Source organism: Myodes glareolus, chromosome 7, assembly GCF_982192425.1.
Source record: "Myodes glareolus chromosome 7, mMyoGla1.1, whole genome shotgun sequence".
NCBI lineage: Eukaryota > Metazoa > Chordata > Mammalia > Rodentia > Cricetidae > Myodes > Myodes glareolus.
Window position 1 is genome coordinate 16,400,820 of NC_142032.1, and position 288,358 is coordinate 16,689,177.

Here is a 288,358-nt window from a genome sequence, read left to right on the forward strand (position 1 = left end):
AGAAAAGCTGGTCTCTGGAATCTCAGCCTTGCTCCCTGTGGAAGAGATAGCTGCCTCCTTGGGAGAGCTTCCCTGGAGAAGGCCTTGGGCCCCAAGACAAGAGGCCACAGGGGATGATGGACTGCTGGGGGGACTCTGAGAAAACCTCCAGAAGAAGAGCTGAATCAAGGCTAGAACAATCACTATTGCCATTTGAGTGGCTTGTGGAGCCTGTGAAGAACCTGCTAGACGCCGGCTTGGCCCTCACTGAACAAGCCTGTAGCCTCAGACAGTGCCTGTACTTGCCTGTGCCGGGTGCCTCAACTTAGTTCTGTGGATGTGTGCTGGTGTTTGACCGACCGTGTGGTCGCTTGCTTGTGTGTGTGACTGCCACACATTTTTGGGCCCTTGGGTCTGTAGGCTGCGTGTTTACACTTTGTGTCTGAGTACCAATGTCTCTAGCTAGCCTCTGGGTACAGGCCCCATATCACCAAGGGCTCAGGTAGATGCGCGGGATGGAAGGGGTCCCCGCTGGTGCTGGTCAGGGACTAGGAAGGTAGCAGAGTCCTGGCTGGAGTCGGAGCTCTGGGTCCTTGTGTCCATGGAGGAGGCCGCAGGGCGGACCGCTTGCGTCAGCCTTGAGCGGCCATCAATAGCGCGCGGTTAATTAATTTGATGGGAACAGCAGGGACCGCCGTTTGCATTTAGTGAAGTTCCAGGAACTTCCAACCCCATCTTCATAATTGGCCTCATAAATTGTAAGAAAGAGAGAGATCAGCAAAGCGGGAGGAAGGAGGGGCCGCCCGTCCGTCCTTATTTAATTTTATTGCTGAAATTCATCTTTTTAGCCTCCTCCGCCTGAATCGGCTCTCCCTGCCGGATTTGCCTAATCATGATAAATTAATATTCATTTCCCACCTCTTACCCAGCTCCCGCGCTTGGATAGAGTTGGGAGGGTCTCCTTCCAGCCCCTCTGCCTTGGTGGGAGATGACCCCCAAAGTGGAGCTTGTGCGCTGAACTGACATTGGCCCTTGGGGAGGACAGGAGGGAGCCCGGGGTAAAGATGGGGTTGTCTCTTCTTGAGAGGGGGACTCCCAAGATTGGTAGGAACTCAGAGGGCTCAGAAAGCTGACATTAACTACCAGTGCCTAGCCAGGGCTGGATTAAAAGGACAAGGAGAATCCTAGAAGTCTCCTCGAGACCTCAAGGCTGAGATGGACAGGGAAGGCTGTGATGGGGTCGGGAACTGGATGGCCGGAAGCTGAATAGAATCGAGGCCTGAAGCCAAAACAAAGGTTGGTCCTGCACTGATCATTGCCACACTCCATGCCCTCAGCGGAATATGAGCCACCTTGTGAGGATGGCACCATGGTGGTCTGAGGGTTCCTGTGGGCACCGTTGGTTTCTAAGCACTCTTTCTCAGTACATCTAACAGGGTGGCAAGACCCAATGGGTGGCACCTGTGCTGTTCTGTCTGCCTGGCACAGCTCCTGCTTCAGTTAGGGCTGCTGGCAGCACACACAGCCCGGCACCTCCCTCCGTGGTGGGGCTCTAGGCTGAGGGGGTCACAATACCCTCAGCAGCTTGCACTTGGTTCTGTGACACATGCCGTCTTTCATGTCATCCAGCCTTTGGCCTCACTTACGATGGAGGAACCTGAAGATCACACAGGAACAGTGATTGATCCAGTGCCCCAGGACGAAGTTCAGGAGGGCTGAAACTAGGAGTGAGGGAGCCTGGGAGGCTGAGCCTGTGTGGAACATTCAGTTCCAGGGTGTGAGCTTCTGCCGGTATGTTTTACTAGGTGACAAAGGGTACATTATCTAACCACACAATCCCCTTACAAGAAGAGCTGTCTCTGAGCGGAGCAGGACAGTGGAAGAGTCCTGAAGCATGAGCAGGGCCTCTGAGGGGCTGAGGAGCAGTGCCCACTGCTGATGCTCGGCAGGAGGCAGACTGCAGCCCTGCCACCGCCAGGAAGCAGGAAGCTAATCCTGCCAGCCACAAGCATGAGCATGCAAGGACTTTTTCTATAGAGCCCTACAGGGATCCCAGGCTATCCAGGGCCTTCATTCAGCCTGTGGCTCGCTAGGCAGCAAGCTCAGCTGACCATGCCCTGCACCATGGTTGCTCTTTGAAGGAGCTAAGGGGGAAAAAGTGTACTGCGCCAGTAGGGAGAAGATGAATAAAGTCTGGGCAGGGGTCTTAGGATGCTCCTGCTGTGGGTGGAGTTGAAGCTGAGGCGGGGGTCTGGGGACTCTCTTAATACCGCTCCTCTCTCCCCAGGTTTCCCAAGGCAATAACTGCACCCAGTTTCCAGACTCCTGACTCTCCTCTGCTGCTTTGCTTTGCTTTTTCTTTCTTTCTTTCTTTTTTCTTTTCTTTCTTTCTTTTTTTATTTTTTTTGGACTTTTCAAGATAGGGATTTTCTGTAGCTTTCGAGCCTGTCTTGGAACTAGTTCTTGTAGACCAGCCTGGCCTTGAACTCACAGAGATCTGCCTGCCTCTGCCTCCGGAGTGCTGGGATTAAAGGCGTGCGCTGCCACCACCTGGCTTCTCTGCTGCCTTTCATGGGAACAAATCCTTGCAAATGGTTCAGTTTGTGAACTGTGCGTGGGTGAACCTGGAACCCGGGCTGTGACTCCATGTAGCCAAGAGATACAACTGCGCCGTGAGTTCCTGCAGAAACTTCCAGCACGTGGGCACCTGCAGCACAGCAGCCTGGGTGGTGCCTTCCTTTCCAAGATGGTGTTTCAGACATTTATTCATGGGACCTGGATGGATCCTGGGAAAAGAGACTTTTGAGACCCACACCACATGTCAGAAGGCTGGAAAGACCAGTGATACTGTGCAAGTTATGGAAAGAGACTTGGGGAAGGGCCCTGAGTTACCTATGCCACATAATGTCTGGTTTATTAGAGCGGTTTTGCCAAGACCTACATGTGAATATGTAGTCTCCAGGTAGATTCGTGTCTCCGTGTTAGAGATGAAACCTGAGTCCCAGACAGAAAGATGGTTCAAGGGTCAAGATCATGTACTGATCTTTCAGGTCCCTGGGCCTGAGTTCAATTCCCAGCACCCACACTGGGCAGCTCACAACCACCTGGATCTCTCTCTCTCTCTCTCTCTCTCTCTCTCTCTCACACACACACACACACACACACACACACACACGGGGGTGGGGGGGAGAGAGAGAGAGAGAGAGAGAGAGAGAGAGAATTTAAAAAATAAATCTTTTAAGGAAAAAAAGAACCCTAGTCTTAGAGAGGATCCTTTTTTCTTGTCCTAAGGCACGCTACATGTGAGGGTCAAACAGCTCAGGTCTCCCTGTCTCTGCTCTTGGTCCCACTCAGCACAGATCTAACTGGGCCCTCTGTCCCAGCCCCTTTCCGATTTTCCTCGGAGTCTGAAGAGAGAATTGCTGATGCTGACAGCCCTGAGTCCAGGATTCAGTTTGGTTTTGAGACAGTGCTTCACTGCGGTAGCCCCAGCTGTGTGTGAACTCAGAATTCTCCAGACTTGGCCTCCTGAGGGTGGATACAGGATACCCACAAGCCTAGCTCAAACCTGGGCTTTGAATCATTCGTTTCCTCCTGAGCAGGGACGCGCAGTGGTCTACACCATCATCAAGGCATTGCGGTGAAGGCAGCTCCTGAGCCGCCAGAATAGAGCACATGTCTGGCCCACACCAGTGCCTCCGTCAGTTCCAGACATGCCTGCTCTGCCGGGCCTGGACTCCAAGACGGGGCCCACGGAGTTTTGGCCTGAGACACTCCATCAGCCAGCTCCTTGTGGTCCCTGCGGGTTCTGTCTCATCCCTTGGCTTGATTGGCACTGTGGGGAGAACTTTTCCTTCGGTTTGATCAGGAAACCTGAATATGCTCAGCTCACCCTCCCTGACAGTCAAACACCAAACTGGGAAGGAAATGGCCCTGGCCTGTTTCCCCTTCTCAAGCTGACAGATGGGGACTCCCAGGGATTGGCCCCAGAAAGAAAACCAAGGTTCTTGGCCTCGGGAGCCCTCTGGACCTCCCCATCCAAAGACCTACTGCCTGGTAAGATCTCCAAGGAGGTTCCAGGAGACCCAAGTTCAACTTTTTTGTCCTCAATCCCTCCATGCTTGAACAAACAAACGAGTTTTCTCGTTTAGTGTGATATTAGTGTGAGGAGTGTTCCCAAAGCAGGGCCATTCAGAGCTCCACGCCTAGGTTGTCCTAGGTGTATCTAGGGCGGAGACGACGAGCGCGCTTCCCAAGAGGCGCCGGCAGAGGGCGCGCGAGGACCAGCGAAGAGGTCTGCGGCGAGCTCGGGAGAGGCGGGACGGCCCGGCTCCTCTAGGACCTGGGCACTGGGGAAAGGGTCTCCGCTTCTCGGGAGGAAGCACCCGACGAGGACGCGGACCCACGCCCTTCAGGGCGGCGAGACCCTTGCAGCACCCGCCCGGAGTAGAGAGGGACTGAAGATCTGATGCTGACGGTGACTTGGGTGAGAATCTAGTGAGATTCCTTTCTTTCCAGACTCATCTCTGGCCAGGACTCGGTGCCTCAGTTTCCCCTTTAGGAATTCTGTTCCTGTTGATGGGAGTTATAACCTGGAAGAGCTGTGAGTGAGATGACCGAGGACTATCACCTGCCATGGTCATCCTTTTCTTGGCCCAGTCTGTCTAGACGCAGCTCGGTGGTAAAGAGAGGATGGAGACTGGAGAGAGTGGCCAAGGGACTGGCACGCGGAGAAGCCAGGGGAAGAGCCGAAAAATACGGTCGCGAGGACTGCTAGGGCTGTGGCGGGTGTCCATGAACCTGGCGGATCTCTGCTGCGATCCTTCGGGCCGCGCTCTGCACTGGCTCCTTCACTCTGCTGCTGCTCCCCACCAGCGGCGGTGATTTATGGTTGGGCCAGGCCTGCCGACCTTGGACGATAACTAATGACGGGTCAATAACGCTACAGACAAAGTGAAGTGAGAGAGGGCTGAGACCCATCCCTTTCGGTCCATCCCTCCTTTCGCCCCCCACTTCCCGCCAATCCCCGGCTTTGTGCACATTACTGAAGTCTCCTTGCAGGGGTGGGAGGCTGCCCAAGACCCCTTGGCAGTCTGGTGGTTAAGCCAGCTGAAACGGGGCGGGGTGGGGGGCGGGCGTCGGGCCTGAATACACTGCAGAGACCCCAGGTGGGTCATCAGAAGGCGTGGACCATCTTTGAGAGTCCCAAACTACAGGCAAAAGGAAGTCACTTTCTTGGAAAGTAAAGTTGGCATTTGGAATTGCTACCGGACAAAGGGAGGAAGCCTTGGAGAGTAATAATAGAGAGGAAGGCTAACGCAGTAATCCTTTCCGTCCTGGCTTTTCTGTATCCCTTTTCTTTGACTTCCCTCTCGTCTTATCACTAGCTACCAGGAGGACAGTTGTTTGCTTCCGTTTTCCAGACACTTCATTTGCCCAAGTGTTCCGCTTCTACGCAAATCGGGGTGGGAGGCAAGCCCACTCCTGCCTGTGTTATCTAGGACTTCTGAGAATGGACCAGGGTCTGCCAACTTCCTGGTCCCTGTTTGAGGTGCCCTGATTTCCGGTCTATTTTAGAGCCCTGTGGAGAGCTAAGCAGCCTAGGACGCCTGGTTCCTGCCTAGTTCCTGCCTCTGGCCCAGCAGTCCAGGTTAGCGCCTGGGAACCAGTGTGGACTTTCCCACTTTCTGACCCATTCTGTGTGCAGGCAAGCTGACACTCAGCTCCTTGCTGAACAGTCTGCAGAGGGAGGCACTGAGACCTGCAGCCTGATCTAATGCTTTATCCGATTCTCTCACCAATCCTCCACCCCAGGCTCCTGGTTCTTCCTCTGTTGGCTCCTCAACTATAGTCAGCTCTGATTCCAAAGAAGACACCCAGAAGGCCACAGAGGCAAGAGCACTCTGCTTCTAGATTAAACCCAAGTGGCAGAACTGCCTTGGAAGTATAGGGCCCATGGGAGTGGCCTCGTGCCCGAGGGTACCGAATACTCTCTCTGACATGCCACTCCCGCGAGAGCATCTATCTGTGTATTCACAGACTCATTCAGGGGACCAGGACCATGTGGACGCCATGTGTGGGGGTGTAGGAGCCACACTAAGGAGCATGTAAGACAGACGTGTAAGGGAGCAGAGTAGAAATGACAGGGACACCCAGGCAGCAGTTTGACGTAGAGACCTTAAATCTCCCCCATCCCTTATTCCACCTCTAGCTTTTTGCATACCCTGTTCTGAGCCTGTTCTGAGCCACAGGCACCACATTCTCCTCCAAACCTCCCTGCCACCTCCACCTGAAAACCCAAGGGGTTCCAGCTCTGGGTCTGGCTGCATACTTCTTAGTGTCCATAGAAACACGGAATTCCCTGTGTGAAAGTTGAGGAGTTTCGAAATGGAGAGAGTAGAACTCACTGAGCAAGCACGGGGGTCATGGGGCTGCAAAGCCCTGTGGGACTGCACAGGCCACACATCAATAAAGTCAGCCTTGCCCTGCCACCACCAGCAAGCTCACTTCCCCAGCCAGTGACTTGCCCGTGTGCTCTCTGTCCTCCTGGGTCTGTCACCTGACACCCCCTACCTCCCCACCCCCCAGCTGCCTGCCTCTTGCTGCGGAGACCTGTAAAGCCCTTCCCACTCACCCGACTCAGGACTCCGAGCTCCTGCTGCTCCCTCCGTTTTCCCTCTATATATTTTGCTCAGAATTCCGTTCCTCTGGAAAATCCACTCTTCCTTTGGCCGTCTCCTCCAGGAAGGCCCCGGATTTTCCAGATAATAAACGATGCGCTGGGTCAAAGCACAAATCCCTTCCACCTTCACTCACAGCCGCTTGTCTGGCCCCTCCAGCAAACCGAGCATTTTAGACGGCAGGGAAGGTGTCCTATTTATCATCAGCACCCCCCCTCCAGTGCCAGCTGACACCTGCGTGGCAGGGGCTCAGTTAATATTTGTTGACGCAGCTGTGGACATCTTCTGCCCGTGTGTTCAGGGCTGGCCATTATGACTCCTGTCTGGTGAGTCTGTGTACAAGCTCACACATTCAGATTCCCATACCGTGCATGTCATGTGTAGTCGCACTAGAAGCACACATGCACAACAATGTAAGTGTTTTATTCTTTCTTCCCTTCTATCCACCCCCCCCCCAATTTTTAAGATAGCGTCTCTTATGTATTTCCAGCTGGCCTTGAGCTTGGTATTTAACTGAGAGTGACCTTGAACTTCTGACATCCCTTCTTTACTTCCCAAATGCCAGCATCCTTGGTTGCTGCAGCTCTGGAGCTCAAACCCAGAGCTTTATAGATGCTGGACACTCACTGGACCAACGGAATTACATTCCCCACACCTTTTCCTGTTTTGTTTGTTTGTTTAGACCGGGTCTGGTTACAGCCCAGGCTGCCTGGAACTCTCCATTCTCCTGCCTCAGCTTCTCCAGTGCTGGTAAGACAGGTGTGTACCAGCTCTGCCAGTTTGTAGACGGTCTTTGCAGGAATGTGCATGAATCCTAGGTGGTACACGTGGCTCTATAAGTGAAATTATGCTGGTAACTGTATACCCAGATTCATGTGGCAGACATAAGCCTGCGCAAGGCAGTAAAGGACGCCTGTGTGCCTGGCCCGGCGAGGTTGGGGTTGTGCCTGGACAAGAGTCGCAGGTGCACCGTGCAAGGACACAGGCGGCTGGCGCGTGTGCCGGCCATGTGTGTGCACAGCTGCGTGTCCTGGCAGGCGGGACGCCCCACGCGCCCCCTGCGCCCGCTGAGCGCGCTGCTTTGTTCCTCCGCCGCGGGCGGCCGCGTGGTCTCCCGGCTCCGGGCTCGGGCGTCTCCGCCGGCCGGCCGGGATTGGCAGCGGGCGGCCGTAGCGCGACTCCCTCCCCGGCGGGCGGAGCAGGATCGGCTCCCGTTACCGGCGCGGGTGGGTGGGGGTGGGGTGGGGGCGCCAGGCCATCCATCTTCTGTTATTACAGCGTAATGGGGCTGCTCGGGCGCCCGCCCATTTGTCATCGGCCTCGTTCGCTGATAACCGGCATTTGTCATCACTTTCCTCTGCCAATGTCATCAGCGCCGCTGACAGCGGGAGGGGGGCACACGCGCATGGGCCTGCTGGACACGCGTTCCTGCATATACACACTAGCACATGAAACCTGCGGAGGGCACATGGACCCTGGGGGGAGCACATGTATCTGTCTGTATGTGGATCAGAACTCCTTAGAGATGGACGCGTAACAGCCTGCGCAGAAGGGCCTTGTCAGGCAGATGTTCCCAGCTGCAGATCTTCTTATGCAGCCTTGGTGTGTGTGTGTGGGGGGGGGGGGGGGGTGCTGAGTGCAGGTGGCCTTCTGCCAGCTCCCTTTGTGCACTTGTGTGACAGCCACACGGGCTTTACAGACCTGCATGTGGCTGTGTCCCACTGGCAGCCCAGCAATGACCAAAAGGTCACATTCAGTCCTCCTGGGATTCTCAGACCCACGGACTTCGGGAACGGTCACAGGACAGGACAATGGGTTCCTTCCTCTAAGCCCAACAGAAACAGTATATGTGGCTGAGAGTCACTTCCCCTCCTGGCTCCACTCAAGCTTTGAGCCTAGACTGCTCTGTAGCAGGAGAGACTCAGTAAAGACTGCCAAAAGAACTTCCCATTTGGAAAGGGTACCAGGCTGACTGGTGAAGGATGCTACTGGCAGCCAGGAGAGGAGCTTGGAGGAAAGGAAAAACTGTTGTGTTCTGTGCCCTCTGGGTGGGCTAGGTGCCAGTCCACTCCCTGCAGGACTATGTCTGTCATCCTGATGCTGCCTCAGGGTGGCAGAGGGGACCCCATTAGTCCTTATTAGGCAGATGCCTCCCCCACTTCACTGGTCTCTGGTTGCCTGGCACATATTAGGTGCTCAATACGTAGCTATTGAATGGATAAATGATTGAACACAGGGCATATGGGAGGTGGGGTCCCCCCAAGTCCCTCCCAGCAAGGTCACCAGGCATCAATGGCCCAGATCTCCGCTCATATCCTCCCTTTGACTCCCCTCCTGATTTCATATGCAGCCCCCCAAATTCCCTTTCTCCCTAGGCCTCTCCCTCCTGGGCAGAGGGGGAGGGGGAAGGTCCCTTGGCAGAGCAGGGCTGGCTTGTTCCTTGTAAATGAAGACCATAATTAACATTAAATTAAGGTAATACAAATGAAGGCAACAGAGAGGCTGACAAGATGAGCGTTTGGGGAGGCAGTGGGGAGAAGTGATTCATATTTTTAATTTACTGTACGGATGGGCCGTGTGGCTGGGGAGCGGGCGGCTTGCGTGGAGGGGGTGTTGCCCCGCCATGTTTGCTGGGCTTGGAGCGATCACACAATGACTATTAAACCCAACTGTCCATATAATGGGACAGATTCGACAAGACGCCCACCAGAGCACCAGAAGCCTGGCCAGCCGGGTTGTAAATCCTGCCACACGGCACCCGCCTGCCCACCTCTGGCCCACCTTGGCCTTGCTGGCCTGCTCTGGGATAATAGGATAAAAGAGACACAGCCCTCAGGGCCTCAGGAATAGGGTGATCCAGTGGGCCTAGGTCCTGGTGCTTACTGCTCGAGCTGGGTGCTAGAAGCATGGGTGAATGGTGGGCTGGTGTCACTCAGTGGCCAGAAGGGGCTGGAGCTCTGAGGACTGAATGGGCAGAAGATAAGGTGTCATGTCTATTGAACAGTGGGTCTCAACCTTCCTAACGCTGTGACCCTTTAAAACAGTTCCTCATGCTGTGGCGATTCCAACCATATAATTATTTTCATTGCTACTTCATAACATAGTTTTGCTACTGTTATGAATCATAATGTAAACACCTGACATACAGAATATCTGATATTTCACCCCCGTGAAAGGGCCGTCTGTGCCCCAAGGGGGTCATGACCCACAGGTTGAGAGCCACTGCCATAGAGGAATTAGCTGTCATTGTCATCAACAGGGTCATTCTCAACAACTTTACCTGCATCCTTGTGCTAATCCCTTGCACCTTGCCTCTGATCCACGAACGCCTTGCTGGCCGGGACAGGGAAGGGTGGCAGTATGGTTTATTCCTATGAAAAGCCCAATCTGAGAGGTGGGAAGTGATGTGGTCCCAGGGCTTGTATCTTGTATCTCCAGCCCAATCCTGTCCCTCAAGCCCCTGAACCCGGGAATGACCTACAAAGTCCAAATCAGGCACAAGGGCCAGGGGAACCACACATTCCTCTATCCTGAGGCCGGAGGGTGGAGTTCTCTGGACTGGGGTGTGTGCGCATGCACGCGCACATGTACTCCTGTCCTCTCTCCAGCCAGAAGGTACCACGCAGTCCCCGGAGAAGGGCGGGATTCCTGCTTACTCACTCTGCAAGCAGAGCCCAGCGGCCACAGCTCTGCTCATCCCGTCCCTGGGATGAGAGACGCAAGTGTAATTTAGGTTTTGATATTATGAAAGTCTCGCTGCTCTAAAACAGCGGGGCACTCGGTGCCTCATTAATAAAGGATAAACTCGGAGTCTATTTACAGGGCGCTTTTTGGGGTTATTTACTCTCCAATATACATACGTAATGTTGCGCATACTTAACGCTAGGTAGTTCTTCCCTGCAGCTTGGGCCTCCTAGTCAACCTGAGAGGGTCTCTGGGGAAGAGGGACTCTGGTGGCCCCACCCCTGGCAAGAGAGAGGCTCTGTGGGGAAAGACAGAACGATCTGGAACTTAAACTGGAAGTGGGAGGCAGAGGCGCACCCAGCTCCGTGCCCCACCCTCCTCAACAGTCCTATCTCAGAGCCCAGCTCCCTTGCTCTTCTGCCAAGGCCCCACCCTCTGTATCAGGCCAGAGCAGTGCTGCTTTCTCCCCATGGCCTGTCCTAGCTCCACACACACAGGGCAGAGCTGTGGCCAGGCCTCTGGAGCAGTGCCTCGACAGTCGGTATGGTATTCCATCCTGTTCCAGGCTTCCGCATTACCCACAGTTCCTGGAGTTGAGGGGAGTCCACTCCTGGTTCCCATCAGCCTGGCTGTGTTTGGGATGGTTCCCCACAAAGTTATAACCCTTATCTTGCCCTGCCACAGGTACCACAAGCCTGGGTACATTATATTACTATCATATTTTTGTTTTTGAGACAGGTCTTACTATGTAGCCCAGGCTGGCTCAAACTTTCAGAGATCCACCTGCCTCTGTCTCCCAAGTGCTGGGATTAAAGGTGTGCTACACCATTTCCAGCCTCTGGGTGATTTTTTTTTTCATGGTTGGATCTGGACAGCTACTGTATGTGGTAGCGCGCTTTTCTCAGCCCCACTTTGTAAGTGGGAAACTGAGGTCAGGGAACTCAGCCAGTAACTGCCAAAGTATGGGTATATAGCTTCCTGGGGGTTTGGGGACCTTATGTTTGTCCCAGAACCTTCAGCCCCTGGCCAGTAGGCCACCCCCTCCCCGTGGCCTCCAGTGAGGAGTATAACACATCTACCACTCGCAGTCTCAGGGCCAGGGAACCAGACTGAGTGGCATTAAGTGTATGTCTAAGGGCAGTGGAGGGCCCCACCTTAGGCAGAGGCCAGGAATCACATGGGATATCTGAGTTCCAGCCACCGAGTTGGGAATCTTGAGGCTAATGTGCTGAGTCTGGGGACCATGGTGAGGCTCTTGGGTTGGGATGTGGGTGGTCACTCTGGAGGCAATGCCTGGTCAGTTTGGACCAAGGAGACATCTGGTGGCCAGTGGGAGACCTGCAGCCTCTTTATGGGTGCCCTGGGTGAAGAAGGTACAGGGTCTCTCAAGTACTTTGGGAACTCTTAGGGATTCAAGAGGGCATCAGACCTTGAGCCTACTCCGGGCCTGGGACTCAGAGGACAGAGAATCGGTTGTCTGGTCCTCTTCTTATCCTCAAAACAAGAGGAGAGCTGACCTGGGGATCTGGACAGGGGTGATAGTAAACAGGAGGCCCTGCTTCACACTGTTGGTGGACAATGAGCCATCACCACCCTAATTAAAGATGTAATTACAGCAATAGAATCCTAGGCTGAGAATGAAGAGCGGCAGGAACGTACCTTGTGGCCAGCAGCCAACAGCTGCTCCCATAAGCTCCTCTTAGAGCCAAGGAGCCAGGCTGACTACAGGCCTCCTGGGACATCCAGATAGGAACTGAGGCTGCAGCTGGGAGTACAGGCAAGGATCAAGGTTGGGATTGGAGTATCAAGGTTGGTCAGTAGATCTTGAGGCCAGGGCCCCAGCGAAAAGGGCCCTTGTAGTTAGAAGATGGGGAGTATGATCATTATAAGCCCAACTGAGAGCCCCCAGGTATACCTGGGGCTACAGGATACCCCAACGGCTGTTTGGAATTTCCAGTAACACATGCTGGGGGTATCTAGACCCTTGCCAAGGCTCAATGGGGTGTATGCAGAGACCAGGCTAGGGGCTAAGCCTGCTTGTGAGAAAGCACAGCAAGGCTCTACTGGGCCATGTTGGCCTTTGGTCTGGCCCAGACTTCTGAGACCATGGCAAGGTGTGGTAGGGGTTCCCTAGTTCTCTGATAACTAGGCAGGTGACTGGCCACCTGAATTGAGGAAAGCTGGACTCCACTGACCAGGCTGGCTACTGTTGCTTCTTCCTTCGATACAGCAGGCCCTTGCTACCCATCACTCCTCCCTTTTGCCCAGGACACCGGTTGTCCCACGAGGTGTTCCGAGACCATTTGTTCTCTTGAGGGTTCTAAGCCTTTTTGTCTGTGGCCCCACCTGCACTCAGAGACTAGGAAACCTGGGCACAGGATGAGGTCATCTGAGACCAGTCAGAGCTGTGATCGTCCTGATGGAGAGTTGGTGCTGTGGTGGCCCCTGGCCAGTTCTTCAGGGTGTTGGGACTGGCCCCAGGGGAGAGAGGATGGGTGGGGAGGCAGGAACTGGCAGGCAGGCAGACGGGAGGGAGGAGAGCCACTGACAGCTGAACAAATGCTTGTAATTTTATAACCAATCTCAGCGTGTCCATGGGGGGCCGTTTGTGCCTCCACTCAGGACCAATCAGCCTGACAGAGCTATGAGTCTGCCTGAGTGAGTGTGAGCAGCTCCCCCCAGCGCCACTTACTGCAATCTCATTACCACCCAGCTTAAGGCTGGCCAGAGTGGAGGGCCCAGCAGGAAGGAGGGCCCAGCCCAAGGTCCCCAGGGTGAGGTCATGGGAGTCATGGAGATCCAGGGGCTCACGAGGAGGGAGGAAAAGGACATGAGAGCCTGGGTAATACTTAGCCAGCACTGTGGGGGTGCTAAACTAAATTTAGGACCAAGACAGGGTGCAAGTCCTGCCCTCAAGGGGCTTGCAGTCTGTCCTTGGTGGTGGCACAGACTGCAGATGGATGGGCTTGGGAAAGGGGGGGGGATGGAGGGAGGCAACCTGAAGGCAATGAGAAGACTGAAGGACAAGGAGGACAGCAAATGACCAGAGTCAACCAGCATGGGGCCAGGGGCTAAGAGAGGGGAGTAGGTGACCCACCAGAGTGCAGAGCTTGGAGGGGGAGATGCCACCCATGGGAGACCAGAGGTATGGTGGGGGAGGTGGACTAGCCGGTGGTGGATATTACACGAAGGCCGTGCTAGATATCTGGCTCTGGGGATGGCTCTGTGCCCATTAGTCTCTAATTGTCAAAAATCTAATTTAGTGTCTGGAGCCTGGGCCAGCCTCGGGTTAAATGGAGGGAGGTGGGCCCAGCCATAAATCTGCCCTTCCAGCCTGGGCTGGTGCTAATTCTGCAACTAAGTGAAGAGGTGAGGGGAGTTCTGAAGAGGGGGTGTCCTTGATGACCCAGTGTGCTAGCCCCCATGTGCCAGGTCACAGCCAAGTCCTCCTCTCTGGCAGGAAGAAAAGGCTTGCCTGAGTGAGGCCTCGCTGGGACAGCCAAGGGGTGAACCTGAAAGGTGAAATAAGCTCAGGGCTATCTGAGCAAGAAGCAGGGTTATGCCCGTGGCTCAGCGCCACAGCGCTGGCCTGCTCTGTGCAAGGCCCCAGGTTCTAGTTCCAGCTCTAAATAGAGCCCTACAGAATTCCCACAGCCACCAGTCCCCAACCTGGACCCAGTCAGGGCCTAAGGGGGCTCTACTCTTAGAAAGTGAGTGGGGGACAGTCTCCTCCTGTCAGAAGTCATGCCATACACATGCCTTTTGGTGAGGAGATTGATGTGACCGATTGTCATCTTGTTGCCTTCACTTGGGCTTGGCCTCTCCTTTCCTGCAGGTGCTGCTTGGGGACCTGGACAGCTCCTAGGGCCTCCTGTGGCCTGAGGTGGTGGTGGGGGATCTGGACCTGGGCTCAGTAATGACCTCACTCCCCTCAGAGTCACTAATTGAAAGCAAGGGGCGTGGTAGGCTCAGCAGGAAAGGTTCGGGACTGAGAGAATCTGCTTCCATGGGGGAAGAAAACAATTTCTCCTGGCTTCAGCTCCATCTCACCAGGCACCCACCCGGCCTCTCCTGCTGCTAACCAAGTGCCTTTAATTAGCAGCCTAATAAAATGCTCTTAATTGGCAAGAGCCAATCAGGAAGAAGCAAAATCTCTTTTTAGTCATTGCTGGCTACCCAGCCCTAAGGTTTAAAGGGAAGAGGGACCCTAGCCTAGCCTTAGGAAGGGCAGCCAAAGGGCTGTCCCTGGAACAGGCCCTGGACCTTCACATGGGGACAGGGCCTGACACTAGACTTGAAGCCTAGGCCCATGGCCTCAGGCTGGTCAAGACATTATCTAGTAGCTGATGGCAGCTGCAGAGAGATCTTTGCTGACACCCCCTCCTTGCAACTCTCTGGGGTGCTGCCTATTAAGTGAACAGACGTGGTTGTGGGCATTTAAAACTTGCATAAGATCAGGTGACTTTACACTACCCATTCTGTAAGCTCTTAGTGGAGGCCAGTGACACTGACCACAGCCCAAGTCTACCTTAGAGAGCACAGCGACTACCCAGGTAAGACAACGAGCCCACAGTTGAAGGAAGTTTACACTATAAGCTATGGGTTTATAGGTCTTTGAACCCAAAGATGAATTGGTTCTGATTAGAGCCCTACTGGGGTCACCACAAAGAAGGGCGGGAGGAAGCAGTCCTTTCCTGTCAGGGCCTTCGTCTTGTGCTTATTTCTGTATACTGGTCCTGGGGGAGAAGAGAGGCTCACTTGGGAGCAGCACCGTCATTCCCAAGTGGCTTGTGAGTCTCTCTGGCAATGCTCCCAAGGCCGGGGAACCTGTGACTGAGCAAGAGGTGGAGTGGAGCCTCCACCCAAGAGCAGAGGAGAGCTCAGATCAAGGGCCAGCTGTCACCACAGCGATGAGCAACTGACAAGTCAGCCCTCGCTGTGGCTCAACATGACCCCGCAGGAACGACTTGAATGCCAAACTCTGTTTCTTTACAACATTCAGTCCCGTTTTTTTTCTTCCCCTACTTTTGAGGTAGAAGATCTTGCCATGTAGCCTTGAACTCAAGAACCTCCTGTCTCGGTCTCCCAAGTACAGCACACACAACTGGCTGGACCTTGGTTTTATTTTTGATACAGAGTCTTATTACATAGGCCAGGTTGGCCTGAATTACGTAAACCAGGCTGGCCTTGAACTCTAGAGATCCACTTGCCTTTGTGTCCCCAGTGCTGGAATTAATGGCGTGTGCTCCCAAAACTGGCTCCTGATCTGGTTTTCTCATAAAAGAAATAATCTACTGTACAGTTCTTTGACTGTATTCTGAAAACTCAACCATCCTTATGATGCTGGGTCAAAGAGAAAAGACACTTAGAAAATTCACTTTAATCTTGTACTTGTAATTTACTTCCCCCCCCCAAACAGTTAAAAAAACCAAACACACTCTATTACCATGGTCCTAGCTTGTGAACATATTGGTACATTGACTACACATCACCATAACATAATCACAAAAATGAAAGAGTCAGCACTGGAGAACCTAGGAAACGAAGAGCGGGCAACCAAAAGCACCCTGGCTCACACTTGCTGCCAGGCTGTTCCCCGCCAGTGTCCACAGAGAACCTCAGTGAGTCTGCCAGGGCTCAAGGGGCGCTGCTTTGGGAAAGGATCAGCTTCCTTGGTCCCCAGAGGTCTAACCTGTTGGGCTTTTCCTTTAGCATCCAAGGGCAAGGTTTAGAGGTTTGGGAGGGGAGATAACACACAGTCTGTGTCCCTACACACACTCAGAAGCTAAGTCAGATAACTGAGTTTGTTGGGAAGTACATATTTGGGAAGTCAACTGCCTCCAGGAAATGTCAGACACAGGCACTGGGCTGTTTTGTTAAAACAGGGCTGCCAGCATTAGGGGTTTCTGGACAGCAATGCAATAGATTCCACCTGCAAGTGGGCAGCCACCTGCTGCTTTGGTTTCTCTTCTTAACTTTAAGGATACTGACATCATATGTAAATTATAACTTCAAGATAGCCAGGAGCAAAGCTCAGCTTTATTCCCGAGATGGCTGCCTCACTGGTACCAACTGTGCTCACCATGGTGAAAAGGGTTCTGCGCTGCCAGAGGTCATCTGTGTGAGTCCTAGGACTGGCACCATTGGGAGTCTCTGAGTGCACTTCAAACTGCTGAGTTTAACCAAATGGGGATGGAGATTCGTGTGGACCAAAGTTACACTGTAAACCGATCACCACCGCACAGGCTGGAGTCACAGGAACTGGGTGCCAACATGACTCATTCTACCCAGTACTGCACTAATCTAGGTGGACCTGCCTCAGATTCAGGACCAGAAGGTATCACCATCTACCTCAAAAGGGAGATGCTAAGAATGAACATCACCATGGGCCCAATCATTTTCAGCTTTCTCTGTCTAGTCAAATGCTAACCATGTAGGTCAAGTTCAGCCTCTCAGATAGAGGTCAGCAAGAGAAGGGGAGCGAATGAGGGAAGACAGCCTTCTCCCCGGCTTTGCAGTGCTAAAAATAATTTTTTTTCTTACAGAATGATTTAGGAGTCTCAGTGTCATTTCCAGTTCCAAAACAAGCTACGGGGGCCAGACTTTATTACGCGTCAACTGCGTTCCAAACAGTTTCTGTCTCTAAAGTTAGGACAAATCTGAAAGAATTTAGCCAAGGGACAAGTGTAAAAGGCTCCCCATCTATAATTCACATCCACTTTCTGACTGCACTTCAAGGGAAGGGATGTGTGCAGCGCACGTGCACACACACACACACACACACACACACACGCACACGCACACGCACACATGCACGAGGATCAAGGCATCTTGCCTTGTCCAGACATCACCAGTGACACAAGTGGTCCAGCCTCCAGCAGGGTACCCTATGCACATGCTCATCCGCCTAAGAAGGCTTTCAGCTGTCTGTAGGAGAGGTCTTTCAAGCCGTACACTGGAAGGTAGATTTTAGTAAAAAGAGAGACTGACCATGGGGACAGTCATCTCAGAGCCACAGGACACTTGCAGCTTCTTGTCTACTATTCCTTTAAATGTGTTGAGATGTTCTTTGTTTCTCTTTTCTCTTAAAAAGGTCAAACTTTACATTTATTCTCGCCCAGTTGGGGATTGGGGATAATCAATTCCCACTGAAATCATGCAGAGATGGTAAGTGAGGTTTACCTTCTCTGGAAATGAACTTCTACTTACCTGATTGTTTCTTCTACAATGAACTGGTAAATGACCCCAGAGCTGAGAATGTGAGTGATTCAAGTTTCTCAGACCACTTAACTTCATTCCCATTTCCATCAGCAGCAGAAAGGACAACCTGGAGAAAGAGCTTAACCGAACTAACAGCTTCACCGCGCAGGTCCACCTGGGTCTAAGTACAGTGGGTGGCCATACTTCTCAAGGGTGTCAGAGCAGCACGCCTTCAGCTAGACCTCGGAAGGAGAGCGCAGTGCTGGCCTGATGAGTGTGCAGGAGTACCCACATCTCCCTCAAAGCCTGGCATCCAGCCCAGGGCCTCCAGATGCTGGGCAGATGTTTTCCTACTTCTACCTTTCAAAGCAGCATATATCTGAAGGGCTAGTCAAGTTATGGTCACTAGGCCATTTCTTGAAGCAGCTTAGGTCTCTTAATGTCTGACCTGTTTTTCAGCAAAGTCCTTCACTATTAGTCAGTGGACAAGTAGCTCAGAGCAGCTATCAGACGACTCTCTGCAGCATGCGAGTGGTTGGGAAAAGAGAAACAAATACGGAGAGATATTTCTTAGATGTAACTTGAGATTACAGTTACACAAGAAAAGGCAAATGGCACGCGTGACCTGACTCAGCATGTAAAGGCATTCACTCGGGGGCACTTTGGGTTAAGGGACGAGTTGCAAACCAGAGAATGAAGATGCTCTCGTCTCTCTCTCTCTTGCTGAAGTGAAGGTGGCCTGACCCCCATTTCTATTTTTCTAGCAGCTGGTTCAGCTGGCTTTCTTAAACTCAGATGCATGGTTAGGGACAGTGATGAGAGCCTGACTGCTTGGTTTCCAAGGGAAAAGCCTTAACCATCCCTTAGTAGGCAATACATGCTGGGGGAAAGTGAGTTGGCTCTCAGTTCAAGTTCTCCCAGGCTTACCCATGAGCCTCTGTGTCTGGAGTCTGCTGGCAGAGGCCCAGTGCTGCCTTCCATGTGGTCAGGTTAGCCCTCGAGGAAGTTCAGTCACTTATGCTTTTACTGGCTGGGGAAAGTGGACAGCAAAATAAGGCAGGAAGAGGGAAAGGTAGAGAAGGCTCCCGCTTACTAGTAACCCTGTGTGCCAAGCTTCACCCTGATCCCCTCTGGCAGCCTTGCCTTTCTGCAAATACTGGGTTTGGGAGAAGCAGAAGGAAGGATCTGCCATGCAAGGTTGAGACAGTTAGACTGACTGATATTTACTGGCCTAAATGGAGAACCAGCTTTCTCCTGACCACCTCTTAAGCTGCTGTGCTCACAGTCTGGGCAGTTACGGGTGCCTGGGTGCTTTCCGGCTCGGTCAAGGAAACAGATGTGAGCCACAGTACAGAATGCAGTGGTGCCTGGCGCTGGCCATTCCAAGCCTTTCTGCAGGCCAAGCCTTGCCAGTGATTTAAGATGAAGCACAATGCTTTTTATTACACATCTAATTGTTAATGAGAGGAAATGCAATCAGCAGCTCCTTTCCACTCTACATGGAACCGAGGAGACTGCTGAGTCCAGAGCAGACACAACCACTGATGGCGCCCAGGACATTCCTGTCCCTCCCCCTGGGCACAGGGAAGGAGAGAGAAAGCCGCAAATATGACAAGTGTCATGTTCATGAATCCACCGCTGCCCTGGGGTCACTTGCAGCAAAAGCCTGGAAATTAGGATACTCAAACTCTTCCAAGTGTCCCATTTTCTGGGTGATCCGCCTCATGCTAGATGAGGACACAGCACATGCCTTCTCGTTGAAGATGGAGAGAAGGAAGGGGGACAGAACCCAGGCTGGGGAGGAGGCAGCAGGTGCAGATCTTCCAGTGTGTGTGTCCCTCTCTCTCCTTTAAGGACGTGCAGGCAGCTGTCTCCTCCCACGCAGTGGCTTGGACTACTCTGGCCAGGTGCTGAACACTCCTGCATTAACAGGAAGAGGCCAGGCATTCTTTGCCTGGAAGCTGCAGCCCCTGTCCCCTAGAAGTGGGCCATATGGGGAAACTAGTTCTTCTGCTTAATGGCAAAGGAAGAGAGATTCTGGCAAAACACTAAATATATTTATAAGTCATCTTTGTCTGGAACCCAATGGGAGAGAAACAGGTGCAGAGGGGAAGGGGAGGGAACAGGAAGGGAGACTTAAAAGTTCCAATCATTCACACAAGATAAAGACATCTTCTGATAGCAGCACTGAAGCAGCCGGGTGTGCCGAGCAGACCATCCTGGTCAGCTGCTGACCGACTGTGTCCCAACAGGAGTCTCAAAGCCCTGCTCCTCGCTGATCCATCCGGGGAATCCGGGTAGGAGTGTGATTGTTGTTGTTCACCCTGGTCTTGGCAGATATGTTAAATACTGCGACATTAACGAGTCCTGTGTGGAAACACAGCCAACAGTCATTAGCCCCTTTCCTTCTACTTTCCCCTTGCTCTAAGACAAAAAGAATGTTCATGTGGCTGACAATAAGAAAGGCTTGGGGATCCATCCCAAGGGCTGCTCCCTGCCCACAAAATGCTTCTGTCACAGTCTCCTTGGGGACTTACACAAAGGAGCTGTGTGCTCAGGAGACAGCGGCTCTGTGCAGAGGCACTCTGATATCCTAAGATTAAGAGTGAACAATGGTGGGACGGAGCATGCTTTCCCCTGCTCCCTGCAACAACAGCAGGCAGGGACGGCTCTGTGGGCTCTGCCTGTGTAGGTGGAGGCTGGAAATGTGGCCTGGAGATTAAGGCAGGGGTGACACTGGAGATAGAAATTTGCTAGTCATCTATGCTGAAGTGAGAGCTGAAGTCATGGGAAAAGGTAAGACAATCCAAGAAGAGACCTTAGATGAGTCACAAAAGACAGCCAGATTCTCAGGGGACGTCTGCTTCATCAGGGTGAGGAGAGAGATGTAAGCAAAGTGAGGGAGAATAGGAACAGCGAGGGTTAGGTGCACATTTCCACGAGGCAGGCCAGGCACTCAATACCCAGTAGCCCCCACCCAATAACAAAATACTATTACATTGGAAAAAAACAAACATTGGCGAAAGGGCAGACAAGGTACACAGTAATCATGGTTATCTCCATGCAGACCTGTGGTGCAGATTCTGTACTCATTTCACTCATCAGGATATGACAGTCTGTGAATTTACACGCCCACAAGCACACAGCCAGTGTGACTTAGCTGAAGAATGATGAACCAACTATGCTCTCTCCAACAGCAGAGACACTGAGGGGAGCCCCCAGAGACACACTCACTCCCTCAGGAAGACTGACAGAGGTGCAGGAGTGCAGTGAGAGGCATGTCTGCCATAACAACCAAGGCGAGTGTGACAAACAGAAAGGCACAGAGGCAACGCTCCCAAAGCAGGTGCTCTTCCTAGGACCCAAAAACCCAACACATCTGACCCAGTGATGGCACCGGAAGCCAACTGCAGACGCGCTCATCAATAATACCCAAGTATTTTAGGTTTTGCCCTGCCTTAGAGAGCTGCTAGAGATTTGGGAAGGATACCAACTTCATGTGACTGCTGGAGAAGAACAAACTAACCAACCATGGGGTAATCTCCTGTGGATGGAGTAGAGACTGCAGACAAAAAAGCTACCTTCTGTTCCCAGGGAAACCAGGCGGAAATGTGCAATGTCAGACATTTCCGGTCACGTGTGGGATGAGCTGCTAGACTGGAAGGCCTCCCTGATCTAAGACCTATACAATGACAGGCTTTTGGGTCATTGATTTTCCAACTGGTTCAAATGTCACTGTACTTTCATAAAAACTGTGAAGGAACTACCAGTACTCCTACACAAGAACTCTACAGTCCTCTAGAACTAGAACTGGCTAGCTTCTACCATGGAAATCCCTGCTTCATTCAGTCCATGCCTCCTGCTGTCTAGGGCTTGGTGAGACAAGGGAATGAGAGGGAGAAACTCCCAGGAGCTAGCAGCACCTCACAGCCAACCCTCCACCTCCTACCACAGGGCCACATATACAAGTTCTTTTCATACCCGGGCAAGTATGAGGTCAGTGTTGGGTTATTTATCTGGAGATGTAGGTGTATGTCCGAGAAGGGGAGCGGGGTGGTTCAGCATGAGCAGCTGGATCATTTAGGAAGTCCCAGATGAGGATTGTGTCATCATGCGAACTACTGACAATCTGGAATTCATCAAACTGGAGTCGGAAAACTCTTCCAGAATGCTCCTAAGGAATCAGAAACAAAAGTATGATTTTGACTCAAAATCAAAAGCATCATGTCTAAAGGAGCCGATAAAGAATACGGTGTGCTCAGTCATTGTTTCAAACACAGACAGGAAGCAATTTCACTAACGTTAGGATGGAATACTCAAATACCTGGCAATAACTGGTCTCAGGAACACAGTAAACAAGCAGTATTACGTAGGCAAAATTGCAAAGAAGATGCTGGCTTGTCACTATCAACTGGGGTTAGGCAAGAGGAAAGGAGAATACTCTTGGTACCTCCCTGGCCTTATCATCTCCTGCAAGCTCCTCTGACCATCAGATATCACAGGTGGACAGCAGGTGCTGGTAAATGTGTGCCAACTAAACTTCTTGAGGCTGGAGACATGGCTCAACAGTTAAGAATGCTGGTTGATCTTCCAAAGGACTCAGGTTCAATTCCCAACACCCACATGGAGCTAACAATCATCTATAACTACAATTCTAGAGGATTTGACACACTCTGGTCTCTGAGGGCATTGCACTGTACAGATACACATGCAGGCAAAGCATCTGTGGACATAAAATAAAAACATAAACCATTTAGAGATTTTCATGATGCATCAAGTCCTGCCATGACCAATTTGAAGCTATCCACATTCGGTCAACAACTTGTAAAATTCTAATGGCTGGCTTTCTTGAGGTCAGGAGCCTAGTCTAGCACATCAGGGTAGTAAGCACTGCCTAGATCAGGCGGCTACTCTTCCTGGAAAGTGCTTTTGACACTGTTACTAGTCAGTCTCACCTGCACTCTAGTGCTTTTTCACTTATTCTTAAATTTCATATTAAACACATACACACATTTATTTATTTATGCCCAGCTTATTTTACTCAACATTCTTTGTTGGTTTGACTCTCAAGACAGGTTTTCTCTGTGTAACTGACCTGGCTACCTTGAACTCACAGAGATTTGCTTGCCTCCGCTTCCCAGTGTTGGATTTAAAGGTATGTATCATCACCGCCCGGTTATGTTCTTCTTCTTTTTTTTTTAATACCTATTTTTCTTCCCTTTTTTAAAATAATGATTCATTTATTTTTATTTTACATGTATTGGTGTTTTGCTTGCATATGTCTGTGTGAGGGTGTCAGCTCTCCCGGAACTGGAGCTATAGATAGTTGTGAGTTGGGAATTGAACCTAGGTCCTTTGGAAGAGCAGTCAGCGCTCTTAGTCGCTGAGCCATCTCTCCAGCCCACAAGCTGAATACTCTTTTGTTGTTGCTGTTATTTGTTTTGTTTTGGGGAACAAGTCTTGCTATACAGTCTTAGCCTGTCTTGAATTCAAGATCCTTCTTCCTTAGGCCTGAGTTCTGGTTATAAGCACCCACCACCATTCCCTATTTGTAAAGTTCGATTTTTCTTTTTAAAGATAGGGTCTTTATATATAGTCAGGTGGTCAGAAACTCATAATCTTCTTGCCTCATCTATCTATCTATCTATCTATCTATCTATCTATCTATCTATCTATCTATCTATCTATTTTTCCATTTAATTTTTGAGACAGGGTTTCTCTATGTAGCCCTGGATGTCCTGGAACTCACTATGTAGACCAGACTGGCCTCAAACTCACAGAGATCGGCCTGCCTCTGCCTCCTGAGTGCTGGGATTAAAGGTGTATGCACCACTCCTCTTGTCTCATTTTTAAGGTCTGTGATGACAGACACATGCCAAAATGATCCATGCATAGAATACCCACTTGAAGACATGTTTGAAGAGAGCAGGCCAAGCTCATGTGATATTAAAAGAATGTATCCAATCTTAGGTTTTTGGGTCCAAGGGACAGGGTCTCAATCTGTAGTCCAGGCCTTTCATGAACACATGGCAATTCTCCTGTCTCAGTCTCTAAATGCTGAGCTACCTGTGTATGCCACCATATACAATTTAAGAAAGTGCTTTAAATTTGAGAAAGACAAAGTTTTCCTTCTCTCCAGAACTGAGACTTCCTGAATGTTAAACCAGAACTCAGAACACTGGGCTTTTAATATTTCATCTCTTCCCTGAGTTGTCCAAAAGATTCTTTTACTCTGGATCCACACACATCTAACTAAAGCAACATTTGTCAGTCTGAGCCTGTGGTCCCAGCACTAGGGAGATGGGAGCAGAAGGAGCACAATTCAATCCAGCCAGGGCCACATGAGGCCCCGCTACAAAGCATTTGAAGAGGTCACTTCTCCTCCTGACTCACTTCTCTCGCCAAGTGTCAAGATGCTCAAGCATAGGGTAAACGGGGATAACGATGACTGGGCTTGAGGTGCTGGAGGCACTGCCTAGTGAATGGGATGCAGAACTAAGGAGCTGACCGGGGCCCCAGTGAGTCCCAGAATACTTTTTTTCTTTTTTTCAAGTACAGGTGTTCAGGTCCTTAGATTCTGGACAGGTTCCAATTTGAGTAATTATATTCTCTCTCCCTCAGTACCGCCTGCTGCTTCTGGTGGATACAGAATCCTTACTCACTTCCTGCACTACATGTGGGAGAGGTGCCATGCAGCTGTTAAGCAGCTGCCACAGTCCTCTCCATACACAGTCTCTAAAGCACTTTTGGATGAAAGGCACTATATAAACGTATTTTATTGTCATGTATTGGTTGCTTTTCCACTTTGTAGGTTTTGTGAGAATCTAACTATAAAATCCAGATCTATATTCTACAGCACATTAACATTTAATTTCTTCCCCTACCTGCTCTTCAGTCCCCTTTAACAATAAGGCTCTTACCACAAGCGTCCGTAGACAAAGAGTCCCTGCAGGAGCACGGGGGTCCAAAGCAGCCATAAGATCCCACACTTTAATTTTTCTGAAGATCAAAAAGGGGACAAAAGTCTTAGTTAAAAGCAAACGTAAGGAAACACAAGGAAGAACAGCACAAAACCAGGGCAATAAGAGTGGGTAGCGAGTGTAGCTCCCAGGAATCGGAGGACGTCGAGATCTGGGGCTGTGCTCTCACATCCTCTCTTAGAATAGACACTCTACATGCCTAGCCTGCGATGCTGGATTTGTCTGGTTCTTTGCTTTATAGGGCAAACCAGACAAATATAGAATCTAATAGCCAAAATAATGATCAATACAAATACAATTAATGACTAGAAAGAATGTTTTAGGAAGCAGTAAGCAAGAGAGAGAGAGAGAAAGAGAGAGAGAGAGAGAGAGAGAGAGAGAGAGAGAGAGAGAGAGAGAGGTGAATACCAATTAAGCAATGGTGTATTTTAACTTTAGAGTTAGAGTCAAGGAAGGTTACTTCTAATACCATAAACTGGGAAGGACGAAGACACAGACTTTGGGGAAGAAAGGTGTTAGGGACTGAGCCCAGCCCTGCACATGCTAAGCACATGCTCTGCTACTGAGCTACAGCCTGAGCTCTTACATTTACTTGTCTTGTCATATTGTTAGTGAACTCACCCATCATAGGCCCCACTCACTATCCTTTTGTTATCAAATCGAATGCAGCGCACCAGCTCCTCATGGCCTTCTAACACACGCAGGCACGCACCGCACTCTATGTCCCACAATCTGGAAGGAAAACCGAGTCAAGTAGCTACATGGATTCATTTCTAAGTCTTGAATATTACAATATATTTCACACATCCGCTGAGCATTCACAGAGGGGGCTGGAAGAACACTGAGCAGTTAGGAGTTCTGGTTCCCAGCACCTACATGAGGTTCATCACTTTCCACAGTTCTAGTCCCAGAGGACCCAGCACTCTTCTGACCAACTTGGGTGTGAGTCACACATGGGTGTGAATACTATTCATAGGCAACACAGTCAGACACATAAAATAAAAATATATTTGAAAATTTCACAAATATCAGTCACTCATATAAAAGTATATTACTTTCAATATAATATTTGCTATCTGTCATATAATTTGGGCAGAAAAAGTGTGATTTAAGTCCAAATGCTGTAAATGTTTTCAAAACGCAATGCTTTATACAACTCTGAAACCAGGTACTTCCAGCGGGAATTTAACGTGCAGTCCCTAGGAAGAGAGAGTAATTCTTTCTGAAGTCACCCCTAAGAGTGAGAAACACCGTGTCACTGAGCCCCCACTCGCACCAGTCGCTCCACCTCTGCTGGAGGACACTGCCCTCAGCACTGTGTAGGGCAGTCACAGCGACAGAGCAAAGCCAGGCCGGCAATAGTTTTAATGCTTTCAGCCCAATTCCATTGACTTCCAAGAGTGGCAGGTTTGATATGCATCAGGCCTAGCTCTTTCTTCCCTCAGGCACTGAAGGAAAGGAGATGACAGATAAAATTTCCAAATTATTACCACCTCTCTGTCATTCATCTTTGTAAGGACAAAAATACAAAAAGTACAGATTTGTGCAACCTTCAAATTTAAAGACAATCAGCTCTCTGGCCAACTATTGTATTGAAGTGAAAAGTCATAATTTCTAGCAGAGAAACAATCTTTCTTCCACCCTTTCTCTTTATGCTGTGAACAACAGTGACGTAGGGAAACGGCCTTTATTCATTAGCATTTTTAAACCACAGGAAAGAATTTTGTTTGTTTGTTTGTTTCTTTTTCGAGACAGGATTTCTCTGTAGTTTTGGAGCCTGGCCTAGAACTAGCTCTGTAGACCAGACTGGCCTCGAACTCAAAGAGTTCCGCCTGCCTCTGCCCGGCCCTACAGGAAAGAATTTTAAAAGAAGGGCCTTTAACCTTCATTAGCTGTCTTAAGTTTCTTATTTAAGCACTTCCCCTGAAATAGGTCTATTTGGTAAGAAAAGATCACGGGAAGGAAACACACCAACAAAAAGCTTTTCTGTGCTGCCTCTCAGGGAGGGCAGCTTTAGACCTGTAAGAAGCTGCACAAATGAAGCATATTTGATTGGAGGAGAGATGTGTTCCCAGGGGGGGACTGGGAGGAGTGAAGGGATATATGAAAATAGAATAAAAAAAAACCAAAATCAAAATCAAAACCAAACCAAAGTTAGGTGGTGGTGTTCCACACCTATAATCCCTGCACTCAGGAAGCAGGACCTCTGTGAACTAGAGGCCAGTTCCAGGACAGCCAGACTACACAGAGAAACTGTCTTGAAACCCAGACAACAACAACAAACCACAACATACAGACAGTTAAAGATCATGAGATCTGTGCACAAATGGTGACTGGAAGGGTGACGGGGTCCATTCTGGGAAAGGGCACCTGCTGCTCACCTGATGGTGTTGTCAGATGAGCCACTCACCACCAGCCTGTCTCTGTACTGCAAACAGGCGATTCCTCGTTTGTGTCCATTTAGGGTCCTTACAAATTCACAAGTACTTGTGTTCCACACCTGAGAGAGAAAAATGACAACTGAGCAGTTGATCGGTACACTTTCTGCCAGTACTGGGTAAGCAGAAAACAGAAGTGAGTCATCAGAGAATGCCAATGTCTCAAAGAACAGAGATGTAAATCAGAGTTGAGCTTAGTTCTTGGTAACACGGGACTATTGTGAAGCTGGCTGCTCCTTCATCCTCTTACAGAACCGGCCTCCTCTTCATGCTGCGTGTGCATACTCAATGCCCTCCTTAGTTCCTTTCCACCCGATTTTTTAGAGATATATTTACTATTTTTATGTGTAGGTGTGCCTACTTGGATTTGTGTTTACCACGTGTGTGCAGGAGCCCACAGACGCCTGAAGAGGGTGTCAGGGCCCCGGGAACTGCGGTTCCAGGTGGTTTTAAACCACTGTCTGCAAGCTGATAACTAGACCTGAGTCCTTTGTGAAAGCAGGCGGTCCTCTGTCTTAACACACCGAGTCACCTCTTCAGCTCCTCCAACCCACTTTCTGAGAGAGGTCTTTAAACACGAAGTTTCCTGCTTTGGAGAACGGCTGGCCAGCAAACACCAGGGATCTACCCTCTTTGCCCTCGTGCCCATCACTGAGATCGCAAACTTAGGATGCAAAACACATGACTGCTACGAATCTTAACTCAGCCCTTAATGCTTGTGCGACAAGGACTTCATCAGCCTGGCCATTTTCTCAGCTCCAGTATGTTTATTTTCTTGGACTTAAACTTACACCTGCTCTTCTCACACTTGTAATAACTGTTATTATCTTTCTAAGCTGGGTCTTGGGCACACCAGTCAAGCTACCACTAAGTTACATCTCCAGCCCATTATTGTTATTTATAGAAATAAAAATTGAATTAAATATGACATTATTCTACCACAATGCTTATGTATACAGTTGTCCTCGATCACACTTTTACATCAACTCCTTATTACACCTTGTGAATACATGGAAAAGTGGCCCATTACCTTTATGGTTCTATCCCCAGATGCAGAAACGATGTACTTGTCATCAAAGTCCACAACATTGACCGCAGCTCGGTGTCCCACCAGCACCCTCCTTAGGGTGATGTCAGTTGGGGAGGCCATATCCCATACAGCAATGGAACGATCTTTGGAGCATGTTACCATCATGCCATTATTGAAGCGCAAGTGCAGAACTGCCTCACAATGGTGAATCAATGTGTTTAGCATCTCACCTGCATTTACGTCCCACACTCTGAAAAGGATAACGGAGAATTAGACGGTACTTAGGCTTTAGTGCAGTGCCTTTTCTTGACTATGGAGCTTACCATCAATGCCTGCTCCCCTCAACACCCACTTTCTTTTTGAAATAGGGTTTCTCTGTAGTTCTGGCTGTCCTGAAACTTATTCTGTAGACCAGGCTGGCCTTGAATTCAAAGATCCACCTCCCTCCTAAGAAGAAACTAAGAGACCATAATGCTTGGCTCATCCCCACTTTTTTAAAAATTTATTTATTATGTATAGTGTTCTGCCAGAAGGAGGCACCACATCTCATTATAGATGGTTGTGAGCCCCATGTGGTTTCTGAGAATTGAAATCAGGACCTCTGGAAGAGCAGCTAGTGCTTTAACCTCTGAGTCATCTCTCCAGCTCCTCACCCCCCCCCCCACTTTTATGGCAACTGTTGTGCTCTTCCTTTGTAGCCCCAAGGCAGAGTATGAATGAACCATAAGGAAGCAGTGTAGACAAAGAGAAAAGGCAGGAAGTAGGTGTTTCCTGGGTAAAACCTTAAGATGGGAAATCTGGCCAAGCTACAGTGCTCAAGGATGAGAAAGTAGTCATTATCACCTGATAATTTGTCACAGATTTTTGGATTAATATTCTAATATTATTCTATTAAGAACACACATGTAAACCAGGACAAAGAATAGCAATAGGGAGAACCAAGAGTGGGTCTGTGCCTGTGTTACCACCCAAGCCTGTGGTTGGGGCTGCTGCCTGAAGCCATGTTAATGTCTATGGGCATGGGAAAGCTGGCTCTGCCCCTTGCTGCTGTGCCAAGTTGGCATCATGGAAGAGCTAGCTCCGCCCCGCTCTGGCCACTGCATGCTCTCTTCAGCTGATGGCTTCTGGCAGATGCAGGTGGAGAAAGACCCATTCTTCCTGGACGGTTGTATTTGACTATGCTCCACTAAATATGTGGACAACACAAAATGGAATTTTTTTTTGGGGGGGGGGTCATGGGGAGGCATGGGAAGACAGGGATGTTGTAGGAAGCTGCTTGTTCGTTTCCCGGCTGCCCAGACTCCCAAAATAACCACACAGAAACTGTATCAATTAAATCATTGCTTGGCCCATTAGCTCTACCTTCTTAGTGGCTAACTCTTACATATTAATTTAACCCATTTCTATTAATCTGTGTATTGCCACGTGGCTGTAGCTTACTGGGTAAAGTTTTGGCATCTGTCTCTGGCAGGGCTACATGGCTTCTACTCATTTTGCAGCCTTCTTCCTCCCAGCATTCAGTCTAGTTTTTCCCGCCTACTTCTGTTCTGCCCTGCTCTGCTCTAGGCTCAAAGCAGTTTCTCTATTCACCAATTGTATTCACAGTATACAGAGGGGAATTCCACATCACAGGGAGGTAAGCATGATTGGGGCATATTATGTGAGATTCCTAAATAATCAATAAAAATGATTTAAAAAAATAGCAGTAAGACCTGTGCCAGTGACTGCCCACAGAAATGATGGCCACGATGTTTTGCCACAGACTTAGTAATGTAGACTTGAGTTTGATTTCCCGGAATGTTAAGCTTTCCACCTGGGTCAAGGGTCAGAATTATGTAGATTCTAAGTTCAAGGTTCCATCTCTGTGCTTTTCAGGGCAAGAGGTCAACAAGAGTCCTCCCTCCCACTCCAAGTACTTTCTTCATAGCAGTGTCATGATAGAAATGACCTTGACTACTCTATTTTTGCACACTGATTTTGGTTTTTAAAACATTTTATTGCCCTTTTCAGCTGAGCCCTCCTTCTGGAAAGCCATGTTGTTCTGCAGTGTTGCTAAGAGGGAGACTGCTGCTTAGCACGCTAAGCCCTGGGTTCAGTCCCAACATCGCCCAAACAAGCAAACAAAACATCATCTCTCCCCTATGCTCCAGCTCCTGTAAGGCATTCCACAGCATGGATAAAGTTAATTGCCAACAACTGCAAGGACCGGCCTGCTATGCCTAGCAGTCAAAGGAGCAGCCTTTCCTACTTACAGGGTATAACTTTAGGGAATTTAACAATGTAGTTAACTGCCTTTTATTCTAGCTTTTTAAAAGTTACTTTTGATGTATCATGTTTGCTAAATTCTTTAGCTTCAGGTGAAATACCTAGTAGGTTTTCAGCAGTGAGGCTGGTACCCTGAACTCAAGTTACACTGACTCCAGCAGCATAATGGCTGTGTCATCAAATCACCAGTGCCTCTGGAAATTGAGAACCCCTCCCCGAGTGAAACTTGCAATTAAACACTGTGGGGACGGCAGGGGAGGGGCTGGCAAGGAACAAGCCCTGCTTACCGGTATACACTTGAAGGGCTCATACACGCCTGCACTGTTACAATCACCCAAAAGGAGGCTTCGTTTCCTTCCTGCGCTCCCGTGAGGTGCTTTCCCATAAAGAGAGGGAAAGTTCCTATGCCAGGTGCTTCTCTAAATTAAAACCTGTGTGTAGCTTCTTAAACATGCCAAAGTAGAAATCTACCCAAAGGTTCTAAAATCAAGCATCTAGCTCTAGAGTGATAAGTGACCGACCATAAGCTAACTCTAAGACCTGACACCTTTACACAGACATACATATTTATTCACATTAAATAAAAACTTTTAAAGAAAAGGGAATTACTGCGACAGAAAGTGGAGTGTTTTAGAGCCTGAAATTTCCTACCTGACAGTGGAATCCGATGATCCAGTTATGATCACTCTCTCATCATACTGGAGACACAGGACGGAGCCTGTGTGGCCTGTGAGAATTCGCTTGCATTCCAATGTGCTTTTATCCCAGATCTAGGAGGGCAAAGGATCACTGTCACAATGGGGTGCTGTGGAGACTTGTTGCTCTGTACATGTATGACCCCCAGACGGCAAGGCAGAGCCGACACCTGCATGTGCTGACTTCAGTCTAATGCTAACGTTATCCCTTCATCAAGGCGGAAGAGTAGCCTATAATTAGGAAGGCCAGAATAACAACAGCTTCCGTCAGCGCACTTCTAGAAGGGAGTTCAACCCTGGAACTATCCATTTGTATGATTCTCTGGGGAGAAGCAGACACTTGCCCTTTAAGGAAATTGGTTTTGGTACTAGAACCAATCTAAAATTCTCACTTCCTAGAAATAACACCTAAGACTCATGCTTTAGATTGCTTTATGAACACAGTCACCCTTACTCCCACAGCTATGCTCCTCAGCTGAAGAGACCTCACCTTGATCGTGTTGTCTCGAAGGCCGCTTACTATTTTCTGGTCATCATATTGTAAACAGTAAACTCCTTTGCTTGTTTCACTGCGGCAGTGGATTCTCTGTAAACTATGGCGTCCACATCTCCAGTTTGATTCTATTGTCTGAAAAGGAGAATTTGAAGAAGCAGCTAATTAGGAAAGAACTCAAACCAATGGCTCTATGGCAGTTGGTGTCAACATGTGGGGTGTGACTCACACTACCATTTCACAGGGGGTGCCTAAGACCACTGGAAAACACGAGTATTTACACTACAATTCATAACAATAGTAAAATTACAGTTGTGAAATAACAATGAGAATAATTTTGTGTCTGGGGGTCACACAGCATAAGAAACTGCTGTAAAGGGCCGCAGCACGAGGAAGGGGCGAGCCACAGCTCTGGGGTACAAACGTAGAGAAGCTGTGTAACGCGCATGCGCACTGCTCCTCTTAGATATGAGCATCCACGCCTACTGATAACTTTTCAAGGAGGTTCGTCAGCTTGAGTTCTAGGTCTCCCTGGTGTTTAGGAAGGTGGTAATCCCCTTTTGCACTCTATCTGTCGGTAAACAAAGGTTTTAAAGCTACGCCAAAATCGACTGGGAGTCTTCTGTACTTTACCAACCTTATTCATTGGGAAAAGACACTGATTTTTAACCCACACCGAATACCTTAATGGGTTTTCTGTAACAATGCTTGTAAGCTAAGCATACTAGTGATCCCCAGCACTCAGCATATATCCAGAAATACATCAATTCTTACCTCAATATCTTGTATAATTTTAGGATAAAGTGCTCTATAAAAGGAGTTGGGAGGAGCATTCTCATCAGGAGGTTTGTTTTTGAATAGGTACTGTCCCCTAAAAAAACAAATATTTACCAATGAAGATCTTAAATCAATTTAGAAGAAGCTTTGTAGTTCTTCAAAGTGTTTCAGTTACTATTCCACATAATAGCAATTAACTAGCCGGCAAGGCACGATGGTAAGGCGATTTTAGGAGTCCCATGTCCAAAGTGTTAATCTCCTGGTATCTAAGGAGCCTGATCAACATTAATTCCAGTACAGAACATCAGAGCACCAACCCCTTTGGGATGCTGATAAACGTATACTTGGATAAACGTATACTCATCTACTGGTTGATTAGGCTTCTGTACATTTACTGATTTTATCATTTGATAACAATGGTAATTCTTCTAGTTAATAATCATCACTATTACTTTTTTTCCCTTGGCTCTGGGGCTGGAGTCCTAAGCTGTGTGCACATTGCTAGGTAAGTCGTTTGCCACTCTACCTCAGGCCCCTGAGCCAAGCTGTGCCAGTGTCAGAGGAAGCCTAGCATGCTGGGTAACAGCCATGTTTCTGCTATGGAGCCCAAGCCTTTAGTTATTTATTACACAGGGTGGGTATGCTAGCTCAGTCACTGGGGCTATTCCTGACCATGTGGCAGTCCTCACTTCATAGAACAAACAAAGGGACTGCACGAGTGCCCAGAAGCAGGCAGGAAAGAGGTGAGGAGACATGCTCAGCACGCCACGCTATCATGTGTGAGGTAGGAGGCTAGCTTTCACAGATGTGTTTCTGTGCACACGCAGACGTAGTTCCTGATTTCCTCGACTCCAGCAAGCAGCATTTGCTAGCATCTCTTTCCTTTTAACAGCGTATCTCCAAACACTCACATCGCAAGTTAGAGTGCTCCCCATCCCCTCACCCCCCAAAAAAGGTAAACAGCAATCACTTCCTGCTGAGCAAAAAAATTTAATTCCTCATCCTGAAGTTAAGAACCCACCAAACACGGTGTGGAAGCTAGTAAAGCCCACTATGGGTGTGCTAACTGCTGTTCTCACTGGCACCGTGCCTTGCAAAGTGGAGATAGGCAGAAATGCCTCTGAGTGTAATCCTGGCACCAGAGAAATCATGTTTTTTCTCTGGGCCAGTCATCCACTTGTGCCTCTATAGCACCATTACAATATAATTAATTGTTTCATGTCTTCAGGAGAGCTTCTCCCCTGCCCTTTCCCTATTAGACACCTTGAAAATTAGTTGAGAAAATCTCCTATCAGGAAGGCAGCTGGGTCTGCTGTCTATCTTAATACAGAAAAGAAAATCTGTAATGGAGAAGTGAAAAGAACAGTGGAATCTGATACACCAATATAAAGGGTGAGTAAGCTACTTTGAGAAATAATTCTGGATTAGTGGCACCCTTCTCTGAACAGTTTGATTATGTAAACACTTGGATGCAGATGAGATTTTTAATTGTTGTTTTTTCAGTGCCCACCATTCCTAAGATTCTTGTCTTCCTTTGAGTCTTTGTCGTTCCTATGAGGTAATCCAGGATTTTCTTCACATTCAATGTATTTGAATACATTATATATCCTCAGGAAACTGGATTCAAATGAACCTCTAATCTCGTTTTCTATCCCACTGTCTTTACCATGTCTTTACAAACGTATATTAATTTCTCCAATCAAAGATGCTACAAAGAAGTGGCTAGATATTGAGAACTGGCTTCTCAGTCTGTATCTATTTTAAGTTAAAATCTTTAAAGGTGTATGTTCTTTGACAACAGGGACCACTTCTATGCAAATTGTCTGGTACCTGTGAGAATGTGAAAGCATGATAAATGTGAAATATTAAATTTAGAATGTTATCATAAAATGTGATCTTCTGATTAAGAAAATGGACTTTTCCCCAGTGGTCCTTTATCATACTTTTAAGAGTTACCATTACTGAGCAGAGAGCATTACTTAGTGTTATTTAAGAGAGAAAACTGCAAAGTTCATGTCCTAGGGGCAAACTGTCAAATCTATCTAGGCATGAAATATAACAGCAAAGTGGAAGTTAAATCTTGGTGATTCAATCATTCTAGGAAGACCATATTTATTTGTGTACTTTTGAAAAGAAATTGGAGGCACTTTCAAAGATACTTGTAGGGGAAAGGAACAACATGAAAAGGCTTTAACACAGAGGGCTTGGTAACAATAACTTCAAAAACAGATAATGAGCTGGGCTTTAATCCTAGCACTCAGGTGTCTTTGTGAGTTTGAGGTCAGCCTGGTCTACAGAGTGAGTTCCAGGACAGCCAGGGCTATAAAGAAGTATCTTAAAAAAAGGAAAGAACGGAAGGAAGGGAATGAGAAATTGTTCATAAATTATTTCTTCTGAAGAAGGGAGAATTTGGCATATTCTTGTAATCCCGGAACTCAGAAGGCTGAGGCCTCAACACCACGACCACCAAACACAAACACAATAAATAAAAAGGGAGATATCATAACTGTCACCCAAAGACACTAAACAGGCATTCACAGGTCACACAAGTATTTGTGTTTGCCACGTCATGGGACTATAACAAGTTATATCAAATTCTATCAATGTGATCAAAGACAAGGGGATCTGTGTGTGAGGGAGGCTCTGAGGCTAAGAGGGAAACAGCGGCACTAACTGCATGGAGACACTGCTCTTCAAGGGCTCCTTTACAAGGCTAAAATGTGGACTGGGATTTAACTTAGGGGTAGAATACTTGCCTAACATGTATAAAACCCTCAGTTTGTTTCCAGGTACCACAAAAACTATTTAATTAAAAAAAAAAGGCTAAAATTCTATCTTTTCAATGATGTTTTTTGTCTTTATAAGCAACATAAAAGACCTCACTTTTAGGACTAACTGCTTTTGCGTTTGCATTTATACACCTCAGAAGCCCCACTCCTTGTTCTCCCTGCCTTCAGAACACGCTACTGTTTATGAAGAAGGCTACTGTCATTTACAGTACAGATGGAAACAAGTGTATTTTAATGGTGCATGAAATCTTTTTAGCTAAGAAGTGAGTTTTAAAAACTGTTATTTAAGGCCTGAATCAGGAGGAGAGTTTTTTTTTGCTTTCCTGAGGGATACAGAAATCTTCTCAGACACCCTAAAATTTCCACAAGTAAGCAACTGTGTGCTCCATTTCTAAAGCTGATGGACTCTGAACACCATGCATGCTAACTATCAGAGTATAAAGTCAGTAAGTAAAGGCAATCTCTACTTTTTTACATTGTAAGGAAGGATAGGAAAAACACCTGAGAGGAAAACAAGAGGAAAAAACCCCAATAAGTTCTGGCTTATAGTCATATAGCAAGAAGATTGATAGCATTTGGATCCCTGACCTGAGATTTAAGAGTAAAGGTTTTTAAGTTTTCCTAATTAGCTCAAATGACAGAAACCTCTGAAACACTTGCCGTACCACTCAGAGGTCAACATATTCATGAACCCATGGATCTCAAGGATACAAAAGCAAGAGAATCAGCGTAATTTTATGAAAATTCTAAGGAAAGTTGATCTGTGATTATTTTTCTGTCTCTTTCCTGCCTCAACTTCCTTCCTTGCTGGGATTATAGGTATGGACCACCAGGCCCACCCAGCTACATGAAGATTTGTTTTTTCTTTGTAGTGCTGAGAACTGAACCCAAAGCCTTGTATATACAATGTGGGAACCTGCGGCCCTTGACCAGTTTTAAACTTGTTTGACACAGGGTAGTGCTACAGAGTTAGGGGTTCCACACTTGCCAGCCTCCTTCCTTCTACTACCACACCCGTCTTTCCTTTAGCAATCCTATTGGAGGTTGTACATGACTATAAGCAAAAAAGACCTCCCCAGCTAATTTCAAAGACAATCATGGGACACACATGTCGATTATCATTTTTAAACCAAACATACTTAATAACTTACTTAATGACTTATTCATACCTGACAGTCTTATAGTGACATTCTAGGGACACATTCTGAGGCAAAACTCTAAAAAGGAAAATATCTTCAAGAAGTTTTAATGAAATAGTGCCACAGAGAACACCACCACTGATGAAGTCATTCAGGCTGCTGACTACGTAAGGCCAGTCATAATTAAACACACAAATCTAAAGAAATATACAAGTTTTAAGAAGAAACAATGATTTATACTAAATTTTATTTTTTTCTTTCTGGTAGCTATAGTTTTATTTAACTTGGGCATAAAAATTAATTTTTGATTATAAGGTAATGAGACACTGGAAGTGGGAACTAAATAGAGGAAGTCTACTATGGAAGAATAATTCTGTTTTCCCCGGAAGAGGAAGAAGCAGGAGTGGATACTTTCTACCTGATTCAAAGCTATCCTATCTGCCTTAACAATTGCCCTTTGGCCTTTCCACAGAGTCCCAATTTCTGTCTAGAGAACAGAATGCTTTATTTAATCAGGAGGTGATCAGTTTTCTTTTGCAAAGCAGCATTAACAAAATATGTCATTTAATGATGGTCAGAAAAAAACTGTTGAGTACACGAACAACAATTCTCTCATATTTTTAGCTATAAATCAGCATAATAAGTATCAATGACGTGAAGTGGCCTCACTGACTTCCAACACTCCGAGTGGGAACGCTGCAGTAGGAGGAAGGGAAAGGCTCACCACCCTCTGCGCTCTGCCAGGCCTCTCCACAGAGAGTCTGTCCTGACCATTCTCTCGATGAGCTTCTTCCACAGCATGCCGTCTGATGTCACGCGGTACCACTCCTTGCACACAAGCTCAGCAGCACACAGTGATTTGGCGTCCAAGTATGACAGAATGTTCTCAGCAATATGGTCCAGACCCCGCGCTTTGGAGGGGGGAAGGAAGCACAGAAAAAGAACAGAGGGGGTGCTGAGCAATTTTTCACAGAAAGCCCTTTAAAAGAACAGCACATGCTGTGTGAGGAAGGCATGCCACTGTTCCTAGTGTGGGCCAGTTTCTTTCTCAAGTAGAGACTTGGGTAAAATGAGTGTCAATAATTTTTCCATAAGGTTACAGAAAAGAACAGTATTTTCCATTTTCTGTTAGATAAGGAAGTTAAAGCTAACAACCAGCAAAACCCAAGACATTAAAAATAAAAAGGAGTCCAGAAAACTGTTCACATCTATCTATATGGATTTCAACACTAGGGGATGTTCTACAGATGGCATCTCAAACTCTGGGATTCAGACCCTCCGAAATCTTGATATTAGGTCCATTCCTCATTCTGCTTCTATTGCTGCTGCAGTTCCAAAGCTATCCAATGAAAGAAATGCCCTCATATGTACTGGGGAGAGGCAGCACACCGGACTGCTGGGGTAGGGAATGAGGGAAGTAGACACGGCCACAGGAACATCCTGAGAGGACACATAAGGATATTAAAGTTCAAAGATGAGCTACACTGCATATGCAAAAAAAACCCCACCCAACTATTTTATTGCTATAAAACCCAAGTGACAGCTGACCAAAAATGAAAAAAAAAATCTTACCAATAGATAACTTGGGAAGCATTAGGAAGAAATCATGGCAAACTGATTGATGGAAATTAGTGTGCTCCCCAATTAAAGCTTTCTTACCACCCACATATGTATCAAAGTCTCAGCGGAAAAGAGCCTGTCAAGCAGGATGACCACCCTATAACATTTCCTGCCATAGCTGTTCTAAGCTCACAGGTCAGACAAAAACATTCAAAAGTATTAATCTTTGAGGTTTTCTGAAGGCTCAAAAGGTGGGAAGGAGTCAGTCTGTCTTCTGCAGGCATGAACTGAGGACTGACAGCACGCACGCGTGTTTCCCCTGAATCATATGGAGACACACTTGGATGCCATTAGCAACAATCCAAATATGCTTATTAAACATTATTCTAATTATAAAAGCTGTATGGATATCCGTCACATTTCCAGCAGACTTGGGGAGAAAGCTTTAGATGGATCTTGTTTGCTGGCATCACATGCTCATATTTAAGCATAAGCAGATGGAGGCATCCATCACCTAATTCTTATTAAAGGAATATGACTATAAGCCAATTAAAGATATAATAAATAGTTTTTCATACAAAATACAATGATGATACGTTTGCTGAATCTTTATATTCAAAGTTTCTACAACATCACAAGTTTCCAAAAGGCATTCTTACATTTTTAATGGCTGCCATCAAATTGCTCCTGATCTTTTACAATGTACCAGAGTAATAAGTCGTTGAAAGTAATTTCACCTAACACTCCAAACAAAACCATTACATTAATGGATTATAGGCAATTTTTGAAGTAGTTTGGTTTACTAAATGCAGCCAGATGGCGTAGGTTTAGAAATTTAAATGGCTGTTAAGCACTGGACATGATTTAATATTGGACAGCCTGGTCAGCAGATACACACTAGGGATCAGTATTAGGCATAATGCACTAGTCCAATCGACTCCAGTTCAATTCTTAGTGTCTAAGCTTAAGACAGTAGCATGTCTCAACGATTGGGAAGAACACGGCAGTAAGTACACTCAGATTGTTTTTACAAAGAAAACTGTTTGCCTATGGCTAGAAAAAAAGTCCAGATGTTATAAGGGGCAAACATCTATTTTATTTAGCAAAGGATAGATATACAATTTGTTTTAAAGTGGCTACATGTAATATACAAATAAGCATTTCTTTAATTTTAAAAGGTAATTTAGGTTCAGAAAAACAAAATTTTAACAACAGCTGGCAAGGATTAAGCAAGGTAATAGTACGTAGTCCTGAAAAGGCTACTAAATAGTACATTATTCTTGGAGGAGGACTTGCCAACATGTACCAAAAGCCTTTTAAAAACTCCTAGGAGAGTGAAGCAGGAGGAATAGTGAAAGTTCAAGGCCAGTCTGAGTTACACAGTAAGGCTTGCCTCAAAGGAGGAGGAGGAGAAAGCCTTCAAAAAGTTCATGCTTTAAGGCAGCAGGTAAAGGTTAGTGGTCGAGAGTTTGCTGGCATGTGTGAGGCACTGGATTCAATTTCCAAGACAACCATAAAACAAACAGCAACAACAAAAACCCCCAAACAACCAAGCCAAAACAAATAAACAAAAAAATCAAACCACACCAAACACCTCATATTCTTTAACACAGCAGTTCTACTTTGAGGGCATAAGAATGTCCACCATGGTACAATTTATGGGAAAAAATGACTAATGAAGGGATTAAATAATGTCAGACCACTGCAAAAAGTACTATAGAGCCGGGTGGTGGTAGTGTCCATCTTTAATTTCAGCACTCAGGAGGCAGAGGCAGGTGGATCTCGGTGAGTTTGAGGCCAGACTGGTCTACAGAACGAGTTCCAGGACAGGCTCCAAAACTACTCAGAGAAACCCTGCTTCGGGTGCGGGGGGGGGGGGGGGGGGGAGAAAAGAAAAAACACCTTAACTTATTTAATAAAAGTATACTAGGAGAATATATTAAGCTTTAAAAGATAGACCCCTCCCCCAGTTCTATTGGGAAATAAACACATGATCAGAATTTTATAATATGTATGTAATTTACAAACAAACAAAGGGCTCTCTGTGTGGTAGAGTTCTGGGCAATTATATTTTTGGCTTTGCATGTATATCTGTTCACATATGTGTGCATGGAGGCCAGTGAGCCTCAGGGATCTCTCTACATCTGCCAACCCAGAGCTGGGAATACAAATGCACTCCCTTCTTCCAGCTGAGGATTGAAATCATGTCCTCACGCCTGCACATACTTTACTGGTTGAGCTATCTTTCCAGTCTTTTTTCTTTGTATTTTCTCTATTTCATAACCATCAAATGCAGTCAAAATAAAAAAGCACCCCCAAACAAGACCTGACAGTTTAGTTAACACCAAGTGTGTAACTACTTCCCTAATAAATTTGTAGCCCATATAAGAACTTCATATTCCTATGCTTTGTAGTGTTCTAGATCACCATTCAAGATGGGGTTGGGACACTCTGGAGATGTTACTTAGTGATAGAGTACTTATCTAGTATGCACAAGATTCAGTGTTCATTTCCCACCAACACCCCCTCCCCGCCCCACTGGGGGTGCAAGTCAGTAGCAATGTGTTTGCCCTCTATGAACAAGATCCTGGTTTGATCTGCAGAAAAATTATGGCATCCTCTCAAGTATCTCTCTCTTATGTGTGACACACATCAAATAATTGATTTATCATTCTTTCAAAAATACTAAAAAAAAAATAAAAAAATTCCTATAACTTCAGTATTCTGTCATGGGCTGTAGTAGAAGCTGATGCAGGAGGATTGCAGGTTTTTAGCCAGCCTGAACTAGGCAGAGATACTCTGTTCTCAAGTAAACAAGCAAACTAGCAAACATACATTTTTGTTGCTAAAATTCCCATAAATTAAAATCTAAGAATGTGAAAGAAATTGAAAATGAAACACATTATAAAAGTCATACCTCAGGTAACACTTAAGGGGAAAAAAACCAGATTTGGAACTGCATATAGATTAAACCAACAATTAAAAACGGCTGAACAGAAGGACACAAAACAAAGTAAAATGGAATTTAGTTTTTGTACTTTGGTTTTTCTTTTTTATTTTTCTTTCTTTCTTTTTTTTTTTTTTTTGAGACAGGATTTCTCTGTATAGTTCTGGCTGTCCTGGAATTCACTCTGTAGACCAGGCTGGCTTCAAACTCACAGAGCTCCACCTGCCTCTGCCTCCCAAGTGCTGGGATTAAAGGTGAGTGCTACCATGCCCAGTGTTTTTTCTTGTATTAGATTAAGAAGGTGTATTTAGTGACTTGGCATGTAACTATAAAACCAAATAAAATTTTAAAAAGAGAAATGTAGCCAAGAGTGTTAAAAGACTTGAAATCCCAGAACGTTCAATGCTGAGGCAGAAGAACTGCAGTGAGTTTGAATAGAGTTTGAAGTCTATTTTGGCTATACAGTGAACCTGAGGCTAGCTTGGGATTATGGAGTGAAACCCTTTCTCTCTCCCTCTCTCTCTAAGAGGGAGGTGGGGTAAGGCTGAAGATTCAGTTCCATTACTACTGTAGCAAATTAACTAAGACTTTACAAGGAAACACACACATACCTGGCAGAGCAGTTATGAAATCCCTCTGCAGCATAGGTTTTAGATAGGAGTTGATGTGCCCATGCTGGTAATGACACATTTGGGATATAAGGTGCTCTACAAATTCCACTTGATCAGACTCTGACCACTGCTCAAAATACTTGACACACAGTTCCTTTTCCTTCTCATAGCTTGCTGAGAGCTTCCGCTGCTTGGGCACAATCATACTGGAAGTGCCATTGGCAAGTTTTGTCTATAGAAAGGAAGGGTGTAAAAGAAACATGTAACAGTAAGCATTGAAAATGAAGGCAACAGTCTAATTTTCTAGTCTGGTATGCTAACTTGTATCTTTACAAGTGACTTATTCTTGTTGGATTTACAGTAATTGATATTTGTGAACAATAATTATGTGGAAAGCCTTATAAATACCAGAGTAAGGTGGAATATCAGGCATACTGCAGGAAGGCCAAGTATTCATTTCTAAAAGTTCACAGACATCTAAAAGTTCTTAATCTATGGCAATTCACAGATGGAACTGAAAGTCAGAAGTGCATAATTATTACTAGCAAGCAAGAAAGTTAATCTGCTCTTTCTTGTATGCAAACGGTACCGGACATTTAGATAATTACTTTTTCACACTTACTTTTTAATAGTCAAATAAGAAATCTTCCATGCAAAGAAAGACCAATGAATACTTACAGTTCTCATAGTATCTTTGCAGATAAAGTCTAATAATTCATATGCTAAAGTTAACCTTTTCTTTCCAAAAATCCCACCTTCATGGTTATCAAAAATAAACGGTATAGTTTTTTTTTTTCTTTTTTGAGACAGGGTTTCTCTGTAGCTTTGGGAACTGTCCTGAAACTAGCTCTTGTAGACCAGGCTGGCCTCGAACTCACAGAGATCAGCCTGCCTCTGCCTCCCGAGTGCTGGGATTGAAGGCGTGGGCCAACATCGCCTGGCGTTAAATGCTATTGTTTTAATAACTAAGTCATTTATTAAGTATGTACTGAGTATCTACAATAAATCTAATACTATTCTAGATGCTAGGAATACAATAATGCACAAAACCAGCAGAGAATCATCAGGAACATATACTCTAGTGTAAGAGGCACATTATCACTTATGATGTAAGTAATGCTGCCAAGAAAAGCAGAATAAAATAATTTCTGGATTAATGGAGAAATGGCTTAGTAGTTAAAAGGTACTTGCCATCATGGCTGATGACCTGGAACCCACATGGTGAAGGGAGTGAACCAACTACTACAAGCTGTCTTGACTTCCACACATACTCTGTGGAATGTCTGTGCATGTGCACACATATCAATAAATAAATGCAAAAATAAAATTGTAAAAAAGAGCAGGAAGGGGAAGTATGTTATCATGCAGTCAAATTTCTCTGACTGCTCCATGAAGAGCCCCATCACAGGGAATGCATATGCTGCAGATCTCTATGTTTGAGACCATACTGTCTACATAGTGATGAGTTCTAGGCCAGTCAGGTCCACATCAGGTCCACATTTTCAAGACAGGGTTTCTCTGTAGCTTTGGAGCCTATCCTGGAACTCACTCTGTAGACCAGGCTGGCCTCGAACTCACAGAGATCTGCCTGTCTCTGCCTCCTGAGTGCTGGGATTAAAGGCGTGTGCCACCATTGCTCGGTTCAGACCTGGTCTTAAAAAAGAATTATACACATACCTTCCCTTAGATCAAACACTATTATAGGTGCCGTTATGCCTAAAATAAGAACACAATCACTGAACTTAAAAGAGATTACTAAATGGAAAACACTCAGGAATCTCAGGCAGGATTGCAAGTTCAAGGTCAGCTTGTGTTACTTAACAAGCCTCAAGTTGGCCACATAAAAATTATACATTTTTTCCCCAATAAATACTACCTAATTACATGAGGTCTTTAGAGAATTTTAACTTTCTGACCCAGAAGGTGGAGCGGTATGGAGAATATGCTCAGACACAAAGTGCTAAGAACAGCCTCCACTGACAAGCAGTGAAGAAATCATGACTCCAGCTTTACTGTGACAGCAAGGACTGGTCTGTCACTGGGAATAAGGTGTGAGGATTTCCCCAGGAGCTTCTAGGTAGGAACTTGGTCAACACACTGATTTCAGCCTTGAACAGAGAATACAATCATGCTGAATCAGACTTCCTAGCTCTAGAACTAGGAGCTAACAGAGAGGTGCATCGGAACTTGCCAAGTCCATGATGTTATGCAGCAACTTAAAAAAAATGTAATTACTTAACTCTACCTGGTCACAGACAGCTTTCCTAATGGGGTGAGAGTTGAACTTAACATCCTGTTACATGGGGAAAGAGTAACCTAGGTGGTGAAAATTTTGAGAGCACAGGGTCTGGGATCGTTGGGGAAGCAGTCTGATCACTGACCTCCACATGTATTCTTACCAACTCCACCTTCTCTTACAGGAAGGTGACTCTTCCCACCAACTTAGTCTCTGATAACAGGGTGTGGAGCCACTATCCAAGGTGCTAGCCCAGGGAACTTTCACTCACTCCTTAGAGTCTGAGCCACCATGCTTAGACAGAAATGGAGGATGAAAGACCACAGGGACAAGCACTCAGAGGTATGAGGGTGACACACACGTACAAGGATCCTGACTGGGTGAAGCATGCCCTAGGAGGCTGATGTGGAAGTCTCCTCTGTGTGCTGTGATTACCATTAATGAATAAAGAAACTGCATTGGCCTGTTGATAGGGCAGAACTTAGGTAGGCGGGGAAGATGAAACTGAATGTTGGGAGAAAGAAGGGCGAAGTCAGAGACGCCATGGACTCGCTGCTGGAGATAGACATGCTGAAACTTTGCTGGTAGGCCATGACCTTGTAGTGATATGCAGATTAATGGAGATAGGTTAAATTAATATGTAAGAGTTAGCCAATAAGAAGCTAGAGCTAATGAGCCAAGCAGTGATTTAATTAATACAGTTTCTACGTGATTATTTTGGGTGTAAGCTAGCCGGGCGGCTGGGAAGTACAAGTGGCCTCCTTCCTCCAACAGGAGGTCAAAAATGGACAACAGTAGGCCACCTTAGAAGCTACTTTAATGATTCACGGAAGAGAAGGCATCTTTAGACTACAGTGTTGGCTGTAGAAGTGGAGAGAAATAATTAGTTTTCATTGTATTTTGAGGGCAGAGCACTAACCCTGGATGTGGACAGGAGAAAACAAGATGAGGTTCACACCCAAGTCTGAAGCTGCAGAACAGTGGGGAAAGATTCAGAAATCAACAGAAACAGTTGCTCTCAAAAAAAGTAGCTTTTATATAGGATGATACAAATGAGTACAACTGAATACCTTTCAAAGTAATTCGATGGACAATAGACGTATTTGCCTGAGGCCATCCTAATGAGGCACGGAGACCCATGTTGCTATAGAATTTATCATGCTTATAGATGCTGAATGTGGCATAACACTGCTCCATCCTTGGATACTCTACTTCTGCCGTTAAGGCAGGGGCCTGTCTTATCTTCTCAAACATTTCACAGATGGAACCTGGTCAGCTACTATTAGTGGATTTTCAGGAATGGCATGAGAGCACCTGCCCACAATGAAAGAGCTGGCAGCTATGAGCAGCAAGCCTGGTGTGCAGAGCTGGAGTTTTCTAGCATAGATGCCATTGTTCCCACACAGAGTAGAAACAATGAAGAAGAACCTGCTGGGCATTGACCATGGGGAGTTCAGGCTACTTTCCATGTAGGCTGTTCGCAACTCAGCAAAGGGAAACTCACCAAAAGAAGGGTAAGATTTAGAGTGCTAGCAAACAGGTGGGCTTACAAGTTTAACCAAAAAGTCACTTCTCATTCTCTATAACCAAACCCCACCATATCATTAACTTTGTCATAAAAGGTAGAAATGGCATGGGGAGGTAGCCCAGAGCACTTGGGGCACAGTGCTTTCTTAGTATGGACAAGGTCCTGTGGCCCAAGAGAACAGAAGTTTATGGTCATGTCATTTGCATAGCAATTTTGAGGCCAACCTGGACTACATGGGATTGTATCTCAAAAAACAAACAAACCAACAAACTAAACAAAGTTACTCTTCCTCCATCTCCCCATACCCCAACAAAAGAACTGAGTTGGGGGTTAGAGCTGTCTTCTGGCTAAAGCTCAAAAGTTCAAGTAACATAGAGACATCAAGCTGATGAAACGGCTGTTTCTGCTCTGCACAGACCAGGCATATTCAGAACCACAGGGAGTCATGCATGTTGCAGCATCCATCAGGACCGAGGGAACTTGGTAACTTTCCTGTTGGAGTCAAGGCTTTCTTATGCTTTCAGTGATCAGATCCTAAGTGGGTCTTAAAACATTTGGTTACTAGAAATGCGGAGTGAGGCAAACACTCACATACTGACCGCCTGCTCTGGGAGACGTGGGCAGTTCTTACTTTGTAGTCGTCACCCTTCACGAGAAGGTTTCCTTAAGAAGACATGTACCTCAGATCCACTGGCACTTCAAATGGTACCATTCTAACCATAACCACACGCTATACTGTTTTAGAACTGTGATCCTGGAATTGTAAGACCTGCTACTTTCCTCTTCTGTGCCTGTTCCCCTCACTTGTAAAACGGGAGTAAAAGAAACAAATTCATTGGAATTCTGTGAAGGGAAAAAGCTGTAACAAGCTTGTTATGAATCACACTTAGGGAGATATTTAATAGCCCTCCCTGTACCCTTGCTGAGGATCAAATCAAGTGCCTCCACACAGGCTTGGGTGAGCACTCTACTACTGAGGCTACATGCTCAGCCCCAAATCAAATCTTGTAACAAAACACAGCTAGAGCTCCCCCCCCCCCCGCCGCCACACTTTTGAAAATACATCTTTCTTTCTTAGTTTAGTTTTAGCAAGGTTAATATACACAAGGGGGTAAAATGTAACATGAAGTGCACAGAACAGTGACTGTCCCAGATGCCAGCAGACAGACCAGGAGGAGATGAGCACAGCATCACCAGCTCCATGTGTCCCATCTTAGCCGCTTCCATCCTAAGAGGAACCACTGCTTTCATTTCACTGTTGGGACAGGGTCTTATGAAGCCCAGGCTAGTTTCAAATCTGTGGCACTCCTTCTGCTTCAGCCTCCAGACTGTTAGGATTATAATTATGCCACTATACCCAGCTAAAATAGGTTTTTGGAAATAATCTACTTATGTAACTTATCACAACATAAAAAGAAATTTTAAAAAATGAGAAAGTCCCACACATTTAGGAAAAAAAACTGATTTAATAAAAAATATTTAATACCCGTAAACTAAAAACCTCGCTGAGGGAATATTAATTTACTTATTTGTTTGCTTGTTTATAAACAGGGTTTTACTATGCAGCACTGGCTATCTTGAAATTCACTATGAAGACGAGGCTGTCCTCTAACTTACAGAGATAAGCCTGCTCCTGCCTCCTGAAAGCTGGCATTAAAGGTAGTGCACCAGTATGCCCAGTGGGAACATTTTTAATATAAATAGAGAGATATATTACACTCATAAACTGGACTCAATATTGTTTATTCTTTTTAGATTGATCTATAGGGTGAATATATATCAATCAAAACCTCAGCAGGCAAATTATAAAGACTCTACTAATTTGTATAGAGATGCAAAGGGACCTAAATTAAAAGACGGAGGGCTCAAGACTGCAGAATTTTATTCTACTTCTTATTACCCACAACCCGTGTGTGTGTGTGTGTGTGTGTGTGTGTGCGTGCATGCATGCATGCATGCACAGGTGTGAGTGTGGAGGACATTTTCAAGAGTTGGTTCTCTCCTTCCACTGTAGGTTCTGATGAGCAAACTCAGGTTTGTAAAGCAAGTGATTTTACCAAGTGAATCATCTTTCTGGTTCAAGACTACTGAATTTTAAAACATATGCGACAGTAACCAAAATAGTGTGGCTTTGACATGAGGGGAAAATGTGCACCAATCAACCAAAAGAAATTCATATGCAGATGATTCGTCTCCCCTTCTTCCTTCACCTGATCTCACTGTGTAGCTCACATTGGTCTTGTACTCACGATGCTCCCGTCTTAGCCTTTCCAATGCTAGGATTATAAGGGTGTACCATTATACCCAATACTAGCCAGTGAATGGTGCTACGATAATCCCGTGGTGGGGGAAAGGATAACTTAAAAAAAAAAGTTTCCCCACTCCTCTATGCAGGTGGGGGAAGAGAGTATGAGAAGAGATGGTTGGAATTTGGAGGACATTTGGGGGCGCAATGTGGAAACCTAGCACAGTGGAAACTCCCTGGAATCTATGAGGGTGACCCTAGTGAGGACTCCTAATAGAGGATATGGAGCCTGAACTGGCCACTTTCTGTAACCAGGCAAGGCTTCCAGTGGTGGGGCTGGGACACCAACCCAGCCACAAAACTTTCCACCTACAGTCCATCTGTCCTGCTTGTAAGATGTGCTGGGGCAATGCTGGAGCAGAACTTGTGGGAATGGCCAACCAATGACTGGTGTAATTTGAGACCCACACCACAAGAAGAAACCCATGCACAACACTGCTTGGATGACCAGGACCCAGGGGCTGGACAGCCCAAAGACCTGGGGTAGAAACAAAACTGGCAAATTAAAAAAAAAAAATCAATGAAATGATGATTCCTGGATATTCTGTTACACTCACAGTTGTCATCAGAGAGGCTGCAGATGGGTGGATGCAGAGACCTACAGACAAACATTAGGTGGAGAGAGAGAGAGAGCTCAGGGAACCCCATGGGAGAGGGGAAAAACTGTGGAAGCCAGAGGGGTTGAGGATACCCTTTGTCTCTCCCTCCCCACCTGAATTAACTAAGTAGGGCTCATGGGGGCTCCCACACTGAAGCAGCAATCTTGGAACCTGCACAGGTCAGTGCTAGGTCCTTTAAATATGTTATGATTGTTGGCTTGGTGTTTTTGAGGAACTCCTGACAATGGGAGTGGGGATGTCTTTGACTCTTTTGCCTGCTTTTGGGACCCTTCTTTTCCTAGTGGGTTGCCTCACCTAGCCTTGATGGGAAGGTGTGGCCTGGTTTTATTATACCTTGTTGTACCATATTCTGTTGGTATCCCTGGGAGGCCTGCTTTTTTTCTGGGGAGAGATGGGAGGAGGGTGTATCTGAAAGGAAGGTGTCTTAGTTAGGGTTTGCTGTGATGAAACACCATGACCACAAGGCAAGCTGAGGAGGAAAGGGCTTATTTGGCTTACACTTCAGCATTGCTGTTCATCACCGAAGGAAGTCAAGGACAGGATCTCAAACAGGGCAGGATCCAGGAGGCAGGAGCTGATGTAGAGGCCATGAAGGGGTGTTGTTTACTGACTTGTGTAGTAGCATTTCAATTGTATTTTAACAAATAACACCTGCCTAAAGAACTGAGAGTAAAACAGTCCCACTGGTCAGCCTTATAGACCAGGTAATGATAACACGCACCTTTAATCCCAGTATCCACAATGACTCAGACCTTTAATCCCAGTAGCCACATTAGTTGCCATAGAAACTAGGCATGCACCACCCAGTTTCTAGGTTTGCTTCTCATGGATTAGTCAGTCCACTTTCTTAAGGAATTCAGGACCAGGAGCCGAAGGATAGCACCATCTACCATGGGCTGGGCCCTCCCTCTTTGATCACTAATTGAGAAAATGCCTTACAGCTGGGTCTTGTGGAGGTATTTCCTCAACTGAGGCTCCTTTCTCTCTGATGACTGTTTTACTCTCAGACACACAAAACCAGCCAGAACATAAGGGAAGTTGCAGTTGGGTGTACTGTATGAGAGAATAATAAATAAAAATGAGGGAAAAAAGATTTACATATTTTATGCATGTGTATTCTAGATTGCATGCATGTGCACCTAGTGCTTGCAGGTATCTACAGAGATCAGAAGATGGGAGTAGACCCCTGGAACTAGTGTTATAGATGGTTTTAAGACTCCTGATGTGGGTGCTGGAAAGCAAACCCAGATCCTCTGTAAGAGCAGCATGTGCTCTTAACTGGAAGTCATCTCTCCAGCCCCAAGGATAGCTTTTTAAAATAATGATGTTAAGCAACTGCACAGGCATACCTGGTAAACTAACAAACCTTGTTCCTTACACATACCACATGCAAGATCAACTCGTATATGTTCACGTTAAAATTATAACTATAAAACTTCTAGAAGAAAATGTAGAAGTTTTTTTTTTTTGGTACCCTTGGGCTAGGCAAACATTTTTGAGAGGTTGCAAAAACAATAAATTTAACAAAAGGAATTTAATAAATCTCTGTGTGTGTGTGTGTGTGTACACATATGCACTTGGCGTGGTTATTTATGGAGGTCAGAAGACAATTTTTGGGAGTTGGTTATTTTCTTTACTGCATGAGTCCTGGGGATGAAATATCTTGGCAGCAAGTGCCTCTGTGTTGAGCCATCTCACCAGCTCAGTTAGAAGCTGGAAGAAAGATCTGCAATGAGTATATTTAACCAAGAACTTTAGAATATATGAATAACTCTTAGGACTCAATAGTGAGGAAATGAATAATGCTAGTTGTTTCTTAAGAAAATACCTGCTTTGTTTTTATAATTGGCAAAAGATGAGATTATCCACCCCCACACAAACAAACCTCCGGAAGGCCAGTAAGCATACAAAAAGATGTTCAACATTTCAAGTCATTACGGAAATGTAAATTATAGCCATGAGACACTACTACACATGGACTAAACACTACCCGGAACAACTGGCCTCTCATACATCACAGCTGTAATGCTGAATGATACAATTACTTTGGAAAACAAGTTGACAGTGTTTTATGGAGATAAACACAGATTTTGCCATGATGTAGATATATACCTCCCAAACACAATTCTACACATTAATGTTCACGGTTTCTGTTTTCACAATAAGCCCTCAACATAATAAGACACAAGTCCATCAAGAGAAGAATGGTAAACAATAAATTGTAACGTAAGCACACAGTGGAGCACTTAGCAACAATGGGAGGGAAACACATAAAATGGCAAAGATGGATTCCAGAACACACGGATTAAAGAAGTCAGGCATAAGAGCACACAGTTCATGAGTCACTTATGTGCCACTCTAGGAACAACAAATCTAAATTTTATTTATTAAACCAGATCAGAGGTTTGAGTAGGGTATGGGAGTGAAATTAGCTGGGGAAAGGCGCAGGGGACTCACTTGGACCATGGAAATCTTCATCTTGTTACACAGCATACGACTGACAAAATTTATTGAACCATAATACTTAATGCCACCACGATATTAATTTTATTTGCAACTAACACATTGCATTTACAAAGAACTCTGAAGGTCTTTGCTGTTGAGTCTCTTCCCTGACCATTCTCCCATAAAGACTGTTCCTCAAACATCTAAAGTAAATGAAGTAAAATTTCAAGTTGAGAAACTCTGAAAAATCCACAAGGGTACAGTGAAAAAGTTCAATTATTAAAACAACCAGAAGGTTGTATATTGGAGTGTATGGGAAAGAGAGAGATGATAATGGTTACTGGTGGCGGAGAATTGATTCGGCTTTCCCAACAGAAGCCTGATGACTCAACCATCCTGTTCAAATGTCTAGGACACCTGACAAACAGCCTCAGTTTAATGACAACACTAACTTCCTGCCGCCCTGCACATCTCTTCTGCCTTTCTGTTTGCAATGAACAATTGTCTCCAAACAAAGTACAAATGATGCTGTCAGGTGACAAGCACACAAAATGAAAGGAGTTAAGTGTTTGTGGCACTGTCTTCCAGTTTAGGCTTAAAAGGCTAAGGGCCTCACCCCTGAAAACATAGTATATGTACCATTTTCAAAATGACCATGAATTTCTCTGCAGCTGCTGCCTAGGCCAGGAGGAAAAATATATTCTTACAGACATCAACTAGCCTAGCCAATAACATGACATGTGCTGGCTTTACTAACTGTATCATGTATGAGTTTAAAAACAACATGGACTAGCTGAACAGGACTGTGGAAGGACACCTATTTCCAGTTTCCACACAAACCCTGCTGTAACCAGCCAGCAGAGAAAGTAGGGTAAGTAGAGAACGATATTTCAAACAAAGGACACCATTAAGAAGTGTTGCAAGGACAAGGACAAAATGAAGAGACTGTTGGTGAGTAGAGAAGCAAATGCTAAAAGACATCAAAGGATTCTGTCTGGCTTTGAGAGAGGGACTACGGGATGTGGAGGAAATGATTCCGACAGGGTACTGAGTTAAGATAAAGAAAGCAACGACTGTGGTGGGGATTAGAATGCACCTGAGAGAGACACAACACAAATTCTCATTAAGGCTGGAATCTGAGTGTTGTCCAGTACCAGACTGGCTACTCTGCACAGGGCAGTTTAGCAGAGACTAGGTAAACAGTGAACAGGCAGTTTCTTGCCTTTTTGGAAAAGAGTGAGAAGAACACAAAAGAAATATACTAACTTCAGAAACTGATACAGACTGTAAAGAAAGATAAGAACAAGGTAAAGCAGTGAGTGAGGAGTAAAGCTTCCTTTACTGGCGAGGTAAAGAAGTCACTGCAGGAAGTGGCATAAAGCTGAGATTGGCATAAAACTAAGTCTTACCAGGAACTGAAGGAAGAATCTTAAAGCAAAAGGAGGGAGGAATGGGTGCAAAGGTAGATGTGGAAAGAATGAAAGGCCCATGTGGGCAGGAGCAGAGTTACCAATAAAGGGGCAAGTAGCCATCAATGATGTGGCCTGCTACAAGGCTTCCTGGGCCATGGGAAGCAGTCTGGATTTCCATTAAAGTAGAAAGGAGAACTTGTGGAAGTTCTGAAGTAGTCAGACATGAATGGTGCCTTCTGATGTGCCTTGGAAATGTACTAGCTCCATTACAGAGCACAGATCAGGAGCTGTGATGTGACGCGGAAGACCAATAATCCAAGCAAGAGGTGATTATGGTTAGGGTTAGAAGAGCCTCTTGAGGAAGTGTTAGAAAAGACAAAGAACAAATAGAGATTTACAGACTGAAGGTTGGGTGTGGTGGCCAATGACTGTAATCCCAGTACTAGGAAGTGGACCTAGAAGGACCAAGAATTTCAAGGTTGTTAAGTCTTGTCGAGAGGTAGGAGGTGAGGTGAAGAACAGGAGGAAGAATAGAAGGAGAAAAACAAAAGGTAAGGAGAGAGAAGGAAATGGGAGAGGGGAAAGGAAGTCTCGGTTGGAACTTAATTCATTCACTCATTCATTCCTTCACTCGAAACAAGGTCTCAGTATGTAGTCCTGGCTTGCCTGGAAATCACTATGTAGACCAGGCTGGCCTCAAACTCACAGAAATTCACCTCTCTGCTCTGCCTCCCAAATGTTTGAACTAAAGGCATGTGCCACCATTCCAGGCCATAAGACATTTCTTTGAAAATAATCATTTACTTCTTCCCTGAAAGGAGAACTGAATACATTTGCCTGGAGAGGGGCAGAACCAGAGTTACAAGTGTTTTGTTCCATGGCCAGGAGAAACAAGTCAAAAATTTGTGAGAACTCTTTTTTGTTTTTGTGCTTTTGTTATACAGCCCAACCTAGACTTAAACTTGTGATCCTCCTGCCTCAGGCACCATAGTACTGGGAATACAGGATGCACCATCATGTATGGCTTGCCACAGTTTTAGGGAGAAAGTCAAGCTTTGTAGAGGCCCACACTTTAGTCTCTATAGACTACTGCCAGGTTTTTGTTAAACACGAATCTAAAAACAATGATTCTCTCCACTCCCAAAGTCTCTCCCTTGCTTTCTAAGGCACCTTCTAGAAAAGAGTCAATGCTGTCTTGGTTGAATTGAGAGGAAATGGAGTTGTCTGCGTCTTGATTAGGCTGGAGAAATGGGGACAAGTGAGCACTCCTAGGGAAGGAGACAGTGAAACAGAGGCCCAAAGCAGCTCTGGAGCCCCAGAAGGATGGGGAACAAGGGAAAGAAGCCCATAGCATCTGGCCAAGTTTCTAGAAAAATATCCATGAGAAGCTGGATGTGGCTGGACACAAACTGAACAAGTAGAGAAAAGGTAAAATATTCAAAAGTAGGGCCACAACTTTCAGCAATCTGATTTTTAGTTCTTAAAAAGACTTTACAATTTTCAGTGGCCAAATTATAAACCTTTATCTTTTACTGGGGTTGGGAATGGGAAAGCAAAGAGAGCTGAATGTACAGGATGGGGGTATACATTCCAACAGAAGTAAACATCACATTTCTCAGTGGGGTTATTGTATTAATATTTTAACAGCTCCTACTAAATATGATTACATATTAGGTGAACTCATAAATATGTCAGATCTGATTAGTGAATGTGGAAGACAGGAAGGGGCAGATTTGTCAGCAGAGAGAAGTCCACATTATGAATCTGACTGATTTCTAATAACCAGCAAGACAAAGCTTGCGATCATTCCAGCGCTTTAAGTACAATTTACTAGGAGATGAACTCAAAGCACCTCAGTACATATGATTATATATGATTATTTAAAGACTAGACAGTTGCCAATCTTCTATTTACTGATGATAGAAAAAGCCACACATGACATCCAACCAAGTCAAAACAAGGCAATTTTGATGGTTTCTTGATCTTTACTGTAGTTAAAGGGACCAGATAGCCACATAACATTTTTAGATTTCAAAACCGACTCTTGTTTCTTTGGTGGGCTCTGGCATGCGACTTTATAGCTTGCAGGGTGATGGGGTTCTTTTGTTCTAAACCAAGGACTCACTGCAGCTTAATTTACTGCTGCATTATTATTACAGCTACTAACGACATACACCTCCAAGGCTGGTAAACCCACTGATGTAGACAGTGCCACCTTAAAGGGGTTTTTGGATGGGTCCTAGTGAGGAGGAAAAAAAAAAAGGACATAATGTTTAATTATAAGAAATGATTGAAATAGGCACAGACATACCCCGGGTGCCTCTGCACTGCAGCAAGCTCTAAACTTGTTATCGTTAATGGTTTAAATTTCACTGTGCTAATCATTTCAGGACACAAGCCTTTCTTGATAATCTAATGAATTATTCCAACATCCTTCAGCAAAAAAAAAATTCTCCATGACAGCACTAATTACAAGGCGTTTTCCCAGTGCTTATGTAAAATATGACAGAGCAGCAGCCTAGGGAATTGCAGAAAACTGCTTCTAATTTCCACTGAGAAACTGACAAACACCTCTCTTTCATCTCTCCCAGCTCTCAAGTAAGATTTAACTTTCTCATTTAGTTAATTACCGAGTGAGGATCATCATTTCCCCGGATCGGAGCGGCACAGAGCCTTTATCGTGTTAACTTGTGAACTTGATCGATGGCTGCTGCTAAAACTTAATAACTTCACCCCCTGGCAAATTGTAAGATAAATATAATAGGAGAAACTCTGACAGTAAAAACCTGCCAGAAATGAGCGCTGTGTTTATGTTTCTTTGCAGGCAGCAAAAAAACCACCGACAGCTTATTACTGGTTGCGTGTTACTTATATTTAAAAGACTCCAGGCAGTTAACTTTCTGCGTATTGTTAAAACTTTGCTCATGAGAGGGGAAAACAGCACAAGAGTTGCAGACTTGGGGAAGTGAAAGAAGAAAAATCAGGGAGAAGGGCAACATGAGGGACCAAATACATTGTGTAAATGTCATGTTTATCATATAAAATGTTCAAGTGGCAGAAACAGAGAGAGTAACCCTCTTAAAAAGAATCCTGGCCTTCTGAAAGACCATAGGAACTATAGGAGCAAAGTATGGGAATTTTTACTCGCTCAGATTTTTTCTGATGACCATGGGTCCATGCCTGAAGAATTCAATTAACCACAGAATTCCTCCATACTTCAAAAAGCCCTGCAGCTAGAAAAGCACTTACTAACGACACCAGTTAACCTTGTGACCTCTGAGGGAGATACAGCTAGGGAAAAACACACTCTGAGTCCTTCATCTAGTCTTATATTCACCATCCACACCAAAGCTAAACCAATCCAGTTAGACATTTTCCGGTGAGCATTATACTTTAGCTTGAATCTGAATTTTACCTTTTGGTTGTGGCAGACTAAGGACAACAGACAAGGAGTAACAATGGGGTCTGGTAAAGGAATATGGTAACTGGGTGTGGTGGATCAGGCCTATTATCAATTCCAGCACTGCAGAGGCTAAGGCAAAGACTGGAGAATCACGGCAAGATTGAGATCAGCTTGTGCTAAGAATGAGACCCTACCTCAAGAAAACAAAAACCAAAAAAAAACAACAAAAATCAATCAATCAAATAACAGAATCACTACTCATTAATGTCTGTTCCTGCCACCTAATAACAGGAATGAAAATACATCTGTATATAAAATGTCAAGACCACTCATAACACAGAGCTGATAGAGAAAACACTATGAACTAAATTTGGGGAGGAGATAATCAGGAATGGTCTCCAAGGACTTACAGGCTTAACCTCATGTTTGCAATTGTACTTCGCTCCCAATTATGTGCCACCACAGATCAGCACTCTGGAGGCTTAATGTTGCAATCCAAAAGCCTACCATTTTGAAAGTTGACAGGCTCTGGAAAAACAAACATTAAAATAGCGAGCAAACTTCCTTGCTGCTATAGGATCAAATCTGAATCATCTAGTCATTAAATAATCTATCTGGAGAGAAAGGGCTAGGAAGAAGGCTCGATGAGTAAAGTACCTTGCTGTGCAAACAGAAGGACCTGGATTCAAACTCACTCTCTCTCTCTCTCTCTCTCTCTCTCTCTCTCTCTCTCTCTCTCACACACACACACACACACACACACACACACAAAATTAAAAAGTCACTTTTATTTGCTTATTATCTCAACCAGTAGGGGTGGGGAAAATGTATAGAAAAAAAGCAAAATTCCTAGGGCTCCTTAGCCAGACAGTCTGGCCTAGTTTGTTAAATTGAAACCAACGAGGGTTGTCAACCAATGAGGTTGTCAACCAATGAGGATGTCATTCTTGAGGCTTACATTTAAAGACCTCCAGAGGATGCGCATACAGAGTTTTTAAAAAGCCCAGAATTTTCACTATCAGTAGACATTGTTTCTATTTCAATGTCTAGATTATTTTTCTATTCTTTTAAAAGAGTTATTAGGGGCTAGAGCAATGGCTCAGCACTAAATAGCACTTGGGGCTCTTGCAGAGGACCTCGATTCACTTCCCATCACCCACACGGAAGCTTGCAACCATCGTAACTTCAGTTCCAGGGGATGCCCTCTTCTGACTTCTGCAGGCACCAGGCTTCATACACACACGTGATGCACAGGCAGACATGTAGGCAAAGCACTCAAATGTAAAAGAAAAATAAACCTTTAAAAAATAAGTAAAAGAACTATTAGTAAATTATTTGATATACATGGGGAAGGGGAATATTTTTATGATATCCAGGATAAGAAAAGCTTTCTTTTTTTTTAAAGATTTATTTATTTATTATGTACACAACATTCTGCCTCTATGTATGCCCGCATGCCAGAAGAGGGCGCCAGATCTCATTACAGATGGCTGTGAGCCACCATGTGGTTGCTGGGAATCAAACACAGGACCTCTGGAAGAGCAGCCAGTGCTCTCAATCTCCAACCCCCAAGAAAAGCTTTCTTTGATGAACACCTTAGAACTCAAGATCTGATTCTGGAATATACAGAATGATGATTGTGGAAAGGCAGAGAGGAAGGGGAAGCAGGTGACAGAGAAGAAGAAGGAAAACAGCAAGAAGGGAGAGAGCTAAGAAAGGAGTGTAGAACTGGGAGTGTGTCAAGGAAACAAGAGACTGGGAGAAAAGAGCTTAACAGCATTGGTGGGGGTGCATGTGGGAGAGGCCAGAGAATAGTGAAGAGGAGTCATCAGGGCTAGGGGAGAGACTGGGAAGGGGAGAGAAATGACAAGCAGGGGACAGGACAAACAGCTTGGGAAAGATGGAATGGGGAGAGGAGAGGTAGAAGCAGATGAGGAGGAAAAAAATGGGTTTAATGAAACGCACAAGGATGGAGCATGACCAACTCCTGCTCCAAGAGGCTTGAGGACGGCGTCCTCTCCGCATCAGGGGCGAGAGAAGATGAAAAACGACTTCGTCTGAAAACCAGTATCTAATGTCTCAAGAAGAGTAATAAAGTTTAATTATCTGGAATCTGGTTGATTCTTCTTTGAAACTTCCTGAAGTGCAGGTTGCTCCTCTGGATGTAAAACAATGTTAACAACATCAAATATAATTTTGGTGACACTGTAAGTTTAAACTAAAAGCCTTCTCTCCAACTGCCCCCTCTTATCCTTGCCTTATTTAGCATCAGAAAGTTAAGTTCTGCTATCAAAAAGGGGGAATGAAGGAGGCAAGTCTGTCATGAGAATCAGAGACTAAAACAAACTAAAAAGTACATGGCTGAAGCACGGTGAGTTTAGATAAAGCAGAAAAGATGTCCTCCTTGTTGTGTTGTGATACCTGGGGCTTTTGCCTATGAAAGTCAGTGACTCGGTATAACCTGCTCTTAAAAAAAGTGTAATCCTAAAACCTGGTTCTGGGGGTGTGGATGGGGGACAGACTCTCAAGGAGCCAACTCAGCTTTCTAGAAGAAATTCAACTCTTTCCAAATGCTTGTTAATGCATGTTAAATGCAGCAAGAAATAATCCTATGAGGCAGGGTGCAGGCCTCTCTCAGCTGCAGTGAGTGAAGTAAATGACTTGTAACTTCTGAAGTCTTGGTTATCTGCAGGTAAAACTTTAATAACCCTTGGAGAATCAAGGGACTAAAGACATTTCTCTCTGGAATACTTCAGTAATTGTTTTCTTAATTTATCCAGGAGAGGCTTAGTTTGGATGCAGCATCTGTTTTTTTTAAGCAGAGGTGATCAGAATAACTTGCTCAGACTCACATAAATTAGCAAAGTTCAGACTAAATTTCAAAATGCAGTTGTTATATAAGCTGTATGGTCTTTCTAGATCACAATTCAGGTTCTTCTTCTTTGGTTTTGCCATGGGTGTTGGGTCTCTTGACACTGGAGTTACAGGCAGGTGTGAGCTGCCATGTGGGTGCTAGGAATTGAACCCAGATCCTCTGAAAGAGCAGTCAGTGCTCTTAACCTCTGAGCTATCTCTCCAGCACCTTCTTCCAATAATCAAGTCATTCCCAAGTAAATGGCAGGATAGGGGCTGGAGACCACACTGCTCTGAAGATGTCTTTTGGACAGCCAAGAGGTTTACATGCACACCAAGACCATGGGCATCAACTGAAGCCAGCCCCAGTGGCCCCCTGTATAAGTTATATTAATGTATCAGAATGTTGTAAATATAACCAAACAACCATTATCTGATGCCACTACTGCTTATACACTTATTTGGTAAATTAATTATTTGGTAAATTAGTTAACCTTTCTGGGTCTCAAATTCCTCATCTATAAATGGCAACACTGTACTCTGTTGGACGTATTAACGTTAGGATGAAATGAGGTAACATACACAAAATCACTTAAAGAGAGAACTTAGGAAAGACCAAAGGCAATCATGGTTTTAACTCAGTAACAGTCTACTTATGCACTGCTGGTTATAATTAGCCTACCACTTTAAAATGGAATCTCTTGGTTTTTCGACTATATCCAGAAACTTTTACTTTCAAAATAGACGTTTAAGCCTTAGAGGGCAGTGATAAATCGTTTGAATTTACATAGTAGTAGCATCACAAAAAGAAGTTGTAAACTCAATTTTTAATTCAAACTAATGCAAAGAGTAGTTATTTCAACTACACAGAGATAGTTGAAACCCCCTTCTCTGGCTACCAATGTTACCACTCTCAGTGTATTGATGCTTTGCCCATAGGAAAACCTGGAAATCTTTTTTTCCCCCCTTGGTTTTTCGAGACAGGGTTTCTCTGTAGTTTTTGGAGCCTGCCCTGGAACTAGCTCTTGTAGACCATGTTAGCCTTGAACTCAGAGATCCGCCGGCCTCTGCCTCCCAAGTGCTGGGAATAAAGATGTGTGCAAGCACCACCCGGCTAAAACTGGCAATCTTAACTCATGTTCTAAGTCTGGCTTCAACATTTGCATGTAACATATTTAAAACATTACTAGCAGCTGGGCACAATGGCTCAAGGCCTTTAATTCCAACAATTGGGAAGTGAATACAGGAAGATTTGAGTTCAAGACCAGCCTAGGCTACATAATTGGTTTGAGATCCACTTGGGCTGCATAGTAAAACTCACCTCAAAAAAGACACAATTAATTTAAGCTTAAAAAATTATGCCTGAAGTCAAGAATTAAAACTAAACTTCCAAAAAGAATGATGACCGATGCTAGCTTAACATTTCCATCAAACTCAGAGCTATGGGAAATGAGCTCTGCTTTATGACACCGTCTTGAAATCTGCCTTCTCAGTAAGACCCATTTCTTCTACATTTACATTCTTGACATTTTTGTACTACCCTCCCTCTGGTTGCCAATATTTAAGAAAAGTTTTCTAGAAAACTATCAGTAAATGAATGTTTTTATCTACTAAAGTTTCCCTTATCTCACACAAAGAGGCAAAAGAAATGCTATATACCATTTCTTATTTAGGGCCATATGCTATATACCATATTATTTAGGGCCAAATCCAAGCAGTAGGATGACTCAGCCTACAAACAGATTATGAGATTAGACTGGAGTCCCCTAATGCTTTATTGTCAAGCGTGCAGTACACAGCGACTGTTCTCTGTCCATTCAAGAGCTTGCTGTACTAGATATTTTTTTTTCTCTCAGATTTCAAATGCTGACAATGTTCCCACAGTTGAAATGGCATACTGGCACACTAAACAAACAAGGACAAGCCCTGGCATGAGTTTCCACTTGAAAGAACTAAGTTTCACTGGATATCAGAAGCAGAATGTGTGGCACCTGCTTCTATGATAATAGTGTTTAAAAACTTTATTATTATTATTATTATTATTATTACTATTAATATTATTTTGAGACAGGGTCTCTGTATGTAGTCCTGGCTGTCCTGGGACTCACTTTGTAGAAAAGGCTATCCTGGAACTCACAGAGATCCACCTGCCTCTGCCTCCTGAATGCTGGGATTAAAGGTGTGCATTACCACCTCTACCCAGTTTGACAGAGCATTTTTGACAGTGAATAATCTAGGGGGCCTAAAGTTTAAGTAAGAAAGACTGAAGAGTGAGCTTATTAGGACGGCAGCAGTGAGAACAGGGGTTAGGGAAGAACAGAGGATTTAGACATTCATGGTGGCTCGTGCCTGTAATCTCAGCACTTGGAAGACTGAGGCAGGAGGATTGCTGTAAATTCCAGGCCAGCCTGGGCTATGCAGTAAGGTACTGGCTCAAACAAACAATCCAAGAAAATTAAAATGACCAAGACATTTTGGAGAGAACCTTAAGAAAAACATCATGGAACCATGGCACACTATGGAGGAAGCAAAAGACTGAACCGTTTTAAAGACAGAAACAAAGGGCAAAAGAGCCAGCTCAGGATCAGGTCTTGTGCCATCTATAAACTGGGTGGCATCAGCAAGCTCATCACTCTCCTTAGGCATTCCCCCCTTCATTTTTTTTAAAAAATAACTTAACTTTATTTTATGTACTTTGGTGTGAGGGTGTCAGATCTGCTGGAACTGGAGCTACAGATAGTTGTGAGCTGCTGTGTGGGTGCTGGGAAATGAATCCAGGACCTTTGGCAGAACAGTCAGTGCTCTTAACTGCTGAGTCATCTTTCCAACCCCCTCCTCATTTTTAACCTCAAAGACTTAACACTGCTTGTTCCCAAGGGTTGTTATAACAACAGATGATGTACACACATTACTTAGAACAGGGTACAACAAGTATGTTTTCAACAAAGTTAGCTGCTGACAGAAATAAAGAAACAGTACAAAATATAATAACAACATTAATGTCCTTACTGCTACTGAACTGCACACTTAGAAATGGTTGTATAGTCTGTGGGTTTCCTTTCGGGGGGGAATGTTGGGGAGACACGATACAAAGACAAAACTAGACTAGTGACACATAGCTCAGTGGTAGGTGCTTACCTAATGTTCTTAATGTCGTGATTCAATCTCAAGCACTAGGTTAGGGTGTAGGGGTGTGTATGAGATGGAGGAACCACCATAAACACACCCAGCTCTCTCACCCACACTATTGGTAACGCGACACTGCTATAGTCTACCAGAAAGCTACAGTAAAAAAGCCAGGTAACACCAAGCACTGATTGGCAAGGTAAAGAACAAAGGAGTCTCTAATTCTCTGAGGCCAAGAGGGTCTAGTTTTTTTTTCCCAGTTTCATATACATTTGAATTCATTTAATCTACATATTCATGAAAATGTATATGTGAGAATTTTTTTATCAAAAAACTCAGTGGTTAATTATTAAAAACTGAAAAAAGTCCAAATGTTTGCCTACAGTGAAATGTGTAAATTTAAACATGTATTATTCTGAAATATTACCTACCAATGAGGATATACGGATTGTAACTATGTGCAACAATGTGACTGGTTCTTAAATACACTCTGACCAAATGACATATACAGTAAAAGGATGCATGCTGTATGGTTCTATATACATGTGTTCAAAACCAGGCAGAACTAACACAGAGAGCTGGAAGAGAAGATATGTGTTACCCTGGGAGGGCATTGGCTTACTGGGGGCGGGGGTGGGTTCTGTTATGTTCCTTTTCTCTCTTCTAAATGGTTAGACTGCTGTTAGTCAGGTCTGTTCACTTTGAGAAAATTTATCAAATCTAGAAACTCTTAAAATTGTTAGATTATATTCACACTAGGGAGAATGGGAGAAAAATCTGTCTGTTTGCTGACAGACTGTCCTAACCTTTGTTTTCTGATAAAAAGGAAACAGGCATTAAATTAAAAAAAATTAAATTTTGCTACAAAAGAGTCTGAGATTCTATCTCTGTTGTGACCCCATGGTCACATACGAGACAGCTGCTCACATGATACTGCTCTGAGCAAGGTTAGAGCTCCCTCTAGCACTTCCAACTAAGGAAACACCACAGGCCCTGACAGCTGACACAATTCAGTGCTGCCCATGGTTAAATGCAACACGGTGATTTTTATTTTTAATTTGCTTTAATTGTTGCTATGATATGAATAATTAATAGGCTGCTTATGCCAGTTTTGTAAAGTTCACAGTACAGAAAGCCAGGAGAGAAATATCTACTTACAAAGGAGGCTTAAAAATGGTTATAACTGCTATAATATTAGAGAATTTGGAATATTTATTCCTGATTTGTGGCAACATTATGTTCTAACAACAAAGAAACATGCTACTAAAAGCATTTCCTACTGAAAACATCTCCTGTCTCTGTTGGCTGCATACCCACCACACCCACAGTGCTGCAGGAGCAAAGTAGGGCAGTGCTGGGAACCTTGTTCTTTGGTGAAGGACAATCAGAAGGCTTGACTGCAAACATTTAACCCAGTTCCATCCATTCTAAGACAAGTATTTACTAGCACTTAGTGATACCCTGAACAACAGAGGTTACTGAACTTGAAGTCAAGATTCTTTCCCGTGTCTTTGTAAAGTTCTTTCCTCACTGATATCTCAGCCACTGAAAATGACGACTCTGCCCAACAATATCTACTTCACATTTGGGTGTCAGCACAAAGTATAATTCAGATACAATATTGCAATCCTACACACAGAAATTGAGCAGGTTATGAGAGTTCAACAATTGTAACACATATATAACCATTTTGGGAAAGAGGCCAGAAGAAAAAGGTTTTCCTTTTTTCATTGTTGGATTTCAACTCCCCCACACACATTCTGAATGAAAAACTGCTTACCAAAGTTCTTGTTAAAAATCAACACACATATGAAATCAAATAATTAATATGTTTCTTGAGAGTCGCATTCCTCAGGAGGCAGAGACAGGCAGATCTCTGTGAGTTCGAGGCCAGCCTGGTCTACAGAGCAAGTTCCAGGACAGGTTCCAAAGCTACAGTGAGACCCTGTCTCGAAACCCCTACCATTTCTTGAATCATGAAGAATGAAAGAAAAAGAAAAACACGTTTTCTTAAAAGTAAATTCATTTTAAGAAAGACTAATGGGGATTATCCAATAATCTGCATTCTGAAATCCCCCCCCCCCCACACACACACACAAGAAAGGGTTTCTCTGTAGCTTTGAAGCCTGTCCTGGAACTAGTTCCTAGACCAGTCTGGCCTCAAACTCACAGAGATCCACCTGCCTCTGCCTCCCAAGTGTTGGGATTAAAGGCATGTGCTACCACTGCCCAGTAAGAAAGTATTTTTTTGAATTACAATGTGAAGAAAGCGTTAAGCCATTTTAAAAATAAACTCTATCTATCTATCTATCTATCTATCTATCTATCTATCTATCTATCTATCTATCTATCGTCAGGGGCCATATTTGGAGGTCAGAAAATCACCTGTGGAAGCCAGTTCTCTCTTGCAATGCGGGAACTGGGGACCTGACTTAGGTCATTAGATGTTGTATTAATATCTCCACCTGCTGCACCATCTCACCAGCCTCCCTGCACGTGTATGCGTGTGAGGACTTGAGTACACAGAACTGGAGACCAGAACAGTGATGGGTGTCTTTCTCTATCACTTTACAGGGTCTCTCACTTGAACCCAGAGCTTACCCATTTGGCTAGTAAAGCTAGCTAGCTCCAACATTCCATCTGTTTCCTAGCACACTACAGGTGGCCCTCACACTTACCTGGACTTTATGTGGGTTTTGAGGATCTTAATTCCAGTCACTGTGCTTGAGTGGCAAGTTCTTTACCCAATGAGTCACCTTAGCCCTTTAACTTTTTTTTTTTTTTTTTTTAGAGCATATGAATCCCTTTTAAAAGTAAACAACTAAAGCTAATGTGGTGGTACAAGCCTGTATATAATCCCAGCACTTAGGAGGCTGAGGCAGGAAACTGGCCAATTTACAGACTGGTCAGAGCTATTCAGTGTGAGTATCTGGTCAAGGCTGGGGAGGAAGGGAGGAAATTAAAGGGAAGAAGAGGTGTGTGTGTGTGTGTGTGTGTGTGTGTGTGTGTGTGTGTGTAAGGGAATAGCATTATTTGTAATTAACAGAAGTTTAGCTATTTGCAAACACATCTTCACCATTTTATTTTTATTATTTGAAAAGATGAATAACAGTCTATGACTTCTCACTCATGTTCTGGTTATGGACCAGCATACCCCATCAAGACACTATAAAGACACTATATGGTAGACACCAGTCTTTCTTGCACATTCCATAAGGCCAAGATGTCAATTTGACACTTTAGTTTGGTCATATTAACACAGCCACACTCATTCCAAGGGCAGCTCAAACTAGGAGTGAAATGTCAACTGAAAACAGTTCTTCATTAACCTACTGAGAGCCCCAGTCATGCACTGCCTCTTCCTCAGACAGGGTTCACTCACGACAGCTTTGCTTCCAGTTTACCTGCTATCTGTTGGGAGCTGTAGATCATGAACTAGAACAAGAATGACAGATCTAAATTAACATGACAGAAAAGCTATTGGATGCTGCTTCTTGGTTTAGCCATTTCACTCTCTTTTGTGACAACCAAAGGATTCAGAACCCTGGCATTAATTAAGCAACAGTTTTATTACACACAATCAAAGCCTGAAAGAAAATCCTAACCGACAACAAGAGGAGATTACAAGGTTCAATAAACACTTGTGGTTTTTCGTGGTTGCTAATTGAGGGATTTAAAATTTTTATCATCTGATACAGAATGCTGGAAAGGAAAACACTGAGTGAGTGTAAGAGAAGAAACCTAAGCTGTATTTCTGTACTGTGATTTTATAAGACCAGTTCACATACTGCTGTGGTTTTCAAAGCCTAGTTTTTGTTTTACTAGTTACTGAGCATTTAACCGGTACCACAGGCAACTGTTTTGATAATCTTCTTATTTGCAGCATCTACTCTAATTTTCTATGCATTAAAATGTATAAACAGTGGTTGAAAGCACAGGGCCATGTAGTTAGATTGTCTGAATTCAAATCCAAGTTTTGTGGTACTTTATGTGCCTGATTAGAGTTAAAGTTAACCCAAGATATGCAATGGGGACAAAGGAGGTTTATAAAAGTCTTAGCTAAGAGTGTGATCCATTATTTGTTCAATAAAGAGTGCAAAAGGGTTATCCAATTTAGTTCTTTAAACATGTATTTCAGAAAAAAATGTATTTCAGGATGGCGTGCTGGCTCAGCGGGAGAAGGCACTTGCTGCTAAGCATCATGAACCAAGTGTGGTTCCAGGGCCCATTGAGTGGAAGGAGAACACCCACTTTCTAAGTTGTTCTTTGACCTCTACACACAGGAATGCACATGAATGCTTGAACATACACTTCTGTGCAAACACACAGAGTAAATAAATACAAAAAATTTCATGACATTTTATTTCAAGTCAATCAAACAAAAAATAATGCAAGTCTCTACTTTGCACAATTGAAAAATAATCCTATAAATGTTACATGGTTTGTCTTACATAGAATCAGTCTTCTTAAAGTAACATATGTGAAGCCAGGCATAGTGGCTCACGTTTGGAAACCCAGCATTCAGGATGCTGAGAGAGGTGCATTGCTTGAGTCCAGCCTGAACTTCAAGACAATTCCAAGCCAGCCTGGGCTACAGAGTGAGACTTTGTTTAAAAAACAAAACAGAACTAAACTAATAAATGATAGGCTACTTACATAAATGAAATAACTCATACATTTTTAAATGAGGCAAAGCAGGGAGAAGCTAACGGTCTGAGTCTCAAACATTTGCAGTTCCAAAGCACCTAATATTGGCATTAAATTTGCAGTCAACAATCACCTAAATGGTCAGCTAAAAAGGTGGTAATAAAAAGACTCACTTACTATAGAAAACTATGTCACTGCAAGTGGAACCTATTGTAATCTGATACATATCATTCTAATAATTTACTTATCAGAACAAAATGTGAAATATAAAAGCTGTATTTCATGGAATTAATATAGTTCAAAATAATTTCTTTGCCCTAAGATATTATCCAGAGAAGTTAGAGAAAATTTCATCTATCAGTTTTAAAGTATAAAATGACACTATATTAATCTTTAAAAACAAGATAACACAAAATTAAAGAAAACATTTTTTTTTCTACCAAGAATTTCTTCCTTTCTTTTCCTTTTATCTCCCCCCCCCCCCAAGACAGAGTTTCTCTGTGTAGTCCTGGCTGTCCTGGAACTAGTTTTTGTAGACCAGGCTGGCCTTGAATTTACAGAGATCCGCCTACCTCTGTCTCCTGAGTGCTGGGATTAAAGGCGTGCACCACCACCAAACGGCAAGAATTTTATTTTATTATCAACCTGCCATTCATAAAACTCAAACAGGTCACTGAGAAACAACTGGGAAAGCACTAATAGAAAAGAAAAAGCTATCACCTGGTGGAGATGGGTCACAAAACCCAGCCCCCCCACCAAAAAAAAATCACCAGAAACAAAACAAAAGCCCAGTCCAACTCAACCCAATGACAACACCCCCCCAACCCAAAAAAAGAACAATCCAGTGTCACAGGATGAATGGTAAAGCAATCTTGCAACCTAGAGGTGGAGTCAGGCACTTTAAGATCTAGGCTAGCCCGGGTTACAGAGTGAGACCTTGCATAGAAAAAAAACAAAACAAAAAGGTGGTGGAGGAAGGGGCATGATGGATAATGTCAGTAAGAGCAAGGAAACTGACATTTTTTTTGAAGTTCTATAATTAAACTATCAGGTTTATAATAAGTATAAACACAAGAGTAAGAAAAAAATACAAAATGAAATGACCTCACACAGATGTAAATACAGCTACTCCTTAGGTTGCCCGTTAATCCACAAGTGGCACATCCATCTTATTTACAGTGTTATACCCCCTGCCATGATACTCCATTACAGAGTCACGCTACAGACTCCATAGTTAACACTGTAGGAACCGTCACTTTTAAACATGGCTTTCTCTCTATATTCCCCTTCTGGCTCCCTTGCATGTCTAAGAGAAAAAAGTATAATTAAATTTTTTACAGTCATAGATATTTCTAAAAAATGTGGCTTAAATCTGAATTGATATTTGAAGGGCAGAACATGGTTAAATTTATGTTCTATCTTCAAGAAATACTTCAGCATCCCTGTGCTCATCATCTTAGTTCTCTGTGAGCAAGAACTTCTTACATGCTTTTTAAATCTGTGCAGGAAATCCGTGTCGCAATTACCCATTGAAAATGTCTATTCTGTCCCAGAGAATGGATGCTCAGTCATACCCACAGACTGACATTTTGGTTTTCATGGCCTCTTTAACCATTTATGTTTACTCCACCCTCCTCTTTGAGATAGAGGATTTCAAAGTCCAATTGAATTCTGACACCCTGACCACACGTAAATACTCAGCAACCTTCACAATCCAGAACATGAATAGAAACAAAAGTATTTACTAAAATGATGAGAGAAAAACCAGGGCTTTGAAGCCTTAAAGGGCAATGTTCTTTGGTCTTTTTAAAAATGAAACTATTTAGTGTACACAAGAATGTACATACACATCCATGTGAGAATATGCCATAGCCTGCATGTAAAGTCAGAAGACAACTTACAAGACTCAGTACTCCCTTTCCCATGTGAGTCATGGATACCTGGCTCAAGTTGTCAGGTTTGGCAGCAAGCACCTTTACTTGGTGAGCCATCTTGCCAGCCCAGGAGGCAATGCTTTTAACTGTCAAAATTAATAACTAAGTTTAAGTGGGGAAATAGTTTTTGGTTTAAAAAGACTGACAATGGATGCTTATACTTTAAAGAGTTGCATTCTAGGACAACTTAAGACAGATTTTATGTTACTGTACTGTGATGCTTTCAAGTATGTCTGCATGGTGTGGGAGAATTGTCTGTATTCTGTCAATCATATTTTAATAAAATGCTGATTGGCCAGGCAGGCAGTATAGACAGGAAAGCCAGACAGGAAGTAGGGGTGGAGCAATGAGAACAGGAGAATTCTGGGAAGCAGGGAAGTTCCTCTGCCACTCCTGGGCAGACCACCGAAGAGGCAACATGTAAGCTGTCACATTGAGAAAGGTACTGAGCCCGTGTGGCTAACATAGATAAGAATAATGGGTTAAGATAAGTCATAAGAATTAATAAGTAGCCTGACCTAATGGGCCAATCAGTTTATAACCTGATGTAGACTCTGTGTTATTTTCTTTGTTGCTTGCTGGCTGTTGGGGTACTGGGAGGGACAGTAACCCCAACAAGCCTGCCCCCTCATACTACATCTGCACCAAGTGCAATGTCTGACGCCATCGGAGGTCAGAAGAGAGCATCAGATCCCTTGGAACTGTAGTGTGATTCATCATGAGGATGCTGGGAATTCAACCTGTGTCCTCTGCAAGAACAAGTGCTTCTAACCACTATGCCATCTCTCTAGCCCCCAGAACAACGTTTAAAACAATTACTAAAATATGAGCCATCAACTTGAACCATTTGTTTATAATATCCCACCTCATTTTCTATGTAGAAAAGCATGATATGAAGTCACCTGAGACCCTTTAAACTTTAAAGTCCCACGTCCAACGTTTGTCAGGAAAATGATTATTATTACTGAATAAGCAGCTAATACTACAGAGAATTACTGAATGGGCAACCTGGAAGTGTTCAATTTTCTAAATACAGATATACAGTAAGCAATAATCGGTTGGGGTGGCAGGAAGGCTGGATGTCACTTTTGCACTACACCGAAGTCAAAAGGACAAAAACTCTAAGAAGGGGAAGCAGAGTGGTTGGAGAGCACATGGGGCCTCAAAATATTACTGAAAGGCATTCTGGTGAGCAAGGATTTTGAGGTCAGAGAGCTCTCAATTCAAACTTTGATTCCATAACTTAAAGATGGGGGTGGGTTTTCAATTCCTCTGAGCTTCAAGGTTTAAAAAGGGGTAACAATTCATCTCAACATTGCATTTAAAACTGGCAACACACAGCTAGTGCTACAGTTCCCGGAGCAGAGGCCAGACACAGATTAACAGAGTATTTGCTCTTCCTCCAACTTTTGAGTAGAAAACTTGAATTAAAAAAAAAGAAGCATGTTTGGACTGCACATTTGCCTAGCATATACTAAGTTCTGTGTTGGATCTCTAGTGCCGGGGGTGGGTGATGGGGTTCTTCCATCTGAAAGCACATAAGAAACAAATTGGACATTTAACATCTTTACCTGGTGCTGGGTGTGTGATGCACATGTGGTATCTGTACTCAGGAAGTGAAGGAAGGATTTTGAGTTCCAGGTTAGGCTGGACCATACAGATACTGTATCAAAACAAAATCCCAATTTAATATAGGAATGAAGGGATCTGCTTTGTGTGTGTGAATTTAGGATTATGATTGCCTCACAGGTTCAAACATTTCACAAGTAAGAACTTGAAACAAGCATGTACTGGCTGAGTTCCAAAGGCCTAATGACAGCTTCTCAAAGCTAAGCCCCATGACCTATGCTGAAGTGAGCAGAGTTTAAGGTAATGTGGTACTTTGCTGTTCTAGAAGGCAAAGGGAATTACTTAGAGCTGCGCATTTGTGAAATTACTAGCATTAAACAATAAAACCCTGCATGACAGAACCCTAGCACTGATCCTAAGACATTCTCTGTGTAAAGGAACCTCCACAACAGGAGTATTGGCAGTCACAGGGCAGATGAACTGCAGACTCTTGGGAATGAAGGACATCACCATTAAATTCTTAATGAAACCTGTCATACACTGGGAAACATTTGCAAGCTGAGGTCACAACACAAGAATAAAATTTTACATGTATGGATCCTGAGCTCATGGGTACCAAAAGGTTCAAAAGAAGGGTTCAGGTTTCACAATCTTTGTAAGTGATCATTTTACACCATGTGACTAAGAACATATTTATTCATGGAGAGCTTATGAGCCCAGGCTTCTGAAACTGTCAGACACACAGAAAAGAGAATGTTTACACCTGCCAACATCCACCAGGACCCATAATAGCTTTAAGAATAAAAATATCTTTTCCATATTCAGGAATAGAGTGGGCTTTAATATGAATTAGTATATTGTTCAAAATATACTAATATGAACAATTGCATCAATATGTTGAAGTATATATCAGGGCACTGCTGGACACTATCTAGTATCATGTCATTGACCCTAAAACTGATTTATACAAATTTCAGGCAAGACTCACTGGTAATTAAAGTTTTGCTCTGACAGTATCAAGGCTTTCTGAAGAGAGCAGGGAAATCAGACAAAAATCACTTTTGTGTTTTGCAAGACAGCATAATACTAGGGACTTAAGTGTATAAAGTTTACCTTACAGCAACAGGCCGAGAGAGTTATACAAATAAATTATGTTAAGTATAATCAATATTAGTTATAAATGATTAAATAAGTACTATTAACTATGATGAAAAAGATTGTTTTCTACATCATATAAACATTTCATAATATAGTTTGGACATTTTCCCACAAATTCTAACCTCAGATAGGTACATGCTAACCAAATTGTATTAATTCATTTAATAATGTCTAAGCCAATGAACTGTTCATAACAAGAAATAAAGCTTATTTTCTACTATTTGAATCCAGCAAATAGCATGTACTAAATTACTTCCTTTTACAGTAAGTCACTATGTTTAAAGGATGGAGACAAAGACTAGAATGTTGTGAAATGTGATGTTATCATATACTTTTCCAAAGTTAAAGCTTTCTAGAAAGACATAAAAAGGACATGCTTAGGCTGGAGAAACAGCTTAGTGGTCTAAGAACACTGCTGCTCTCTCAGAGGACTTGGGTTTGGTTCCTAGCACTCACATGGTGGCTCACAACCATCCGTAACTCTAGTTCCAGGGGATTCATCACCCCTTCTAACCTCCAAGGGTACTAAGCACGCACACATATACATGCAGGAAAACACAAATAAGTAAAATAAAATAAATATAAATAAAAAAATAAAATAAATTCATTTGCTAAAACTTTCTCTCATTAATGCCTTCTATTGTACCACACAACTTTTCTATTATAAGGATGATTAGCAAGATTGTAACATTAGTATAACTGAGCTTTAAATAAATAAATCAGGCTTTAAGTTCATGATTTTTATATCCCCTTCCTCCTTTCCATAAACATAGATTGATATTCAATTCTCAATTACATAAATTGAAATAATACAGTGCCAACACCGAGAAGCCAATGGCACAAGAAATATATAAACAAAACAGCAAATTCCCTAATAAACAGAACCTGGAAAGGAATACAATTTCAATATGCCACGGCTTGCTGCCTGGAGTTTGCTCCTCTTTTAAATAACTCAAAGTGACAGAACACTCCAAACCAAAAAACCCTGTGTTACTTGAAGGAAAAACTCCACAATGAAGGAATAAGGTAGGGGTGACAGAACTGTGCAGAATTTAATTCCTATGGTAATTAATTTTGTTTGTTTGGTTTTGTTTTAATCAAAATGTAAAAGCTAGAGTACAACACCAAAGAAAGTACTGGCACTCAAAATCCTAAATGATTCCTAATAGAATTACAGTTCATAGATTATTAATACATTGACTGTATTTGTGGCGTGACTTTGGAAAGGAGGGGTTATTTCTTACAGTCTGTAAATGAGCTCTGGAGCAGAATCAATGCCTACACACAGCAGGGGAAGGGCAACAACCACAGGTTTCTTCCTCCCCCCTTCAGAACTGTGCCTGGCACTGTGCGGCTGAGGTACTGCTTTCTCATGCCCTCTGTTTCTGGTCTTGCTAATTAAAAGGTTGATCACAGAGCAATGTTCTTCTCATTAATTTTGGTGTTCCGATCGGGCAGGATCCCTGCTTACCCCACCTGATCTTTTCACACTGCTGAAGTTAATGTGACAGGAGCCCGAAGATGGATTACATGCTGCCATATTGCCCATCGCCTCCAATCAGGAGCTATCTGTGTAAACTGATTGTTCTAATTTGCTCTCATTATTTTTACAATATCAGGAGAAAATAACGCACACAGCTCACTGTCAAAGTCATGAAAATCAGCCATTAGTTAAACCCAGACACTGAGTGGCTTTATTAGAGGCACTGCAGTTTATTGATGTAGCTCCAGTCAAACAAGGCAGCATTTGCTTCAATAGAAGGAAATGTTTCTACAGAAAGTAAATATTTATTGTGATAATACCCACAGCAACAGGGTATTCTGGAGAATCCTGGGCCTATTTTGAAAGTGTGGTTTTGACACAAATCATGTAGCAATGAAGGGCTGGGTTGGCATAAGAAAGTAGGGAATGTTTAATATATTCAGAAGCATGAAAATGCATCTATTAACTGACATCTGTAACACATTCTTCATCTCCCTTACCTTGATAAATAAAAACCTCAGTCTGTGACTACATACACCACTCAATAAGTAAGAGTAGCCCACATATGCCCTATAACATTTTTATAAAACAGAAATATTATTAACTAGGAACCACAGCTATTTATAAAAGAATCATACAGGTATATTTTAAATAACATACTTTTATTCAATGCAAGTTTTCAACAAACTTAATCGGCAACCCTAGTATTACATATATTCGTAATGTATTTTAGAATTAAGATACTATGCAAGCAGTCTAGTACAGTAAGCCAAACATCCTGGCTGGGTTTAAACCCTTTTAGTAAACAATGGTTCTTTAAAGTAGAAGGCAGGAGTCTACAGAAAGGTTTGATATTCAGAGATAACATTGAAGGGATTTGTCCTGGTTGTATGAACGAGCACACACATACACAGACACATGGACACACACACACACACACACACACACACACACACACACATAAAGAAAATGTTAAACTTCTAAAGAAAATAGGTAAACTTGGCATTTCAAGGCTTACCTAGCTAAGACCATTTGTTAAAAGGTTATCTAGATGCTACCCAAATAGCATTCTTAGGGAGTTGGAAATTGAGGGTATAAATAATAGAAACTGATGCCTTTTAAATAAAGGATCTAACTAATCCATACTTTCTCCTCATCTCTCTTTAGATCTAGATAGAAGGAAACATGGCTTCCTCTTGTTTTCTTTCTACACTGAGACTCCTAGGTAATGTGAAGGCAAGAGGGTGCCCTTCTTGCTGCTCCCCTTTTAATGGCCACTTTTCTTTTTCTAAGAAACATGTGCCATGCCTTTCTCCTTAAAATTCCTGCACTAAAAGACTGCACCATACTGCACTCCGCAAAACGTGCTGATGGCGCCAATTACAAGCCCCCAGCCGAACGCTCCAGCCCCCACCATTCGGGCAGATTTATGCGGACTCTTGCCGACGTTATTACAAGTCAGAGTTTATTGGGAAATTGTTACATTATGCGGAGTGTCTAACAAATTGCTTATGCTGCTATAATTGGATTACAACAGCCGCTTGCTCCCACCGGTAAGATTAGGCAAGTAGGACTCCTGCCGATCTCTGAGCGTTAGCAGTAATTTTATTTGCCTTGCCTCTCTCTTTCCTAACAACATGCCTCTCTCCCTGCCAGCTGTCTGCTGAAAAGGCACAGGCTTGTTCCTTGGCCCTAACAATGCAATTACAGCCCTGCAGATCGCACTGTTTGTGCATTAAGTACAGAGCCAAAACGAGGCGAATTGATCGTTTGACTTTTGGAGAAGCCATGTGATCTCTCTGTGCGGGTGATCCGACATGCATCAGTAGGCAATACTGCAGTCAATTCTTGATGAAGAACTTTCTTCTTTCATCCCTCTCCCTCATAACCTTTCCTTTCTCACTGAGGAAGACAATGACTGGGTGTATCTCATGCTGATGTAGAACAAGTCACAAAGACAAACTTGATCTTATTGGCCCCCTGGCTAGATAGAAATGTGAACAGGGTCTTCTGGCATTTGAAGAGCCTCAGCCAGATACATCAGTGGCTCCCAACAGCCGAATCATGCTGTCTTAAAAACAAAACAAAAAACCAAAAACACAAACCTTCACAGAGAGTTCACTGAGAAAGTTCACACAATCACTGGAGTTGGAAAAAAAAAAAACTGCAGAAAGTTTTTGGGTTCTGATCACACTGCCTTGGAATGGTTGTGTTAGAAACCACCTCTACTCAAGGGCCATCAAGAAGCAGCAATGAAACCTGCGCCTGCCTTTCTGCACAGATCTACTCTGCTGGAAGATGCTGGGGGCCAGTATGCACAATCAATGCAGTTGGAGTCTAGGCTCAAGAACAACCAGGGTGAGATCCACCCAGGGCAGAGTTTTAAACACATTTTGTTGACAGCTTTCAGTTTCTTGTTTCTTCTTGTATGTTTGACAATGAGTGCCTGTGGCAATAAGACTGCATAATAACTCTGTTTATGACATCATTTGTAGAGATTCCTGGAGGAGTCTGGACTTCTTACGATCAATTCTGTTTTGGATTTAAAACTCTTTGAATTTGACCAATTTTAATAGAGGCTAAGCTCTCTGCTGACACTTTCCTGATACACAGCATGTGCACATTCAGGTTTCTGTTAAACAACAAGTGTGTTATCAATCTGCTAACCCATTCTGTCCAAGTCTTTTGAGACAAAAAGTCATGCACAACTAGACGGAATATACTTTCACATTCTTAATTTGACAAATATTATGAATTCTAGCCAGAAGTCACTTTATTCTATATTTCTTAAAACCCTGGTAACCATTAACATTAAATTCATGGACTATTTAAAGATGAAAAAAAAGATGTTAATTCTGAATTTCATCCTTGCCCTCTTTAAAACAGTGTTAAACTTCCACGTTTTCCGAATCACATTGGCCTTGATGATACAATTACATCCTGCTGTGTTCACCACGAAGCTAACTGCAGATCTGTCAGAAGGGCCTGTGTGAACAACAGACATCTGACTTCCTACTTGTGGAACAGTATATTAAAGGAGCCTGTTAACATGTAGTTTAAAACTCAGAAGAAACTCTGAACAGCTGAAACGCCTTATAAATAGCGCAGACCCAGAGGAAGTGCAAACGTCTGCATTGTGAATTGTAGATCTTAATTACCGACAATGGCTGGTACAGCAAGGAGCACGGAAAGAAAGTGAAACAGTTGTACTGTTCATGGTTGGCAATAATTCTTCAGGAAAATATTTACTATCAATCAGTTATGAGAAAAGGGACTCTGTGCTCGTAAAACAGCACGTTGCTTCTCATACCAGGACCATTTTGCTTCAGCATAATCTGAATTTAAACAGCTTGTTTCCTGCGGATATAATTTTGGAAATAAATAAAACAAGTCTTCTATCAAAATCCGGAGTGAGTGGGAAGGAACATCACATCTTTCTGTCTCAGTCAGATTCAAACAGATTATTAGTCTCAAGTAAAAAAACAGTAATAACAAACAACAGAAATACAGAATGAACACAAGACCACTGAATGGACTTGATTCTGAACAAAGACAGAACTTTCCCAATGTAGGTCAGGAATCAAGGAAGAGGAATCCTAACAACTCAATTTTAACTGTACATGTTTATGGAAGGGGTGTGAGGTATAAACGTAAGTTATGGAAAAGCCTCAAACTAAAATTTTCTGTAGTATTTCAATAAAGTCAATAATAAGATAACATAAAAATTAATGTTCTCAGTTTTCTTTCATAATTAAAAAACATGAAGGTTGACAATTAGGTACAATGTGATTATAGATTTTAAAGACTGAGCTGACAGTCAATAATGACTGTCCATTTAAAACTATAATAAATATAGAGCTCATCATGGCTCCCACACAAATCTCATAAATGTTAGGGCTATAAGCAGATAAGATGTTTGAAAAAGCAAACTAGCCAGGAGTGGTGGCACACACCTTTTGATCTCTTGGGAGGTAGAGGCAGGTGGGTTTCTGTGAGTTCAAGGACAGTCTGGTCTACAGAGCCAGAGTTACATCAGACAGACAGACAGACGAACTGACAGACAGACAAAAAGGGCAAACTATATGCAAGACACTTCATGGCTTCAAATACTACCTGGACCCCTCTCCACTTTCATCTGTGTTTCTTTCAAGCTGAAGATTCAGGAGACTGCTGTCCACCTAGGGCGACTTAAGAAGCAGCTGTGCTTTCTTACACTATCGAGAACTAAAGGGAGTCCTTTTCATGGAGGGTAACTGGCAGAGGAAAGCTACACAGAAAATGCTACAGGGTTCATTCCTGCTTTTGGGAAGGACCAATGTCTTCTGTAAAATGTAATAAGTAATATTTAATAAAAGGTCTAAGACTACAATTAGTATTTATACCCAACCCATAATTACTCTGACCGAAATTCAGTTGCTTTGAACTGTAAAAGGAAAAAAAAAAAAGGCTAGCTTCACTGTATTACAGTGGCTCTCACATGGAGACAGCGGGACATGCAGGTGACACTGGGGCAAGGTTTGAATCAGTATCAGACACTTGTACCAGTATCTGAAGGCAAGCCTCACAGTCACGTCACTGGCAGACAAAACTACTGTAAGAACTAAAGATGAAGAACAAGAAATAGAGAAATGGTCACAGACCAACAAAAATAACTTTGAGTCATTTTTCCAAAGGTCAAGCAGTAAATGAGGTCAGGAGAGGCAGCATGAAATCATGAGACAGATAGAACACGTTTAGCAGTAAGAAAGGAAAACTCACTGTTGCCATGCTAGTGGAGGCTGCTATTGCAATAAACATTTTTGCAGTTACGTATTTTTATTTGATGACTTGGCTCAAATTTGAAGCAATGAACTAGAAGACAGGATGTGGGCCAATAAAAGGAACCAGGAATTTGGTTGTGTTCCAACTGGAAATTATAGAAATCATTATTCAATTAGAGTGGTTAAGGGACAATGAAAGAAAATAGGTGTCAGAATAATGTTAAAACAAGCAAGAATGGGATGAGAAGGTCACCATCTGGGAGCAAAAGAAAGAGACTGATGAGCAGCAACGAGCAAACTTATTTCCTCACCCAAGAGCATGGAAGAAATCACACCACCATGCTGGATGCCAGAAGATCTCTAACTGTGCCACTGAAGGGGAAGGTGGGAAAAGACACACAACAACAGAGAGCAAACCCACCACACTGCACAGACACACAACAACAGAGAGCAAACCCACACCACACTGCACAGACACACAACAACAACAGAGAGCAAACCACACCACACTGCACAGACACAACAACAACAACAGAGAGCAAACCACAGCACACTGCACAGACACACAACAACAACAGAGAGCAGACCACACCACACTGCACAGACACAACAACAACAACAGAGAGCAAACAACACCACACTGCACAGACACAACAACATGGTAAGGAGTGTGGGAACACTGGCTTACCAAGTACATGAAGACAAAAGGAACAGATGCTCAGTTGGCCAGCTCTCAATGAAACGCATTAAAACTGTCACCCTGTCCTTGGATTGGTGCTCAGGCTAACTTTTTGCCTTGTTTAGCCAGAAGTAACTCACTTGTGATGAAGTGAGAGCAGCATGTCTGAAAAAAGGATTAAAAGAATATTTTTTTGGATCCCTGTCTCCAGACACCAATGCTAAATATAAAACAGGGCTAAGTAGCACTTAGAAATTATTACTAAGTAACTGAAGATTAAGTGTAATTTATGTTACTCCTTATTTTTTTTTGTAGAAAATTAAGATGTGGCCTTAAGACACAATTTGATGAACCTACCTTTTGTAGCTATAATTTAAAATAAATTCTGACATTTCTCATATGGCTAATTTCAATGGCTATAAGATGTATGTTTTCAGCAAATAAAGCAAGGCCAGAGATATCCATGTGTTTTAGGAAATATAATAAAAATTATTGTTGCTCCTATATCCTGAACTACCTAATTGTGAACAGAGTCTTCATGAACAGAGTTAGAGCCCTAAGTAAATTTATGAATGGATTAATGAGAGATCCCAGAGGGCTTGGTCATTCCTTCCATCCTGAGATTATAGAAAGGCTCTATCTATGAAGAAGAGTGAATTTTTTTTTTTTTTTTTTGGGTTTTCAAGACAGGGTTTCTCTGTAGCTTTGGAGCCTGTCCTGGAACTAGCTCTTGCAGACCAGGCTGGCCTGCGGCCAGAAGAGGGCACTAGATCACATTATAGATGGTTGTGAGCCTTCATGAGGTTGCTGGGAATTGAATTCTTGACCTCTGGAAGAACAGTCAGTGTTCTTAACCTCTGAGCCATCTCTCCAGTCTACCTTGTTTATTTTTTGTTATATTAACACAAAAGAAATAAGACAGCTCTTCATGAATTTTATAACAAAGATGAAGTCCACATGACAAAGTCCTATCTCTAATAATGATAGCAAAATGATAATATCTAAAAATGATAGCCTGTACATGACACAAGAGATTAAGCTGAAAGTTGAGAAAGTTGTAAAACAAAACAAAACAAAACCCTAAATGGTAATAAAGATTATTTTTGCATAAACATGAAGACAAACTCTAGAAATACAACTCATATTGAACATTATCCTTCAGACGGCAAAGCTAACAAACTCCTTCCAATCACTCTAGAAACTGAAAGAAGAATTTTTAAGATTTCTAATTTAAAAAAAAATTATTTTCTATGTATGGGTGCTTTGCCTGTCTGTATTTCTGTGTACCATGTACATGCAATGGTCACAGAGGCCAGAAAAAGACATTGGGTCCCCAGAACTGGAGCTACAGATGGTGTGAGCCATCATGTGGTGCTGACAAGGAACCTGGGCCCCATACAAGAGCAGTCCTTAACCACTGAGCCATCTCTCTAGCCCTGAAGATTTCTAATTTTTAATATTATCCTTGTAACTAGAGATATAACACACATTTATACATGAAAGACTTGGCTCCTATGTCAGTTAAACACACTTTTCCACTCAAAATCACCAAACACAACATTTCTTACGTAGCAGTGGCACAACACACCTGGGATCTCTGCAGCCATCTCACGCTGCACACATTGCCACACCAGTGTATTTCTGGTATGCTACACCTACACTTGAAGGAGGTTAGGCATGGCAGTGCTCACCTTTAATCCCAGCACTCGGAAGGCAGAAGCAGGCAGATCTTGAGGCTAGCCTGGTCTACCTCGTGAGTTTCAGGATAGCCAAGGCTACACAGAGAAACCCTGTCTTGCAAAAAACCAAAAACTAAAACAAAGAACAACAACAAAAATAAGCCACAAAGAAAGTTACAAAACAAACTGTTATACAAATTTTACTGATCAGTATGACTGGATAATCAAAAGATTCTGTAGCAGCTGAAGATCTAGAAAACCCAACTTTCAGTTTACTCTGTATAAAGTAATGCCTGCCTGCAGTCTTTTCATAAATACATGATCATACGATAGTCTGTAGTAACAACACTGAATAAAGAACTACAGGCGCAGCGCTGTGGCAATGCGGTATGATGCTAAGGGTGAACACTGTTACTCACTTTGGCTACACAGTTTTCAGTCTTCATAGCAGTGCTCGTCAGACATACTGTCTCTTGGTTTATGCAGAGCCTGGCACAGCTGTTGTAAGTCTGTAGAGAAAAAAAAATCACTTTTTTTTCTTGCCCTCATGTCCTCATTTTTTTTAAATTTTTTTCTTTTTTTTAAATTAATTTATAAAAGTCTCCACTCAGGATCAGAGGGAACCTTCATCCGGCGATGGAGGGAGATAGAGACAGAGACCCACAATGGAGCACTGGACTGAGCCCCCAAGGTCCAAAGGAGGAGCAGAAGGAGGGAGAACATGAACAAGGAATGCAGGACCGTGAGGAGTGCTTTAACCCACTGATACAAGGGGACTGATCTAATGAGAACTCACCAAGACCAGCTGGACTGGGACTGAACGAGCACTTTTTTTTTGTTTTAATTTGTTTTAGATACTGTCAGATTCTATTTCTCTAAACCAACATACAATTCTATTTATAAATGTGTGGTTGCTGAAGGAACAGTAGAGAAGAGGTAAGGAGAGAGCCCACAGAAGCCACATGAACAAATGAGTAGGGATTCATGGTATGAATGGGAGATAGAGGATTGGATACACAACATTTTTTAAAATGTAAACTTCAGCCAGATATGGTATAATCCCAGCACTATAGAGGCCAATGTGGGAAGACTGTAAGTCTGAGACTAGCCTGGGCGACACAGTGATACTATGTCTGAAAATAAAAGAAATAAAATAAGTGTTAAATTTAAGAACCCATGGTCTGTTTAAAATAGCAATTAATTATAAGTCAGACATGATGGCACACAGTGTAAACTATCACTGAGGAGGACTGTGAACTTGAAGCCAGACTAGGCTATATGACCAGTTCCAGACCAGCCTGGAATCCATAGCTGAACCTTGTTTCAACCACAACAGCAAAAGAAAAAAGAATGACAGAAAGAGTAGGTCTGAATTACACTTGGGAGTCTGACCAGAAGATTAAAGTCACAACTCTAGGAAATGGACACAAATATTGACTACAGTACAGTTTTCCTTCATGGCAAAAAATGCCTTAACCTCCCTGCCCCCCTGACAGGGTTTCTGTGTGTACCCCTGACTGTCCTGGAACTCAAGAGATCTACCTGCCTCTCCCTCTTAAGAGCTGGGATTAAAGGTGTACACACATGGCCAAAACACATTATTTTATTAATTAGTTAATTAATTAATTAATTAATTTGGTTTTTCGAGACAGGGTTTCCCTGTGCTGCCCTGGCTGTCCAAGAACTTTCTAGACCAGGCTGGCCTCAAACTCACAGATGTCCACCTGCCTCTGCCTCCTGAGTGCTGAGATAAAAGGTGTGTGCCAACACTATACAACCGCAGTAAGTGCCCTTAACCTCTGAGCCCTCTCCAGACCCCAGCTATCCCTTTTTGGGAAAGAATCTCACAATATAGTCCTGTTTGTGATTAAACTTGTGGCAATCCCTCCTACCTCAGGCTCCTGAGTGTGCTTTCAATTTAAAGTTGTTGTGAATAGTACAGAATCTACAGCACAGACCATTGTTCTCCACTGTGTGTGCCTTCAGAATCACCTGGGGGGTTGATGAAGCACAATTTCCAGCAGATGCTGACACTGTTGGCCTGGGAATGGTCTTTGAGAACCAAGGTGATGACATTTAAGCCACAATCACTTAACACTGATTAAAAAACCTGTTTTATGAATAAAGAGAAATTTCATATTTACCGAAGTTACAAAGATGTTTTTGTACTTCCTTAACTCAGCTTCCCCCTAATATGATATCTCTGAGAACATTTATCAAAACAAAGAAACCGGGCTGTAGATGTAACTCAGTGGCAGACTACACACTTGCCTAGCATGCATTAAACTCTAGGTTCAATCCCCAGCAGCACACAATACTCAGGGAAGATAACTTGGAGTCAAGCATGGTGGCACACACCTACAGAACCAGCACTTCAGTGCTGATGTAAGAGGATGACTAGTTGAGGCCAACCTGGGCTACATAGAAAGACTCTTTTTGGGAGGGTTTTTTTTTAAAGATTTTGTGTGCGTGCGTGTGTGTGTGTGTGTGTGTGTGTGTGTGTAGGTATGCCTCTGTCTCAGAAGTTGGAAGGGTATGCATGACTCCTCTGGAACATTGGTTCTCAAGCTGTGGGCTGGGATGGCCCTTTCACAAGGGCTGCCTAAGACCATAGGAAAACACAGATATTTATGTTACTATTCATAAAGGTAGCGAAGTTACAGTTAGAAAGTAGCAACAAAAATAAATTTATGGTTGGAGGTCACCACAACATGAGGAACTGTACTAAAAGGTGGCAGTATTAGGAAGTTGAGAACCACTGCCTTGGAACTACAAGCATTTGTGAGCCACTTAATGTGGGAGCTGGGATCCGAACTTGGATCCTCTGCTAGAGTAGTTAAGTGCTGGGTAAAGCCTTCAATCACAAAGGTGTGTGTGTGACTTGACAGTCCATGAAGTGTAGGTCCCCGTCTCCTCCTGTCAGGGACTGGGTCTGCATTTCTTTGTCATACCTCCGCAGTCTTCTAGAACCTGGCGCTAGTTCTCAGTTTTCCTTGTCTTTCGTGACTGACACTTCTAAGTCAGTTAATCAATAGGATCTCCCTCAACTCACGATCAGAACGAGGCCATTATTTGAGGATACAAGTGAGATGACAGGCCCTCCCTTCCGTCTCAGGGCATCACATCAAAAGATGCTAACAGTTCTGCTGCTCTTTGCCTTCACCACTCGGCCGTGCCGGGAGTGTGGAATTCCCCTTTGGGAATTATTAAATATATCACAGAAAATATTTTGAGGGTATGCAAATAGTTTCTACTTTAAATTTCTGCCACTAATTCTAGTAACCTTTGAAGGATCTTGCCTATAGTAACTCTGTAATGGTGAATCTTAAATTTCTTCTTCCTTCTACATTTTTATAAATTGGAATCCTTCTGTAGGGAAGAGTTGTGTCTTCTCACATTTATTTATTAATTCACTTGTCAGTTTATAAAAGCATAAACAGAATTCTAAAATTTGCTTTTGGCCAATTATTATTTTTCAAAAAATTGGTAGAAAAAAAAAACCCTTTCCATCTGTAGCCCTAGCTCTCACTGACAGTGTTCTGAAGTAAGTCTTCTTTTAAACGTTTCCTTGTTTCATTTACCATTTAAATTGAAATTATTTCAAAGCATATTAAAAGTATTTTTAAACATTTTTCTTATTTTATGTGTATAAGTGTTTTGCCTGCATGTACACATGTACAATGCATGAGTATGTGTGCCTGTTACCTGAATAAGCCAGAATACACTTATGGAACTAGAGCTATGAACAGCTGTAAATTTCCACATGGATGCTGGGAACTGAACGTAGGTCTTCTCTAAAAGTATCAGGTGATCTTAACCCCTAAGCTATCTCTCTGGTCCCATTAAAATTATTCTTATAAGGAAAATGTGGTACATTTACACAATGGAGTACTACACAGCAGAAAAAAATGACATCTTGAAATTTACAGGCAAATGGGTGGAGCTAGAAAACATCATATTGAGTGAGGTAACCCAGACAGAAGGACAATTATCACATGTACTCACTCATAAATGGTTTTTAAACATAAAGCAAAGAAAGCCAGCTACAAATCACAATCCCAGAGAACCTAGAAAACATTGAGAATCCCAAGAGATATATATACATATATATAGATCTAATCTACATGGGAAGTAGAAAAAGACAAGATCTCCTGAGTAAATTGGGAGCATGGGGACCATGGGAGAGGGCTGAAGGGGAGGGGAACAGAGAAAAAGGTAGAGCTCATTAGATCAATTAAAAAATATTCTTATACAGTGTTTAAAAAAAATACACATGAACTGATAATTATTGAATAAACTAATAAAACTTACGACAAAGAATTCTGTTTTTTTTTTCTTTCAGTTTTCAGGATGGTTAGTGGTCTACGCTTATAATCCCAGGATTTTGGAATTAGCATGGGCTACATAAACCATGTCAAAAAGTGGGGGAGGGGTTGGGGATAAAGGAACACAACAAAAGAATTCTGATTCCAACAATGGCAGAAATGTTACAATGAGTTAACCTTGCTCTGGATAACAGCTTAACTTAGGCAAAATATATTTCAAACTATGTGAGGCACTGAAAATGGGTGGGAAAGGGAGGGGAGCGCTGAAAAAGAACTACATTGGGTAAGATGTGAGTCTGTTTCTCCTGGAAGCACTGAACAGTCCAGTCAGCAAGGTGATGGTAAATACAACAGTCGGGCAAGCCACAGCCTACTGGGTTGAGCTAACAAAGCATGGAGTTCAGAACTGCCACAGTGGTTGGCAATTGAGAACAGAAATTCCACAGAGGAGAGAACCACAGGGAAAGGAAGAGGTATTAGAAAATACATTTAAATTCTCCTCAAATCCATGTTTAACACCCAAACGACATACATTAAGGGAAACTGAGAATTTCAATGGGAAGAGCAGCTGGAAGACTGAAGGAACTGAGCCAAGACTCCAGCTCGTGCCCATGAGATCAGGTAAGAATTTAGATTTGATTCCTACCCTCCTTAGCAGAAAGGATCTCAGGCTTCCCCGTGACACTGAAAAAGAGCAGGAGTTGAGATGACAAAATGTTCTAAGGGATCTGCTTTAGGCATATGGATAAAACAAACACACTCGTCATTTTCAGATGTAAGGCCAAGGCCACATTGAACTGTTAGTATTTTAAGAAGAGACAGATTCAGAGTTTCTATAATGAATAGAATATATATATATGTAACACGAGGGCCGGCTTGTTGGGGTTTCTGTCCCGCCCGGTACCCCAACAAGCCAGCAAGTCCCAAGGAAAATCACACGGAGTCTACATTAGGTTATAAACTGATTGGCCCATTTGGTCAGGCTACTTATTAGCTCTTATAACATATATTACCCCATTATCCTTATCTATTTTAGCCACATGGGCTCAGTACCTTTCTCAGTGTGACAGCTTACATGTTGCCTCTTCGGTGGTCTGTGCAGGAGTGGCAGAGGAACCTCTCTGCTTCCCAGAATTCTCCCAGTCTCTTTGCTCCACCCCTACTTCCTGTCTGGCTTTCCCGCCTATACTGCCTGCCTGGCCAATCAGCGTTTTATTAAAATATGATTGACAGAATACAGATAATTCTCCCGCACCATATATATAATGAATATAATATATAAGAATATTGTATATAGAATGATTCATTCTATAATGAACCATCCACACTTGTAGAGCAGTCAAGAAGAAGAATATACAAAATGACCTACCTGAACAGCACTAAAGAGGTCTTTAATCTGTTCAATGAAATAATTAAATGAAAGATAATGATCATAATGAGCAAACAGATGGAGAAACTTTCACCAGAGAAAGGAAAACCTAGAGAGAGACAGTATGGTGGGATATACCTGTAATTCAAGCCTGTAACTTCAGTTCCAAGAGATCTGACATCCTCTTTACCTACACATTAAATCCACAGGCATGCATACCTGTGGAGACAGACACAGACAGACATCACACACACACACACACACACACACACACACACACACACACACACACAAACACACTTTATTTTTTTAAGGGAAATATAAGACAAATCTGGAAAAAACTGCTTATTAAAATAAGAAGATATGTGAAGAGGCTGAGGCAAGAGGATTGCTGAGAGTTGGAGGCCACCACCGACTGACTATACAATGTGTTCTATGTAGCATAGTGTACAGAGGGAGACGTCTTCTAAAGGAAGGAATAAAGAAGGGAAGGGGCAGAGAGCCAGGAGAGCTGTACTGAAGCCAGTCTGGGATCTATGGTGAGATGCTGGTTTAAAACAAATGTGGTAAGCATGAGCCTGTGATTCCAGGCAGAGGCTGAAGGATCCAGGGCTCAGTGTCTGAGAGTCTGTCTTGAAAAGCCGACACCAGGTGGATGGAGAAATGGTTCAGTGGTTAAGAGCACATTCTATTTGTGCAGGGCCCAAGATAGGTTCCCAGCACCACATCGTGTAAATCACATTCTCTGTAACCCCAGTTCATGGAATCCAGTGCTCTCTTCTGGCCTCTGAAGGCACCTTGTATGCACATGTACAAAACTCAGACACAGTCACATAATTAAAAATATAAACAAAATAAATATAAGAAACTAACCAAAACCAAAGCAAACAAAAGCCAACACAACCCATTGAAAAAATAGGGCACAAAAGATATAAACTGTCCAAAATCACATAATCCGAGCTAAAAATGCAAATAGCTAGCTCTACTTAGTAGAGAGTGAAACTACTATTAAAAAAATTTCTAAGAGAAGATGGGCGGTGGTGGTACATGCCTTTAATCCTTGCATTCAGGAGGCAGAGGAAGGCGGATCTCTGTGAGTTCCAGGCCAGCCTGGTATACAGAGCAAGTTCCAGGACGGGATCCAAAACTTCAGTAAAACCCTGTCTCAAAAAAAAAAAAAAATTCAGAAAGAAAATCTGAGACCCAAATGGTTTCCATGGGTACAGAAGTTTCTGTTTCCCAAACCAGAACAAAGGAAAGATATTCTTGTCACATCAGTTCAACTTAATTTGGAAGTCAAAGTCATTAAAATAAAGCAAGGAAAAGAGACAAAAAGCAATTAAGTTACAAAAGAATTCATAAAAATAAAACTATGATTGGGCAGTTGTAGTACACGCCTTTAATCCCAGCACTCAGGAGGCAGAGACTGGTGGATTTCTTTGAGTTTGAGGCCAGCCTGGTCTACAGAATGATTTCCAGAACAGCCAGAGTTACACAGAGAATCCTGTCTCAGTAAAATCAAATAAACAAATAAGAATAAAGTAAAATAAAACAAAATTATGAGGGCTGGTATGTAGCTTAGTGGCTGAACACATGCTAAAAAAAAGGGTAAAAGCTTAAAAAAATTGAAGGGGACCTGCAAGATGGCTTGGTGGGTAAAGGTGCTTGCCACCAAGCCTAATAACCTGAGTTCTAGCTCAAACAGTAGAAGGAGAGAACCGATTTCAGGCAGTCCTATGACCTTCACATGTGTGCTGTATGGAGCAGGTGCACACACATGTATGCACACACAAAATAAAAAAAAAAAAGCAGATCTTTTTTTCTAGACAGGGTTTCTCTGTAGCTTTGGAGCCTATCCTGGAACTAGCTCTTGTATACCAGGCTGGTCTTGAATTCACAGAGATCCGCCTGCCTCTGCCTCCCAAGTGCTGGGATTAAACGCGTGCACCACCATCGCCTGGTAGAAATGTAGAATTTTTAAAAAATTTATGGAGGAGAGCTGGGCATGGTGGCTTATAGCTGTAATACTCTGAATTAAGTAGCTAAGGAAGGATTGTTTCAAGTTCAAGGCCAGGCTGAGCTTCAAGGTAAATGCCAGGCTAGCCAGGACCCTGTCTCAAAGAACAAAACAAATTTCTGAATGCTGGGGGGCTGGAGATATGGCTCAGTGGTTCAGAGCACTGACTGCTCTTCCAGAGGTCCTGAGTTCAATTCCCAGCAACCACATGGTGGCTCACAGCCATCTATAATGAGATCTGGTGTCCTCTTCCGGTGTGCGGTCATACATGGAAGGAATGCTGTCTACATAATAAATAAATAAATAAATCTTTTTAAAAAATTTCTGAATGCTAGAATAATTCATTTCATTCAAACTTTCCTCTCCTTCATGAATGACTTTTAATATGCTCAGGGGAACATTAGGTAGAGTCAGGAAGCTTACTCCAGCACTAAGTGTCCTGAGTAGAGACTTGCTAGGATATAGACTTTACTTTTTGGCAATTCATCTGTAAAAAGGGTACATAACCATTTTATGGTTATGTTCCAAAAAAACAATGTAGACAAGTGACTAAAATTTGCCAGTCTTTGACCACTCCATAGTAAAAGTCTCAAATGTTATTTACTGTTATAAGATTCCTTCCAGTTTGAAATCAAACTAGTGAATATAATAGCTGCAGGCAAGCTAGGCTTTGTCCCCATGCAACATTTGAAAAGGTAGCTTCATTGTTGAACCAGAGGCAGAGAGTTTTGCGTTGGAGTACTTTAATACGTTTTTATATTGCATATAAAGCACATAAGCATAAAGCAGTAAGATGCCTGGCTGAAAACTACCTTCTTTGTGAAAGCAGGCTGTAATTCTGAACAAGTTTTCAATTTTCACACTGCTGCCAGGGTAAAACATTTTAAAGAGTTTAATTTTTTACAATGGATTCAATGACATAGGATTATCTAACAAAGTAATGGCTAATCAATAGAAGGTTTAGTTGTCAGGTGAAACATATAACACACTAAAAGGGATTGATTGCTAGGCTTCTCCTTATTTACTAGAAGGTATATATTTAAAATGACACAAACTTGTTACCAGGCTGCATTCTTTTAACCTTGCAAAGGGCTGCTTAAGAAATCTGTTCAACAGCCCTATAGCAAAACAAGATAAAGTATAATGAAAATGCTTAGAGACTGGGGGTGCGGTGGGGAAACAGGGACCTTTAGATATATAGTAACATCAAATAATGTCCCAGGCCAGGCAAGAATATGGGCTAGAAAAATCAAATTACAAAACAACTCCAGGGAAGCTGGGACTGGGCCTTTCAAACGCCACCCAGACTCTGTCGAATCCCAACCGAAGACACAAAGCTCTAACTCAGTGCTTCTCACCCTTCTAACTGTGGCCGCCCTTTAATACAGTTCCTCGTGTTGTGGGAACCCCCAACCATAACATTATATTTGTTGCTACTTCATAACTGTAATTTTGATACTGTTATGAATTATAATGCAAATATCTGACACGTGACCCCTGTGAAAGTGTCACCTGATTCCCCAAAGGGGTCACGAGCCACAGGTTGAGAACCACTGCTCTGCTTTCCTTCCATGTTGACCTAAGAACAGTCTTAGAATGTGTGCAGCTGGGCACAATAGGCTTTCTATCCCCCCCCTTTCCCTTTTTATTCCTTCTTAAAAATGATGCATTCAGATTAAGCACTGAAAACAAAATGAATTGGGCCCATATGGACTTTGACCAGCATATAAGCTATTTCCTTTATAATTTATTCACAGTATCTCAACTCTCTATATGAAAATACACTTTTTATGGTCATTACAACCCAGGAGTTCAATAATATGTTTTCTACTAAGTCAGTGATTACACAATTTATCAAAGAATGATTACACTGAAATAAAAGAAAACAAAGCACTAACCCTATACGGTCTTCTTTTCTCAAAATAATTTTAAGAAAGCTGGTTATTAAATTGCTTTTTTTTTTGAAGAAGGATTTTTGTAGCTAGGCACAAATTGCCAAACCATGCTGGGGTGTTTTTGTTGTCGCCCCCCCAATGTTATTAGACTCTGAAGAATTCAGCAAAAGTGGGAAGTTATAGAAACAAATCACTTCATCAGATTCAGAAAGATCACTTTTGTCTTACTTAAGAGACCTACATTAATTACCTTTAAGATCTTTTACATAGGCTATTTAAAATACGTACAATTTATTTATTTATTTCAAATGAGGTGCTTCTTCCAAAGTATTAAATAATGTCTACAAATGCAAAACCATTTTTATAAATAGGTAATTAAAATAGATGACTAAAATTAAGTCAAGCTGCAAAACATTACCCAGAATGCATTGTTTTTTATTTTTAATAAACATCTCAGGCAATTTTTTTCCCCCACTCAAAGCCCAAAGCACTTCAGGAAGAAGAAAGAGGAGGTAGGAAGTTTCAAAGGGTAAAACACACATATATAATAAAATAATGCTGAACCCTAAACTATTTACAAGAAAGTCCCTTAAGCACAGTTTGTCATGTTGCAATTACACCTTGCCTACTGCCAAGCCAAAGTGCTAACTATTGCCACTAGAGGGAGAAGTGCCTTAACACAAAGCAACAGCAGATAGGAATGGGCTTTCTTGAGCAATTATCAGAACAAAGCTCCCTTGGCTGTGTGTACCTTCTAATTACTCAATACAATTAAAATGACTAACCTAAAACAAATAGAAGAAAAAACTGCCTGCCTGATAGCAGGGACTTCATTAAACCTTTCCCCTCATTAATCAAATCAGAAAGAAGAGAATGCCATCATACTCAAACACTGGCTCTGGTAAAGGCAGTAAATTCTGTGAGGCTTCACTCCTTTTTTTTAGGGAGAAGTGATTCTTTAAACAGCAATGCTGTGGTATTTCCCCATCTGGATGCTGCCTGAAAACAAATTGTCCTCCAAAGAACAGAACACCGTATGTCTTCTCTCAGCTTATTGGTTTATGAATGATTTTTTTGTTGCTGTTTTGCTAATACACACTCTGATGTCATTTTCTATGTCTGTGAGGTGTATCTTCTTCCTACTTGCCCAACTGTAGAAAGGAGCCAAGCCCATCCATGTTTCCATTGGCTCTTTTAACTTTACGTTCCTCCATGGTGACGTTTATAACAATGTAGGGAGAAGAAAAATCTCAGGCAAGGGAAACAGTTACTTATCCTTCCAAAAGATCCACGTAGTTCCTTTTGTACGGCCCAGTCATTAACAGAAGATGATAACAGATTCATTTTTCTTTTGGCTGACATTTTTTTTTTTTCCCCAGCAGTCTGCAAGGTGTTGAAAACCTGGCAGCTGTTACCTCCCGGGATGAAGATACTTTTTTATCGTCCCTTGACAGTTTAACTCAGTGGGTCAGCACCTTTACAGACTGCAAAGTATCCTTGAAGAAGATGGAAGCTTGAATTACTGCTCCCTCCCTAATCAATGTAAACCCTCACTGCAGGTGAAGCTGCCATCTATAGAGGTGCACAGGGGAGGAAAATGGAATGCCCTGAGCCAGATGGTTTTTATCTTGTTTTTAAAGAATAAAGGAACAAGCTAACAAGGGAGACAGCTACTTTGTTAGCTTCTTGGCCTCTCTCATGGCTTTGCATCCCCAGGGTTCCAGCTACACAAGAGAAAGAATACAGGAAAATGTAAACACTTAAAGAAATATAACTAGAGGGCTGGCATCATGCTGCTTTCAAAGAGACGAGAGAGCTCCACTCAATGCTTTATTTATCACTGCCCACGTTCTCAGGATGGTAAGTGGACACACACACAAAAGGGGTGGAGGACGGGAGAAGAATTAGGCAGCAGCCAATTTACTCAATTACTGAGAAAAGGAGAAGTGACAGATCCTATTAGCCCCAGTGTGAACAAACAAGAGACGCATGTGGTAATGCTACGTTTTCAAAAAGTAAAGAACACTTTCACTATCTTCTCTGGCCACCCCCATCACACACGGAATATAAAACAGTGGTTATGGTTTCTATAGCTTCACAGTTTAGGAGTAAAAGCAGAAAGAAAATTGTATCTATGTTGCACTTTTTAAAAGTTCATACTTAATGCCAAATGATGACAAAAGGAGTTGTCTCACAACTTTCTCCTTCACTATTTCTGGTAATTTCTCTGTCAAGTTTTCAAAGTGTTATTATGGTAGTCTTAAAACACAGGCCAAAAGGAGTCTTTCCTTTTGTGTTTTAGAGAGGGTTTGTAGTACAAGATTGCTATTATTTCTGTTTTAAATAGTTTTTAATTCACCAGTGAAACCACATGAACATTTTGATAACGAAGATATTATATTTAATAGACATAACTTTCTTTTACCTTGTGCTAACTTTGTAAGCTGTATTTTCAAAGAATCTGCCCATTTTATCTAGTCAATTTTTGACGTTAGGTTATTTATAATATTCCAATATTCTTTTAATGTCTCCAAGAATTATAGTGATAACCCTTCTTTCAGCCCTCCAATATTAAAACAGCTTTCCAAATTAACATTAGTGGCTGTGTCCCATCAGCACTGGCAAACCTCTGTCTGAGAATAAATGATACAAATTATAAGGTTTGTTATCACAATGTTAGGCTGTTAGAGTACAGATGAATTTTTTATATTTAAGGGTAAGAGATTTCTTAAATCTTATTGATTTCAACTGAAGAGACTGGCCCCCATGAAGCAAACACTCACTTTAGATTGACTGGCCTTAACATCTTTTTATCTATAGATCACGACAATAGGCAAACAAAATAGCAAATGGCATTTCCTTATTGTCAAATGCAACAGAGAAAAAGAGGAGTTTAAACAGCTTGTGTATTATGCACTAGATTAAAAAAAAACAGCAGTGGGGTAATCAAGTTCAGGGCAGTCCTGGACAGCTGCCCTGTGACCCGCTTCTATTGACCCCTGCTATTCATCACTCTTTCCCAAGACTGAGAGGGCAAGCTCCTAGGGAGTGACCACCACAATAGACAGAAACAAGCCAACAGTAATCTGGTTCAAGCAAAAAACCAGATGGCACTGCAATAAATTTACAAATCTGCATTCATGGGGCTGTTTTTACACCCAGAAGCTAAAAGTCCCCGAGGCCCCAGGAGGATCTTCTACTTCCCTAATTCTAAAGGCCATTTCTCTTTCCAAGAACACTGAGTTCATGCTCTTCACAAAGAGAATGGAGATAAAACCCTTTACAAAGAAGGGAGGGGGGAAAGCCTCATGACCTAATTAATCTCCAGAGCTTGGATCTCAACCCTGAATGGCAGATATTAGAAAAATCATTCTGAAGAAATGGAGGGGGGTTTAAATTAAAGTGGAGGGGGTGAAGAGAACCTGCTAAAATAGCAACAGGGAAAAAACATTAAATCTCTTTCAAATACTGCACACAACAGATCTTGCAAGAAGAAAATGATTCAATAATGTATTCATTTATTTTTAAAATGAATCAGATTAGTCCCATGTGTGACCTGCTGGTCCATCTGTATGTGCTGGACTTAATAGGCACGATTCTCTCTCTTGCTTCAGTTTGAAGTATGAGAGAGATAAATTTAGTTTAATTTTCAACAGATCAGCCTATCCATTTTCCAAATGGACCATCTGGATCAGCCTATTAAAATTAATTTATAACTTTGCAGAGTGAAAATTCGTTTGTTAGCTTAAATAAAGTTGCCAAAACTTTTTGTCGCATCACTGTTTTCTGACAGTTGCTTCTGTATAGTGGGCAGAGAGTCTCCATCTCCAAGTCTACCTTACTCAACAGTGCTCTGATCATTCAGCACACAGGTCTGGTATCTATCTCCAAATAATTAAACTGATCCATTTCAACATCAATTTGTTTGTTTGTTTTGAAAGCTTTCTATATTGACTTAATTCTATTTAAAACAATTATTTTTATAAAAAATGGGAAAGTGCCTATCCAAAAAAGAGTGAACATACACTAAATGAAAAATGATTGTGGCATGCTTTCAAGTGCCTTCCTTTTAGGTGAAAGCTGTAAAAACTGGACTCTGGAGGCAGAAGTAAAAATTTTTTTGGAAATAGTAAGGTCCAAGTTCCAAATCAATGAGCAGTTCTGATCAAGCCTAAGCTCTTCAAGCTTCCATTAGTTTCATCAGTAAATTGGAAATCATATATCTACCAACTCAGCAGGGTTATCACAGGATTAAATGAAATAAATATGTTCATTGTGGGTATCCATCAAAAACTACATCACTGCTCTCCTGTGTCCTAAAACAAGGCCATAAACACAACAAATTAAAATTATTTGTATTACTTCTGGTACTCATTTTATACAATTTGATACTAAAAATGAGCGTGACACTTATTTTCTAGCTATAATAATTTAATAAATAATTTAATGACTTATTCTATTTCTAATAAAGAACAAAATATTAACAGGTTACAGTAGTGAGGACTTTTTTTCAGTCACTATTTTGGATATTTTAATTAAAAAAACAATCATGGGCTGGAGAGATGGCTCAGCAGTTAAGAGCACTGGCTGCTCTTCCAAAGGTCCTGAGTTTAATTCTCAGCAACCACATGGTGGCTTGTAATCATCTGTAACAAGATCTTGTGCCCTCTTCTGGCCTGCAGGCATAAGTTCAGGTGGGACACTATAATAAATAAGTAAATACATCTTTAAAAAAAATTGTTAAGACTGAACTTTCACAAGTAAAATACATTACCATTAGGAAGCAGGGCACAGAAGCCTGAGGAAAAGGGGTTTAAAGTTTTCTCTTTTTTTCCCCCTATGTGTGTGTATTATGCAAGCATGTGTGCATATATGCAGAGGTCCTCAATCACTCTGCACCTTACTGATTGAGAATCCCTTCTGGGATTCTCTGATTCTCTGCCTTCACAGTGCTGGATTACAGGCGCCTGTTATGCTCATGGGTTATGGGGATCTGAACTCTGGTCCTCATGTTTTCATAGCAAGTACTTTAAACACGGAGCCATAGCTCTAGCCCCACAAAAAAGGTTTTAAAGTAACCATCTATAGTGGACTCCACTTCTAGAAACAAAACAAAACAATACAAATTCAAACGAAAAGAAACTACCTTTGTTACAGAACTGTATTATTATTATTGTTACTACTACTACTACTACTACTACTACTACTACTACTACTACTACTACTACTATTTAAATGTATGATGAATGTTGGCCAGGCATGAGGTACAGGCTTTTAATCCCAGGACTCAGGATGCTGAGGTGGGAGGCCTATAACATCAAGCCTTCTAGCCTGGGTTATTTAATGAGCTATTTAATTTAAAACTAAAATGTATAAATAATCTTTACTGAGAAATATTAGTGTTAACTATTCCATGACCATTCTATAAGGTACTTAAGGTCATCTTGCCTAAACAAGACCTCTTTACTTCAATTTAAATATTTACTACATATACAGACTGCCTTGTACTTTTGCATCCAGAGTATCATTTTGTTGTTGTTGTTTTGTTTTGTTTTCTTTTGTTTTTGGAGACAGGGATCTCTGTGTAGTTCTGGCTGTCCTGGAACTCACTCTGCAGATCAGATTGGCCACAAACTCAAAAAGATCCTCCTGCCTTGGCCTCCCGAGTGCTGGGACTAAAGGCGTGCGCCACTACAGCCCGGCTACATCCAGGATATTTTTAAATGACTGAGAAGTGTGTTACCTGATCGAAACTGATGGCATTGGCCAGACCAACTTCAGAATACAGGGCTCTTGATTTAAATTCCAGTGTTTAAAAAATGATAGTCAAGGGTTTCCTGTCTTTTGCTTTGTTGTTGGAAGCTTTTTATTTTAAGTAAGACTGAATTTCATACCTGTCTAAGTGAATTCTTCTCTGGTATTATCTTCCTAGGGGGTTCGCCATTATTACAGTCTTCTCTCTCTGAGGAATTCTGTGAAAGAAAGTAAGCTTTAATTCAGTTCTCATTATCTTCAGTCTTATTCTGTGGGAGTAAACTGAATTACATTTCTAATTCTGTAAGCGAGAACACCATGTATATTTATGCATTTGAAGATTTATATACATACAGACATACACACATGTAAAGGAAACCATATGCCCATGTATATAAATAAATTCACATTGGGATCTGGGTGGAGGTATTCTGTCTGTTTAAGCACTACCCAGAAGAATCACAATGACTAGAAGTCTAGTTTATCAGACTTTGACACTGGGCTGATAAGGAAGTCCTAGGTCACATTTAGCTGATGACAATTTAAGCCATGATTATTACTTTCTCTTTTATGTAATCAGTCTTCAACTATTATGACTGTCTGTTTGATACTTAGTCTGAACTCTTAGAAGGATCAATCTCTTGTTCTCACCTCACATTTGATTTTCTGTTTTACACAAAAGCAGTGTAGTTCTTATTAACACAAGTAATATTTACTCTAGGATTTAAGATTAGGGTCAATTTCTTTGTCATTACCACTTCAAATAGTAGCTACAAGATCCTAAAACGTCAATGGGATTTTTATATACCAAGGAGAAACAATTAAATTAAAAACAAATTCAAAAATGTTTAAAATCAGTTGAATATGGTAGTTTATGCCTTTAATCACAGCACTTGGGAGACAGGCAGGAGATTCTCTGGAGTTTCAAGTTTGAGGCCAGCCTCATCTGTCTAATGAGACCCTCTCTAACAAACAAAACAAGGACAACAAATGTTAACCATTTACAAAACAAACACAGAAAATCCCAATTACATTTATTTGAATTCTCAATTAACAGTAATAGATTAGAGTTCACAGCTGACAAATTTATTACATTATATAAAATTATCACATTCTAACGAGTTACTTTATTTTTACATTTAGGACATATTTCTTGAATCTAAATATGAATTTATCTGGAAAATTTCATACATGTATAAAATTACTATTTAATCACCACTGTGCTGTAAATCAACATAAAATATATTCTGTTTTGGGAGAAAAGAAAGGAATGAAAACTGCCCAAGGAGTAGGGAGAAATAGTTGAGTTAATGACTATAGAGTACTACAAATGAGGAAACCAGGTACTGTTGTTTTTGAGACAGGGTCTCACTCTGCAGCACTGGCTAGCCTAGAACTCACTATGTAGAAGATTCGTGGAGATCTGTCTGTCTCTGCCAAGAGTGTTGTGATTAAAGGCTAGGTGTTATTGTTAAGAAGAATTTTTTTGTTTGTTTTTGTTTTTCAAGATGGTTTCTCTGTGGTTTTGGAGCCTGTCCTGGAACTAGTTCTTGTAGACCAGGCTGGCCTCAAACTCACAGAGATCCACCTGCCTCTGCCTCCTGGGTACTGGGATTAAAGCCATGCATATGTCACTGCCATCCAGCAGTTAAGAAGAGAAAAAGGAAGAAAAACCTGTAAACATTGTTCAAAGTTAGTTCTTTTTTTGATAGATTAACCAAACACTTATTTTGGCCAACCCATTAAAAGAAAGCCAACCAGAATGAAAAACCCAGCACAACGGTTACATAAAACAGAGGTAGCAATGCTAAGTAATCAGGCTGTAAGGGGCAAGGAACTGGTTGTTGCCTAATATTGAAGGAGAAATGTGGAGTGTCAGTAAATTAGAGATGAATAATCGCTCCAACATGAGAGTAACAACGAAAGAAGAAATTGTCACATGAGCCTAATAGGTAGCCTTGGTGGTCCTCAGGAATCTCACCACTAACACCCAAAAGAGTTGAATTACTTATTGTTTGCACCCTATGAGAAGGAATCCCAACAAGAAAAGTACCCAACTGTTCCAGTAAGTTAAGTTACAGGCAATAAACTCAAGAGTAACTAGTTGACACAGGGAAGAATCACCTAGGGGCTACTAAAGTAGCAGGTGAACCTTTTATAAGTAGTAGGGCTGTTACATTAATTTCAAATGTATACCCCTAAGATACTTAAGAAAAAAAAAGTAACTCTACAATAGAGAAATCTGGCAAATAACCATCTCCTCACCGGTGGTCCAGTTTTCCTTTTGGTCCCATACTTAAGCTCCCATTACTCATTATTTTACCCATTACTTTTTTGTTTTCAGCACATCTGAGTTTCCAGTAGAGTTTTTCCCCTTTGATTCAATTTTAATATACTCAAGACTATTTCTGCATTCCAACTGCCTCTCCTCTAGTCCAGACCAACAATATTTACTTTTGACAAGCTCTGATAGCCTTGCTTTAGTCTGTACCTGACACAGCATACACACTACTGTCAGAGCTGCCATGCTAAAAAGGTTATTTTGCTACTCAGAAACCCTTTAAGTCAGGCGTGGTGGCACATACCTTTGGTCTCAGCACTTGGGTGGCAGAGGCAGGTGGATATCTATACATCTCAGGCCAGTTTATCTACACAGCAAGTTCCAGCACAGCCAGAGCTATATAGTAGAGATTCTGCTTCAAGAAATAAAAAGAAACCTCTTATAGCTCCCTGGTACTTATATAATTGACCCAAACTTAAATCATTACAACACTAGTAATTCGGCAAGTTTAACTTGACAAAGCACTGCATCATTTGCATAGCATTATTTATTATTCATCAAAATAAGAATGCACTTGTTCATCCCTGTGTTTTTGCTAATGCAAATTCCTTTTCTTTTCCCCACCCGCATCTTTCTTGTTTCTTTTCTCTCCCTACCTTCTCTTTCTCTTTGTTCCCCCTTTCACTCTCCCTCCTCCTCTATGCCCCTACCTCCTCTCAGACAGGGCCTCATTATTTAACAGCCTCTATCATGTGACAATACTCCTGCCTCAACCTGAATTGCCAGGGTTATAGGTATATATCACTATACCTAGCTCTTTTTCTCTCTGAGACAGCTTTGTTCTATAGTCCAGGCTGACCCTATACTCAGTATGTAGTCAATGATGACCCTGAAATCTCATTCCTCTCATCTCCCAAGTGCTTGAGTTACAAATGTGTAACATCACACCTGGTTCACTTTCGCTAATTGTATTTGCTCAATATAATAGTAGCCTTTCCCCCTAATCTTTTGATCTATTAAAATCTCAATTCAAAGTTTGGGGAGAGGACCCATTGATAGATGTTTGTCACCAAGACTGATGACCTGAGTTCAATTCCTGGAACCTATGTGGTGTAGGATGATAATCAATTCTTGCAAGCTATCCTATGACCTCAATATATGCCTATCCTGGTATAAAAGACTTTAAACACCACACACCCCCCTGCCTCTACACACAGAGAATAAAATGAAATAAATGCAATTAAAAAAAACCTGATTCAAGTAACAACTAAAATACCATTTCAAAAAAGTTGGTGATTATCACTTCCTGGGGGAATTAATGTCTCTGAATACTGATTTCCAATTTGGCACTTTTCAATATTATATATCTTGATATCATATTTGATCTCTTACACTCATGAGTTGAAGCTCTCTACCCTCTATTAGTGTTGGAGGTTGCTAGGTAAGTGCTCTACCACTGACTACATTCCAGTTCTCCATGTCATATCTGTGTATGAACATGCCTTCAACCTATGCTGTGAAGTTCCTCCAAGACTGGCCAATTTTTCCAATTCCACATTCTAATGGTTCAACACAATGAGTCTATTCTATGTTTGTTGGATTGAGTACTGCTGCCTGATTGATCTGCCTCAGATACCGCTAGTATCATGATGATCTTTATCTCAAAACTTTTAGTGGGAACTGGGGAGAGTGTTTGGGGGTAAAAGTGCTTCCTACCAAGCTGGACTACTGGAGCTCAATGCCTGGGTCCACATGGTGAAAGAAGAGAACTGACCTCTTCAAGCTGTCCACTGACCTACACACACACACACACACACACACACACACACACACACCCCTTTCCTGGAACCAAACACCCTTCAGTTTGACTTTCGAGTCCTTCTAAAACATATTATACCCAGTTACTTCCCTCAACTGTATTATACTCTGCCTTTGTCAAACAAATCTCTTCATATGCCACACAAACTTGTTTTATGACATTGAATCCGAGTGAAAGATTCCTTAACTCTACTCTAATTCGACTGACAATTATGAACACAAGAAAATTATTCAAGCTCCAATATCCTTAAGATGAGGTTAAACTGTCATCTTCACTAAGAAACAACATAACCATTCCATCTTATTCTACTGAAAACTCCTTAACATTTTTATCTTGATTCATATAATCTGGTGTTCAGATACACTGTTACTCTCAACTAATCAGTAAGGAAGGATGCTTGGTAAAGTCTTGTACTTCCCTCCACAGCTCAACATATTTCATAAAACAGGGATGCTAGATGCTCAATAAATAAATAAGATCCAATTGACATATGGTGATGCACAACTTTAATTCCAGCATTCCAGAGGCAGAGGGAGACAGATCTATGTAAGTTCAAGGCCAGCCTGGTTTACAAGTGAGTTCCAGGCCAACACAGAGAAACTGTCTCAAAAAACAAACAAACAACAACAACAAAAACCAAGCAAAACCAGTATCTTTTTCAAGATTGAATGGTGAGACATAGCCTGAACTAGTTTGAATAGATATCACTTAGAAGTAAAACAAGTTTAAGAACTAGATACAATGTTTTTCCACTTTTTAAATTTTTTTATAATTATTTTCTATTTTTTATAATTATTTATTTAACATGTATGGGTATTTTCTCTGCAATGTTTATGCCTGGTACCCATGGAGGACAGAAGAGGATGTTGGATCTCATGGGACTGGAGTTACAGAAGGCTGCAAGCCACAGTGTGGGTGCTGGGAATCAAAATCAGGTCCTCTGAAAGAACAGCCAGAATGCTCTTAACCACTGTCATAGATCTAGTCCCAATGTTAAAGTTTTCACTGGGATAATTAAAATGATTTTACAATTCAGATAGTTATTATCTTGAGTTTGAACCCTTTAAAAGTGGGAATCTAGGCCAAAGATATAGCTGATAAGGTAGGACACTCAAACATGGATGATCTGAATTCAATCCCCAGACACCACAAGACGGCAGGGAAGAACCAACCAAAAGTTGTCCTCTGACCTCCATATATTTATTCATCATGGCATGCACAAGTTTGCACATATGCACAAACACTAAAAGAAATAATTAAAAAAAATAAAGTCAGAGCCAGGTGGTGTTTTTGCACGCCTTTAATCCCAGCACTAAGGAGGCAGAGGCAGGCAGATCTCTGTGAGTTTGAGGCCAGCCTGGTCTACAAGAGCTAGTTCCAGGACAAGTAGGGCTGTTATACAGAGAAACCCTAAAGTCAGAACCCAACTGTTCACTATCATGTAGAATGGCAAATATACATGAAAAAAAAAAAAAGAACCTAAGACTATTTTCTAATAACCAGCTGCAAAATTATGTAATGAGCTTTGCAAGCAACTGGAGTAATACTTTTTCCCATTAACTTGTTCTGTGACTTGGCAGTAACTTTAATCTCCAAATGCACATGATTTCCAATTTATAAAAACAAAGTTATTCTTTTACAAGGTTAAAAGGTAATTTAACTACATAAAGAATAAAAACTCTTTAGTGAAAAGTGACATCACACACACACACACACACACACACACACACACACACAGAGCGAGCGAGAGAGCGAGAGAGCGAGAGAGAGAAAGAGAGAGAGCGCCTGATAATGCCTATAATCCTTATACTTGGGAGGCAAACACAGGAAGATCAATGAAAGTTCAAGGCCAGCCTAATCTACATAGTGAGTTCCAGGCCAGCCAGTGCTACAGAGTAAGACCCTATCTCCAAAGACAAAACAAAACAAACAAAAAACAAGCAAACAAACAAAAACCCACAAAACCTTACCAGCACTCTGTGTGTGTATTTGAGCAAATTTAATTAATCTTAAACTTCCTGGAATAAATGAAAGAAGTATAGAAGACTTACTGGAAATTCCTATTAAAGGATCTGATTTTAGGGAAGACCTGAAGTGTCCTCATAAAATAATCCTCTCTGGCATGGTTCCACAGACAATGCTTCTCTGGCAACTTTACCATTTGGCATACTCTATTAAACGACAGCCACATCAAACAAAGTCTGCACACAGCGCTAAACTTCTATAGCGCCCCAGTCCAAGTTTTCAAGGAGTGTTATTTTTCAGCAGCGTACAGATCCAAAACAGTGGTAGGAACCAGATAAAATGGGAAGCACTCACTGGGAGAGAATGGTCATCAGTACTGCCTTACTCCCTATGACAGAAGTCAAAAAACCTGCCAAGTAGGTTTTTCCCCCTGCTACATTGCCTGACACTAATTATAAAAATACTACAGATGCAGCCTTTCTCAAAATGCAAAGGGACTGTATGTATTTGCAAAGAACAACTATTTTTTATGCTTCCAAATTCTTAATCCTGTTTGGAGCTGTCAGTGGGGGTTAATGGAAGCCCTGGATAGGAGAATTCCAATCTGGTTGGCAGATGGATAGGTTGGTTATAGCTGCATAACTATGTCTTGCCTGCAGGCACAATTCAGAACACTGTTAAAGCAATATAAAGTCTCTGTCAAGCTGAACCATTTGGATCAGTAGCAAGGAGAAATAATAATAAAAAAGAAGTTCATTTCTGGGCCTTGTGCATTTATGCTAGTATGCAGAAACTGATTAATTGTCATAGTGTGCTGGTCTTCTATACCTCAGATTTCTACTTCTGGAGGAGATTTTGCATGCTAATATAATCATTCTCCCTCTTGAGACATTAGCAAATAATCAAATGAAAAACAGGATCATAATTTACTGAGATTCAAGCAATTCTCTATGCAAATTTGACTTGTTATTGCTGCTGCCTCGTTAATCTGAATGCCTTTGACAAACTCCTTTGATTTATGAACTCATGACAACTCCAATGTGTATATATTTTGCTAGATTGACATTATCATTAAGAGTGGGTGGACTGAGCTCACATGAATGGCTGATTTTATTCGCTGGTGTCTGCTGCTCAACAGCTGAGCATCTCCTCCTCACAAAGCCCCTGAGCGGCAGGCTCTTCCCATCTTCCCATCCATTCATCATCTCGATGTTAATTGGCCCAGGCTTTAAGCAAATTTTCAACACGATTTAAAGGCACGATGACACTGATTACTGACCCTCTGCCATACGGTGCCTATTGATTAACCTGACAGAGATGATGAGCTTGAGGGAAACTAGGTGTGTGGGGACCTCAGGGGGAAAAATGTATTGTCTATGCAGGCACACACTTGTCGTTACCGCACAAGCCAGAATCTGCACAGCACAAAGTCTTCAAAGACACGGCTTTGATACCTACAGCTAACACAGAAAGTGCTTTCTGTATTCAGAAATATTACAAATATGTCACGTCAAAACACACGGACACATTTAGTATTTAGAACAATTCCCTAGATAGATGGTTGCCTTTCAACCAATTACACTTATGCTAGGGTGTGTGTGTGTGTGTGTGTGTGTGTGTGTGTGTGTGTGTTTGTATGTTAAATTAAAAGTACTGGTGTGGCCTGGTAGTATTTCATTATATAATAAAAATAAAATGAGGAAACAAACTTTAGGAAATAGAGGAAAAAAAGAAGGAAGGGATTAAATAATATGGGCAAGTCCCACCATGATTAAAATAGGCTGCATTCTATCATTAAAAGAGACTTTTCTCAAAGAAAAGGAAACCAACCTGATTTCACAAATCGTTTTTTTCTTTGAATACTACAACCTAATTCTAACTGCCAAACTATTTAACACAGAAATTATGAGCAGAACATTTCCAAATAAAGCAAAATAGTACTAGACTCTAACAAACCTACAGTCCTTAAAGTCTTGCTTCCCTGTGTTCAACAACTATTGTCCGAACTGTACTTGGAGAAACAAAACAATCTTTGAGGTTAAGTGCCAGAGAACCTAAACTTCTTATTATTAAGAGAAGAAAATAAAAAGGTTCAAATTAATAGCCAATGAGTACATATATTATTAGCAACAAACAAAAATCTGCTTAAGATATTGCTGAATCTGCTAATGTACACAAGTTATACAACACACTACTGGGGTCAGAAGGAACATCTTTAGATAGGGACAGTTATTATTTAAAACAAAGCCAACAAAATATCCTCCCTCTGACCACACACATCACCGTGCTTACTTACGAGTCCTGGGGGGGGGGGTCAGCCAATGTACAATTTTACACACAGGTATTTTTGGAGCAGCAGTAACGGTTATTTCAAAGCTAAATAACCGAAAACTGAACAGTTTGACTGTAGTCGCTGTTACAGTGACATGGGTGTTAATGTAAGAGATCAAATGTTCTTCAAGTCAAACAGCATTGGTGTCTGTTATTCTGGAACATGTAGCTCACTCCCTAAAAGCCTGACTTCTGCTCTTCTAAGATAAACAAGCTCAACTATGTACTGAGATGCTCAGATAAAGACACAGATGAACTGCACCAGGGAATTACAAGGGAAGGGCACCAATGTTGCTTTTGCTAACTTTCAAGTCAGGAAACATCCCAATCAAGACAATATTTTAACAGTATCATTAAAAGTCTAAATATGAGAGAAAAATAAATTTGCAGTAATCAATATGGGGACCTCTGCCCAAAATAACTAAAACAGTTATCTCTATTTTCTGAAGAGGAAAGATGACAGCTGTCTGAACATATTTAGCTTTGTGACTTCTTAATCAAAGATTTGAACATCAACTTAGTAATGACTCTGAGTACACATAAGAATTTGTAATTAGGTTAACATGTTCCACATCAGAATAATAGTCCATTTAAACACTAAACTAAGTTTCAGGGCTCTAAAGACTAACTGAAAAGTCAACCATACTTTATTTGGTTTACATACAAATTTGTATGTATGGTCTACATACAAATTTGTAGGCTGTGAAATTTTTATAATATTTTATTTCTGTTGAACACGACAGTGCAGTCACCAAACTATAACAATATGGCTTAATATTTTCAAATTGAAAATAGAACAGCAAAGTAGGCCTGTGTATGTTCCCATAGGTTGGTGGTTTTCTTGTCGGATTAGGGCCACTATTCCTTTTGAAATTTTTTTCATACATATATTTCATGATTTAAAAAACAAAAACAGCCTGGTGTGGTGGCTAGCACCTTTAATCCCAGTATTCAGGAAGCAGAGTCAGGAAGATCTTTGTGAGTTCAAGGCCAACCTGGTCTACAGAGCAAGTTTTAGGACAGCCAGGGTTACACAAAAAATCTTATCTCAAAAACCAAAAGCCAAAACCAAAACAAACAAAAAACAAAAAAGAAAAAGAAACCAAAAACAATTCATAAGGTTAAATAAGCACAGTAAAATAAACATAAGCTTGCTAGAATTTGAAATTGAAAGACTGAAATAAAAAGCCAAGCACACCTAACATATGACCCAAACACAAAATTTTTAAGTTTAAATGCACCTCAAAGAATATTTTGCCCTCTTCAAAATATTACTTTTCCTGAATATGTGTTTGGGACAATGTCTTTTAAAGCACAAATTTCCTTGCTGTCTTTTTTATACACTATCTTATTCATACAGTTGTATACAAGTTAAGAGGCAAACATTTGCTTCTCCTAAGAATGTCCGGTTAGTTTTGTAACTTCAAAGGCATCTGCATTCTATAGAGCTTTAGGGATGTGAATCCATACCCCAATGAACTGTGACTTCTGGCATTCCTGTTCCTCACATGGTCTTTGGTTTCTTTTTATTTTCCTCACCTTGGGTATCTTCCTGAATTGAGTATTACCAGTTTATTACAATGCAACACTATCTTCAAAGAAATTTAAGATTTAACATGATAAACTGTAATATCCTCCAAATGATCACCATTTTGGAACAAAAATAAAAAGCACCCCAACTAAATAAGTAGTTGCAAAAAGAAAACAAAAACAAAGATTGTTTTGTGTTCTGGTTTTGGTATTTATTTTTTATTATAAACTTGTCTGTATATGACTTCCTTTATTATTTCCCTTATTATTATGAAATATTTGCAAATTTTTACTTTTTAATAAATTAGAATGCTTAAAAAAGAAATCATTCTAATCTTATTACCCTGTGACCGTTCCAACTTAAAAAATATTTCTTAAATTTATAAACTCTGCTCTTTCCACTGATTTTTGTAAATATTTGGTTTCCAAGTCTGAAAAATTCAGTCCTGCATAGCTCTTAAATGTGTTTTAAAGAACAGAGGCGCATTTAAGAAAAACAGATCATGTACTATGCTTTATACTCCTTGCTTTTCTCTTAAAATGCTAAGAATGCTAACTATATTCTAATATTTGATCTTTTAATCCTTGCTTTTACTTTAAGTCTTGCCATCTCATTTCCTGATAACATCTTTTATAGAAAGAAGAGGGAGAGGGCTATGGTTTTTTTTTTTTTTTTTTTTTTTTTTAAAGAAAGCAGCTAACAGAACTTATATCAACTGGATTGTCGGGTCTCTAAGTAGGTTTACAGGGGGCTAGAATTGGACTAAGAATTTAAATGAAAGAGAAGCATGCCTCTTTTCTGGAAGGGCCAAAGTCACACACCGATAGTTCATTTCCTCTAATATTCATGCTAACATTATCAAACAGCAAAATGAAAATAAAACCAAAACAGATTAACTTGGAGTTCTATCAGGAGTGGTTTAATAATTTATTTGGGATGATGAAGTAATTTTATTTCCCTAGCAATAAATAATGTTGTTTGAGTTCTTTGTTTAATACAATGCTTTTTGACAAATACCAGATTTTAAAAAGTATTTTTCTCCAACAAAATAATAATAGAAATTCTTTCTATTTAAAAATGACAATTTAAAAGGATACGTTTGTGTGTTCTAACAAAATTTATCCCCGAGGCTATGGTTTGAAGTTGCTGTAATACTGGAGAATATTCCACACACCTCTAGTCATCCATTCTGCTAACGATACACCATTTTGCTTACATTTCTGACATTCTACAACTTGGTTGCACTATTACTACTTTCCATAGTCTCTGTCTTCTAAATGGAGACTCACACGAAACCTGCATTGTTTATTTTTACAAAATTATTCCCTGTCATTAATCAAAATGAAGAATTTTCTTTGGTAATATTAACAATCCATTGTTGGTTAAAAAACAAGTGAGAAACATTAATTCAGACATTCCTGGATTATTATAGTTTTGATCCTCACCATTTTGGAATAAAATTAAAAACCATGCCAACTAAATAAGTAGTTGCCAAAAAACCAGACAGAGGTAGATAATTCTGATAATTTTATTATGAACTTACCCATATTTGATCAGTCTCTTACTTCCTATATTATTGAGAAATTATTGTATTCTTGTTATCCAGTGGACTTTCCCATCAATCACATATCCTTACAATCTCTTCTCTGTTCTTTTTTTTTTTTTTTAAATAAATGTTTGGTTTCTAAGGCTGAAAAACTTGGCCCAGTATAGTTCTTTAGAGTGGCCCTTCAACTTAATGGCATTTTTGGCATTAATAAATGATCTTTCAGTAAAATCTGGTATTAGTTATCAAATCTGGTATTTGTGGCAAAATAGTATTTTGTCATTTTATGGAATTAAAATTGCCTTGCCTACTTCAGAGTATGACAAATATCAAACACTGATTTTAATACTACAGGAGGAACCTCTGAAATCTGTAATATTCACGTTTCAGTATATCCTGCCAAAAATCCCTCTGTGAGAAACCACCCTTTTGAACATCCTTTTCTTCCGCAGACAAGGCTCCAGAATCAGCTGCCTCTCACTGACTGCTGTACAAAGGGCATTCTGGGTAGTGGTCAGTAAAGAAAGCAGTCGTTTCTAAATGCCAGTGCTTCCCAACATCTCCTTTCCTTCTGAGTGGAATGAAGCCTGAGAGCACTGACTGCTGGGTCATTCGGCCCACGAGGGCCTGGAAAGGTTTCAAGAATAACAGAGGTCATGTAATTGCCAAAAGAGCATTAGCCACTCAATCATAATGGATAATTAAATGACCTACATGATTCCTGAAATAGCTGCTCTATATTTGGTCTATTACTTGCGTCCCTCAAGATAAGCTACTTGTCTGGTCTGCCTTGACCCGCAGAAGTCCAACCTGCGCCTGGAAACTAGCTGCATGCTTCTATTGCTTTAAAACCCCACCAGACTATGCTTTCAGGAGGACACACATAAAGAATCAATCTTGTATCCTTCTCCCTATTGTGCTCTCTGGAATACAAATGACTAAAGCAAAGGAAAAAATTAGTAAATCCTTGGCTTAGATCTTTGAGGGAATAGAAAGAAAAAAACCAACCAAAAAACATAAGAACCATACAAAAAGAATGTTACAATGATTCTTTTCTTTAAAAAAAAGTTTTACTCATATACCTGAGAATTATTTTACATTTGATTCAAAGTTTGAGATACTTATTTTGTAGGTAGCAAGTCATTAAAATGCCAATTGCCTAGATTGCATTTTTTTTAAATAGTGCAGGCTATTGGACTCTTTACTGGCCTAGTTTCATGGTTCATACAGAAAGTAAACTGCCTCTCAAAAAATCAAATATATATGGCACCAATTGTTCACATAATAAAAGTAGCAAAAATATTACTCATATCTCTCAATAGTTTAACTCACTACAATGCCTAATAAGAAAATATAAGCAAATAGAAGGCAGCTGTGTGGAATGCCAAAACTATCCTTGAGAATTGTGGAGGAGAAAAGGTATCTGCCTGTGGCCCTGGAGGTAACTGCACTAGCAAACACCACAAAAGAGGCAAGAGACAAGGAATCAAAGACAATCCTACAATAACAGCAAGGGATAGAGATGTGAGGACAGACAAAAGAGCTAACAGTTAGAATACCCTAGAGGCTAGTAGGGTTTCTTCGTTTCCACAGGAAATTATGTAGCTTGAGGCTACCAGCTACCCTGATCTCTTACTAGTACATGGATGGCTTATTAAACCTAGAACATATCTGTTTTAGTTAACTTCAGGGTAGGGAGGGGGCAAAGGGGAGGAGAGAACAAAATGTACTTAAATGCTGAATTTTTTCTCCAGGCTGAATGCCTTTCATCCAATAAGACATTCAAAGCAGTGACCCAGCAAATGGATTGCAAAAGCAATCTTCCGTCCCGGTGCCACATTATCATTCCTATTCAGTATTCTCCATGAGATATCTCAATCAGCTGTGTGTAAGTGACAACGCAGCCCATTGCTGGGTTAATTAAACATTTGACTTTAACACCCTCCCCGTCATTAAGCAAATAAAAACAGATAATTCAAACTGCACTTCATCCTCAGGGTACACAACACACATGTCAAAATTAAGAGAGTCCAAGGCCTCCAGGGAATTCTGTTGAAGCTATAATCAGTTTAAATCTTATCTGGTTTATCAATTATTCTATTGATTAAACCAAAGCGATTATACACAACTCCTCTGCCACATGGGATTGATGTCAGCAGAGCAAGAAAATAACTCCAGGAGGTTCCAAACTGATTTAAAAAGCGACCAACAGACAGACCAATAATAGTCGATTATTACATACCAGTGATCCATACACTGAAGAGTTGATTCTTAGTTTCAGGCAGTGAAGTGAAGTGTTTCCAATCACTACGTCCCACTAACATCCCTTACAGTTGGCTCCAGCAGATTTATGTTGTGAAGATCAACATATATTCTACTGATTTAAGCAGAAGCTAGCACTCTCTGCAGCTGAGATATATTTATAGATACTGGACCCTAACTCTAAAAGAAAAACGCTCAAGCAGAGAAAACTAAAAAACTTTTAATTTCTTTTCCTATGTATACATGGCCAGTAACATGCAGGGCTAAAAGGGACATACTGGAGACCCAATTCTTCTAAAATTCTCCTGAGAAAACCCAGCCATTCCAGTCTGAAAACTCCGTATTTCTGAAAAAACAAAACAAAACAAAACAACAAAAACCCTAGATTCTAAGACATCACAAAGCCCTTACCACAAAGAGTCATGACTTCTTTTATTAATTCCAAGGGCAAACATCTTCAATACTATTAATAGTGCTGAAAACATTGAGCTGTGTCTTCAAATAAAATGTTGATAACTAAACCCTAACACTGAATGTCTACCAGAAAAATTTAATCACAATTTAGATGTCCTCTTGTCCAATTCATTGTGTATTATCCTTCAAATGTTCAGAACCTTTAGCAACTCAAGGCCATGCCCTTCTGTATATGAGAAAAGCACTAATAAAACCTAGTAACAAAAAAAGGGAGCAGGGTGGGGGTGGGGCTTGGACTACCCCACACCTGAAATCTGTGTACTAGCCATGCTCTTCAGAAGGGAAATATGTGCACTGCTATGTTGGTGCCACTTGTGTATTCAACCAGAAATGAACTTATCTCCTTCAGATTGTTTTGTTTTCAGGCAGACTAAGTAAGAAAACTGCATTAGCATGCTGTATTCTACACTCACCACTAGAAACACGGAGGGTGCTATTTGTAAGTGTATTCTTTTTAAGAGGTTTGTTCTCTGCAGCTGTTTTCTGCTTGCAGTGTATTTTGTGTAATCAGCACATCATCATAAATACATTGGCTGTTCCCCTGAGGGTAGCTGTCAGTGTTTAATTTACAGAACAACCTGGCCAATGTGAATTTTAACATTCTAGCACTATGGCAAGGAGTTACCACTCTCTGTGAAAAACAGGTTTCTATGAATTTTTATATCAAGAGCTGGTCCCAGGACAATTTAAGCTTTAGAAATACTGTTTAAAAAAATACTTTCTACCTTAAATGGAATAAACTCATTGATAGCAGAAGACTTGAAGTAACGACCAAACCCCAAGTGTGCACTATCAAAGGTAGAGAAGGATGGAGAATCGTCTACCACCAGCAGGAGGCACTGTGGCAAATATCATCTCGCTTTAAACTACCTGTAGAGCTGCCCAGGTCACCAGTGATCCCTGAAAGGGTGTGTAAAGTAAAAAGGCAAACCTTTCAAGAGGCATATTAAGTGTGACGTGTATCGCTCTTTCTTGCTGAAATGAGTTATACTAGATATGACAATAAAGAAATGACTTTCCTTGGACTGCTATTAAACCAAATATTTAATTCAATGAATGGGGAAAAGGAATGTAAGTTAACAGTAATACCCTCCTACATATGCACAGGAGCTTGTACACAGGTTCTCAATAAATGTCTAGTGAATAACTAAAAGCTCCTTGAGGTCCAGGTCTGAATCTTAATTTATGCTCAATACTTTCTAGAACACCTGGCACATTCCGATGAGTAGAATAGAGCTACGATCCTGTTATTTGTAGGATTTAGATGTCTATGATGTCAACAGTATTTTATAATTCAGTAAAATTTCCTTAAAATCACTATAAAAAGTATGTGTCAATGTCAAGCACGGTTTTTCAAGCCTATAATCCTAGCACTATGGAGGCAAAGACAGAAGGATCACGGAAGATTTGAGGCCAGCCTAGTCTATATAGCAAGTTCCAGACCAGCTAGGGCTACAGGATACTGTGTCTCAAGTAAGCAAGCAAGCAAGTAAACTGCATATCTTATTTCTGTCATTTTAATGAAAGTAATTAGTACATTAAACCCAAGTAACCCAGCTTCACAAGTAAAAACATGGGCATAAAATACTGACATGTACATGGAACTAAGGAGATGGCACCGGCATAATGGACAACCAATCCCAGCAGAAGGTGAAGACAGGAAATCCCAGGGCAAATTGGCTAGCTAGATTTGCAGGACTCATGAGATTCAATCTAAGTAAAGAGTGGAAAATAAAGGGCTGGAGAGATGGTTCACTGGTTAATAGCATTGGTTGCTTATCCAGAGAACCTGGGTTCAAGTACCAGCACCCACATGGCAGCTCACAACTGTCTATAAGTCCAGTTCCAGGGATCTGGTACCCTCACATAGCTATACATGCAGGCAAAACACAAATACAAATAAAAATTTAAAAAATTAAAAAAAGCAGGGAGCAATAGAGAAAGATATCTGTCAATCTCTTCATGTACATGCACACAAAAAGGCACCTGCTTATACTGATTAATGAAGTGCCAGTACATACATATTCCATGAATCCAGTGAGAAATATATATGAATACATCTACATATTAATATATGCATGCTTCTGTTAAGGGCTGTTATAAAAGGTAGAATACACAGAGTTAAAAGAAACCAAAATATGGTTCATAATAATTTGTTGTTTTATGAGGCAGAATCTTCCTATGTGGCCTGGCTGACCTAGAACTTGCTGTGTACATCAGGCTGGCCTTGAACTCACAGAGACTTATCTGGTTCTTCCTCTTCTGCAGGCATCACCACTCCACACTTGATTGGTCTTCTACTGTTTTTAGTGCTGTATAGAATTACATTGCATGATGTCTTTAGGAATTATTAAATTGTGCTAGATGTGGTGGTAAATGCCTACAACCTTAGCATTTATGAGGTGGAAGCAAAGAAAAAAATCCAAAAAAATCAGACATTTAAGGACAGCCTCATCCACAATAGTAAGTTCAAATCAGTCTAGACTGATGATGAGATCCTGTCTCAAACAAACAAACACCCAAATACACAAATAAAAAGCACTAAGTTGTAACTAACACATTCTTTAAAAAAGAAAAAGAAAAAGTTATCTACTTCACTATGGAGGGTTTCAGACACACCCAAATTTATGTTAAAACTATATTTAAGCCATCTAGTAGACCAATGCATTACTTACAGCTTGCTCTAATTAATTTTCCTATAGCATATTTTCATTTTATATAAGAAGAATCATATACCTATAAGATTGATAACCTCTTTTGTGTTTTGCTCTTATCTTGAGACAAGGCCTCATAGCCCAGGCTAGTCTCAAATACTCCCATCTCAGCTTCCCAAGTACTGGAATTACAGGTATGTGCTATGCCTAGCTCACAGCACCTTTAAATCTACTAACTGCCAGAAAGTATTCCTGACCACCAGAAAGAAGTCCTATTTAGGAATACAATCTGTTATTACTCATTCTGCCTATTCCTCTATGACAATTTACGCATGCAATTCCTTTTAAATGTTTGGTACATGCAAGGCAAAAAGAGAAAAAAACATATCATAATCAGTTTTACTGATTAAAGGTTAGAAAATTTTAATTCAGTTGAATAACTACTTTTCTTCATAAAAATCTTTTGTCTAAAAAAAGATATCTTAATTCTAAGAAATTAATCAGATTCTTTCTTCCTCAATTCATAATTATAAAATACATGCTAGGACCTTTTGAACTAACCAGGATGGGGTTAGACTGAGGTCACAGTGGATCAGATGATTACCTTCTCTTCTCTTGAGACCATGGAGTAGTTCCAGAGGCTGCCATTAGATAGCAGCACAGTACACACCATCAGTCATATCTCTTAAAACCTCTCCCACAAAGGCTGGAATTATTTCAGTTACACACACACACACACACACACACACACACACACACACACACACTCTAATTCAATTAGTGCAGTCGGCAACTCCAGAAAAGAGTAATTCAATTAGTGCATTGTGGAGCTCTACAATACCTCTCAGCAGATGTTCACCATCTTCCGGAACTGGAGCTAGGATTCAAATACCTGTATGACTTCGATATGCCACTATGCTATGTCATTTGTCAAAGTGCTTACATATGCTTTTCTGACTTCAAACAAAAGGTGAGGAAACAACCTAGGCTAACCTCCTAGAAAGGTTTCTAATTTTAGGCTGCCATAATTAAGTTACATTTTCTAAATTATATTAAAAAACAATGCACCCTAGCCCTCAAAAGACAAGATCTCAAGTATGAGGGCAGGACGGACTACGGCGTCAGCAGATCCTGTCTCAAACAAACAAACAAACAAACAAACAAAAAAGGAAACCCCTCTCCCCAAAGCCCAACTCTACCCACATGTATTCTACATACTATAACTGCAGAGGACTTCCGGGGTGTTTTGCAGGGCTAGGGCTACAAGCTGAGGCTTTTATACATGCCCGACATGTGTACTGTCACTAAGTCACACTCCCAAGCCTATTATGGTCTACTGGTTTGCAGCAGTGTGCCTAGTTATGGACTCTGAATTGCAATGAAGACAATGTCAAGATGGGAGTGTATTCACAAGGAAGGACAATCAGAAATGGTAACCCCCAAATAAGGGTACAAAAAGGACAGAAATGATGGTTGTATCTTCCAAAGAAACTGCAGAATCACAAACATTCAACATGGGAAACAGAAGATAAAGCAAAATGACAGGTCTCCTCAACAAATAAAGTTGTTATTCCGAATCCAAAAGGATCAGTTTCAGCCCTCCCCCAAACCCCACGCATCCCTAGTAGTTCAAGAACAATATATAAAAATATAGGGCACAGGATTGCATGTGGCATGGACATACCTGCCCAAATGTTTCTCACTAGACTTCTTTAAATCTAGTAAAATGTAACTGTTACTCATGCAATTGTCATTCAATACTATTTAAGAAATAAATGCAAGAAAAAAGTCTGTTCAGTATACATCACAGGCCTAACTACATTTTCTGATCCAGACTGGCTGACTCTGCAAATGTAAAACCAAGGATGTAGGGGTGAGAACAACTGGATATTAAAAAAAAACACAACATAAACAAACAAACACTCCAATTACCCTGTATTACTAAAAAACACAGAGTCAGGAACAATAAGCGAACAAAAATTTGACTCCTTGCAGGAAATCTTCCTCATAACACCAAACAAAGAGAAAAAAACAAGAAACCTTGCTGAGTTCACTTCTCCCATACAGGTAGAGATCAAACACAGATTAGATGACTCCCTCCCAAACACATATCATAAAGGACACCTGTATTATGAAACAGGTGACATATTGTCCTCTGGTGTCCTTTCCAATACTGAAACCCCATAGTTTTGTGGATACACTGATTTTTTTTTCTCACAAGCTAAGCCTAGAATAAAAGTAACAAAGCTAATTCTCACACAGGTGCGATGGTGTAAAAGTCCACAGCATGCGAGCAGTTTTTAACTAAAGCATTAATAATATACCATGGGAAGAAATTTTGTAACTTCCTTGTATTAAATTCAGGAGACTGTAAATGCACACATTCCTGGTCTCATTTCCTAAATTCCAGTTTTTGTTTTGGTTTTTTAGAGGCTTGGGCCTTACTTTCTGAGCACTCTACTTCTAAAAATAAGGAGTATATCTCTGGATACAATGGAGCAGTGCTTTATTTTACAAAGTCTACTACCTGTGTCCTATCATGACCTCAGAACAGGAGTTAAGAGCTATTGGAAGAATATAGGTAGCTCTCTGGTGGAGCACACAAGCATGCATGTGCCCTGGGTTCCAGTCCTAGAACCTCACTTCAGTTCTGGAGCAGGAGAAATGGATGACTCAATGGTCCGGTGCACTGGCTGCTCTTGCCAGATTCAGTACCCAGCACCTACATGGTGGCTCAGAACTATCTGTAACTTCAGTTCTAGAGGACCTAACACTATTTCCTGGCCTCCATGGGTGTTGCACACACATACATGCAGACAAAACACTGGGGGGATGGATAAGCAAAGTGGTTCTTCTTTTGTTTTCTCTCTCCTCTCTCTCTCTCTCTCCTCTCTCTCTCTCTCTCTCTCTCTCTCTCTCTCTCTCTCTCTTTTGTGACAGGGTTTCTCTGAATAGCCCTGACTGTCTTGGAACCCAACTCTGTAGACCAGGGTGGCCTCAAACTCACAGAAATCCACCTGCCTCTGTCTCATGAGTCCTGGAATTAAAGGCATGTGCCAACACCATCTGGCTTACATGGTTCTTCTTAAATATTACTATAAAATATAAATTTTGCACATTAAAACTTTATTTTTCTTACTACAATTTCAATCTTTGATAAATTCATTGTTTAATATTAAAATAGTGGGAATAGGGCTGGTGAGATGGCTCAGCAGGGAAAGGTGCTTCCCATGAAGCCTGACTTCGATCCAGAGGGGAAGGCGAGGACTGACTCTGGCAAGCTGTTCTCTGACCTCTACATACACGCCCTACACACAAGTAAATGCAATTCAAAAGTTTTAAAGATCTAAACAATAAATAAATAAATAAATAAATAAATAAATAAATAATAGCGGGTGAATTTCTATTTGACCAGCAGCATTGTGATATAGTTGGCACACTGTTTGCTCCTGTCTACCAGAGCTTTCTCAACTTCAACCTCAGACACAGAGGTGAGACCTAATGTGATTCTTCCTTATGATGGGGCTCTTCATAAACCCTGATATCTATGTACTAACTCAACTTTAACCTCATAGCTTGCATTTTTGTTCAAGTGTTAGGTTCATTTGGCTCTACTAGTGCCACATCTCTTTAACATTGTCCCTTTTTATGTGGTTAAGGCAACTACTTCCAACCCTATGAATGAAAGCGGACAAACAGGGGAGAAAGGAATGAACTGTGAACACCTCAAACAAGAAAGGTTGCTTAAAAACTAAGTGTCACATTCTGACAGTTCAATATTTCATGACCAATACAAGGAACGCGCAACAACACTGCAACTTTAAATCTTTCCCTCTACGCCAGTCTCTTTCTCTCATTGTAATGCCAAAGGGAACAGCAATCAGAGTGGAGATGTTCAACGTGATAGAGGTCAGGACACCATCGGATCAACGTATCAGAAACACGACCTTGTTTATTTTTTTTCCACCGTATTATTGTTTACAGGGTGCTTTGCTCGTGTACCTTGTGGTTCTTAGCTAAAAGATGAAATTACTGCCCAGGATGAAGCGCTCAGGCACACATCCAATTTGTGTTTCCATCTCAGAAAACAAAAAGCTTCTAAGGCCCTCAGGCTGCCATTCAAACTTGGAGGCTGACATTTCTAACAGCATGAACCAGAGAATGGCAGAGAGAATGATCTAATGCATTTCTGACTTGTCAATCAAAGATCTCACCTCCGCTGTCTTGTAAACAGTTGGGGGCCATCTAACTACATTCATAAACCTAGGGAGAGCTTACTGCCAGCTGGGGTGCTGGAACCACCCGCTCTGGCTTCCACCACCAAAACCATGCTTCAGTTTTATAACCTCACTGCAAACAGTGCACAGGCACAGTTCCAGGACTACTGAAACAGAACCAGAGAAGGGAGTACAAAAGAGATTTTGGTCAAATACTCTTATTTTCAAGCTGTTAGAATCCTGTATCCATCTTATCCTCATTTTACTAATTTCTCTCAAAGGACTACACTATGCTACAGTTGATATGCTTAAAAAATTAACAACCTGTCACTTAAAAAAATCTAGGGAAAATACATTAATATTAAAGCAGAAATGTCCCTTATGTTTTACTATCAGTAAATAAACTGATACAAAATAGTGCCTAATACAATAGGTAGAAACTACATTAAAGAGCTGCAGCTTCGTTTTAATGAAGCTAATGAAGAATGTTCATTCAAATATAAAGCTTTTGATTCTTATTAATAGCTTTATATTTACTAGCTAGTAATGGTGAGTAGGTTTACGTAGAACATGAAAATAAAAGGAAACTACTAACTCCTCATGGTTTCTCTTATTTATGACTATATGGCCCAACACATGCAAAGAAGTTAGACCCAATCAGGCTAAGACTTTAACTTGCTACTTAAGGTTGATGTATGAAAAAGAGCACTTGCTTTCTTCATGCAAATTTTACAGGGCACAGAACTATAACTTAACTCATACCAAGAAAGAGACACCAGCTTTTCGCTGTATATCTAAGAACATAAAGGAAGGTGACAGATAACCCAGCATGAAAAGATACACTGCAAAATCCTGCTGCCACATACCAGTTCCAAACAACTATTTCAAAATATAACAAATTTGGTCTCCAGGGGACTGCATGTGAGAATGTAGAAAAGCTCAAATCTATTTAATACCATATTCACAGAAAAACAAAGCCCATGTATGCCAGCTCCTAATAGTAAAGAAGTACAGTTCTTAGGATTCTTTGAAGCTACAGTCAAGGTGTGTATGCTTTTGGTTTGCTCATATGCTTCCTGTTAGTTTTTTAAAAAGCATTCTTAAAACACCCTGGCTTAAACTGGGCGGTGGTGGCGCACACCTTTAATCCCAGAATTCAGAAGGCAGAGGCAGGCAGATCTGTTTGAGTTCAAGGCCAGTATGGTCTACAGAGTGAATTCCAGGACAGCCAAGGCTACACAGAGGAACCCTGCCTTGAAAAACCAAACCAAACCAGCCAACCAACCAAACAAACCTGGCTTAAATATATGACAAAAAAGAAGTCTCCTGAATACTGCCTATCTACTGAGATTCTTTCTCTTGACAGTCCACATATCAAGTCTAGAAGCTAACACAAGAAAGGAAAGCAAAACAATAAAACCCCACCACATAAACAGAACACCAGTGAAGGGAGGTGTAAATGGCCATGGCTATCACAGAAGGACCCTGAATGAACACATATGAAACTATGGCCTCTACCCAGCACAAACAAACATGGAAATAACAGGAAATCTTAGAATACAAAGAAGTAACATGTATCTCTCTTCAGAGAATATAGAAGATTTAAGTGCCCACAGCAAGAATCATCTCTTAGGCAGAGTGCCTCCAAAAGCTACCATCGCCCTCCTCCCTTCAGTTTGGGTCCATTCCTGTGGTTTTCTTTCATTGCTGGCAGTACTTGACTTTACTATCTATCCCTTCTGCTATTATATGTTCTAATGGATTTAAAGCAGTTGAAGGAAAATTCACTCTGATTCAATATATCTAAATTAAGAAATAAATACTTTGTGATGATTTTTATTTTTTATACACATTATGAAGAATAAAAATGTCTCAAGAAAATCTGATTTGTCTCACAAGATGATGATTTTGGCATATTCTAAACATTAGATAAAGTCATGCATTACCCCATAAAAGAACATTAGCTATACCTGGACATGTTAAAACACTCAGCAACACAGGAATGTGTTATTAACAAACTTGAAACAAAATAATTCAACAACCATGCAAGCAGCTGGAAAGATAACCAGTCCAAGAAGTCACTTCTTTAATATAGATTTTTTCCAAGATAACTGTAGCCAACTCGGGTCATTTCAACTTCTTACACTTGACAGTATACAAAGAAGACAAAAAGACCTACGCTGAACACTAGATTTCAAAGTTACAGATAATATTTTAAACATAATTTCACCATATTTTGTAATAATTTTGTGTTTCACACACACAAAAGCACACCCACACCCACGTGAACACACGCAGATCCATACACACACACAGTTAGGGGGTTGTCTGGTGTGTCAGTCTTTCTTCTTACCTCTCACAGAATCTGGAACCACATTGGTGACCAGGAAGCTTCAGCCATCCCCCTGCCTCCACCCTCTCCACACTGCTTGGGTTACAAAAGGCTACACACAGGTACACTTGGCTATTTTGTGGATGCTGTGATTTGAACCCAAGTCCCCATGCTTGCACACCAAGCACTCTTGCCCTCTAAGCCATCTCCCCAACCCCTCTTTAAAGACATGATATTCAGAAAAAATATATTTCCAACATTTCCCATATGCTTCAAAACTGAACTTAAGACTAAGGATCATGTCTATCACTATGATGATCTCAACCTTTCTCTAGCCCAGTGCTCAGTATATTCAGCATTTTGATTTTACTCCTTTCTTTTACAAAGGGGTAAACAGCAATGAAATAGTCAAATAACTGCCCAAATATACACTGCTCTGAATATAAAGATGTTGACATCATTGAAACTGAACTATCAGTTGGCTGGCAGTGCCAATCTTTAATAGCTTGAAATGTGCATTTGTTCATGAGCAAGAGTCCAAATTCAGAATACAGAATCCAACTCAGAGGGGATCATCACAGTGAGTTGTAAGAAAGCCAAATATATAAAATTTGAGGACCTCCCATAAATCAGATCCGGCATGTTTTTCCTTTCTGTGCAAATGTGTGATGATTGGAATGACTGTTTAATTATCATGATTTCTTTCTGAATACAGAACATCTGTATATATGTATGTTAAGGGACTACCAGCAATATAATGCTTCTTCTTTTCTTACCCTGTATTTGTTAATGGATAGCTTTCTTCAAATTATCTAAGTCTGTTTGTTCATTCATTAATTCAGCAAAAGTATGAAATATTACTTTCGACAATGGAAAAATAAATGAACAAAATGTAGTCCAACCATTAAAGAATATAGTCTAACATATGACACAGACAATCAGAGCAGAGCAGTCATCCTGTGGCAGCACAGCACTGCTGCTGCAGAGTATGGGCACAATGTGTGACTAGCCGGAGTGGGAAAAGAGTAAAGATCACAAAGGGTTTTATCCCATCTCAACTTAAGCTCAGTCTCTTAAAGACCAAGAGTTATCTCGATAGGTAAACAAACACAGGCAGAAGAGCAGGGTCCTCAGGTGGAGTGATTAGATGACACAAAACAGAGATGCAGCAGAGTTTGGTCAAATGCTGCTATTTTCAAACAGTTGGAATCCTGTACTCATTGTGCATGGCAGGGAACTGAAAATTTTGCAACAGCTGAGAATTATATGAAAGGAAAACATTGTGGGGTAGAAGCCAGGCTCAAACTTCATTCAACCTATAAACATGTAAGGAACTGTCCACAAAATAAAGAGTGGTCAATATCATCAAGTATACCAGCTGGTAAATGTAGTAGGAGCAAGCACATTAATTTATGTGAAATACTGAAGTATTAACTAACATTAATAAAATGATAATATCTGAGAGAACATCACTATTGGCGTCTTTCTGCTTCTTTGTATTTTCAACAGATAATAATAAATGTTTGATTTATAATTAATACAAACAACAAGAACATTCAAAAACAAAACTATTATTTGTCTATACATGCCTATGCATACATGGATGCATAGTTAAGCCATCCCAGACTGATGAAAACAGGCATGCTAATTAGTGATGATAAATTAAAATTTATATATTTACTATATTTTTATAATTCTATCATATAATATTGTATTATATAAAACATGATGTTATAGATTATTATTATTAAAAACTATTATTGGAAACAGGGTCTCATGCATCCTATGTAGCTAAGGATGACTTTAAAATTCTAGTCCTTCTGGAATTACAGACATGTGCCATGGTATCTGGTTTATGAAATGCTGGGGATCAAAAACAAAACCTCATGCATAATAGGAAAGCATTATACAAATTGAGCTACATCTCCAGCCCAATAATGATCACGTTCAAAGAGAAAGACTGGGGCTGGAGAGATTGCTCAGTGGTTAAGAACAGAACCAGGCTCAGACTGCAGGTAATCCTGTACTAGAGCCCTAGTCCCTTTCCCACATGCCAAGCTCTGGCCTTGTTTTCCTTCTGGTCTTATAAGCAACTCTCTTTCTGCTTATATTAAAATTTTTGTCTCCCGTGATGTAATCAATCAACAGCTAACCTGCTTCAATATACTCTTTGGTTTTCCAATAAAATTTCTACAGCGGACTGGAGAGATGGCTTAGAAATTAGAAGTACTTAGCACTTACTGTTCTTGAAGAGGGTTTGGTTTCCAGCACCCACATGGTGGCAGATCCAATACCCTTTTCTGACCTCCATGGGACCAGGCACATGCGTATATGCAGGCAACACTCATACACATTTTAAAAAATTCTAAATAAGCGGTCTCCTAATAAATTCCAAATGTATTTACAAATAGAGAACGTGTTAAGCTTTTAAAAATAACTGCTGACTTTTAATTAAAACTAGAAAAAGCTCTGGTAGTGAACTGGTTCAGAATTATTTTCTACTTTAATATGAAACTGCTTTAGGATAAATGAAAATTTGAATTTTTCTTGGTTCTTTGATACCCAAGTTAGAAGGTTTAAACACACACACACACACACACATTTTAGAGACAGGATCTCATGAATTCCAGACTGGCCTCAAACTTGCTATATAGCCTTACACTAGCCCCAATTCACAATACTGCTGATTCTTGAGTCTGGGATTACAGACATGTATCATCAAGCCTGGCACTTCTCTCTCTCTCCCTATCCTTCTTCCTTTCACCCCCCCCCACCTCCGTTTTTTTTGAGACAACTAGTTCTGTAGGCCAGGTTAACCTGAAACTCACAGAGATCAGCCTGCCTCTGCCTCCTGAGTGCTGGGATTAAAGGCGTATGTCACTACCAGCAGGCATATATAGACCAGACCGTCTTCCCATGATTTAAACAAAGCATAACAATGAATGCAGAAGCGTATATGAAAATTCATCCGCCTTTAATTACTCCAGAAACTAGATATATCAAAATGAAACAATGCCAGTATTAATATTTTGAATATAGTTCATTTAAATGTCCTTTCTAGCTGGGCAGTAGTGGCACACACGCCTTTAAAATCAGCACTCAAGTAAAAGAGGTAAGTAGATCTCTGTTGAGTTTCAGGCCAACCTGTTCTACAGGGTAAGTTCTAGGACAGCCAGGCTATACAGAGAAACCTTGTCTTGAAAAAGAAAATAAAAGTCCTATCCATTATTTTGTTGTTGTTGTTATTGTTGTTATGGGGGTATCTATGTAGGCCAGGCTGGCTTCAAACTTGCTATAGCCAGATTGACCTTGAATTTATGATCCTTTGGCCTCCACCTCCAGACTGTTGAAATTACAGTTGTGTACTTCCACATCCTGGAGGTTTATTATAGTTAGTCAAATAAATTAAAAGTATTTTTCTACTCTCATTTTGAAAAATAAATATCATAGAAATAGTAAAATTAATTTTCAGTCTCTCAAAAATTCTTTTGCCTTTTTTCTTTTTATTTATTCTTTTCTCATATATTACAGCCTAACTATCTCCCAGTTCCTCTCCTACCTCCCCTCTCCCCCAGATCCACTCCTTCTCCTTCCCCTCAGTAAAACTGTGTGTATGGTGGCACAGCCTATAATCTCAGCACTTTGGAGGAAGAGGTATGAGGTTTGGTACAGGTCAAGGACAGCATGGGCTACATAAGACCTTACCTCAAAACAAACAAAAAACCAAGCAACAAAAATGATAAGACACTGAAACAATCTTTCTATAGCCACAGCATCACACATCCAGCCAGGTCAAATTTGTGCTCAAATCCTTCCAGCACCTTTGTCCATGATGCCGAGTCCTAAGGGATTAGGTGATCAGCAGTTTCCTTAGGCCTTTCTCAGTTAAGTTTCTCCTGTTTCCTCTGTAGTCTCTGAAATAGTTGTGTCTTGTGTGTGTGTGTGTGTGTGTGTGTGTGTGTGTGTGTGTGGTAGGGGGTGTTAATGCACTGAGCCATACCTGTCCTCAGTCTAACTCTCTGTTTAAATGATTTCCACTTGTTTTAGATCCTCAACACAAGTTACCTGATACTTCTTATCCCAGCTCTGAAGTTAGACCATGATTATCTTGTTTTATTTACGGTGCTACAGATAGAATGTAGGGCCCTATGCACACCAAGCAGATGTCCTTACCACTTAGCTCTAACTCTAGACAGGTCCCTCTTATAAACAATCTACAATTTCTCTACACATTCTTTATAGAATCAATCAGTTTGGGGAGATTATGCCTTTGAGATGATGTGGCTTCATAGCTCTCTTGCTTATTTCACAATGGAATATAAATATAAAAATAATATATAAAATGACTTATATACGTAAACATAAATACATATAAAACTATTAATGGAATTCGGGCTTCTATATATACACAAAGATAAATAGGTCTCATCACATTCACAGAACAGGTTATGACACCTATGTAGTGAAGAGTTAACCTTATTCAAAAAGAAATTTGGCCTTTGCCCTTGGTTACCAAGAGATGGTCTCTAGGCTTCTAGACCTCTTGCTGACAGAAGGGTCTCTGTTTGCCTGGGAACTTTAGATACCAGAAATACAATCTACATTGAGTGCTTGAAATCACACTGTATCAGTTTCAACGCCAAGAGGAGATAGGCATAGTGTGGCCCACAGGGATGGGCTGGAGACTAAAAGCCAGCCATGCAGGTAGTAAGTGAATAAGTCACAAGAAATATGACTTTGAAGATTGGTTTATATCACCATACACTGTGGCTGGGAGACTATAATGCCATCCATGGTTACACAAATAAAGAGTGATTAAAAATTCTACATTGCAATTCCTCCTAGATCCTTTCCTATATGTCTCTTCTGGGTTTTTGTTTGTTTGTTTGTTTTTTTTAATTAAGTATTACTTAAAAATTATTTATTTAGGGCTGGAAAGATGGTTCAGTGGTTAAGAGCACTGGGTTTCATTCCCAGCACCCACATGATGACCCACAACTATCTGTAACTCCTGTCCAAGGGGAACAAACAATTTCTTCTGGCCTCTGCAAGCACTGTGTGCATGTGGTACACAGACATACAACCATACACATAAAATAAAATAAATTATCTGTGAGTCTGTATTTGTGCATGTGCATATACATGTGTGTGTATGTACACATCCGAGGACTGGGGGAAGTAAGTTCTCTTCTGCTACCTTGAGAGATCCAAGAATTGAATTCAAGTTACTAATCCTTACCCACTGAGCAATCTCTCTGGGCCTTGGATGCCTCCTTTGGATAAGCTTAACCTGTATCCTTTTCCTGTTAATAAATTGTATCACTGTTTTCAGAAAACTCTTTGAATACTTTCAAACAAATTATCAAACCCAAGAGTGACTGTGGAGCCCCTAAATGCATCTAAAGCGAGGCCAATCTTGAAGAGCCTATTCCCTGAGACTTTGCAGGCTAGTTAAACTCATTGAAACCATCTAAAAACCAATAGGATCAAGCAGGACTTGGTGATATACACCTATAACTCCAGGGTTCAGAAGGCTGAGGCAGGATGAATTAGAGTTCCACGTCAACCTGGGTTATAAAATGATATTCTGTCTCTAACAAAACAAAACTAGAAAACTCAAAATCAGCAATAGGTTGGACTCAGTTCTTAGGTCAGTACTTTCCTCAGCGGACACATCGTTAAGAAAAAAATGAACAAAAAACAAACTTAATAAGACAATTCATTCTGAGATGAACTAACACTCTCAGATTATTATATATATTCTCTAACAAAGCAACAATGCATATGATGATGATGATGAAAAAAGCAACAACTATTACCATGTGTTCACTCATGTCCACAGTCACCACTTAACAGATTTTTAAAAAGAGCATCAGAGTAAAACAATTTATTCAAGATCATACTACTAGTGAGTGACTCTGGTTTGATTGAAAATGATCTCCAAAATATACAAAGAACTCAAGAAACTAGACACTAAAACTCTAATTAACCCAATTAAAAAATGGGGTACTGAACTGAACAGAGAATTCACAACAGATGAACTTCGAATGGCCAGAAGACACTTAAGGACATGCTCAACCTCCTTAGCGATCAGGGAAATGCAAATCAAAACCACTTTGAGATACCATCTTACATCTGTCAGAATAGCTAAACTCAAAAACACCAACGATAGCCTATGCTGGAGAGGATGTGGAGTGAGGGGAACACTCATCCATTGTTGGTGAGAATGCAAACTTGTACAGCCACTGTGGAAATCAGTGTGGCGGTTTCTCAGGAAACTGGGAGTCAACCTCCCTCAGGACCCAGCAATTCCACTCTTGGGAATATACCCAAGAGATGCCCTATCATACTACAAAAGTATCTGTTCAACTATGTTCATAGCTGCATTATTTGTAATAGCCAGAACCTGGAAACAACCTAGGTGCCCCTCAATAGAAGAATGGTTAAAAAAGGTGAGGAACATATACACATTGGAGTTTTACTCAGCGGTAAAAAACAATGACATCTTGAATTTTGCATGTAAATGGATGGAAATAGAAAACGCTTTACTGAGTGAGGTAACCCAGACCCAAAAAGAGGAATATGGTATGTACTCACTCATAAGTGGTTTCTAGCCATAGTTAAAGGTCTTTGAGTCTATAATTTGTGATCCTAGAGAAGCTGAATAAGAAGGTGAACCTGAAGAAAATCATATAGTTATCCTCCTGGATATTAGAAGTAGGCAAAATTGCCAGGCAAACTTGGGTGCACAGGGGGTGGGGGTGGGTGGAAGTACGGGGAGATGGTTAGGGAGAGGGGAGGGGGGAGGATCAGGGATGGATTGGGGGAATGGGAGGGGGGAGGGAGGAGGATGGTTATGGGAGCAGGGAAGTTTATATCTCAACTAAGGGAGCCATTTTAGGGTATGCAAGAGACTTGATTCTGGAGGGGTTCCCAGGCCCAAGGAGAGGTCCCCAGATTGTACTCTGGGCAGCAGAGGAGAGGGTGCCTGATCTGGCCTTGGCCCATAACCATACTGATGAATATTTTGCATATCACCACAGAACCTTCATCTGGCAATGGATGAAGATAGAGACAGAGACCCACGTTGGAACACTGGACTTAACTCCCTAGTTAAGTCACTGGACTTAACTCCAAATGAGAAGCAGAGGGAGGGAGATCGTGAGCAAGGAAAGCAAAATCAGAGGGGGCCTTCATCTGACGATGGATGGAGATAGAGACGGAGGCCCACATTGGAGCACTGGAAGTCAGGACCGCGAAGGGTGCGTTCACCCACTGATACAAGGGGACTGATCGAATGAGAGCTCACCAAGGCCAGCTGGACTGGGATTGAACGAGCATGAGATCAAACCGGACTCTCTGAATGTGGTTGACATGGGGGCTGACTGAGCCCCCAAGGTCCAAATGAAGACTGAGAAGCCATTGACAATGGCACTGGGTCTTGTTTCGTCTGCATGGACTGGCTTTTTGGGATCCTGGCCTGTTTGGATGCTCACCTTCCTGGACCTGGAGGGAGGGGGAAGGAACTTGGATTTCCCACAGGGCAGGAAACCCTGACTGCTCTGGGGAATGGTGAGGGAGGAGGAGAGGGAGTGTTTTCGGATACTTGAATAAACAAGTCTAACGGGGGGGGGGGGGGGGAGAAAATGACCTCCACAGGCCCATAGGGAGTGTGGCACTATTAGGAGGTGTGGCTTTGTTAGAGGAAGTGTGCCACTGGGGGTGGGCTTTGAGGTTCCAAATATTCAAGCCAGGCTCAGTGTCACTGTCGCCCTGTAATCTGCTGATCCAGATGTAGAACTCTCAGGTAACTCTCCAGTATCACATCTGCCTGTGTGCTTCCATTCTTCCTGCCATGACAATAATAGACTAAGCAACCGTAAGCCAGCCTCAATTAAATATTTTTCTTATAAGAATTGTTGTGGTCAGAGCTGGAGAGATAGATCAGAGGTTAAGAGCATTGACTGCTCTTCCAAAGGTTCTGAGTTCAATTCCCAGCAACTACATGGTGGCTCACAACCATCTACAATGAGATCTGATACCTTCTTTTGATGTGCAGGCAAACATATAGACAGAATATTATTCATAATAAATAAATAAACCTTAAAAATTACTGTGATGATATATCTCTTTACAGTAATAGAAATCCTAACTAAAACAGCGACAATGTATTTAAAAAGATTTACCTATATTTAGAGTCAACATGCTTTACAGTTTTAGAGTATAAGTAAAAGAAGATTAACATTAAACTGTACAAAGGAAAATTAAAGTCTCCAGCAGGATCATTGTCAAAATAGTATCACTGAAGACTGGTAACTGTCAGCACTTACTTCCTTTCCTTAAGACGTAACCATGGGTACTTTCATATTTAGTTACAGCTTGTCTATGAATTTCCTTTGAACAGATAATCAATTGCATAGGTTAAAAACAACTAGGTAAGGACTGGAGATGGCTCAGAGGTTAAGAGGACTGTCTGCTTATTCAGAATTCAGTTCTGAGTTCAATTCCAGTGCTCACAACCAACTATCATGAGATCTGGTGCCCTCTTCTGCTGTGCAGGCAGAACACTGTGTACATATTAAACAAATCTTAGAAAAAAAAAACAAAACAAAAAACTGGGTGGTCTGTGAGAGTAGCAAGTGCTTTTAATCTAAGTCATCTCTCCCGTCCCTAAAACCTTATTTAAAGCAGGTTTTGTGGTGGTATCCAATTATAATCCCAGCACTTGGGAGGTGGGGGCAAAGTCAGAAATTCAAAGTCATCCCTTGGCTACTAGTAAGTTTGTGGCTAGCCCAGTCTACATGAGACCCTGTATCAAACAAAAACAAAAACAACTAGGTAAATAGCTGGGCACGTGGCCCACTCCTATAATTTCAGCTTTGAGGTAAGCCTGTTCTACAGAGCTTAGTCCTGTCACACACTCACACACACAACACACACAACACACACACACACATTAAAAAAACAACAACAACAACAATTTAGGGAGCTGGGTAGCTTAATGCTCTTTCCAGATGACTTGAGTTCGGGTTTACAATTGCCTGTCAAACACAACAGCTTCAGGAAATCTGACCCTACCTTCTGGCCTCCTTAGGCACATGCATACACATAAATAAAACTAAAATATACCTAAAAGGAAAAAAGGACTATTTTTAATATTATTATGAAATTTTAAACACAAATTCCAAATACCTGAAGTGAACAGACAACACTTCTACTAAGAAAACAATCGTGCATGATACCCTAATCCATTAGCTCTGAGCACCAAGTTCTTTCATTTTCCTCTCTAACATTCCATTCTCTTTTTTCTATAGCTTCTCTTACATCATGGAACTGACCTCCTGGCCTCTAAGAAAGACTGAGAGGAGCTAGAGCCCATCAATCATGTAAGACAACTGGACTGTCTCAAAATGAACAAAGTATCTACAGCTTTCCCACTCTGAAACTAGAAACCATCTTTAAGATACAAGTAACAAATAGTTCTGATAAATTATACACGCATGGATAGTAACATAGTAACTCAAGCATTCTCAACATAGCAGTTATCATATGAAAAACATAAAATGTCTGTGCATCTAATTTCAATCACCTAATCACACGATTTGACCTGATGAAGGTCCATAGTAAACAGTACAATATGAATTGCTATTTAGATTATTTTAAAAATTAGTATCATACTTCTTTAAGATCTGAAACCCACCATCAAGCTGTGCTATGTCTGTTTTGACAAGCCAATTATGACAAAGATGTTTTAAAAATAGATTAAGTTTGGGTCTACATTAAAAGTAAGTCATTACAGAAACACTGAGTGATGTGAAATACAGGCTACATAATGGAGAAGAGGAGGATGCAAGTAAAGCACTGGAAAGAAAGAAAGACATACTAATGAATTAGACACACATACCCCACCAACAACCCACAGAGACAGAGAAAGTACCTGGAAAGCTGTGAGTGCGCCAGTCCCTGGGTTATACAGGCATCGCAGCGAAGGCATGCTGTCCGCCAGGCTGGAGCAGCCCAGCCACAGAGACCTGGGCATAGAGCACTGCAGAGAGAGGACAACTATGAGATGGGACAGTATGAGACAGGATGGCAGATTACAGGAAATTTCAAGGGTTGGCTGAATGCAGTATTCAAGTTTTAGCTGGCTTTTATGATAGAAACACTGGGAGAGGGTAAGGTGCAGTCTCTCTATGTAGCTGGCCTAGAGCTCGCTGTGTAGACCAGGCTGCACTCTGCCTGCCTCTGCCTCCCAAGTGTCGCTACGCCCAGCTATGAAAGAAACATGTTCAAGAAACATAATATATAGTGGTTCTAACCCCAGAGAAACTCAAAAGGAGCATTAGTAGCCAAAAGGCAAGAAAGAGAAAATAAGTTAGAGTTCCAAAAACCAAGTATGCCATAAGAGCTGTTTCTATTTTCTACGATTACACCCAAACTAGGAAACTTACTTCTTAAACAGAATTGACTGATCCATTTCCTTTGTGGACCTTACCCAACTTCTATAAATTCATCATAAATCATACAGACTAAGCAGAAAAAGAGAACTTTGTGGTAGCATTAAAATATTAAGAATGGTAAAATAAAAAACAAAATAGCACATGAAAAACATGAAAACTTTTTTTTTCTTTTTTTTTTTTTTTTTGGTTTTTCAAGACCGGGGAGAACTCTTTTTTAAAAAGAAAAGAAAAAGCATTGTATCCCTAGGGCCCCAACAGCAGCTAACTCTGCATAGTTTGCATATGTTTTATGTAGCTGGTTAAATCTGTTATTCAATAACCAAAATGCACAGTTAACCATAGCTGCTGCCTCTTCATCTTTCCAGATGGATTAAAGGGGTCAGGGCAAGAAGCAGTTCAAACAGAAACAAAATAACGGGAAGAAGAGAAGGGACTCTGAAAGCTGAGGTACTAAAACCTTCAGCAAAGAAATTATGGGAGAGAATAGTGTATTCAGTAGGCAAAAAACTACCAGTTCTAATGACACTAAACATTGTTAGTATTATTGGGCTTTGAGGCTAGGAGAGGGTAGTTTGCAGGTACATGTGCGTGCCTGCGTGCGTGCATGCGTGCGTGCATGCGTGTAGCAATCAGGGGTCAACTTCAGGTTGTTCCTCAGGAATCATCCACCTTTTTCTCTGAGATGAAGTCTCTCACTAGAACCTGGGTCTTGCTGATTAGACTAGGCTGGCTGACCAGCAACAGCAAGGGATTCTCCTGTCTCTGCCTTACAAGAGCACATGCTCAGGTTGTTTGTTTGTTTAAACATGGATGGGAGAGCTGGAACATCCCAGTAAAGTGGTGAGCACTTTACTGACTGAACCATCTCCCTGAGCTCTGCTTAGTTTCATAAGATACTACGTATGACAGAATGGAGCCTACATCCTTCATGTTTCTCTAAAACTACCCTGGGGTGAAGTTTTGCCCATTAGCTTGAGCACTATGATAGTTTAATAATAGTTAAAATACTAAATACCCAACCACACTCAATGAAGACATATTTTAGAATAGAGAAGTCATTTATTCACAGCATGTGAGACAATGTTTTGGTTCTTTCACTTCTTTTTATTCGGGGGTGGAGGGAGGTGTTTCGAGACAGGGTTTCTCTGTAGCTTTGGGGCCTGTCCTGGAGCAAGCACTTGTAGACCAAGCTGGCCTTGAACTCACAGAGATCTGCCTGCCTCTGCCTTCCGAGTGGTACCACAGCCTGGCTGGTTCTTTTATTTCTTTAAATAATTAGCAGAAATTAGCAACGGGATGCAAGATACAGTATTCCCTACTCAAACTGTCTATATAATTCAAACAAGGATAACAATTGCTAAGCTCCAAAAATGATTCAATCTAGACTCCTGCTTACAGGTCATTTTCCTCATTTTACAGTTCAGTATTTGTCTATTCATGCTCATGAATTTAGAAAATAGCACAGAAAGTAGAGACTAGAATCCATACCTACTGCTTCCTAGAACTCTCCTCCTGCCTTCATCATTCCTACTTCATAGAGTGGGGATGGAGAACTTCAAAGATCTGCTAAAGGCATCACCAGAAAACACAACAGGTCAAACAGTGACATCACCCTGAACTGCTACAGCAGCGAATTCTATTTACTCCAGAATCTTTACCTCAAGCTACAACTTACTTTACAAACAGCAGCTAAATGAATAGTTGTCTTCAGTGGTATATTATCCAATTCACAATGGCTCCCTAGATTGGCTATATGAAACCAAGCACATTATCAATCGGATCTGCTCTCACTGCCTTTATCTACTCACCTTCTCTATCCTTTAGCTGGCTCTGCCACTTCAGCTAGCTAACTACTTTGATATTCTACTCAAATGCTTATCTGAGCCCTAACATATTTAAATTTGTAATTTCCGTGCTCTTGACTTCTGCCATCTACAGCTATTATTTAAGTCTGTATCTCCCTGGCACTATATTTACAAATGTCAATCCTGTCCAGATGATCCCAGCACTTGAAATACTCATTGGGAAAAGAGAACAAAGGGAACAGTTGGGAGGATTTAAAGATTCTATCTCTTGAGAATCCCTGCCCTGTACTGAGGAACCAAGAATGCTTTACTGGGGCAGGAAAGATGGCTCAGCTGTTAAGAGTGCTGGCTGCTCTTCCAGAAGACTGGGAGTACAATCCCCAGAACCCACATGACTGTAACTCCAGTCCCACAGAATCTGATGCCTTCTTCTGGCCTCTACAAGCACTGAAAGCACAGGGTGCACAGACATTCATGCAGGCAAAACATCCATATGCACAAAATAAAAATGAAATTTCAAAGAAAATTTTAATTGAAAAAAAAAAGTATGTGTCATTGCCTTTCCTCCCAGTCAGCTTGTCTCATATACTGAGTTCCAAGCCAGCCAAGACTACACAGTGAGACCCTGTCTCAAAAAACAAAACAAAACAAAACCCAAAAAATGCTTCAATGAAATAATTTTCATAAGTTAGTTACATTAAATTTTTCTTAAGGCAAATGTTCTTACAATTTATTTGGTAAGTATTTATTGAATGTTTTTCTTATTCTGAACACCACATACAACAATGGACAAAAGGAAATACACTGCTTTTTGGTGCCACTTGCAATGGAGCCAGAACTTCATGCATAATAAACAAGCAATCGACCAGTGAGTTGTATTCCTAGTCTTTAGCTGGGTATGGTGGCTCACAACAATAATCCCAGGCCTTGAGAGACCGAGGCAGGATGATTGCCTATAGTTCATGATCAGTTTAAGTTTACACAGTGAATAGCATGATAACCAAAGCTATTAGCAAACTGGCATCAAAAAACAAAAAAAACAAAAAACCCTTTCCTTCATGGAACTTATAGTCTAACAACATTCCATCAGCATTAAATCCCTATACATTAAAATTTTCTAATATAAGATTGGCAGTGGTGGCGCACGCCTTTAATCCCAGCACTCAGGAGGCAGAGGCAGGCGGATCTGTGTGAGTTCAAGGCAGGCCTGGTTTATAGAGCGAGTTCTAGGACTAGCTCCATAGATACTGAGAACCTGTCTCGAATAACCAAAAAACAAAACAAAAAGATTCCTAATATAAAGTAACTTGCTGTTAAGACTTACTAACTATTGTGTTTTTCTTTAGAGCTATGGTGCATTTATTAAGTGTTTGGTTAAAGCTGATGAGTAAAAAAGGAGTGTCATTCTGAAGGAGGATTTCAATTTGAGATAAATGAGACATATGAGAGGCAGAAAAGGTCAAAGTCCATAAAAAAGAATGTGATGGAGGAAAACCGAGTAAGCCTGGAAGACAGCTATCAGAGGAGACAGAACCCACACATGCTAAGCTTACTGAAGCCCTCTGCACAATGCACAGTAGGCACCACTGGGTCTAGAACTCAACCAAAACCCCCTTCATCCACAGACCTGGGACTCTTCCTTCTCATTACAATGCACGTATTTATTTGTATTTGTGAGAGTTTCATGGTTAAGTTTTGAAAGCATTTCTCCCAGGAATTATTTGTCTCCTGTTCTCCATGTGAATCAGTGCTAGTTTTTATTACCACCTGATGAACTGTTATCTGAGCTTCTTTCAATGTTGTTCATTCTAACAGTCCTCCTCATTCATATATCCCAATCCTCCATCAAAACTCCTCTAACCACTAAAAATCTGAATGGGGCTTACCCTATCTGCTTAAACTAAAATTTCAAAAATAAAATTATGATCAATAATGAGCCACATACACCCAGGGAAGCCACTATATATATACCAGTGTGATTTCTAAAATAGTATTAACTTCCAAATTCCACACAGAGGATGCATTCTTGATTATTACAAGACAATTGGTATGGGTATGAAAACTGCACTTGAATATAGTCAGATTTGCACATTACCATAAGATTTTACATATTATGGCTCAATTTAAAAACTAATTTTCAAATTGGTTTGTATTGTAATAATTAATCTTATTCATACTGGTAAATGCTTCTTAAATCTTTGAGAAAAACAGATCATTACAAAATAAATGGAATAGGCTCTAGCTTTGCCAGTTTCCCTTCTTTCTTCAGATTTAAGAACATTTTTTAAATGAGGGAGAGAAAAGGCAAAGGAAACTTAGGCAATGAAAGTAGAAAACACTGTCATTTTGGCTGCTATGATATGCATTCTGTGCCTTCCAGGCCAATTTTATGGATCAATTTTAAACAAAATATACATATTCTGTCCATCATTTAATAAATATTGCCTTTGATGGACTAGTCAGACTTGTGATCCCAACTACTGGAGACTAATGCCGGAAGATCACACATTCAAGACCTGCCTGATCTATGGAGTGAGTTTAAGGCCAGTCTGGGCAACCTGGCAATACCGTATTTAAAAGAAAAAAGGTTAAAAGGGACTGGAGATACAGCTCAGTGGTAGACTGCTTCCCTGGTGGGTGTAGGTTCTATCCCTAGGACTGAAAAAATGTTTCAAAATTCAGGTATAATGACACATGCCAGTAATCCCAATTCATGGAAAGCTAAAGCAAGAATATTGAGGTTGAAACCATATTGGGCTCTATAGCAAGGTCATGTTAGGCTAATAAATACTTAAGAAGCACATAGCTTTCTAACTAAGGTTTGGTCTGGCTTTGATTTTTCTCTTTGCAAATTATATTTAAATTTCTAAATCCCAATCCTCTCAACTCCTTTGCAGGGGGAGCAAACCCAGAGCCATCCTAAGATAACACTTCGCCACTGAGTCAGACACCAAACCTTTAATTTTTTAAATAAACCAAAAAGAAGTGGGGGGTGTCAATTCAGCAACTACAGCTATATTCCCATATTTAAATATTTAACTTTTACTAACCATTCATCTCAAGAACTAGAAAGTCAGGTAACAGATGACATCTTATCCTGTGTAAACACAGTTCTGCACAGCACACACTCCTTTCTTCAGCTCATTTTCTCTCTAATTTCACCCTAGATGACTCTCCTTGGCAAAACTGCAGAAAGCCAGACTGAGGATATGGCTCAGCAAGTAAAAGTGCTTGATGAGCACGCCTTAAAAGTCTTAAGATCTGAGTTCCATCCCCAGAGACCATGGCACATGCACACATGCACACATGCACACAAGCACAAAACACAGTAAGTAAAAATAAAATTCAAAGTAAAAACATTCTTAAAAACTGTAGAAAGTTAAAGATTACGATACTTTGTTTAAACTGCTTAATTTCTCCAACTATGTAAGTTCATCAGCTTTTAAAACACATATATGGAGGTTGGAGAGATGCTTTAGTGGTTAAAATCACTTACTACTCTTGCAGAGGACCAAGGCAGGGTTCCCAGCACCATGGATAGTGGCTCTAACTTGCCCTTAACTCTAGGTCCAGGGAACTCAATACCCTCTTCTGGCCTCTGTTGACACTAGGCACACAAATAGGCAAAATACCCATACACATAAAAATATATCATAACTTTTAAAAATATTATGTATATATATGCACATACATACACACACACACGAGCTAGAGATGTGGCTCAGCATTTAGGAGTACTTGCTGCTCTTGCAGGAGGCTGGAGTTTATTTCCCAGCACCCACATTAGGCAGCTCACAACCATTAGCTCCAGAAGATCCAACTACCTCTTTTGACCTTCACCCTAGTCATGTACCTCCACCCACACTCAAATGCACATATCCACATCTCTCCCACATACACATAATTTAAAATCTCTTTAAAAATAAAAATAAAAAAGCCTATGCAAAATAGAAGGGGTGCTAAATGAGTTTCTAATAAATCCAAGAGTAAGAGGGAAGACTGAAATATTGCAACAAAAGGTGTATGGTGCTTCAAGAGCACAGTATCACATGCCCGTCATGTTCAAAGGTTCAAATCCTCCCTGAGAATCCTGAGAGCCTGCACCCCTGCCCCACAGATACTCTTCACTGATGGAGGCCCTCCAGGCAACCGGCTGGCCTCAGCATTTACTATATGAAAGCTGAATGAGAAAATCTCCTAAACTCAGGTCCCTGTTGGTCAACTTCTAGGAGTAATAGAAGCTATAATAATCAACAACAAAAGATTGCTGCACTGAGAGTCTATGTATCCTTAAGCCATGGCAAAGAATTCCCTTTCCACTACTATATCAACTAAAAAAATTCAGGCCAAGAGAAATGTAGTTTTCCATCTGCCTTACAAGGCATTCAGACTCTTAACTTACCAAGTCAATGATCACCTTTTAAAAATTACATGTTTATTTATTTACTTATTTATTATGAGAGAGAAAGAGGAGGTGTACATGCCAAGGTGCACATGTGGAGGGAACAGGACAACTTAGGTAGAAGCAAATCTTTCCTTCTACTAGGTGGTCCTGGATCAGGTTGTCAGGCTTCATAGAAGGGGCCTTTGCCTGCTGAACCATCTTGCTGGCCAACCCATCAATTATCACCTTTTAAGGAGTCCTATTTATTAATTCATTCCAAAAATGAAACTATCTCCCTGTACAATGAAAGATGATCAAATCAGTCGTAGAAAAACTAAATAAGGGTTATAAAATTTGCAAAATGTGCCAGTCGGTGGTGGTGCACGCCTTTAATCCCAGCACTTGGGAGGCAGAGGCAGGCGGATCTCAATGAGTTCAAGACCAGCCTGGTCTATAAGAGCTAGTTCAAGAGCAGGCTCTAAAACTACAGAGAGACCCTGTCTTGAAAAAAAAGAAAAACAAACAAACAAACAAAATTTATTTGCAAAATCCACTATTATTAATAATAGGCTCCCAAAAATGCCAATTCAATTTTGAAATGTTCTGGAAAGACAGAATGAATTAAAGTCCATAACAACGGTAAATTCATCCACCAATCAAATATTTATTCCTCATGACCAGAGTGGACATAGCTGTATATAAAGAGAGATCTAAAGTTTATCAGATGGAAATTGTTTACTAAAAAATTTTGCTTCCCTTAATTACTTCATTTAAAGAGTTGTAAGTACTATTATTTCTACAGAAAAATAAAGGAGCTCAGAGACATTACAGTGACTAAATGGCAATAGCAGAAATAAGGTCGAGGTTCATCAAACACCTACTCTTATGTAATTTATACTCCTCTGTGTTCATACATATGCACGTACACACACATGCACACATCTGCACTGTGAGCACAGTGCTGGGAACTGAAACCAGAGCCTTGAGTATGATAAGCAAACATTCTAAGCTACACCCTAATATATACTCTATTTTAGGAGATAAATTAACGAACAGTCACTACAAGAAAGCATAAAAATAACACTGTTAGGCAATAGGTGTTATTAATGTTTTGCTTTTCTCAATATTTAGAAAAGTTCAGACATATGGGCTGAACAGATAGATCAGCAGTAAAGAGCACTGACTGCTCTTCCTGAGGACCCGGGATCAATGCTCAGCATCCACGTGGCAGATCACAACTGTCTGTAACTCCAGTTTTAGATATGCCATCTTCACACAGACATACATGCGGGCAAAATATGAATGCACAAGAAATAAAAAAATCATTAAATTATTTTTAAAAAGTTCAAACACAGGCCGTAGTTCTATTGCAGCAATATCACTGTAAGTTAATCACGTAAAGAACCTCCTCTTCTTGATTGCTTAGATTGTTCCTCGGTGATAGGATTCACATCTTTAAAATTCCCAATATGCTCTCTGCCTCTTACTTGCAGGTCAAGATGTAAGCTTTCAGTTCTGCCCTAGTTGCCTGACCCTGCTGCCTATGCGTCATCATCATGGATCTAAATAAAATCTTTGTCTTATCATTTTTTTTACTCTTGCAATGGTAAATGTTCAAAAAAATGTGTCCTTAATCATTAGATAACAGTGTAAAGCACACACCAGAGAGAAGAAACCACTTGCTAGAGCAGTGGTTAAGAGGTTCTAAACTACAATATTCTATTTAGTAAACTGTACATAAAAATAGCCTTTTAATGCTGTGATTCTGAGGTAAGTTAGTCTGGGATAAGGACTTGTTTCAAAAAGAAAGCAGGGGAGGCATTCTGAAAGTCACACATAGAATTGCATAATTTATTAAGACATAGGGAGTCAAAGATAGTTTAGGGGTCTAGTACTTACAGACCCTAGAGAAGTAAGGCCCACGCATAAGACTGTTGTAACCACCAAACTAATGGCCATGAAAAGGTGGGGAAGAGAAGACTCAATGGCAAATTATAAAAAAAGGAAGGGGGACAAATCAGAAATAACTCCAATATTTAAAACCTGAATGACAGGCTAGAGAGATGGCTCAGAGATTAAGAACCATGGTGGTTATTCTTGGCTGTCAACTTGACTAGACCTGGAATTAACTAAAAACCAGCTGGCTAGGCACACCTGTGAGGGACTTTTTTTCCTAATTAAATCATTTGAAGTGAGAAGACCCATTTCTAACCTGGATCTTTGAGGTGGGAATCTGGACCACACCTTCTGCTGGCAGCCTATATAGAGGCCATGGAAGGAAGAAGATTGCTATTGCTCTCTGTCTGCTTGCTCTGGCTCTCGATTTCCCTAGCAAATTCATTCACTTACTGGCATTAAAGGCTACTTCTTTAGGATTCCATTACACACTGAAGACCAGCTGAGTCATTCAATCCCATGGACTTAACAACTACTGGATTCTTGGACCTTCTGTTGGTAGACAGCCATTGTTGGACTAGCTGGACCACAACTTGTAAGTCATTCTAGTAAGTCCCATATATATATATATATATATATATATATATATATATATATATATACACACACACACACACACACACACACACACATACATATATATTCATACATACACACACACACACACACACACACATATATATTCATTCTATAAGTTCTGCTCTTCTAGAGAACCCTGACTAATACAAGAACATTTGCTGTTCTTCCTGAGGACCTGGGTTCAGTCTCCAGCACCCACAAGGGGGCCCATAAACCACCTATATCTCCAGTTCCAAGTGATCTTCTGGTGTCCATGGGCACATACATGCACAGAAACATACTGACAAACATACATAAATAATACAAATAAGATTATTTTTAAAAAAAACCCTAAGTGACTAGAATGGCAGAGGTGGACCCTGATTCTAGGTGGGAGAGCAGTCTGGAACCATGAGAAGGATGTGAAAGTAGATCTCTAGTATGTGAGTAGAAAGATACTGCATAAAGGCTTGAGTGAAAACCTTTAACAGGAGCCAGGAAAAGAGCGAGGAGCTAAGCATTTGCTGTGCAAATTTCAAGACCTGAGTTCGCACAACTCACAAAATGATAGAAATGATAGCACATGGTCTGCAATTCCAGTGGTCTATATAGCAAGACAGAGGGCTGAAACAGGAGAATCCCCAAAGGTCATTGGTCAACTGGCCTGGCATACCCAACTGCAAATTAAGTGAAAGTCTGTCTAGAATAGGTGGACAATAATGTTCAACACCTGAGGCTGTCCTCTGACTTCCAAACATCTGCCTGGCATGAGCCTATCTTGACTCATAAAAACCCAACAAGCACACACATGCACAACAACGTATACACACACACACACCCCTCTGTAATGACTACATACATTCATATAGACATGTGTATTATGAGTGTGTGTGTATGTATGTATGTATATGTGTGTGTGTGTGATTTACCTCTATAGAAGTGCAGACACATTTGGTTAAAAGTGCTTTTAAAAATAATATATACTGCTGAGCTGTGGTGGCAAATGCCTTTAATCCCAGCACTCAGAAGGTAGAGGTAGGAGGATCTCTGAGTTCAAGGCTAGCCTGGTCTACAGACTTGAATTCCAGGACAGTCAGGATTACACAATGAAATCCTGTCTCAAAAAAAAAACAAAAACAAAAACAAAAAAAACCCAAAAAACAAAAACAAAAAACAAAAAAAAACCAACCCCAATAGTAGTAATAACAATATACTAATTCATTTTCATTCTTACTTCCCCCAGGTTAATGTCAGTGATTTTAAACATAAGCTCTTTCAATAAAGTTTTAGACACACACACACACCCCAATCACACTAAAGGCATGGTGGTGGAACATACCTTTAATCTCAGCACTCAGAAGCAAAGGGAGAGGCAGCAGGCAGATCTCTTGAGTTTGAGGTCAGCCTGTTCTACAGAGTGAGTTCCAGCACAGCCAGGGCTACATAGAAACACCCAGTCTCAAACAAACAAACAAACAGACTGAAGCTTTTTAAAAAATATAAGTGCTAACTCTCCATTGTCTCCTCCCTATGTAAACAGTTCCATTAAACAGCGAGGTAAGCATGGGCTAAGCAAGCATTATGCTGAGTGACTGAAGTGGCCCAAGACAGGTTTTTGGAGTCCAAATAGCATGAGAATGATATCTCTGAGAGGGGATGGACCTGACTAGAAAGCAGTGAACAGGATGACCTGTTAGGCTTCTCAGAGGGGAAAAGCAGAATGAATGCTACATTGCTGAGTTATAACTGAAGATACTACTGTGGCACAAATATATCTTGAGAAAGAAAGTGTGTGTCTAAAACTTTATTGAAAGAGCTTATGTTTAAAATCACACACACACACACACACACACCATCTAAGAATGCCTAGGCTTACTAAAGCCCTAGTAGCAATAAACACAGTTGATTGTCTTATATACAATTATTCAGTAAATCAGAGTCTTAGAATATTGCAGAAAAAATCAGGGTAAATGCATAACAATCTAAAAAAAAGTTAAATAGTGTTAACAGATTATAATTGTGGCAAGCAAATTGTAACATGCTCTCCTAATGGCTTCTACCTCCTGGAATCCATGTCCCTTTTTAACCCCATTCCCTTGTGAGGGTAGGTCCTAGAACCTCGCTTCTAAGGGAGTATGCCAAAGATAATCAGATGCCATTATCCATGATTAGGTTACATAAAGTTAACTGCCATCTTGCTAAAGACTGAAGTGTCTGCTTGGCTTGCATGATTTAATGAAGCAAGCAGTCAGACTGAAGAGGACCACATGGCAAAGAATGAAGGATAGCCTTCACACAACAATCACATAAGAATTGAGACTCTCAGTCCGATAGCTCTTGAGGAATTCTGCCAGGTACACCTTGAAAGCTTGGAAATCAGCCTTCCTCATCGAGACTTCAAATAAGACAACAACCAAACCAACACTTTTGTCCCTGTGAGAGCTTTAGAAGCAGAGAACCCAGGTCATCTGTGCTCAGAACTGTTACTCCAAAAATCAGGGATACTAAATGTATCCTATTAATGCTATAGGTAAGTTAGTAAGCTTGACTGTGGCAAACATTTCACAAAGACTATGTATATAAAAACACATTGTATATGTGAAATATATATCATTTTAATTGACCAACTCTAACAGAATGAAAAAAAAACAGAATGGAGAAAAACTATATATATTTGAAAAGAGACGGATGTGAGAAAATTTTAGGAAGATGCCTGAATATAAGTCAAGGCATAGCACAATCTCAATGAAAGGGTCAGCACTTTTGAAATTTAGGAGCTAATGAAGACTTAAAAATAACTAAGGCCCAGTGAGATTGCTCAACAAGTAAAGGTACCTGCCATTAAGCCTGATAACCTGAGTACATATATATGTATACATACATACATACACATACATGCACACACATATATATTCAAACAAACAGCTAGGCAGTGGAGGCACACACCTTTAATCCCAGCACTTGGGAGACAGAGGCATGTGGATCTCTGTGAGTTCAAGACCAGCTTGGTCTACGCAGTTAGTTCCAGGACAACCAGGGCTACACAGAGAAAATTCTGTCTTGAAAAACAAAAAGGCAAAATAAAATAAGAATAAAAAGAATTTCATACACAGCAATCACTTTTCTATGCCTTCACAAACTGCTGTTCTAAGTTCAATTCAGTTCCTACTATTTATACTGTGTTGTGAAATATCTAAATAAGAACTATTTATTTGTAGATTTGTTTGTTTTGAAGCTCTAGTTGCCCTAAGCACACTATGTAGACCAGACTGGCCTCCAACCTACAAAGACCTGCCTTTCAAGTGCTGGAATTAAAGGCATGCACTACCCTGTCCAACTTAGAATATGAAAACTTTCCCTTTAATGTGAAAATGTTTTCTCAGGAACATCTTCATCTTTTCAAGTGTCATGATAATTTTCTTCATTTGTGTTAACAAAATTCACCTTCTCTAACTTCCTGTGGCTACACATCTAGACACTTTAATATCATCATATCATACAAACCGTGATATCATTATTGCCTGCTATTTCTTCTTTACCATCTTTACCTTTCACTCAAACTTCAGTTACTATTTTTGTTACTCTGTTTTACCTTTGTTCCCCGATTTTCAACTCTAATTATCACTATTTACAAAATATCACAGTGGGAAGAGAACAACACAACTAAATACTTTGTACGTAAACTCAGTAACAAGGGAGCAGCCACTAGGCACTAGCAGATTTTGAAGACATGATTGACCATAACACATGTTTTTTTTGAGTTATCATGGACTGAAGAATTGGTAAAAGACATGTAATTATAGTTAATATACCAAGCTAACTGAAATTCAAACCATGCTATTGAGAGGACTGGTATTACTTAACTAAATTGTAAATGAAATTTCTGTATATTGGAACTGTGCAAAATGAGAACTTACAAAACATTTAAAGTTACTTTTTACTCTGGGATTTTTCCGTTTTGTTGAGACAGTGTCCCATTATGTAACCCAGGCTGGCCTGGACCTTCCTAAGACAGGAGATTGTCCCACTTCAAATGTTGGAATTACAGCTAAGAGCCATCTCACATGGCTATGATGTGTAAAAGACAGGCAAAAGGACTTCAGGTTTTACCATGGTATCAATACCATGGTTTTACCACCACAGCCACAAAAACTGGGTGCAATATGTGAGGAAAATATTTGAAGATAATGCATAATGACAGATGAATGAGGTGGCCCACAAAACTGTACTAATTCTCTACAGAGGGAGGGGGCTGCTTCCATCAGTGACATCAAAAGGGGGAACCCAGAGCATAATGAGACTATATACTTGCAACCCAGAGTAGAATTTATAGAAGATAAAGAGATTAGATTAGAATTAAGCAAAGTGTGCCTTAAAGGAAAAGCCTTCATATAACTCAACCTGGAACTCACCTCCTCTTTACGTCTGTTCTTAAGCTCTTTCTGTACGTGGTGAAAGTCTGCAAGACTAGGCAAATGACCACGACAGAGCTATAAGCACCACAATTAGAAATCACAAAAACCCAGGGGAGTGTGTATTCTGTTCTGACCAGTCAGATTGCAGAAACCTAAATGAGACACTCAAAAAACCTAAGACACTAAAATGTGACAGCCCCAGAAACCTAAGTCATTTATACTGATAAACTCTACCAGAATAAAGGCCACTTGAAATCTATCCTAAAACAACAACAACAAAAATAAACAAAAAACAAAAACAAAAAAAACCTTAAGAATCCATGAAAACAGCATACAGCTGATCTACAAAACCAACCAAAATGAGCTCAATAGTTTCTCCCTCTCCTCTCTCCTACCCTCCTCTAAGATAGGATTACTCTGTGTAGCCCTAGCTATCCTGAAACTCACACTGGAGATCAGGCTGTCTGTCCTCCAATTCAGAGATCTGCCTGCCTCTGCCTCGCCAGTGAGGAAATTAAAGACATGTGCCACCACTGCTCAGCTGAGCTCAACAATTTCTAAAAAGAAAAAATATATATGTTCAATAATATAACATTCAGTATCTAAAAGTCAATTTAAGATGGACACAGTAGCACAAAGCTGCAAGCCCAGCATCCAGAGACTAAGAAGAGTTTGGAATACAACAAGACCAAGACCCATTCTGTCTCAAAACAAAATGAGATTTTCTAAAAAGAAAAAAATACAATATCTGAAATGGTAATTTCACAGGTAAGATTTTTTTTTCCTACAGATTAAACCTTGTAGAAAAAAGTAAAAATACAAAAATATGAAAAAAGTAATACATACTATGATGTACCAAGAGAAAAAGACTAAGAAAACAAAAACAAAATAAAAACAGGTTGGAGAGTTGGCTCCAGGGTCAATAACACTGGCTGCTCATCCAGAGGATCCAGATTCAATTCCCAGAACCACATGGCAGCTCACAACTGTCTATAACTCCAGTAGTTCCAAATATACATGAATGTAAAACACCAATGCACCTAAAACAAAAATCAATAAATCATTTAAAAAGAAAAATAAAAAAAGGCAACAAAACCTCGCTGACCTGTGAAAACTATCAACTGGTGTAACATATGTGCATAACTGGTCTTCCTCAAAGAAAACCTGCGTGGAAGAGGGAAGAAAAAAACAAACAGAAAATACTTTTGAAAAGAATAGTATTCCCAAATATATTTCAAAGACAATAAAATATATGAAAAGTGCCAGAAATATAAATATACCACTCCATGTTTTAAAACGTCTTCATTCAAAAACTTCTTTGAAAAAAAAATAAGCAGGTTGGAGAGATGACTCAGTGGGTAAAGGGTTTGCCAAGTGTGGGGGAACTCACTTGTAACCCAGCACTGGGGAAATGGGGATGGTGAGTAGAGATATATGATGCCAGGGGCTTGCAGCCTAGCCAAAATGGTGTGCTCCAGAGTCACTGAGAGGTCCTGTCAAAACAACAAACACAAGTGGAGGCTGGAAAGGTGACATCCCAAATAAGAGCTCTTCCAGAGGACCTGGGTTCAATTCCCAACACCCACATGGTGGCTTCCAATCATCTGTAATTCCAGTTCCAGAGGATAAAACACTCGCTTATGGTATCTTATGCGAATGAATGAATGAATGATTAAAAAATGAGGTGCATACTCACACACACAACTTAAAATAATACAAACAGCCTGGGGGTGATAGTACACATTTTAATCCCATCACTTGGGAGGCAGATCTCTGTGAGTTTGAGGACAGCCTGGTCTACATAGAGTTGTAGGACAGCCAGAGCTACAGAGAAAGACCCTGTGTTGAAAGAAAGGAAAAAGGTGGGGGGAGAAGGAGGAAGGAAGGCAATAATAGTATTACAAAAGTAAATAATTAAGATACAGAACAAAAAAGGAAGGACCTGACACTGACATCTACACATTGACATGCATGCATGCTCAAGCACATGCACGAGCATGCATGTTTACACAAACATATGTGTATGCATCCATGTACAAAACAGACATTTGTATAAAATAAGCAATGTAAGCAAAAATAATGAACTGTAGTGTTCACAACACACACAGAAGTAAAACATGACAAAAAAAATACAGAGTAGAAAATAGAAAGACCAAGTGTGAAAAGAAGTTATTTAAGAGAGACTATGGTAAATCCAGGCACATATTGTTTTACAAAGCAAACATTTTAAAAGTATGTATTTAATAAGGGTCTGTTACCCAAAATTTATAAAGAACTTTTCAGGAGACGGATAACTCAGTCAATAAAGTGCTTGTGCAAACATGAGGGTCTGAACTTGATCCTCAACATCCATGTAAAAAGCAAAACATGGTGGTGTGTGCTTACAATACCAGGGCTAAAGACAGGCAGAGCCCTGGGGCTCACTGGCCAGTCAGTCTATGGTGTGCTCCTGGCTGACCAACCAAAGGTTTTGTCTCAAAGAATAAGGTGAATGGCTCTTGAGAAACGAAACCTGAGGTTGACCTCTAGAATCTACACATATGTACGCACATTTGCATGTGACAAGTACACAAATAAGTTTTGTGCTGGAGATGTAGCAAAATAAAAAGCTTGTCTTGTATGTATAAAGCTCTGAGTAGAAAAATGAAAAGAAGAATAGGAGAAGGAAGAAAAACAACAGAGTACTTAGGACATGCATTCTGGAGGCTGAGATAGGAGGACTGTCTGAGTCCAAAAACTTGATAGCTTATATAACAACAATAACAACAAAAGCCAAGTAACGCAATTTTAAAATAGGCAAAAATGTTCAAAAAATCCCTAAAAAACAACAACAAAAAATAAAAATAAAAAAGCCAAAAAACAAATGGCCAAAACTCAAAAAGCCCTGTGCAATTTCTATATAGCAATTCTCAACCTGTGCGTCATGACCCCATTGGGGGTCAAACGACTCCTTCCTGCTTCTCAGATATTTACATTATGATTCAAAACAGTAGCAAAATTACAGTTATGAAGTAGCAACAAAAATAATGTTATGGCTGGGGGTCAGCACAGCATGAGGAACTGCATTAAAGGGTCACAGCATTAGGAAGGGTGAGAACCACTGCTCTAGAAGAATATGCAAATGATAACAAGTAGGAGAAGATTGTTCAACATTAAGGAAATAGAAATCAGAACATACACTTCACATCCAAGTAGGATGGCAATTCAAAACATACGGGAGTCAACCAGATACTACACGACAGGGCGTGCCAAGACACCCAGCTGTGTTGGAGCCTTGATGTCAAAGTACAAAACAATCCCGGGAGAGGAACTAATGCTAGAAAGGATGGAGAATAAAACAGGAACCTATAACATGCTGCTGGTGGAGACAGAAAATAGTTCGGAAGTTGTGGGAAAAGTTTGACAAACCTCAAAAAGGTAAACAGATGACCATCCTAGCAACTCTGCTTACCCATATATATAAAAGAATTGAAAATAAGTATCCATCAAATACATGTACACATATGTTCATAGCAGTATAACTCAAAATAGTCAAAAATGTGCAAATGGCCTAAATATTTACCAATGAAAAAATTGTACTATATGTTAAACAGGACATTATTTAGTCACAAAAACAAACTGAAACATTTTGTAACATGGATGAAACAAAAAAATATTGTGCTAAGCAAAAAAAAAAAAAGCCAGAAACAAATTATGAAATATCCAGAACAGGAAACACATATAGACAGAATACAGATTGGCAATTGCTGGAGGAGAAAATAGAACCTGTATAAGAGATATAAGTTTTATATGGCACTGATGTGGGATTCCCCTCTGTATGCTGTGAATATCATTGGTTAATAAAAAAAAACTGTTTTGAGCCTATAGCGGAGCAGGGCAGAACAGAGGTAGGCAGGGAAAACTGAATGCTGGGAGAAAGAAGTTGGAGTCAGGGAGAAACCATGTAGCCCTGCTGGAGACAGACACCAGAACTTTACCTGGTAAGCCACAGCCTTGTGGTGATACACAGATTAATGGAGATGGGTTAATTTAAGATATGAGTTAGCCAGAAATATACTTAAGATATTGGCCAAACAATATTGCAAATAATATGGTTTCTGTGTGATTATTTTGGGGCTCAGCAGCCAGGAACTAACTAATTGCCTCCAACAACATAGCATAATGGAAATATTCTGGAATTAAAGATTGTGGATGTGTAATTTTCACTGCATAATTAACATTTTATGAATTTTAAATGCGTATTACACAACATGAAAGTAGACACTTATGGCTCACACATTCAGGAAGCTGAGGCAGAAGGATAGAAAGCTAGCCTGGGCTATATAGCAAAAGCTTGTCTAAAAGAAGTATATTTTAATCTCTAAAGGAAGCATTAAAAAAATTCCTGCTATGCCAACAGAAGAAATAGAATAACAAAAATTAATTAATCCAAGGCAAGTTTAAAAACAGATGAGACAAATAGCAAAATGGATTGTTTAAACTTAATCATATAAATATCTATATGTGTACGTGCATACATACTATACAATACACTAGTCACCTGTGGCTACTGTGCACATAAATGGTGGTATATTCTGAACAAAGCTGTTGAAATACCCACTGAATTTTTTAAAAATGTAAAACAAACCATCAATAACTTTACACTGAATGCATGCTGAAATGATAAAGAATACTGGGTCAAAATATATTATAAAAACGTGAAATGCTTTTTTCACATCTTTGAAACTGCTTCAAAATTTAAAGTATTTCGATCTCCCTAATAATAGAACTTCCAACTGATAAGCAAAATAGGGGCTATAGCTCAGTGCTTTATCTTATCTATCATGTGTGAGGCCCAGAAATCAGTATCATGCACAAAAGAAAGGGAGGGAGAACATACAGTTCTGTAACTACAGTTTGAGACTTTAATACATATCCTCCAGGAACTTGAGAAAAATCAGCACAAGGAAATGGAGAATGCAGTAAATGAACCTGGCCTGATGACTTAACCTTAGGCACCATACCCATCAAGTACAGTGCACATACTCTTTTTAAGTACTCTTAAAAAGTACTGTTATCAGGACAGACTGTATGGTGGAGCATGATTGTCGTTTAGAGACTGAAGCTGCAGAATGTACTGCTGATCAGCATAACTATCATGAGAAGGTGACTAAAGAGGGTCCTAGTTCCATGCATGACACAGTAAGCACACGCCTCCTGTATCTACCACTGAATTCAGCTAACAAAAATGACCAGAACACATGGAGCACTATTAGAGGCCTCTGAAAAGTAAATAGTAGCAAGTGGGTGAGGAAGAGGACCTTAACATAGTACTGAACCAACAATGAATTTACCTTTTTATTATTCCTCCAATATCCACCAGCCGGAACTGCAGCCTGAAACCCAAAAGTGAGCATCAGTGTAGGTACAGGGCTCCAGAAAAAGCCTAATTCTAGTTCAAGTTCTGTAGTGTATCCTGAGAGAATGAAAATTCTCACATTCCTCTTTAAATTCTCTGCATATCTCTAAACAATCCCATGATAAAAGTCACCAAAGAAACAGTGACCCACAGGAACCCAGAACTGTGAAATAAGGAGCCCACTCCTTTGACCAGAAGGGAGAGGCAAAGCTTCACTGCTTTCCATCGCCCCAACCCTGCCCGTTATCCCTTTCATCATTTACTCCCACATGAATTATTAACATTTTTCAGACTTAAATAAAGCCCTGCCTTTCTAGATATAAGACTGAAATAAGTAAACCTAAGAAACTAGACAGTACCGATACTTAGACTGAGGGGAAGACTCCAGGAAAGCAATCCTGTAAAGGGTTACTGAACTTCAGTGTATGGGTGGATATAACAAACAAGCAATCTAGACTCTCAGAACTGAATTATAACACAGTCCACCAACCAGATCCCAGGGCAGCCATGAGTATTAGCAACAGACACAGACCTCAATGCTGACTGCAGAGGCTTGCTTAAAGCTGGGATAAGATGGTGGACCCACAAACTCACAGCCTTCTTCTCATAGCCTCCCCTAAGCACTGAGATTACACCTGTAGGTAATACACTACAGGCATCAGAAAATAGAACCATTTTTATGAAATTAGAATACAATGCAGATCCTTGTAAGAGATGGTAGCAGTGCACACCTTTAACCCCAGCACTTGGGGCAGAGGCAGGTAAATCTCGAGTTCAAGCCCTACAAATCAAATTCCAGGACAGCCAGGGCGATACAGAGTAAACCTGTCTCAAAAAAACAAAAACTATATATATAAAAAGAAGCCAATGACAAACCAAATATGCATACCAAAAAGGCAAAAATTTCAACTCTGTCAGCCAAAACTGAAATCACAGAGATGCTGGAACTGTGAGAACTTTAATAAAGCTGGAATGAAAATGCTCCAATAACTAAGGGTAAACACTCTTGAAATAAAAAGTACTAGCAAAGAAGCAAATGGAAGTGTTAGAATTGAAAATAAGTAAAACTTTAAATCTCGCTGAATGAACTCAATAGAAGCAGAATAAAGATTACAAACCAGTATCTCATATGAACATACAAGCAACATTCTCAACAACAAAATACTGACAAAATCTAGCAACATACAGGCAGGACTATAAACCATGCCCAAGTGAGATCTATCCTAAATATGAAAATAATTGTTGTCTTGGGATCTAAAGATAACTGATACCTGGCTCTACTTCTCATGGGGTCTAACTGTATATCTTCCTTTAGTTCCATGAACAATCCCTGTATCTTTTAAGAGTTGCCCATCCTTAAAGGGGAAATTAGGCAACTTGACATTTGAAATCAGAAGCAATTGATAATGACACACAATTCCAAAGAGTTTATAATCTAGTAAAAAACATGAAATTTAAAAGCTTAATTTAACATTTTAAAAGTATTCTTTTTATAAGTGTTTTTTAATGATTTATTTATTCTTCTGAGTATGGGTATTTTGCCTGCATGTATGTCTGCACACCAGATGAGTGCTTGGTGTGCAAGTAGGGCAGGAGAGGGCACTGGATCTCTTGGAACTAGAGTTGCAGATGGTTGCGAGCAGCAGTGTAGGTGCTGGGAACTAAGCCAAGGTCCTCTGCAAGAGCAGTCAGGGAGTGCTCTTAACCTCTGAGCTATCTCTCCAGCCTCCACATCACTTTGTTTGTTTGTTCTTTGAAACAGTTTCTCTATGATGCTGTTCTGGCTATCCTGTAACTTGCTATCTCAACCAAGATGGCCTTGAACTCTAAGAGACCACCTGCACCTGCTTCCAGAATGCTCGTATTTAGGGTGTGTGCCCCCACACCTGGCCAGCCCCATCTTAACATTTAAAAACACTTACAAATCACTGGACAACACCATGTGGGTGGCTCACACCTGACTACAGTACTCTGGGAAGGGAAAGAATTACAGCAGATTCAAGGCCGATTATAGGCCACAGAAGAAAAGATAAGAAGAAAGACAGTGATGCACAAATTAAGATTAAAATATTGGCGGGCAGTGGTGGCACACGTCTTTAATCCCAGCACTTAGGTGGCAGAGGCAGGCGGATCTCTGTGAGTTCGAGGTCAGCCTGGTCTACAAGAGCTAGTTCCAGGACAGGCTCCAAAGCTACAGAGAAACCCTGTCTCAAAAAAATAAAAAAAATATAAAATATTGCTAGCTTGATATGACCATAAAATTCACCTGCTCTTATTATAACCTTGGGAAGCCTTACTCACTACTCTAGTACACATGGATTATTGTACAACTGACAGGAAACTTTTTTTTTTTTTTGGACAGGTTCTCGTTGGCCTGGAACTCACTATATAGCCAATGAAGACCTTGAACTTCTATCCTGCTCACACCTCCCCAGTTTAGGAAAATTTTACAGCAAACTTAGCCAAGTGCCAGATCTAACTTATGTTAATACAAATGAAAACTAAAACACAAGTATTTGGCAATTAGGAAAATTAGAATGTTGATAACAGAAAATTGTTTTCTTATTTCATTCTTATGTCTTGCCAGTGGCTTTTAAGATCTTTTGTTTTCTGTACTAAAGCAGAACAGTGAAAATGTTTTTATAGAAAGCTGAAAAAAAAGCTATGTATTAATTTGCTTTGGGTCGTTCTAGTCTCTCTGGTAAAGTCATAATTAGGAAGGCCTTTTTAGGGTTGATTCTAGTCTCACAGGTACAAAGCTCCTCCATATCTGGAAAATCTAAATTCCTATGTGAAGAGGCTGTGTTTTTAAAACATATTATTTACACAATTCATTGGAATGGCTCTTCTGGAAGCTGGGTGGCTCTCTTATGCAATTATGTACTTAGGAACCCTCCCCTACACAGCCATGGAAATTCAAGTAAGAATAATTTACTGGGTATGCACAGTTATTAGAATTTTAAAGCATTTTTTTGTTCAAAATTCTAGTTTATCAGACAGTTATATTTGACTAAATGTGTCCTTAATCAATAATAATGAGCAATGTTTTAGGAGGTAGCCAGGCTTGAACTGTGATGTTAAAGGAATCTTGGGGGCTGCTGCCCTCCCTCCTGTTAAAGGCTCTCCCTCCCTGTCTACCCGCCAAGCTTTGTGGTGAAATTAACAACTAGGATTCTAAACATCTGTATTAGAATACTGACTTCAATTACAGATGCAGAACTTTATCTGTAAGGAACTGTTAGGAACATTTTAACAGTGAAGAAGCTGGGAGCACACAAACTAAGACTGTTGAATTTGAAAGAATAAAATAACTTTAAAAATTAGATAAAGTAGTAAACATCGGCAGGCAACAGGGCATCACAGCACTATCTAGAACTGAACGTTTCTGATACCAAAAAAAAAAAAGTCATTTTGGGGCTGGGAATGTAGGTCAGTTGAAAGAGTGTTGCCTAGCACGTCTAAAGCCTAAGTTCCATTCCCAGCACCACATAAACTGCAGTGGCCCACACCTGTAATCCAAAAGAACAGGAAAGGCGGAAGAAGGATTAAAAGTTCAAGGTCCTCTTCTGTTACATGACAAGTTTCAGGACAGCCTAGGACACATGAGACTTTTTTTTTTTAATCATTCTGCTGGGTATGTTGGCTGGCCCTTTAGTCCCAGCACTCAGGAGGCAGAGACAGATGGGCATATTTCTGTGGATTTGAGGCTAGCATAGACTACATAGAGTTCCAGGTCAAAGCTACATAGTGAAATCCACCCCCAGTGCACTTGCACATGCATGCATGTGTGTACACACACACACTTTTTAATAAACATGTACAGAGTTGCAAGCATACATTACATTACATGTAATGTAATGATGAACATTACAGACAGAGGCAGGCAGTGTCTTACTTCCCTTAAGAGAACAAAAAGTCTTTACTCTCTTTGTTATGCCTGCTTTGAATTCCTGTTTTGTTTTGTTTTTTTAAGTGATCATTTTCTTGTTCATAGGAAACCTGCAATTACCTCAGATTAGGTTTTAAAAACTCAATTACCTATACCTGTACTAAGTTTTTGCTTACCACAAAAGATCATTTGCCCACATTGGAATTACACTATATTAAATTAAAGTTTAAAAAGTCAAGTAGCCGGATAGTGGTGGCACATGTCTTTAATCCCAGCACTCGTGAGGCAGAGGCAGGCAGATCTCAGAGAGTTTGAGGCCAGCCTGGTCTACAGAGTGAGTTCCAGGACAGGCTTCAAAGCTACAGAGAAACCCTGCCTTGAAAAAACCAATATATATCTAGTGTCAAGTAAAGGGCAAGGAAGGTACTTTTGTAATGGTACCTATAACTGCAGACTCAGAGTTGAGAAAGACGGTCATAGAAGGCTTCTATGACAACCCCAACCCAAAAAAGTACCAGCCTAGACAGAAAGTCATTGAAGACAACTCTTATAAATCGCCATAATAATGCTGACATGCAGCTCTCCACAGCGAGGGCTTCTGGCGGAGGTGTGGGTGGGGAAAGACTCAGTTTTCTTTAGTGGGCTGGCTACTGGGAGTTTGACCATGCTCCAGTATTTGGGCAACACAAATTGGACTCCCTCCCTCCCCGCTTCGTTTCCTCTTTTTCTCCTCCTCTTCTCCTCCTCTTTCTTTTGATGGGAGTAGTTCACAAGGGTGTGGGGCAGACCTGGAAGGACTGAGAAGTCAGTGTGATTTGGGTACAATCCTATTACAATAAGCTTCAAAGAACTGTCCAGATTCCTTTATTACCTTAGAATTTACTGCATTAAATACTATTTTAAATAACTGGGCCACCAGCTGAAGCTTTTAGTAATGTAGAATTGGCCTATCTGCATGCTTCCAATGGCCAGTGCTCACTGGGAAGATTAGGCTATATGTATTTCTGAGAGATGGAAGGACTGAAAACAGAAGAGAGCAGCATTCTTCCACTGTGCTGAACATCTTTGCCACTTTCCCATGATGGGCTTATATATTGATGCAGAGTTGTTGCCGTGACCCCACAAAGGGGCACCATTTTAATAAAGCACATACTGAGGCCTGGCTATCTACCATATCAGACTCTTTATCTCCCCCCACCAGGGAAAGGCAGCAAAAAAAACCACAGTAAGATCCCTTTTGGAGAAAAGTTTAAACCCTTGAGTGATACTTAGGAGCGACTCCTTCACAGATGAGCCGGGGAAGCTCAAACAGCACGGTCTGTGAGTTTCCTCTAAGGAGGACGGCTGCTCATGAAAGGATCACCTGGTACCAAACAGGATTTCAATGACTGCAAACTAAGTCTCCCACCTCTCTCGGGTACTCCTTAACTTTTGTGGAAGAGATAAAAGAAAATTACCTCCTCATTAGAAAGAAAATAAATGGCTACATAAATAAAGACAACCATACTGCATCTGATTTCCTGGGTACCATTGAGAAAAGTAACTCATTCTCAGCAGTGTTTATTTTACTATTTGCAAATAGCTGACTGACTGGCAGCTACAATATATGAAATAAATAAGCACTTCAAAGACCAAGTGTCATGTTCCCTGGTAAGTAACAAATATGAGCATTACCTACCCTCCCCACCCAGGGTGTGGAATTTAGCAGGAGAATAGATTTATTGGCTATCTGATTGCTTGACGTGTTGTGAGAACGTTTTCTGTGATGCTGAGGTTATTACTGAGGTTAGATAAGAAAATCTCCCCTCCCTCAGGACGCTAGTATTCAAAGTTACATATTCACAATAAGGAGACAAAAATGAGTATTTCTGAAGCAAGTGAGATGTGACAACAAAGAGAACTGGGGAATGACGAGTACACCTATAATCTTCCTTCAAGGAAAACAAAGAACATGATCTTCCAACTCAGCTTATCATAAGCCAACATGCAAACCAGTACATCCCAAATGCACACCCTGGTATCACCCATTTTCAGAAAACCAACTTAACCTGCATCTGATACTAATATGAAATCTTTTTTACACCCTCCCCCTGCCCCCGAGACAGGGTTTCTCTGTGTAACAATCCTGGCTGTCCTGAAACCTGCTTTGTAGACCAGGCTAGTCTCGAACTCACTGAGATCTGCCTGCCTCTGCCTCCCAAGGGCTGGGATTGAAGGTGTGCGTCACCACTGCCCGGTAATATGAAATCTTTTTACAGGTTTATAAACTAGCTTTAAAAGCTTAGACTTGCCCAAAAGAGAGAAATCATACCTCAGTTGTAGAAACCTAGCCAATTCCCCAACACGAGTGAAGCCTTGGATCTTGGAGGAGTATCAACAACTGCCACTTTACTAAACCAGTGCAATCCCTAACTACATGCTAAATATTTGTCTTTATACCCATGGAAGTCTAGTCCTCACCCCTCACCAAGGAAACTTCTCTATGCAACAGATGGAAACCATTAACAGAAAACTACAACCCATGAAATGCAGAGTTGTAGAGTCCAATCTCAACTGAAACACCTACAATGGAGCTCCTGCACCTTAGGCTCAGGCATCACTAAGAGCTGGCAAAAAGACTAAAGAGCCAAGGAAGAGGAGTTTGCTGAAAGGTTGTGAATCCTAGTCATTTCTGAAGCTATACCCATGAAGTCTCGCCAAAATGGCTGTGCATATATAACCTAAACAAGGAACACACCAATAGACATGTTAACATAGATGGGGAAAGCTCAAAAGGCCTCAACCCTTCACAAAGAACTTACAGGAAAAAAAGGAGTGTTGAGATTAGGACAGACAGTCTTTCCCAGGCAAGAGAACAACAATTGGTTATCCAATACCAAACGGTCAGCCTTGAAAACATACATGAACAGGACTAGGCTCCTGGGCAGAGATCAGTCAAGTGACATGACCTCTGAGTTAATCGGAATCCCTGAGCCACTGCATCTGGTTCGCTGTCAGTGAGAAGAGAAATGTGAGGAAGATCACCTGGAGACAAGAGTCACAGGGGAACTCCATGAGCAGAAGCAGGTAAGAGGGAACAACTGCCAAAGGAACAGGCCTGAGCCAGAGACCTATGCAGGAGCAGACGAAAGCCAGGGACATCCACAGGAACAGGTCCGAGCTACCTACCTCCACCAGAGAAGGCCTGAGCCAGTGACCTCTGCCAGAGCAGGCTGGAGGCAATGACCTCCACAGGAGCAAGTACAAGGGAAGAGACCACTGAGGGAGCAGGCCCAAGCCAGAGACCTCTGCAGGACAAGGCCAGAGTCAGGGTCCTCTGAGGGAGCAGGCCGGAGCCAATGGCCTCTGCCAGAGCAGGCCCTTGCAAGCAACCTCCGCAGGAACAGGTATGAGGGAGTGACCACCAAGAGAGCAGGCCTGAACCAGAGACCTCTGCAGGACCAGGTCCAAGGCAGGGACATCCGTGGGAACAGGCCCAAGCCAGCCACCTCTGACAGAGAAGGCCTGAGCCAGCAACCTCTGCTGGAGCATGCTTGAGGTAGTGACCTCCACAGGAGCAGGTACAAGGGAGTGACCATCGAGGGAGCAGGCCTGAACGACCTCCAGGAGTGCACAGCAATCTCTGGGAGTGCCAAGCAATGAGCAACCTCCAGGAACACCTAGTGACCAACAGAGTGACTGGAATTGTGGCCCTGACTGCACCACAAGGAACAACCATCTGCGCCCACTGGCACCTGGAAGACTGATCACCAGAGAGAGCCCCAACTACACCAATCGAAGAAAAAGATGGGTAAACAGCATAAGAACACACCCAACACCATAAAGAACACACAACACCAACAAAAACTAGTGGCTCTAAAACAGCAAAACCTGAACACTCCAATATAGATGAAGTAGAAGAAAATGACCTAAAAAATAACTTTAGGAGAATGTTTGAAGCCCTTAAAAAAGAAATGAAAAACTCCCTCAAAGAAATGGAGGAAAATACAAACAAAAAATTGAAAGAAATCCCTTAAAGAAAAAGCAATCAAACAGATGAAGGAAACAATTCGAGATTTGAAAACAGAGGCAATTAAGAAAACACAAACTGAGGGAATTCTGGAAATGGTAATTATGAGAAAATGATCAGGAACCACAAATGCAAGCATAAACAGCAGAATACAAGAGATGGAGGAGAGAATCTCAAGCGCTAACGATACAATAGAGGAAACAGACTCATTGGTCAAAGAAAATATTAAATCTAACAAAAACTTAACACAAAATAGGCAGGAAATATGGGACACAACGAAAAGACCAAACCTAAGAATAATAGGGATAGAAGAAGAAGTCCAACTCAAAAGCACAGAAAATATATTCGATAAAATCACAGAAGAAAACTTTCCCAACCTAAAGAAAGGCATGCATATGAAGATACAAGAAGTTTACAGAACACCAAATAGATTTGATCAAAAAAAAAAAAAAGTCTCTTCACCACAGAATAAAGAAAGATATTAAGAGCTGCAAAGGAAAAAGGCCAAGTAACATATAAGGGCAGACTTATTAGAATTACACCCGAATTCTCAATGGAAACAATGAAAGCCAGAAGGTCCTGGTCAAGCGTTATGCAGACATTAAGAGACCACGGATGACAGCCCAGACTACTATTCCCAGCAAAACTTTTAATCACCAGAGACAGAAAAAACAAGATATTCCAAGACAGAATCAGACAACCAATACCTAGCCACGAACCCAGCCCTACACAAAGTACTAGAAGGAAAACTCCAACCCAAGGACGTTAGCTACATCCACAAAAACACAGACAATAGAAGATTACACAGCAGCAAATCCCAAAGGCAGCAAAAACACATACAACAACATCACCAACAACAAAAACAAAAATGACAGAAACTAGCAATCACTGGTCATTAATATCCCTTAATATAAATGGACTCAAGTCACCTATAAAAAGGCATAGGCTAACAGACTGGATATGATAACAGAATCCATTCTTCTGCTGCATACAAGAAACAAACCTCAACCTCAAAGACAGACATCGCCTCTGAGTAAAGGGTTGAGAAAAATTTTTTTCCAATCAAATGGACCTAAGAAACAAGTTGGGATTGCTATCCTAACATCTAAAAAAAAAAAAAAAAATAGTCTTCAAGCTAAAATTAATCAAAAGAAACAAAGAAGGACATTTTAAACTAGGGAAATTCATCAAGGAAAAATTCACCAAGAGGAAATCCCAATACTGAAAGTCTAGGCCCCAAATACAGGAGCACCCTCAAATGTAAAAGAAACATTTCTAAAGCTTAAATCATACATTAAATCCCACACACTAATAGTGGAGGACTTCAACACCCTTCAACTGGACAGGTCTGCCAGACAGAAAATTAACAGAGAAATAAGGGAACTAACACGTTATGACGCAAATGGACTTAACAGACATCTATAGAACATTCCATCCAAACAGAAAAGCACCTCAGCACCTCATGGAACCTTCCTGAAAACCAACTACATACTGGGTAACAAAGCAAACCTCTAAACACGCACAAAAGAAATTTAGAATAACCCCATGTATTTTATAAGATCTCCGTGGCTTAAAATTAGAATTCAACAGCAACACTAATTTCAGAAAGCCCACAAACACATAGAAATTAAACTATAGTCACCTGAATCATCAATGGGTCAAGGAAGGAAAAAAATGGAAGGACTTAAAGACTTCCTAAAATTCAATGAAAATGACCACATAACATACCCAAATTTATGGGACACAATAAAAGCAATGTTAAGAGGAAAGTTCATAGCACTAAATGCCTACATAAAGAAGCTGGAAAAATTCCACACTAGTGAGTTATTAACAGAACACCTGAAAACTCTAGAACAAAAAGAAGCAGATTCACCCAGGAGGACTAGATGGCAGGAAATAATCAAATTGACAGCTGAAATCAACAAAATAGAAACAAAAAAAATAATACAAAGAATCAATGAGACAAAGAGTTGGTTCTTTGAGAAAATCAACAAAACAGACAAACCTTTATCCAAACTAGCCATAAGGCAGAGAGAATATCCAAATTAACAAAATCAGAAATGAAAAGAGACTTAACAACAGACACAGGAAATCCAGAGGAATCATCAGGTCATATTTCAGAAACCTGTACTCCACAAAAATTGGAAAACTTAATGGAAATGGACAATTTTCTGGATAAATATCACTTACCAAAATTAAATCAAGATCAGATAAGCAAATTAAATAGACCTATAACTGCTGAAGAAATAGAAACAGTCATCAAAAGTCTCTCAAAAAAAAAGAAAAAAAAACAGAACCAGATGGTTTCAATACAGAATTCTACAAGATTTTCAAATGAGAACTAATACCAATACTCCTCAAATTGTTTCACACAATAGAAACAGAAGGAACACTGTCAAACTTTTTATGAAGCTACAATTACGCTGATACCCAAACCACACAAAGACATTACTAAGAAAGAGAATTACAAACCAATATCACTCATAAACATTGATGCAAAAATACTCAATAAAATACTGTCAAACTGAATCCAAGAAAAATCATCCACCATGATCAAGTCAGCTTCATCCCAGATATGAATTTTCAACATATGAAAATTTGTCAATGTAACCCACCATATAAACAAACTGAATGAAAAAAAAAACACATGAGATATTAGATGTTGAAAAAGACTTCAACAAAATACAATGTTCCTTCATGAGAAAGGTCTTGGAGAGAGCAGGGATACAATAAACACAATAAAGCAATATACAGCAAGCCAACAGCCAACATCAAACTAAATGGAGAGAAACCTCAAAGTGATCCCACTGAAATCCAGAACAAGACAAGGTTATTCTAGCTAGAACAATAAGACAACCAAAGGAGATCGAAGGGGTACAAATCAAAAAGAAGTCAAGCTCTCACTATTTGTTGATGATATGATAGTTTATATAAGTGACCCCAAAAATTCTACCAAGGAACTTCTACAACTTATACACACCTTTGGTAATGTAGCAGAATATAAGATTAACTCAAAAAAAAAATCAGTAGCCCTCCTTTACACAGATGATAAATGGGCTGAGAAAGAAATCTGAGAAACATCACCCTTTACAATAGTCACAAATAACAAAGTATCTTGAAGTAATTCTAACCAAAAAAGTGGTAGACCTGTATGACAAGAACTTTAAATCTTTGAAGAAAGAAGTTGAAGATACCAGAAAATGGAAAGATATCCCATGCTTTTGGATAGGTAGAATTAACATAGTAAAACATGGCAATCTTACCAAAAGCAATCTACAGATTCAATGCAATACCTATCAAAATCCCAGCAAAATTCTTCACAGACCTGGAAAGAACAATACTCAACTTCACACGGAAAAGCAAAAAACCCAGGATAGCCAAAACAATTCTGTAAAATAAAGGAACTTCTGGAGGCATCACAATCCCTGACTTCAAACTCTACTACAGAGCTACAGTACTGAAAACAGCCTGGTATTGGCATAACAGACAGGAGGGCCAATGGAACCAAATTGAAGACCCGGTATCAGTCCACACATCTACAAACACCTGATTTTTGACAAAGACACAAAAAAATATGAAGTGGAAAAAAGAAAGCATATTCAACAAATGATGCTGGCATAACTGGGCATCAATATGTAGAAGAATGAAAATAGACCCATATCTATCACCATGCACAAAACTCAAGTCCAAATGGATCAATGACCTCAATAAAAAACCAACCACACTGAACCTCATAGAAAGTGGGAAGTACATTGAATACATTAGCACAGGAGACCACTTCCTAAATATAACCCAAGTAGCACAGACACTGAAACAATAAGCGGGACCTCCTGAAACTGAGAAGCTTCTGGAAAGCAAAGGACACAGTCAACAAGACAAAACGACAGCCTACAGAATGGAAAAAGATCTTCAACCCATCAGACAGAGAGCTAATCTCCAAAATATACAAAGAACTCAAGAAATTGGCCATCAAATAATCCAATTTAAAAAATGGGTACAAGGAGCTGGAGAGATGGCTCAGAGGTTAAGAGCATTGACAGCTCTTCCAGAGGTCCTGAGTTCAATTCCTAGCAACTACATGGTGGCTCACAGCCATCTGTAATGAGATCTGGTGCCCTCTTCTGGCATGCAAGCATGCATGGAAGGAATGTTGTATACATAATAAATAAATCTTAAAAAATAAATAAATAAATAAATAAATGGGTATAAAACTAAACAGAGAACTCTCAACAGAGGAATCTCAAATGGCTGAAAGACACTTAAGGAAATGCTCAACATCATTAGTCATCAGAGAAATGCAAATCAAAACATCACTGAGATTCCATCTTACAACTTTAAGAATGGCCAAGATCAAAAACACTGATGACAGCTTATGTTGGAGAGAATGTGGGATAAAGAAAATACTCCTCCATTGTCGGTGGGAGTGCAAACTGGTACAGCCCCTTTTGGATACCATTCAAGTGATTTCTCAGAAAATTAGGAAACAGTCTACCCCAAGACCCAGCAATACCACTTTTGGGTATATACTCAAAGGATGCTCAATCATACCATACGGACATGTGCTCAACTGTGTTCATAGTAGCATTGTTTGTCATAGCCAGAACTTGGAAACAACCTAAATGTCCCTCTACTGAAGAATGGATAAGGAAAATGTGGTACATTTACACAATGGAGTATTACACAGCAGAAAAAATGAAGTCATACTGAAATTTGCAGGCAAATAAATGGATCTAGAAAACATCACATCGAGTGAGGTAACCCAGACCCAGAAAGACAATCATGTGTACTCACTCATAAGTGGCTTTTAGACATAAAGCAAAGAAAAACCAGCCCACAATTTACAATCCCAGAGAACCTAGACAACAAAGAGGACCCTAAGAGAGACATACATGTATCTAATCTACATGAGAAGTAGAAAAAGACAAGATCTCCTGAGTAAATTGGGAGCATGGGGACCATGGGAGAGGCTAGAAGGGAAGGGGAGATGAAGGGAGCAGAGAAAAATATATAGCTCAATAAAAACAATGTAAAAGAAAACATACATGAATAAGATATATTTATGTATTTAGGAATATACACACACACAAACCCAGTCATACACACATGTAACAACTTTTTTAAAAAGGTCATGGACTTCAAGGTTGTCAGGTTCAAGCATTTATTAACAGCACAGCAATCAGAAGGCAAAAACAGGCAGATCTGTGAGTGAGAGTCATACTAAGTCAGGACTGGGAGAGAGAAGGGGGAAGGAGGACAGAGAGAGGAGAGAGAAAAGGTCAGACTCATTTAATAACAGTGGATTCAAGAAGAACCTAGGCTTTGTGAGACTGTCTAAATAAGTAAGTAAATAATTCAAAGTTCAGTGTGTTGGTGTACTTACAGGACACAAGCAGAAGGATAAGTGCAAGCCCTTATCCTAGTTTGGGCTACACAGAAAGTTCCAGGTGAGCCAGAGCTATATAGTCTTTCTTGATTGATTAATTAGTTAAAAAAAAAACCAACAACATCAAAAACACCACACGCACACATGATATAAATATTTCTCTCTCTTGGGAAGCCTGTACCCATGTTTTGTGAATGTATTATCCTTTTTCAGAAAGGCAGGGAGGAGAGGGAGAGAGGGAGGAGAGAGAAAGAGAGAGAAGAGAGAGCATGCACACAGCACCTGCTCTTAAATATGAAGCATGCACGAACCTTTATCTCTATTTAAAAACTCACTATCTTTGCTTCAACAACCACAAAGAGTATTAACGTAACCCTGTACTCAGGGTAAAAGGAACAATAATAGTAGAGTATGCAGCTCCAGCTCAGGTAATATCCAGTTATTTGCAATGAAATGTGGATGAAAATATGAGCATTTAGATGTGAATTTTTAGAAAAATAATCTGCAGTTTTATGGATATTTACAGTATGTGTCCGTATCTACACTTGCAGAACTCCATTTTCCTCCATCTCATTTATATTATAAACTGCTACTAAAGCACTTTAATACACTGTAACGGGGAGACTTTGTACACAGTACCTTTGAAGCAGCAATCAATACTCTAATACAGAGATGCCAATTCCATTACCACAGAAACCTGTGCAAGCAATCAGCTGCCGAACAAAGAACCCAGCTTTTCATCAGGTTTATTCCTAACACGTCTCCACTCTGGTGGATGAATATTTTGCTTTGATGCATAAACAGAAGTTGTGAAAGAAATAATGACATTTAAAATAACACTTAAACTTTGGTTACACTGAAAGACACAGCTAAAACTAATTTTTTACACTCATAAGATGCTTATCCTTTACCATCAAATCCACCTGTTCATATACAATCAAAATGCTGTACCTAATGTTTTATAAACCGCCATGGCCTTAGATGTTCGTATTACAGTTCACCATTTATGACTAAAATGTTACAGCAAGAGAGTATGGAAAAGAAAGAAAATTAAGTACTAGCTGAGAAATGAAGAAAATGGGAAAGAACTGGAGAAAAATATTTTAAAATCATTTTAGGAACAAAAATTTCTAACTTTGATTTCCTTCTAAATTTTCCAACAAGAAAAAACAATGACTTATTCACAGTCTTTTCACATCGTTTATTACATGCAGCTTTCCCTCGTGCCATTTTTATGATCTGAGACAACACCGTTGAAATATAATCAAAAGGAATCAAGAGAAGTCTGTATACAATGGTACTAGCAACTTGGGGCACCTGATTTAACTTGTGTCTAAAACAATTTCCCCATCTTTTTTTTCACAACTTATTTTTAACAGACTAAAGCTGTGATATATCCTTTCTCAACCAGCCTTAATCATTTTCACAACTACAGTTACTATGACAACAAGATGCAACTTATCTGTGCTGTTTTCATTTTCCCTATTTGAGTTGTCTTAACACAATCATTCTGCTTTTCTCCAATATGTAACAACTTTGTTTTAGGATTGAAGTCTTAAGGACATTGAATTTCCCTATAAAGAAAGCAAATAATGGAATTTATATAAAAATTTTAATTAAATAATAGCACTAAATTTTAAAATCTTGGTGGATGAGTTACTTTCATAAGTACTTTCATTATATCAAAATAAAAAACACCAAGCTAGGTGGTGGTGGTGTATAACTTTAAACTCAGCACTTGGGAAGCAGAGGCGGAAAGGTCTCTAAGTTCGAGGCCAGCCTGGTCCACAGAGAGAGTTCCAGGACAGCTAGGGCTACACAGAGAAACCCTGCCTCAAGAAACAAACAAATCATCTCGAGGCTGGAGAGACAGCTCAGTAGTTAAGAACACTGGCTGCTCTTCCAACACACACATGGAAGTTAACTTTCTGTAACTAGTTCTATAGGATCCAACCCTCTTCTGGCCTCTATGGACACTGTATGCATATGGTACAATGACATAAACACCCACACACATAAAATAAATCTAATTTTTAAAAACAAAGTTTAAATAAAATATTTTTAAGTTAAAACTAAATAAGCAGCATTAACAACTGTCTTATTAAACCTGGCTACAGTTGTTAACAGTCACTAATTTTGGTACAGAGTTCTCCAACCAAAATGAAGAAAAAAAAAATGAAGGAAGTATGATGTAGGTGGGCTTTCTGTCTATATGTTATTTTCATTGGTTAATAAAGAGACTGCCTTGGCCCTTTGATAGGACAGAAAATTAGGTAGGCGGAGTAAACAAAACAAAATGCTGGAAAGAGGGCAATGAGGCAGACGCCATGGAGCCAGCCACCAGGTCAGACATGCTAAATCTTTTCTGGTAAGCCACCACCTCGTGGTACTACACAGATTATCAAAAATGGGTTAATCAAGATGTGAGAGTTAGCCAATATGAGGCTACAGATAATGGGCCAGACAATGTTTAAAAGAATACAGTTTCCATGTAGTTATTTCGGATAAAGCTAGCCGGGAGCCAAGTGGCGGGACACAGCCCGCTGCTCCTTTTACAGAAGGAGGAAGATGAGAGAGAAGAAAGGAATAAGAGAGCAAAGGAAATCTTTTTAAAAGGTTTATCATGAGTGTCTTCAATCACTAAATTCAGATCCCTTATCAACTTACAGAGATGAAGCCCCTCATCAGTCCTGTAAAAAGCCATGAATATACAGTTACTGTTTACAGATAAAACAGAAATAGTACTCCTACTTAAGGAAAAAATATTCAAATGCTACTAAATTTCCCATTAGTTCCCTGCAGGCATTGAGAAGATTATTTATAATACTGTACTATTTTGCTGAAGACAATTTTCACATATTAACAAGACACATTTTAATTTTAATCACAGCTTATATAATTTAATAAAGTTTGTAGAATGCAATGAACTGAAAGTCATAATTTACTTAACCAAACCTGAAAATGAAAAACAAATTTAAGGCTTTTCATAGCAATCATTTCATCAAGTTCATTTGTTATTGTTTATTTGCTTGGTTGGGTTATATTTTTTTTAAGACTGTGTGTGTTTGTGTGTGTGTGTGTCTGCACATGCATGCAGGTACCCTCGGTGGTCAAAAGAGGGTACTAGAGGTGGTTTTGAGTCCACTTCATAAATGCTGGAAATCCACTGTAAGAACAGCAAATACTTGAGTGGTGGTGGCTTACACCTTTAATCCCAGCACTTGGGAGACAAAAGGGGATCTCTATGAGTTCAAGGCCAGCCTGGTCTACAAGTCTACAAGTCTACAAGACCTAGTTCCAGGACAGCCAGGACTGTTACACAAAGAAACCCTGTCTCAAAAAAACAAAAAAAGGAACAGCAAGTACTCTTAAAGGCGGAGCCATCTCTCCAGCCTGGTTTGACTTTGAGACAAGGTGTCATTACTTATACCAAACTAACCTGAAACCCACTATGTGGCACAAGCGCACAAGGGGTGATAGTGATAATCCTTTCTAACTTTTATGCTATAGATTGACAATGGTTCCCTTGACTAGACTTTAGATGGTCAAGTATCACTTATCAATAAAAGGCATATAGATAGAATACACAGAGTTCCACAACACAAATGGGTGACAAATAGATCCTTCTGTTATCCATTCTCTTTTAGTATGTTAAAAACAAACAAACCGCCTCTATTGTGGGTTGGGGAGACAGCTTAGTGGGTACAACCTTTCCCTGTAAACATGATAACCTGGATTTGAATACCCAGCCCTCACATAAAAGCTGGGCACAGCTGTTGGGAGGGGTATTCACAGGAATCAGTGTTCACTGATCTGTTAGATTAGGCAAGGCAGCAAGATTCAAGTCTAGTGAGAGATGCTGTCTCAAGACAAGTAAGGCGGGGTGGGCTAGGTGTTGTGGACACTATTAATCCCAGTACTTGGGAGTCAGAGGCAGAGAGATCTGAGTTCTAAGCCAGTCTTGTGCATAGCAAATTTCAGATCATGTGTCTACACAGTGAGACCCTGTCTTAACAACCAAATGAAGCAAAGTATCTATGAAATTATTTGGCACAATTGAGAGATATAGTGTTTATTCTTGCCCTCAAATTGTACACACTCAATAACATTGCATATACCATGCCTCTTTTATATGATGTCTTCATATATTAGCTGAGCTACAGCATAAATGCAATTATAATTTGTTAAATTAACAAAAATACAGGGAAGAATAATGGCTCATATGAAAACACCACAAGGGGTAAGAAATGGGCAGGTAGATCCTTGGGACCCAATGACCAATCAGTCTAACTTCAGGTTCACTGAAGACCATGTCTCGAAAAAAAATAAATAAAGTGGCAGACCAGGAATGGGAGAGCATGTCTTTAATCCCAGTACTCAGGAGATCTGAGTTTGGGGCCAGCCTGATCTACAAAGTAAGGCTACATAGTGAGACTGCCAAATAAATTAGTAAGTGTGAAAAAATATAATGGATATCAACAGAGGAAAATATTCAAAGTCAACCTCTGGTCTCCACACGGATTCAAATAGATCATGCACAAACACACACACACACACACACACACACTACTTAGGATAAGTGCTCAAAATAATTTTCAGATGGCTTAGAAGGTTATTTATTTAGATAGCAAGTTTCTTAGTTTCCTTTTTTTGTAGAATTAGTAAATCAAGGAACTTGTCAATTTCTCCATTTTTCTACTCTGAATCAACTCCAATATTCACAGTCCCTGATGAATAAAGGAGTGTTTTGTGAAGCCTGACCCGTGAAAGCTGAAACCATACTAACCAAACTAACCAAACAAAGGCAAGCTTTTACTTTGTATCTATCATACCAGTTGACTTGGATAATTTATTAACCTAAATTTAAAAAACAAACAAAAAACTGTAACAGTACTACATTTTGGTAGTATTAGGCGTCTTGTTACAAAGATGACCAAACTTTATATACATTCCAAAGTAACCAATTTCCCAAAAGTAGTTCTCACACTTGAAAATATTTGAGAGTCACTGCTTTTCTAACTCAAACCTCTCGCAGAGCTTCAAATGCTGCTGCTTTCCAAGTGGCACCAGCCCTCAGAGTCATGCCCATCAGCACAGGCTGTCAGCTGATCCCAGCAGCGGCTCCAGTGACCACACAGACAAGAACTAGTCTGCACAAGCGTTTGCCTTGTTGGGTCCTGTTTCTGAGGCAGGGTCTATAAATTTTAGACTGGCCTGAAATTCAGAGAGCCCACTGCCTCTGCTTACTGAGTGCTGAAATTAAGGGCATATACTATCATTCTGGCTGAAAGACAAGAATTTGAATTAAATGCTGTCTCAAGAAACCCATTTCTATACATGCTATTTCAGGAAAAACTTCTAAGGTAAAAACATTAAATACAAACAGTAAAGTTATAAGTATGATAATCATATTTATAAATATAATTTAAAACAAATTATGAAATTATATTTCTAAACTGCCCACGAGACTTAAAGATATAAAACTTGCTTGTTCTAACTAATGTGACCTCCTATAAAGTATGTGAAACTAGATACTGTGGATGAGTCTTCACTGCCACCATACAGGAGCTCCAACAAGAAGGTCTTAAGCTTGGAGCAATTTTTTAAAAAGTTTGAAAGCTGTTTGGATGGAACAACAACAACAACAAAAAACTCAGAAACAAGCAAGTGCTAAACACTTAAAAGGGCTGGTAGGGAGAACATCTGGCTTGGTGGCCTCTAATACCTATAATCTGGGTAAGGAAAATTCCAAGCTTAAGGTCAGCCTGGGCTACATGGTAAGACTTTGTCTCAAGTAACAACAAAAAAGCAAATAAAAGGGCCATCCAGGGATCTTCTAAGAGTTCTACAATAGGTTGGGGAGTTGGTTCAGCAGTTAAAAGACTTAGATTCCACCCTAGCACCCACATGGTGGCTTATAGATATAGCTCCAGTTCCCAAGGATTGGATGTCCTGTTGTGACCTCTGCAAGCACCAGGCATACATGCAGTACAAATACACACATGCAGCCAAAATACTCATACACGTAAAATAAAATAAAATAATATTTTTTTTAAAAAGAGCTCTACAAAAGGCCAGTCTCACTTGTCTTGGAAAATGAAAATACAGGCCTAAGAGGTAGACAAGAAAATACCCATTTGCTTAGCAAAAAACCAATGTGACTACCATGACTGTCTCAGTGCAAAAGGAAGGTGCTGGAAAATTCTAAATTCAGATTTTTGAAAGATCACTTTGACAATCCTATTGAGATTAGATTCAAAAACAAAAATTGCCAAGTGTTGGTAGTGCATGCACTTGGGAGATAGTGGCAGGTGGATCTCTGCGAGTTCGAGGCCAGCCTGATGTATAGAGCGAATTCCAGGACAGCCAGACCTACACAGATAAACCCTGTCTTGAAACACTAAAAACCAAAAAAATAAATATTTTAAAAAGCGAAACCACAAAAAAATTCTTAAGGCTTATTAAACAAAATAAAATAAAAGTTGTACTTCCCCACAAAAGTTAATTATAACAATCCAAAGAAAGTCGACAGTGGTGGAATCAACAATGGCTGAATATGAGACAGCTCTTGGAAAACAACAAGAGAAGAGACTAGATGTGAGTGAGGAGTTAGGGATACTTCCAGGTTTGAGGCTGTAGTAGGTGGACAAATGGAGATATTGTTTTGAGTATCAGAAGACCAGATGACCAGGGGGAAGAAATTCAGACTTCGCAATATTCATAGCTACAGGTCAGAATCCATGGGCTAGAGATCATCAACACATTAGGAGTCATCAAAACAGACAATATTCCAAAGCCAAAGCCCAAAAAACAAACAAAAGTCATCATGCAGGACAAAATATATACAGGAAAAAGGGGAAGCTAGGAAATGACACACACACACACACAAAAGATCTGTCTAAGGGTCAAAAGCTCTTTAAAGTCTATCTCAGAGGTAGAGATGCAGCTCAGTAGTAAAGTATTTGGCAAGCACGCACTGAGGCCTAGGCTTAATCCCCAGCACGGAGTTTGGATCAGTCTGAGTTCAGCAAGAGCTTATGTTAAAAAATAAAGTGGAAAGTGACAAGAGGAAAGACACCAGAGATCAGTCTTTGGCATATAGACACAGACAGACAGACACACAGACACACAGACACACAGACACACTCATCATTTTGTCTCAATGCTAGGGGTTCAAGTAAGGGCCTCATACATGTTAAGCAAAAGCTCAACCACTGAGCCAAACTCCTAGCCCAATATTTCATTTTTGAAATTAACTTCTATTTTGGTTTCAATGAATAACAGTCCTCATTACTGTTTGCTTTTAGGCACTTTTCTTTTTTTGACAAACCATCTCTAAAATTCCTATGAAGAAGCCAGTGGTGGTGGTGTACGTCTTTAATCCCAAAACTCAGGAGGCAGAGGCAGGCAGATCTCTGAGCGCAAAGCCAGCCTGGTTTACAGAGCCCAGGACAGCTAGGGCTACACAGAGAAACCTTGTCTTGAAAGAAAAAAATTAAAATTCCTATAAGTATAAAAATCCACAAGTAGCTAAGAGAGAGTATGGCATGCAAAAGCTATGTGAATAAGGCAGTATGCTGCTGACAAGGACAGAGCCCAGTGAGATGGCTCAGTACGTAAGGATGTTTTCAGCTACTCCGAAAAAGCTGGGTTTGATCTCTAAGACCCACATAGTAGGAGAGAACCAACTAGGCTAAGTTGTCTTATGACCGCTATACCTCCATGTGCACAATAGACAAATAGAATTTTTATCTATTTTGTTTTTATTTATTTATTTATTTTGAGACAGAGTTTTTCTATGTAACAGCTCTGGCTGTCTTAGAATTCACTCTGTAGACCAGGCTGGCCTCGAACTCACAGAGACCTGCCAGTCTCTGCCTCCTGAGTGCTGGGATTAAAGGCGTGCATCACCACTGTGACCAGTTGTTTTTAATTCGTAGAGAGAAAAAAAAAAAGATAGCCAGACACGGTACTGCACACCTTTAATCCAGGCACCTGAGGAGGCAGAAACAGGCAGATCTCTGTGAGTTCGAGATCAGCAGTTGTGAGATCCAGGACAAACCAATACACATAAAGACATTACTTATGACTTAGGATGAAGAGAACACTTCAGATCAGCAGAGTGATTCTTCTTTTAAAAAAAAAAAAGAAAGAAAGAAAGAAAAAGGAAGAAAGAAAATAAAGATAGCTAGATCCTGGAGGTCACTGAAACCCATATAATGGATTCCCTTCCTCACATCAAATACACACAAATGCTACAAAGATTAAAATAGAAAATGTAAAGAGGAGAGCTATAAAACATCTAGAAACATCTAGTAGGATAAAGGAGGCTATTTTCATTAAGCTTCTGGTAGGGAAGACTTTAAGTCACTGCAAGCTAAACACTAAGTTGAAAGACTTCCAGCCAGCCTTACACTTGGGAAATACTGCTCTAATGCACTCTGTCATCACCTGTGACCTTGAAAGTTTTCCCATCTTCATTTACCTTTTTCCACAAAAAGGAATTATTCCATGATACAGTTTACTGATAACAATGTAAAACTGTTTTTCCAAGCAGCATGTGTGATTTGTAAGATGGATTTCTAACTAGGTCTTTTGGTCAGGGTGTGCTGCTGATACAAAAATCATCACAAACTGCCTTTGCTGAATGAGCTAAGTGGGTGGACAGCATTCCCAGTGCTGATACCTAAGAGGATGTAGAAAAGGAGAAGATAAATGTTTCCCAGTCTCCCAGACTGCAGAGTATAAATAACAGAACATGCTGACAGTGTTTAAGGCTGACCTTGATAGAATAGTTTATTTCAAACACTCCTAGATGTAAAGTGCACTCACTGGGGTACACTGACCTTGCCGGGCATCTGCTTGGTCACGCCATTTCTTTAATAAAACTGATAAAAGCAGACATATCCTGGAAATATCAGTACGACAAGAATCAAAGGATTTAAGTGTATCTATCCAACATGTTCCTGACACGTAAAATTCCATCATAGCAGACAGGAATAAATTGTGGCTGCTTGCCTGAGTAGCTAGGGGAATGAGAATATTAAGAACAGGATGTTCCAGTAAGACAGTTTTTATAACCATGAGCCAAGTCATCTCTGTACCATTTTCCATAACACTACCAAACAACATACTCGACATTTCATTAGCTTCTCAAAATGACATTTTTATGATGACGCTCAGACCTCATAGTCAAACCCTTATTAAAATAGATATAACTAGTCGTAGTGAAATGATAATTACCATCAACAAAGGCTTGATAAAAATACATCAAACAGTAATAAAAAGATTAGTGCAGGAGATATTAACCTAGGTTCGCAGATAGGACTCAGGGATTGCTGAATCTCCAGAAATAGTGTACAAAACGTGGTGATTGTGGAGAGGTTCTTGCAGCATATTAAAGATTTTCAGGGCAATCCATGACCACAAAAGTTTAAGAAGCCTTGAATTAGATGATCCTCCAGATACCTCAAGTTTATGACCCATGAAAATTCGGTTTCATTTTAGAAAAGATTATCTAAAGCAGGCACACCAAAACTAGACTATGTTTCCTTCTAATTAATTGTAGGTATTCTTGATTCAAAATCAATAAAAGTTAATCTTACTTTAAAATAAAATGCTTAGGGAATGAGGGTATAGTTCTGTGGGTTAGCGTGCACCTAGCATGTGACAGACCTTGGGTTCAATCCTTAGCATTCTTTCCATTCTGCAGCACTTAAGTAACTAAATATTCAATACCAGTCACGCATGATAGCCACGCCTTTAATCCTAGAACTCTGGAGGTAGAGGAAGGAAGATCTCTGTGAGTTAAAGGCTAGCCTGGTCTACTTAGCAAGTTACAGGGTAATGAAGTGAGACTCTCTCTAAAGAAAAATAAATGAATACCAAGGAGCAAAAGAGATAGCTCAACAATTAAGAGCACTTGAGCTGAATTCAGTTCCCAGCGCTCATGTGGATGGTTCGCAACCACCTGTGACACAAGCTCTTAGGGATTTGACCTCTTCTGGTCTCTGTAGGTACTTGCACACATATATACACTCACACAGAGAAACAAACACACATTCTTATAAATAAAAATGAATCTTAAAAATGCATTAATAGCCGCATGTGGCAGCCCATGCATTTAATTGCAACAGATGCAGATGTATCTGAGTTCCAAAGCTTGCCTGGTCAACCGCTATGTAGCCAGAGCTACATAATGAGACTGTCTGAAAAAAAATAAAAGTAAGTACTATTTCAATACCATCCTTGCACTTCAAATCTTCTCTACTTTTCCTTAGTTTATCTTCTTGCTCTTTAAGCTTCTCTGTACACTCAAATTTTGACTATACAGTACTTTATTCCTTGATCAGATAATTTCTTTTTAGGTCTTCCTAAAAAGAAGGAATCACTTTTACTAGATCCTGAGTACATTTTCTAATCAACTGAAGGCAAGATCTGACTCCTACTGCTAATTAATTTGGGCTGTTAATTTAAGCTCATCAATCCCGGAGCTTTTGAGAAAAAAAAATACAGTTTGGCAAAAATTTAGTGACTGATTCACACCCCTACCTCATAAATCTGTAATTTAAAAAAAAAGGACAAAACTTACTACTGAGAACTATAATTCACCAACAACTACGTATAAGAAACTACAGTTCTGCTGACTGGCAAGTAATTTGCAAGGGCAGATCAGTTTAGCTACATTAAAGAAATATCCATCTGCACGTACTAGCACTAATCAGGGCGTGAAATTAAACTTCTTATTCGAAAAGAAATACCTGCTTCAAGGCTGTGATTTAGTCGGGGAAGCAAATATTAAGGTCATCCTCTTCTCTCTGATGTTTATAGCATTTCTAATAGAGGAAGCAAAGAAGGGCCAATCGGCTGACTTCTGTAAAGTGAAAATATCCCAGTGACATGACAAATTTTCCACTTGATTAATCGCACAGATGTAACCAAACCAAGCTGCTACAGAGTGCAGAGATCACTTACATACTTGGAAAGTCCAAACTGACTTTTCAAATCAGTCAAAATAGGGCTTACAGTACAAAAAAATCCAACAAATACTATGTGCTATGTTAAGTTTTAAAATAACCTATTACCATTATTATTATTATTATTATTATTTTGTTTGTTTGTTTGTTTCGAGACAGGGTTTCTCTGTAGCTTTGGAGCCTGTCCTGGAACTAGCTCTTGTAGACCAGGCTGATCTTGAACTCACAAAGATTCGCCTGCCTCTGCCTCCCAAGTGCTGGGATTAAAGGCGTGCGCCACCACTGCCCGGCTTATTGCCATTATTATAACATTTAATGTTATAACATTTATAACAATATTATAACATATTTGGATTACCTGGACTAATGAGATCCTAATTCAGTTAATTTAGCCAGCTGTTAAAAATTTCCCAGAATTTTGCCAAAATCTACTAATATAAACTTCAACTTAATCTAATATACTATAGTTCCACTACTCTGGTAATGTTGGGGGGGGGGGAATCCTAAAATCACATACTATAAGCAAATCATTGACTTAACAGAGGTTCTTAAAATGTCCCTAGCCAGCAGCGGCACCAGGAAAGTGAGAGAGGCAGACCCACAGAATGGACAAGTCCAGGAGACACCCACAGCTCTCCAGGCAACAGTAATTCATTTCTTAAAATTTAGTCTTCTTTAAAGGAGCCTAAGTAATGCTTTGGTTTTTGTTTTTGTTACTGTTTATGAGACACGTTCTTACTAGGACTGAAGCCCCAGCTGGTTTTGAATTTGCAATCCTCCTGCCTTAGTTTCCAGAGTGTTGTGATTATAAGCACACCACCACGCCCGCCTTACTAATGTCATCATTAAAGATGAAGATCTAAAGGTGGTAAGATGGCTCAACAGGTAAAGATGCTTGCCACTAAGCCTAACCACCTGAGTCTGATCTCAGGGTTCCACACGGTAGGAAGAGCCACGGCACATGTATGCACACATGCATATACATACAATAAATGTAATCTTAAAAACTTATTGGGAGTAGTCGCTCATACCTGCAATCCCAGGACTGAGGAAGCAGAGACAGAAATGTTCCCTACATGTTCCAGAGCAGTCAGCACTGTATAGTAACTCTGTCTCTGTCTCTGTCTCTGTCTCTCTTAAATGCATGATAATAAACAATTATCAAACATTTGCAGGGCATAGTGATTCACGTCTATAATTCTAGCTGAGGCAAGAGAACAGTTTAAGTTCAGGGTCAACCTGGACTACAAAGTGGGTTCCAGGGCAGCTTGGACTACAGAGCACAATTCTGTCTTAAAAAAAAAAATAATCAAGCATGTAAAATGTCAAGCATGATGCAAAATTAAATTTTAAAATTGCCAAACTGGCTCTGAAGGTACAAGTACCTGCTAAGCAAGCCTGACCACCTGGGTTCCATCCCTGGAACCCACATTAAGATGAAAAGAGAACAAACTATACAAGATAATCCCCTGGCATTCATACATACACACTGTGGCACCCACACACAATAAAAAAATAAATAACAATAAATGTGGGCTGGAGAGAAGGCTCAATGGTGAAAAGCACTGACTGCTCTTCCAAAGAACCCAGGTTTCATTCCCATCACCCATGTGGCAGCTCACAACTTTAAGTCCAGTTGCCCTCTTTCAGTCTCTGAAGGCACTGTACAACATGTACATACACACAAGCAAAACATGCTTTTAAGTTAGAAAAATAACAGAAAACATTTAAAATAAATCTTAATTGGTCTGAGTTCCAAAAACAAACAAAAATATGAAGATTATAAAGTCCACACAATGTTTTCCGTAAAAAAGGAAGCCACTACTTCAAAGTCAAGGATTAAAAAACAAAAGATTTAGAACTACTTAAAAATTAACTGGTTAATACAGAAGACTCACTAATGGAAGCTAAGACTACTGAGTGATAGAAATTTGGAAAACAAGATATTTACACTGTCTCCAAGTTCAATGTGTTGAACACTTACTAGTTATACTATCAAGTAGATGAGACCAGAACATCATTTATTCATTTATTTATTGAGACTGTATCATTCATGTCAGGTACCAAGTAAGCAAAGGGTGGCCTGTGAGATGGATCAGTGGGTAAAAGCACTTGATAAACCAACCTGATCTGAGTGTGATCCCAAGAATCCACCCACATAAAAACCATGACATAACAGCGTGCTCCCAGCCAGCCATCCTGGAGCAAGGGAAACACAGCAGAGGAACAAAAGAGACTGCCCTAATGTGGCAGGAGACAATGAAAGGACTCACACAAGTAGTCCTCTGATCTCACACACAACATGAAACACGACTCGAAGACATACATCACACACACACACATATGTGCATATGTACATATACACAATTTCTTTTAATTAAGAAAGCTCAGCAGCACCTACTTGTAATCCCAGGACTGAGAAGGTAGAGGTAGGAGGAGCAGGAGTTCTATACATAGGAAAACTCAGGCCTTTTAGTTGAGAGACAGAGACAGACTGACAACAACAAAAGACCAAGAGGTTCAGCTTATCTGGGTCAGCAAAGTAAGAAAGTCCATTTTAACCCATAAGGAAAGTAACTTTGAAGCAAATAATCATTTCTCTACTATGTTTCTGCTTCCTTCAGCCATTTTTTCCCCTATAAAAATCAGGTTTCCTCACTCAGCTCAGTCTCTTTTTATAAAATATTTGTGCCCAATTCCAGAATCACAAACTAAAGTCAATTAAGGTTTTTAACTAAGAGCCAGAGAGATGGCTCAATTATTCAAAATACTTTGTTCTTCCAGAGGACCTGAGTTTGGTTCCCAGCACACATGTGCAGCAATTTACAACTAGCTCTAATTCCAGCACTATCTTTAGCCTCCCCAACCACCTCACACACGGCATACACTCTCATAAACACACACATAAATGTAAATAAGATTTATTTTTTGTTATGTTTACATGTCTATCTGGGGGTAAATATGAGTAAAGACACCTGAAGTCAAAGGTCTTGGATTCCCCCATGGAACTGGAGTTACACACATTTATGAGTCACCAGATACAGTTGACACCACCCCAACTTCATATACAGCACACTAAGAAACTACAATAAACATTTCTGCTAAAAATTCTTAAACAAAATCTATCATGAAGAACCAGACAATCCAGATATGGGTCATTCTGTAAAACTACTCCTGACTCACAAGAAAAGTTGGAATTTCAGATGCAAAGGGTGATGGTCCACATCTGTAATCCTGGCACTCAAAAAGACCAAGGCTGCAAAGAGAACTGCCAAGATCAGCCAGGATATGCTACAGAGTAAGAAAAAAAAATGTTAATTTTAAAAGTAAAACATGCCAAAGGGCTATTGTAAATTGACAGAAACTAAAGAGACATAACACTCGATGTGATTTACTCCTGTGTTCGTTTTGTGTGTGTTCATTGTTTTTAAGCAGATGATCGTCTATCCCAGGAAACTCAACTTACTACATAGCTCTCTAAGTAATGAAGGATGATGACCTTGAACTTCTGATACTCCTGCCTCCCAGTGCTGAGATTACAAGAATTTGCCACCATGCCCGGTTTATGTAGTGCTGGAGACTAGATCAAGGGCTTCCTGCATGCTAGCTAGCCAAGAACTTTATTGACACATCCTAGGCCACTTTCCTGCATAGTTAAAAAAAAAAAAAAAAAGAAAGAAAGAAAATATAGCTCAGAAATAGAAAATATGTATAGCATGTAAAAAGTCCGGAGTCTGGTCCTGACCCTCAATGGCCCTGGGATAGCTGGCACTGCCCCATACTGGACACTGCAACCCAAGAGATGGCCCCACCCTTTGCCAGGGGTTGGCCCATTCTCTTATCTGCCCCATCTATAACATGCTGGAGCACGTAATTGGACTGGTTCCGCCAAACGATGACCACAGGATCTCCATGACTCAGGGCAGTGCCATAATGCCTGAGAGGAGTTTTGGTGAGTATCCTGTGGTGATGGTGTGCCAGGAGTCTAGATCCAGATAAGTTTGCAATGAACATTTTTTCGGTTGTGGCTGATTAGACAAAGGGGTATACTGTGCAACACACCTCGTGCCACTGGGAGGAACAAAGAGGTATTGGAAAGATGGAGGAGCTGGATAGTTTTTTGTTTTGAATTAATTTGGGGGGCATGTTGCAAGGGTGAGGGACGGATGTGGAGGAACTTGGAGGGAGGAATTGGGGTGCATGGTATGAAATTTCCAGGGAGCCAATGAAGAATTATGTTAAAAACAAAAATCAAATTCTCAGTATTGGAAGAGAGGGTAGGTGGAGACTACACAGGGGCACATGACACATTATAGAAGTAACTGAGAATTATGAATATGAACTGTATGTTAAATAATTAACTACCATCAATATTAAATTTCCTGAGTAGAATCTGATATTGTAGTTATAAAGGAGTTTTTCGGTTTTTTATTTGATATTTAAGACAAGGTCTCACTATGTAGACCATGTTGACCATGAAACTCAGAGATGTATCTGCCTCAGCCTCCCAAATACTGGAATTAAAAGATATGAACAAGCATACCTGGCAAGGGAAATATTTTTTCTTTTTATGAAATACAAGTGCCAGGACTTGTGGTGTACACTGTGAATCCCAGCACTTGGGAGGCAGAGGCAGGGGGGATAACTGAGTTTGTGGCCAGGCTGGTCTACATATTGAGTACCAGGGCAGTCAGGGCTATGTAGAGATCCCGTGTGGAGGTTTAAATGAGAATGATCCCAATAGGCTCAAAGATTTGAATACTTGGTCACTAGGGAGTGGCACTATTTGAAAAGATTAGAGTTTTGGCATTGTTGGAGGAAGTGTGTCACTAGGGGTAGGCTTTGAGGTTTCAAAAAGCCCATTCCAAGTCCAGAGTTTCTTCCTGCTGCTTCCAGATCCAGATATACTTCCAGTTTTCAGCTACTTCTCCAGCATGATGTCTGCTTGCACACCACCATGCTCCCCACCATGGTTATAATAGACCAAATTTCTGAAACTGTAAACAAGCCCCAATAAACGCTTTCTAAGGTCATAGTGTCTCTTCAAAAGAATAGAACATTGACTAAGACACCCTGTCCCTTTTTTTTGTCTTTTAGCATAGCTTTCTTCTTCTTTTTATTTATTGATTTTTATTGAGCTCTACATTTTTCTCTGCTTCCCTCCCTGCCTCTCCCCTCCCGCTTCAACCCTCCCCCCAAGGTCCCCATGCTCCCAATTTACTCAGGAGATCTTGTCTTTTTCTACTTTCTACTTCCCATGTAGATTAGATCTTAATGTCCTCATCTAGTCTAAATTCTCAGGGATTGTGGTTTGTAGGCTGGTTTTCTTTGCTTTATGTTTAAAAGCCACTTACGAGTGAGAACATGTGATAACTGTCTTTCTGTGTCTGAAGACACCCTGTTTAAGAAAAAAAATTTAAAAAAATACAAGAAAAAAATACAAACAGATTCACCGCAATGCCCATCAAATCCCAGCAAAATTCTTCAAAGATCTGAAAAGAATGGTACTCAACTTCATATGGAAAAGCAAAAAAAACAGGCTAGCCAAAACAATCCTGTACAATAAAAGAACTTCTGAGTCATCACAATCACTGACTTCAAACTTTACTACAGAGCTACAGTACTGAAAACAGACTGTATTGGCATAAGAACAGACAGGAGGGCCAATGGAACTGAATAGAAGACCCAGATATCAATCCACACATCTTCGAACACCCGATCTTTGATAAAGAAGCAAAAAATATCAAATGGAAAAAAGAAAGCATATTTAACAAGTGGTGCTGGCATAACTGGATATCAACATGTAGAAGAATGAAAATAGACCCATATCTAACACCATGCACAAAACTCAAGTCCAAATGGATCAAAGACCTCAACATAAAGCCAGCCACACTGAACCTTATAGAAGAGAAAGTGGGAAGTACACTTGAATGCACTGGCACAGGGAACCACTTCCTACATATAACACCAGCAGCACAGACACTAAGAGAAACAATTATCACATGTACTTAACTCATAGGTGGTTTTTAAACATAAAGCAAAGAAAGCCAGCCTACAAACCACAATCCCAGAGAACTTAGACAACAATGCAGACATTAAGAGAGACTTACATATATCTAATCTACATGGGAAGTAGAAAGTAGAAAAAGACAAAATTTCCTGAGTAAACTGGGAGCATGGGGACCTTGGGGGAGGAATGAAGGGGAAGGAGAGGCAGGAAGGAGAGCAGAGAAAAATGTAGAGCTCAATAAATATCAATAAAAAAATTTTAAAAGTTGAATAAACAAAAAAGAAATACAAGCAAAACTAGAGGTGGAATATCATACTTGAATTGAAACTTACAAATTATTTACAATGAAAGTTATAGCCAAATATAAAGAAAAATCAGATACAGTAGTATGTTAACAATGGACCAGGCCAGGTGAGGAATGTGGTTTATCACTGTCCTTTTCCCAGAAATTTTATGTAGATTGTTTTTAAATATTAGGACTAAGATGGGGGGTAGTGGTACACAGCTTTAACTCCAGCACTTGGGACAGAAGCAGGTAGATTATCTGTGAGTTTGAAGCCAGTCTTCAAACATAGTGATTCCAGGCCAGTCAAGAATAATGAGACCTCATCTCAAAATAAATCAGAGGAAGGAAGGCAGGCAGGCAGGCAGGCAGGCAGGCAGGCTGGCTGGCTGGCTGGCTGGCTGGCTGGCTAACTAGGATTAGGAGAACTCAGACCATACAGCATTTGCCTTGCAAGCATGAGAACCTGAATTTGATCTCTAGAATCCACATAAAAAGGCTGGCACAGGAAAGCCTATGAGCCATGTCTAGGAAAGTGAAGAGAGACAGATCCCTATATTGGTCTATGTTTAAGGAGCTACAGACCAGCCTGAAAGGGGCTGGAAGCAGACAGAACCTGAGGAATGACACCTGAGGTTGATGTTCTTTGTCGCCCTTGTACACATGCATACATGTTCATTTGGACACATATATACTAATACTATTAACAGTACCTCTTCAGAAAACGTTTTTCTAAAATAAGTCAAAAAATACCATCCATAGAGCTAGGTACAGTTCACTGGGTTAAAGCATTCACCGTGCAAGTGTGAGGACCTAAGTCTGATCCCTAGTACCTACGTAAATCCAGATCCAGTAGTACATTTGTAATCCCAGGGCTCCCATATCAAGATGGCAAGTGGAGACAGGAGACTCTCAAAGACCAACTAGCCTGGCCTGAGCAGCAGCTAACAAGAGACCCTGTCTCAAACAAGGTGGGAAGCAAGGACCATCATCCAAAGTTGTCCTCTGACCCAAAACACATACCATGGCACATGTATTCACACAAATATGTAGACATTAAAATCCTTACACACACACACACACACACACACACACACACACACACACACATCTGAGTTCTAAGCCAGTCTAAGTTATTTTTAAAAACAAAAGGATGAAAAATAAACAGTAATACAGATTCTCTCTGAAGCTTCAGTGGAGCTAATTCAAATATAAACTGTAAATGCTGGTAAGTCAAAAGTTAATGTAAAAGGCAGGCATGGAAGCACATACTTAATAGCTTCAGTACTTGGGAGGCAGAGACAGGAAAACCAGGAGTTCAAGACCAGCTTCACTGCACAAGTCTACAACCAGCCTACATGAACACTGGGGCGGTGAGAGGGAGGAGTGTTATACAGAGTCCTTCTTTATGGGAAACATTATTTTAGATACTGATAGCCCTTTATAATTTACAAAATACTTTCATACTTAAAATTTCCCTTTATCCTCATAACAGCTCTTTGACACAAAAAGTAGGTGATGGTATCAGTGCTTTCCAGATAAGGGAATGAGATTCAAAGCAGTTAAGCAAGTTATTCAATGTCTGTTGATGTTTAGAAAGTAAAACCTGGGAACCAGGTCTTGCTTTATAATTTACATTATAATCTAAACTAGCCCAGTCACAGGCATTTCAAAGAAAGCATGAACAAGACAGGTAGGACTTTTGCATCATCAGTTAGTTGCATCATTCAGCCAAAGAAGTTACCACTGACTGGTCCACTCAACACAGATGTCACTGTGTGAAGCTTTTTATTTTTCTTAAATACCTTTGAAAACAAGGATCAAAAAATATGAACTCTTATAAAAAGGGCTTTATTGTATTTTTATGGCTTACTACATACCTTGTAACAGTCATCTTGTTAAGTGTGAATGTCAGTTTCATTTCTGGTCCTTTTTTCCCGACTATTTACAAGCTTTCTAAGAATCGTTCCTTAATTAAGTCTAAACATGGTTTTATATAAGTGGATTCCTGGAAATAAAACGTTCAGACTTAAGAAATGATTGTTACAGAGACTGTAACAGGCCGTAAAAAAACGAATGCCACTTTAAACAAAGATTTCTCATTTTAATTAAAAAGATAATCATCAGAACATTCCTACACTTAACAAAACCATTTAAAGAAGCTTCTTTGAGGGAAAAAAAAATAGATGTCTTATTCAGGCTTCCGTCGTATAATCTATAATATATCTGGATCCATGTTTCAGTTGACGTGACAGAATTTTTGTGTACTGAACCCACAGTATAAAGACACACTGAAGGAGAACGGGTCTAAGGACTAAAGATTTAGTTCAGTACTAGAGCACATGCCTAATGAGCACAGCTCTGGGTTCTCAGCCCAATACCAAAGAAGGAAGGGTGTCCAAATGAGGTAAACCTCAACTTGTCTATCATTCTACCATTTCTAGCTTTTTAAAGATAATCATTGTCAAACGATTATGACAATTTTCTCCATGTGGTACTGTTAAGATATATTTAAGAATACCTAATACAGCCAAGTGTAGTGGGCATGCCTTTAATCCCAACACTGGGGAAGCAAATGCAGGAGGAGCTCTGTGAGTTCAAGGCCAGCCTTGTCTACTAGAAGAGCAGAGATCCTAAACTACCAGGCAAGCAGAAGCAGGAGGATCACCAGACTAGTCTAGTTAGGAAAGTTTCATGCTAGCCATGGGTATATAGCAAGGCTTTTCTCTCTAAAACATACTTTTTAGATGATCATATATGAAAATAACAAGGATTAGATAGTGTGTTGATGAAGTTTGTGTCAGATAAAAAGATCACATTTAGGGGCTGGAGAGATCATTCAGCAGTTAGAAGCACTGGCTTCTAACTGGTTCTCTGGTTTCAGAGAACCTGGGTTCAATTCCCATCACCCACATGGCGGCTCATAACTGTGACTCCAGTTCCAGGGGATCAGACAACTTCACACATGCAGATAAAATATCAATGCACATGAAATAAAAATAACTTTTTTAAAAGATCATATTTAGAAGACTTATCACACAGTCAAAGGTGATTCACAAATATCTACATAAAAAGTTTCTACTCTGTGGCATAAGAACAGACAGGAGGACCAATGGAACCGAATAGAAGACCTGGATATCAATCCACACATCTTCAAACACCTGATCTTTGATAAAGAAGCAAAAAATATCAAATGGAAAGAAGAAAGCATATTTAACAAGTGGTGCTGGCATAACTGGATATCAACCAGTAGAAGAATGAAAATAGACCCATATCTATCAACATGCATAAAACTCAAGTCCAAATGGATCAAAGACCTCAACATAAAGCCAGCCACACTGAACCTTATAGAAGAGAAAGTGGGAAGTACACTTGAACGCACTGGCACTGGGAATCACTTCCTACATATAACGCTAGCAGCACAGACACTGAGAGAAACAATTAATAAATGGGACTTCCTGAAACTGAAAAGCTTCTGTAACGGTCAACAAGACAAAACAACGGCCTACAGAATAGGAAAAGATCTTCACTAACCCCACATCAGACAGAGGTCTGATCTCCAAAATATACAAAGAACTCAAGAAATTGGACACTAAAAGATCACATAATCCAATTTTTTAAAAAATGGAGTACAGACCTAAACAGAGAACTCTCAACAGAGGAATCTAAAATGGCTGAAAGACACTTAAGGAAATGTTCAACATCCTTAGTCATCAGAGAAATGCAAATCAAAACAACTCTGAGATTCCATCTTACACCTGTAAGAATGGCCAAAATCAAAAACACTGATGACAACTTATGCTGGAGAGGTTGTGGGGAAAAGGGAATACATCTGCATTGCTGGTGAAATGCAAACTGGTACAACCAACCCCTTTGGATGTCAGTGTGGCGATTTCTCAGAAAATTAGAAAACAATCTTCCTCAAGAGCCAGTAATACCACTTTTGGTTATATATCCAAAGTATGCTCAATCGTGCCACAAGGACATGTGTTCAACTAAGTTCATAGCAGCTTTGTTTGTCATAGCCAGAACCTGGAAACAACCTAAATGCCCCTCGATTGAAGAATAGATAAGGAAAATGTGGTACATTTACACAATGGAGTACTACACAGCAGAAAAAAAAATAACAACAGCTTGAATTTTGCAGGAAAAATGGATGGAGCTAGAAAACACTATTTTGAGTGAGGAAACCCAGACACAGAAAGGCAATTATCACATGTACTCACTCATAGGTGGTTTTTAAACATAAAGCAAAGAAAGCCGGCCTACAAACCACAATCCCAGAGAACTTAGACAACACTGTGGACACTAAGAGAGACTTACATAGATCTAATCTACATGGGAAGTAGAAAGTAGAAAAAGACAAGATCTCCTGAATAAATTGGGAGCATGGGGACCTTGGGGGAGAGTTTAACGGGGGAGGGGAGTGGCAGGGAGGGGAGCAGAGAAAAATGTAGAGCTCAATAAATATCAATAAAAAAAAGTTTCTACTCTGAACTCCAATAAACGTAGAAATCATCCATTGCAGTTTCTTTCTCTCCCTCCTTGCCCCACCTCCACGCACATTGCTCATATTGTTGAGACACAACCTCACTTTGTAGCTTTGGATGGCCTAGAATTTGCTACATAGAGGCTTCTGACTTTGGGGTACTGGGATTAAGTATGCATCACCACACCCTGTGCATTGTGGTTTTCTAAATCCCATGCCTGGAAATGACTGCAGGTTAAAGAGACAGAAAGAGAAAGAGAGAGAGAAACGAAAAGAAAAGAAAAAGAAAAAAGCTCTAAGAAACTGAATTTGAAGAGGCAGGATTCTTTTAAACTGATTCATTTGACTTTTAAATTGCCTGTTTTTAACTGAAATTGTGCCAAATTTGTTACAGTTGGACAACATTCTGAGAATAAAAAGCTCATAATTAACTGTCATTATAATTAACTTCAATTTGAAAAAGATACACCAAATGTTCTACTTAAGTCACCTTTTCTAAATTACACAAAAACTAAGCCTGAATACCACCACCTGACAATCTATTTCTACAGCAATAAATTAACTGCTTCCAAGTGGTTTATATTCTCCTATGCAAACAAGTTATAATGAGGAGGCTATTTCCTAACTGAGACTTGGTAGCAACAAAAGGACTGGCATAAGGAACACCACCAAAACAGATTCAGTAACTGTAAAACTCTGCAATCATTAAAAAAGGAAATTATGCTCCAGTCTCATAAAATGGGAGTAACATACCAATCATCAACAAGCATGCACTCAGACTATACAAAGCAGAATTCTTCCATATTCACTGATTAACAAGCTTAACCTCAAGCTAATGCCAACTAAATAAACACTAAACATTTAATTACCAATCACTTACTTTTCCTTTCTATCATGGGAGATGAGGTAGATGCCAAGCAAGTATATTACTCAAGAGAAAGGTTACCTTGACTTTCTGAATTAGTTCCCCAAATAAGCAAGTTTTTCAAGGTCGTGCACTGCCCTGCGCGACCAGGAACAGGAGATAAGTAGATATTGGCCATCTTGCTCAGGATCATTGTAAAATGGGAATATATGCCTGACCTCAACACTCAACAATGAGGCAGGAGGACTGCTATGAGCTCAAAGTCAACCTGACCACCTATGGAAACTCTTAAAATAAATACTTATAGAGCCAGAAATACTCAAACTAAACACAAAAGACACTACAAAAAAAACTTAAGTGGTTCTTTGTCATCCTCGATATGTACCTTGATATGGCTTTCTGCACTGAAACTTCACATACAAGTCTCAAGTTTACCTTACACAACCTTGAAAGATCATGAACAGACAATAACAAACTCTTTAAAAATATTTGCATGCCAGATTTGGTGACACACACCTGTAATCCCAACATCTGGGAGGCTGAGATGGAGGACAGTGAGCGAGGCCAACCTGAGCTGCTACCATGTCTCAAATTACAATAAGAAAATTGCATAAAGTCTATAGGTACGGCGGTGCACACCTTTCAACTTTGAACCTAGCACTCCAAGCAAGGGCAGGGAAGTCTCTGTGAATTTTAAGTCAGCCTAGTCTACATAGGGAGTGCCAGGTCAGCCAAAGCTACAGAGACCTTGTATCAAAAAAATAAATATATAAGTAAATAAAATTACTATTACTGTGTCATGGATTATAAAGCTCAACAGTGTTAAGATCTCTGTTCTAAGCCCAGTGTGGTTGTACATACCTATAACCTCAATATTTGGAAGGGAGAGGCAGGACAGACCAGGAGTTTAATGTCATCCTCAGCTACTTATCAAGTTTGGCTACACTGCAAGTTCAAAACCATCTTGAGCTACAGGAGATGCTATCTCAAAAATAAAAGAAACAAATAAATAGAAAAACAAATCTCAGTTCTGGGCAAGAGATGAAGCATGTAAGGGTTGGGGCCTAAGGTAAGCTGGAGCTGCTGGGGGGAATAAGTGAGACCTCAGGAGACTAGGTTATGGCAGTTGTGGTCATGACAGTAGGTAATTTTGGGGACTAAGAACTGTTTTCTCATCTTCTCCAAAAGACAAATGTAGACATTAGCATGAGATTAGGAGTGGGCTACTCTGCTAGCATAACTTCTAGGCTTTGTATCGTCTAGTGAAAAATACGTCAATGAGCTGGAACAGTAAGCTAATGTTCTTCTGTAACAACACCAGGAGTAGTGTTTGAAACCTCAGCACACTGATCATGTAACTGAAACCAAGTTTTTCCTTGTTCAGTTTGCTTGTTGTCTTTGGAAGGAAGTGTTTGTTAGTTTTGGTTAGGGTTGTACTTTGACATGTGTACTTTGAAATATGAAATGTATAGCATAGGCCAGCACAGTAAAATCACTATGTAGCCAAGGTTAGCCTTGAACTCTTGGTCCTCTTGTCAAGCAGATAGTCAAGTGCTGGGATTACAGCCATATACCACTACACCTGGCTCTTTGCTTTTAAAGATAAAAGTTTTCAGAAGAGATGGCTCAGTATTAATGAGCACTTGATGAACAACCTAAAAAAGACCTGGGTTGTGAGCATCTCTACAACCAGGTAACAAGCTGAAAGTGGTCTCACAAGAGTCTATAGCCCTAGTGCTGTGTAGGGTCTGCATACAGGATTGCTGGAGCATAGGTTAAAAAAAAAAGAGTGAGGTTCAGATTCAAAAAGAGATTCTACCTCAAAAGAATAACGGTGATAGAGAATAACTGACACCCTCCTCAAACTGTTATGTGTGTGCCCACCCATCCACATTTCTATACAATGGGGCATGTGTGTGTGAAGACTTTATTCCTTAGCCTAGGCTAGGCTAGATTTAATCAAGCATCACACACTGGTCTTAAATTTGCAACAATTCACCTGTCTGAGAATTTTGAATGCTAGGATGATATGTTAAACCATCAGAGCCAGCTTAGCCCATCACTCTCAAAAGTACCATAGCTATGTCAGAAAACAGATAAGAACATTTCCAGACTGAAAGAGACTAAAGAGTCAGAACGATTTTATTCAATGTGTAGAGTCAATCTTTCTTTGTTCAGAAGAGGGAGAATGGATCTCACTTTGTAGCTCAGAATGGTCTCAACCCCACAAATATAGCCCAAGATGATCTCTGACCTCAAACTTGCAGTCCTTCTGCTTTAGTCTCCTGAGGGCTAGATTAAAAGGCGTTTCCCATTAAGTCAAATGTCCCGGCACTCATGATTAAAGTGGCCAGCACTCATGATTAAAGTGGCAGAGGCAGGAGGATTTTGAGTTTGAGGTCAGTCTTGGTCTACAAGTAAGTTCCAGGATAGCCAGGGCTACACAGAGAAACCCTGGCTTGAAAAACAAAAGTTGTGTACTATCATACCTGGGTGAACTGGAATTTTTTGTTATAAAGCCCATTACTGGAATGGGCAAAATCTGAATAAGGTCTGAAGACCAAATCTGTATCTGTACTGCAATATGTTCATTTTCAACTTCTTAAGTGTGTATGATATATATCTGTGCATGTGTGTCCATCTGTGTGTGTATGTATGAATGTATGTATATGTATATGCCATGGCTTCTGTGAGGTTCAGAGCACAACTGCTAGTCCTAACCCTCCATCTTGCTCAAAACAGGGTCTCTTTTGTTGGGAACACCAATGTCATAGTTAGGGTTTCTACTGCTATGAAAAGACACACAATGACCACGGCAGCTCCTATAAAGGAAAACATTTAACTGGATGTCTTACAGTTTCAAAAGTTTAGTCCATTATTACCATGTTGGAACAGGAACTGAGAGGCCTACATCTTGACATTCAGGCAACAGGAAGTGGTCTGAGACACTGGGCATGACTTGAGCATATTATGAATCCTGAAAGTCCTCCTCCACAAAGACACACTTCCTCCAACAAGGCCATACCTACTCCAACAAAGCCATACCTCCTAACAGTTACCATTACCTTTGGGAGTCATTTTCTTTCAAAGCACCATAACCAGGCTGGCAATTCCATCTCTATCTACCATCTCCCTAAACAGGCATCCCGGAATTACACACATTCATACTATTGAATCTGGCTTTTATGTGTGTTCTGGAGACTCAAAGTCAGATAGTCAGGCTTGTCTGGCTAGCCTTTTATCCACTGAGCTATCTCCCCAGCCTGATTTCCAAATTTTGATGTTTAGAGTTATACAGTTTTTTTGCTTGTATAAATTACATATTACAGTACTTAGTGATCATAAGGAAACAATTTAGTCTTCACGTTTCAGGAAGAAATGACATGTATCTGAGACTGACTCAAAATATTAATGGACCTGGGCGGTGGTGACACATGTCTTTAATCCCAGCACTCAGGAGGCAGAGACAGGAAGATCTCTGTGAGTTTGAGGCCAGCCTGGTCTACAAGAGCTAGTTCCAGGACAGGCACCAAAGCTACAGAGAAACCCTGTTTTGAAAAAGAAAAATGTTAATGGAAGGTAGGTGCAGTGCTGTACACCTGTAATTCCAACTACTTAAAAGGCTAAGATAGAAAGACAGTGAGTTCCAGGCCACTCTGGGCAACAAAGCACACACATGCACATGTGCACACAATCACATATGTGCACACACATGCATACCAATTAAAGTATCTTCTGTTGGAAGACTGCATTAGCTTTCTATGGCACATACTCACAAATAACACAACTTAGTAGTTTACATCTGTAGGTAGACATCTGAAATGGGTCTGACCAGCTTGAAAGGAAGGCATTCCTGGAGCCATATCCAATTCTATCCCGGAGGCCTTCTCTTGCCAGTATTCCAGCTTCTAAATCTCATATTATCATCTTATAAGTCAACAAGAACTGGTGGAATGTTCACAAAGCACCATCTTAACCTCATCTGCCTCCCTCACACATTTTCTAATTCTTTTTTAGATTAGTGTCTGTGTCTGTGCATGTTTTTGTGTGGACAATTGTAGGCAGAGGAGCCAACAGGCAAGACCATGGAGATGGTCCTAGCCATGGCCGCTTAGCATTTAAAAAAAAAAAAGTGCTCCTGGTCAAAAAATTATTACAGATACGCAATAAAGACAAATTCAGATGGAAAAGACCTCTACATAGGTCACAGTGTTGGATAAATGTATGGAGGCCTGAGAGAGAGAAGAAAAAGATTGTAGAGTTATAAAAAGAAATAATTAAAAAAAACAAAGTCTTTAAAGAGACAGAGTACAGTCAGTCATAGTTAAAGGAATAAATAAAAATAAACCATGTAAAGATGTAATACACACAGAGTCTGTATTATTGTTTTCTTTGAATTTTTTGACTATGAAGGAAATAAGTACAGAGAGACATTTCATTGTACAGGTTGCTAAGCTAAACCAACATATATATCTTAAAGGTATCTTGATTTCAAAATCTGGGTCTAAGAATATGCTGCTTTAGAAAAGAGGTTCTGCTTTTGTTTCCACAGAAGATGAGAAACTGTGGATTCCTTCCAGACTACTATGATTTGATGGACCAAGATCCCTTAAAAAGTCTCTGTGAATTCCAAAACTACTTCACCCAACAAAAAGCAGGAAGTAGTGTAGAGAGAACTATGTCAAAATTCTCAAATACTGTTTAGAAATGCTTGTTTACACTTAAAGGGGGATATGATATAGAGATGAACACTTTGCACTGGAATAGATCTTGGTCTATTGATACAAATTTAAGTCAATTTTGTTATATGTCTATTTCTGCTCTTGAGTAAAGTATTGTATTTGTGCAGCTCATTTAAAATTGTAATGCATAATTAAGAAATACAGGTTAATAGATAGTCATCTATAATACCTGTTTAGTCATGTTAGCTAGCTTTTCTAGATATACAGAGATATATTTCAGATGGATAGGTATTCGTCAAACCTTTTAAAGACTAACAGAATATGGCATTTAAAATGTTTTAAGAATTTAGGACTTTTCATGGAGGCACATCTGCTCCTGGAAGCACCAATCTACTTAGATTATTAAAGGATGATGGGCATAGAAGAGGCTTCTTATGGAGTTTGCTAGCCATTTGGGCAAGAAACTGCTCTTTCCTGGACTGCCTAATGTTATACTGTATGATTGGACATGCAGGACCCACAGAAAAGTGACTGCTGAACTTGCCTAAAGGCGAGACAGTCCTTCAGGGTTCCTGCTTCATGAAAGAGTCTGTCAGACATTCTGCAGAACACAGAAGAAAGTGACTGACAAACAGCCAATATAGGTGGAACTGTCTTTGAAATTTCCTGCTTCATGGAAAAGTCTGCCAGATACTATGGGTCTGTAGGCTGATGATGGGTGCCCCAATGTTACAGAAGAACTTTGTGTAACGGTCCAGGCAACGATATGTCTTTGTCAATTCTAGAGTTTTGGAAGTTGCTTATAATGCATTTCCTATTTACTTAGATAATATTATATCCTTCTGGAGTCTTTGATGGAGTTGAAGAATAGATAGTTATAGTTTTCCTTAGTTATGATAAAAGATAAAGTGTATATAAATATTGTAACGACAATTCTTGCTAGATAACTGTTTTGTTGTATGTAATCTTGCTATGTTAAAATTAAAACCTTCCTTTTCATTTAGACAAAAAAAGGGGAGGTAATGTAGGTTTCCCCTCTGTATGCTATGAATATTTTTTATTACCACTGGTTAACAATGAAGCTGTTTTCAGCCAATGGCTTAACAAAATAAAGCAAGGCAGGAATTCCAAGCAGAGAGAGAGAGGAGAAAGTAGGCAGAGTAGGAAAGTAGGAACGAGAAGCCACTAGCCTCCAGAGGAGAAACACGCCCATGCTGGTACCAGTAAACCATGAGCCTTGTGGTAAAATATAAAATAGAAATGGGCTAATTTAAGATGTAAAAGCTAGACAGAAATACGCTTAAGCTATTGGCCAAACAGTATTGAAATTAATATAGTTTCTGTGTGATTACCCAGGAATAAACAAGCAGACTCCTCACTTACAGACACTCATGACCTGGTGCACATGTGGAGGTCAGAAGTCATTCTCTCCTTCCGTCTTGCTAAGTCAGGGTCTTTCATGTCTGCCAAGCTCAGTACTCCCATCTCACCATCAGTGCTGGGATTACAATGGGGCCACCACATCCAGGTTTTTAACATGGGTTCCAGGGATGGGAGACTGAACTCAGGTCATCCAACTTGTACATAAAGTGCTTTTTACTCACTGAGGCTCCCTTGTATCTATCTGGGGACCCTTGTGAATGAATGAAATCTAACCCAGAGAGTCTAGGACAAACCCCCTACCTAAAAGTCAAATGATTAGTAACCTAAATAAAATTTTAAACAGAAGAAAAGGATATCCTTGCCTGCTTCAATGTGCAAAGATGGACATTAAGCTACCTAATTTAAAAATGTTTACACTTTTCTCTCTTCTGTGGTTATATCCTTCATATTTGGGGAAATGGCCATTAAAGCATTTCCTTTTTAAAAATAATAGAGCTAATGGTGGTCATTCTTTTGGTTATTTATTTTGCTATGCAGGCACAGAACCTACGGTATCACTTGAGGCAAGTGCTCTATTGCAAAGCTGTAGTCCCCATTATTCATTCTTTTTACATATTAGTGTGCAGAAAGAAAAAAATGCTGTCCCTGTGAACTCTGTAGGTAGTACAAAAATCTGATATTTTTTATTGATCCCTCGAGTGAAAAATCTGAAAACAAAACATTCTGTTCTTTAAAAATACCAAAAATATGACAAAGGATTTGTATTTTGCAAAACCAGAACAAATCAGTAAGACAAACACAAACAATCCAACAGAAAAAAAAAAGTACAAGACTTAAACACTTCATTAAAGAAGCCTATAAAGTCAGGGAACCTGGAAAGGTACTTGTTTACATCAGTTGCCAAAAAAGAGCAAATTAAAACAGTACAACAGTAGCATTCACCTACTAGACTAGCTACAATGAGCTGCACTGGCCAGGCAGTGGTGGAACATGCCTTTAATCCCAGCACTCCATAAGCAGAAGCAAACAGTGTCTAGAGAGCAGAGCAAGTTCTAGGACATCCAGAGCTACACAGAGAAACCCTGTATGGGGAAGGAGAGGGTGTACTCCACTATGCCACATTGATTATTCCAAGAATGTTCAGCAACTGGAACACTGGGAAAGAAAATGGGAAATAGAGCGTAGGCCTGGGAATGTACCCTGTAAAGCAAGCACCTGGAAACTGAAAGCAAAATGGAAAGTTCAAGGCCAGCCTTGGCTACATAGTGAGTTAATGCCTTTAATTCCAGCACTGGGGAAGCAGGTGGATCTCTGTAAATTCAAGGCCAGCCTGATCTATAGAGTGAGTTCCAGGACATCCAGGGCTACATAGAGAAACCCTGTCTTAAAACGCACCTCTCACCCCCCAAAAAAGTTCAAGGACATTCTCAACCATAAATGAGTTTGCGGCTAGCCTGGATTACACAACACCTTTAAAAAACATTCAACCGGGGGCAGTGGTGGCACATCCTTTTAATCCCAGCACTTGGGAGGCAGCACTTAGGAGGCAGAGGCAGGTGGATTTCTGTAAGTTCGAAGCTAATCTGGTTTACAGAGTGAGTTCCAGGGCAGATCCCAAAGGTACACAGAAAAACCCTGTCTCAAAAAACAAAAACAAACAAAATTCAGTAAGATGATCCAATGGGTAAAGGTATTTTGTGCCAAATCTAAGAAAAAGGGGAAGAGGGAGGGAATGAAGAAGAGATTAAAAATCTAAATCTAAATATCGGAGTTGAAGATGTAGCTCAGTGGTAGAGCACCTGTCTAACGCATATTAAGTGCCTAGGTTGAGTTACAGCACTAGAAAGAGGGACAGACTGAATGAGTGAGAGAAAAGCAAAATTTTAAAAACTAAATAAATATACTGGGGCTGGAGAGATGGCTTGGACTCAAATTCAGTTCCTAGCACTCATGTCAGGTGGCTCACAACTGTCTTAACCTCCAGTTCCAGGTGATACAGCACCCTCTTCTGGTCTCCACAAGAACTGAAATAAGTGGTGCACATACACACAAAATGGATACTTCTTTTAAAATGCTTTTTTAGGATACTTCTTTTAAAAAATAATTATTTTTGTTATTCTGTTTTGTTTTGCTTTGTTTTTCGAGACAGGGTTTCACTGTAGCTTTGGAGCCTGTCCTGGAACTAGTTCTTGTACACTAGGCTGGCCTTGAACTCACAGAGCCCCACCTGCCTCTGCCTCCCAAGTGCTGAGGTTAAAGGCATGAGCCACCACTGCCCAGCCATTGGGGCTCTAATTCAATGGTAGGGCATTTGCCTAGAACGCAAGAGACCCTAGGTTAAATCCCCAGAAGTACAAACATTTAAAAAAAAAAAAATTTGAGACTCATCAAGAGGAAAAAAATCTTTTTTTGTTTGTTTTGTTTTTCAAGAAAGGGTTTCTCTGTAGCTTCAGGGCCTGTCCTAGAGCTCACTTGTAGCACAGGCTGGTCTTCAACTCACAGAGATCCACCTACCTCTGCCTCCCAAGTGCTGGGAGAAAAAATATATTATTAATAGAGTAGATTACATGCAAATTATTCCTTCCTCCACTTTATTTACATCTTGATCATGTGCCTGGCTTTGGTCAATGATATTTAGCAGTTATTATACACAAGCAATGATTGAAAGGCACTTGATCAACTAAGTTCATTGTCATTCTTATGACTGAGAAGGGCTTTCTCTAGGAAGTCACTGCCTTTTCCTTCTGAATTCCAAGCATGTTAAAAAAAAAAAAAGTCACCCAATGAAGCCCATCTAGATTAAATAACCCCCCAAAGATCACAAGATTATGATAACATCTATTGTATGCTAAACATATTTCATAGTTCTCTATTAAGTAGAAATAACCAGAGCCAGGGATGCAGCCCTTGCTAGAGTGTTTGCCTAGGGCAATAGAACCCTGGGTTTGATCTCAGTACTCTGTAAAGGGTGCATGGTGGCACACGCCTATGACTCCATCACTCAGAAGGAAGGCAGTGAAATCAGAACTGTAAGGGCATCCTCAGCAGCAAGTCTAAAGCTATCCTGAGATACATGAGACTGTTTCGAAGAAAAATATATCATAGCATGTGCTAATCCATGTCAACTGCAACATCTCAAATTCCCATTGATAATTCAAATGATCAGAAGACACACCTGTAAGTTCAGACAGTAAATACTCCACTAAGGTTACCATCTAAGTAACAAGAAAATAATGCAATGTGATCTAGAAAGATGGCTCAGTAGTTAAGAGCATGTACTGTGCTCTTATGGGGAAGGTTCTTAGAGGCACTCAAGAGTGGTCCATCGAAGGCTTTCCTATAAAAATAAGGCCTCTAACAAAACTAGACTGTCTTGAACCCTTGACAATAGGATTTTTTACCTTTATATAAAGAAGGTTGAGAAAGCACCAAAATATGCATACAGTGTGTGCCTAGGCAGACTTCTGGGGGTTCTTTAATTCTCTGAATGTTATGAATATGCTTTACTATCATTAGTTATTAAAGAAGCTGTTTCAGCCCATGGCTTAGTAAAGACAGGCAGGAAATCTGAACAGAGATATAGAGAGAAAGTAGGCAGAGACAGAGAGATGCCATGTAGCTGCCAAAGGAGAAAGGCACCAGCCACCAGCCAGAACCTTACTGAAAGGCCACAACTTCGTGGCAATACATCTGTAACATGAAGGTGCCTGCTTGTTGGGGTTTCTGTTCTGCCCACTACCCCACAGCTGGCAAGCCCCAAAGAAAGTCACACAGAGGTCTCCATAAGTTATAAAACTGATTGGTCCATTAGCTCAGGCTACTTATTAGCTCTTGTAGCTTATATTAACCCGTTATTCTTATCTATGTTAGTCACATGGCTCAGTATCTTTCTCAGCAGGCAAGTTACATCTTGCTTCTCAGTGTCTGGACAGGAGTATAGGGAATGGGCTTCCTTCTTCCCAGAATTCTCCTGTTCTCATTGTATCACCTCTACTTCCTGCCTGGTTTTCCCGCCTATACTTCCTGCCTGGCTAATCAGCATTTATTTGAAACATGATTGAAAGAATACAGACAATTATCCCGCACCATACATCAATTAATAAAAATGCGTTAATTTAAGATGTAAGAGTTAACTAAAAATATGCCTAAACTATTGGCTAAACACTGTTGTAATTAATATAATTTCTGTATTATTATTTGCGTTTGGCTAGCCAAGAAAGGAACGAGCAGTCTTTGCCTACAGTTCTTATGTAAGACCTAAAGTTTTTATGAGATTGTCTAAAACAAAGAAGTATGTCACCAGGACCTATGTGTGCTATGTCCATGACAGAATCAAGGGTTACCTTACTGAGGAACAGAAAATTGCTATGAAAGTATTGAAGGCAAAAGCAGAGTCAGAAAGGAAAACAAATAGGAAGCTTTTTAAAGTAATATACATCAAGGTTCAATCGATGGAGGGGGGTACTGCTCTTGTAGAAGACAAGGGTTTCGTTCCCAGACACTGGACAGCTCACAATTGCCTGTAACTCCAGTCAGGCATGCCTGTATCACCTCAGAATTCCAGTTCTGGGGTAGGACAGAGGTAAGAAAACTGTCCGGATTTGGAATGACAGTATAGATGAAAAATAGCAAGCTCTAAATTCTGAGAGACCCTGTTTAACAGGGAGAAGGTAAATAATCCCCATCTGGCCTCTGCACATGCATGCACACGCACACACACACACACACACACACATATATATGAGTACACTATGGGGGTCTCTGAATCAGGCTGTCTGGGTTTGATCTCAGACTTCTTGTTATCAGAGTAACTTTGAACAAGTTATTGTATGAAAAATGACAGAAATAATAGTATTGAATCTGCCTCACTGGAATATTGAGAGAATAAAGTAAAATAATACACTAAGGTGATCGTGCCTTGGAGATCACCAATATTCTTAGTTCAACATTAATTCAATCTACCTAGGTTACTTTTGTTATCTGAGCCATGTGTAAAGATGTTCTCTTTTGGGCTTTGTGAAATTAAAGGGAATATGCATCAGGCTCCTCTATTCAGAGATCTATCCAGAGATCCCCTAAGTACAAGGTGGCAAGTAGAAAAAACTGGCTAACACCTTTCTCATAGACTTTGGAGCCTCCATTGCCTGTTTTAGGATGCCAAAACTGACCTGTTAAGGATGAGGAAATCTTATTTGGGTACTGGGGACCAAACTGTAGTTTTTACATTTCTTTTCATTGACTGAGTTATTATTAAATTATTAAACTTCGGTAAACATTTTCTATTTTACCTTCAACAGATTCTCATATGTAAAAAGGACTTCTGTGCTAAATACAGTATCCCTAGAATAAGATTGGAAAGTATCTGGCTATAACAAAGACTATGGGGGAATTGTTATAGTTGCTTTTACAGAGATGGGCATCCACTCCAGAGCTCTCTACATGCTAAACAAGTTATCTGCCTGGAGCTACATGCCAAACCACAAAGACATTTCTTTCCTAATACTCCTATTTTTATTGGAGTACTTACTAAAGACAAAAAGGTTTTATCTATATATGACCAAGATTTTGCATAATGTCCTGTCTCCCTTTTGATATGAGATTCCCCTCTGTATGTTATGAATACCATTGGTTAATAAAGAAATTACTTTGGGCCTGCACAGGGAATAGAAGTAGGCAGGGAAACTAAACTGAATGCTGGGAGGAAGAAGACAAGAGTCAGAGAGAAGCCATGTAGCCCCACCGGAGACAGACACCTGAACTTTAGCAGGTAAGCCACTACCATGTGGCAATACACAGATTAATGAAGATGAGTTAAATTAATATGTAAGAGCTAGCCACTAAGAAGTTAGAGCTAACAGGCCAAGCAGTGATTTAATTAACATAGTTTCTGTGTGATTATTTAGGGGCTGAGCAGCCGGGAATGAAAGCGGCCTCCTTCAATACCCTTTAGCAGAGAAAGACTCTTTACCTGCTTCCTTTCCTTCAGTTAAACACAGAACTAACAAGTGGTCTCTTCTGAAAATTCAATGATTAGGCAATAAAAAATTCCTAACAACAAATAACATAACATCTTTCAAAATAACATCTTTCCTTTATATTTAATAACTCACTTCTTTCTAGTCACTGTCTTCAGATACAAGGGGTTAAACTCAGGGCCTGACATGTTAGACAAGTGCTCCATGAAACACTTTTTAGTTTTTGAGACAAAATCTCTCTAAGTCATCCAAACTGGCCTTGAACTCACTCTGTAACCCAAACTGTCCTCAAATCTAAGATTCTTCTGCCTCAGCTTCCCAGCCTGAACCACCAAGTGTGGCTTAATATTTCACTTTCACTAATTTATTATAAACATCTTTTACAAAAACAAAGTTAGGAAATTAGCACAAAGAATTATCATTAAGCACCACATGTGATCACATGTAATCCAGCACTTGAGAAGTGTAGGCAGGCAAAAAGACAATTCAAGGTCATTCTGATCTACAAAGACAGCTCAAAGCCTGGATTATAAGAAATTCTGTCAAAGAAATTTAAAAATTTGTTATAATTTTGTATCCTGATATTTATGTAAGAGGATGCAGAAAAGAAACTTTCTGAACACTAGTTTAAATTGGAAAAGTGCCCACTGTTGAGAGCTCCAAGACACTGAAGCAGGATCACTTGAGACCAAGAACTTGAGAGCATTCTGAACAACACATGGAGATCCTGTCTCAGTAAACAAATAAGTAACAGTAAAAGGATAAAGAGAAACTGACAAATAGAGTTGGTTTCAAATGTAGCCCATGCAACTCACAATCAAACTCATTGATTTAAAAAAATCCATTGTAAAATTCTGGAGATTTGCTGGATGATGGTGGTACACACCTTTAATCCCAGCACTCAGGAGGCAGAGGCAGGTGAATCTCTGAGTTCCAAGACAGCCAAGGCTCCACAGAGAAACCCTGTCTCAAAAAAGAAAGAAAGAAGAAAGAGACAGACAGACAGAGACAGAGAAAGAAAGAAAAGAAACGAAACCAGGAGGTTGAATAAAATCTGGAGATTTATTTGGCATGCACGGTAGCACACAATGTAATATCAACACTCAGAAAGCAGAGACAAGGAAGATCACTTGGGCTTAAGGCCAGCCTGAGCTATATTGTGAGTTCCAGGACACCTGGGCATCCTTTCCAGGATGTCCTTTCCAGGACAGAAAGCATCTGGGGCTGGAGAGATGGCTCAGTGTTCTAGAACACTAGTTGCTCTTCCAGAGAACAGAGGTTCAATTCCCAGCACCCACATAGTAGCTCACAACTGTCTATAAACTCTGTTCCAGGGGATCCAACACCCTCACACAGACATACATACATACAATTATTTTTTTAAAAAAGACAGAAAGCACTTGTCTCAAACAAAACAAAAAACCAAATACAATTTGTCTTTAGACACTTTAAAAATCTATGTTTCTGTGTTGATTTGACAGAAAATGGTCCCCAAGAGAACTATTGAGAAAGCGTGGCCTTATTGGAGGAAGTGTATCACTGTGGGGGAAGGTCTCTTTTGCCCAAGTTTCCCTCAGTGTGACAGTCCGTCGACTTCCTGTCGCCTCTAAGTCAAGATATCAGGACTGTTGGCTCTAGCACCGAGTCTGCCTGAAAACCGTCATGCTCCCTGCCATGATGATAATGGGCTAAACCTCTGAAACTGTATGTGAGCCACCCCAACTAAATGTTTCCTTTATGAGAGTTGCCATGGTCATGGTGTCTCTTCACAGCAATGACAACCCTAAGACAGTTTCCCAAGTAAGTAAAGAAAGGCTAAGGCTAAGAAGTCAGCTCAGTGCGCACAGTTCACACTGCTGTGAGCCTGAGGACTGGATATGGTGGTTTAAGCTCGGAATCCCAGCACTGGAGAGATGGTAACAAAAGATTCCATGGTACCACCACCTCCACAGCCACTCATCCTCACTACTAGGCTAGGTGAGCCCCATACTCCAGAGAGAAACTCTTGATTCAAAAAACAAGATGGATGGCTCCTGAGGAATGACACCTGGGGCTGACCTCGGGCGCATACACAAAATGAGGCTACTAAAACATGCCTAGTATCATTCCTACTGCATTATCTTTGAAGCAACTGATGCAGGAGAGACTCCTAATTTCTTGAGAAGTTCATTTCAAACAAAGAAACCTCCCAAGCGTTCTGTATTATTACCCACAAACTCAACTGATCTTTGTACATGTAGCCCGAACACCCAACTAGAGTAGAATTTATGGCAGCAGATGGCAAAAGATAGCCCCCAGGAATTCTTTTTTTCCTGTTCAGCTAGTCTTCACTACAATAGGTAGAAGTTACCCTCCATCCCCACCAGTTGACTGAACTCAACCATAACTACACAATTAGGCTTTCTCTTTACGTTTTCCTATCTTGAACTTCAAATCTAGCACAAAAGGACCTCCTATTCCCTGCACTACTCCTCCTTGGAGCACAAATCACTATATTCAAAGGTTTGCACAGGGAAAAGCAGGCTTTGAACCCTATCTGAACTCAAAGTCTGGCCTCAACCTCATCATCTTCCTGTCTCTGCCTCCTACATGTAAGGAGTATAGGACTGTGTCATATCAGCAATGTTCGCCTCTTTATGATATTTTGCTTATTGGATCATTATCTAAAACAAAATGTCTTAAAATTATTTTTCCCCACTTGATCTTGGGACTGCTGGAAAAGAATACATTTATCCTATTTTTGGAACAAAACCAATTTATCCGTTAGTATATCTTTTTATTCCCCCATACAGTCCTAAATATCCACGTGTTCTAGCTCCTCTCCATCCTTCTCATTTTGCAGCTCAGGCTCCCTTCCAGTCTTTATCTCTTCTGGGGCTCTACACTTTTATTGGCCGAAGAAAGGTCCTAAGGACTTGCTAAAGCTGAGAGATATTGGCACAGACTGTTTTATGCAAACTACTGCTTTCTTCTTACTTATCTGCTTTCAGAAGTTAAGCAGCTTACACTACTTTTCATAAGTACTGTAGGACAAGCTTTAAGTCTAAAACGTGTGAATAGTCTACTTGAAATTAGTAGAGCATTAATAACAATTTATTGTAAGCAAAGTGCTACATTAATGTGATATTAAGTAAATTCATGACAATATTTGATTCCATGTTGACATACTCAACAAATTTAACATTAAATTTTTTCAACTGAATTGGATGTGGTGATGCATGCCTTTAATTCCTGCACTCAGGAGGCAGAGGCAGGCAGTTCTCTGTGAGTTCAAGACCAACCTGGTCTCCATAGAGAGTTCCAGGACAGCCAAAGCTACAGAGAGACCTTGTCCAAAAAAAGGACAAAAAAAGAAAAAAGAAATCTGTACCAAAGTTATTAACAACTGAGGAAAAACACCAAAAAATTTCACTAAAAGAATTGACTAAACGAATAACTCATCCACTTTGCACTATGCATTAATTATTTGATACAATCAAATACAATGCTTTCTTTATCTTAAAATTGAGTCTGAACAGGCAGATGTGTTATAGTAGGGTAAATGCCACCAAGGGAAAGTCGAGACTTACTTGGATTCATAATAGGGCTGTAGCTGAGCCAAACGAGGATAGTAAGTCTCTGTGCTCTGCTTCTCTTATTGGGATGTCACTCTTAGCAACTCTCTTCAAGTTGGCCTTTTCTCAAAAAGCAGCCACAAAAGCAAGGTTAAAAAATAACTAAAAATTAAAGAAAAACTGGCTTCTCCGGTGACTGGCTCCACACTCAATAATGTGTGGAACCCTCGAAGCTATGAGCTATTACTTAGCCATCTCCAAGCACTCTTAACTCAATTAGAAGGCCATTCTCAACACCGAACTCACTGGCACAAAGCACAGCTGAAGGAGTTCAGAACCTTCCTAGGCTGTGACTTACAGGAGTGAAAAGGTGTGATCTCACAATGCCCCTTTATGATCTCCAAGTCTCATTATTCCATATCGTTCCATAAATCTGACTATCAAGATTGTATTGAAAGTCAGCCCTCTGAAGTGGAAAACAAAACTGAGCGCTTTCTGACTCCATACTGAACTGACTGAAGAAATAAAAGCAACTTTGACTTACTTCCATTCCCTGTCCCCAAATTTCAAGGTCTCTTTGCTGATAGCAGCCTGGCCTTAACTTGCTAGTTTCAAACTCCAGATCCTTCTGCCTCAGTCTCTCATATGCTAGGATTCCAGACATGCACCACCACACTCAGCTTGTTTGTTTATGGTCTTCAGAAACAGGGTCTAATTCTATAGCCCAAGCTGGCCTTAAACTCATGGTAATACTCCTGCCTCAGTTTCTTCTTTTTTTGTTTTTTTGTTTTGTTTTGTATTTGTATTTTTGAGACAAGGACTCACTATGTAACTCTGGCTGCCTGGAACTCAGTCTGCAGATCAGGAAGGCCTTAAACTAAGATCCACCTGCCTCTGCCTCCCAAATGATGGGATTAAAGACATGGGCCACCTCGACCGACTTGCCTCAGCTTCTTAATGCTGGATTATAAAGTGTAAGCCACCATGCCAGGCTGAAGGGGGTCTCTTAATATTTTAGAATGTCAACACAAGACAGAACTGCACGAGATACCTTTAGGCTCAATAGAATTTTGTTAATGACAAACTTTAGTTAGGTGTTTTTGAAGGTATTAATACAAAAACTTTTTAATGTATTTATTCATTTATTCATTTATTTTAAGTGTGCGGATGTTTTGTCTGCATGAATGTCTGTGCACCACTTGTGAGCCTTCAGCTTAAGGAGGCCAGGAGGGTGGCGGGTCTCCTGGGACTGGAGTGACAAACCACTGTGAGCCACCACATGGGTGTAGGGACTCAAGCCTTCATCCTCCGGGAGAGCAGCAATGCTGAGCCATTGCTTCAGCCCCCAAAATAAAAACTTAAATTTGACCAGCTTCTATAAATATGAATGGGGCAATTTAAAACCTAATTTTAACTGAGTCGGTGTCTATATTTATCTAATTTGTTATGGCATTTTAGGCAAAGATGAAAAACAACTATTCAATAAAAAATGCTATTTGGAATGATGAGTTACAATTACTTCTGAAAAACCAAGACATAATTGCAAATGATACCAAAGTCCCTAGGACCACCTGTTAAGCTAAAAAACAAAACAAAACAAAACAAAATCTATGCATCCCATCGTCTTTAGATGTAACCAGAGGCTGGTTTACACCTAGGATATCCAAGAAGCATCAGATTAAAAGCATCAAATATCAACCTAACCCAGGTTGCTAAACACAAGCACAGCAAAGGAAAAGCCCCCATACAAAGTTAAAGAAACATGGTCTAGAGGTCTAAACATACCCTCAAAACGCAATAGCTACACTGTGCTTAAACCGCTATGGGCAACCACTAACCCTGGCGTATTTTCTACCTCCTTCCTCATCCTCTCTAGAATTTCTAACAGCTCTTAGCATTTCCCCAAGGCCTTTCCTCTCCCAGAAAGTGAAACAGCACCTGGCCTCCACATTTTACTACCTTACCACTTAAGGCCTAAGTTTTGTTTTGCCTTCTCTCCTATTGGTTATTAAATTTGTCCCCATTTGCCTGTACCTACATTTCTTATAATCTTGCCTCCCCTGCAAAGCAAAGAGTGTATCTATCTCCTTTTTGATATTTGTAATTCTGGCTCACAGTCAACAGTTCCTTTCTCTCCCAGGGACTGTCACCATAGCCTTATCTTCTACATAAGGCCTCCTCTCTTCCAGAGTTTGGCAACATTAGTTTGGCCAACTGGGATTCCGCCCTTAGCCAAAAAGCTATCCTCCCAGCTCATTCTACAAAACTACTTGCCTCTCCCAGACTGGGCTTTTCCCCCTTCACCGTTAAACCCATCAGTACCCAGCCCTGCCCAGTTTTCCCCTGCCCTCAGTGTCTGTCTTGCCTTTATCCTGAGCTCCCCACTATTCCCCACTCCTTAATGCACCTCCTTTCCCAGGCCTTACCCGTAACCCTGACACCGGGAAGGCCCCTGTCAGCGTCCACAGGCGTCTCTCCACCCTGGTTCCTCCGCTCTTCAGTAACTGTCCCCACGCCCCTTTCCCTCCAGGGCCCCGCGCGCCGCCAGGAACCCCCACCTCGAATGCGCTCCCACTGTCACTTGGCCTCTCTTCCACAAGATGGCGGAGCAGCTGCCCCCACCCCAGGGTCCCCTCTGCACCCTCCTGCCCCCTCCCCCGAGCTCCAGTCCAGTCCCTCCCTCCGCCTCTCCACCACCGGCCTTGGCCCCAGGTCCCACTGCCCCCTCCCGCGGTGAGCGGGCGACCCAGGCCTGAGCTTCGCGATGCGCCAACGCCACCTCCTCGACCATTCCCCAGCCCGCACCGTCTTCTCACCATAAACTTGAGCGCTTTCTCCTGCAGCACCGCCTCTGCCGGGTCCATAATCGCCCGGGCTACTGGGTCTGCTCTTCGCCGGGGCCGCCCCTTTCGTGCCAGGCCGCAGCCAACGCAGCGCCCGGATCCCGCCTCCTCTTCCTTCCCCCGCCCTCTCTTACCTCCTGGCACCGGCGGGGCGGGGGGGTGCGGGAGATGCTGAGGAGGTCGCGTGGCAAAGCGCGTGCGCGCTCCGCTTCCTCACGGGACTTGTAGTTCTGGAGGCTCGTGCGGTGCAAGGCGAGAACACGCGGCGAACAGCAACTCCCGCGGGTCCCTGCGTAGAGTCGTGACTGTGTGCAAGCCAAATCTGGAGCCCTCGAGAGCCAGGAGGGAAGTCGGCTGACGGGATTTGTAGTTTCCAGCCTTTAAAAAGGGGAAGCCAGGGTGTCACCGTGGTTACCGAACGACGCCAGTGGCTGCTTGCCTAGCTTTTGATAGCAAGATGGCGACTAGTGCTTCATCTGTATTCCAAACACGAGAAAAACTGAGAGAACTCGGGGTCCTTGGGCCTCCCTAATTGATTTTGAAGAACTGGACCCTCCTAAATTTTATATACATCGGGCTTCAGCAGAAAGTCTAAAACCTAGGGACTCTGAGCCCAGTGTGCATGTGGAAATAGCCTAGACACCAATGCAAGGTTTCAAAGTCTTCCGAAGCTATTGCCTCTCATTTCTGAAGAGTCTTTTCTCCCCTAGAGCAAGTCAGAGACAGATAGAACTTAGTCCAGGAAATTCTTGAGTTCAGCGCTCAGAAAATATGGGCTGTCATTGCTAACCCTGAAATCTAAATCCTGTGTTGAGTCAATGAAATACACTGACCCAATCGAGCAAATACAACCTATAGTTTCTTTGGCCTTGAAAATGACAAAATGAGCTAGGGAGGTGTCTCCACGGGTAAGAGTGTTTGCAGTTCAAAGGTCAAATCCCAGCACCCACATAAAAAGCTGGGCATGGGGCTCAGTGGTTAAGCATGCTTGCTACCTCTTTTTTTTTTTTCTTTCTTTCTTTTTTTCTCTGTGTAGTTTTGGAGCCTCTCCTGAAACTCACTCTGTTGACTAGGCTGGCCTTGAACTCACAGAGATCTGCCTGCCTCTGCTTCTTGAGAGCAGAGATTAAAGACATGGATCACCACCGCCTGACTGCACTTGCTACACTTGCTGAGAATCTGGATTTGGTTCCCAACACCCACGTGACTCACAAGCACTGGAAACTTCAGTTCCCTCCCTACCCTTTAAGAAAGAAAAGAACAAATGGGCTTATTTCGGAAATTGAGTGCACCTCTGAAGGGAAAAAAAAGAATCCTTAGGCTTGGCCTAAAAGCCAGATTCTGATAAAACTGTACAAAAATATCTGAATTTTTTAAATAAGCAAATCAGGAAAATACCTTATTGCTTAAGCAGGGAGCTCACCAACCCAGCCCTCCTGAAGAGGCAAGAGGATCGATGCAGTTTGAGGAGAGCCTGTTCTACATAGTCACTTGTAGGACAAGCAAAGCTAGACCTGTGTCAAACAAACAGAGAAAGATATAAACTGTTTTCCTGCAAAGGACCTTCTAGGACCTCTTTCTCACACACTAAGCGAGTATTCTGTCACTCAACTACATCTCCAACCCCTCTGTTGTAAACTATTTTATGTTTTCTTTCAACAAATAGTAAGCATACTACTGCTCAGATATCAACATGATGAAGAAGAGAAAGATGATGGTGATGATTCAGGTCAGGCATGGTGGCACTTGTCTCTAATCCCAGCACTTGGGAGGCAGAGGCAAGAGGATCTCTGTGAGTTCAAGGCCAGCCTGTTTGACTTATTGAGTCCCAGGATAGCCAGAGCTACATAACAGACTCTGTCTAAAGTAAACAAATGGATAAATAAAATGGCCCTGTTTAGCTAGACATAGCAGTGAATGCCTCTGAACCCAGCACCAAAGAAGCAGATGTAAGCAGACCTCTGAATTCCAAAACAGCCAGGGCTACATAAAGAGACCCTGCCCCCCAACAAAAAATGTTGAGTTATAACAAAGAATGAGAACACATATTATGGAAATGCTATTAAGAAACTTACTATTTTGTACACTAAATTTTAAATTAATTTTAAAAAAGAAAAAATAGTAAAGACTCATCAGTACTAGAGTAAACCCAGTCTCTTCCCTTACAGTTCGTAGCTCTTCCATTTCTCATATGCTGACGCTTGTCCTAATGGTCTGTGTGCATACAGAACTCAAAATAATACCTAATAAATAAGAGGCATGCTGCTAATAAAAGTTTAGTCTTGGATTTTAAAAAACTAAAATTAAAAATTTTTAATAATTACAGAAGTGCAAAATGAGGCCAGGCATGGTGGCTCTTGCCTTTAGTTCCAGCACTCAGGAGACAAAAGTGGGTGGATTTCTGTGAGTTTGAGGCCAACCTGGTCTACAAAGTGAGTTCTAAGACCGCCAGAACTACACAGAAAAAATCCTGTCTCAAAAAACAAAAACAAAAGAAGAAGAGTTGCAAAATGGAGAATTAGAACTTGTTTGTTAGGAAAATTTCCAAAGGGGCTGGAGAGATGGTACAATAGGTTAGAGGTTAAGAACACTTATTATTCTTCCAGAGGATATGAGTTCAGTTCCCAGGGCCTGTCAAGGGGCTTACAATTGCCTGTAACTCCAGCTCCAGGGGATCTGACACCCTCTTCTGGCCTCTGTGAGAGGCAGTACTCATGTGTATACACCCACAGTCTGGCGCATAATTTTTTTTATTTAATAAATTATTTTTTTTTCTGGAAGGTTTCAAGGTGCTTGAAAGTTCCAAAGAACCCATGACCGTTTGAAGGGAATAGAGTGAGGAATGGAGATGCTTGGGGTCTTGCTTTGTTTTGTACCCACTGTGCCTCACTGGGTGCAGACCTTCAGCTACCAGCACCATCTTCTATAAACATCAAAGGCGGGAGCAGAGTCCCAAAGAGGAAAGTCAAGAGAAAAGAGCCTTTAGGAACAACACAACCACCAACCTGGGTTATCATTTGGTTGGCTGACTGTTTTTGTTTTTTCTTTTGCTTTGTTTTATTTACCTTTTATTTGTTGTGTGTATATGTCGGTGCGCATGGCCATACTTGTAGAGATCAGGAGACAGCTTGCAGAAGTTGCAGTTGGATCTCTGTGAGTTCGAGGGCAAGCTGATCTACCCAGGGAGTTCCAGGACAGCCAGGGCTGTATAATGAGACCTTGTCTCAAAAAACTAACAACAACAACAATTAGTTCTCTTCTTCCACAGTGTGAGTTCCAGGGACCAAAGTTAGATAATCAGGCCTGGTGGCAAATACCTTTACCCAATGAGTCATCTCTCTAGGCCAACTTAGTTTGGACAGACATCAAAAACACATAACTCTATAGATTTAACTAAGATCATTCAGCTCACAGTGGTGATGCAGAGTTCGCAATCAGCCTGATCTGAAGAGCTGAGTTCCAGGCCAACCAAGGCTATTGAATGAGAATCTGTCTTTTAAAAAGTAGTAACATGTAGGTGGAAACTGCTCACTTATTTCCCAGTCACTCAGACCCAAATAAGAATACAGAAACTATATTAGTTACAACACTGTTTGACCAATAGCTTAAGCATATTTTTAGCTAACTCTTATATCTTAAATTAACCCATCCCTATTATTCTGTGTATCGCAACGAGGCTGTGGACTATAGGTAAGGTTCTGGCTGGCATCTGGCTTTTCCCTGACTCCACCTACTTTCTCTCTTTATCTCTGTTCAGATTTCCTACCTGGCTTTAATCTACTAAGCCATTGGCTGAAACAGCTTCTTTAATAACCAATGTTAATAAAACATATTCATAGCATACAGAGGGGAATCCCACATTGATGTAGGTGGGCTTTCTGTCTGTGCGTTATTTTCATTGGTTAATAAAGAGACTGCCTTGGCCCTTTGATAGGACAGAAAATTAGGTAGGCAGAGTAAACAGAAGAGAAGAGGGCAATGAGGCAGACGCCATGGAGCCAGCCACCAGGTCAGACATGCTGAATCTTTCCTGGTAAGCCACCACCTCGTGGTGCTACACAGATTATTAGAAATGGGTTAATCAAGATGTGAGAGTTAGCCAGTAACTAACTCTCTAAAGATAATGAGCCAGGCAGTGTTTAAATGAATACAGTTTGTGTGTTGTTATTTCCAGGGCTAAGCTAGCCGTGCGGGGAGCTGGGCGGGACAATAAGCAGACCTGCCCGCAGCTCCTCACTACACCACATCAGTAACATTGCCAGGCGGTGGTGGTGCACACCTTTAATCGCAGCACTGAGGAGTCAGAGACAGCCAGAGCTCTGAGTTCGAACTCAGAGTGAGTTCCAGGATAGCCAGGACTAAACAGAGAAACCCTGTCTTGAAAAATAAAAACAAAAGTAGTAACATCAGCAGCAGTTGCTGCCACCATCACTTTATTAGATTTTACGCCAGGCACTAGAAATTTTACATTGACAATTTCTAATCAACCAGGCATTGTGATACACACCTACAGCTCTCTCTGTCCAGGCAGAGGTAAGGGTTGGTAAAAGAAAGAGTTTTTTTTTTTTCTTAGAGCTCCTCTTGCTAAAGTACTCATGTGGATATGGATCCAAAGGAGACTGTCAGGGGCTGGCCACAGAAAGGCTAATCTTTGTTAAAATTGGCTACTTACAGTTAAGTTTGGAGGGACATACTTTTAAGCCCATCACTCCGGAGGCAGAAGCAGGAGGATGGGGCATTTGAGAGCAGCTTGAACTATATGGCATTATTTCAAAAACTAACAAAATCAAAAATTGCCTCTCATGGTTGAATTGAGAAATCCAAATTAAAAACCTTTCGATGAGCCATCCTGCCTCCATCCTAGACTTAAAAGCTATTTTATAGTAAAGATAAACTTGGCTCATTCCTGTTTATGATTAAAATTCTCAAGGATTGGACTATACACCACCTGTAACCTTAACTACAAATGGTTCTGTACTGTCTGTTCCAGGAAACAGCAACCATGTCTTTACTTCAAAAAGTTGTTAGGACCATCTTGCAACCCTACCTTTACTTCAGAAGGTTATTATAACCTCCTGTTGTTACGACTACCTTGTTATGACCATCTTGTTATGTTCTATTGCTGTAACCCTGCCTATTTGCCAGCCAGATCCCACCTTCTGAACTACAAAAGCCTTATCTTCCCCAAGTCCAATGCTGACCTCTTGAACCCCATCTTAGGCAGAGGCAGCACATGTACAAGAATAAAAAAGCTTGCTTTAATTAATTTGGCTATGCTAATTTAGGTCAATGGTCTTTCCCCTCATATTTTAGGGATTAGCTCTTCCTTCCTTCCTTTTTTCCTTTCTTTCTTTCTCTCCTCCCTCCCTCCCTCCTCCCCTCCTTCCTTCCTTCTTTCCTTCCTTACTTTCTTTCTTGTTTGAAGAAGATTCTTGCTATTTAACCCCATCCTGACAAAACTCAAAATCTTCCTGTCTTGCCTCATAAATGCCATGATCACAGGTATTAAAACACAAAGCCCAGGTTAGCCATTTGAATTGATGTTGCCCCTCACATACATTCAGTTTAGGCAAACGCTTTGGATTGGAGGTAAGAGACCTGAGGACACAAATTCTTAGTATCTATCAGTCCCTAAATTCACTCCCTCCAACTGGAGAAAAGAACAAGAGATTTATTTCTAGTTCATACTTTTGTTGGCTAATGTGTTGTATTTAGTTGAACCTTTCTAATCCTCTTTCTCCCCTGCTATTCCCCGTCCCCCACAAGACAGAGTTTCTTTTTGTAACCCTGACTGTCCTGGGACTCGCTATGTAGACCAGGCCGGCCTTAAACTCAGTAGACAAGGCTGGCCTCAAACTCAGAGATCTGCCTACCTCTGCCTCCCAAGTGTTGGGATCAAAGACATATGCCAACACAGCTACCTGACTCCCATCTTCTTTCAAAATGTTTGCTTATTATCATTCTGTTTTTAGACAGAATATCTTATAGCCCAATATGGCTTCTGTAGTTGAAGATGAAGTGAGACCACCTAATCACTCCGTAGGTAAAAAGGTTCATTTGGGATCAAACTGCTGAGACTGAAATCAGGTTTGGGGGTTAAGGGCAATAAACAAGAGTGTTTTAGATGATACTCAGCAGGGAGGGGTCTCTGAGTTGATACAAGCTGTTCCGATTGATCTGGAACTAGATGTCCTTGTGTGAAGTAAAGGGAGATTCCTGGTATACAGAAATAGTAGTTGTATTCTTGAGACAGGATTTCACTCCGTAGCCCAGACTAACAATGTGCTTGCTATAAAATCCAGGCAGGCCTCAAACTCGAAGCAATCCTGTGTCCAGTTTCCCAAGACCCGAGATTACGGGCCCAAGCCTTCATCCATGGCAGTGGGAACTGCAGAATGAAGTCAGTCTCTGGATCGTGAGGGAATGGGGAAGCCAAGAGGAGATGCTAGAGAAGGCGTGTCTAATAGGGAAGGAGTGGATCATGCCCCAAGGAAAAGGCAGCACAGACAATGGCATCAAAACAGTCACACATTCCGCTTTCTTCAGGCAGGAGTGATGAGGACCTGGCATATAGTAGCACACCAGCCACTTGGGGGATGCCATGTCCTTTGAGACAACCAGAGAGTCTAGATTAAAGTTCTACAAAATGGTAATCAGGAGCAAAAACAGCTTCCCGCAAGCCAAGCTTTCTTCCCCACACATCCGTTTTCCTGTGTAGAAAGGCATGGCATCTCTTAGAACTGCCACTCTCATGCAGAGAAAGTGACCAAGGTTAAATAACACCGTCTTGGGGGATTTTGTCATTTTCTGTCACAGATGTCAATGGTGTTATTATGATTGTGCCTTTTGCAATGAGGTAGTTTCTGATTTTAATGTTATAGGTCACTTCATGGGACAGGATAGTGATGTGGGCAGTGCATCTCTGAACTTTTTTTCTTCATGATACAGAATCTCATATAACTCAGGCTAATCTTTAACTTCCTATGTACCCAAAATGACCTTGTGGTATGGGAAGTCCTTCTGTATATGTGTTGCTTTTATTGGTTAATGAATAAAGGTGCTGTCGGCCAGTGACTTAAGCAGAGTAAAGCCAGGCTGAAAGAGATATATAGAAAGAGTAAGCAGAGTCAAGGCGAAGCCATGTAGCCACTGCTGGGGACAGACAACTAACTCTACTGGAGCCTACCGAAACTTTGCCAGTAGGCTACAACCTAGTGGTGATATACAGATTAATGGAGATGGATTAGTTTAGGATATAAGAGTTAGCTAGCAATATGCTTAAGCTATTGACCAAACAGTATTTCTAATAATAAAGTTTCGGTGTGATTATTTTGGGAGTCTGGGTGGCCGGGAAATGAACGAGCAGTCTCTCCCAACAACCTTGAACTTCTACCTAGCAAGTGTTGAGATTACAGATGTTTGCCACTATACCCTTTACATGTGCCGCTGGGGAAAGAACCCAGGGCTCATGCACACTAAGCAAGCACTCGACCAGCTGAGCTATATCTTCAGTCCTTTTGTTGTATTGCTTATATGTATTCATTTTGGCACTTGCACGTGTGCATATATGTATGAGGAGATGAGATTAATATCCAGTGTGAATCCTCAGGCATTGTCTATCTTGATTTGTGACACAGGTGCTCTCATTGGCTTAGATCTCATTGAATAGGCTAGCCTGGCTAGCCAACAAGCCCTAGGGATCTCTCAGTCTCCACTTCCCCAGCACTGGAAATATTGACATGCACACCATGCCTAGCTTTTTCATGTGGGCACTGGCGTTCAAACCCAGGTCCTCCTCATGTTTGCACAGCAAGAGAGTTGTCTCTCCAAGCCCCTCCTCACCATATACGGGGGCATACAAGTGTGTGAGTGTCCAGACAGCAACATTAGGTAGAGTCTTCCTCCATTGGCTCTCCACTGAGGCAGGATATCTTGCTGAACTTGGAGCTCAATGGTTCTTGTATAGCTACCAAGCTTAACCTGGAATTCCCTGTTCGTAAGTGGAGACTACTTTTTGGTTTCCAGCCACCCAAACCCGAATAATAAACATAGAAACTATATTAATTACAACACTGCTTGGTCAATGGCTTAAGCATATTCCTATCTAGCTCTTATATCTTAAATTAACCTGTTTCTATTCCTTTGTATATCACCACGAGGCTGTGGCTTACTGGTAAAGTTCCGGCTTCTGTCTCCTTTGGCAGCTACAAGCCATCTCTCTGACTCCACCTTCTTTCTCCCAGCATTCAGTTTAGTTTTCCCACCTAGCTCTATTCTGCCCTGTCATAGGCCAAAGTATCTTCTTTACTAGCCAATGGTAACAAAACATTTTCACAGCATACAGAAGGGAATCCCATATCACTTGCTTCCACCTACTAAACATTAGAATTGCATTACACATAACGCTATTATGCAGACCAGTCTCCATTTTCTTTTAATATTTTTTAGTGTAGGTTCAAGGGGTCTGAACTCAGACCTTAAATTTTTGCAGAGCAAGTGCTTTACCCACTAAGCCATCTCCCATATCTCTCTGTTGTTGTTGAGGCAGGGTATTTCTATGTAGCCCAAGCTGTAGTAATATTTTATTTGTGTTTTCACAAATAAAGTTTGCCTGAAGATCAGAGCACAGAACTAAGCCACTAGAGGCCAGACATCGGTAGCACATACTTTTAATCTCAGGGACAGATGTATCTCTGTTAGTTCAAAGCCACCCTGGGCTACATGAAATTGATCCAGTCTAAAAGAGAAACAGCTCACACAAAGGTGATCCCAGTACTTGGGATCACACACCTTAAATCCAGCACTAGAGAAGTGGAGACTTGAGTGATATAGCTGGGCTGAGGGAGGACCATAAGGCAGGAGGAGGTAGGAACTCAATACAGTCTGAGGATTCATAGAGACAGATGCAGTCTGAGAATTCAGTCTGAGATGCAGTCTGAGGATTCATAGGGACAGGATTGTTGTAGGAGGCCACTTGTTTATCCCAGCTGCCCAGAACAGAAATAACAACACAGAAACTGTATTAATTAAATCACTACTTGGCCCATTAGCTCTAGCTTCTTATTTAATCTATTTTTACTAATCTGTGTATCGCCACGTGGCTGTGGCTTACTGGCTAAAGTTCCATCTGGCTCTGGCAGGGCTACATGGCTTCTCTCTGCCTCTGTCTCCTTTCTCCCAGCATTCAGTTTAGTTTTTCCTGCCTACCTAAATTCAGCCCTATCAACAGGTCAAGGCAGTTTCTTTATTCACCAATGGTATTCACAGCATATAGAAGGGAATCCCAGATCACATCTTCTTTTCTGTTTAAATAAAAAAGGAAGGTTTTAACTTTAACATAATAAAATTACATATAACTGAAAGACCTGGATAAATCCAGATCCCCCTAGCAGGAAAATAGAGCCAAAAATCAGCAGGAAGAGAAGAATCAGAAATCTAGGATTAGCCAGTTTCAGGGTTTCAGGAACTAGCTGAAGATAGTAGGTAGATTGTAATCTTGAGAAACAGGGAGATTCCCCCTAGTAATTATCATCCCCTAGTAATTATCATTGGTATTTTTAGAATAGGAACTAGTTGATTATGACCTTGAGAATGATCTTGAGAGGCAGGGAGTTGCCCCCTTGTAATCATCACTGGAATTTTCGGAATTTTCTGTGACACCCTCCCTGCCCCCCTTTCGGATTACTGGGCTGTGTGGTTTCTTCCTATAAAAACTACTTCTCCCGGTCACTCGAGGTCGAACTCTTCCCCTGCGTGGGTTGTGAGTCTTGGCCCCAGTGCACTGGTTCCCGTCTTGTCGTCTTGTCATTAAACCTCGTGTGATTGCAGCAAGGACAGTCTCTCGTGAGTTACTGGGGGGGTCGCATTATCCCGAGGCTTGAGTGAGAGTCTTCCAATATCGGGGGTCTTTCATAACAAAACAGGTATCATGCAAGAATTACAGTTACAATATTTATATCTACTTTATCTTTTATCATAACTAAGGAAAACTATAATTATAAATTTTCAACGCCATCAAAGACTCCAGAAGGATATAATATTACCTAAGTAAACAGGAAGTGCATTGTAAGCAACTTCCAAAACTCTAGAATTGACAGAGACATCTCGCTACCTGGACAGTCACCCAAAGTTCTTCTGTATCATTGGGGCATCCATCTTCAGCCTACAGGCCCATAGTATCCAGCAGACTTTTCCACGAAGCAGGAAATTTCAAAGACAGTTCTGCCTATATTGGCAGTTTGTCAGTTACTTTCTTCAGTTAAGCAGTCTAGGCAAGAGCAGTTTCTTGCCCAAATGGATAGCAAACTCCATAAGGAGCCTCTTCAATGCCTAGCATCCTCTTGAAGTAGATTGGTGCTGCTAAGAGCAGCTGTTTCTCATTGTCATAAAAAGTCCTAAATTTTTTTTAAAGTTTTTCAAGACAGGGTTTTTCTGTAGTTTTGGAGCCTATCCTGAATCTAGCTCTTGTAGACCAGGCTGGCCTTGAACTCACAGAGATCCACCTGCTTCTGCCTCCCGAGTATTGGGATTAGAGGTATGCCCCACCACTGCCTGGCTGAAAAGTCCTAAATTCTTAAAATATTTTAAATGCCATATTCTGTAGTCTTTGAAAGATTTGAAGAATACCTAACTTAAATATATCTCTATATATCTAGAAAACCTAACTAACATGACTACAAGCTTTACTATTATAAATGATTCCCTATTAACTTATATTTCTTAATTATACATTACATTTTTAAATGAGCTTCATAAACACAATACCTTAATCAAGAGCAGAAATATACATATAACAAAACTGACCTTAAATTTGTATCAATAAACCAAGATCCATAACAATGCAAATCTCTATAGCACATCCACCTTTAAATGTAAAGAAATATTTTTAAGCAATATTTGGGAATATAAGTGTAGTTTTCTTCCAACTGCTTCTTGCTGTTTATTGGGCAATGCAATTTTTTGAGGGGTGGCCTTTCAGGGAGTCTTGGTCCATTAAACTATATTAGTCTGGAAGCAATCCACAGGTGCTCATCCTCTGTGGAAACAAAAGCAGAACCTCTTTTCCAAAGCAACATACCCTTAGACTCAAATTCTGAAGACAAGATACCTTTAAAGTATATGTGTTGGTTACTTAGCTCCTCTACAGTCAAAATTTAAAAAAAACACACTAATGTACATAATCCAGACTCTCTGTGTATTTTCAATCTTTATGTGGCTTGTTATTCTTTATTTCTTTAATCTATGACTGTCTGTACTCTGTCACTTTAAAGACTTTGCCCTTTTTTCCTTTTATAATTCTCTATACTGTTTTTTCTTCTCGCTCCCAAGCCTATGTACATTTATTCAATACTGTGACCCATTTAGAGGTCTTTTCCATCTGAATTTGTCTTTATTGCATACCTGTAATTATTTTCTGATCAGAGCACTTCTGAAAATGCTAAGCGCTTCTTAAAAACTTAATCTGTAGCATTACTAGGGTATATATGGAAGTGCCTGCTTGCTATGCCCAGTCCAGCAAAGCGGAACTGTTAGCCACCTCTGAGAGCCTTGCACAGTGACCCATCTCTAGGCACACAGCTGGTCCATGTTGCCACCAAGCAAGCCATAGCACGCTGCTCACAAACCCCATTCAAATGCTTGGTCTCCTGAAAGAGCCAGAGGTCGTGCTGGCAGCATAGCCAGAAATCTGGCATTTTAAAAATGGCATGGCCTTTTTTCTGCTATTGCTGAATCAAAAAGACCTCTCTTAAAGGAACTGCAGCATGCTGCCAGCAATCAAAGCGCATTCAGGAAAAATAAATGCAGCTAAACTTTGTTTTTTAGTGTCTAGAATTCCTTTCTAAGCCCTCTAAGGTCTTAAGTGGTTTTTAGTTGGCCACGTGGATGCCAATCTGTATTGTATTGAGGCCGTTTATTGATTCCCAGCTGCTCAGCCCCGAAATAATCACACAGAAATTATATTATTTAAATCACTGTTTGGCCCATTAGCTCTAGCTTCTTATTGGCTAACTCTTATATCTTAATTTAACCCATCTCCACTAATCTGTGTATTGCCATGCGGCTGTGACTTACCAGCTAAAGTTTTGGCATCTGTCTCTCACAGGGCTACATGGCTTCTCACTGACTTCACCCTTCTTTTTCCCAGCATTCAGTTTAGTTTTCCCTGCCTAGCTCTGTTCCCCTATAGCTCTGCTACAGGCCCAAAGCAGTTTCTTTATTAACCAACGGTAATCACAGCATACAGAGAGAAATCCCACATCATAGGATCACTCCTTTGGTCTGAGCATTGGTAGAGGTAAGAATTCTAGTGATCGCTCTGCTTTTTTGATCCTTCAGCTTTCACCCCCTGATAGCTGACTCTAAGTTTTTATTATTAAGATCATTTAGAATTCATGCTACACCAAGCTGGTCTGGAACTCAAGGAAATCCTCCTGTCTCAGCCTCCCAAATGCTGGAATTACAGACATGATCCATTATGCCCAGCTCCTGGATGTGAAGCATGATGACCTCCATATCTTTCATGTGGGGACTCTGGTGTCTGCCAACCACACAGTCACTCTTTGCATATGTGCTGTGACAACTGGAGCTTTCTGTTCCCACTTGGCATTGACCCATTCTCTACTCTTTCGCCAGTGTCTAGGTTTTACCTAAAAAGACAACACCCAATCAGCAATGCTTCTTTAAATACATTAATCTGCTCTTTTTTCCCCATCCCAGTAGCTTCTTCGCGGTGTTTAACACATAGCAGAGCCAGAAGTATTTCACAATATGTCTATGCTCTTTTCTTCTCACCCCTTTTCCTATAGCAACTGCGTTTCTGACCCTGATTATACATAAAAGTAGTATGAGGAACTTTATCAAAAATATCAATGCCTGGGGGCTGGAGAGATGGCTCAGAGGTTAAGAGCACTGACTGTTCTTTCAGAGGTTCTGAGTTCAATTCTCAGCAACCACATGATGGCTCACAACCGTCTGTAATGAGATCTGGTGCCCTCTTCTGGCCTGCAGGGACACATGCAAGTAGAATGCTGTATACATAATTAATAAATTAATTAATAAATCTTTTAAAAAATATCAGTGCCTAATCAGGAGCAATGACTCCTGCAGCATTGAAGTCAGTGGTATGGCTGTGGTTGTGCCCTCTGCAATGAGGTAGTTTCTGAATGTAATGTCCACAGGGTGGTAGAGATATGGCCAATATACCTCTGGATTTACTGTGGTTTGGGAGCTTTTGTTTGCTTCATTGCTTTTGTTTCCTGGTCTTGTTTTTATTGGAGACAGGGTTTTGTTACATATGAGTTGTGGGACAGCCTGGGCTGTAGTATGAGACACTATCTTAGAAAAAAGAGCCCAACAGGGCAGCCAAGCTGGCTTATTAGGTTAAGGTACTTATTACCAATCCTGATAACCTGAGTTTGATCCCTGGGACATACATGTTGGAAGGAGAGAATGTGGCCATGTAAAGTCTCCTCTGATCTTTTTTTCTCTAAGTGTATAAGTAAATAAATTAACTAATAAACAATAATAATAATGATAGAATGAAATGACAGCTTGCTTTAATGATGCCAGTTTTACCCTCCAGATATTCTGATTGAATTACTTCTGTGGGCAATGGCAATTTTTAAGACCCCAAATGATTCTGACCTGTGGCCACATTTGAGATCTCTGCCTTGGCATTTAGATGCCCAAGGCCTTCTTGCTGACCTCCAGCTCTCTAATGTACTCCCCCATACCTAGCTTGCCTTCCAAACTCTAAAATTCTCTTTTCTTTCTTCTCCCTAAAATATGCCCCTCTTTTTTTTTCCCCCAGGGACAGCCCATATAAGATCAAAGTAGACTGGAAACAGAAATTAACTAATAAAAACCCATCAACTAGCTAGGCATAGTAGTTCAGGTCTGTGATCCTAGCTTCTCCAAGGAGGCTGAATCAGGATTAGTACAGGTTCAAAGCCTGTCCAGCCAATTTAGAAAGAGGGGACATAGCCCAGCATGCATAAGGTTCTAGGTTCAATCTTTAATACTAAAACAGCAACAAAACAAACAAACACCCAAGGATTCAGCTATAGCCTTGTTCCGTGAGTCAGGAAGTCATGAGAAGTTGGGAAAGTTTTGGGGTTTTTTGGTTTGTTGTTTGTTTGTTTGTTTTTTAATTTGATTTGGCAGGAATGATAGTGATTTAGTTGAGTGCTAAAGAGAGAATTATTTTCCCTTCCTGTCCTAATTCTAATAAAATACAAAAGTGGATGTCAATGGCTTACACCTTTAATCCCAGCACTCAGGAGGCAGAGGTAGGAAAACATGAGCTCCAGGCCAGACAGAGCATATGCAGTGAGACTCTGTCTCAAAAGAAAGAAAGAAAAGCGGTGGTGGTGCACGCCTTTGAGCCCAGCATTCAGGAGGCAGAGTCAGGTGGATCTCTGAGGGTGAGGTCAGCCTGGTCTACAGAGTGGGTTCTAGGACAACAAGGGCTATACAGAGAAACCCTGTTTCAAAAAAAAAAAAAACCAAACAAAAAAAACAAAACAAAACAAAACAAAACAAAACAAAACAAAATGCTGATTCCATCTGTATGCACTCAGAAGGAGACATTATTAACTCTGAACTATGATCCAGACAGGTTCTTTCAGTGGGGGTTTTCATTATCACAAACCACAAAGCCACCTTGTCTGGCTAGAAGAACCCGGTCCCTACAGAATCGCTCTGTGGGCTTCAGATGGGTGGCATGAAGATAGGGCCACCAGAAAAAAATAAGACAGACAAAGGTAGCTGTGCATTTGATCATATAGTCTGGGAACAAAAACCAAGGTCAGTATGGCTTTAGGGGAAGAATAGGGGGCCCAAGACCAGACTGCAGAGGACAGCAGTAAGGCTCTTATAAAAAGCCACTGTTCAGCTGGCACAAGCTGGTCAGGTGAGCCGGCTTACATCCTTTCTGTCTGGGGTCTGTGCCCGTACTTCATGGACTATAAATATCCTGCCTTCCACCCCATCTCACAGGCCAAGTTCAGGCATTCACACTTTATCCTGGGGCTGTGGGAAAGTACTGAAAAATGTTAAACGGGGCTGCAGCACGGTCAGATTTGTATTTTCAGAAAATCACTCAGAGCCCAGGGTGGAGAATAGATTAGAATGGAGCACAGCTGGAGGCTGGGAAAAGGATTATGAGTTTGCAGAAATCTTCCTGGGAGAGGTGGTGGCAGCCCGAACGAGGGAGGTGGTAAGAAACCGAAAGGATAGATGGATTCCAGAGACACTTCGGAGAAAGAGTCAGTGAGACTCAGTGATTGATTAGATGTGTCATGAACAATGTCAAAGATGACTCCTAGGTATCCGGCTCAGGAAACAGGATGAATGGGGGGAGCCACTTTTTGAGACGGGAGCACAATAGAAGGAGCAGGCGGTGCGAGGATAATCAGTTCTTTCCTGGACGTATTGCTTCAAGGTGCCTGGGAGGCTTCCGTGGACTTAGACGGTGGGGAGGTCCTTGGCCTTTTGGAACTGAAGCAAGAGAAAGTTTCTGTTCATAGACATAAAGGTGGCAACTGAAAGGGAGAAATGGCCCAGAGAAAGTCCAAATGGTGAAAAGAATAGCAGGATGGAGTCCAGGAGAACCATACATTCTCAGGACAAGCAGGGGAGGAAGAAGCTACAGAGGAACTGAGAAGAAAGGAAACCGCTGAAGGCGGGTCTGGGCAGGTGTCTAGTGCCCCGAGGCAGTGCATGGAAGAGGGAAGGGAAGGAAATGGAGAGTGTTCAGGCTCTTACAAGATCTGTGGCTCAAAGGGAAGGAAACCCAGCATAGTGACTGGAGAGGGAAGTTGGGTGGAGAACTCTCAGATTTGAAAAAAGGAAGACTTCAATGCAGAGGAACTTAAAAGGCATGACAACTAAATTAAACAAGTGAACCCTGGTTAGATCCTGGAACACACACATTTGCCCATTTATATGTGTGTGCACACACACCCCCACCAAACAACTGCTTAAAACAATAAGAAACATTCATCTCATCTGTGTTAGAAATTCAAAGCCAGCTTAGCTGAGGGTTGCAGTCAATGTTAAATTGGATCTGAAGTAGTCTGAAGGCTTGACTGGCCTGCTTTCCCAGTGGCTCTGTTGATAGTTGCGGTGGCTCTGGTTCACATCCCATTTAGAAAGCTGAGACACAGTAGTGAATTCAAGGTCAGCTTTCTGTCTGTCTTTCTTTCTCTTTCTTTCCCTCCCTTCTTTCCTTCCTTCCTTCCTTCCTTTCTTTCTTCCTTCCCTTTCTCTCTCTCTCTCTCTCTCTCCCTCTCTCTCTCTTTCTTTCTGTCCTCCTCTTTCTTTTTTCCTTTCTTCTCCAGAGACAGGGTTTCTCTCTGTAACCCTGGCTGTCTGGAACTCACCCCGTAAACCAGAATGGCCTCATACTCACAGAGATCCACCTGTCCACCTGCCTCTGCCTCCCGAGTACTAGGATTAAAGATATACAGAACCACCACCCAGCTTCAAGGTCAGTTTTCAATTCACAGCACAAACAGGTCTCAAAAACAAACTAGTGCCAGGCGGTGGTGGCTCTGCCTTTAATTCCAGTGCTCAGGAGGCAGAGGCAAACAGACAGATTTCTGTAAGTTAGAGGACAGGCTCTACAGAGTGAATTAGTTCCAGGACAGGCTCCAAGGCTACACAGTGAAACCCTGTCTTCAAAAACCAAAAACAGACAAACGAAACAAAACAAAAAACAAAACACCTAGCTAGGCTAGCTAGATGTGGTGGGCCCTGCCTGGTACCTGTCATCTCAGCACTTGAAGCCTGAAGCAGAAGGACTGCTTCTGAGGCCAGCCCAGACTGCAGAATGAGATCCTGTCTCAAAAAGCTGAGAAGTAACATGGCCTTGGCAATCAAATAAACAGCACCTGTGACTACCTGCTTAGACCTGCACAAAAAGAGAGATGAGACGGGAACTAGTTAGGAAGGGGAAGGATTCGGATCGTAACCCATTGTTTACATGTAAGAAATTTTCAAAAGAAATTAATTTCTTTTAAAAAAGTAAACAAACAGAAAAAGATAGCTCAGTCACATACTTTTCAATTTGATGTCTTGGTAGGAAGCATCTGTAAATTCCTTGCCTTGTGAATTTCTGCAGGGCTCCAGTTGCCCACCTTGTTTTTCTGAGACACAGAGTCTCCCAGTGATTGGCCTGGAGCTCAAAGATTAGGGGAGACTGGCTGTGAGGCCAGCATGCCTCAAAGATCCTCATGTAACTCCCTCCCCAGAACTGGGACTGGAAGTACCATGCCACCATATCTGGCTTTGTGCAGAGTTGCTATATAAACTCAGGCCCCATGTTTATATAGCAAGCTCTTTACTACTGACACCATCTCCCCAAGCCTCCTGACTCTTATGGAACTAGACATTACAATTAGCCTAACCCCAGAGCTTAGATGCAGTGACAGTGCCTCTTATTTGTTAACAGTAGTATCCAAAGTCGAAACAAACAAAAAGTGCTCACTTCTGTTATAAAAATATTGTGTGTATGTACGTGTGTGTGTGTGTGTGTGTGTGTGTATACAGACATGTTCATACACTTTATTTGCTGTGCTTTTCCTGACTTGAGAGATTAACCAGCACTCAGCTGTTTGTGCTGACAAAGCTATCTTTCTCCAGATTTCTGTGCCTCAATTTGTTAGACTGTTTGACAAACAGTATCCATCACAGCTTAGTCTGCAGACTTAGCTCTGTTTGTGTGGGCTGTTTTCCGTTTATCTGGACTATGTCAGACCTCAGCACTTCCATACCTTCATGGTCTTGATTCTCTTTATCTGACTGCTATCGTTCTCAGACATTTATAATGTTGGAAGCTTTCTTTCTTTCTTTCTTTCTTTCTTTCTTTCTTTCTTTCTTTCTTCCTTTCTTTCTTCCTTTTCTTTTCCTTCTTTCTATCCCTTCTGCCTCCCCAAAGCACTATTTGAGAAGGAGGTGATCGAGGCTAGGATTAGTTCTATTAGAGGTATTAAACTCTCGTTTGGTGTCTATCTCTCTGTAGATGGATAGGAAACAAACTGTCTGAGCCAGCTGGTGGTGATGCAAACCTTTAATCCCAGCACTCGGAGGCAGAGGCAGGCAGATCTCTGAGTTCAAGGCCAACCTGGCCTACACAGAGAAACCCTGTCTCAACAACCACCACCAAAACAAAACAACGACAAAAGAAAACAAACTATCCTTTCAAGGAGTCTTTCATTTTCCAGAGCAGCGGTTCTCAACCTGTGCATTGGAAGCCCTTTGTCAAACCTCTAATTCCAAAATCATTTATATTACACTTCATAACGGCAGCCAAATTGCACTTATGAAGCAGTAATGAAATAATTTTATGGTTGGGGTCGCCACAACATGAGGAACTGCATTAGAGCAAGCACAACATAAAGATATATACTAACGGGGCTTTCTGGCAACGGTGGGGCCTGTATCCCTCTCAGTGCTGGCACGTGCAGACTTGATCCATTTGCAGATTAAGAGCCTAGGCTGGGAATGTAGCTCAGTGGGTAGACTGCTTGCCCAGCTTGCATAGTGGTGTATAAACTGGGAGTGGTCATGATGGCGCATACTTGTGATTCCAGCACTCTGTAGGTGGCGGCAAAGAGAATAGGGAGTCCAAGTGCATCCTCAGCAATATAGTGAATTTGAGGTCAGCCTAGACTACAGGAGACCTTGTCTCAAACAAACAAATACAAATGAATCATATTTTAAAGGTCTGGGCAGGATTTAGGGATGCCATCAAAGAATACCGCTAGCAACTTGCTCAAAAGGTCAAGGGATGGGGAAGAATGATTAGTTATGAAGACTCTAAGAAAGCAGGTGAAAGGTCAAGACAAGCCACGCCCTTCCAAATGGAAGGATGGGCAACATATAGAGGAGTCATATCTCAACATCTTTCTCCGGTTTATTTATTTATTGGTTTTTCAAGACAGGGTTTCTCTGTGTGGCCCTGGCTGTCCTGGAATTCACTCTGTAGACCAAGGTGGCCTTGAACTTAAAGACCCACTTGCCTCTCCCTCCCTAGTGCTGGAATCAAAGGCATGTACCACCATCGCCCTGCCTCTCTTGTGTTTTAATCTCATTTTTCTTGTTGGTCAAACACAAATGAAAAGCAGAGGACCAGAGAAAGCTTTTGGTACCATCCATCTGGCTTCAAGGTCCAAAGAATGGTGGGAGACTACAGGGAATGCATTCTAAAGGGCAAAGGGGAGGTTTCTTGTTTGTTTGTTTATTATAAATATAGAGTCCTGCCTGCATGTGTGTCTACATACCAGAAGAGGGCATCAGATCCCATTATAGATGGTTGGAAGCCATCATGTGGGTGCTGGAAATTGAACTCAGGACCTCTGGAAGAGTAGCCAGTGCTCTTAACCACTGAGCCTCAAAACGGGAATTTCTATAGGTCACTGGTTTGAGTGTAGATAAGGTCTGGTAGCTGGATAGGGAAGACTGTGCAAACAAAGACTCAGAAACAGGAGCCAGAAGAAACCCAAAACTTTTAGCCACAAAGGAGAAAGAGATGGAGGGAGGGAGAGTGATAGAAAGAGAGACCCAAGGTCAGCAAGATGGCTCAGTGATAAAGACACTTCCACCTAAGTCTGATGACCCAGAGCTCCATCCCAGAGACCCAAATGGTAGAAAGAGAGAACTGACTTCTCAAAGTTGTCCTCTGGGCGCCACAGGATCACCCTAGCATGCGTACATCCCCGCTCCCCAAACATTAACTAAATAAATGTAATAGACTTGTGTATCTCCTTTGTGTGGAATACACAGTGGATTAAAAAAATAAGGTAAACACTCCTCAAATAATTCTGAAACAAAACCAAAACATTCCTAAGATAAAATCTGCTAGGCCATGATGCAGCACATGGATGGACCACTTACCTAACACAGACAGTGTTCTGGGTTCTACCCCAGGTACCATGCCTGTAATCCCATTATGACAGAGGCAAAGGCAGAGGCAGAGATCTCAGTGCATTTGAGGTCAGCTTGGTCTGCATTAAACTGTCTCAAAACAAAACACAATTTTTTAGTCTGCCATGGTGGCAACATGTCTGTAATTGAACAAATTTGAGTCCAGCCTGAACAGCATGGCCAGATTCTGATTCTGGAGAGAGAGAAAGAGAGAGAGGGAAGTGGGGGGCACTAGGATAAGGGATCAAAGTACAAATTTCCCTTATTTTCCCCTTCCCACCTTACTAAGGGGTGGAGAGTTATATTGATGAACATTTACCTATTTATTTATTTGTTTGTTTTGATTTTTTGAGACAGGGTTTCTCTGTGTAATAGCTCTAGCTGTCCTGGAACTCACTCTGCAGACCAGTCTGGCCTCAAACTCACGGAGATCCACCTGTCCCAGCCTCCTGAGTGCCAGGATTAAAGGTGTGGGCCACCACTGCCCAGCAATGAATTTTTATTAAGATGAAACAGTAGATTATTCTGTGTAAAGGTGGCAGACAGTGAGAGGAGCTACTGGCAGAAAGGAAGAGAATCTGAAGATGGGAGAGGGGGCTGAAGAAAGAGAACATGATCCAATAACAGAAGGACTACTTCTAGTCAGATCAGAATTTGAGCTGGATTCAGGGGTGGATAATCCCCACACACACCCTGAGGTAAGAGAATCCTAAATTAAGGCTCATCCTGAGTATCACACATGGAGAATCCCTGTTGAGTCTGGCATGGTGGGTCATGCCTATCACCTCAAATTTGGGGGGAATAAAGCAGAAGGATGGCCATAAGTTTGAGGCAACCTGGGCTACATAATGAGTTTTAGGATAACCTGAGCTACAATGTGAGATATTATTTTTAAAAAAACTCCAATAAAATATAAAATAAAGAAAAGGTTGGGGATATTGCTTAGCTTAGTGTTAAAGTTTTTGTCTACCATGTGTGAGACCCTGGATTCAATTCTAGGATCAGAAACAAAACAGCAGAACTTGAGTCTCTTCTATAGACAGACACTGTTTGGACTTAACATTTTATGATTGAAAGTAGAAGTTCAAAATGCACGTTTGATTCCAGCCAATTATAAGGCCTTGAGGTCTCACTTTTTTCTTTCTTTCCCTGTCTGTCTCTGAAACAAGACACTGAGATGTAGCCCAGGTTGTCCTTGAACCATGGCAATATTCACATCTCACCCTCCGTGTGTTAGAGTTACAGGCATGTTCCGCCATGTCCACCTGTAGGATTCATGACTCCAAGTTAATGAGTGTGTTGATGTAGTAGTTCTTCGTGACCAATATCGTATCATTCTAAATTTCCTTCAGTGGAAGACTGAAAAATCAATGAACTCCAGGAAATTTTCTCAGAGGTAGCAAGAGGGCCAGAACCAAAGCTGGCATGTCTTTTAAATGTTTTTAGGAATAAGACCAACAATTATTCCACTTCCCTCTGCACACAAAAAGCCTGAGAATGCCACTGGAGGCATGTCTGAGGACGTGCTGAAACTCACAGGCTGGACCATAACTCGAGTTCTGTTCCGAACCTGCTCAGATGTTTGCCTGGAAACTCCCATTTCAAACTCCATCCTCAAAATCTGCCAAACAGTGGCTCCTTCCATGTAGCTGCTCAAGACCGTGCCTACAGAGTACTTAAGGTTGGTACCAAGAACTTCCATGTGATTTTTTTCCCCCTCCATTTTCATGAGATCACCCGGGAGTGCTTTACTCTTTAAACTAGTACTTAATTTGGCCTGATCTAACTTATTGCATTGGTGGAGAAACTCACCACTGGGAATTCAAAAATGCTTAATAGATCTCATGTAGCCCAGGCTGGCCTCAGAGGTAGTAGCTGAGGATGACTGTGGACTCCGAGTCTCCAACCTTTGCCTCCCGGTTGCAGGATTATAGGTGCATACAATCTGCGCACCATTTATCTGGTGCTGGGACTTGAACCAAGGGCTCCATGCATGCTAGGCAAACACTTTACCAACCGTGCAACACCCCCAGCCTTAGGCTGAAATGAGAGCAGGCAAAGGCCACACTTGCAGAACCATTCTTGCTTCCTGTTGAAGGGCTTCAGCTAGTGATCCAGCAGTTCATTTGTCAATATAATTTGTTGTTAACTTAATTGTAGGAAAATTGAAAAATGTAATGCCTAGTCATGAAACCCTTAAGGCTGGTTAATCTTTCTAGATTGCAACCAATGTAATTTTTACTAGCTGATCCCATCTTGATTATAATATGCTGAGCCCTGGAAAAGCTGCTGAAGGCTTCAAGTCATGGTGTGCACAGGGAACAGGACAGGCTCCACCATCTGCCCTTGATGCCAGGGAGAGAGAAATGGCAGAGGGCACTGGATTGAACAATTTGGTTTTGAAACGCCAGTCAGGGGAGGAAATCAGTGTCCGGCTGAACACAAATGATACCGGCAACCCCCTGAGAGTGGAGGCTCAGCCAAGCCCTTTTGGGTCCCTGCCTTGTATGCTGGCGTGCTCTGAAGGGCCAGAGCTCAGACCCAAGCTTCAGGAGAGAAAACCGAGACAAATCCAAAAGACCACAAAACACATTTCCTTCCCATCAGCACTGGCTTATTTAGGATTACATGGAAAGGCCTTATTCTTCAGTTTTATAGTTCAAACATAGTGACATCCCAAATCGACATCTGCGATTTCTCTGATAATTCAAGATCTGTAAAGGATGGCCGAAATGGTCCTTGCTTCCCCCCTCTGGACTCTGATTTTCTGCACTAAAGAGTGAGGAACAGACATGCTCATCAATCCTGCTGCCCCTTTCTTAGCCCTGAAATATAAAGAGGCTTCCTTTTCTACTTTGGCATCTCCAGGGAAGAGAGAGACTTTCCTCTCCTTCGGGTACCTCCAAATAACCAATCCTGCAATAAGCCCTTTTTGAAGAATGAAGTTGGGGACCGGAAATAGTGGGATTCTAATGACAGCAACTGATGCTTTTTACCCTCTACCACGGGCCCAGCAAGTGAGCCTGAGGCCTGGTCCAGATAAATGGGGAACCAAGAGGTAGCATGCAAACGTTTTTTTCCAGTCCTTTATGAATATAAATATTTAGTGCATGGTGTTTTGCAGAATTAAGTCTCCAAGCCCAGATTAGCCTAGTAATATCATTATGTAGATGCCAGGGATGAGATACCTGTGACTGTTGCGTGCCTTGTCATTCAAGGATGCCTGTGACGACTTGATGCACTTTAATTTGCCAGGGCAATCATTAATTGCATATGAAACAGTTGGTGTTTGGCTTGAAGGGAAGCTGATTGGGTCAGTCACTGAGCGTTTGGCTCAGTGATCTACAGCTGGCTCTTTGCTCCAGCACCCCTGCTTTCTTTTCAAAAGCATTCTCACTCAATGTTTTGGGGACCCCCTGAGGAAGAGACTGTGAAACATTGGGGGTTTTAATCTGTGTTTTCCTTTGGGCATTATAGCTTTAATTTTAATATTTTGGATAATAAAGAATGATTTTAAATTAAATTTTCAAGTCTGCCATCTGTGATTGTTTGGACTTTTCCCTCCTCTCTGGCAGTTCTCTGACTTAATGTTCCTTGAACAGGAGAAATAGTGGGTTTCAAGCAGGAGAGGAGCAAGGGGCAACCAAACAGGACAAGGTCACTGAGTTTGGAGAAATAGGGAGAAGCTTTGACCTATGGCCTTTGGCCCTGGAAGTTGGGGTGTTGGGGGGATAATATCCAGAGTCAAAAATCACAAAAGGGAACTCAGATATATCATCACCTAGCATCACCTCTTGATTTGTCCTTGAAAAAGTCATAGCCAAGGTCATACCTTGGTTTGTTCATCTGTTAGAGAAGGGTCCTGTTGCTATGATAAACACCATGACCAAAAGCAACTTGGGGACCAAAGAGTTTATTTCATTTTCCACTGCCACGATGCAGTTCTTCACTGAGGGAAGTCACGGCAGGAATTCGAGGCAGAAATCTGGAGGCAAGAACCAAAAACCAACGAGGTGTGGTTGTGCACACCTTTGACCCCTGTACTCATGAGGTAGAAGCTTGCCTTTGTGAGTTCAAAGTCAGACTGGTCTACATAGAAAGTTCCAAGACAGCAAGGGCTACATATAATGACTCTGTCTGAAAAAAAAAAAATAAATGGACAGACACTTCTTACTAATTTGCTGCCTCTAGCTTGTTCAGCTAGCCTTTTTATCCAGTCCAGGACCTCCTGCCTAGGACTGGTGCTGCCCATAGTGGGCTGGGATCTCCCAGGTCAATAATCATTAAAGACAATCTCTTAAAGACAGGGCCAAATGCCAATCTGATCGAGTGAGTCTTCAGTTGAGAATCACTTCAGATCTCTTTTCCCTGGTGACACCAGGTTGTATCAATCTGATAACAGAAGATAGATCAGCACAAGAAGTAATTTTATTTGTTCATTTGGTTGGTTTGTGGCACTAGGGTTGTTAGAAATAAAGTCTAGGGTCACAAGGAAAGAGAACACTATTCCAATGGAGTGTCTGCCTTTACTTTTGGGCAGGAGAGTGTGCCAGGAAGAGTGAACCCAGAGCCTGGGTGCACTTGGGTTTTATTTTAACCCAAGTAGAAGTTGACTCTCAAAGTCTTATTCAATTGGCTAGTCTTAAAAGAGTTGGTCACAGGAAATGACAAAGGAAAGGGAAAGGTTATCAAATTTCCAGAATGCAATAGGAAGCCTTTGTATAAACAAAGGTTTTAGCTGATGTTTGTGTGTGTGGCGAGGAGTATGTGGGGGTGAATGTTATTAAACTGTTTCCATGAAAATCTTACAAGGTGGGGAAGACTAAGATTTAAATTTCTCATGCTAAACACATATTTTATCGTATTTTATAGAAAGACTCATATTTGATATTTCTTACAGGATCAAACCCAAAGTCTCACAGATCCTATAGACATAGTAGGCAGGAGTAGTAATTTTATTTATTTATTTGCCAAAGTGGTGGCATTGGGGATCAAACCTTAGCCTCATACTTGTTTTCTACCATTCAGTTATAACCCCAGCCCTCTTCTTATTTTTATTTATTTATTTATTTATTTCATGTGTGTATGACAAGGTCTCACTATGTAGATCTGGCTGTCCTAGAAGCAACAATGTAGCTGGGCACTGGTGACGCACACCTTTAATCCCAGCACTCGGGAAGCAGAGGCAGGCGGATCTCTGTGAGTTCGGGGTCAGCCTGGTCTACAAGAGCTACTTTCAGGACAGGATCCAAAGCTACAGAGAAACTCTGTCTCAAAAAAAAAAAGAAAAGAAAAAAGAAAAAAAAAGTAACTATGTAGATTACGTAGAACTCACAGAGACAGACTTGAGCTTCCTCTGTAACCTAATCAGGCAAGTACTCTACAGACTGAATTACATCTCCCAGCCCCAGCAATAAAAAGTTTAAATAAAGGATAACCCACCAAGAGGTGTCCTGACATTTCCATCCTGTTCATCCTCAGAGGACAGCCCTTGAACCCAGGCGTTGTGCTTATCCACTGAAAGCTAGAACAGTCTGAGCACTTAGGTGTTTTCAGTGTTAAACCTGGGAGATCGCTGCCTCCACACCCGTTCTTCATGTTGTCAACGCAACCAAGAGGAAGGATTTTTTTTCACCTTCGAAGGGAAGCGAGGACGCATCACCATCGTCTCCGCTGCAGACCACGGCATTAATGAGTCCAACAGACAGCGCCACTGAACACTGAGACAAATGCTGAGCGAATGCCAGGATCAAATGAAAAAGCACCTGCCAGCAGAGGAGCTGGGATGACAAGTGGGTTAGCGAGGGAAGGCGGGAGTGTGGGGCTTGATCGCAAAGCAAGGAACTCCTCCACCTTGCCTTCTGTTAGCAGCAGGGGTTTACTGGAGGGCCAAGTTTTGCACTGGGGAGAGAGGGAGAGGATTTAAGGTGAGTTCCAGGGAGAGCTTCTTATTTGAAAAGAAAGACCTATGGATTAGGAAAGCCACCTTAAACGTTCCCTGGCATAAGAGACGCGCAGGGAATGATGGAGTTGTAGAAGCCTTCGGTTATGCCTAGGTAGGGAGCTTTTTTTGATAAATCACTCTGTAGCCCAGGCTAGCCTCCAACTCGTGATCATCCTGTCTCCCTCTCTTCAGTGCTAGGAGTACAGGTGTGTCTCCACATGCACCCTGGTGGGAGGAGAGGCTTCCTTAGCAGCAGAGTGAGTTATTTTACATGTGTTGATCTCCCCCTCGTCCTCTCCCACCCCAAATTCTGCATCCGCTGCACACAGCAAAAGGTCAAATTCATAGCTCCACAGGTCAGAAGACAAAGGTTTATAAAATGACCTTGAAGACTCGGGAGGCAAAATTCACGACCCAGAGCAAGTCAGAAGCTCAGGTATTTATCGTATTTCTAAGACTCCACATGACCATCTTTTGTCCCACGTGACTTCTAGAACAAGAGATAAGCTGGCATCAATCTCTCACTCTCCTTTTTTCTTTCAAATATACAACACACACACAGACCACACAGACACACACACACACACACACACAGATTCTGTCTCCTTCTCTTCCTCTGTAAAAATCTCGTGTTTGCTCATAGATACAACCTTGGTATTCCCCCCAATAGTGGAAAACAACCCCAACAAGTGCCTATGAAAAAAGCCTTTAAGACTCATGAATATTTAGCTCGTCCTCATGTAAAATATATGACTTTGTGTAAGGATCAGGCGAACGAGGTGCATGATTTTTTTCTGATTTATGGGCCTGGAGACGGATTATTCATAGCAGAGCAGCTGTGTGGAAAGATTCATCCGCTGCAAAATGTGATTGTACATCAGGCAGTGTGTGGGAACGGAGCTATGACTAATGGCTGCTTTACATATAAATGAGAAGGTTTGTGCTAGGAACTGTAAAAAAATACAATCACTCAGCTGACGGGCAGGCTCCTTATCGTGGGTGCAGGAGAGAGACCACTAGAAAGGTCGGCGAATGGATGCCTCCCCTCCTCCAGAGCCACGTCAGGAGATACGGAGAGTGGAGAGAGGAAACTCTGGAGAAGCAGAAATCTCTTTTCCTGATCCCTCTGTCTCTACATCTAACCTAACCTTCTAGGCCCCACCAAAAGCATGTCTGGGTGGAGAGTGTCCCAACAGAAGTGCTACGTTGCCCACACATCCTGAAGTGATGAGCACACTGTGGATCTCCTGAGCTCGGCTGTGGGTTGCTGAAGGTTCAGTCCATTTCAGAAACAAACAGCATGCATTGAGGTAAACCTGGGAAGTAAAAAATCTCAGTGAATATGAGGCTTCCCTCTGCCACTCCTCAGTCTCTCTTGCTTCTGTTGTTCATCTCTCTCCTCTCTCGTAGCTGAGACAGGCTGTCTAGACATTGCAGATGTGGACAGATGTTGGGTCTGTAATTTATAACAACGGCCTCCAGAAGGCAATTCCAATTTGTTTCGGTAAGGCTTTGAGTTACAGGCAGAAAAAATATCCTGTAAATACCGTTGACTTACATGGTAACTACACCAAGGGTTTACTTAGTGAGCAATCACTAACTATAGCGTAATTACATATCCCTGCAGATTACTGGAGAATTTAGTGTCACTGAGCAGGCAATGACCACTAAACTGAACTTCTGGCTTTGGGAAGGGCCAGAAAACAAGGGCATTAACCCACACTTAGTAGAAATTTATGACTATTTCTTCAAATTATCAATTAGCCTCTCTATTCTGAGGAGCCTTTTAGTTTTAGCAACATCGTAGATAACCTCTCACCATCATACCAAGTTCCAGGCAGGCGTGTGCTGGTTGCTCTTTCCAGCTGACACAGGTTTAGGCCATGCCGTATCTGGGGATACTCTCAAAACCCTCAGACAAGCGTGAGGCTAGTGATTAACTTCCCCCATTATCGTAATGGGATACACATTCAGCAGCAGGGCTGAAGGGCACTGAGCCATCTTCACTTTGTCCTGGTGACCGATGATTCAACAGCTGTCCAGGCCGAAAACGAAACTGACTGGACCACCCACGTTGTGAAGACTATTCTGGTCATTCTAGAGGGAAATGATAAGGTGCGGTTTTAGAAGACTTTTCTCAAGAACTTCAGGTTGCTTCTTACTACCATCCGGGGTGGTGGGAGTGTGTCGTCGCAGGAGGCTGGTGCTAAGGCTGGTAGTATGCAAAGAAGTTAAGTGGTCTGACCAGGATCCCAGAAGTCACCTTGGCACTGGGGGTCTGTCATCCCTGAGAATTCTGACCAGCTGGTCCCTTTGGGATTAGGGGATCAGAACTGGCTGGCAGCTGGGAGCTCTGGCTTTTCTGGATGTATAGGGCTGCAGCTGAAATAGCCATCAAGGTATCATTTGCGTCAGGCTGGGTGTAGGGGGAAGGGAGGTGGGACTAAAGGGGGCAGAGATGTGGAAAGCAAATGAGCACATTGTGTTGCGCGCCAATTTTAATCCATCGCCAACCTCTTCTAGTCGGTTTGTTTCACATAATCTTCCTTTCTTCCCCCCTCACCTGTCCAGAGACAATCTATAAAACTTAAGGTTAATACGGATCTACACACAGACCCCTAGGTTTTCACAGACTCTGAAACAAATGCCTACTGCCTCTTTAAAAACATATTGCAGCTGGGCAGTGGTGGCACACACCTGTTTTTAATCCCGGCATTTGGGGCGCAGAGGCAGGTGGATCTTTGTGAGTCTGAGGCCAGCATGGTCTACAGAGTCAGTTCCAGGGCCTACACCGAGAAACCCTGTCTCAAAAACAAACAAACAAAAATCAAAAAAGCCAAAAATAAAAACAAAAAATAAACAAACAAACAAACCAACAAACAGATATTTCCTAGAGAATTCGGATTCTTTGCAACTAATGTTGAATTCTCTCTCATTCTTCCTGACCCCTGCTGCTTATGGTATGTTTGGTAGCCACCCAACTACAGTGATACCTGGCTCTCACCTGAAGAAGTGGTCTCCTTTAATATGCTAGTAGACTTCACCAATCACTGGCTGGAAAGGAAGGCTACCGGAGCCAAATGAAGAGAGCCAAGATTATAAGCAAAAGTACACAGCCCTGGCAAGCACTGGCCGCTGGGCTTGACCTCAGTCCTGCCTGCCTAGGAGAAAAGATATTAACTGCAAAGGGTGGGTTTAGGGAGCAATTTGTGTCTTCGAAGTTTAAAGTGTTCAGCCTGGGCTGCATGGCCAATTTAAAGCTGGTTTGGGAGGCAGTGAAACTATGTCTCAAATGAAGAAATAAATAGAAAGCTGCCGACCTGCTGTTGGAGCTCTGTCAGTAGAATGCTTCCCTATGGCTCTGCAGGCATGAAGTAGCCGTGAGTTCCATCCTCAGCACTGCATAAACCAGGTGTTTTGGCACGTACCTGTAACCTTAGCATTGAGGAGGTGGGAGCCAGAGGGTTAGAAGTTCGAGACTGTCCTCAGCTACACAAAGTTTAAAGCCAGCCTATACTATAGGAGATCCTAATTTTTAAAAAAATAGTATTTGATCCAGACATGGAAGCATATGTGCTGTAATCTCAGCACTTAGTAGGCAGAGCCAGGAGAATCTCAATTTCAAGGACAGCCTAGGCTACGTAGCATAACCCTGACCTCCTCACCACCAAAGTAAATAACTGTAAGGTTTGGGGTGCAGTGCTGAGATTTCTGAGATGTGTTTTTTTAAATAATGTATTTATTTTAATTTATGTGCATATGTCTGTTTGAGGGCACCAGCTACCCTGGAACCAGAGCTGTAGACAGTTGTGAACTACCATGTGGGTGCTGGGAATTGAACCCAGGTCTTATGGAAGAGCAGCCAGTGTTCTTAACCTCTGAGCCATCTCTCAAGCCTCCAAATATGATGGGTTTTTTTTGTTTTTGTTTTTTCAGGACAAGGTTTATCTGTGTAGTTTTGGAGCCTGTTCTGGAACTCGCTCTGTAGACCAGGCTGGCCTTGAACTAACAGAGATCTGCTTGCCTCTGCCTCCTGAGTGCTGGGATTAAAGCCTTGCACCACCACCACCCGGCTTCTGAGATGTGTTTTTATGGTGATTTTGAAAACTGCAAGTGCATGCTACTTTCCAGGGATCTGTGAGATCCTACTGAAATGTGGGTGGTGAAAATCAGGAACCCTCAACCCCAGAGATGTTTCTCAGGGTATCAAGCCCAATATATTTCCCAGGCAACCATGGGTGTGGGTACACTTGGAGCTCCAGGAGAACTGTGGGTCGAAGGAATGATCCCCTCTGGTCAGGAAGGACAAATGAACTATACTAAATAATATTAATAGTGAGCAAGGCCAGAGAGGTTATTGTGTGCCAGGTGTAGCTTATCTCCTTGATGGTCCATTCATGCATTAGCTCTTTAAAGAAAAATGCACCCACTGTCAGAGAGCAGAGCTACCCTCAGAGTGTGAGAAAGATCGCCACTCACAGTCCCACTCTGGGCCTTCCATGAGTGTTAGCTGAACAGTCAAGTACATTTTCCAGGTGTGGAAGATAGAAATGAGCAGGAAAGGGGGCAGCAGGGGTTTGAGTCCATAGATATCTTCAGGAAGTGAGCTTCAAAGAGCTGACTTGGTTGAAGATCTTCCTTACATGTAAAAATCTGTGCAAAACCGAACTGAGCCCCCCAAGATCCAAACGAGGAGCAAAAGGAGGAAGAAAATGACGAAGGACTGCGAGGGATACTATCACCCACTGATACAAGGGGTCGGATCTAATGAGAGTTTACCAAGGCCAGATGGACCGTGACTGAACGAGCATGTGATCCAACCAGATTCTCTGAATGTGGCCGGATTTTCTGAATGTGGCTGGCCTGCAGTCTTTCCGAGAAGCCATTGACAATGACACTGGGACTGGTTTCCTCTGCATATACTGGATTTTTGGGATCCAGTCTGTTTGGATGCTCACCTTCCTGGACCTGGAGTGAGGGGGGAGGAACTTGGACTTCCCACAGGGCAGGAGACCCTGACTTCCCTAGGGGACAAAGAGGGAGGAGGAGAGGGAGGGGGGGAGTGGGAGGGCGTTGGGAGGAGGGGCGTAAATGGAAACTTTTTATAATTTAATAAAATTACAAAAAAAAAATCTGTGCAAAATCATATGTGTACATGCAGCATGCACATGCATACCTGCATACCACCTGATACTTAAAAACTTCTGAACTACTGAGAAAAGACCAAATATCTCAAGCACACATAATTGTTTCAGGAGATGCTCCCACATTACAGTCTTCTATAGGTCTCTGTTTGGTTTTCTTTTGGGACAGGATCTCTCCATATACCTCTGGCTGTCTTGGAATTCATTATATAGGCCAGGCTAGCTTCAAACTCATAGAGATCCACCTTTCTCTGCCTCTCAAGTGCTGGTATTAAAGGAGTGCACCACCAAGCCCGGCTTTTGTAGGTCTCTTGATCAGATAATCCAAGCCTGGGATTTTGGAAAATGATAGATGGAACAGGATGAGGAAGAACATACCTTCAAGTATTTTCCAGTGGACTCAAGGTCTGGTCTTAGTTCTCCAGACTTAACCATGCCCCAGGCAAGCTTGATACCTTAGATGTCACATGTGTGTCTGGGAAGTTCTGAAACAGGGGACATCAGATCTAGAGCCCAACATAAGGTATTTTTTCTAATACTGATCTCAGGATTCTAAACTAGTTTAATTGGAATATAGAAGAAAAGCAGGAACTTTGGAGCCAGAAAGCCTACAGTTGAATTCTGTTCTTTTCTGTTGATTGACTCACCATCTCTTCATTCAGTCAATAATATTTAGTGAAAGGCATCATGTACTAGGTGTGTGCCCTCTTTTGGGCAATCTGTTTAACTCAACTACTTTTAATCCACTCATCTCTAAGGGAAGAATAACATAACTACATATCACAGTTATACACACAGTTGACACTTGATAAATGCTTGAGTGTTCCAATGATAACTTTCTAATAATGTCTTTCCTTGCTGACATTTCCCTCCAAAAGTAACTGATCGACATCTTGGGGAATTTTGTAGCACCCGGGAGGATCTCCACTTCTTATAGGCGACATTAACAGGAGTTGAGGACGTGACTATTCTCTGACACAAGACAGCGGGGTATAGGTTCAATCCTGGGTCTTCCCTCTCTAGGCTGTGAGCCCTTCATGGGCTGAGACTGTGTCTTCATATGTTCAGCATGGTGGCCATGATATGTTTGACAGTGCCTCAGGAAATGCAGATGTGGGACTAGAAAGATGGCTCAGCAGTTAAGGGTCAGTACTTCTCTTTCAGAGGATCCAAACTTGGGTCCAGCACCAACATCTCATAGGTACCTGTAACTCTAGTTTTAGGGACTTTGACATCCTCTTCTGGTCTCAGTGGGCACCTACATTGTGCATGCATGCTTGTGCACGTGCACACACACACACACACACACACACACACACACACACACAGATACCTTTAATTTAAAGAAAAAGCAGATGTTTGCTAAATGGACAAAGGGAGGAACAGGGATTCTAATACTGTGGTGATCCTGAAGGCCTCTTATTGTTTCATTCGGCAAATATACCCATTACCTTCAATGCCTCTGGGGCACTATGGTAGGTGCTGGGGGATATAATGATGAGTAAAACAGACTGGGCCCCTGCCTTTGTGGAGCTCAGTCAGTGGGAGAAGAGAGGTTATAATCAAATAGTTGAAAAAGGAAGCAAATGAGGCTAAGAAAGCATATTTATGTATATTAGCTTATATATAAGAAGGAGGTTACAGTGGTTTTACTGAGATTGTCCCCTATAGGCTCAGGTGTTTAAACATTTGGTCCCCAGTTTGTGGCACTGTTTGGGAAGCTTTAGGAGGCGTGGCCTTGTTGGAAAAAGTATGTCACTGGAGGTAGACTGCATCATTGATAGTTCTTGCTCGTCCTGTTTTGTGCTTGTGGAAAAGGGTGTGAGTTCTCAGAACTGTGCTCCTGAAGCCATGCCCGCTGCTTGCTGCCATGTCTGCCCATGGTGGCGGACTCTTAGCCTTCTGGAGCCACAGGCTCGAATAAATGCTTTCTTCTATAAGTTGCCTTGGTCATGATGTTTTAACCACAGCAACAGAAAGGTAACTAATACAGAGGGAGTGCTGACCAAGTCTGAGAAAGCACAGGTTTTTCCAAGGTGCAACATGTCTGCAGGCATCTGTAGTAGGAGCTGGAGTTAAGGCCAGGCTGGTAGTGCTGCAATTGTTTACGGGAAGTCTTTCCTAGTGGCTGCTTCCAGCATGGCACATGTAAACCTTCAGGAAAGGTGAACATGGCTGGACCACGGTTTGTAACCATGAACACTGAGCAAAGAAGCTGGGGAGGTAAGTTCTGGTCTTTCTCTCAAGAGTAAGAGAACACCACTGCAAGGCTTTAAGTTCAGGTACTGTCATGGTACTGAGTTCTCTAGGCAACAGATGGCAGTGACCTTGGAGTGGGGTGGGAAGGGCAATGGTAGAGACTAGAATGGGCAAGCCCTGTGTTCTAGAGTGAGTTGAGAAGATTCCCTGACAGTTTGGGGGCTACAGTGCAGATGGAGATGAGGAAGAAGCATAGCTACTCTTGGGTTGGGTTTTTGTGTTGTTTTGGTTGTTTGCTTGTTTTTCAAGATAAATTTTCCTTGTGTAACCCTGTCTGTCCAGGAGCTCGCTGTAGACTAGGCTGGACTCAAACTCAGAGATCCCCCTGCCTCTGCCTCCCAAGTGCTGGGATTAAAGGCGTGCACCACCACCACCCCAGCTTACTCCTGGGTTTGTGAAACTTGTTCTGAGCATCTATCTGGAAGACTTTTGTAAAAGCTCTTCCTGGTCACTGGTGCGTTCAATTCTGATGCCTTCAGAGGTGAGTGGATTTCCCTTTCCAAATGATGAGAAAATGTACAGGATCCCCACTGGTCCTGGGAGGCACTGAGAAGGTCATTTGCCCGTGTCTTTCAGGCACTCACATTCATCTACCCAACACACCCAAACCCAAACACACATCCTCTCCCTCTCAGACTTCGAAGCGCTCCCCACAGGCCACTCCATTCTGCCCCTATTTATCCTCATCTCCCCAAAGCTCCTGCACCCCTCCTTTCTCCTCCCTCCTCCAAACCTCCCCCTCATTCTAGCCCCAGCCTCCCTCTGCCTCTACTTCACCCTATTAAGAAACAACCACCCCACAGAAACCTCTGCCCCTGGCGGCTGCTCCCTGAGCCCCGCCCGCCCTCCCTCCTCCTGCTCCTGCTCCTGCTCCTCTCCCTGACAGATGCCTCAGAGCCCCGGGCCGCAGTTAAGGTGACGAGATGCAGCAATTCTTTATGAACATTTCATTCCTGCTCGCTACACGACGTAAATTAGATGGTGTGTTACATTCGGGCAATAAGAGAGATATGTCACCACGACGCTGGCCCATTGGATGGAGAGGGTAATCCTGCCGTGAATTTCATTACTGCTTTTATATAGACAGAATTAGCTCAGTGACAGCGAGCCTGATTGTCTTTCACTAGGGGTTTGGCGAAGAGCAGAAAGGATTTCACCCTGATGCGCACACTACTGAGTGACCCCGCTCACCAGCGGCTCTGCTGATTGCTTTGCACCTTGCAGACTCGCAACCAGCTCAGTCTCTTGCTCGCCTCGCCTCGCTCCCTCCGGGTCTCCAGCCCAGCAGCCCACCTCGCCCTGCCTGACTTTCTCTTGAAGCCAAAGCCAGGAGACCTAATAGAGGAGTCACAAGGTCATGAAGGGATGTATCTGTCGGGAGGAGCAGGGCGTCAGAGCTAAAACAAAAATAAAACAAAAAGTCCTCCCGTGACGAGCTCTCCTGGCCATGTGCTGGGTCCTCTCACTCTCATGGTTCCCAGGAATGGGTAAGAAAGCCTATGGCCCTCTGGGCAGGAGCTGGTACACCCTCTTAGTTGTCCCAGCACAAACCTTGCAGCTTTCTTTGGGTTCCTGTCCCATGGCCTCCTGTGTTTCTGCTTCAGATTCCCTTCCTTGCACTTTCTACTTACACCTGATTAAGTCACCCTAACCCATACATAACACTCAGAGACTAGACAGCTCCAAAGTAGTGGACTGCAAAACCAGACCAAGGATTTTCTTCCTAGGTCTTTGCCATGGGATGGCTGGTCCTGGGAGAGCCATCCCAGCTCCCCCCACCCCCCAGTTCTCAGCTTTCTGTCCACTCCCTCCCTCCCTTACCCCTGATGACTCCTCAGTCATGGCCTTCTGCCAAGGCCTTTCTGAAGCAGCTGTCTGCTCCTGGGGTTGGCCAGGGACACGGACCATCACTAAGCCCCTGATCACCATTCTGGTTTTGTTTCTGTTTTCCAGAAGCCCCCAGAAAGATTCTCTGAGTTTCTATTCCTTGAGGATTCAGGGACAAGGTCTGGAGCAGACAGCATAATCTCCTCATGGCCTGCTTTCCTTTTGGTCAATCCGACAAATCTGTCAGGAAAGCTTCTCTTGTGACCCAGAGTAGTGAGGGCTGTGGCTGCGTTGGGAGGCATTAGGATCACAGTGGCCACTTTCTAGTGTGTCGGGGGGGGGGGGGCGTTCCTGGAGCTCAGCAGAGGTCTGAGCTGGGCACATGAGTGCCAGAGACCTGAAACAGGGCCCCTCGCTGCTGACAGGTCTCCTGGGGATTCAACTGAGCTTCCCCTCTCAGTCGCTGCTCTTACCTGTCAGTCTGCCTGTGGTCACACCCCTTTCCCAGTACAGCTTGCACCCATGGGACCTGACACAAGGTTAGGAGAATTCTGAAGGGGCTGTGATAGGCTAAGGCCTTTTTAGAGACCAAGACGGCCTAACTTTTCTCTCTTCCCAGCCCTGCCTCTTTCTAGTTTTATCATTGTCACCATTATCATTTTATATGGATGGGTGTTTTGTCCCATAGCGTGTTATCTGTTTACATACATGCCTAGTGAGGCCAGAAGAGGGTGTTGGATCCCCTGGAACTGGAGTTACAGGTGGTTGTGAGCCACCATGTGGGTGCTGGGAATTGAACCCAGGTCCTCTAGATGAGCAGCCGGTGCTCTTAAATACTGACCCGTCTCTTCAGTCCCCCCTTCACAGTTGTACCTCAGCTCAGCATGGTAGAATTCGTGCACAGAATGCTCCATTTCAGTCAGTTTCCAGAGTCAACCTGAAAGCAGTTCCTGTCCTGTGTGCTAATGGGGCCACCACAGGATGAAAATGTGTAAAATATAGTTCCCTGGGAGGCACGGCTGCTGCCTTTGGTCGCCCAGGTTAACACTGCTGTGATTGCCGTCATCGTCACAACTGGTACCACAGGGGTCAGCATAGAGATAAATGCCCAGGCTTCTTGCTTTACCCTAGGGACAAGGTCCTCTATACCTTGTTCTATATCTCTTTATCAGAACCACCTTTCCAATTGTAGAACTTGTTCAGGAAGACAGCCGTGATAGTTCTGCAGTTCTGTTCCCCACCTCTCATCTTCAGTTCAGTTTAGTGTGGTTTGGGTTTTGAGGCTAGGTTTCTTGTAGCCCAGGCTGGCCTTGAAATTGCTCTGCAGTCAAGGATGACTTTGATTTCCCACCTCGGCCTCCTAAATGCTGGATTACAGGTAGGAGCCACCACAGCTTTATTCAGTGCGGCAGCTGAAGCCAGGACTCCTGCATGCTAAGCAAGCACCCACCTTCCTGAGCCACATCCCCAGCCCCACTAAGAAAGAATTAGTGAGCTCTACCCATGCCATTTTTTCCTTTTCCACTCTATGGGTGTGTTCCTAGTTGACTTCCTAGGCAGATACTTTCCTCATAGACCAAAGCGTCCATCATTGTAGTGAGGGTGGAGCAGGTTCCCAAGGAAGGCCTGAGGGAAGAATCTCCTCATTTTACGCTGATTCCTCTTCCATCTTGTCTGCAAGAGCCAGGAAGCAAGAGCCAGGAAGCAAGAGCCAGTCAGATGGCTCAGCAGGTAAAAGCAATTGCCCAATGTCCTCCATTCGATGTCCAGAACTCCGTAGAGTAGACTAGAGGAAACTGAACCACAAGGCAGTCCTCTGACCTCCACAGGGCACTATGGTGCAGGCCCTTTTCCTCACAGTAATGACAGATTTTAAATAGTTTTACTTTTAAAAATTCTAAAATCTCTTTCTCCCCGGGAATAGGGGAGAGGTTGGCAGTGGTCACATGACTGGTTACTCTTCTATGTGTCTCCTCCTGGGCTCACAGCCTTACCAGCCCCTTGGAATGAATGGCTGAAGGAGGTCTCGCCAGTGGAGCCGGATCTCTCCCCAGGGCGTGTACCCAGGCTCTTCTGGAAGCCATGGTTCTCTAAAAGGCAAAGGCCTAGGTCTTTTGCTCTGATGCTTTCTGTGCAAGGCTACAGATGCTGAGCAGAGCCAGGGGGCTGGGGGGGATGGAGTTTCTCACCCTACCCCCACTCTCTTCTGACATCACAGCCCTCATTTCCTGACACTAATTGGTTGCCTTGGAAACAAGTTCCTCAAAGAGCAGGATGACTGGATGTGGTGGGAGTGAGAGCACAGGAGACAGCCTTGTCACAAGGAAACCACAGAGCCCCTCAGAATCAAGCAAGCTTCCCAGAGTTGTTCTCCTTGGTACACATCTCAGGTACGAAGGAAGAGAGTTGCCAGCTCAGGGAAATGCTGTGAACATTGATGGTGCACCTTTTCCTTTCTTTTCTTTACTTTCTTTTTTCTTTTCTTTTTTTTAAACAGGGTTTCTTTGTGTAGTCCTGGCTGTTCTAGACCAGGTTGGCCTTGAACTCACAGAGATCTTCCTGTTTCTGCCTCCTAAGTGCTGGGATTAAAGGCATGCGCCTTCACCACCACTCAGCTAGTCCACATTTCTCTCTTTCTTTTATTGTTTTTTTGTTTGTTTGTTTTGTTTGTTTTTTGAGACAGGGTTTCTCTGGTAGCTTTGAAGACTGTCCTAGAACTCGCTCTGTAGATCAGGCTGGCATCAAACTCTTAGAGATCTGTCTGCCTCTGCCTCCTGAGTGCTAGGATTAAAGGTGTGCACCACCACCACCCAGCCTGGTCCATATTTTTTAATAGTACTGTACAAAGGTAGTCTAGTTTACCATGCCTGCCGTTTCCTACTTTATTTGAGTGGGGAGATCTTATTGCATTGTCAGAGTTCAACACAGAAAAAGGAGGAAGAGGAAAGAAGGAAGAATAGAAGGAAATAAAGAAGGAAAAGAAACAAACAAAAATAGTCACTAACTCTGGAGTAAGTGAATATCAGAAGTGATAGAAGCTTTTTCTTTCAGCACTAGATCAGAAGTGATCTCTTCTCAGGAACTGTCTGTCATTAACTAGGCAATCTCCCACTCACCCTTATCTGCACGCATGCACACATACACTTCGCTACTTGTTACAGAGTTCACAGATATTTCATTCAGTAAACACTTACTCTCTTTGCTCTGTTAGAATCTGCACCAACCTCAAGGGATAAGATCATGAGCTGTCAAGACTCTTAAAGGCAAGATCAGCTCTCACAGGTTGTCCTCTGACTTCCGCATGTATGCCATGGTGTGTATGACACCCCCATAAATGAATACATGTAATAAATTTTTTTTTGAGACAGGGTCTCTCTACATAGTCCTGACTGTCACTAGAACTCACTATCCAGGCTGTCCTCAGACTCAGAGATTTCCCTGCTTCTGCCTCCTGAATCCTGGGATTAAAGACGTGCACCATCATGCCCAGCTCATAATGAGAATAGTTTTAAATAAGTTCTTGGGCTAGAAAGTTGGTTCTGTGGTTTAAAAACATGCTTCCTTCCATGCAAGTGCTACAAACCGCACTAGCCTTTCGAGGACTCCAGGGTCTTTTCTCTTCTCTCAAGGCCAAGGCGCAAAGGAGTGGAGAGGACTTGAGGGTGCGAGCAGAAAGGTGTCCCACTGCTTGCTGTGTGTCCTCTGGAGTTCACGCACAGACACCAGACACGGAGCTGTGCTTCTGTGCACGTGTGCACTGCTGTCACACTTATACACATTTCTGGACCGGTAGCAGTAATTTTGACTTCTTCTGAATTGTCCAGTACAGACGTGTGAGCTTGTGTGTGATTCCACTTATGATCTCGAAGAGTGAGCATGTGTTCTGGAGAAAGAGGATTTAGGTGTATGTGTGTATGTGTGCGTGTGCGTGTGTGTGTGTGTGTGCACGCGCATGTTTTCCAAATGCTTGGCTTTTTTCAAAATGGCTTAGAGCACAACTGTCATTTATGGGGTTTAAAATGTCAGAACAGGGCCCGAGGGGAGGCAGGGGAGATTAAACTGCAAACAGTGAAGGTTATAGATGACGTTTCTGATAGGCTGACAGGCGGACTCAAATGATGCTGCACTTTAGCAATCATTTAAACACACGCACGCGTGCGCGCACACACATGCCACTCCATAGTTCATCTCTCCATATTTTAATGGCATATTCTGAAAGCTAAAATCATAAAAGCCTATGTCTAAAAAACCCCAGCTCTGCTTTCAGAACCCACCAGCAACTCCCCATGGTTTGTGTACACACTCAAGCGCACTTACCTTCCCAATATGTGGACTTAGTTTTTGTCTCTCTACGTATACTATTCTTTTTTTCTAAATTATAAACGAGATCTCAAGTAGCCCAAGCTGACCTTGAACTTAATATGTAGCTGAGGATGACCTTGAACTTCTGATTCTCCAGACTTTACCTCCTGAGTACTGGGGCCATAGGTGTTAGCACCGAACTCAGTCTGTGCAGTGCTAGGAATAGAACTGAGGGCTTCGTGTGCACTAGATAAAATAGAGACAAAATACTCTGCTGACTGAGCTAGAGCCCAGCCCCCTTTGTCTTATTTAATTCAACCACATCTCCACACAGCTTCTGAATTTTAAAAATAGTAGAGTTGCATAATTAATTTATATTATGTCCAACTGTCCTCCTAAGACTATTAATTTGTATAATGTACTAGGTAAAGTTGAGAGTCCTGTTTTATAAAGATAAGGAAACTGAGGGCCAATGAGATGTATTGGCCAAGACCACCCAACTAGAAATGGACAAGGGTGGGCCTTGAATTTTTATGTTTTCTTTTTTTTTTTTGAGACAGTGTTTCTCTATGTAGCCTTGATTGTCCTGAAACTTGCTCTGTAGACCAGGCTGCCTCTTCCTCTGCCTCCTGAGTGCTGGTACTAAAGGCATGTGTCACCATGACTCCTTCTCACTATTTTTGAGACAAATATGTAGCCCAGGCTAGACTTGAACTCACTATGTAACCCAGGCTAGGCTTGAACGCACTCTGTAGTCTAGGTTGGCCTTGCTCTTGATCCTTCTGCCTCAGCCTCCCAAGTGCTACAAACAATTACAGGCTTCTGCCACCAGGTGCAGCTTCCAGAGTCCCTTCCTGCAGCCCGGGGCTCTAACGTGGCAAGGCTTTAGAAGTTGCTGGGAAGCTTGAAAACCCACCAGTGCCTGGCTCTCCTCACAGACACTCTAATTCAAAGGTTCTGAGAAATGTTTACTGCCTGTTTATTTTGTTTGATTTAAGTCACATTCTCGCTCATCCCAGGTTGGCTGTGAACTTGCAGCATCTCTTCCTAGTTCCCCTAGTGCTGGAGCTACAGGTGAGCATGCTTTGCTATTGTGTTACCCTTTTGTTGTTGAGAGAGTCTTACTCCGTTACCGCAGCAATTTCAAACTTACAGAGATTCTCCTGCTTCAGCCTCCCCCTTCCAGGCCTGAGTTGCCATGCCCAGCATGTGTAGTTTGTCTTTAAAGGGCCAGTGGCTCTGGTAGGTTCAATTCCAGGACTTAGAAGTCAGACTCACTTTGTCTCTTTGTGAAGGCACCTTCCTATCACCATCCTCCTTAAGGACTGTCTCTCACTTTGCTTCCCTGTGGACTTTTTCTGAATGAGGGTGTGGGGTAGCCCAGAACTGGAGTTTCAGACAGTTGTAAGCCGCCATGTGGGTGCTGGGAACTGAATTCGAGTCCTCTGGAAGAACAGTCAACACTCTTAACTGCTGAGACATCTCTCTAGCCCCTCCTGTGGATTTTTCCTTAAGATGACCAACCTTCTGGTCTACCCCATCTGCCTCCTGCCCCCTCCACAGGGATCAACGCTTATCTACCTCAGGCTGGTGAATGAAGAAATTGAGGTCTAGATACCCCTCAGGAGGTCCTCCTAAATGGGTGAGGCTTTTGACCCACCAAGAATGAAGGTAGAGTATCAGTTCCACTTAGCCCTGTGGTCTGGAAGACAGAGAAGTAAGAACAGCAGTAAGTGACCTAGGAGACCACCCTGGCCACCTAGACAGCTAAGGCCCACATGGAGTCTGCTCTTGCTTGCCCCTCTCCAAAACCAGCAATGTGAAAGGCTAACTGTAGTCTGTTGGGGCTTTGAAACTGGTTTCTGCTCACTAGCTTTAAAAATGATAATGGTGGACACTGGGCATAAGGGTGTAGTCGTTTAATCCTAGAAGTCAGGAGGCAGAGGCAGGTGGATCTCTGTGAATTTGAAGTCAGTGTGGTCTACACAGTGAGTTCTAAGATAGACAGGCTGCTTGGGTAGACCCTGTCTCAAGACAAAACAGAACAACAAACAAAAATAAAGAAAAGTATCAACAACAAAAAACTTACTATTTTTATTGATTTATAACAAGCCTATTCTACTTCTTCTTGTCTCCATCTTCTTCAAAACATTCACTCATAGCAAAAATATGATGGTTGAACTAGAGAGATAGCTCAGTGGGTAAGAACACTTGTTCTTGCAGAGAACCTGGGTTCAATCCCAGCACTCACATGATAGCTCACAACCATCCCTAGCTCCAGTTCCAGAGGTTCACTCACCCTCCTATGGCCACTGTGGGCACCAGGCACATGAACGGTATGCAGGCCAAACAGCCATATATATAAAGGATAGAACAGAACAGAACAGAGCAGAATAGAACAGCTAATGCCCTTCCTCCTCTCCAGCTCTACCTCCTCCAGGAGCTCCTCAGCTGGAAAGGACAGCTCCTTCTTTTTGTTTCCCTTTACTTTACAACTGTGAGTGAGCCACCATGTGGTTGCTGGGAACTGAACTTAGGACCTTTGGAAGAGCAGGCAGTGCTCTTAACCACTGAGCCGTCTCTCCAGCCCCTCTTTGCAACTGTGAGTGGCTTTCACGCTGATGCTTACCTTCATAGCCAATGTGGCTGGATTTAGAATCCAGATTGAGTCTCTCTAAGTGTGTGTATGAGGGTGTTTTGGAGAGAATTAACTAAAGAGTAAAGTGAACAGTGGGGGCGCCATCCCCATCAACCAATGGAAGAGGAAGGAAGAGCTGTGTACTGGTGTTTCCTTCTTCTCTGGCCCCCATGATGGGTAGAGCTCTGCTTGGAGGAACACTGCTCCCCTCTTCCCCATGATGGGCTGAGCCATCTGAGGTCATGAGCCAAAGAAGTCTTTCTTCCCGAAAGTTATTTATGTTGGGTGTTTTGATCACAGTGACAAAAAGCCAGCTAACACCCTCGCTGTGTTCTTCCCTGCCTGCTTTTACACCTGCCTCCCTCTCTAGACTGTCCGTAACCTCCTAGAAGGCATGGACCCTGTCTTGTTCCTCATGGAGAAGAGGCAAATGGAATGAGAAGACCAGACTCTCAGTCCTCCTGTGAGTTCACAACTGTCCCCTCCCTTTGATCAAGCCCTTGAATAAGAATGGTCTGTTTTCTGGACCTCCAAGGTCCTTATGGTCAAGGCAGAGAAGCTAAGTGTGGCCCCCAAAGGAAGTGGTACTGTTGAGAGGTAATAGCATTATTGGAAATGTGTCACCATGGAAGAAGATTTTGAGGTCTCATATATGCTCAAGATACCACCCAGTGTTTTAGTCCACTTCCTGTTGCCTACAAGATGTAAGACTCTCAACTACCTCTCCAGCACCATGTCTGCCTGCATGTTGCCATGCCCCACCATGATAATAATAGACTGAACCTCTGAACTCTAAGTGAGCCATCCCAATTAAATGTTTTTCTTTTTTTTTAAATATTTATTTATTTATTTGTTTATTTATTATGTATACAATATTCTGTCTGTGTGTATGCCTGCAGGCCAGAAGAGGGCACCAGACCCCATTACAGATGGTTGTGAGCCACCATGTGGTTGCTGGGAATTGAACTCAGGACCTTTGGAAGAGCAGGCAATGCTCTTAACCTCTGAGCCATCTCTCCAGCCCAAATGTTTTTCTTTATAAGAGTTTCCGTGGTCCCTTAAGAGAAATATACATAGATCTATCTACATGGGAAGTAGAAAAAGACAAAACCGCCTGAGTAAATTGAAATCATAAGGACTTCGGGAGAGGGTAGAAGGGGAGGGGAGAGGCATGGAGGGGAGCAGAGAAAAATGTAAAGCTCAATAAAAATCAATAATAAAAAAAAAGAGTTGCTGTGGTCATGGTTTCTCTTCACAGCAATAAAAACCCTAACTAAGAAACTAAGTATGAGGGAAGGGACTTGGATTAGTCTCTGACCAGTCACTGGGCCCAAATTTCCCCTGGATTTGCCCCAGTGATGCTGGATGCCCAGGCCCAGCTCTAACTTTTATAGCACTGAGAGCCGTTCCTAATCTGAGGGAGGTGGGGACCACTCTTCTCTTCAGTATGAATTCACACTAGAATATTTCCGAGGGAACTTTCAGAGAGAAGTCAGGAAAAACTACAGGCAAGAAAACAAAAGATTCTGAAATACAGAAATAGGATGCAGATGTCTTATCGTAATTGGTCATTCCTGCTTAAGACAGCACATTCAAGAATCACTTTTTGAGCCAGGTGTGATAGTACACACCTTTGCTCCTAGTACGTGGGAGGCAAAAGCATGTGGATCTGAGTGCACCCTAGCCTAGGGTATACAGCAACTTCAAGGCGAGCCAGGGCTACATAGTGGGACCCTGTCTCAAAAAAAATGTCACTTTCAGTCACGGCAGTGGTAGCACGTGCCTTTAAACCCAGCACTCCAGAGGCAGATCTCTGTGAGTTCTAGGCCAGCCTGGTCTATAAAGCAAGTTCCAGGACACAAAGAGAAATCTTATCTCGAAAAACCAAACCAAACCAAAACAAAAAGCCTCATTATCTAGACTGGATACAGTGGCCGGTGGTCCTGGCTGGCCAGGGAGCTAAAGTAAGAGGATAAGATAGCCTGGGCCCTGAAGTTTGGGTGAGAGTGTTCATAGTGAGAACTCATCTCCTCTCAAAAGAGAAAGAGAGGGAGGAAGAAAGAGGAGAGAGGGATTAAAGAAGAAAGGAAGGAAGGAGACAAAGCTCAATGACATACATGTGTGAGTCCCTAGAATCTAGAGTGTATCCCAAATCATACAAAATTGGGGGTTGGAGGGCTAGTGAGATGGTACCTGGGAGGCAGAAGCAGACAGATCTCTGATTTTAAGGTCAGCCTGGTCTACAGAGTGAGTTCCAGGAAGAAAAAAAAAAGAAAGGAGAAAAGAAAGAAAGGAAGAAAGAAAGAAAGAAAGAAAGGGAAAAAAGAAAAACAAACCAAAGTCACCTACATCATATAATTTGGAGAGCAGATAGTAGGTCTTTTTCTTTGTTTTTGTTTGTTGAGATAAGGTTTCAATGTGTAGCCTTCGATGTCCTGAAACTCGCTCTGTAGACCAGGTTGGCTGTGAACTCACAGAGATCCACTCACCTCTACCTTCCAAGTGCTGGTATCAAAGGCATGCGCCACCACCACATGCCCATCCCCACCTTAAAGACAGTCTCTTGTAGTCCAGGCTGGCCAGGAACTCTCTTTGTAGCTGACGGTGACCCTGAGCTTTGATCTTGCCCCAGCCTCTGAGTGCTGGAATTAGAGATCTGTGCCATCACACTATGTTTCCTGCAATTGTCATTTTATAGATGAGGGCACTGTCCAAGGTGCCACAGCTAAGAATTGGAAAAAAGTCAAGAGAGGGAGGGCAGAAGGTAGAATGGTAAGCAAACCCAGAGGGCACGGAAAAATAGCCAGCGTCACTACCAGCATCACTACCAACCTGGGGTCGGGATGGTCCCACAAAGGAGAGAAAAAACCCTCTTCAGAGCAGAAAAGGTGGCTGACACCTTGGTCAAGGATCTGCAGGCTTTTCTTTCCAGGTCCCGAAAGGCACACTTAGCCTGGACAGCTCTGCCGGAACCAAGCTGGATTTAAGAGAGGTTCTGAGGGACCAGACCTGGCCCTCCCCTTTCCAGGCCTCTCCAAATCGCCTTCTCACCAGCTCTATCTGACTGACAATTGTCTGACTCTTAGAATGTCTGGGCGTGGGTCCCCCAGTCTACGGAATACCAGAGCCTCTAGAACTCACTGCTAAACAAGAATGTCTCCCTAGCTGAATCCTCTGGTTGCTGAAACTTGACTTGGGCATTCTCGATGGGAGTCCTGTGCAGAGAGGCATCCTGGTACCTAAGGGAAGGAACAAGGAGGAAAGATGGAATTCATAGACTCCCCTCCCCACCTCCTCACCCCCCTCTGAAGCTAAGCAGCCAACCATTCTCACCCCCACTCCCCACTCCTGGCAGATTCTCACCTTCAGGCAAAGGCAGATGATGGCAGGGCTGGGGAGCAGAATTTAAAACAACCCAGGGGCACTGCAAATCCCCACCATTAGTATTTAGGGAATGTGAGTCCCAGAGGGTGAGAGGAGAGAGAGAGAGAGAGAGAGAGAGAGAGAGAGAGAGAGAGAGAGCAGGAGAGGAAGGCTGAGATGTTCAGAGATGTGGAGACAGAGATGGAGACATTACCAGGAGCGCTGCAGAGACAGACAGGGAGGAAGGCAAGAGGGAGAAAAAGAAAGGAGATAGGAGGGTGGGGAAAGAGAGAGAAGGGGGGCGGGGAGGAGAGCGGCAGAAAGAGCCAGTTGCTTTATTCATGGCTGGTGATATTATAGACTGAGTGAAAATCACATTATCGTAATGGGAAAGTTAGAGTTGCTGAGATGATGCCCCGAAGCCTCAGCGCTGATTGGGGTGTGATTGCTATCTGTATTTATATGTAGAAAGCAAAGTTCACTGCCAGTTCAAGATGGTGGCGGCTGCTTTATGCAACATAATTCTTCAGTAGGGAGATGCCCGGAGCAAGCAGTGCAAGCAAGCTGGGAGTAGGAATGTGAGCCCAACGGGAGCAAAGAGAGCAAACGCCTGAGCAGGCGCTGGAGAGAGTGATGGAGCCTGGGGTGGAGCCCAGCAGAGCTCAGCTGCCAAGGAAAGCAATGGGAGTCAGAGTGGAGGAACCAGGGCAGGTGACTGGCCAGGGTGGACCATAATGGGGTGTGTCTGGGGGGGGAGTCCTAAGGGATGATAAAAGAACTACCTCCACCTTCACCTGCTTCCTGGGCCGCTCAGACTTTGGCTTTCCTGCAAGAAAGGAAAAACTGTTGTGGCAAATGGGGTGGGGGTGGGGGGCACAGACCTTCAGAGGTCTTAGATCTTAGCTAGGCCTGATGGGTCAGACCTGTAATACCAGTGTTTAGTCGGGAGGATTGCCAAGAGTTCAAGGTCAGCGTGGGTTACACAGTGAGCTCAAGATGGGGTTGGCTACAGAATGAGACCCTGCCAGAAAGAAAAAAAAAGAAAGAAAGAAAGAAAGAAAGAAAGAAAGAAAAGGTAGAAGGGAGGAAGGAAGGAAGGAAGGAAGGAAGGAAGGAAGGAAGGAAGGAAGGAAGAAGCAGAGAAGGAAGGGAAGGAGGTAGGTAGAAAAGGAGGGAGGTATAGGGCCCAGAAGAGGTGGCTCAGCAATTAGGAGAACTGAATGGTATTTCGAAGGAGTTTAAGGGGCTGGAGAGATTGTTCAGTGGTTAAGAGCACTGGTTGTTTTTCCAGAGGTCCTGAGTTCAATTCCTAGCAATCATATGGTGGTTCACAACCATCTAGAATGAGATATTCTGGAGTGCAGACATGCTGTGGGAGTAACTTCCGCTCCTTCAGCCAATAGTCGCTGAAGTACGAGCCCACGGTGCTGCCTTCCGCTCCTTCAGCCAATAGTCGCTGAAGTACGAGCCCACGGTGCTGCCTTCCACTCCTTCAGCCAATAGCCGTTGAAATACCAGCCCACTGGGGCGTGGTATATTTCTCTTTAAAAAAGAGCGGAAAGTCTTGGCTCGGCCTCTTGGTTCCGGTGCTTGGTTCTGGTTCCTGCTTCAGTGACTAGGCTACTTTCCTGACGGTTTGTGTGTATGTAAGTTTTACCCCCCAAAATAAATACCCCCTTTAAAACCTAACTGGTGTGGGATTGATTCACCATTATTTGGTGCCCAGTGTTTGCTAACATAGATCAGAAAAATGGGTTAATCAAGATGTGAGAGTTAGCCAGTGAGAAGCCAGACCTAACGGGCCAATCAGCTTTATAACTTACAGAAATCTGTGTGTGATTTTTCTCTGGGACTAAACAGCTTGGGGGCAGGCGGGAAAGAAACCCCCAACAAACAGGCCCCCTCATGTTACACAGACATACATGCAGGCAGAACACTGTATGCATAATAAATAAATAAATCTTCAAAAAAATCAAAGGAGTTTAATTGGATTCCCAGCACCAACATGATGACCCAGAACCCTCTGTAATTCCAATGTCTGGCGAATCTGACTCTCTCTTCTGCTTCCCTGGGCACTTCACATACCTGGTACCCAGACACACGTGCAGGCAAAATATCCATATACATAAAGTAAAAACAAATAATTATCTTTTAAAAATGTATTTATTAGCTGGGCAATGGTGGTGTACACCTTTAATCCTAGCAATTGGGAGGCAGAGGCAGGAGGATCTCTGTGAGTTTGAGGCCAGGCTGGTCTACAAAGTAAGCTCCAGGACAGCTGTTTCCAAGAGAAACCCTGTCTTGAAAAAAAAGGGAATAAAATGTATTTACTTTACACGTATGTGTGCTTCGCCTACATGTATGTTTGTGTGCCACCTATGTACCTGGTACCCAAGGAGATCAGATCAAATCCTCTATAACTGGATTTGTAGACAGTTCTGACTCACCATATGGGTGCTGGAAATCAAATCCAGGTCCCTCTGTAGGAATAGCAAGTATTCTTGACAACTAAGTTCTTTCCAGCTCCAATAGGGTTTTTGTTTTTTTATTTTTTGTTTTTTCCAGACAGGGTTTCTTTTTGTTATTGTTGCTATTTGTTTGTTTGTTTGTTTTGGTTGTTGTTTTTCTAGATAGGGTTTCTTTGCCTAACAGCCCTGGCTCTCCTGGGACTCATTCTGTGGACCAGGGAGGCTTCAAACTCACAGAGATCCACCTGCCTCTGACTACCAATTGCTGGGATTAAAGGCAATTAAGGCAATTACGTCCTTTTTTTTTTTTTTTTTTTTTTGGTTTTTTGAGACCAGGGTTTCTACAGGGTTTCTCTGTAGCTCTGGAGCCTGTCCTGGAGCTAGCTCGTGTAGACTAGACTGGCTTCCAAATCACAGAGATCCGCCTGCCTCTGCCTCCCGAGTGCTGGGATTAAAGGGGTGCACCACCACGGCCCAGCTAAGGCAATTAGACATGAGTGGAACTACATATTTGACCCTCGCTGCACTATGGAATTCACTAATGAAATCCCAAGCTGTCCAATAAAGATCAGAGAGGTAACGTCTATTTGGTTATTTATTTATTTATACAGGGTTTAATTGTACAAGATCACCCTGTCTGAGTCTCCCTACTGCTGGGATTACAGAAATATACCTCAACACTCATACTGAGGCTTTTTCCTCCTTAAAGGCTTTTCAGGTTTTCTTAGGAAAAAGAGGCAGGGCTGACCTTGGCTGTGACTTAACCCTCAGAGAGCCAGATACAATGCAATTTCAGATATATATAAATCCCTATATATATATATATATTTGGGATATACTTATAGTTACTTACTTTGTGTGTGTGTGCTTGAGTATATGCCTGTGCGTCCTCTGGATTCAGGAGCCTGTGGAGGTCAAAAGAGGCATTGCATCCCCTGGACTTGGGGTTATAAATGGTTGTTAGCTGCCAGGTGGGTGCTGAGCTGCGAACTGGACCCGAGTCCTCTGCAGGAGCAGTGTTCTGAACCACTGAACCACCTCTCCAGCTTCACTTAAACTTTTTTGAAAGACTGTTTTCGTACCTGGAACCCAGGTTTTCCTGGGAATCCTGTATTTTCATGTGTTAACCCTAGAACCCATGTCTAGCGAGGTGAGATTCCCTGTTGATTTACTGAGGAATTTCCTACGTGGAAAGAGCCCAGCCCACCACTTCACAGACACGTGATCTTGAACCAGTTCTTAAGCTCCTTGGGCCCCAATCTTCTTATGTCATCAGTAGATGACAATACCTATCTCACCTGATGTCCCAAACTTTCTTTGAGATGTTGCATTTAAAATGCTGCTCTGGCTGGGTGGTGGCGGTGCATGCCTTTAATCCCAGCACTTGGGAGGCAGTAGCGGGCGGATCTCTGTGAGTTTGAGACCAGCCTGGTCTACAAGAGCTAGTTCCAGGACAGGCTCCAAAGCTACAGAGAAACCCTGTCTCAAAAGAAATAAATAAAAATAAAATAAAATGCTGCTCTGGGCTACCAGGCGAAGCTCAGCTAGTGTGTGTGTGGGAGGCCCTGATTTCCGTCTTCCTTTCCCATCTCTATCAAGGCTTTGGGGAAATCAAACAAAGGCTGCAGCAGGCTCCCTGGCAGCCACCTGCCTGGATGGGGCATCCCATGGTCAGACCTGGCCTTATGATGAACCCCTCTCTGGTAGAGGCCTGACCCACGTGGTTGGCTGAGAGTTTTAGAAAAAAGCCCTTTTTAAGAACGAGAGCCTGTATTTCCATCACAGACCAGGGGAGACAGGAGACTCCCTGGGTCTCGCTGACCAGTCAGCCTTGCCTGCTTGGTGAGTTTCAGGCCTGTGAAAGACGATTATGTAAAAAAGAATGAGGATACTGTCTGAGAAATGACATCTGAGGCTGCCCTTTGGCCTCCACATGCATTCACAAACATACATGTATACACACCTGCATACATGACCACCTACTCACAGAATAAACGGAAAGTCATTATCAGCTACATAACAAATGAGAGGACAGCCCGAGTTACGTGATGTCCTCTCTCAAACATAAAACCAAGGGCCAGTGAGATGACACAAGAGGGAAAGAGTTTGTCACCAAGTCTGATAACTCGTTGCATACATGGTGGAGGGAGTGGCAGGTTGTTCTCTGTCCTCCATACATGTACACACACACAATTAATTTAAAAATAAAATAGGTAAATAGATATATTCTTTTTGGTTTTAGTTTGTTTGGTGTGTGTGTGTGTGTGTGAGAGAGAGAGAGAGAGAGAGAGAGAGAGAGAGAGAGAGAGAGAGAGAGAGAAAGAAAGGGAGGGGGGACTTATTTTATGTGCACTGGTGTTTTACCTACATGTGTGTCTGTGGGAGGGCAATAGAAGCCCCAGAACTGGAGTTTAAACAGCTATGCTCCTATTTTTTCTGTTGACCCATCTATCCATAGCCACGGGGTTACTGAACAGACGTAGCACCCATGCAGAAATATACTTGGGGCTGGAAAGATGCCTAGGTGGTTAAGAGCACTGGCTGCTTTCCCAGAGGACCTGCATTCAATTCCCGGCACCCACATAGCAGCTCACAACTGTATGTAACTCCAGTTCCAGGGATTCTGACACCCTCACACAGACATATATGTAAGCAAAACACCAATGCACATAAAAATAACTTTTTTAGAAAAAAGAAAGAAATCCACTTACTCACGAGGATGCCACAAGTGCTTTGTGTTCCCACCTCTGTCAGACTCCCGAGGTGCAGTTGCAAGCATCTGGAAGAAAAGCGTAAGACTCTCCCAAGAAATTGCAAACCCCTTCCTAACTTCCTGCCCACCTCCTTCCAGCCTTCAACTCCCTGCCTCTCCCTCCACAATCACACCACCCTATCTCTAAGCCAGCCCCTCCCTGATGCAGAACATTGTGGGCTGAAAGGGTGTGATGGGAATGGCATGATGGATGGTCAGGATTCTCTGCACAGCTGAGCCCAGGGCAGAGCCAATGCACATCTGGCCTCAGGACACGCCTCTCCTACTTTGGGATTGCTAGGGAGAAGTGATTTTCATTTTCCGTCTTTAAGGATCACCTTTCACTCTAGTGATCTGCTGTAGGCCTTATCATCTCTACTCAGTCACCAACAAAACTTCAGGATCCCACCAACCATCCTAAAGGCCACTGTCCTGCAAAGGTCAGCCCCTTCCTGGGAGACAAGGGCCAGGTTGGACAAGGATGATCCACATCTCCCTTGGCTTTGATACCCAGATGTTGACTCTCAGTCATGGTGGTTTAAGTTCACAAGTGTTGAATGTTGTGCGCTCCATCAAGAAGGATGGAGATCCTTTCTAAAGAAACGCCTGGGCATTGCCGAACCTCTCTGGGTTGCTCTCCTGGAAACCACATGTCCTAGATGGGTTACTATTGCTGTGATGAAACACAGTAACAAAACGTAACTTAGGGAGGAAAGGGTTGGTTTGGCTCACTCTTCCGTATCACAGTCCATCATTGAAAAAAATCAGGACAGGAACTCAAACAGGGCAGGAACGCAGAGGCAAAAGTTGATGCAGAGGCCTTGGGTGGTTGCTGTTTATTGGTTTGTTTTTCATGGCTTGCTCAGCCTGCTTTATTATAGAACCCAATACCCATCCTGGGGATGACACCACACACAACAGGATGGGCCCTTCCCCATCAATCCCTAATTAAGAAAATACCCTACAGGATTGCCTACAGCCCAATCTTTTTATTATTAATAATATTTTTTTTCATTTATTTTACATCCTGACCACAGTTTCCTCTCCCTCCTCTCCTCTTCTTCCCTCCCTGGGCCTCCCCTCTGCCCCCCATCCCCATCTACTCCTCCTCTGTTTCTGTTCAGAAAGAGGCAGGTCTCCCATGGGAGTTAACAAAGCATGGCATATCAAGTTGAGGTAAGATGAAGCACCTCCCTTTGTATTAAGTCTGTACAAGGCAACCCAGTATGGGGATTAGGTACCCCAAAGCCAGCTCAAGCATTAGGGACAGACCCTGATCCCACTGCTAGGAGTTCCACAATTAGACCAAGCTATACAACTGTCACACACATGTAGAGGGCCTAGGTTGGTCCCATGCAGGCTCCCTGGCTCTATGGCTCGATCTTTTGGAGGCATTTTCTCAATTGAGGTTCCCTCCTCTCTGATGACTCCAGTCTGAGTCAAGTTGACATAAAACTGGCCAGCACACCAGGCTGTTAAGATGTCCCACTGACCTCAGAAGGATCTAATGTGAGGATTAGTGTGTGAGGCTTTTCCCATGTTCATTCTACTCTGTCTGTGGTATCAGTGCTAGAACCTAGGAAGCCTCTTCTGGGGTCGAGTCATTTCACCAAAACAGAAACATATTGTGGAATATTAGTTTAAGGTGTGTTACATTCGTTTATCCTGTGTAATATTTGTTTATTGATACAAAGATGTGTTGCATTCTTTTATGTTACATTTGTTTACCTCTGTAAAGCTGTGCTACTTTACCTGTCTAAAACGCCTGATTGGTCTAAAAAAAAGAGCTGAACAGCCAATAGCAAGGCAAGAGAGAGAAACAGGCAGGGCTGACAGGCAGAGAGAATAAATAGGAGGAGAAATCTCAAGAAGAAGAGAAGAGGAGGAAAAGGAGAAAGAGAGAAGGAGGAGAAGGAGAGAAGGGACCAGGTACTCAGACACACAACCAGCCATAGAGTAAGAAGGATAGAGAGGTAGTGCGGGAGAATTATCTGTATTCTGTCAGTCATGTATTTTAATAAAACTCTGATTGGCCAGGCAGGAAGTATAGGCGGGAAAACCAGACAGGAAGTAGAGGTGATGCAAAGAGAACAGGAGAATTCTGGGAAGCAGGAAGCTCCCTCCGCAGTTCTGTCCAGACCACTGGAGAGGAAAGATGTAAGCTGCCCTGCTGGAAAAGGTACGGAGCCATGTGGCTAACGTAGATAAGAATAATGGGGTAACATAAGTTATAAGAACTAATAAGTAGCCTGACCTAATGGGCCAATCAGCTTTATAACTTATAGAGATCTCTGTGTGGTTGATTCTCTCTGGGACTTGCCAGATGTGGGGTACCAGGTGGGAACAGATACCCCAACAAGCCAGCCCTCATGCTACAGAGAGGTATATAGAATAGAGAAAGGTAAAGCCCAGAGGCAAAAGGCGGATGCAATAATTTAAGTTAAGAAAAGCTGACTAGAAACAAGTCAAGTTAAGGCCAGGTATTCATAAGTAAGACTATATCTCCATGTATTTATTTGGGAGCTTGGTGACGGGTCCCACAAAGAGCAAAGAGTGAAAAAAAAAAACCGACTACCGCATTGTCAATCCATTGCAATAAATAATAATTTATGGGCTTCTAAATGTTTATTCCCATAGATTTATGATGCTCTCAAACTTGGTCACATAATCTTTTGGTTGTGGGAAGCAGAGAATGCAGACTTCTAACTCAATTTTGATAACATGTGACTATGTGACTATGAATCCTCAGCCCTAAAATAAGAAGCTCCGTTCCACTCCCCCATCCCAGCAAGGCTCAGAGAACACGGTGGGAAGCTGGCAGGAGAATATAAGAGCTAGTGGATGGGAAGGAGAGCTGTGCAATGCTGCACTCTGCACGTGGCACAGAAGTTAAACTCCACAGCAGCTGTGGTCATCTGCACAAGACCTGCTTAAGGTCAAGCCAGTCGTGATGTCACCAGAGAAGGAAGAGGGGCTCACGAAGCCTACCTCAAGCTGAGGAGCTGCTGCTAGCAATGGATGGCTTCTGCAGAAAATGGAGGGATCACTGGTAGGTACCTCATTTCCCAGTGAAGGGCCCTGCATACATTGGCTAGTGGGCAGCACTCATTGAACTTGCTTACAAAAACAAAGCAACAGTGAGCCAAACAACAAACAAACAAAAAAACCTCAAAACAAAACAAAACAAATCTCCAAACCCAGAACAAAACAACCCAGGAAGTTCATCAGGGTACAAGTGACACTGGATGGGAGAATGGGGATGGAAATTATGAAAATATGTTGTGAGGTCTGGTAAGATGGCTCATCAGTTAAGACATTAAGAGCAGGGGGCTGGAGAGATGGCTCAGTGGTTAAGAGCACTGGCTACTCTACCAAAGGTCCTGAGTTCAATTCTCAGCAATCACATGGCAGCTCACAACCATCTGTAGTGAGATCCGCTGTCTTCTTCTGGTGTGCAGGCATATATGCATGCAGAACACTATACTTAATAAAAAGTAAATAAATCTTGAAGAAGGAGAAGAAGAAGGAAGACTGTAGAAGGAGTGGCAGGCTGCGTTCCCGCCTGGATCCCGGCTAGCTTACCCCCGAAATAATTACATGGAAACTGTATTCATTTAAACACTGCCTGGTCATTTAGCTCTGGCCTCTTATTGGCTAACTCTCACATATTAATTAACCCATTTCTAATAATGTGTGTAGCACCATGAGGTCGTGGCTTACCGGGAAGATTCTAACCCACGTCCATCTCAGAGAGGAGAGCCATGGTATCTGCATGCCTCTGCTTTCTTTCTCCCACAATTCTGTTCTGTCTTCCCCGCCTACCTATGTTCTGACCTATCAGGTCAAGCAGTTTTCTTTATTAATTAACCAATGAAAGCAACAGATAAAAAGAAGACCTTCCTACATCAGAAGACTCAGATTTGGTTCACAGTACCCTTTTGGTGGTGATTCACAACAATCCTTACCTCTGGTTCCAGGGGATCCAATGATTCCTCTAACCTCCATGAATCATACATGAAACACATGAAATTTTATAAATTAAACTAAAATGAAAAAATACACTGTAGACACATAAAATCCTCTATATATTAATGCAAATATATAATTATTTTTATTATCTGTGGTGATTTGGATGAAAATGGCCCCCATAGGCTCAGTGAGTGGCAATATTAGGGGAGTGACCTTGTTGGAGGAAGTGTGTCTCTGGAGGTAGGCTTTGAGGTTTCAAATGCTCAAGCCAGGACCAGCGTCACTCTCTTCCTGTTGCTTCTGATGCAGATGTAGAACTCTCGGCTCCTTCTCCACCACCATGTCTGTCTGTGTACAGCCTTGCTTCTCACCATGATAATAATGCACTAAATCTCTGAACTGTAAGTCAGCCCCAATTAAATGTTTTTCTTTACAAGAGTTGCGTGGTCATGGTGTCTCTTCACAACAATAGAAACCCTAAGACATGATTGAAATCTAGTACTAAATTTTGGGTGATTTGTTGGAGTGGTCTATGTTCCTCTGTCCCTCTTTTTTTTACTCATTATAGATAATACTGACTATCACCAAGATCTTGTCAAAGCAAAGATGTCCACACTTTAGGGAATGGGGACCCACTCACACAGAGCTGGGTGTGGGGCATGGAGGGAATGAAGGATAAGGCTTCCAGTCCTTTCTTATAGGAGCAAAGGAAGAGGATAACGTGAGCCATTTCCAGGACAGGAGACTTGGCTTGTCAGTCATTCATTCTGTTTCCTCTGAGCTCCTGTTTACGTCCCATTTGGGCTTGTGTCTGTCTGATCAGCATGGTGGGACATATGTCCGTGATCCCTAGAATTGCAAGAGAAGGTGAGGTTTGGAGAGCGTTCTACTTGTAAAGGGAAGATGTCACATCTGGCCCTGCCTACCACCCCACCCCCATCAAAGAGAAAATAGCCTAGTGCCCTTGGGACAAAGGAAAGCACTAATCTGTCAAAAACTGGAGGCAGGATAAAATGACCCCTGCATGTCAAAGAAGTGTCTCTGGGGAAATGTCACTCTGCTTCCCTGGAGGCCCCACCCCCAGGTGATTAAATTGGAAATCTTCATGCCTCCTGTTGCCCTCCTCTCCCCATCTAACACACACACACACACACACACACACACACACACACATCTTAATTGTGTCCGGGACTTTTCACAGCATTAATTAATCATATTTAGGGCTGTTTCCAGCTGTTGCTGAGGGAAAGAAGGTCCCACACGCCTGTGACATAGAGTAAATCCAGTCAGATGGAGGAATTCTTTGATTCTGCAGAGGCTGAGCATGGGAAAACCACTTCTAATCCCACAGCCTCCTAGACCCCTGCCTGCCACCTCCCCCATCATCACCCTCAGAAACTGATCTGGGCTGGAGAGAAACACATTCGGGGAGTGCAGAAGGGAGGGGTTACAGAGAAGCCCAGGGCTGTAGGGGGCTGAGCTGGCTGCCTGGGGCCCTGCCTAAGGCTAAGGGTTGGCAGGATTCTGAGGCTCAGGCCTGGTGCTGACTTGCAACTTCTGCCCAGTTGGACCTTTAGAGGGCTTAAGAGAGCCCAGTGGTTTCTGAATAGCCACCGGATCCAGAGTTATTCCAGGAGGCTGCGCCTGGACTAGTCAGAGTGGCACAGTATGTGGGCATGACTGACCTAATTACAGTTCAGCACAGCCATGGTCTGAGCAGAGCGAGGGCCTCTTCCGTCTACTTTCCGCTTGGCTGTGGCTTCTCCCCAAGTCCTTGCAGCACCTCTCAGTTCTCAGTCTTGCCTGGGTCTGTGTTCAGAGTCCGTGTTTCTCTGCCTCGTCCTGGCACTCCTGAGTTTAGGTGAAATATCTATCACTTATCTCTGAGGTCCTAGGGCACCACCACTTACTGTCACCAAGCCTTAAGGAAGTATATCATGCCGGGCTTGGTGGCACACACCTTTAACCCCGGCACTCAGGATGTAGAGGCAAGTGAATCTCTATGAGTTCGAGGCCAGTCTGGTCTACAAAGAGAGTTCCAGGACAGCCAGGATTGTTACACAGAGAAACACTGTCTCAACAACCCCCTCCCCACTCCCAAGAGAAAGAAAGAAAAGAAAAAGAAATTGTCATAAGAGGGGGCGAGCACAACCAGTGAGAAAGCTGCCTGCTTCTTTGGTTCCTGTCAGTCGTTCAGTAGGTGCTCCTATTGAGTAAGTACACCCAAGGAAGCTGCTGTTGAGTGTGGGAGCAGTAAGAGACTGACTCAGCCTTGTAGACCCAAATATTGGGGGGTCCCCAAGGTGAAAGGTGAGAGGATTATAGGAAGATAAAGAAGAAATCAAGCAGTTATTACCCTAGCCTTTCCCTGTGATGACCTCATCCCAGCACGCTCCCTTGTTGAGGCCTTCTGGGTCCTGGCCTAACTGGGCCTAAATAATTGAGAAGCCCATTATAGCCTTGCTGTTTCCTCACTGTCAAGTGTAAACGCTGCACTGGTTGGGTGGGGAGATGGGGCTAATTTGAATTGATAATAGGAAACGCAGGGAAAAGTCATCTATAGTGAGTGAGGAGCGAGCGATCCCCGAGCAGATGCTAAATCTTGTATAATGAAAGAATCTGCCGATGTCAATTATGTACGAGTGTCTTTGCAGTGGTTAGAGGCGGTGGGCGGGTGAGGGAACGGAGGGCTGGGTGCATCCCATAAACCCAAACACCCATCAAAGGCTCATACATATGGAGTGGCGGAGATTACGGCATAAATTTGAATGTTATGAATGTGCATGAGGGACAGGCAGGAAGCCCACCTCATAAGGGGAGGAAAGGGACTGTGTTTTTTTTTTTTTCAGTGCCTGTACAAGGGAGCTTTTGTCCTCTTGGTCCCTCAGCTGTGTCTCCTCTGTCTCGGTTGTGCCCTCTCTGCACCCAGTTGTGTCCCGGATGAGAAAGGAAGAATGTGGGAGCTGTGGACAGGGACAGGTCAGCTGTGCCTCTGCAGCTGAGATGTAGATCCTTGGGAGTTCGGCTGCTGAGCTGTCCTTGACCGGAAGAGATGCAAGGATGACCAACATAGACGATAGCATCCGCTATAGAATACAGAGGCTCGTCTCCTTACCTCCCTCTTTTCTTGCAGTCCTAAGAACTGAACCCAGGACCTCAGACACATCTGTCAGGAACTCTAGCACTAAATTACCCCCCAGCCCCTAGTATGGGCAGAGAGATCCTGGAAGACAGCCCGGAGGAAGAAATCCTCATTTGCTACAGAGGGGGCAAATGGTTCAGAATGACAATGCTGGGGGGCACATCTTTCTGTTCTTAGGTACACATTCACACCCCACATGGGGAATGTGTGCGCACACACAAGCACACCCTGTAACAGGGCTCAGACCCCTCCCTTGGTTCCCAACCTGCAGCTGCTCCCAGAGCAGACTCTGTGATTTGTAGTGCAGGCCATCCAGGGACTTTAATCCTCACCGTGACAAATGCAATAAAAGGGACAATTTGGAGATCAGAGCTAAGGAAGACACATTTACAAACCCTTCCCCAAAGGTTGGATGGGGCTGTCACCATGTGATTTGTGCCAGAGAGGAAGCAGGGAGGGGGTGAGGGGGGAGACAGAGAGCTGGAGAAGGCGGCTGGGTTGGGGAAGAGGAAGCATCCTGTCACACCTCACCCTCTGCTGGATCACAGGGGGCCAGGCTAAGAGAGCTGGGGAGGGCCAGACCCATGGGCAGGGACTGCCTCCTCCCCACCATGACCAAGGAGCACAACTCAATTACCCCAGAAACATGAAGCTTCAGAGATTCATCTCAGCAGTTCTAGGAGGGGGTAAGAAGAGTGGGGACAGAAGCTGCAGGAGAAAGACAGACAGGCAGAGGCCCAGTGGAAAAGGCATTGTAATAGGAAAGCAGCACCACAGGCTTCAAAAGACGCTCTCCCTCCACCCCTAAGCCCCCTCCCCCGGTCTGGGGAAGGAAAAGGGAGGGAGGATCTCCCAGCCTATCAGACAGGACTGACAAGATCGAACATAGAGCAAAATCCACAGCAAAGCCCAAGCTCCGACAACCACTTGGGTTAGATAGGCAGATCAGCTGGGAGCTCCATGGGATGAGGTCAAATTTGGGTCTGAGGCTGGTAGATGAGGATGTGATGGCGGCATGGGGACTAAGGGGTTCTCCACTTCTCTGTCTGTCTGTAAAATGGTGCCAGGCCAGATGGTTGGGGAGGCAGCTGTCTACCTTCTGCCTTGGATTCTCTGTGACTCGGGCTTCTCGGAACAAACGACAGGTGACACAGTAGGAGAGGGATCATCGTGGCCCCCTCTCACCACCTGCCTCTCGTGGAGCTATACTGGTCACTGGCTGGCACGTGAGCCTATTCTGCTGAGGTTTCAATTCTACTAAAGCAGAGTTCACATCCACGGTTCTGACCACCCTGCCGGGTTAGAGTTCAGAGTAACTCCTTGGCTTTCTGTGGTCTCCAGAACTTGATCGTTCTTACTTGCTTTTTGGCCTCAAACCAAAGCTACCTGCCCTTAACCAGTCACCCAACCTGAGCAGGAGATGGTCTCTGCCCCGGATCTAACTGCAGCCTTGAGATCCCTTTTAGTTCCCTAACTTTTCTAACAACTGAGATGTGTCCCTGACCTGTGTCTTCTTCTCTCTTAACTGTCCTTCTTTTCTACTTGTCTTTGATCTTCCCAAGGTCAATTTCCAACCAGACTGAGGGACCAGAGTACCATACCTGGGGGAGGAGGAGGAGGAGGGTGCTACTTTTAGCCTGAGGCATTTAAGTTCTCCTGTGTCATTGCTGCCCAGTGTTGGCTGACTCCCTCAAACACAGGACTTCCTGGGCATCTCCAGGGTCAGACCCAGTCCTTGTACCCAAGGAAGTAAGTCTGGCAAGTGTCTAAAAAGGGGTGGGGAAGAAGAGACACCAGGAAGTAAAACTCCCCAGAGAAGACTGGGAATGTACTACCTGAAAATAGATGTACACAGGGAAGCTACCCCAGAAAGACTGGCCCCGTTTAGGCTGGTAACACAAGGTCCCCAAGATGATGATAATTGAGAAGCTTGAAGAATGGAAGGGGATGGGAGAATAGACACAGGCGAAAATATGATTTTTCTTTGTCTGTTTGATAAAGAAATTGCTGTTCAGAAATGAAAAGAGGGCGCTGGAGACTAAGTTGAGAAGAGCCCAGCTTTCCCACGGCATCTCTTCACCAGAGAAATGGGCTACAAGTGTAACTTCAAACCACACGAATCCTTCCATGCGGGCCCCATAGTGGAGAGGAGAGCTGAAGGAACCGCACTGCTCATAGCCGGATGGGGCAGTTCCCATGGTCCTCTGCTGCCCCCCTCTGGAGAGGGCAGGAGGGGAGCTCTACCCTCCTGTTAGCCTGATTCAGCTCCTCCAGTTTTCTCTTCATTGCGCCTGACCCACCCAGATGCTAGATTTCTCCCTGTGCTCAGACGCTGAATTAAGGATCCCTAGAGAGTCAGACATGATTGAGATGAGAGGGTAGGAGGAAAGAAAGGAAAGGATAGGGGCATTGATTTATTATTGTGAAGGATTGGCTCACAGATCATGGAAGCTGAGAAGTACCAAGATCTGTCATCCGTGAGCTGCCACCAGTAGAGCTGGTGGCGTAGTTTCAATCCCAGGAACTAGAGGATCAGATGACTGGTGAAGGTCCTGGTGGGAGTCTGAAGGTCCAAGAACCAGGAATGCCATATCCCAGGGTAGGAGGAGAGGCAATGAGTTCTGGCTTCCTCTGTTCTTCTGTTCAGGCCTTCAGTGGATTGCATGTTGCCCACTTTCTTGAGTGAGGAAAGGTCTTTCTTCTAGAATCCTAATGACCAAAAGTTAAGTTTCCCTTGGAAACACCCTCACAGACACATCCAGAAATAACTTCTTTTTGTTTTTGTTTTTGTTTTGTTTTTCAAGACAGGGTTTCTGTTACAAGGAGCAGGGCCCCTTGTTTAGCCCCTGCCGCCTGGCTTGCTTAGCCCTGAAATAACCACACAGAAACTGTATTAATTTAAACACTACTTGGCCCATTAGCTCTAACTTCTTATTGGCTAACTCTTACATATTGGTTTAACCCATCTCCATTAATCTGTGTATCGCCACGTGGCTGTGGCTTACCAGGAAGATTCTAACCAGTGTCCGTATGAGGCATAGAATACATAACTTCTCCCTCACTCTTCTTTCTTCCTCCCAGCGTTTGGTTCTGTCTTCTCTGCCTGCCTAAGTTCTGCCCTATTAGGCCCAAAGCAGTTTCTTTATTTATTAACCAATGAAAGCAATACACGAACAGAAGAACCTTCTACACCAGGGTTTCTCTGTAGCTTTGAGGCCTGTCCTGGAACTAGCTCTTGTAGACAAGGCTGGCCTCGAACTCACAGAGACTTGCCTGCCTCTGCATCCCAAGTGCTGGGATTAAAGGCGTGTGCCACCACCACCCGGCTCAGAAATAACATTTTATCACTATATCTTTGTCCAAGTCGATGCAGAAAATTAACCATTTCAGACACCATCTTCACAACTAACCAATGCTTTCTGACCCCTTCATTCTACCCTCACTCTAGAGAAGGCAATAGACAAAAATTGAGTTTGTAGCTGGGCATGGTGGCACACATCTTTAATCCCAGCATTTGAAAGGCAGAGAGAGGCAGGTGGAGCTCTGTGAGTTCGAGGCCAGCTTAGTCTACAAAGTTAGTTCCAAGACTGCCAAAGCTGTTACACAGAGAAACCCTATTTGAAAAGCAAACAAACAAAAAACACACAGAGCAAAACAAAAACAAAAAACAAACAAAAAAAAATACAACAACGTGAGCTAGCAAATGAACAAATGGACTCTGGACTCAGAAGTCTTCTCTGTTCACTACCTTTCCTCCCCAGAGAGGGAGAGGACATTGCACTGACTAAACAGCTCTCCCATTCCTCAAGGATGGGCTAGAGACCAAGGGGAGAGAAGGGGACCTAAGAATCAACCTGTGGCCTCCACCTTTCCCTAAGGCCTTTGCCCAGGGCTAATCCCTCTAGGATCAGTTCCAGCCCTAGGTGCAATGGACTTTAACTGCTAACTCATCATCCTCTAGGGCCCTCTGCCCTTTATCCTGCTAGGACTGATCCTAGCTGAGTGACCCCTGACCCCAACTCTGCTCCCTTCCACTGAGTTTAGTGCATCATCTCTAAGGGTAGGGGCCTTCAATCTAACATCACGGTTGGAAAGAACAGGCCGGAAATGATAAGGAGTCAGGTTGGTGCTAGGAGAGAAACTGCGTGCCCAAGTCCTCAGAGTTGATCCAGCAGGCTGGTGGGCAGGAAACCAACAAAACAGTCAAGGAGAAAGTCATCCTGGGTCTTTCTCCTTGTGTTCATACTCACTTAGCCTGTTACTCTGATCTAATTATGAAGCACATTCTTTTAAAAGATTTATTTATTTCATTTTAGTTTTTGGGACAGGGTTTCTCTGTGTAGCTCTGGCTGTCCTGGAACTCACGCCGTAGACCAGGCTGGCCTCGAACTCAGAGATCCACTTGCTTCTTCATTCCAAGTGCTGGGATTAAAGGTATCTACCTGGCTTATTTATTTTTGCAACAGATTCTCACCATGTAGTCCTGATTGACCTGAAACTTGCTATGTAACCAGGATGTCCTTGAACTCTCAGAGATCTGCCTCCAGAATGCTTGAATTAATTTTTCTAAAACTTATACACACACACACACACACACACACACACACACACACTCTCCCATAGAGGCCAGAGGCATCAAATCTTCCAGGAACTGGAGTTAGAGGTAGCGGTAAGTTACCCAATGTGGATCTTTGGAACTGAGCTCAGGTCCTCTACAAGAATAGTGTGTGCTCTCACTAATGAGCCATCTTTCCATCCCCTGAAGTACTCTTACACAACACAACACACACACACACACACACACGAGAGAGAGAGGGGGGGAGAGAGAGAGAGAGAGAGAGAGAGAGAGAGAGAGAGAGAGAGAGAGGAGGTGGGAGAGAGTTGAGATAGAGATAGACCCAGCCTTACTCACATGACAAATCCTGGGGTAGGAACCAGGTTTGGAGGAGTGGAGTGTGCAACAGGTTGGTTTTGAGTGGGTGTGGAGAACTCCAGACACCTTGCAAGGGGTAGTGGTCGAAAACACATGAGGAGCAGGGGAGTGAGCAACCATAGAGGAGACAAACTAAGGAGAAAGTCTTCTAGAGTCTGAACAAGACTGCCTCCAACAGTAGAAAAGACGGGACAAGGAGCTGCTCTCCTAATTCCGTAGTTAGGCCTCAATCTATCAGCAATCTCTGAGTGACAGGTTTTAAACCTTCAAAACCACCTCAAAAGGAAGCCAAGAGAGTTACTTGTCTTTCTTTCTGTTGGTCAGGGAATGGGGCAGGGGGAACCTGAGCTGCAGGTCTCCAGTTCCACTTCTTCCTCAAAGGTCTAGAGTCATTGAATTCAGTCACCTTCTGGTGAAATCCACTCCGCTGCCCTGAAGTTCCTGACCTGCTCCCACAATGTGTGTGAAGAGATCAGACCGCTAGAAAGACGCTAAAGGTCACTCCAAATCCTGAACTCAGGGTAAAAAGAATCAGAACAGTGACCATGGCTTCCCGCTCTTAGTGTGGATGCCTGGGCCTGGGCCTATAATCACTTGTCCTTTAATAGCGGTAAAGGTCAGTGTGGGTGGGAGGGTAGGCATTTTGACCGTGGGAGGCCTGCCTCTGTCTCTAGCCGTGCCCTGCCAGCTCTCAGTGCCCTTTGGAAGTTTATAGTCATATAAATCGCAGCGTCCCATACCAGGCTTGGAGCCCGCGACTATAAATAGACATGAGGTAAACAAGGGGCTTGGGACAAGACAGAAAATCTGCCCCTCTTTGCTTGATCAGGGGCCAAGGCACACCCGAGGAAAGGGATCTCTTCTCTCTTCACCTCCCTTCTCCTGACCACTGGCTCTGGCTACCCATGCTCTGGGCTTCTAGTCTTTTCCCTCTGGGGAGTATCATCCAAGGTGATTTTCTGCTCCACGTCTTCCTATTGGGTTGTTCTGTTTCATCTTGCCCAGTTAAGATGGGGGAGGGGTGTCTCCATTACTCTCACTGCCCCCCACTGGCTCCTTTCACCTGCTTCACACTCTGTCCCCGTCCCTCTAGCAGGGGTTGCCCCTGCTAACCACAACTTTGCCACCAGGGGTGCCCTGATCCCTTCCTCCACCCTGACAGCCAAAATGATGCTAATGCTCTCAAGAAGGCAACTGACTAAGGAACTGGAGAAAGGAAGCAAAGATCTGCACTCTCGATCCCATATTCCTTGCCTGAGCACAGACCATCATAGTGCACAGATCTCCTGTTAGGACTGACTGGCAGCTGCCTTGCTAACTGGAGTCTCTTCCCCTCATTCCCGAGCTTTGAAATCTGGATCCCAGGGCATAGACAATTCAGGGGGCGCGGCTTGCTGGATCTGTCCTACCTTTCTGCAATCCCACAGCTGGGCACTTGCCCTGGTCGTAGCAATTCCTAGTCTCCAAGTGTCCCTTGAGGGATTTCAGGCCCCACTGAATTTCAGTACCACAATTAGTTCTCTTTACCCATATTGAAAATATTCTGGGGCTGGAGAGATGGCTCAGAGGTTAAGAGCACTGCCTACTCTTCCAAAGGTCCTGAGTTCAATTCCCGGCAACCACATGGTGGCTCACAACCATCTGTAATGAGGTCTGGTGCCCTCTTCTGGCCTTCAGGCATACATGTAGACAGAATATTGTATACATAATAAATAAATAAATAAATATTTAAAAAAGAAAATATTCTGAATATTCAAGTCCAAAATAGCTTCACTCCTTCCCAAGTCTGATTCTCTAAACGTACTATAGAATTTAGAACTGGTCCGTGGTATTTTCTCTTTCTAGGTGAAGAAGCTGAAAGCACTGAGAGCCTAGGTATCAATCACAGCAAAACAGCCAATAGCAGCTTTGATGCTGAGGCTGGGCGTGCTCCTCTCTAAAGCTTGGATCTTCATCCAGACCTTCAACCTTCCAGTTCCTGGCAAATTTCCTTCATCCCCAGAAATGGGTTAGCTGCCTTCATAGGTCCCTTCTCCTTTGAACCGGGTCTCCACGCAGACTCTCACACAGGGAAAGGGAACAGAGCCTCTGTGAATGGCTGACTTTATGTGGCTCTGCTTCTAGTTCCTTCCAACACCCATTCCCTGAATCACGCGATGGCTTACTGGGCAGATGATCCTGAATGACATCCTAGAAGTCTATCTTCACAAGGCCTGGAGGAGTGGGAGGCATCCCTCCACTGTGGGAAGCCACTTCTTTTGCTAATCTTTCTCTTCCAAAATGTCAAGTTCTTAATTTGTTTATTTTGGGACAAGATTTCATGTAGTCCAGGCTGGCCTCAAAATCACTACACACTCAAGGATAACCTTGAACTTCTGATCCTCCTGCCTTCCCCTCAGATTAACAAATGTGCACTCGCAGGGCTAGTATCCAACCCAGGTCTTCATGTGCGCTAGCCAAGCCCTCTGTGAACTAAGTTACAGCCCCAATCCTCAGTTTCCTGAGGGTTGAATGGCAGGGAAGAATCAAAACTGTTTTATAAATGGTATCCCCTGTATCCTAGTTGTGAAGGGCCCCTGTGTGTACACATGTGCACACAGTCATCATATGCATGCACCTATGCTCTGTGTGTACATATGCACACACAGTCATCATATGCATGTCTCTAAGCTCCATGTGTATACATGGACACACAGTCATCATACACATGCACCTATGCTTCATGAGTACGCATGCGCACACAGTCATCATACACACACACGCACTTATACTCCATGTGTACACATGCACACACAGTCATTGCACACACGCAGCTATGCTCTGTGTGTACACATGCACACACCATCTTCATACATATGCACCTATGATCTCTGCACCAGGCTGTTTGGGAGGACTTAGTCTATTCCTGCTGCAATTAACAAAATATAAATAACATTATTTTCCACACTTTTGGAGGATAGCATCAAATAGCCAGAAGATTTGGGGTCTGGTGAAGGCTCCCTTTCTGCTTCATAGATGGTAGGTGCAACTTGTAGCGCTCTCTTATGGTAGGGTGGAAAGAAGAACAAATAGGCTCCCCAAGCCCTTTTATAAGGACATTAATTCTATTAAGTTCTCTGATACAGTCATGCCTCACAGGCATCTCTTAAAACTATTGCAGCGAATGTTAAATTTCAACAGGGATTTTTGTGGGGGTGGGGGGCACAAACGCTGAATCCATAGCAGCCTCCTAAATTAGAAACAAAGTCAGACTCTCAGGGTCCATAGGTCAAATGAGTCACAGGAAGAGAAAATAAACACAGTATGGTTTGGGGGCTCTAGAGAGTGAGAGCACACTTCCCTCTGGTTCTCTGAGGCAGGGGCTAGGGCAAGGCACATGTAATGAAGGCAAGGAGCAAGGCCTTGCTCCTGGACAGCTGGGAAGAAACTCCTTTCTGCTGAGCTGTCAGATGGATGCAATCTTCAGAGGAGAGGGAAGACGCTGACAAGGGTCAGGTGGGGAGAGTTCAGCACAGGAGTCCAGTTACCCCAGACTACACCCGTCCCACAGCTGGACCGGAGTTCCCAGGATGCCATCTGGGAGTGCTTGGGATGTGCGGGAGCAGCTGGGAGGATGGTTATGGTCCATCCTGCACCTGTCCTACCCCAAAGCTGATGATGTAACAGCGTAACAATGTAGCAGAGGACAGGAGGCTTTGGGGGGCTTAATCTGGGGGGTACAGATTGGTCCAGTTTTCAGTGATGAGTGATAAGGCAGCGGCTGTCTGTTCTGTGCTCAGGAGCCCTGCAGTGAGCAGTCTGTCAGGGCCCACCACTCAATTCCAGTCCTTCAGCCAAGGGTTCAAGCTAAGCTATCTCCTCCTAAGGAACAATGACCTATCAGCTGCATAGACCCATGCTGGAGATCAGGCGACACGTAGAAATAACCCTGCCCATGACTGGAAGGCTTTTTGTGAGAAGGGGTCATTCAGCGGCTTGAGACTCTTCAGTCTAAACACCCCCCCCCCAAGCATCTACGTCTTCCTTCCTTCCTGCTATAGTTTATAGTTCGAGACAACCCCTACCCCGAAGGCCCATGTGTTAAAGATTTAGTCCCAGGAGTCAGTGGACTTGGGGATCTTGACTCCAAAGGAGATTTCTCTTTCTTTTTCCCTCCCTTCCTCCCTCCATCTCCGGCCCTCACTTGTCCTCCACACCCTCCCTCATTCTTTTCGTTTCATTCTTTCTTCCTTCAGTGCTTGAACTTGAACCCAGAGCCTTCCACATGCTGGACAAGGTCCTTATTTCTTCTTCCTGCTTCCCAACTATGAAGTGAGTGGTTTTGCTTTGCCACGGATGCTTGCTCTAGTTTTCTGTCTGGCTACGGGCTCAAAACAACAGGCCTAATTGATCATGAGCCGCACTGTCCAAATAAACCAAGGTAAATTCTTCCCTCCATGTGGCATTGTCCATCTCTCACGTCTGGGTTCTTTTACGCTCTCTACCGCCCTTGTACCTTCCATTTTGGCCTCCCCCAAAGCGCTCCGGATGCAGACCCTCTTTCCAACTTGTATTCGGGCCCTCTATAATCAATCGTTTCAGCCCTCTAGAGACCCTCACCTTGGATGTAAACTAGCCCAGCAGATAGAGCGACTGTTCATAACTAAGCGTTCTTAGACATCCTGGGGCTCGGGCCAGAGGGGAAGACTGGAGAGGGGTACCACCATCCTCCAGACTGGTCAGCTTGCTCCCTTCTTTTTCAAGTTCCAGTTCTGATCAGGCCCCAGAAAAGAAATCTCAATACCACTTTCCTGGCTGTTCCTTTCTTAATCTCTAACCTGAGCCCCCACAATGCCATTATCTAAGCAGACTGCAGGCAATACCTATGCCTAGCCACTTGCTCTTGCACCCCAACATGATACTCAGAGATCAAGTTCCATAAATATTCCCTGAGAGTGTCAGGCTTCAAACTTCCCCAGGCTTTTTCCTCCTTTTCTTCTCGGTATTTCGATTGCCAAACCCTGACAAAGACGCTTGTATTCCCAAGGCAGCGTTTGAGGGGTTGTGGAGCGGATTAACCTCTTTCTGTCCCAGAGCAGAGCACAAGGCCTGCCTGCCTCCTCTGAACCTGGGAGTGGTACAGGTAGATCATCCTTCCCGCCAAAGCCTCCTTGCCTGTATTTATATACCCTAAAGCCTCTGCCCGAATAAAACATCCATGTAAAATCCAATTTCCTCAGAATCTCTTTTGGAGCCTGGGCCTGAGATGGAGTAGGTAACCCCGGCGGTTACCGCCTGAACCGCTCCTGCTGGCTGCAAAGGTGAGGCCCATTTTTCAATTATCTATCTACTGTGACAGCAGCGGTCCAGCCATCGAGCCAAGGCAGGGGGAGGGGAGGAGGAGCTGGGAAGGTGGGATAAAGAGGGCAAAGCATAGTGGGGGAAGAGAGGGATAAACCTAGACAAACTCATGGGAGAGACCCTTGAGAGGGGCACCCAGTAGGTGCTCTAAAATTATTTGGAAAATGAATGGTCAGATGAGGGAACAGGCCGGGTGGGGGTAAGACGAGGAGAGGGGGAGAGCTGGAGAGACACAGAGTGGGTGGAGAGAGGAAGAGAGAGGGAGGGAAGGAGGGGGAGGGGGGAGGGGAAGCAAGCGTGGATGGAGCCAACAAGAGGCTCCTGTGTCAATCCGTGGAAACGGGAGGCAGAGTGATGCGGTCACAGCTCCTGCCATCAATATCCTCTAATATAAATGTCAGTGATGCTATTTTCCGCGCAGTCATTTCGCACACTGCTGATTACATTAACGTATAATGGAGGGGCGCCGGCTCCACTGCTTTCTCCCCTAACCCTCCCCCCGGTGATGTGTCAATAGCCGCCTCCATGAACAAGTCAATTTTCTGCAGGCTTGGCAGCGGAATAAATCTGCCCGGCTATGGGGAGAGCTGGAGATATTTATATACCCAGAGCCTGCCTTCCGTGTGCGCGCGTGCGTGTGCGCGGCAGGCGCGGCCCGAATCCCAGCGACCCGGGAGGGGGGGGGGGGGAGATCTGGAGCGCGCCGCCGAGTTGAATGATTTCCAACCTCGACTCAATAAGAGGAGAATTTAGAGCGGTCCCCGAGCTGGGCTCCCAGAAACAGCCTTACACGTTTATTTTCCTTAGCTGAACAGGAAAGGCGAGAATTATATGTGGATTTATAGGACAGGCGCCGCTCAACCCAAATGCTCCCGCTCCGGGGGGCCGGAGGTGGGGGGCGAAGGAGGGACTGGGAGGAAAGGAGGTGGCGGGCCCGCACGGGCCGCTGGGACCCCCGCTCGCGCGGGCTTGCTAGGACGCACCCCCCTTGCAGGTCGCTTTAATTACATTTGTTCCTGTCCTTCGTGAGGGCGAGACTTCGGCACAGCCCGCTGAGGGCTGGGGGGTGGGGGGGTGGGGTAGGGGGGTGATTGCAGGCCAGGACTGCCTGGAGTTGGGAGGGGAGGAGGGAGGGGGCCGCGGGGAATGGGGACGGGGGAGATCGGGAAGGGGGGCACTGTCAGCTTCAGCTCAGAAGCGGATCAATAGTACGAGATCTAATGGGCTAACTGCCAAGCTGGCGCACCGAGGCGCTGCCCGGCGGGGGCGGGAGGGGTGGGCGAAGGACGGCGGGGGAGGGAGGGGGAGGAGGAAGGCAGGAAGAGTGGAGATGGGAGAGGAAAGGAGGTGGGAGAGGAAGAGGGTGCTGAGGGAGAGTCAAAGGGAAGGACGGCACAGGCGGCCCTCGCGGGGGCATCGCTTCAGCATTCTTCGACCCCAGGATGCGAGGAAGAAGGAACTTGTCCCTGAGCTTCGCGACCCCAAAGCCTTTGGCTTCTCCGACCTCAACTGTACTGTGGAACCACCAGGGGGCGGCGCGACCCTGTTGGTCGCCAAGGGGATCTTCCTTGCCGAGCCTGTGACCTGTCGCCTCCAACGCCTGGTCCCCGCGTGGCGGGCGTCCTCTGCCCTCTCCTGGAGGCCTCACGGTGCGGCCGGGGTGGGAATAGGGTGGCGCATCTGCCCAGAAATAGAAAGAATCTTTGACTTTTGCTAGTATTGCGCTGGTTTCCCTGGGACCCTGGAGCAGTTTAGTGCCCAGAGACTGGCACGGAGCCTGGGGCTAGCCAATGGTTACCGTCAGCTTGGCCTGGGTATAGCATTTGGGCCTTACATCCTGATCCTGACAGCGGTGTATGGAATCTTGGAAATGTCCCAACGTGAGGGGTCCTTCACCTTGCTGTATAAGCCACTAACCAGTCCAGCCAAGGCTGCTAGGGATCAATAGCATGAAGCCCAGTTTTAACTCCTTCAGTTCCTGGAAATTGGCTGACCACCTAATCACCTACTCACTGACATATTACTTTCTTCCTTTTCCCCAGCTTGGAGCCTGTCCCTTTCTGCACTGAAAAAAGAAAATACAGCCCAACATCCCTGCCAACAAACTGAACCATCCGGAAGAGGAGAGCCTAATGGTAGAGGCACTTCAACCATTCCCGGCCTCTGTTTCTATCAGGGTTGCTCGATGAGTCTCCTTTAACACAAACAAATTTACTCATACACAGCCAGGGCTGCGTATGTGCCAGCAGGGGGTTCTGGAAATGTGTACTTTATCAGAGTTCCCCCCATTTAATTCTGATGCATTCCCAAGTGGGTGTTACCCACAGAGAGCCATTACTGATGTGTTGGGCTTTTAATGTTTTGTGTGTGTGTGTGTTGGAGGTGGTAGCCCAGCCCTCGGTATTTACCCTTGTGAATATGCCCATTTGTCACAATGTGTAAATGTAAGGTATCTGTGCCACTGGATAGGCATTGCTCTATGCTTTTCTTTGTGTATCTATCCTCTGCATCTGGATGTCACCAGGTACCCATCGTCCTGTGAGTCATCAGTGTAGTCAGTGTTGATTGAGAACTCCTATTGTGTGTGTGACAGTGTACATGCCTGCCCTGATGAGAGTGAGTGTGGCCCTGTGGTATGTTTGTGTCACATTGAGCACATCTCTGTGGGCTCCATTGTGGGGCACAGCCATTGTCTCCATGTCATTGACAATCTGTGCTGGCAAGAGCTTGTGACACAAATGGAACGATGCTGCTCTGCCCCAGAAGCAAAGGCGGCAATGACCTTCTTTTTCCAATTATATCCTGGTCAGAGGTGAGCGACCTCTCTCTGCTGAGGCCACTGCTGCTTGTCATGCAAACCGTGCAGAAGGGTGGAGATTAGAGGAATGCAACCGAGTCACGTGTGAAAACAATCAGCTATCAATGGAGTCAGATCAATGCCCCAGATTACAGATGAACCCTGGGCTAGCGGTCACTTTGGAGTTTTCCCAAACTCCAGAGGGAAGCACATAGTCCACACACACACACACACACACACACACACGACGGGACCCACATGAACTAAGATGGCTGGGGCCAAGTAGAAAACAGTCAGATTGGGCTGGGCAAATGATGGCAGCTACCCATTTTAAATAGGTGGGCGACTATCACTTTGGGTGGTACCTCTGTCTCTTTTCTAAAGAGGCAAGCTTTATTCAGCAGTAGCGGGAAGTGAAAAGCTTGCACTGAGTGCTTTCTATTTTAGGTATGTGGAGTTAGGATTCTAACTGGGTCACAGAAGGCAGTGTGGGGATTTAGAGGAAACTCTCATGTCAGGAACAAGAGCTGCAGAGGGCTTGTGTTGAGGGGGCAGCAAACTGATGTCTGGTCCGCTGGGGCTGGAGACAGGTGGAGGCAAAAGGGCTTCTGGCTTTCGGGACAACTTGAACTCAGGAGGGGTGGGGGTGAGGGAGCTGAGCTTCTGAAGGACAGACCTGGCCCTAACCATATGCTGCAGGCTAACAGGCACAACCCAGACCTGAGCTTGAGGAGGGGCATCCCTAGAGAGCTCCCCATGGACACTTACTAGTCTTTGGAGGGAAATAGAATCCGAGACTAGCTATCGAAGCCAACCCTGGTCTCATGTGGTTCAGGGAGACACGAAAAGAAAAGAGGGTTCTGGAAAGGCCTGAGGACCAGATCAGACTTGGCTCTGGTGGCACCAAGCTTATAGCTAGCAGTCAGTGTGGCTGAGTCTAGAACCCACACCAGCCAAGGTTAAGATAAGGAGAAGTATCCTGTCCCTGTGTCAGGGGAGTATGGCAGGCAGTCCTCTGAGGCCCTGGGTTGTTTTAGAATTCTTTTTGACATCATTTATGCATGTCCCACTTGGCCATCCCCTATAGGAATGCAATGATAGACGAGAATGTCCATGGGGAATGTAAAGTATATAGTGTAGTACACAGCAAAGAACTTGAAGCTGGGCTTGGTGGCACATGCCTTTAATCCCAGCCCCTCAGAGGCGGAGAGCTGTGCAGACCTCTGAGTTCAAGGCCAGCCTGAGTTTCAGGACAGCGAGATCCTGTCTCAAAACAAAACAAACAACAACAAAAGAATTAGAAAGAGCTTAAGAGCTTTAATATTCTCTCTCTCTCTCTCTCTCTCTCTCTCTCTCTCTCTCTCTCTCCCTCTCCCTCTCCCTCTCCCTCCCTCTCCCTCCTTCTCTGTCTCCCCACCCCCCACAGTCTTCCTCTATCCCTCTCTGCTTTGGAAAATGTCGTGTTACATAAGGGTACACCACCTGGATTCAAGTCTCAGCTGTGCCATTTACCAGCTTGAACCTCTTTTTTTCCATTTCTAGAATAGGGGTCTCTGCCTCTAACAATTGGTGTGAGCATTTTAGGTATTAGCGTTTCCTTAGAAAGTGCGCGTTTGGCTCTTCTGGTCTCTTTCTCTCTCTCTCTCTCTCTCTCTCTCTCTCTCTCTCTCACCATAGTGCCTTTGAAAAGTCCCATTCTTGTGTCAGCAGAAATAAGGTGAACAAGGACTTGTCCATTGCTGGGATAAGATAATAGGGTGACCAGAAGTCCCCTAGAGGCTCAGAATGTGGGTGGAGGAACGAAAAGAAGGGAGGGTCCTGCTGAAGGATGAAGTTTGGTGTGGATGGATAGAGAGCCTCCTTCTGGGTCAGCTAAGGTGATTGAGGCTGGAACAGCGAGGCAGAATTTAGCATACAGGACAGTTTGGTGCCTCTGACTGTTCCCTCTCTCTCGTATGGCACCCTCTGCTGGAGTCGCTGGTTCCCTAGACTCCAGGAGGGCGGCAGGAGAAAATGCGCCTTTAGCCAGAGGATACAAACTTTGCCAAGTTTCCCTGGCCCACCACTTGACCTTAGCTACAGCGGCCCCCCTGCTTCTCCCTCCGTTCCTTCCAGCAGGCCACTCTGCAATGAGATGACAGATCACAGGGGTCCCATTCTACAGCCTGGGAAATGAGGAGCTAGAGTATCCCTGAATTAGACCTCCTTGTTTAGCCAGGCTCCACAACACTCTGGAGAGATCAATGCAGGCTGCTCAGCAAAAGGGCCAAGTCATAGGCTCCAGAGACAGAGCACTTAGCCTGCACTTTCCAGTGGTTTCCTGGTTCTGTCACTCAGTAGCTGACCTAAGCATGGGTAGGTAAGTCACTTTCTTCATCTGAAAAGAGGGAACAACGCCATTGCCTACTTCACCAGTTGCTGTGAACATGAAATTAGGCCGTATATTCTTTACCAAGTGTCTAGTGCAGATCCCTAAGTGACCAGAAAATTCTCCAAGAATTTGCCCAAAGAGAAACTTCCTCTTTTGGCAGGACTGGGAATTTTAGGGAATCTCAGTCACGAAGTATGGGTTGCTAGAGACCTTATAGTCCCAAATTTGTTTTTTTATTTTCTCAAACCCTAAAGTACCTAATAGCCAAGCTGATGCCTGAGTCTGTTGTTTTGATTTTTTTATATATAGGATGAAGGAGAGGGATAACATGGGGAGGGGGTCCCAGTGCAGGAGAGAACGGGTTAAGATAGGTAGGGGTGCTGGCATGGGACTGAGTCACCCCTCCCACTTTCATTGATTATCTCCTCCTCTCCAGGTGTTTTTGTGGCCTTTCCCCCCTCCCTCGGGGTGGAAGTGGGGGCTGCTGGGTCCACTTCGGCCTTAGTTATTGTTTTAATTTTGGTGTTGGCTCCCTGGTGCCTGGGAGCAGATAATGAAAGAGGAAAAGAGAGGTCAGGGTGGTGCCCAGGCAGCAGATTTCTGCCCGTCAGACTGGGCCAGGGCGGGTGGGGAAGTAGTGGTGGGGGTTAGGTTAATATCAATAAAGCAATTGGAGTCTCAGAAGTGAGGAGCTGCAGAGCCAAGCACAATGGCTTTGTGCTCTGGGAGCCTAAAGGGGCACTTTGCCTGCTCACAGTGAATCCTCAGAACGGGGCTGGGCAAGTGGGTGGAGGGACAATAAGGGCAAAGCTGGACGGGCACCGCTCAGCAATAGCAAAGGGTGGGTGGCCAGGGAGCAAGGGAGGAGTTGGGCTCTTTCCATTCTCCATTGCCTTGCTGTGTTTCCACACAGGGAAGGGTTGGATGTGGTAGCTCAGACGGAGGGCGGGGGGGGGGGGGGGGAGGAAGGGTGTGGTGCTGATGCTTCTGCAGGTGAAGAAAATAGAAAACGAAGTCTGGGAAACAGAGGGACTAAGAACACAAGTTTTTGCTGTCAGACAGACCCGGGTTCCTGGCTGAGTTTTAAGCACTGGCTGTGACTTGAGGCCAGTTATTAAACCTCTCCAAGTGTCGTTTTCCTCTTTTGTAAGCTGGCACTAATAGTGATGCTGACCTCATGGTGCCTTTGACCTTGTCTCCATACAGGGCCGGGTGTTCTGTGAGCATATAGCACGCAGCTATCCCTACTAAGCTGTTTTCCTCAGCTGTGAAATGGGGCTATCAGTTGTAACTTCTCCATAGGGGTCTAAGGGGGAACAAATTAGATCAAGCCTGGAAAGTGCTCAGCACAATGCCTGGTACATAAATAAGCCCTCAATACATGTTAGCTGTTGTTATTATATTATTTTTATCTTTATTGTTCCCCGCTGTCTTGGAACTGATGATTTAGTTGAGTAGACCGAGGCCAGGCCACTCCCTCCTTGGCCATCTAAAGTCTGTGGTCCTCTCCATAATGGCTTCTTGAAACCCAAGTCCACCTAGGCCCTTCTGGTTCCTTTTTATAACTGGGTAGACAGACCGACACAGTTCCCAGAAGTCAAGAGGGGCTCCTGATGTGGCCAAAGAATGGACCCTTGTGACCCTCTCTGCTGCCGCTCTCTTGAGGGGTGCAGGGTGCTCAGGTCTCATCTGATCTCCCTCTGGAGTTGGAGGTGGTTGGACAGCAGCAGGTGCTCACGTGTTTCTTATGGAAGACTTTGGGGGTTCAGTTGAAGAACTGGAAACCCTCACCTACCCCTGCCCGTGCCCGTCTAAGGCTCCTCCCTTTTTCAGCACAGTGATGAGGTAGGGGGATAGAGCAGACCAAAAAAGAGGGTGGTTAATGGTTCCCACTTGACCTTTCCTCCCCCACTCCCATCCCGACCCCCACCCCCCAGCAGGCAGGCAGGCTGAGGGGATGAATGGAGGGCACGATTTTCACATTAATGGCAGCATATGTTGTGTTTATTGACACCGCAGGGTTGGTGCTTGTGGTGGCTGGAGTGGGGGGGGGCGCCTGGGAGGCCATAGGCAGGAGGGGCAGGGGAAATAAGAGGCAGAGGGAAAGGCTGCCTCAGGCAGGGAGGGGTAGAGGAGAGCCTGGGGCCTGGGGGGGGGGCGGGGAGGCAGGAGCAATATTGTAGCAGGAGCACACCAGGTGCTTGCTGTCAGCCTGAACAAAAAGGAGAGTCAGCAACTCTGGGGGGTGGAGGCGGGGAGCCACCGCCTGCTCCAGCCTGCAGCCTCTCCCCATTAACCCCTGCTCTGCCACACAACTGTGTGTGGAGGGGGGGATCTGGGGCTCTCCCCAAGCTTCGGAGCTCCCTCCCTTCAAACCCTGGTCTCTTCAGAGACACCAGATAGGTCCTTTCAGTCTTGTGGGAAATCGAGTACCTTTGTGGTCAGCAAAGGCCGAGTTTTCGCTTGCCTGGAGGAAAAATCTGCCCCTCTATCAGGTCTATGCTTTCTATGTCGGAGGATTTAGGCAGTCCTTGAGAAGTCAGTAAACCTGAGTGGCAGGGGTCAAATGACCTTGAGTGTCTCAAGTGGGGCCAGTGTGAAAAAGGGCATAGGAAGGGGTGATAGGACCTTGGCTGGAGGTTGCCTGTGAAGACCCCCCCCCCCCACTCAAATCCACTGTCTCTGCTTGGGCCCGGATCCCCTGCCTTCCATTTGGCCTGGTAGAGATGACTCTCAGTTGAGTGTGTATAGACAAGGCTCCCTCAGTTTTCAGTGGTGAAACTCGGGGCTCATCTGAGAATACCCAGTTGGTGGAGACATGAGGTAGGTGGCAGAATGGGTTCTGGACCCTTCCTGGTGGGAGATCCTGGCCGCGGAGCACAGGTGAAAGTGGGTATCTCCCCAGCCTCCCTGTTCTCTAAGGCCCCCAGAAAGGGAAGCAGGGTGTTTAGGACTCTAAGGTGTGTGTGTGTGTGTGTGTGTGTGTGTGTGTGTGTGTGTGTAGAGAGAGAGAGAGAGTCAGAGACAGAGAGAGACAGAGACTATGCACTGATGAGAAGAGAGAAAGGAAGGAGGACAGAGCTAAACCCCCAAAGAGGTAAGAATTAGGGATTATGGCTCCACCTTTGGTTTCTGGTCCCCTCCAGTCTTCCATGTGGACATTAACTTTCCTGTTGGCTATTCTAGAGCTTATGCCTGGTTCCCACATGCTTGTGGAATGTATAGGCCTCCTAGAAGCAGAAGGTGCCCCTTCCGTATACCCACCCTCTGATCCCATCTCTGTCTACACAGCCAGGGTGACTGCAGTCGCAGAGACCTAGGCCTCCAAGGCAGCGGGAACCTTCCTCAATCTGCCTCTCTGGCAGATAGGACCGTCACGAGCCTGGTCTTTGCAGGCCCTCTTCCGTGTAGCCGCACTGGCAGCCATAGCCAAGGCACTCTGAGTCCCGCCCCACTCTGGGCTCTGGGCCGGCCCACGCCCCCCTTCCGCGTCCCTCTCACCCCACTCCAGCTGCGCACAGAGCAGTCCCGGCTCGGCTCCAGTTTCTCAATGGCCCTACTCCCCCATTACCCTGATGTCGGCCCTTCTCCCCCTCGGCTTTATCGGCTCTCAGCCGACTCCGCCAGGGTAATGAGGGCCCTTCTAATTACCATTGCAGAAACTCCACTTACATTAACAGCTCCATCCGAGGAGCAGCAACATCTGCTGTGCGCAGGCAGGCGCCCCTCCCCCGCCCGCGCTCCCCGCCCCTCGCTGCTCCCCTGGTTCCCGGCCCTCTTCCCCACCTTCTCTGGCTCCCTTCTCCAATCCTCCTGTTTTCACTTCTCTTCCCGTGCCCTTCTATTACCCTATCAGCCCGTATGCCAGAATGAATGAAATGGGTACAGAGACGGGGCCCCAAAGATAACGAGAGATGGAGACATGCACAGAGACTGGACCAGAACTCCAAGATCTTGACCCATAAAGTCAGGATCCTAGAAGGTTTCCAGGAACAAGTAGAAAATGGAAGCAGCAGAGATTGTGAAAGAGTTGGAGTCTGGGATGGAGCCAGTTGCCTGTATGTATGGGGGGAGGGCTCTCATGTGCACCATGTGCAAAGGTATGTGCATAGTAAGCATGTATGTTCATGCAGTGTCATGTAGTTTGTATGCTGAAATATCCAAGCATCGGGCATGGAGGATTGTGTGTCTGTCAGTATATTTTACTTTCATGTGTCAGTATCTGTATATTAATAATGCGTTTACATCATCTTTATGATTTTATTTGTCTACATGAACCTCTGTGCTTGCATTTTACAAATGTGTGGCTCTGTGCGTATGACTTGTCTATCATATAGGCGATTTTGTATGTATATCATTTGAGTGTGACTTATGTATGCACACAATCCAGGTTCAAAGTCCACTGTGCGCATGTGTGGATTTGGGGTGCCTCTGGGAGCGTTTGCGTCTCTGCATGCATGCCTATGCATGTGTGTATCATCTGTGTAATTATTTGATGAGACTGGGAGCATGTGTGTGTTCCTGCTCCATGGGGGATGACAGGCAGTTGGGAAGACGCTGAGCCCATTTTATCTGAGGTTAACAGGGGTCACGATTCACTCCTGGAAGTCCCCCACCCTTCTCCCCACCCCATACAATTAAGCCTCAGTGTGGTGGAAAGACAGCCAGCAGACATTAAGAAAGGTCAACAGTATTATCAGCTCCTAATCCAATTAGTTACTGTTTATTTGGGAATCCAGCTTCAGGTCAGCTTCTAGAGAGGAGGCCTGGAGAGAGGAGGGTGATATGATAAGGATGGGGTACAAGAAACTGTGAAAAGTACTGGGGCCTTGGGGGCACGGATCCCCAAAGCACCATCACATACAGCATCTCCCATTGAGCTGGGCAGCACTGGGAATAGACACAGGTTTTCCCGGAGGGGCTGACACCAAAGTTTCATCTCCAGACATTAGGGGTGTAGAAGAGTCTCCCTAGTCATGAGAAGCTCTCTGTCTTTTTTCAGCCTCCAAAGGGAAGCAGAGATATTCAGAGGGGCTGGACCAGGACTCCAAGTGACAGGCTGCCTCAGTTGTGGCCGCTTCCCCCGGGATGGGAGAGTCAGAGGAGGAGATGTTGGTAAATGCGCTATTAGCTTTTGAAGTCACTCCATTAATCCTGCCCTCTATTCTGTTTCCCCTCTTCTCTTCCCACACATTTTCCCTAGCGAAAGAGGGACCTGTGCTTACTCCCACCTGAGGACGTGCCCTATGGGGTTCCCTGGCTCCTTCTACTGAGTGTAAGAAAGAGGGGAAGTGAGGTCTCATGGCCTTGGGCAGAGAGCAGCTCAGTGGTTCTGAGGGCCTGGACAGGAGGGAAACAGCTGGGTGACCTTTACTCTGCTCCAAACCTCCTCTGCTTCCCAGATATTGAGGTGGGGGGGGGCTTAGCAGGAATAAGGAAGCTGTGTACTGAGTTCTTAAGTCAGATCCCTGGATGCCTCCCACCACCTTAGAAGTCAGGGTAGGCAGGAAGAGATTGTTTCTAAATGAAGAGAGAAGAAACATCGTACACCAATGGACCAGGCTATTTGCTCTTCCTGAGCCCGGTCTCCTGAGGGCATTCCTTATTCCAACCCAAGAAAGACAATGACTATGCCTTGGATCTCTACCCTAGATGTTCTCACCCTTAACCTAGCTTGAGAACCACCCTGACAAGCTCTTAAAAGTTGCACCTGTGTCAGCCAGGGCAGAGGTGGTGCACTCCTTCAATCCCAGCACTGGGAAGGCAGAGGCAGGTGGATCTCTGTGAGTTCAAGGCCAGCCTGGTCTACAGTGGGTTCCAGGACAGTCAGGGCTACACAGAGAAACCCTGTCTCAAAACACCACCACTAACAGCAACAACAAAAATTGATGTTTAAAAAATGTCTATTTCTATTCTATGCCAACTTAAAAGGTATGACTTCTCCATCTCTCCTCCTGGTAGCTGCTGGCATTTTAACCTAACCTGTACTGTTTTTCTCTTAAACTCTAATGAAATGATCCTTGAGTCCATTTCCAAGTTACTTCATTATTGAAACTGAGAACCCAGAAAGGGACCCTCAGTTGCCCAGTAACAAAACTAGAAAAATGAGACTTTAGGGGAGGAGGTAGAGAAGACATTGAGCAAAATGGAAGGAGAAATATAGGGTGGGGGTACCAAGGGTGCAGCAAGGAAGATGGAGTAAGGTTTGGCAAGAATAAGCAAAATGGAAATCCTATGTGGAAATTTGATTTTGTAAGCTAATTAAAATATGTAGGTTAAGTAAATAAAAGTACACACTTGTGATAAAAAGAAAATCCTATGAGGGTGAAAATGATAACTCACAATCATGCAGGAGGCTGGGGAAGAAGGAAGAGTGTAAGTTTGAGGCCAGCATGGGCTATATAGTTAGATTCTGTTAAAAGCAAAGAAGCAATATCAAACAATTATAATTCACAATCAGTCAGCATTCACTGCCTCTCACTCTTTCACGTAAATATATTTGCTGTATCTTACAGATGAAGAAACTGAGGCCGGAGTGGATTAAGCGTGGTATTTTTTTCCTTCTTTATTACTTCCTTCCTTCCTTTCCTGCCTCTCTCTCCCTCCTTCCCTCCCTCCCTCCCTCCCTCCCTCCCTTCCTTTCTTGTTTCTTTGTTTCCTTCTCTAAGAACAGTTCAGATTTCAGGCTCCCATGGCCAGTGAGAACCCCTCTGTGGGTCTGTACTGAGGCAAAAGCTCCCTCCTTTGTGTTGTCTGCCCCAAGCACAACTTCTTGGACACCCACTCATGGGACTCAGCAACCCCTTAGTAAACTCTAAGGCTCCACAGAGCAGCCCATGAAGGATAAGCAAGGTTCTTGCTCCCTACTGTGTGGCAGGAGAGGCGATGACACATTTGGCCAAAGAGATGGCTCTGTGTTTACATACTGGTTCTGTTACTTATCATTCCTGTTAACTTTTTCAAATCATTAGTCACTCCAAGCCTTGTAAAGTCGAGATAGTAATGATTTCTTGCAGGGCCTAGTGTGTACCTCTGTGGTAGAGTATGTGCTTAGCATGCAGAAGGCTCTGGGTTCAATCCCCAGAACAACAACAACAAAAAAAGATCTTTAAAATTTAATATGTTCATAGGGAGAGAACAAAAGAGAAAAAATACTCTAGAGTTGTTGAGATTAGAGACTATGAATACTAAATTTCTAGTGCCATATCTGATCCAAAGGTGATATGGACTATCATGAAATATAGAGAAGTCAGGACACTCCCTGTAATGACTGAAACTGAAAAGACTGACAACTAGATCGCATTGATTGTTGGGTCAGTAGAGTCACTTTGGACTAGTGTTGGTCAGTGCTAACAGTGAGCACATGGCATATCCTACCCTTCAGCAGGCAGAGAAATGGGAAATGCAAGCTTGTGGTCAGCAAAAGTCAAAACAGAAATGTTCAAAATAGGACTCACCTTAGTCTGGAGTAGACCAGTTTCTCCATCATCAGTAAGATGGGTGAGTACTCCAAAGCAAAGGAGAAAGAACAGGAAAACACAAGAATGCAGGCAAGTCTCCCGGAAGCAATGTTGCCTGAAATAATTCGTGCAGTATGGCAGGAGAAAGACCACGACGAAGGCAAATCTGAGCTGACCGCAGCAAGACCTTCTCTGCACATCAGCTGAAGAGCTTGTGTTGAACTGGGCACTGTGGCCTTGAGCTGGGCAGAGTAATAATGGAGTTTCTCCAGATATCTATGATAACTAGAAAATTAGCGTTAAAGCTGATACAGCAATAGAAACTGGTGCCTGCTGCAGCCCCCATGATGCTGGACCTCAGGTCCTCTGGGCGACCAGGTCTTGTTCCAGGAGAACCAGAGCACAGTGGCAGGAGTGGGCAGGAATGGGTGCTAGAAGAGGGTTGGTTGAAGGCACAGTCCAAGGCTCCCTGGCTGCTGTGGTCATCTGTCTCATTCCTTTATCTCTGGGCAGGAACTGTGGTCCCGAATTCCTTCTTCCTGCCTTGAGCTTCCAGCAGTGGTAAACCCTGTGCAGACAGAGGAGGCAATGTGGAAAGTCAAGTGTAGAGATTACTCTACAGCAAATAAGTCCAGGATGTCTGCAGGAAAGTCCTTGGAAAACAGAATAGCTTAAAAAACAAAAAAACAAAAAACAAAAAACAAAACAAAACCAAGCAAAAAACTGGCAAGCAAGTGTTATTTCTGTCTGTCTTCTCCCTAAGCCACTTGCTCCGTGTGGTCCTGGACAAGTCACCTTCTGAGTCACTGCAGCAAGTGGGGGACACTTGTGGTACCTGCTTCTCAGAGGTGATCTGAGGGGGATATGGAGCCCAGCATCCTAAGCATTCAGAGCGTGTTGGCAGCGTGTTGGAGTTGGCAGAAGCAGACGTGCTGTAGTGTCCGAGTCTTTCGCTAAAACCATCTTTAAGGACTGAAGGCATGACTCACATTTGTCTAGTACGTGTAGGGCCTTGGGTCCAATCCCCAGGATAAACATGAACAAGCAAAAAATGAATAAAATCTAAATAAAAAAACACTAAGCGCTTACTAGGTGACAGTTTTATATGGTGCAACCAGTGACTGCTAGACCTTCCAGGATAAATATCATTATCCCAATTATGAGACCCTCCCTCGAGAAGTAAGATGCCCAAGGTCCTTCTACAATGGTGAAATCTGAACCCTATATTGTTGATGTCTTTCTGCTCAGCTTCCAGGTCCCTTTAAGTGTGAGATACTAGAAATGATGCAGGTAGAAGCTGTACAGCCAGTTACAGCATCTCACATCTGAAGCATGCTCTACAGTCTGGGATCCTTATTTACTTCACTGGAGGAAATTCTCTAGTCCCATGGCCTGCTTCCTTCCATGGCACATGGGGTTCTCCACCAGAGAGACTTTACCAGCTGTGTCCTCAGGGCCTGTCTTCGATGGAGCCCATTAGACAGTGAATGGGAATAATGCTTTTATAGGCCATTGATAAATCCGGCTCAAGGCTTGGCACATGGTGACTGACTTGGCCGAGTGAATGACTACATGACCAAATGCACACATCGCTATCCTCATGCCCTCAAATATACGTAACCCATCTTTAAGATGTCTCCCCCACCCACGTGTTGCCCCTCTGAATTCTTTATTATTTACACACACCAGTGTACAATGGAGGCACCCACCTCTGCTAGTGAATACTCATAACTCATACAGAGCTCATGGACCATTGTGAACAGCTGCTTCTGCTGATCATGGCTGAATGTATGATGTGTAACATGGTAAGTATGTGGAGGTATGAATGAGGACCGTGTGAGTGTTTGTGTAGGTTGATGTGTGTTAGTGCGTATGAGCAAGCATAGCTGGGTATCCGAAAAAGCATGTAATGTGTGCCCACATACATGTTCACATAAACCTGAGGCTCCCCAAATCCACCCTATCCCCTCAGACTATTAAAATATGGAAAGGCTGGGACTAGAGAGATGCTTCAGCAGTTAAGAGCAACAGGGGCTCTTGCAGAGGATCTGGGTTCAATATCCAGCACCCACGGGACAGCTCACAACATCTGTAAGCCCAGTTCCAGGGGATCCAATGCTCTCTTTGATTCCCAGACATTCTTACAAACAAACACTTAGACACATAAATATACATAAAATTGAATTTTAAAATAAAAATATAGAAAACAACCATGAGGTTCTGTTCCAATCCCTCTTCTTTTACCTGCCGCCCAGTCCTGCTCCTTTTAAAGAAGTTGGCCCTGTCACTTTTTCTGCAGCTCAGGGATGTTTGGGAAGAAAGTGGGTGATTGGGGGGGGGGTGTTTCTCTCTGGTCACCATTGTCCTTCCCATCATCCACTTCCCTTTGCTATGCTTCCTCGCCACGCCCACATCCTGGAGAAGACAGATCGCAGCCACCAGTGTCTTCCCCCTGGGGTAGGGTGACCCAGGACCCACAGGCCTCCGTGGATGCTGATCACCCAAACACAGCCTCCTTAGTGCCCCAGCTCTTTAACTGATCACTGGGACTCAGTGCTCTACCTGGGACCCTGTCCGCTTCTGATCTGGTCACGTGCCACTGTGCAGCCTGCCTTCAGCCACTGTCTCCCCCCCCCCCCACCCCTTCCCTGCTCCCTTTCCTCCAGGCATGGCAGTGCTTCCCGAGGGCCCTGTCCTTGGACATCATTTTTTTGGGGGATCTCAGAGATCTTCTGCATCCTTGAGACTTAGCCATCTTCCCAAAGTAGAGCCCTCTCCTGGGCAAAGTCGGTCACTGCCACATCTTCTCCTGTGAGGGAGTTTGGTTTTGGTTTTGCCTTCTCCTCCAAGGGCCAGCCTCTCTCGGGGCTGCTAATGGGTTTTCTCAGGGTCTCTCCCCTAAACCCTGGACATGGACGTCCCTTTGGCGCCTCCTTCTCAGCGTAGCCTCTGTCGGACTCTATGCCCTGGCAGTTTGCCCGCCACACGCCTCCCGCACCCTTTCTTTATGAGGCCTCCCGCAGGGAATCCACAGAGCCTCTGCCCAAGGCTCTCCAGGGGACCCTCTCTCTCCCTTCCCCCACCCCCAGGGCTTCCGTCTGCATCTCAGGCATAGGTGGAGGGCCCCAGAGAAGTCACTCACCACCTTCACAGATCCAAGACGGTTGTTTTTAGAATATCCCCTGCTCACATCACGACTAAGTCACTACACCCTTCTGTTTCAGGAGAAAGGCTCAAATCTTCTAAAGCCTGCTGGCCTCTACTGACCCCCAGTTTCCATTCTTACCACGACGCCCTGTGCTCCCTTAGACCCGACTCCCGACTCCTAACCCGGGGACTTTCTTCAGACTTTCCAATCCTGGGTCTCTGCCACCCTCCTCTGCAGTTACAGGATCTTAGATGCTTGCTCTAGCGTGTGTTTTCTACTCCTCACCTGTCTAATCCCTTCTCATCCTTCCAGAATCTACCCTGATGGCGCTTCTCCAAACAGCCTTGCCTGAGCTCCTAAACCAGCCCTCCTGCGGCTGAATGGGCTCACACTACCAGGAACACCTCCCTGTGGACGTATCTACACTTGTACTTCGATGTTGAGGAGATTGTTGCAGTTAGTGTCTGGCTCACTAGAGAGCTGTGAGCTGAGGAGCCTGTCTTTAGGCATCGCTGAATCGACAGGGCAGTGTCTGCTGTCTCCCCGCCTTTGATAAACATTTGAGGGATGAACTGAAGAGCAGAGTTAGACTGGACAAGGAAGAATTTTCACCATAAACCAGGAGCTCCCTGCTCAACATCTGAGTTCTTCCAGCATGCTGTTCACCTGCCCAAGAGCTTTCGGTGTTGGCTGGAGAGATGGCTGAGCAGCTAAGAGCACTGGCTGCTCTTCCAGAGGACCCCACTTTGAGTCCCACAAGTCGCATCGTAGCTCACTTACAACCATCTGTAACTCCAGTGCCAGGGGATCTGATGCCCTTTTCTAGCCTCCTGGGGCACTGTATGCGTGATGCATATACTTACACTCATGCACATAAAATTTAAAATAGATGAGTTTTCAACGAGGGAGAATGAGAGAGAAGAGGAGGTAAAATAATTAAGGCACATCATATGCATGCATAGAAATGCCACAACAAAGCATCATCATCATCATCGTTTTTGAGACAAGGTCTTGCCATGTAACCCAGGCTGACCTCGAACTCAGTCCTCCTGCCTCAGCCCCCCCACATGCCAAGAATACAGGCATGAGCTAGTGTACCTGGCTTTAAAATGTTTTGTTGTTGTGTTTTGATTTTCTAAGCCAGGTCTAGCCTCAAACTTGATCTGCAGGCGAGGATGACCTTGAATCTCTGATTCTCCTGTCTCCACCTGCTGACTTGTGTGACTACAGATGTGTGTCATCACGCCTAGTTTATTCGTGTCGCGGATTGAGCCCCAAGGCTTTGCGCATGCAATTTACTAACTGAGATGCAGCTGCAGCCCCTTCCCCACTCTTATTCATTACTCATCATTGCTATTTGAGTGTGTGACGTCTGCGTGTGAGCGAAGGTGTGTGTGCCAGCGTGCATGTGTGGAGGACGGATGACAGCTGGTTGGAGTCATTTCTCTCCTTCCACTATGGGGGCCAGGGATCAAATGCAGGTCAGCAGGCTTGTGCAGCAAATGCTCATAGCTGCTGAGCCACCTTTTTCCAACCTCAATTTTTCTAAAGAATTTTCTGGAGCTCCATATGACCTCACAAACTAAGGCTCAGGAACTCTCAGATTTTTTTTTTCAAGCTTTCCAAATAGATTTTCTTCCTTTCTTTCTCTCCTTTCCCCAATTAGGGGTGTTTTTAAGTTGTATTCACTTAATGAGTGCATGCATATGCCATGGTTGACCACGTGAGGTCAGAGGACAACTTTCAGGAGTCAGTTCTCCCACATGTGGTTCCTAGAGACTGAACTCAGTTTATCAGGCTTGGCGCCAGGCACCTTTCCCACACTGAGCCATCTCACTGACCCTGTTTGTTTTGAAACAAGTTTCATGTAGCTCAGGTTGGCCTTGAGCTCCCTAAATAGTTGAGGATGACCATGAACTCCTGATGTTCCTGCCTCTACCTCTGTGCTCAGACTGCAGACTTGTGCCTACACATCTGATTTACTTTTTTCTTTGTTTTTGTTTTTTTTTTTCCACTAGTCTTTGCTTCCAAAAAAACAAGTCAGCAGCACATACGTGCATCTCAATTAGTAAGACCTTTATGCCATTTTTTCTACCTGGAAGGACTCTCATTTCCTGTTTATCTTCCTTTATATTCTGTCCTCATCCTCCGGGGCCAGGATTTGGCCCCAGCTCTTACACAGAGCTGTTCCTCTCATCGGACACTTGCTGAGCTCTTGTGATCTGTGCTTTTGTTCAGAATATCGGAGACTGCTAACCCTGCTTGTTCTGCAGTAGAGTTGAACTAGTTACACTCTCAACCCAAGGGCTGTTGACCTTGAAGAATCACAGTGACTGCTGGTTCAGCCAGCATCCAAGCAACTGCTAAGATCATGCTTCCCAAATGCTAACATCAGGCACAGCTTCACGGTTCATGTCACATCCATATTCTGTCTAGAATGGTATTTCCTTGATAGTTTTCTGTAAATCAGTGTGCTGTTTTCACTCCAATATGTTCATCATTAAAAATACCTTATAAGAAAAAATACTTTATAGGGCCAGGCATGGTAGCACACGCCTTTAATTCCAGCACTCAGGAGGCAGAGACAAGTGAAACTCTGAAGTTGGGGCCAGCCTGGTCTACAGAGTGAGTTTCAGGACATTCAGGGCTACACAAAGAAATTCTGTCTCAAAATAACAGCAAAGTCAGTTAGAGAGTTGGATGAGTGGCTAAGAGCCCTTGTTGCTTTTGTAGAAGACTTGAATTCAGTTCCTAGCACACTCGTGTTAGCTCATAACCATCTGTAACTCCTGTCCCAGGGAATCCAACACCATCTTCTGACCTTCGAGGGCAACAGGCAGGAACATGCATGCAGGCTTTTATACACTGTAAAGATTTGTCACTCATATTGGTTTAATAAAACGCTGATTGGCCAGTAGCCAGGCAGGAAGTATAGGTGGGATAACCGGACTAGGAGAATTCTGGAAAGAGAAAAGGCTCAGTCTGCAGTCACCAGCCAGATGAAGAGGAAGCAAGATGAGAATGCCCCACTGAGTAAGGTCCTAAGCCACATGGCTTAATATAGATAAGAATTATGTATTAATTTAAGTTGTAAGAGATAGTTAATAATAAGCCTGAGCTAATAGGCCAAACAGTTTATAATTAACAGAAGCCTCTGTGTGTTTCTTTGGTACTGAACAGCTGAAGGTTTGGGTGAAACAGAAACTTTCATCTACAATTATGGGCTGGAGAGATGGCTCAGTGGTTAAGAGAACCAACTGCTCTTCCAGAGAACCTGGTTCAAGTTTCAGCACCCACATGGCAGCTAACAACTGTCTATACACAGACATACACGCAGGCAAAGCACCAATGCACATAAAATTTTTAAAAAATACATTATTTT

At 42.6% G+C, this 288,358-nt stretch overlaps 1 protein-coding gene across 17 annotated transcripts; it reads right to left on the reverse strand.

Annotated features, from left to right (window-relative positions):
* Positions 1 to 15,708: 15,708 nt before the first annotated feature.
* Positions 15,709 to 201,320, reverse strand: Btrc (beta-transducin repeat containing E3 ubiquitin protein ligase). Of its 17 annotated transcripts, XM_048439123.3 has the most exons (16): positions 201,167 to 201,313; positions 146,788 to 146,829; positions 127,814 to 127,921; positions 94,605 to 94,682; positions 79,524 to 79,613; positions 41,268 to 41,499; positions 36,874 to 37,060; positions 32,219 to 32,315; positions 31,442 to 31,579; positions 30,908 to 31,026; positions 27,992 to 28,241; positions 26,905 to 27,023; positions 25,145 to 25,255; positions 24,464 to 24,542; positions 21,525 to 21,717; positions 15,709 to 19,910 (listed from the first exon to the last, which is right to left on the reverse strand). In XM_048439123.3, exons 1-15 carry the CDS (start codon positions 201,212 to 201,214, stop codon positions 21,556 to 21,558), a joined length of 1,860 nt encoding a protein of 619 aa, XP_048295080.1. In that variant the 5' UTR covers positions 201,215 to 201,313; the 3' UTR covers positions 15,709 to 19,910; positions 21,525 to 21,555. The 17 variants fall into 17 exon arrangements, with proteins under 17 accessions (XP_048295080.1, XP_048295081.1, XP_048295083.1 ...); XM_048439124.3 differs by lacking the exon at positions 146,788 to 146,829 and having other exon boundaries at positions 201,167 to 201,319; XM_048439126.3 differs by lacking the exon at positions 79,524 to 79,613 and having other exon boundaries at positions 201,167 to 201,314.
* Between the last annotated feature and the right edge of the window lie 87,038 nt (positions 201,321 to 288,358).

Excerpts from the sequence above, each read along its gene's own strand:
- Btrc (XM_048439123.3), bottom strand. The coding sequence starts at position 201,214 with ATGGACCCGGCAGAGGCGGTGCTGCAGGAGAAAGCGCTCAAGTTTATG. Across the intron at positions 127,922-146,787 it reads ATTGGAGGAATAATAAAAAG|TGCTCTATGCCCAGGTCTCT; the intron begins GTAAATTCATTG and ends CTCTCTCTGCAG. Across the intron at positions 79,614-94,604 it reads AGAAGAATTCACTTAGACAG|ACTTACAACAGCTGTGCCAG; the intron begins GTATGAAATTCA and ends TTTTCTCTACAG.